Source organism: Mirounga angustirostris, unplaced genomic scaffold (genome assembly GCF_029215605.1).
Source record: "Mirounga angustirostris isolate CCGP_5_RB_7025 unplaced genomic scaffold, mMirAng1.0.hap1 SCAF_8, whole genome shotgun sequence".
NCBI lineage: Eukaryota > Metazoa > Chordata > Mammalia > Carnivora > Phocidae > Mirounga > Mirounga angustirostris.
Window position 1 is genome coordinate 104,304,959 of NW_026991716.1, and position 288,358 is coordinate 104,593,316.

A 288,358-nucleotide genomic window follows, 5' to 3' on the forward strand; every position below is an offset into this window, starting at 1 on the left:
GATGTGTTATGTGGACCTCATTTGCATCAATTGTGTTCAAGTTTTGGCAAAAAAAAAATTGTACTAATACAACTACCATAATATACATAAAAGAGAGGTGGAATTTTTGCCTTGTAGTTAAAATGCATCACTGGGTCAGTAAAGTATCTTAAAACATTTAAGGAAACTTTTAGTAATAGCAAAGATGTTTGCACGGTGATGGATGACAACATAAACCTAGATCTATTAAGTTCAGGAGCTTGCATCATTAATGTCAGTAATTATTTCAAGCAGTGACTGCCCAGAGGAAAAGTGGTCTGTGCCACTACAGAAAACAACATAGCAATAGCTTTTGGCCATTGTACAGAATTACGGCGCTACAAAAACTCATTAGTTTGGGCTTTTCTATTCTTCTTTCAAACACCTATGGTGAGTATAATGAAATTGGACTAAATAGCCAAAAGAAAGAAGCACACACTTTTTGCAGGTAGAGGTAGGGTTTAGGCTCTGATCAAATATGAAGACTTGTGACTGTGCTTCCAGCTGGGCCCTAACTGAGTTTCCATATTTTCAGACCCAACTTCTGAAATTTTCAGCTGACGTTTTGCTTTCCTTTTAGATTTTGTTAGTTGGTGCATCTTTATTTTAAAAAATTGTATTTCTTTCTGTCAAATTGTATAAATGAGTCTATCTGGTATGTTTGCAGGCATTTGTGCAACTGCCAAAAAAAAAAAATCTGTCAAGGTAGAAGTCTGAGATAATTATATAAACTCAGATGTTAAAAATATTTTCAAAATATTTCATATGCTATTAAAAGTATAGCATCACCAGTAACATGTCAACTAAGAAGGACAGATGACTCTATTAAAAAAATATTAAATCCAATGCTAAAAATTCAGAAATAAAGACTCACTGTGAAGGTTTTGGTAAATTATTAAATTACTCTTTGTAACTGTTTTACTTCTTCCAATTCTAATTTTCCCTTGAGATACTAAAAGGAAAACTTCTTATTTTAAATAAAAAACATAAAAGCAACATCTTTTGTCTTGGACTATCAAAGTAGCCTAATCTAATTTCACCTACACTCATCCTGCCCCTACTCACTTGACTACTTGTCTGTTTTCAGTATATCTTTCTGTCAGATTATCATCCCACCTTCCAAAATCCCATTAAAATAACAGAAAATGGGTAAAAAGATATCTAATCCGTAACAGCTTTGAGGATTGAAATTGACAATATCAAAAAAATAATTTTTTCAAGATGGAAAGAAGGGACTGTATTGACAGATAAGCCAGGGTTGGAGGTAATTCTTGAACAGACACAAAGAGAGATGGATCCAAGGCAAAAGCTATTCCTGGTACAGTATCAGTTATGGAGGGTGAAGGAATTGGGACAGAGAATTGGGACAGAAATCGAAGCTGAGTACTTTCTGAAAACATGGAACATTATATTTAGGAAAAGCTAGGACTCCGGGATTGGGAGTTGTGAGGTAGAGGCATAGTCAGTCTACCTGTTTGGCTCATACATGCACAAAGTAGAATCTGCCAGTGGATGAATTTAAAACATGTTTGTTGAACAAATTAATAAATGAATGCAGAAAGATTACTCTTATTATTTACCAGCCATGAAGAAAATAAATCGACTGAACTGTAATCCTGGAAGCAATTAACTCCAGACCCACAGTTACAGAAATTTCAATTTCACCCACTCCTCAAATAAAACTAGACCTATCAGGAGAAAATCCCCAGCCACAATCTTTTTCAAGGGTTCACACTATCCCAACTCCAAATATCAATTCACTAGTGTTCCTAACCTTCTACTCTGCAGTCTCAGCCATTACTGCAATAGTAGTTTATGACTTCTCTCCTCAGTGTTGTTGCTACCATCCTTCTCCAACTCATCCCCTGGGAGCCATAGCTCCTTCCACCTCAACAGAGAAATTTCTGCCTATGTTAACACTGATTTCAGTCACCTTAGTTAATTGATTTCCCAATGATTAAATTTTGTTCCACCCAAAGTAGCTATATTCTTTTACTAAGTTATGTCACATTCCTCAAGGACCAGGCTGAGGAGGTGTTTGTGTGACATACCCCTTCCTCCCATGTTTAGATTCGCTCAATAAAAATTACCTTGTGTCCTGAGAGGCCACAAATCTTTGAGAGTCTACCGAAACTTGAGCCATGCAGAGCTGCCCTGGGCTTGGCCAAACTCTATTACTCAAGACTTTTAATCCTGATACAAGTATCCCCCACTTTTCAAAAGTTTGCATTTTGCCACTACTCTTCTACAAAAGACCTACATTAGTACCTATTTTCACTAACAGAAAGAAATCTGAAGAGGATTTTTGCCTTTACAAAAAAGGTAAAGAGTGACAATAGCACCCAGTGTTTTGCAGCAAGCAGTTACAGAGGCAGAGCACCCCAAGCAGTGAGAGCGGCACCTCCAAGCGCCTTCCCCGAGAACTGCACTCAGCATCTCAGCATCCAGCCACCAGAGTTTTGACTGTGTGAATATCTGTGCTTTATCTTGATTTTCTTTGGTGCATCTGTTAGGCATCTGTTAGCAAGATGTGTCCTAAGGTGTTAGAAAAGCCTGAGAGGTTATTTTTGGGGTCTGGGAACGTTCAAAATTTTTTCCACATAAATTAGTGGCAATTGCTTCTTTGATCTATGCCATTTTGGCTTTGAACGTTTTCATAGGAACACTCTACTTTTAGATAACAAGGGAAACCTGTATTTGCACATACGGTCATAGTTTCAGTCGTTCCTTCACTGTCTTTTCAAAGGAAAAGGGAATCTGTTGCGCAAAATACTTCCCTGGCCTAAAAAAAAAAAAAAAGAAAAAAAATCCCTGGCCTACTAAAATGACCCAGATTTCCTGAAATGAATGATCCTCTAGAGTAAGTTAAGTAGTCATCATTACCATTGTCTACTCAAGGTGTTTAGTTTTCCAGTTGAGTAGCATAGTAACTACACTATTTTGTTGATCACTAGAACTATTTTAGCATCACAAGTTTTTGTTTTTAAATCTTGGAAAGTAACCATGAATAATATTATGAATATAATATTATTAGACTGGCTTATTCACATGAAGATACCAATCCCCTTTCTTTTTAGTCATACCATATTATTTTGACCTCAAACCCCTCATTGCCTTCCTTTGCCTCATGTATCTTAATTTTTTCATCTGTTCCAAAGGCTAAGATTTGTTGAGCCAAATTGATCTTCTGATAATTCTCAGTGGTTTAACATCGGTCAGTCAAAATAGGTATTTTTATGGTATAAAAACTTGCAAGAGTTTCTGTGATAAATTTGAACCACTTTGACATTTTTTAGCTCCACTGCTAAAGTCTTGCTTTTTTTTCCCATCTTTTTTTTTCCCATACCTCAGTATCCCTGCACCCTCCACAACATTCACACTAACAATCTAGTTTCTATTTCACTATATTTTTCTTGGGGCTCATATAACAATTTATACACACACACACAGGTTTTGTTTAACAAAACAATAGTGTCATACACATATTTTTGTGTATCTTGATTTTTACATTCAAAAATACTTCAAGAAGATCCTTCAGGTTAACTGAGAGAGCTCTAAGTCATGCGCTTTAATGGCACAGTGTGTGGAAGTACTGTGCTTTAATCACCCCTTTTCTTATTGACAGGCATCCACATTATTTCCGGTTTTTCACCATTAGAAACAACGCTACCATAAATATCCTCAAACCACTGTTTTTCATATGGGTGCCTTTATTTCTGTGGGAATCACCTCCAAGGAGACGGATTACTGGGTCGAAAGGTGTACGGACTTTTAATTTTAATAGATCTTGCGCCAGATTACTTTCAAACACTTTGTTTCTCTGCCAACTATACACAAAAGTGTTGCTTTAGAGGTTTTACTTCTTTTAAAATACAAAATTTTAAAATTCTATCCTAATTTCAGATACTGAATACTTTAAAAGGATGAATTATTGCTGATAATTAATACTGCTTTTTGTTAAACACTGTTCAATACAAATTTTATGAATCCAAGCACTATAGTTTCTAATTTCCCAACCTCATCTGCACTAGAAATGTTGCCATCAAATTAAAAACAACAAAGAAACCTAAACAGATGGCCTTTCTTACTATTTTCCTGGGCACTTAATATCCTTAAAACTCAATTTACTGCCAAGGTTACTGTAATGGTTTCAAATCTTGCCTTTGCAGCATTCAAGAAAAGAATTAGCTCTCCTCCCTGTCTGTGCTAAAAACAGTTTTACTGTTGATTAGGGATTTTGTTTAAACTGAAATGAAAGAGAATGGGAATAAGATGAAGCTACATAATATCTCAGTCATAATGGATTCTCAGTATAAGGAATTCTAATAGGCAGCAGTCTTTCACTGTTCATAATCAAAAAGGCAAACTGTTGTTTTTTTTTTTAAGATTTTATTTATTTATTTGACAGAGAGAGAGATAGCGAGAGCAGGAAAACAAGCAGGGGGAGTGGGAGAGGGAGAAGCAGGCTTCCCGCCGAGCAGGGAGCCCGATGTGGGACTCGATCCCAGGACCCTGGGATCATGACCTGAGCTGAAGGCAGACGCTTAACGACTGAGCCACGAGGCACCCCAAAGGCAAACTGTTTTAAGACAGTCTTTCTCAATACCTGGATATCATTTTTGAAGTGTCGAATACCCATTAAATGCTGGCTAATTATAATTATAGACCAGATTCAAAAAGAGTTCAGACTTGTTTCAGTGATATATCTGTAGGAAAAAAGTAGGTCAACACTACTGTATTCTCATAAATTATCTTAAAATAATGTTTTCTTATTTACACTGAAAGGTATATGTGTGTTTATATAATACTTTGTTTCCACAGACTACACAATAAATATATCATCTCCATCAGTATTCCACATAACTTATAATTCTCATCAGGAGTCCTTTTAACTGGGGCACCTGGGTGGCTCAGTCGGTTAAGCTTCTGCCTTCAGCTCAGGTCATGATCCCAAGTGTCCTGGGATGGAGCCCCATGTCGGGTTCTTTGCTCATGGAGGAGCCTGCTTCTCCCTCTCCCTCTGCCTGCCACTCCCCCTGCTGTGCTCTCTTTTTTCTGTCAAATAAATAAATGAAATCTTAAAAAAAAAAAAAAGTCATTTTAATGAGAAACACAAAGACAATTCATATTTTAGTGCCTAGTATGGCCACTGGTTTAAAATCACATTTAATAAGTTTATTTTGAAAATGCCAGTGGGATATGGGTAGGAGATCACCTGAATTAAGCTTCAGTAACATGGCACAAAATATTAGGAAAAAAGGTTAGACTAGGATGATCCCAAGAAGTTAGTTGGTTAGTGCATTTATTTTAAGCCAGAAGAAATGAGGCCCACAAACATTCAGGTGCTGAGATGACATGGTTTGCTGTTCATGGTATCAAGACTAAAATACACACTATTAACAATTCTGTCCCAGTGTTCTTCCCTGCACTATGTAATATGATTAAATTGGAAGGAGATTAAAGTTAGGTAAAGCTCTAGACTGTGGAATATAGAACAGGGGTACCTTGGAAGGAGATCAGAAAGGATCAAATCAGTTGATTCCCTAAGGGACTGTGGGCAAATGATGAAGAAGAGGTACATTTCCTAAGCAACAGCTTTGTCCAGGGCCAATGTCCATACAGCATTTAAAAACAGCATTAAACCTATTGTCAAGATCCCCTCACAAAGTAAAAACAGTGCAATTGAAATAAAAATTTAAAATAAAGTAAAAAACAAAAACAAGAAACAGTACGGATGGTGGCCTTTCAAGGTTACATCCTTTGATCTGCTCTCTATGGCTGTGTTTTAACAGTCAAGAGGATTCTGTACAGTGCTTTATTTTCGCTTTGCTCTCATTAAGGACTCATAAACTTAATTACTTAATATTCCTTAAGAAACACAGCTTGAGATAATTACTTCATTAGAAAAATTTAGCAGTATTCATTCTCTCTCGAATAGATTCTTGTTCTAGAATTGCTGAAGGTTTTATTTGTCCTTTTATTCTGAATGCAAACCTCTTCACCTTCATGTGTCTTATAGAATTGCATTTCAAATACTGTTTAAGGAGAAATTAAAAAATCTGCTTAAAGTCATTTTGAAGGATGCTCCTTATTAGCATAAATCACAGCTTAAAAAGTTCTAGAGATGTGCACTATTGGTAAATAACTATGAGGTATATGGTATATGATAAAAGAATAAAGAATAGAAAAATTTGATTTTAAATTGTTTTCAACATAGCATTTCAGTCATGATAGATTAATATATTTATTTCATAAAATTTGCCGAATAAAAAGTGATTACTTAAGGTAGAAATTCTTCAAAGAGAAGTTTTTAAAGAGAATTTGAAATAAATTAGATCTGTAGTTGCCAGAATATTCAAAGATGTTTAAGTTTTACAATTAATTACTATGTTATGTTCCTCTTCTGTTGAAAAATCTTCAGTATTACTCACAACCTACAGGAGAAAGTCTGAATTACCTGGCCAGTCAAGTTTATCTTCCAGTATTTTCCCTTTAACAAAACCTCCACACTAGCTAGAGGGTTTTACACAATCTCCCTCATTGCTTCTTGTACTCTCACTCTGCTCAGGCTATTCTCAATACGTCCTCTACTGCTCCTCCTGCTGCTTTGCCCTATTCCTATTGTTCTGGATGAAAATACTGCTACCCCATGGTCACTTAGCCTGAGGGAATACCTGCTTCCTCTGAATCTTCCTGTCACAATTGCTCTCAGTACTCTTCAGGATGCACTTGTATTCTCATCTTTTCTTGTACAAGTTTTATCACTCTCAGTCATAAGCTCCTTGAGGGTAGAGAGTCTCTTAATCTTAATTTTCTTAATTATTTAATTCAAGATTGATTTCTTCCTCAGGTCACAGTCCAACATGGGTTGACAGGGAAATTTTGCTTTTCACATATTCAAGTATCCAGGCTCCAGGGGCACTAGGAAAGAGAAAAGAAAGCTCAGAGAGAAGGGACACCTGCACTTTATGCCTTGGCTAGCTTACTTAACATCGGTGAAACTGATTAAATACACTGCAATATACTTAGCCCAGGAAGCAGAAACTGATTTTGGAACATTAACCAGTCCCTGCTGTACCCATCATCCATTCTAATAAATACTTTTCTTTTTTTAAAATTTTTTTAAAGATTTTATTTATTTATTTGACAGAGAGAGACACAGCGAGAGAGGGAACACAAGCAGGGGAAGTAGGAGAGGGAGAAGCAGGCTTCCTGCTGAGCAGGGAGCCCGACATGGGGCTCGATCCCAGGACCTTGGAATCATGACCTGAGCCGAAGGCAGATGCTTAACAACTGAGCCACCCAGGCGCCCCTAAATACTTTTCTTAAGCTAAAATAATTTCATGATTATAAGCAAAATATTAATTTGAGAAATTTGCTCTAAGGAAAATTAAAATGCAGGCAGTTATGTTTATATAATATGGAGATCATTTGACCAATAGAAGCATTTTGATTTCCATTATCTAATGATTTCCAATGAAACTGTAGTTAATTATATTTGAGGTTGTAAGAGAAAGGATTTTAGAGATGCTCTAAAAAAGATGAACTTCAGCATTTCAGGTAAAGACTAAATATAAATGTGTTATTCAGTAAAGAACTGACACTTATTCTGATAGCAGATCAAAGCCTAAATCCTGGATTAGATGATCAAATTTTAACAGCTAACATTTTAATAACTGTCTCCCCCAATGTATCTCAAATGCACTCTATTAGCAAACATGACAGTCCAATTATTTCCATGGTGCTTAGCATTTCATGGTGGCCTACTGCCAACAGTAGAATATGGAGTGGGAAACATGCCAAAGAAGTTAACTGATTTTAAAAGCTAAAATACTGCTAGTGGTGAAAACTCAGGGTTTATATTGAGGCTAACTGCCCTGACCCTGTTTAAACTCATCAGATAAGTAGGTGCCAACGTATTTACTTAAATAATAACTCTTGGGGCACCTGGGTGGCTCAGTTGTTAAGCGTCTGCCTTCGGCTTGGGTCATGATCCCAGGATCCTGGGATCGAGCCCCGCATCGGGCTCCCTGCTCGGCGGGAAGCCTGCTTCTCCCTCTCCCACTTCCCCTGCTTGTGTTCCTGCTCTCACTGTCTCTCTCTCTCTGTCAAATAAATAAATAATTAAAAAAATAATAACTCTTAATATTCTGAAAAAAAATGTAGGTAAGTCAATTTTGCTATAAAGAATATGTTAGTAAATTTTTGTCACATAAAACATTTTATTTAACACTGGAGAATATAAAACAATTCAAAAATACATTGCTAATCCATTATACATTGATCTGTCTGTATCACAAAATCTAGAGTAAAAAAGAAAATCTAGAGTAAAAAAAAAAAATTAACCTTTCAAAACAGGAAGGAAACATGGAGAAACTGAATACAGTACAAAAATATGTTTAACCTTGGACTGTATAGGACTTTTCTGTCATTTTATAACCGGTAAGGAAAAGATAATATAGGAAAATATGTTACTCCTGTAAAAGGCTGAATGAAGGAAAAGATTATAACCATACCTAAGAGTGTCTGATCCACAGTAGGAATTTAATAAAGACATACTGGGTGACTAAATGAATAAATAAATAATACAGTTAAAAGAGGTTTGAACTTAAAGTCAGAAGAATTAGGTTCCAGGCTATGCAATCACCAACTAGCCTTATGATAGCAAATACTAATGAAGGCTTGCTAAGGAATCATTAAAAACACATGCATTGCATCATAAGCCTATGAGGTAGGTACTACTACTATGCCCATTTTACCAACAAGTAAACTGAGGTACAGAGGAGTTAAATAACTTGATGACAGAGCCAGGATCTAAATTCAGGCAGTCTGCCTCCTGAGCTCTCAGTTTTATCTACTGCATTATATTTCTCCTCTATATAATCTTGGGACCCCCCTCTTTACTTTCTGAATCATAGCTTAATTTGTGAAATAAAGGTTTTGGATTAGATGTCCTCTAGCGTCTTCTGTATTTCTAAAAAGTTTATCCCAAAGTGTATTGGATTTATACATGTAATTAGTACTCTAAACCAGAGTACTTCCTGTAAAGGGCTAGATAATAAATATTTTACGTTTTGTGGGCCACACATACTGTCACAACTATTCAACTCTGCCATTGTAAAAGAGCAATAGACAATACATAAACAAGCAGTGTTCCAGTAAAACTTTATTTACAGAAAGAGGCTGTAGTTTGTTGGCCTATGTCTAAACCATCATATATAATATAGGAATAGTAAAGACAGGCTTAGCAAGAACAAATTTAGAAATATTCTAAATAGAAATTTAGAACAAATTGTCCTGGGAGAGATCTTGACACATGAGATGTTCAAGTCTTCTGCCTTCAGAACTACATCATTTAACACATATGACTGTCTATCTGATTATACAGATTCAAACACCAAATTTATCTGTCCACTTATTATATATAAATAAAAGATAAGCACACATGGTGTATTTCAAAAAGGTATTTCCAAATAATGGTTAGATTCTCAGCTAGGTCACTCAAGCCTATCAGATGCAGGTTATAGCCAAAATAATACCAATATTCAATGAACCACTCACACATGCATACACACACACACACAGAAGGAAAACACACATACATTTTAGTTATAATCGCTGTTAAACAGAATTTATTAAACTATTATTTTTATTAAAAATACATTCCACAACAAACAAGCAGAAAACGTATTTGTAACAAGAACGTAAGTTGTTTCCTCCCTGTACCTATTAAAGGAATGGAGGGGAAAGTGTGGTCTAAGGTTTCAAACTACGGTCCTTCTGTATTATTGTAATAATTCAAAACTTTGATATTTCATGCAGCAAATAATCTGATATTCTGCTCTGTGTCTGGCATGGGGCTAGAATTTCTGGGAGTTGGGAATTAATAACCTTTGCCTCTGTCCTTCTGAAATATATACTTAATTTTGGGGAGATGACATTCCCAAAGAAAAGTGTTTACTACTGATCCATATTTTGAATAATAATGCTGGCATTAAATAATGAGAGTGAAAAAAACAATTCAAAATAATATAAGAAATAGCATGTGAGACTATATAATTATTTACAAGAGGGTAGCTAAGAAACCTTTTATAATTTAAGAGAAATGAGAATACTTTGGATTAGAGTGACCCAGTAAAGTTTTGGAGTTTATTGGTTATAAGGTTCTTATACTAAAGACAAAGTGGTGTTATATTATTTGAAGGTAGACTGTGGATAACTAAAGATGTGTAACATAAACCTGAAAGTTGCACTAATATAAAGAAAGAAAAACATCTAATAAACCAGTGAAGAGGATAATATGCAATCAACTAAAACAATCCAAAAGAAGGCAGGAAAAAAAAAAGAGGGGGGGAATAAAAACAGTTGAAACAAACAGAAAACAAACAAGATGATAAATGCAAATATAAAATGTAAACCCAAACATATCAATAATTACATGAAATGTAAATGGTCTAAACATCCTAATTAGAAGGCATGATTTGCCAAGACTGGGGAAGGGGTAAAACTAGGCTCAATTTTATGCTGCCTACAATAAAATCACTTTAAACATAAAAATATATAAGGGTAGAGTAAAATAATGGAGAAAGATCACACAAATCCTCAACAACAAAATAAAACCTTGGAATAGCCATATCAATATTAAATTCAGAAGACTATTAAATATTAGATATTAAATTCAGACTTCAGAAGAAAAAATATTACTAGGGATAAACATAGTTATTTCACAAGGATAAAGCAGTTAATTCATCAAAGGTATATAACAATCATAAAATTTATACACCTAATAATTGAGCTTCAAAATGCATGAAGGAAAAACTGATTGAACTGAAAGGAGAAACAGAAAATCCACAATTACAGTTAATTTCAACATTACTCTCACAGTAGCTAAAACAAGTAGCCAGAAAGGCCTGTAAAAATACACAAGACAAACAATACCAAACAACTGATCTGAGATTCACAGACCACTCCACACAAAAACAGCAAAATATATATTTCTTTTACGTTACATGAAAAGCATTTATGGGTAGATAATCTGGGACATAAAACAATTTTTAATAAATTTAAAAGGATTAACATAAAGAATGTTCTAGCCACAATGAAATTAAACTAGAAATCAGTAACAGAAATACAGCTGACCCTTGGAACAACATGGTGTTTAGGGGAGCTGACATTCCCACTCCCCATAGTGGAAGATCCACGTATAACTTCTGACTTGCTCAAAAACGTGACTACCAATAGCCTACTGTTTACTGGAAGCCTTACTGATAACAGTCAATTAATACATATATTTTTGGATATTTTATGTATTATATATTCTTATAATAAACTAAGCTAGACGGAAAAATGTTAAGTCATAAGGAAGAGAAAATACATCTACAGGACTACACTGTAAAAAAAACTATAAATGAACCTGCGCAGTTCAAATCTGTTGTCCAACTGTATACCTGGAAAAATCCCACAATATTTGGAAACTAAATTACACATCTCTAAATAACCCATGTATCAAACAGAAAATCAGAAGGTAAAATATAAAGTATTCCCAACTATATAAAATGTATAAGCAACATATCAAGATTTGTGGATACAACTAAGGCAGTACTTACTGGGAATTTCATAGCACTGAACACTCATACTAGACAAGAAGGGTCTTGAATAAATGACTTTAAGAAACTAGAAAAACACGAGCAAATGAAACTGAAACTAAGTAGAAGGAAATAAAATTCTGAGTGGAAATCAATGGAACAGAAAACTGAAAAAGAGAAATTGTTGAAACTAAAAGCTAGTTCTTTGAGAACATTCATAAACTTCTAGCCAGACAGATCAAGAAAAAACAGAAGATACAGATGAACAATACCAAAACTGAGAGCAATGACATCACCACAAATTCTACACATATTAAAAAGGTAACCAAGTAATATTATGAACAGCTCAATTACTATAAATTTGAAAATTTGATAAAATGGAGAAATTCCTTAAAAGAAATTACCAAAGTTCTCTTAAGAATAAATATGTTGAATAGCCATGTATCTATTAGTTAATTTTTTTTTTGTAAAAAATCTTATCACAAAGAAAATTCCAGGCTTCATTGGGAAATTCTACCAAATGTTGAAGGAAAAAATGTACCATTTTATACAAACTTCTAGAAAACAGATAAACACTTCTCATTTTATGAAGCCAGCATTACCATGATATCAAAATCAGAAAAAGAAAACTATAGATCAATGTCACTTATGAACATAGACATAAAAATCCCTAACAAAATTTTAACAAATCAAATATGACAATATGTAAAAATGATAAAATGTTATGACCAAGTAGAGTTAATCTTAGGAATGCAAGGTTGGTTTAGCATTAGAAATGTTGGGAAGTTACCATATCAACAGACCAAAAAAGGGGGGGAAGTCATGCAAATATTACTTTCACATAAAGTATTCAATAAAATCATTTCCAAACAGAAATTCTATTCCTGAAACTCTCACCAAAATAGGAATGGAAAGGATTTTCCTCAACTTGTTTAAGGCATCCACAAGTAACCTACAGCTAATATAATTGCTAGTGTTGAAGCACTTTCATTATAAGGGATTTGTCAATTTCTCTTTGCAGTATTTATCTTTTGATAATCAGCTTTATTGAGGTGAAACTTAAAATTCACCTATTCTAAGCATACATTTCACAGTACTTTTAAAAATGTAGTCATATAGCCATCACTACAATCATGACATAGATGTCCCCTCTGCCTCTATGCAGAAAATCCCTTTTCTTCACACCCACCCACAGCTTAGGCCCTGGAAACCAGTAACATTTTGTCACTATAGATATACCTTTTCTAGAACATTATGTAAATGGAATCTTCAATATGTATACTTTTGTGTGCATCAGTAGGTGGTACTTTTTAATGCTGAGTTGTATTCCATTTTATGGAATGAACTACATTTGTTTATCCATTCACCAGTTGAGGTTTGCATTGTTTCCAGTTTTGAACTATGATGAATAAAGCTATATTATTCATGCATGCCTTTGTATGGACATATTTTTTATTTCTTTGGGGGAAATGCCTAAAAGGAATATTGATGAGTCACATAGTGAAGGGTGTGTTTAACCTAATCTGAAAAAGAAAAAAACAAAACAAAAACTAAACTTCCAAAATGGCTGTTGCCGTTTTCATTCCTACAATGAGTCTTATGACATTCACTCCAGCACTTTTCTCTTCAGCATGTTTTTCTTTCTCTACTGCATCATTTCCACTCACATATAAACATGCTTCCATTTTCCATTTTAAAAAAGCCTTTTGACTCCAGGCCTCCTCTAGCTACCACCCATACTCTCTTTCCCTATTCAGCAATTCTCCTAGAAGGATCATTCTCCAGTCTTTCCTCTCAGCATCATTAACCCTGCTCCAAACAAACTTCACTACTCCATCAAAACTACTCTTATCAAAGCCACCAAATCCAGAGATCAATTCTTGTCATCTTTAAAACTACATTTTCACAGTTTAAAATTATTCATCTCTCATTGTGGATTCTCTGAGTGGCAGTGTTATTTCATTTATCCTATCCTGAATATCAAAAATATTTCATTATATGTGCAACCCTCAAAACATGTCTGTTTAATGAATAACCAAAGAAATTTCTTTAACGTCTTAGAATTGGAAAATCAAACTAGAGCATGCCATAATTTAACAATCATAAATTTGGGTAGAATTCTGTTAAGGTTAATTTCTGAGATTTATTTTACCTTCACAGATTCCTTAGATGCTTATGCATAACTACAGAGATGAAATTTTGAAAACAGATATTCAAAGATTTATATATGAGCACTTAAATTTTTCACAAATTTGTTTATATTGTTTTCATAAAATATAGTTTCTTATAATGAATCTTGTAAAATGTAGGAGGTACCCATTCACAAAGTAGAAATAAAGTCTATCCTAAGGACTTATACTTTATTATTTTTTTTCTTTTTTTTTTTAAAGATTTTATTTATTTATTCATGAGAGACAGAGAGAGAGAGAGAGACAGAGGCAGAGGGAGAAGCAGGCTCCCCGCGGAGCAGGGAGCCCGATGCGGGACTCGATCCCAGGACCCTGGGATCATGACCTGAGCCGAAGGCAGACGCTTAACCGACTGAGCCACGCAGGCGAGGACTTATACTTTAAATAATTACAAACAAAACTGAAAGGCAAGGCAGGTTGTATTTATTTCTATTCTAAAGAGTATTCTTAAAATAATAGGGACAAAAATAATTTACAATGCTAGCTACATAAACTACCATATTTTACATTTTATTTCACCGAATTGCTAGCTTATTGTTCATAAGACATTTATTTAACAAATGAAAACAAACACCTTTTGGCTCTAGCTGAATTCACTTTTCCAAAATATAACTGTTATTATCTAGATCTTATTTTAGTTTCCAATCAAAATCATCAATGAATATTAAAAAACTAAGTTAAAGTTCCTTCTCCATTTGTAGTTCCAATTACCATGTGAGAGCTTTTAAAAAGGAAATAAAGCTGCAATTTCTTAGTATCAATAACAGTAACTCAGGAACAGAATGGAAAGAAATGAAACCATAAACATGTATTACAGCTTTCCAAAATTAAGTTTGAAAGCAGACAAAGCTTGGTATTTTGAGTAACGTAGGACTCTCTTACTTAACTCCTATCAACCAGAGCTAAAGGGAGCAATATGTCAAATTAACTTGCTCAATTTTCTTTTCTCAAGTTTTTCAGTGCCCTTTATGAACACCATTACTGAGCAGCTACTGTTAGCATTTGCAGCATAAAACCTAATTTTGGAAGGTTGATATTACAATAGCCTAAATATCACAAAACTGAAAACTGTATGGTGCCAGTTGTCTCATGATACTGAAACAAAAAATGAGTTTGTGGATGAGCTGTGTTTTTGGTTTAAAAAAAAAAAGGCTTCAAAATGGTTTTAACGGTTGATTTATATTTAAATGTAAGTAATGCATACAAAATGACTACTACCTATAATTTAGAAAAACTTGTTAAAATTGTTAACTGAAAAATATTTTTGTGTATTATTTTTCATATATTAAATGTGACAGTTATAAGAAAATAGACCTTAGCATATTATATTAATCTCATTGGAGCAAAGCCTTCTATTTAAATAAAACACTGTGTTAGTCATTTAAAATAATTTAGAAATTATTCTCCTTAATGTTTTTAAGTTCAGTACAAATAAAATTTATCGCTAAGAAAAATGCATAATAAATGAAAATCAAATGCTTTTCAGTATGAAATAACCAATCTTTCTTTTAAATGAACCATGTAGAGCCTACATTTCACATGAAAAATTATAAGTTGATGTAGGTATCAAAAGCAATTCCTAGAAAAACAATTATGTCTGAGAACAATAGTTTTCTTAGCATTTGCCATGTTAAATATCATTTATTTCCTCCACATGTAAAATCAGTAAATGTGGCTTTGTCTATTTTCCTTTATATGTGCAGACAAAACATGAAGAAAACAAATGTCTTCCTTGTTTCTATGGACTCTACCTCTGGCTAGTCAAACGATTATTTATAATATTGATACTTCTTTCAAAACTCATTTGGAAAAATAATACTTTAATCTTCTGGTGAAGAAAGAGATGTCGGTTGGGACTAGCTCTTAAACATAAAGAAGTATAAGTAAATTAGATCTGATTCTAAAACAACCTCACAGAACAATGAACTTAACAAAAATGAATTTACTTCATGTCACAAATTGAGATAATTCCTACTTGAATATATATTATTATATTGAAAAAGTCCCAGTATTGATTCACAAAGCATATGTTGTTATAGACACAGAAAACAAACAAGTCCCTCTGTTTCCTTTACAAATAAATAAAACACGACATTTAACTGTGCACTCCACCATCTATGTGCTCTGCACTCTAATGTTCCGCATGTCTCTCAGCACCACTGGTCGGTAGTTTTGTTCCAAAATCTCCATGTATTCAAGGTAATCACTCACTCGAAAACCATGCAGTGCTTCTTCCTGTCAAAAAATACAAACAGAAGTTAATTCACTGGGGTAAAAAAACACAATTCTAAGTTAATGAATTTTAAATAGTTGACTTTTTTTTTCAGCTATAGATGGGGGCTGTAAATGTGTAATTGCTTTTTAGCTAGTAGGCTATGTATGTATGTGATAGCAAGAAATCATGTACCTATGAAACAAGGTTGTCTGTTTTTATTTATTTTATTTTTTATTTTTTATTTTTTTAAAGATTTTATTTATTTATTTGAGAGAGAGAGAACAAGAGACAGAGAGCAGGAGAGGGAGGAGGGTCAGAGGGAGGAGAAGCAGACTCCCCGCCAAGCAGGGAGCCCGATGCGGGACTCGATCCTGGGACTCCAGGATCATGACCTGAGCCGAAGGCAGACGCTTAACCATCTGAGCCACCCAGGCGCCCCGGTTATCTGTTTTTAAAACCAAATATGGTTTACAGCTTAAAAAAAAAAAAAAAAAAGACAAACTCTTAGATAATGAAATCTTCCTAATATTTTGGATGAAGTTTCAATTATAGAATGATTGTTCATATTTGTAATTAATAAAGACCCTAAAGCTTATCAAAGGATACTATAATGTTGCAAGAAATATCTGTTCTACAGCTCTGAAGGTTCATAAAACCTTCAATAGTCTGTAACTCATAATGTTGGTACAACACATGTCTATGCTAATTCTGAATTTAATGGTTAGTGTACTAAATGAGGCACTCAAGAATAAATTAAAACAGGAGGAATATTCACTTAGAATCTTGGAGACTTTAAGGGATTTGTACAGCTATTTCTTTTAGCATTTCCAAAGATTAGCTATGCAGTACCTACTCTCCAAAGTAAAACAAAAATTCTAAAGAAAAATCATATCTGATCCAATGTAGTATTATGTCCAGAGTTTTGGAAGCTATTTTAAAAATTGGACAATTCATGCCTTTCTAGAGATTACAGTTTAAAGGTAAAAGTTACTAACAAAAAACAAAAGCAGTTCAAAAAGAAAAGATAATATATTATCCTATACCAGATATTGTGTGAGAGACAGTCTATAGATGAGACACATGAATGTATAACAACTAGAAAAACATTACATGCAATTCTCACTAAGAATGAATGTTTGTAAAGGCCTCCCTCAGATGTCACTGCTCACTTATTTAAGTAATAGTTCACAGCTTGCAAATAAGTTGGGAGAACTTATACTTATTTTGCCATGTATCACCTAAAACATGGGTAACCTGGAGGAATAGTTGGTACATTAAAAAAAATTATTACTGACCTATAAGTCTGATGTTATAGCTAAAAGAACTAAATGATGTATGCATAATATTATAACGTTGGCTAGAGCTAATTCCTTCCAACATAAATATTTGAACTTCACTCTTAATTTTAAAAATAATTGTAATGTTATCTATTCTTTTATTTCTTCATTAACTCATTCATTCTTGATTATAAACTGAAGACACAAAGATTAATTTGGCAAGTCCCTGTCCTAAAACATTAACAGCTGAGGTATACATTGTGTCTCCAGTTTTATGTATAAGCAACTCAATCAAAGGGAAGATGTTAATCTTATGAATAGCAGAAAAATACTGGGTCTTCATAAATTTCTCTCCTATCAAAAAATATTTCACTTTGCTTTTGGGGAAAAATAGGATTGAAGTAAGACCATTCTTACTGTTTAAGAATTCACTTTAAACAGTTACCGTCATGGTCATGGAATATTTATGAATTTATCCATTCTTTTCATTCAAATTATGTATGATTTGGCACTGATCAACTCCTCATTAAAACTATATCTCAGTTGGAGAGAAATTATAGTAATGTGTTATTCTAACCAGATAAAAACCCAATGTCAGAAAAATTGCTTTAGTGCATGTTCATGATTTTTAAAAGAATGCTTATTGTTCATTAACTGAATCACAATAGGAGATTACACCATTTGAACAATAGCTCTAATAATTCTTTTCTGGGAAAAAATATGCAAAATCTATTGAACATCTTTTAATTACTGTCCCACTTAATTTATAAATAAAAACTACTTATGGAGAACCATTGTTATCACTTGTTTTACATATATTTATTCCTTGAGATGTTTTTTGAATTATTGCTTTAATTTTGGACATTAATTTTAAAATAAAGAGAAAATACCCTGATAACTATAATGAAGAGACACCCATAATGCAAACTGGTGCAACCACTCTGGAAAACAGTATGGAGTTCCCTCAAAAAGGTAAAAATAGAACTACCTCAGAACCCAGTAATTGTACTACGAGGTATTTATCCAAAGGATACAAATATAGTTATTTGAAGGGGCACATGAACCCCAATGTTTATAGCAGCACTAACCACAATAGCCAAAATATGAGAAGAGCCCAAATGTCCATCGGCTGATGAATGGATAATGAAGAGGTGGTAATATATACACAATGGAATATTATGCAGCCATCAAAAGAATGAAATCTTGCCATTTACAATGATGTGGATGGAGCTAGAGAGTATTATGCTAAGCAAAATAAGTCAGTCAAAGACAAATACCATATGATTTCACTCATCTGTGGAATTTAAGAAATAAAACAGATGAACATAGGGGGAAAAAAGGGAGGTGAACCATAAAACAGATTCTTAACTATAGAGAACAAACTGAGGGTTGCTGGAGGGAAGGAGTTTGGGGGATGGGTTAAATGGGTGATGGGGATTATGGAGGGCCCTTGTGATAAGCACTGGGTATTGTATGTTAGTAATGAATCACTGAATTCTACTCCTGAGACTAATATTACACTGAATGTTAACCAGAATTTAAATAAAAACTTGAAACAAAAAAAAAAATGGCCAATTATGTGTATAAAGGTCATATTTCATAAGAGAAAAATATTCATTTCTAAAAGAATGTTTTTAAATGATGTAGTTCATTATTTAATTTTATAATTTATAACTCTTAATAAAATCTTCAGAATCTCCTATTCTGTTTTTTGTCTTCAGAGTGGTATACTTTTCATTTTATCCTAAATGCTCTCTAATGACTTAGTGGATAACTTTACTTAGTAATTATAACCATTTAAACTGCCAGCTTATCATTCAATTTATAACAGACCATTTCCTCAGAATACCGCTTTATCATTTTGTTTATAGACCTCAGTATAAAAATATGAATTCCCTTATTCCTTTTTATTTAAAGTAATCTCTACCCTGAACATGGGGCTTGAATTTATGACCCCGAGATCAAGAATTGCATGCTCCACCGACTGAGCCAGCCAGGCACACCTGAATTCCCTTATCCTTTAAATAAGCAGACATATGTAATTATATAAGGCAACACTATCCCTTTTTTATATAAACAATGCACTATTTCAAGGTTTTTTTAATATGTTACTTATGAAGTGGTTTATATTTTGACTAGAAGTTCATTTTGAGCATATTGCATTTTCTTTTTTGTACCTAAGGGTTTTTCAACCAGTGTGCCTTCAATGATTGGCTCTCTTCATTAATTCTGGGTTTCAAATGTTGAATCATCAAAAAGCATTAAAAATTACTATTCTAGGGCACCTGGGTGGCTCAGTCGGTGAAGCATCTACCTTCAGCTCAGGTCATGATCCCAGGGTTCTGGGATCGAGTCGCTCAGGTTCCCTGCACAGCGGGGAGTCTGCTTCTTCCTCTCCCTCTGCCTCTCCCCTCTGCTCGTGCTCTCTCGCTCACTCTCTCAAATAAAATCTTTTAAAAAATTAAAATAAGAATTACTATTCTAAACCACAGTATTTCATGTGCATTCAATATTACATGATATGACATATACACAGCTTGCCTCTCTCCTTTATATACAGAACCCAGTTTCAAATATGTATCCACTGATTTTCTTTTACTATTGAGAACATTTAATTAGAAGGTCCACTGAATTCAGGGTTTTTAAAAGGGTAACCAGACTAGTCAGTGAGAGACAACCTGATATACTAGGAAGGAGTACAAGATTTGGATTCATGCCAAAAATGGGTTCAAACTCCCCTGTATTAGTTACTAGGTGTATGAACCTGGGGAAGTTTACTGACACTCTAAGCCTCAATTTCTCATGTGCAAATGCAGACAATAATGGCATAAGGTTGTACCGTCTAAACTCTTTTTCATGGACTATAAAACCTTATATGATCTGGCTCCTGACTCCTCTCTTACTGTTCTATCTCACCTTGTTCTGGCCACAGTGGTCATCTCAACACTTTCTAAGTGGGCTAACCTCATACTTACCTCTAAGATTCTGCTTTTGCCTTTCTTCCTATTTAGAATTTTGCCCTGAAGTCCTTGCATTGCTTTTTCCTTTGCTTCATTCAGATCTCTGCTTACTCTCTCAGAGTAGCCTTTGTTGGACTCTATCTAAATAGCATCTCTTAGTCTGACTCTCTTAAGATGTTTGATTTCCTTATAATAAGATCTATCAATACCCAAAGCATTATATATTTATTCAAGTATTTGTCTACCAGTAGAATGAAAGGTCAGTGTGGGTAGGGACATGGCCTGTCTTGTGACAGAGCTGTGCCTGGGACAAGCTGTTGTACAATAGTTGACTAAGTCAATGAGGGAATTAACAATACCCATAAATCCCTTTGCTCAGTGCCTGGCATTCAATAAGCGCTCCAGGTATTAATGGTTTCACAGTAAAAACATCTTTATTAACTGATGGCCTCTAAAGTGGCTAAGTTACATTTTCTTGATCACGCACAAATCTATAATGTTCAACATCGAAGATTATTGACTCCAGTCTGTTTTTCAACCTCTTGCTAAAAAGGTAAGGGAACAGTTCACTTAAAATATTATAGTCTTATCTTGCAACTTCTCAGGAATATGCCTCTTATAGAAATCAAGCTATACCTATACTTTCAAACATTACTTGTATCAGTTAAAGTTTCCAAAAATAATTTCTAGCAAAAATGTTTTTAGAGCTACTGCAAGCCCTGTAAATTTGGAATTTGAATCAAAGATAAGTCTTTTGGGTTGGTAAATAAATACAAAGTACAAAAAGTTTGAGTGTGCTCGCATTACATGCCTTAGTTTTATGACTTCAGGATCAAGTTTAGGTATTTTCTGCTATATTCTTTCCCAAATTTAATTATTAATGCATTTGAAAGGTGATTTCAAAAAGACATAATAGTTCTTTATAAAGTCTGAAAAAAAGTCACTTTGAGTGGGTTAAATAGGAACAATAATCACCTGGAGACATATAAAAGTTTACCACAAAAGGTGTAGAATTTAATACTTCTGAGAATTTAATACTGAGATAACTTAAAGGATTTACATGAATATCAAATCTCACATAAGAAGCATCAAATTATATAATAAGAGTCACATGAGAGAAGAAGTTTTGTGAACTTAGCTCTGCTCTTTACCTTTGCTAGAGATGATTTTTTGTGTGTTGTGTTTGACCTATCATGAAAAAGGACCTTCTTTCTTGGTCAAAGTGGTAGAAAAACAACCAATCTGTAAGTAATGTTTTTTCTAATATGTTTCTCCTGGGGTGCTTGGTATAATTAGAAATTTCTAAGCCCAATAGCCCCCAAACTTTTAAATCCCTGGTCTTGGCATTCTGGATTCAAGTTTCAAAGGTAACATTTTTACATATTCTAAAGGTTTCAAGCTATTTGAGATTTTATACTAAAACCTGGCAACTCAGGCCTGTCATGAAAATTGTTTTGGTAGGTCTGTGGAGGAGTCTAGATATGTCAGTTTTAATAAGCACACTAATGATCCTCAGTATTAGGGAAGTTTATATAGTGTGTGTAGTTCTGGATAGAGTATGAGGTTCAAAAATATTTAGGAAAGAGTATGTGAAAGATTTTAACACATACCACCTCACACTGATCAGAATGGCTAAAATTAACAACTCAGTAAACAAGAGATGTCAGTGAGGATGCAGAGAAGGGGGAACCCTCTCACACTGTTAGTGGGAATGCAAACTGGTGCAGCTACTCTGGAAAACAGTATGGAGATTCCTCAAAAAGTTAAAAATTCAACTATCCCATGACCCAGCAATTACACTACTAGGTATTTATCCAAAGGACACAAACGTAATGATATCGAAAGGGCACATACACCCCAATGTTTATAGCAGCAATGTCCACAATAGCCAAAATATGGAAAGAGCCCAGATGTCCATCAATAGATGAATAGATATATAAGATGTAGTATATATATACAATGGAATATTAGCCATCAAACAGAAAGAAATCTTACCATTTGCAATGATGTGGATGGAACTAGAGGGTATTATGCTAAGTGAAGTAAGGCAGAGAAAGACAAATACCATATGATTTCACCCATATGTGGAATTTAAGAAATAAAACAGATGAATATAGGGGAAAGGAAGAAAAAATAAAATAAAATGAAAATAGAGGGAGGCAAACCATAAGAGACTCTTAACTACAGGAAACAAACTGAAGGATGCTGCAGGGGAGGGGGTTTGGGGATGGGGAAATTGGGTGATGGTTATTAAGGAGGGCACTTGATGTAATGAGCACTGGGTTGCACTTATATGCAACTGATGAATCACTAAATTCCATCCCTGAAACTAATAATACAGTATATGTTAACTAAACTGAATTTAAATAAAAAATTTAAAAATAATAATTTATAAAATTATAAAAATAACAAATAATAAATAAATAAATAAATAAAATAATTTATTTTAACTTAGCTGAGAGATACATGGGCATATGTGATGGCTAGGGAGATGATCCAATTCTGGCTGCATAAATGAGGGGATAAACCTTGATCAGATACAATGTAAGAGAATGATCCTGACCTATATCTGAAGTATATGCCAGGTATTACTATGATTTACTAAGATGTCTATGGGGCTAGAGAAGAAAAAATGGGAGCAAAAGTATATAGTCTAGTTATGGACTCGGAAAAAAAGGCCTATTTTGCTTGCTGTGTTCTCTACACATCTTTTTCTTCAATTAATAACAAGAGAAGGATGGGACAGGGATGTAGATATTCAAATAACTCCTAACTTTTTTTTTTTTAAGGCACTTGCTATGTGCCAGATAATGTTCTAGAAGTATTTTACAAAAAGATATCACTTAATTCCTCAACAATTCTATGTAATAGGTATTATTTCACAATGAATTATACAGATGAGAAAACTGAGGCACAGAGAGGTTAAGCAAGGTATCCAAGCTTACAGAGTGATAGAGCCAGAATCTGAATACAGGCAAACTCAAGCGATATAAGAACAACGAAAAACACTTATTGCAAACCACAGTTAACATAAAACTGAACGTGTTTTATCTATTCTCTCAGATGATGAATTATTGTTTGTATTATGTATACTTTTGTCTTTTAAAAGCTTAGCAATTCATGTGATGTTTCTCAGTCTGATCTCCATTCCTTACCCTGTCAACATGTTCTGGTAACAGCTGCAGGAACAACAACAAAATTCCTCTTGACAATTTACTGATTGGATTGAAATTAATCTGATTTTTTCATAATTATAAATTGATTTTGCCATAACATGCACGATTTAGTTGAAGCATTTTAATTAAGTATTTTGAGCCTTCACAGCCTGATTTTCACTGGAAGGCATTCTTTTCCTAGCCTGGCATTTCAGTGAAGTTTTCCCCAAGTTGAACTCAATTGAATTCACAAACTAAAACCAAGATCACTGCCAACCTGTTATCATGCTAGAGAGAAATGTAATATAGCCAGTTGGCTAAAACAGTGGGTCTTCTGAAGTACTATTAAACTCTTTCTAAACTGGCTTGCTTTCATGAGTGAGTGAGAGTGAGAAACAGAGAGGAAGAGAAAGAGACACTCCACTTAAAACAAACTTTAGACTTTCAAGCTCACTGGTATATTTGAGAGTACTGTACTTATTTTTCTGGGTGATGTTTTTCTTTCTGGTAAGTGTGATGCCCATCATCTGTCACAGATTAAAACGTCCAGGACCCTAAATCCAAGGATTAAGCCCTTCAGCAAACCATCAAAAGTTGTCTTAGCTCAGGACTGATGTATCAATCACCACATGTGGGAATAAAGCACTTATTATACATAATATATAATAATGCTGCTCTATTATCAAACCCACTTATTTGTTGTGTCTACAAAGATATTGTGGAAAACTCAGAAAACACCTTGCTGATATCATCTTATATCCATGCCATTCATTTAATCATTTAGTGGTTTAGTCAAAAGAGGAAAAATAAAGTATTTGGGGTTTGGGAGTGATTTTGTTTTTCAAGTAAACCTGGTTTGACTATTCATGTTCACCACCTGGTCTAAGAAATTCCAAATCATCTTTTTAATATATTGATCATGAAGAATTGCTCAGTGGGCTACCAGAAACGTAGGCAATGAGTCTAGACTCCCAATTACCTAATTTAAAATCTTGAGCCTAAACCCAAATGAATACAAATGGGTTAATACTATCTCTATACTATATGCTTGAGACAGATTATTATTATTCCTAAAGCAATGCTTCTATCATGTCACTCTCTGTCAATAAATGAAGCTTAAACCAGGAAAATTTTAACTGCATATTTTCAATCTTCTGGAACCATCTCATTACCTGAAGTTTCTCAGGAGAATTGATAATAGTTGAAAACATGTTTGCGGTTTTTCTATATTTTGGAAAACTTTCAATTGGGCCTGAGTATTTGAACATATTTACCATAGTCAGACGCTTATTTTATCTATTTTTATATAACGATTCAATGCCCTCCTTTTAAAAAGTTTTGTTATGAAAGAAGTATGGACCCATTCTTCAAAATAAAAACAACAAATACACTAAAAAGTAAAAGTCCTCTGTTCTACTTCACCTCTTCAGAAGCAATCATATTTAAATATGTATAGTCAGAAAATAACATGTAATCTATGTAAGAATAATATTATGGTTGTGGTATATAGTTATATGGAGAATTACTAAGGTTTTTTTTTTTTCACCCTTTGTACAAGTCTGAGATTTCTGGATTAGAAAGTATAAAACATAATTTCCCAGGTTTAATCCTTATAACTACAGTTGAACGAGAAATTTTTAAATCCTATAACTATTTCTGACTTGGGTTGTGTTCAACGGAAGGAAAAATGAACATCACTTTATTAGCTAAAGTTTCATTATTGGTTAATATGTGAATAAGTGGAAAAGAGTCTATATATGTTTATATACATGGGAAACAACAGGTCATAACAGGGCTTTATAGAGTAAAGGGGCATGTAAATCCATATTTAAATAAACCACGCTGGAATTTATCTCACAAGAAAAATAACTGCCCACCAAAAGAGATCAGTGAACTTGAGACCTACCTGTTGAAAATAAAACAAAAAAATAAAATGAAGTCCAATATCAGAATGATATTTTTCCTAATCCCTGAGATGAATGCAAATAGAAGGAGTAAGAAGTAAGGTTAGTTCCAGGACAAGTGCTAAAATTAATTCTTTGCCAACATGTTCTTAGTTTGGATTTAAATCAATTCAATTAAAATTTTAGTAATTTAAATAGGACTTGAGTAGTAACCTTTTCCCCCTCATTTAAAAATTCTTTAGTTTTAAACTGATAGCATTATCAAGAAGTAATCAACAAAGAGAAGAAACTGCAATAATCATCAACATTAATTAGATTTAAAGAATTTAGTAATGTTTGTTACTAAATGTGAACAAAAAGGGGCGCCTGGGTGGCTCAGTCGTTAAGCGTCTGCCTTCGGCTCAGGTCATGATCCCAGGGTCCTGGGATCGAGCCCCGCATCGGGCTCTCTGCTCTGCCGGGAGCCTGCTTCTCCCTCTCCCACTCCCCCTGCTTGTGTTCCCTCTCTCTCTGTGTCTCTCTCTGTCAAATAAATAAATAAAATCTTTAAAATAAATAAATAAATAAATAAAAATAAATGTGAACAAAAATAAGTTCATCTTTCCCTTTATATGTATTATTTGTTTATTCTATCAACAAATATTTATTGGGCACCTATTATATGGCAGGTACTGTTCAAGGCATTGAAAATACATTAGTAAACGAGATGGACAAAATCACTATCCTTGTGGAACATAAACATTATACTGAGGAAGATTGACAAAAATATATATTAAAAAATTTCAGCTAGTGACAAACACTCTAAGAGAAACTGAAGTGGGTTAAAGGTTAGAGCATTACAGGTTAGAGGATATTATAAGCTCCTGAGAAAATTTCAGACTCTGAAATTCCTATAATTGACCATGGTAGTGATGAAAGTGTCACTTACTAAAAAGGAACCCACATTTTGTCCTCAACATAATCCCCATTTTTTTAACCATCCCTGTTCTCCAAATTACTTCTTGCAGATAATTGTTTTCTTTTTCTACCTAAGTTTTCCTCTTACATGTACAATCATTGTCTTGGTATATTTTTTTCATTAAAAATGTTCCTAAGGAGTGCCTGGGTGGCTCAGTCGGTTGAGCATCCAACTCTTGATTTCAGCTCAGGTTATGCTCTTGGGACAGTGAGATGGAGCCCTGCGTCAGGCTACCTGCTGGGCATGGAGCCTGCTTAAGATTCTCTCTCCCCCTGCCCCTCAACCCCACCCTGCTGATGCTCATTCTCACTCTCTCTTAAAAAAAAAAAAAAAAAGTTCCTAAGATAACAATTCTAGTGATATATGTAGACAGTTTGAGACCTTTTGAATTCAGTATTAATGAAATAAAAATTCTTGATAGTTTGGCAATCTTGAATAATCAATGACATTTATAGAACATCATGATTAAAGGGGAAAGAGCTCTGACAAGTATCTAGTGGTAAAGAATAACGATAAAATTAAAACTACAATGAGATACCACCTCACACCAGTCAGAATGGCTGAAATTAATAAGTCAGGAAATGACAGATGTTCACGAAGATGTGGAGAAAGGGGAACCCTCCTACACTGTTGGTGGGAATGCAAGTTGGTGCAGCCACTCTGGAAAACAGAATGGAGGTTCTTCAAAAAGTTGAAAATAGAGCTACCCTATGACCTAGCAATTGCACTACTGGGTATTTACCCCAGAGATATAAATGTAATAATCCGTAGGGGCACCTGTACCCCAATGTTTATAGCAGCAGTGTCCACAATAGCCAAACTATGGAAAAAGCCCAGATGTGCATCACAGATGAATGAATAAAGAAATGTGGTGTACACACACACACACACACACACACACAGGAATATTATGCATCCATCAAAAAATGAAACCTTGCCATTTGCAATGACGCAGATGGAACTAGAGGGTATGATGCTAAGTGAAATAAGTCAATCAGAGAAAGACAAGTATCATATGATCTCACTGATATGTGGAAATTGAGAAACAAGGCAGAGGATCATAGGGGAAAAGAGGAAAAAATGAAACAAGATGAAACCAGAGAGGGAGATAAACCGTAAGAGACTCTTAATCTCAGGAAATAAACTGAAGGTTGCTGGAGTCAAGGTGGGGTGGGAGGCATGGGGTGGCTAGGAGATGGACACTGGGGAGGGTATGTGTTGTGGGGAGTGCTGTGTATTGTGTAAGACTGATGAATCACAGACCTATACCCCTGAAACAAATAATACATTATATGTTAATTTTAAAAAGTAAAAAAAATAATGATAAAATTAATTAACATAGAAATTATTTGCTGATCTAGAGAAAACCTAGCAAAGGACAAATGCTGGTTTTGGTGTATGCATGTGTATGTGTTTCTGTGGGATGGTAAGGGGAGCAGGGGGAGGGAAATATTTGAGGGAATCTCTCAAATTCAAGGAGAGATTTTAACTTAAGACAAATACAGTTGGGGGCGCCTGGGTGGCTCAGTTGGTTAAGCAACTGCCTTCGGCTCAGGTCATGATCCTGGAGTCCCGGGATCGAGTCCCGCATCGGGCTCCCTGCTCAGCAGGGAGTCTGCTTCTCCCTCTGACCCTCCTCCCTCTCATGCTCTCTGTCTCTCATTCTCTCTCTTGCAAATAAATAAAATCTTAAAAAAAAAAAAAAAAAATTTTTAAGACAAATACAGTTGGATTTCCATCAAGAATTGCACATAGGGATGCATTTATATAACTGTATTTCCTAAAGCCCAGAGCTCCAAAACACACTACTGTGAAAGAGAAAGAAAGTTATATTTTGTTTTAAAATATTAACTTACATAATGTAGTGACTTTTTAAAAAGAATGTTATGATAGAATAATCTTTCATGGAAACATTCTATAGATATAGGTGAAAGTTTAAAAAAATATAGAATATGAAGGCACAGGAAATTGCATGAAATATTTTTAAAATGTTTCAAACCTCTGTCCTAACATAGTAGCTTGAGCTTTTAGTGACCAGATAAGATATAAAGAATATATAGAGAGAGATACATAGATATAGATAGATAGATAGATAGATAGATAGATAGATAGATAGATATCTTAGATATAGATATAAAATACATCTTGTGGGATAGAACACTGGCTAACAGACATCTTAGCTTCTTCACACTGCAGTCCCACCACTCCCTAGTGTGCCATCTTGAGCAACTTAAGTTGGTGCCTCAGTTTCCTCATCTCTAAAATGAGAATAATAGGGGGCGCCTGGGTGGCTCAGTTGGTTAAGCGACTGCCTTCGGCTCAGGTCATGATCCTGGAGTCCCGGGATCGAGTCCCGCATCGGGCTCCCTGCTCAGCGGGGAACCTGCTTCTCTCTCTGACCCTCCCCCTTCTCATGTACACTCTCTCTCTCTCTCATTCTCGCTCTCAAGTGAATAAATAAATCTTAAAAAAATAAAATAAATAAAATGAGAATAATAGTACCTACCTCTTAAGGTTGTTTTCAGATGATTGTCAAGAAAAGTGTCTGACATATAAACATCCCATCAAAGTTAGCTATGAACTCTTAACCACCATTTTCCCCCTAAAGTTACTTACTTTTAGGAAAACCTGCAGATCTTGAGTCTGAGTGTGCTGCAGAATGTCTTGCTGCAGATGTTTGAATATAGCTATACAGAGATACACTTGATAATCAGGACCAAGGAAAACACAAGTAGCAATATAATGGCAGATTTCTATCCAGTCTAAATAATTCCAAAAACACTGAGTTATCCACTGTAGGCAAATCTAGAAAAAAAAGAAGTTACTTCATTAGAAAGCTTATAAAAACATACTTTAAAAAAAGCAGTAACCACTAACTCACACAAAACTAATGAAGAGCTTGGCATATGATCCAAATAGAAAGACATCCTAGGATGCTTCATCTATTTGCTTAATGCGTGAGAAAATTTTCATGGCCTAGGGACTCAAGACTTAGAGGTAACTGACGGTGTTCACACTGCTCATATACCTATTGCTAAATGCCTTCTTTATTCATACAGTCCTCCTCTTACCCACAACATCAGTCTGCTCTCTACAGATAACAAATGCTAACAGACCATTTTAATTCAGAGATGTTAGTTTCTTCTACCCTACCTATAATCACAGATGTATAATTATGCAGATGACAGATTGCTAAATGTTACATTAATGCAAATGGACTCTTGCTGAATCAGAAAATCATTTAAACCAAACAGGATTATATAACGTAAAAACTGGGAGCTAATGTAGAAAATAAAAGTGAGACTTTTACAAAAAATCATTTATGTTACTCTTTGAGTAACATTCAGATTGTTCAGATTATAAAAGGAATACATGCCCGTTGTGGGAAAAAAATAGAAAGGGTAAAAAAAAAAAAAAAGCATAGTAACAGTGGCACAGTGATTAACACTGTTAACATTTTGGTACATCAATGCTATGGGTGGAATTGTGTCTCTCCACCAAAATATGTCCAAGTTCTAACCAACCCATAGTCCTTGTGCATGTGACAATATTTGGAAACAGAGTTTTTACAGAGGTAATCAAGATAAAATGAGATCACTAGGGTGAGTCCTAACCTAATACGACTGTTATCAAATAAAAAGGGAAAATGTGAACACAGAAACACACACAGAGGGAAGATGAAAAGACACACATGGGGAATGTCATGTGAAGACAGTGGATTGAAAGATGGCATTTACAAGTCAAAACCATCTAAGGCTATCAGAACCTAGGAAAGAGGCATCAAACATGTTCTTTCCCTAGCCTTCAGAGGGAACACAGTCTCGCTAACACTTTCATTCTGGACTGCTGGCCTCCAAAACTGTGAGTCAATAAATTTCTGTTGTTTTAAGCTACCCAGTTCATACTGTTTTGATACTGCAGTCCTAGGAAACTAAGATAATTACTTTCCAGTATTCTAGTTTCCATTTATGATTTACAAATTACCACTGAAGAAATATTTCCTTTGTTGAATCTCTTCTACTTTTATTTTTGGGGGTGGGGAGCAGGGAATGGGAACAGATATAATGGCTTATCTCAGTTTGTCATAGATCTAAAAAACAGATGCATAAATCTTCCTTTTTTGTTCTATGATTTTACCCTTTTAAAGATATATTCTTGAATACTTTCTAAAACTCATTTTTTTAGATCTGATTCAATTTGGGGGAATGCTGATTCTACCGTTAAGTGGCTTGAACATGGTGTATAATTCTGTTTAGGCTACCATAACAAAGTACCACAGACTAGGTGACTTAAATAACAGAAATGTATTTTCTCACAGTTCTGCAGAAGTCCAAGATCAAGGTGTTGGCAGGGTTGGACCTCTCTCCTTGGCTTGTAGATGCCAGTCTTCTATGTTTTCACCTAGTCTTCCTCTGGATATCTGTGCCCAAATTTCTTCTTTTAAGGACCGTAGACAAACTGGATTAGGGTCTACCCTAATGTATCTCATTTTAACTTACTTACCCCTTTAAAGACCCTGTCTCCAAATACAGTCATTCTGAGGGTAGTGGTGGTGAAGATTATATGAATTTTGGGCGTGGGGTGACACAATTCAGCCCATACCAAATGGTATTAATGAATTTTTGTTTTCCATATGTTATTACTTATGTCAACCAGTAACATTTTAATTTCAGCTATTATAGGCATATCTTTTTATCTCATTTTCCACTCGTATTTCCTATTATTGATAATGCCAACGACATACCACTAATATTTTCTTCTGGTTTTTAACTGTAATTCCATTCTCAGGTACAAGATTTTGCTTTTATAAATATTATGAGCCCATTCTATAATGCTCAAAATCTAGTCATAGAGCCTATGAGTTAAGTCAGTATTGAATTTTATCTATGAATGCCCAGTGTTATCAACAGGTAGAATATATTTGATTCCCTTTTGTCCCAACTTTAGTCTTAGCACTAACAGGATTCTTCTCCCAGATCTTGACCTGCAGGGTAGCTTGGCATGCAGAGCTCATTACCAAACTTCCATTGCCCACATAATATGGCTCTACAGCACTGGGGAGAAAATATCTTCTACTCTTACTTTACTAGATAGGTTGAAAGCAGTCATTTTTTTAAAAAGTAATACTTTTAATTCCTTTAATGCACTGCTGCCTCTGTTCTTTGCTATAGCTATTAATGCCAAGCAACTTATGGCCATACTCTTTTAATAAAAATGAGTCTCTGGATGAATTAAGGAGAAACAAAAGAAGAGTAGAAATTAGTACAGATGATCCCCGCAGCCAGAAAAGGCAGTTCCCATTCTGCTGTCAGTTTTAGGGGTGAGTGACATGTAGACAGAGATGAGGGGTCACAGCATTTGTCCATCTTCTTTTTCAGCAGCCTTACTGTTATAGAGGTTGGACGGTGTGAAACTGCTGATCCTCCACTCATTTTGATCTTGAAACCTCACAACTTTATATGGTTCAAGCAAAGATATCTGAAGTTAAAATATATGTAGGGAGATACTTATCTTTATTGGTTAAAAGAAAGCCACCCCAGGATCTGCAATTAGTTCTTTCTTATACATAGTTATTAATGCAGTTTTCTCGCATTTACATACATTCAAGCATTGTTTTCTATACATTGTCTATTTTTCTTCCATTAAACAGAAATAATGCCTGTCTTTTTCTACATATGGGAAATTTAGGAAAGGAAAATGAGATATAACTGAAAGCACTTTGAACATATATAAAGCACTATATAAATGTTACTCTATAACAAAGTACAGATGTTTATTATTCATTTAATATTTATCAAGCACCTAATAGACAAACAAGCATTATAATTTTTAAGTGAACAAAAGACATTTAGTCCCTGCTTTCATTGAGCTGACACTCAAAGGGGAGATGTACACTTTTTAAATATATGTCCCTCTTCATTTGGCAGAAATTATATCAGCTATTCTGTGTGCAAGATGATTTAGAATCATTAAACAGTAACAGAATTCTAAAATCACATTCCCCTAGAAAGGTTAGCAATGAGTCATAGTATTTAATCCTTAAGCAAATAACTTCTCTATGGAATGCAAAGGTTTGCAAATCAGCTAACAATCTAGATTTCTAAAAGGATAAAGGAAATAGTATGTGTCCAAGCAGAATGATAAACTCATAAAACATATTTTATTATGGAATTTTTCAAATATATATATAAAAGGAAAACAGTACAAGAACCAGACCCACCACAGATTCAAAATTTTGATTGGTAAGGTTCTTCAGCACATTTCCCTCTCTAGGTTCCCCTTCTTTAAACTTTTTAAAAGAAATACATCATAAGTTGCTATAAATTATCTCTGTGTTTGCTTTAAAACACACAGAAAAATCTCAGTTACCAATGGCATCAGTTTTTCTTTTTATCTATCACACAAGACAAAAATAATCTTAGAAAACCAGCACTACCACAAGTAATATGATTACTTAAAACAGTATTTTTGCTGTTCTTTGGCTTTCGACAACATATCACTTGACATAAATTACTGTGTTTTAAAGTGATTCTCATGAGTTTATACTATCAAATGTGTACTGTTAGGTTCATTTGATTCAGTTTGACTTTGTATTCTTAGGGACAGAATTTGTTTATTTTGTTGGTTACATGTATTTATATCACTATCTAAAAAAAATATTTAAATGATTCCAAAGTAAAAATACAAAAGTAAGGTATATTCCTTGACTCTTCAGCTCATTCCTTCCCTATCCCTATAAGCAATCGTTTAAAAAAATGTGGTATATTCTTTCATGTTTTTAATAAAACACATTTCTACATGCATTTGTATGTTCACTCTTTCTTGTATAAATGGTAACATACTAAACACTCTCTTCACCTTTTTATCATTTAACAAAGGATCCTGGATATCACTCCAACTCAATATACAGAGGTATTTTTCATTTTTACAACTGCATGGTATTCCACCACGGATAAACCATAATTTTTCAACGAAGCTCCTGTTTATAGACATTTGCGGTTTTTGGTCTTTTGATACTATAATCAGTGTTGTAACAAACATTTGTAGGTATTTTCAAATTTTTGTGAGATAATCTCCTGGATAGATTTCTATACATGAGATTGCTGAGTTAAAGGGTAAATGCACGTAAGATTTTGCTAGACACTGCCAAATTCCCTCTTATAAGTCCAAAGATGCACTGCATCTTCAAAACTAAGAAGCTGAGTTCTTCTATTCATCAAAAAAAATATTAGTAATGAAATGGTTTACAAAGAAAGTGAAACAAACTAATTACATTTGTTCTGATAGTAAAACCAATGTTCTTTAAACCTACTTACTTTTTAAAACATTTACATGGTGTTTTAGGCTTATAAGGAAAGAAAATCACTTGTATGATATACATGAAAATGTACCACAACCTTCCTAGGAAATTCTGCTCTTCAACCACACTTAAGCTACTAAAGGACATTAAGATGCAACACTGAGATAAACGTAATTATTTTATCTGAAGTAAATTATTCTCACTTGTATCAAGATCTAAAAAACGATCTTCAAAAAATTCCATAAGAGTTAAGTAAAAAAAGTTTGGTTAAAACAATTTTTTATGGATATCTGATTAAGTCAGAATAAGTATGAATTAGATGAGCAAGTTTTATGACTCAAAGACAATGTTTTTAACAACTCTTCTGGCCTTACTTTATTTGCTCTCACCATAGAAAGAATATTAGCAAAGAAAGAAAGAAAACTCATTTCAAAATCAAAAGATGTGGATTCAAGTGAAGTCCTTGCTATCAAGGTAACCTCAGTAAGTCAATCACTGACTTCACTGATTCTGAATTTCTACTTCTGTCACATGAAGTAGTCAAAATTTTGAATGAGATAAGCTCTGGAAATACATCTTTACACTGCAAAGAGTTGCTATACATAAGAGTATTTCTGTTGTACTTCTAGGCAAGATACTCTATCACACACCCAAAGAACCTCAAGATAAATCAGGCACACATACCTTTAAGGAACTTTAACCATTAAAGAGATAAAGGACACAGATAACTATTCCACAGGCAAGATATAGATTTCTACTGGAAGTATAGAAACAATACACAAATTCAAATCTACTTGTACTTCATTGAAGAAAAATGTTCCATTTGGACAAACATAAAGGATAAGTAGCTGACACAAAGCTGTGGCACAGGGAGAAAGAAGTACTATTTCAAGTGATAACATCAGCAACATGAGAAGAGGGAAAGCCTGGGGAGATATAGATAGATAGATAGATAGATAGATAGATAGATAGATAGATAGATAGATAGATAGATAGATATGTATAGATATATATAGATATACAGACATTTATGAATAGGAGCATGAATAAGAAACATTCTGCTTTGCATTTATATAATTCCGCACTTTCAAAAAACACTATGTCACAAAATATGAAATGTAAGAATAGTTTTTTTTTTTTTTAAATCCAGTCTTCATGATGGGAGGAGGAGAAAAAAACACCAAAGGAGAAACAACCATGAGGTTTTTCTAAAGTATATTTAGAGGATTATCCATGTTAGCCCATTTGTGGACACAGTATAGTACAATAATGATATGCAGAATAATGACCCCAAGGAATTATAAGAGATAAATCATTAAAGATATGTGGTACTTCTTAAGCTAGGAAGTTAAATAAAGTACAGTAAGGAAAGTTTTACCAAAGGATAAAATTTGTCAAAAAGTTAATTAGAATATGTGATTTTTCTGTTCATTTAAAAAGGAGAACTATATATTTGGAATTTATATTTTCCACTCTCAGTTACTCTTAAACTCTAATCAACATATATTTCTATTTTAATTTTTTTGTATTCTAGTTGAATATATATTTTTACTCTAGAGATATATGTATTTTATTTAGCAACCTACTCACAAATCCTTCATTAATCAACCAATCCCTTAGTGTCTGTAAATACACAACTTCAAAAAGCACTGCTCCTAATTAGATCAAAATGAATAAGCTTTGAAATACAAAATCTGTATCCAAACGATTACTTAAGCACCTACACCTATTCGTTACTTAAAAGTTGTTTCATATTTTATAATTAGCAGTAAAATGGCAAATAATATCAACAAAGCAATGATATATATTTAAGGAAGAAAATGATTAGCTCCCAACGAGAGCCATTAAAAAGGCATTTTTACATTAGATAATTTAAGAAACATAACAACATTACTGCTTGGAAATAATGCAGTGGGTTTTATTAGATAAATCTGCTACATATATGCAATTTCAAATTGATAAATGCCAAAATAATAAAAAGGTACCAAATTGATACAGTGAGGCCAGAGGTACTACAAGTTTTCCCACAGTTCGTGGTAGTCTATTTTAAATTTAAAGGATATATGTTAGGAACTAATAAATGATTGAAGGCATTAGACAATATATATTATATTAGTCAAGACTAGAATGGCAAAAAGAGCTCTCAGGAACATTTTGTTCCCTAGCTTGGATTTTTAGAAGAGTAGAAAGAATAGATTATTCAGCTTAGTAAACATTTAGGTATCTACTTCCAACCAGAATTAAACATTTTATGATTCAAAATTTCCAAAAATGTTTTAGGCACATGCCAAGTAAGAGCTACAACTGGCCAGGAAAGAATATTTCTTTTCATTACATGCAATTCCTTGTTATTTTTAGACTTAATTAACTTCAGGAAATTTAGAACTCAACAGGCACAGTAACCAGATGCAAGTAAATGTAATTACATGACATAAGGGCTCTTCAAAATAAGTGTAAAGGCACATTACCAAGAACTATATGGCCTAGTTAAGAGGAAAAGATTACCAGGAGGACAAATCCAAGGAAATGCAACCATCGTTTACTATTAAGAAATCTATCAATGGTCACATAAACTAGTCACATAAACCCCAAGATCAAGATAACCTTAACCCTAAAGGAACTTGACAAAATTCAACATTCTTATTTGATTAAAAGAAAGGAAACAAAATTCAATATTTTACATAAAGTAGAAGGATTCTTCCATAGCATGACAGGGAATAATTCTCTTAATGGTGAAATACTAGATGATTTCTTAATAATTGTTCAAGTCTAAAACAAGCAAGCCACTACTTAGAATTATTCTGGAAAAATTACAGAATTTAATTAACAATGAAACAGAAATAAAATACATTACAAAACTGGAAAAAACACAAATCTAGAAAAAAGTGTACAACCTAATGATTACAGAAAATTTAATGCCTTCACGAATTATTAACAGTAACCACAAAGGAAATAAAATTGAAAAAGAGATTTCAAGCTACACTAATTAGAAATATCTGTAATAAGAAAGATATTACACCTATATGGAAAAAATATACAACTTTAGTAAAATATAATACAAAGAAAATAAATGGAAAAACTTACTACATTCCTAGATAGGAAGGCTGAGTCAGTAAGGACATAAACTGTAAATTACTTTGAGAAAAGTGAACATAATAGCATTTTATCCACATCCAAATGCCCAATTTGAAACAGGAAAAATCACTTTAGAGGGCACATAAAGGAATCAATAGAAATAGTTAAATTAGCTTTTTTGGGGGGGAGTTAGGAAGTGTATAATAGGTTGATTCTTACCAGCATTAAGACACAATATAAGGATGTAATAAGAAAAATGTAATAAATAATACAATAGTAAATACATAAAAACACTAACAGCAAATAAGTAAGTAATAAATTACAATAGTAAATAAAATACATAACAGGAATTGAAGAGATTTTGGTAGTAGGGTTCCTTTTAAAGAACATACAAATCAATAAGAAACAAGCTAAGACAGGTACGTAGGCAATTAAGAAGATTCAATTATTAACTAGGCTATGGATTATAGTCAACCTTGCTAATGTTTAAAAATTCACAAAATTTTAAAAAGAGAAAATGCCACCTATAAATTTAGCTATTAGTTTTGAAAAAGCCTAATACCCAGACCTGAAAAACAGATACTTTCTTCATTTCTGTTAGAAGAGTAAGATCAAAGCAACTTGATAATATGTGTCAACAGTCTTAAAAGTGTTCATATCTTTTAGTTAAGTATTTCTACCTTCTGGAACTCTGACCTAAAGATTTAATTCTAAAAACAGAAAAAGGTTTAAGCTCTAAAGTTTTAAGTTGTAGCCTGCTTATAACAGTAAAGAAACAATACACCCCTCCACCAATGAAGGACTGCCTATGCACAGGAGACACTCCTGCATGTGACAAGCACAACTCCAGGCCCTGGAAAAATCATTAATCCTTCCCAGATCCCGAGAGCAGAAATAGAGAGCTGGGCTTTCTTGTTAGGTATCTCAAATGCCAGATGTTCAGTGTTAAGAATTCTTACCCTCAGTTACCTCACTTAATCCTTACATTAGCCTTAGGAAGCAGATATTATCTCCATTAAAAAGCCTACATGTCATAGACTTCCAGAATATCTACGTCCTTGAATAGCTGAAGGTGAACTTGAAATCTGAATGCCAAGAACCTACTATAAAGAAATCTGTATATTGTAACAGACCTAGGGGAAAAAATTCAGTTAGAAAAGTATGAATACTGGGCGCCTGGGTGGCTCAGTTGGTTAAGCGACTGCCTTCGGCTCAGGTCATGATCCTGGAGTCCCGGGATCGAGTCCCACGTCGGGCTCCCTGCTCAGCAGGGAGTCTGCCTCTCTCTCTGACCCTCCCCCCTCTCATGCTCTCTATCTCATTCTCTCTCTCAAATAAATTAATAAAATCTTTAAAAAAGAAAAAATAAAGAAAAAGAAAAGTATGAATACTTATAAAATGATCTTACTAATTTAAATGTATTTCCTATATTTGGTGACACTTTAACTTTCTTTAAAGACACTGAGATCTGGGAGTTGAAGAAACGTTATTTCTTCTGGATTACCTGGGATGGTGCAAAACCAGACATGTGAAAAGCTGAAAACACAAGGGGCACCTCCACCTTCAGGAGCATTTCAATGTAGTGAGTGCTGCAAAAATATACTGGATGGATGCCAGATTCTATAGTGTCAGTAGGTAGGTACCTCTGCATAAAAAGAGGAGAAACTGAGAATTAATGAACATGCAACTAATGTAAAATAATCAAACCAACTTTTGCTTTGAGCTGCTATTTCAAAATTAATGTGGTGGCATAACAAGTTACTGCAAACATTATAATTATGTAAGCTAAAAAGTCAGAATGTTATAAACACTGTAGAAAGAATAAATCTCACTTAAGGCAATATTTATACCTTCCAAGACAAAAGAATAAAGTTAATACTGTAATTCAGTGCTTTGTGGAATGAAGGGGATGGCTGTTGCATGAAAGAATAAAAGTATGAGTACACAAGTAATACAGCTTTACATTTCACTACTTGAGTGTATTTCTATATGCTGGCTATCCAGCTGGCTTTGGCCAATGATTCTATCACATTAAAAAGTTTTAGCTTGTCAACTCTTTGGGATATCTGCATAGTCCCCTTTTTCTAAGATAGTATTAACCTAAATCTGAACTTGAGATACTAATAACTGAAATTGGGAACTCCATTGGAAGTTTATCACTAAAACTGGGAAAAAATGCATAGTGCATTCCCATCAAAGTTCTTAGACCAGCTATTTTCTATATATTTCTATAATAATTACATATTAATCTTATATAATTTACATATTTTATATTTTACATTTATTTATATATCCATTTATATATGTGTGGATATATATACACACATCTTCCAAACTGGCATTTTTCTGCAATTTCTTCATAAAGTTGGTTATATTTTCAGTTTGGCTCTTAGGTACAATTTATGTCATCATGATCACTCTCTAATACTTCAATGAGTGTCCAATATCTAACCACAACATTTTAAAACAAAGAATAAACTTGGGAGGTATCATTTTATGTCAAGAAAAACTGATAGACTATACCCGATAGACTTATACTAAAAATTTATATTCAAATTAATTCTGAAGATTGGATAATTAAGAAACTTCTTCCAGAAAGGCATTTTATGTTCTTTACTGGGTAACTGTAATAAAGAAAATTAATGCTTTTAAATTAAAACAAATCAACTTATATATAACAATTATATACGAGTTAAAATGAGGATTTCTTTCAAACTTTATTGCTAAAGTGCTTTTAAGGACTTAGGTTTGAGTTATATACTAAAATTTCTGAAACCAGTAAGATGATTTATCAGTGGTTTTTCTGTTTTATCATTTATCATCATAAAGGACAATTTACCATTTCACATTGCATAAATATATATTTATAGGAATATATATGTAGAAATATATATTTTATGACAGGTTCTCAGAGATACCTCAGAGTACACACAAAAAAATTAATTTATATACTGATGACTGGAGACATACTACAGCACATTAAGTGGACATCCTATAGCCAACCTCAGGTGAATATCTAGGACAAAAAATAAAAACTTTCCTTTGAATAGTTAAAAATAATATAAACTTAGGGGCACTGGGGTGGCTCAGTCAGTTAAGTGTCCGACTCTTGATTTCGGCTCAGGTCATGATCACAGGATCATGAGATTGAGCCCAGAATCGGGCTTGGCACTCTACAGGGAATTTGCCTGAGATTCTCTCCCTCCCTCTCCCTCTCCCTCTGCCCAAGTCCCACCTCCCCCCCAACCCACCCCCACACACATGCACACATGCTCGCTCTCTCTCAGGTAAATACATCTTTAAAATATAAATATACAGGGGCGCCTGGGTGGCTCAGTTGGTTAAGCGACTGCCTTCGGCTCAGGTCATGATCCTGGAGTCCCGGGATCGCGTCCCGCATCGGGCTCCCTGCTCGGCAGGGAGTCTGCTTCTCCCTCTGACCCTCCTCCCTCTCATGCTCTCTGTCTCTCATTCTCTCTGTCTCAAATAAATAAATAAAATCTTTAAAATAAAATAAAATAAAATAAAAAATAAAAAAATAAAATATAAATATACACACGTACATAAGGTACATGTATAGATACATATACATTAACATATACCTATTAAAATATATGTATATATACATACATATAAATATATATGTATTCATATATACATATATAAACTGAAAATCTGGATCCTTTATCTTCTTTTACGAAATACACATTTCACTAATGACTATTTGTACAGAATTAATGAGTTTAAAAAACACACAAAAAATCAACTTATACATATATATTAATTTTCAGTGAAAGCCTAGGTAATAATTTTCTGAATATAAGCATAATAGTAGTGTAAGAAATGTATGTATAAGAAATAATTCTTATACACTGTCTTCTATGTTGTATTGAAAACAATATATTTGGAGTAGGTGTGTTTAGAGATGGAGACAAGAGACTAATTACATTCTCAGAAAAAACAAGCTATTATGTAATGGAGTCCCAAAGCTCAGGCAAGAGTTCTACTCTTATAGATTATCCTGTGTTGGAAGAAATTATGCCATACTTTTTTGTAACCAACATAGCTCCCAGCACCAAGCCTTGCATAGAATAGCTACACAACAAATTATTGACTGAATTACAAGAAAAGATGTTAATGATTGTACCTTGTAATCCCAGTACACTCACTTATAATAAAAATTTTATTAATTGGTCTATTAATTGCCACTACATAACTCTAATTTATAGTAAATGGTGTTCATAAAACCAGATCAATAATAACTCTGATCTACCTAAATACAACACAGTCTTCTGAATCATCAAATTATAAAGCCTGTTTGTTATACTTCTAGTGTTTTGATGTATTTTGCTTAGTCACAACTCTCTGAAAAGATGGCAACTTTTAATAACGGTAACTCTAAGTAAAATTCAGAATATAGGATTAAACACAAAACATGTAGGAAAACAGCATGTAATATATCATCTAAGTGACATAAAATAACATACAAACTATGCTAAAACTGTGAAAAAGAATATCGGTAAAACTTTTGGGTTGGGATATACTAGAAAGCATCATAACAGGAAGCAAGGACTTTATAAAATAATACTTTTTAGAGTATTTTACTTTAGAGATTAAAAATGAAAAGATATGCGCCTTAAAAGACAGACCATAGTAAGCAGTCTTTTGGTTTTTCCCTTCCACTATAGGTAGTTCTGATGAGTCAACTCTATTCCTGACACTAGAAAAATCTAGTTCTATGGAAATTAAATAGAAAGACCCTATGAGAAAGACAAACTCTCCAAACCAATTTAAATGGGCCCAAACCAGTGCAGTCTAGTCCTCCACTCTGGGGATCTGTGTGCAGAGAATGGGCCATGCTGTATGGGCAAGGCTGCAATGAATCTGTGCAGCACTTGCATCCTACAGGAGGTGAACAGAAAACATTTTTTACCTCTGATTCTAAAATTCTAGAAAACCCATCTTTCTTCTCTCCAGGGGAAAAAAAGCACATGGGAAAATGCAATCTTTAAATATGGATCTAAGACTTAAAGTTATACAGAAAAGAAAGGGGTTTTGACACTAGTTCTGTCCTACAAGTGACTGGTCATATGATTTACTACTGCTAATGCCTTGCAAATGGTTATAAGTGTGCCAAGACACATTGACGGCTGTAAAATTTAAATCTAAATGTACATTTGAACAGTATTAGAATTGTTAACTCTAAACTTCCTGCGTTAACTGTTTTTTATTTTATGAGGAGTAAGAGAGGGATATATCCACACATATTTTTATATATATAAAATATATATAACTCTCCCATGATCTTCCTGTTGAACTACACTAGTTCATTTGACTATGACTTTAGCTTGATTTATCATCAATGGAGTTTTACCTGTATGTGAATGTGAAATAGTTCAGTTTTTATTTAAATTTAATTTGTTCTCCTTTTGCATATGTTTTTATTAACAGAAGGCATATGTGGTTGTTACTTTTATTATAATTATTACTTGAGATTAGGTATTCCCACATGGAAATATTTGATTTTTTGATCTTTCATAATCTGTCATTTTATTAACAGCTTTTAGTTAAAATTAGCCAAACTCTGATTCTTGATGAAATTCCATAAAGAATTAGCATATTATCATTTAGAAAGTTTTTTTTTTTAAGATTTTTTTAATTTATTTATTTGAGAGAGAGAGAGAATGAGAGAGAGCACATGAGAGGGGGGAGGGTCAGAGGGAGAAGCAGACCCCGTGCCGAGCAGGGAGCCCAATGCGGGACTCGATTCAGGGACTCCAGGATCATGACCTGAGCCGAAGGCAGTCGCTTAACCAACTGAGCCACCCAGGCGCCCCGAAAGTTTTTTTTTTTAAGAACAAATAATAATGAAAGATAATTTAATACAGTCAATACATTAAAGGATTCTTCTGGTCTCAATGGCTTCAAAGGAAAAATTTTTTCAAATTATTTTTATCTCATATGAGTAGATAGTCATAGTTTATAAAATTTTGAGAACTTCAAAGTAATATTTCATTATTTCCTATATTGCTTATCCAAGGCCAATTTTTTACACCTTTTTGAAGTGGGCATAATTTCTTCCAATACACGATAATTTGCTTACAACATTCTTAAGAATGCAGAGGATCTATTATCTTTTGAATATGTTTTTTAAAGTAATAAAAATTTACATATTTGTATTTAAATATTAATTCACACACTCAACATCTATTTGTTGAATTAATTACTACTGAAAATAGTTTGGGACACACTGATAAACAAAAGAGAAAACCCTGCCTTCCTAGAGCTTATACATTTAAGTGTTTAAATAGATATACAAATTAAGCAGCATATTAAGAATTGACATAGGCTGGGCGCCTGGGTGGCTCAGTTGGTTAAGCGACTGCCTTCGGCTCAGGTCATGATCCTGGAGTCCCTGGATCGAGTCCCGCATTGGGCTCCCTGCTCCGCAGGGAGTCTGCTTCTCCCTCTGACCCTCCCGACCCTCCCCCTTCTCATGTGCTCTCTCTCTCAAATAAATAAATAAAATCTTTAAAAAAAAAAAAAAAAAGAATTGACATAGGCTATGGAAGAAAAGGAACAGGGTAATAAGGTTGAAGAATGCTGGACTGGGGCATAGGTTGAAGCTTTTGTGAGGTTGATTATAATAACGAGATTGAGTTAAAGAAGGTGGACAAGTTTGTACTATTATTAGCTAAAGCCAAAGTATCTCACCATAATTGCAGATTAGCTTATTTTATCAACCTGCACACAAAGTGTCACTGCAATGTTTGAGACCAATGGAACAAACAAAATAGAAAAGGGACCAATTTTTTTAAATAATGTATTAATATTATTACTGAATGCACTAACAAGCGGCATAGAAAAAGCACCAATCCATTAAATGATTAAATCAAAAACATTTATGCCATGGAGTAGTGACTTAGCTAACAGCTCTAAGACAAAATCCCTGAAGAGGAATATTAGCAGAATGTTATTTTACAAAGAAGCACTAAAACAAACTTCTGGTAACAAAATATTCAACTTGGTATATTTGCAGTTGAAAAGAAAAAATGGTACTATGTAAGGCACTGCATAAGTGTTCATTGATGATACAGCTGCACCAACAGAAAGGTATCAAGGCTTTACATCAAGAGTTTGTCCTAAACACCCTGAGTAACACGTCACTCCATTCCATTCACAGATCTATATTCCATATTCAATGATGCTATCAAAATAAATCTAATAAAATCCAAGCTGCTAGAGTCCTGCCTGATTTCAGTTTTATGGAAAGAAAACCTATTAGAGCACAACATTACTGTTATGTTAAAAATAAAATGTGTTTTGAAAAAGTTTATATTAGTCACCGTATAGTACATCATTAGTTTTTGATGTAGTGTTCCATGATTCATTGCGTATAACACCCAGTGCTCCATGCAGTATGTGTCCTCCTTAATACTCATCACCAGGCTATCCCACCCCCCCATGCCCCTCCCCTCTGAAGCCCTCAGTTTGTTTCCCATAGTCCACAGTCTCTCATGGTTAGTCTCCCCTTCTGATTTCCACCCCCTTCATTTTTCCCTTCCTTCTCCTAATGTCCTCCATGCTATTCCTTACATTCCACATATAAGTGAAATCATATGATAATTGTCTTTCTCTGCTTGACTAACCCTAACATAGTATAATAAAATAAAATAAAGAATAAAATAAAAAAATAAACATATGGACTGAAACACAGACTTTTCAGACGGGATGAAACAACATGGTCCACCTGTATGCTGTCTTGTATTAGCCTATCTTGTATAGTAGACAGTTTCCCCAAGTTGGAAATCTTAATGGCAGTAAGTAAAACAAAATACAGAAACGTTAGCAAATTGAGGGATGCTCTTACCTCTAAATTCTAAGATCTCATGAAGCTAGTAAAAACCCTTTAAAAAGTCAATTAGAGAAAGACATGTATCATATGATCTCACTGATATGAGGAATTCTTAATCTCAGGAAACAAACTGAGGGTTGCTGGAGTGGTGGGGGGTGGGAGGTATGGGGTGGCTGGGTGATAGACATTGGGGAGGGTATGTGCTATGGTGAGCACTGTGAATTGTGTAAGGCTGTTGAATCACAGACCTGTACCTCTGAAACAAATAATACATTATATGTTAAAAAAAAGAAGAAGATAGTAAGAAGGGAAAAATGAAGGGGGGGAATCGGAGGGGGAGACGAACCATGAGAGACGATGGACTCTGAGAAACTGAGGGTTCTAGAGGGGAGGGGGTGGGGGGATGGGTTAGCCTGGTGATGGGTATTAAAGAGGGCACGTATTGAATGGAGCACTGGGTGTTATAGGCAAACAATGAATTATGGAACACTACATCAAAAACTAATGATGTATGGTGATTGATATAACATAATAAAAAATTAATAAAATAAAATATACTATAATACTGTAATCAAAACTCATCATAGATTTCCAAACTCATCATAGATTTCCATATTCCATATAGAACATGTTGACAATTTTGACCTAATTCTTTTCTTTTTTTTTTTTTTTTAAGATTTTATTTATTTATTTGAGAGAGAGAGAATGAGAGAGAGCACATGAGAGAGGGGAGGGTCAAAGGGAGAAGCAGACTCCCTGCCAAGCAGGAAGCCGGATGCGGGACTCGATCCAGGGACTCCAGGATCATGACCTGAGCCGAAGGCAGTCGCTTAACCAACTGACCCACCCAGGCGCCTGACCTAATTATTTTCTTACACTATAATTTAACTGATTCTTTCTAACAAAGCAACAATAAAAAAATTCAATAGCTCTTTTTACATATGTATTTTTTATAATTTACTAAATGACAAGTTTAAAATTTAATAATCCAACTATTATCACTAATCTTTCATTCAGTTACCATTAGGTAAGACACCAAGCATTTGGGAAAATGTCAAATCTGTGTCTTCAAAGAGAATCAGACAAAAAGTATTCAGGTAGAAAATGAACGTAATTTATTATGGAGCCCTCTACAAATAAGATCCCAATGAATTTAAATAGGATTTGCCTTAAAATTTAACACACTCATTTAAAGACAGAGTAAAAAGTCTTACAGAAACATGTAGTCTTGGCAACCAAAGGAAAGCAGAGGTCAGAAGCCTCGAGAACTGCTGAAGAAATCTGAGTGTTTTCTCTTTGTCCCCCAACATTATCATGAACAAAGAAGATACAAACCAGTCATGGCCAGCATAAGTCCCCTGCAGGCAGACTGAAAACCACAGTTAAGGAACTTTTGCAATATTTTATCTTAGAAGATGAAATATAAGAACTCCATTAATACTCATTTCCAGGATCCTGATCAGGAAAGAGATATTGATACCTAGTCCTCATTTTATCTTCAACCAATTTACAAGCTAATGTGCTGTTTACTTACATAAGTAAAGGAGGGCAATGGCACTAGTAAATGCAGAAAGAACTATCTGCTTTGTGGCAACATTTATTCAAGTCATTAAAATCATAGTACCACTTCTTTCTCTGGATTAGGTTACCTGCTAAATTACTAACATAATCAAATATTTAAAAATCCATACATTTTTAGAATTCAGTAATGCAAGTGGTTCATATGCTTTTTTCCCTTCAAGTCAAACCTATTTCTGAAAAATAACCAATTCAAGTAAAATAAATGTATGTTCTATTGTTATTCTAGATTTACTCACTCTAGAATACTCTTATTCTAGATATACTAAACCTATTTTTAAAAATTTCTCATATGTATCTGAAAATATAGCCTAATAACTTTACTCAGTTTAAGATTCAATAAGTAAGACTGAATTTAGTAATTACTACACAATTTAATAAAATTCATATTTAAAATACAGAATACTATAAAGGTACATCATAACGAATCAGCAATATAGGTTAAAGTATTATTTTATTAAAAATGTGTTAAGGTACCCTACCAAAGAACTATGAAAAACACATAATGTTCAATTACTGTGAATCCACTCAAAAAGGATACGAAGAGAAGATTTTACGGGAGCTTGCTGCTGTTTCAGGAATCTCCCACAGTGCTTTAAAACCAAGGTAAGATCATTTTCTGCACTGTCTTTTAAGAGGTTGAGAAACTTGCCATATCTACATTAAAAGCCCACAAAACATACAAAATGAAAAACATCAGGCTCTGCATTGCAAATTCACTTTTTAAAATCCATCAAGCATAGTCCTCTTGAGATCCCAAGGTTTTAAGTTTTCTTTTACTTCTAGAACAACTATGCTACACAGAACACTTACAGGGAGAGCTTAACACTCAATATATGTTCCTGATAATTATATTTGGATTAGCAGTAGTTATCTGGTAAATACTCACAACTTTAAAGGAAAATAAAACAGTAATGAGAGAACAAAATGTAGATACTGTAGATAAGAAGAATACAAGCATTTTTTCTTGAACTTAATCTAAAACATGCAATGTTGACAGGTTAGACTGACTGAATGTTAAGTCTAGAAGCAATTTTAGATTTCATCTAGTCCAAAGGTTTTGAAAGGGAGCACTTCCCCTGCTGGGGCCACTTGGGAAATTCATGGGGGCGTTTTTGATTGCATAGTGACTGGGGGCACTAACGGCAGTTGGTGAGTGATGGTCAGGAGGTTAGATGTGGGACAGTCCTGCACAAGCACTTGCAAATGGCTTGCCTGTTATTTGCATGGGTGAAGAAGCTATTCATAATAATTTGAAACCAATTCTGCTTTATATAAGATCATATTTTTTTCTATATTTTTTATGATACACTGAATGCAACTATGTGTAAATCAGGGAAAGACAGTACTTTCATTGTTTGAAGCCTAAGACTTGTTCTCCATTCTGGAAAGTCACTTTGCCAGTGGCAAAACTCGAGCAGTATTTGAAGCTCCAAGACACCATCAGTCTCTATTGGTGGCTGCCAAAGTCACAATGATTCTATATGGTTGACAGCTATGTCATATACTGTAGTTGGGCACAAACATTTCATTACAAATCACTTTCCATTTACTTCTTACCAATAAGACATTATATTGAATTTTAAAAATATGTGACTAGCTTGCTCATGTTATCTATGGATTCCATTTCAGAATAGAAATTGGACATTACAAAATAAAAAGCAGATATAGCGTCACAAAACAATGAGTGACATGCTTTATGTGACACCGATGGATTAGCCAGAATTACTATCACACTTTTCATTATAATGCTATGAATTTATAAAAATAGTCATTTTAAAAGTTTCCATATGCATCTTTTTTATAATTGATTCTAAAGATTACCCATTGAAGTAGGATGGAACTGTTAAGATCCCCATTTAATAAGCAAGAGAGGAGACTCACTCCTTAATTCAGTCTGCTGTTTAGCTTATTTCTTTTGAAAATTACAATTTGAGACTAAAAATTCAAACTACTATAATTGGTTTATTCATTTTTAACTTCAGTGTCTATCCTTAAGGTACTTTTGTACTCATCACCATTGTTTGACAATTAAAATCTATTATATTTTAGAAAATGGCATGATTGTGCTACCAATGTGCTGATTTTTACAATGCATTTTTTTTTTTTTTTTTGGAAAAAACCTGTAGTCATAGAGGCTTAAATACACTGTAATTAGCCTCTGAAATGATAATGAACCATAACTGATTTACCAGCAGAGGTAATTTAATCATGTGCCAATATCCCCAAAACAAAATTATTATTTTCTGAATGATAAACTCTGTATTTAAAGTACACAAAATAGTCAGTTGTTAAATACTATTAAGCACATATCAGGAAGATAAACAAATTCTAGAAATGCGCAAGGGAGATATTTCCCTATAATATACCTGACAGTCATTTTAATGCCAAGCTGCTGCACAGATGAAAGACTTTCGTTCTTCACATTTGCATCAGTAGCTAAAAACAAGAGAAAACTGGGTTATAAAAATGTATAAAAGTCTGCATAATAATCACATTTTAATTGAAAATTGATGAAAGTAATATTTTTACATATTTTAATGTGAATTTTGAAAACACTGATGGATTTGTTCTTTTAAGAGCTGTCAGTTATATTTTCAAAGAAATTAACAGGAAACTTTTTATAATAACTTCTCTCCTATAAAAATCATTTAAAAGCATATTAAGTACAAAACAACTAATTGTAGTTTTAAAGCAATCTATTTTTACTTGGGTCCCAGAACACAAAAGCTATTAACCCCAAAATGATCTAGAACATTGTACTTTCATCAAGCAATGCATATATAAGACTTTGAATTACAAATACGTGTAAGTATGGCTGTTCACTTCTTAAAAATTTAAACATGAATGTCAAGAAGGTATAATCAGTGTACTGCTTATAATGTATAACAATATATGAGGGTGGAGTCAATAAGGTTCTTCCAGCAGGAGGATTTTCTTTGTGGAGTAGGAGTTGTGATCTACCAAAAATGAAGAGGCTATATGGTACAGAGGACAACAAGAGTGGTTGAAAATTTGGATTAGGTCTGGAGAACATGGATGATGCAGCTAACAGTGAATGCTCAATAGCATCATTAGATAGCACTGAGGGTTCTAGTTGTAATTTTCAGTTTTGGCTAAAGAAACTGTAGCATGCATGTGCATATACACACATACACACACACACACACACAATATTAAGGGAACTGTCCAAAATCACATATCTAGTGGTAACGAGGACTAAAAGCTGGGTTTCTCATACTCATGCCAGTAGTTTGTTGTTGTTTTTTTTTTACCTTCTATTACACACTGGTGCATCTCATCCTATCAGTATGATCTACTTAACTTGTGGACTCATTCATTCCTTTTAATACACCCTTTCTGATAAAATAAGTGTGGAGCACCATGCTAGAAGCTATGGGGGATAAAAGATAAATCATACATCATGCCCTAAAAGAACTTTCCATGTAGTGCCAGAGATAAAATTCGTATATAGATAACTCTGATAAAGATGTTTTAAAGGACTAAGTGGAACAAGAATGGTACAGATAAAGTGTTATGTGAATTCAGAAAGAGAGAGAGATTATGAAGAAGTGGCGCTTAAACTGAACCTTAAAATATAGCTAGACTTAAGATCTACAGAGATAAGGAAGAACAACAAATTAAACATCACTGTTATCAAACATCTACTCATTGGACCAGCAATAATTCATCTTTTAGCACTCTTAGAGGTAACGTACCCTGTTTCTTCTAGTCTCATGCCCCAGGAAGCCCTCATAATTCCAGCCAAACCAGACCGGTCTTTTACCTACCTACACTGGTAATTTTCTTTAAAAATAAATAAATTAAGTAAAATAAAATGAAATAAACTTAAGTGCTCAGTTAATTTCTTGACAAGCTATATCTGAGTTTTACTTATTCAGATCAGAACACAAACTTAGCAGTATTGTTACATTTGGCCTATAATGACCAGTTATTTTTTATATATCTTAGAATTCCTCCCTATTTATAAATCTAACTGTACTAATAGATTTACATTCTAGATGTAGAAATTGCTAAGGACAGCTTTGCCCCATTTATATGAGCCAGTATCTTTCTCCTAGACAAAAAAAAAAAAAAAAAAAAAGACTTTCCATTACTTTATACCAAAAACATACATGTCACAAATTATTCTCTCATAAAATGGCCAATTTTTAAAACTACTAATCATAATTCATATGTTCATCATAATGTCAAGTTCTTAGTCTTATCAACAGCATTTTTAAAAAGTCAGCCATAATTTAAATAGCTTTACCAATGTCCACTACAACACAATCAGATTAAATTCATTTGGGTAGTGACCAGGAAGTTCTTTCTGTGTCAGTACCTGAACACAATTATGGTGATCCTATATTTTATTATTAATTGTATTTTAGTCTCCCAAGTTTAAATAATGTAAGACTTCAGTGCTGCAGTGTTGGTTACACTGGCTGAGTTTGCAAAATTTAAGTAGTTTCAATAAAATATTTTGGCTTTATATATTTCTAGAGCCATGAAATAGACCTACCTCCTAGCAACTATCATAACAGGGTATTATAAGATTGATTTTTTAATTAGTAATATCATATTTTATTGAGGTATACCTTACATTCAAAGAAATATAAAGATCTTAAATGTACAGCTTAATCAATTTTGACAAATGCATACAAGCTGTATAACCCAGACCCCTCTAAGATATGGAATATTTCCATCATCTAGAAGTTCCCTCATGCTCTCTTCTAGCCAATTCCTGCACATCCTTCTTCCCTAAGCCAGCCACTGTTCTGATCTCTTTCACTGTTAGTTTAGCTTTACCTAGAACATCATATAAATGGAATCACACAATATGTACCTTTTGTGTTTTTTATTTCACTTAACACAATGTTTTGAGATTCATTCCATATTGTAGCATGTATCAATCGTGCTTTTTTTAACGAGTAGTATTCCATTATGTAAATATGTTGAAATCTGTTTATTCAACATATATCCTGAAATTTATTTATTTGGGACATTTGTGTTTCTTTTTTTCAGACTTTGACTTTCATGAATAAAGAGCTCTGAACATTCCTGGGCAAATATCAAAGGCGAGCTATCACTTTACACCTATCAGAATGGCTAAAATAAAAAAGATAAGTAACAAGTGTTTTCGAAAATGTGGAGGAAAAGAAACCCTTGTACACTGTTGGTGGGAATGTAAACTGGTACATCTACTGTGGAAAACAGTACGGAGATTCCTAAAAAATTAAAAATAGAAATACCATATGATCCACTAATTCCACTATCAGGTATTTACCCAAAGAAAATGAAAACAAACACTAATTCAGAAAGATACATGCACCCCTACGTTTATTGTAGCATTATTTACAGTAGCCAAGATATGGAAGCAACGTAAGTGTCCATCCGCAGATGAATGGATAAGGAAGATGCGGTATATATACACACACACACACACACACACACACACACACACACACACAATGAGTATTATACAGCCATAAAAAAGGATGGGGTAATGCCATTTGTAACAATATGGATGGACCTAGAGGGTATTATGCTAAGTGAAATAGGTCAGACTGAGAAAGACAAATACCATATTATTCCACTCATATATGGGGAAAAAAAAGAACAAACAAAAAGCAGAATCAGACCTATAAATACAGAGAACAAACCAGTGATTGCCAAAGGAGAGTGGGGTGGAGGGTTAGGCAAAATGGGTGAAGGGGTTTCAGTTATGGAATGCATAAGTCATGGGGATAAAAGCCACAGTATAAGGATTATAGTCATTGATATTGTAATAGCAACGCATGGGGACAGATGGCAGCTACACTTGTAGTGAACACAGCATAATGTATAAACTTATTGAATCACTATGTTGTACACCTGAAATTAAAGTAACACTGTGTGTCAACTACTCAAAAACAAAACAAAACAAAAAACAGTAAAGTTCTTCAGGCTGAAGAGAAATGATACCAGATGAATACACAGATACATACACACACAACACACATAACACATGTACAAGGGTATAAGAAATTGTAAATGTATGGGTAAATATAAAATAACTTTGCTCTTGTTTCTTAATTTACTTAAAATAATTGACTCAAAGGAAAAACAATGTAAAAATAAAATGCATAGAAAAAACAGCACACAGAAAGGACAAATGGAAATAAACTTTTGTAAGGTTCTTATGTGAAAGACATGGTAATTCATAGTAGACAAAAATATCAAAATCATAGATAAAATTTTAAAACATCAGTAATCATGTAAATGGACTAAAAACACCAATCGATGGCAGAAATTCTCAGACTAAATTAAAAACAAAGCAAGATGCAACCATATGCTATATATCTTTAGATGCCCCTTAAATTAAAAAACATGATATATTAAAGTTGGGAAGACATATTATACCAACACTACTTATAAGAAAGCTGAATGTCTATATTATTATCAGACAAAATACACTCCAGGGCAAGGAATATTATAGATAAATGACCTTTTTTTTTTTTTTAAATGATAGCATGGTCAATTCATCAAGAAGAAAAAGCAATACTAAATATGTATTTACCAAATTGGAAAACTTCACAATATATGAAGCAAAAACTAAAGAATTAAAGGGACAAGTAGATGAATATAAAATAATAAAGGGAGCTCAACACTACTGTATCAGTATTTGGTACCAAAAGCAGACAAAAATTTAGAAATTATCTAGAAAATCTGAATCGCAGGATCAACTAAATTGTCCTTATTGGTTATTTATAGAACACTGCAACCATCAACTCTAAAATATATACCTTTTCACTTGTCAATGGAACATTTACTAAGACAGAACATTTACTAGGCCATAAAAAGTTTCAAAAAAATTGGAAGAAATTAAATTATACAGAGAATAATCTATAAACTCAATAGAATTAAAATAGAAACCAGTAACAAAAAGATATCTGGAAAATCTCCAAATACTTGAAAGTTAAGCAACACACTGCAAATTAATCAAGGTCAAAGTAAGCTAGCAAGCTAAATTAGAAAATATTTTTAATGAAATGATAATTAAGACATTTCTAAACATGCTTTGGGAGGCAACTAAAGCATTGCTTAGGGGAAACTTTATAGCTCTATATACTTTTATTAGAAAAGAATAAAGGTTTAAAGTCAATGATGTAAGCTTCCATCACAGAGGCTAGGAAAAGAAAAGGAAATTAAACCTAAAGTCAGCAGAAAAAAGAAATAAAATATAACAGAAACCAAAAAATACAAAATAAAGAAGCACAGAGGATATCAATAAAACCAAATGTTGGTTCTTTGAAAAGATCAATTATATTGACAAATCTCTACCTGGCTTATAAAGAAAAAAGAGAAAGAGAAAACAAATTATCAGTATCAAGAATAAAAGAGGAAATATCACCATAGATCCAAGAGACCCAAGAAGAAATAAAAATCTGAAGAGTCTTACATTTATTAATGAAGTTGAATTAATATTTAAAAACCAGACCATGAAGAAAACTCAGACCCAAATGGTGTAACTAGTAAATTCTATCAAATAAGTAAAATAATAACAATCTTGCACACTTAAAAGGACAGCATAACCAGATCCCCAAACAATTCAAAGACATTAAAAGAAAACTAATGACCAATATTGCACATGAATATAAATAGAAAAAATATTTTTAAAATATTAGCCACTCAAATTCAGCAATATATTAAAAGGATGAAGGATCATGATTAAGAAGAATTCATCTCAGAAATGCAAAAATCAATGTAAAACTTTTCCCCTAAGGATAGGAACAAGTAAGTTGTATATTCCTGCTTATATACTCAATTAAGTTTTAACAAAATATAAAAGCAATTCAATGAGCTAAGAAAGCTTTTCAGGCAATTGTTCTGGAACAACTAGATATCAGAGAAAAAAATATGTAAACCCTTACCTCACACCATACACAAAACATAACTCAAAACTTATTATAGACCTTCAGGTAAAAGGCAAAGTATGAAGTATAGAAGACTATCTTTATGGACTCGATGTAGGCAAAGATTTTTCTAAGCAAAACCCTGAAAGTACTGACCATAAAAGAAAAAAAAAAATTGACAAACTGGACTTCATCAAAATTGATCTTCTACTCATCAAGAGACACTATCACCCACCCCGTGGAAGAAGTTTTTTTACTTTTTTAAAATTTTATTGTATTATGTTACGTTAGTCACCATACAATACATCATTAGTTTTTGATGTAGTGATCCACGATTCATTGTTTTCATATAACACCCAGTGCTCCATGCAGTACGTGCCCTCCTTAATACCCATCACCGGGCTAACCCATCCCCCCACCTCCCTCCCCTCTAAAACCCTCAGTTTGTTTCTCAGAGTCCATAGTCCATCAAGAGACACTATTAAGAAAATGACGAGACAAGCCACACAACGGAAAAAAATATATGCAGTATAAATTAGACAAGAGATTGTATCCATAATCGTTATATAACCACCACCTATAACTCATAAAATGTCATGAAACCCATACAGAAATGATGGCGGTGAGTGAGAAGCAAAATACTTGCAAAGACATCTCAAAAGAAGTGTTCAACATAATTTGTCATCAGGAAAATGCAAATTAAAACCACATGGAGATACTACTGCACACCCACTAAAATGGCTAAAATTTAAGACTGAAAATACCAAGTGTTGGTAAGAATAAGGAGGAACTGGAACTGTCATACATTGCTGGTGAGAGTGTGTAAAATCATACAACTATTTTGGAAAATGGTTTGGCAATTTTTCATAAAGTTAAACACACTTCTACTCTCTGATCCATGAATTCCACTTCTCTGTATTTATATAAAGGATTGATTTTTATAAACGATTACCAGAACAATTTTAATTTAGATTAGATGGTAACACTTAAAATTCTAGTACAGATAAAACTGGATTATTAAACATGAGAAATATTTATCTTCATTAATATATAGATCTGTGTGCTTGTAATACTAATGTTCTTCTTCTGGAAAGTATAATACAGCTAAATATCTTAACAGTAGTAGGAGGAATGTGCAGTGGGCTAATGGTGCTAATAATGAGCCTTCCTGATGCCATTGTATTCTATAGATCAGGGTGATTTCTAGGAGAAGATGCTGACCTCTCTATCAATGAAGAATGGAATAGTTAAGGATCAAGGTGAGGGGAGTTTCCCAAAAGGACTATGACACTCATGTTACATGATTCAGGTTCTTAGTTCTTTCCCATGGAAGGAAAGATCGTTCCAGACTGATCCAGCTGTCTGTCTGAGGAGTCCTTTTAACTTTTCTGGGGTTGTACAAATAATTTCCCAGATCTATTCCTTCTCTAAAAGTTTATGTTTCTGTATATTCAGAGTAGAAACTTAATTCTGCACATTTCAACAGATAATAGTTCCCAATAACAGCTGTACATCAAAATTCTCTGAGTTTTTTTAAAAGTAAAGATAAAAAGACTCCACTCCAGACCACTGAATGATATTGCTGAGGGTAAATATCCAGTCATTTGTATTTTTAAAGACCTCTACAGCTTATTTCTTGTGCACGGAACTTCAGATCCACATTTAAAGGAATAAAAGTAAAGTTTATATATAGTTAAAATCAGATAGTAATACTCTACAAATTTCACTTAAAAGAATGTAGTAGTTAAATCTTTAAAAAGGCTTTTAAATGAGAATATATGGGGGTATTAGGAATACCATAACAAACATCAAATATCCACTCAAAAAAACCCCAATATTAAATAGATATAGGTGAGAGTAGTGTGAATAAAACCGCTTTGAAAAAAATAACATTTTCCAAGCAGGAATGCAGAAGTCAGAAAATAGTTTTCTATTTACTAAATATTTTATTAAAAGAGACACTTCAATTTTAAATTTGTTTGATATATGACAACTTGACAAACAAACAGATCTTGGACTACAAAAGTTCAGTGAAATAATCTTTTGTTATACAATCTGAACTAAATACAACTTACGAAGTAGGAACTAAAATCTTCATAAATAAAACAAAATTGATGGGATAAAATAAATAAAATTCAGTGATAAAAATGGATGTCTTCAAGGGACTCTGATGTATCACTGGTAACCAGTGACTTACTGAAATGTGCACATCTCTGTATGAGATACTTTAATATAGGTGCTTAACACTGAGTGAATGAATAGATAAATGAATAAATGAATGAACAAGAAACTGTACTTCATATCAAATGGAGCAAGTTGGAGATGGAAATAGATAGGGACTTAAAAATATTTTCTATACATTGAAATTAAGTAACAAACGGACGATACAACTCCCACTCCCTGGAGTCACTGTGAAAAGTATAACAAGGGGCGCCTGGGTGGCTCAGTTGGTTAAGCGGCTGCCTTCAGCTCAGGTCATGATCCTGAGGTCCTGGGATTGAGCCCCGCATCGGGCTCCCTGCTCGGCAGAGAGCCTGCTTCTCCCTCTCCCTCTGTCTGCCACTCTGCCTACTTATGTTCTCTATCTCTGTTAAATAAATAAATAAATAATCTTAAAAAAAAAATAAAAGTATAACAAGTTGGGGCACCTGGGTGGCTCAGTTGTTAAGCGCCTACCTTCAGCTCAGGTCATCATCCCAGGGTCCTGGGATCGAGCCCCGCATCGGGCTCCCTGCTCCGTGGGAAGCCTGCTTCTCCCTCTCCCACTCCCCCTGCTTATGTTCCCTCTCTCACTGTCTCTGTCAAAAAATAAATAAAATCTTAAAAAAAAAAAAAAGTATAACAAGTTGCTGATAAAAAGTCAACCAAACAATGATACCTGTAGCATCATACTTACCCTACTTAATGTCTAATTTAATCAAAGCATTAACTATTTGAAGTAACGAATCCATGTAATTGTAAATATAATGGTCTCAGAACAAAATGAGTTGGAAAAATTGACTTAATATTGACTGAAATTGCTCACTCTGGTAATGCAGTCTATTCTATTTTTGGTTTGCAAAGCTAGCACATAGGGCAGTAGAAGAAATGAAATCTATTCTGCCTGGCACTTGGCTAATGGTGTGGAAAAAAAATTAATTTTCAGAAGAGTAAAGAATTTTTCCACTGGAATACACTTCCATGATTAGAGAAGCAGTTACTGCTTGGCTGTTTACTGATTCTTCTGAAGCCCTGCTATAACTGTTATAAAGTCAAAGAACTCTCACCACCCAAAGAAGTCAACCGGTCATATACTGTCTTCTACCTCCTTCCTTTCCCAGAGTCAGTCTGCAGATTCTGTTGCTTCTCTTTTAACATAGGGTTTAACTATCCATTTTATTCAATTCATACAGACATAAAATTCAATTTCTTGTGGCCACGTTACTGTAAGAGTATCAGCCTCCTAATTGGCATAGTCAGCATTATTTGGGAAAAAGGATTTCTTTCCATGTCTTTATGCTATTACCCTTTCCTGCAAGACTCCCCTTCTCCTATTTTTTCTTTTAGCCATACTAGAGCCACTCCTCTTGCTCCATTATCACTTTTTCCTCTTGTCTTTCCTGACAGCACTAGTCAACACTGATCACTCTTTCCATCAAACACCTATGGCACTTAAAACAAAAACCCTCATTTGACAATAACCCAATTCAAATACCATACTTAAAGGCACACTGCTTGAAATAAAGCAGCCAGCTGGAAAATGTCAGTTTTCTTTCTTTATTTTCTCTTACTAATTGTTGCAATTTATTTAATTCATCATTTTAGGTGTGTGCATTATTTCCCCTACTTGGGGATAGGCTAAGTAATTCAGATTATATACTTCCTTGCAATTATTAAGCATACTCACAAACATGCGCCATAAATGGAAGGTGGAAAAGAGTGTATTTGCTGAATATCCAAAGAAAGTATAAAAGGTGTTTAACAATATATATTAAGTTTAAAAGTATTTCAATAGTCAAAAGGTGAAACAATGCAAAATTTTCTGATTTCTTTCCAACCTTTCGATTAGCAACATAAAGAGTAAAGGTATAAAATTAAAAATATTTCCTACCTTTAAAGGAGTACTTAATTCATCATTTAAAAAAGGAATTACATTAGGAAAAAAAAAAAATCCCCAACTCATTCCAGGGAATTGAACCAACAAAAAATTAACATCAGTTAAGATTTGGAAAGATACCTATATAGACTTACAAACTGCAAATGTGCAGAACTTTGTTCATTCCTCTTTCTTTAAGGGGATAAACAGCTAAACTAATTTGATTTTTCCAGATCTGCAAATTTTATAATAGATTGGAATCCTGAGGGAACTAACAACAGATGGATGATTGTGTTATTCTAATCTCAGCTACCTTAGGGTTTAAGCAAGATGTCATTTTTAAAAAGACAATCAATTTCTCATTTTAAGAAACATGAAAAAACATTGAATACATCTATCCAGCATTTTCTTTTTTATATCAAAGCATGGTTTTTATTTATTTAAAGTAAATAGAGTGAAATTTTATAATAGGAAATCATTGTTCCACCGGCCAAAAAAAAAATAAATGATGAAGGGTGAGGATGTCTTTAGCCATGGGAAGAAAATGATATTAGCAACAAGCTTACCATATCATAACAACATATATTATACAATCAAGAAACAGGAAGCCACCTTATTTTTGGCTGTACTCTGAAACTCCAGTGGATAGCTATTCATTTGGAACCTTTAAAGAATTTAAATTCACATTTGGGGTTTATCTGCCTAGATAATACATTCCAAAGAGCCAACATCTGAGAACTCCCTCATCATAATTTAGAAATTCAACAGAGGGCAGTGAATGTGTACACACTGAGCAATTAGTCTTGTTGAGTATTTAGACGATGTATGTAACATAATGTTAATTTTAGATTATTTACAGAAAATATGATCCAACAGAACAATGTGCCAAGCTGCAGAAATTGAGAGATTATAATGAAACTAGGGAGATACCCACTCTGGCCATGCAAATCTCCATAATTATCACTTTTTATTTCCTCTCATACTCATAGACTTGACCATTAATCCCTGTATCTTTTCACACATATTTTCAGGTTTACTCATAGTGTTACAATTTTCTTCACAAATGCTTTTCTTCAAAACTCTCTTCACAATTCCTGTTGCTTCCTCTGTACCTCAGTTTCCTCATTTTAAAAGTGATGATTATACCTACTGCAAACAGTAGTTTTAGGGTTGAATAATATAACACACATCAAGTTCTTCAGCACACTATTTGGCTCACAAGAGGTGCTCAGTAGGTATCAATTCCCTTTACCTACCTTAATCTCTGTTTAATGCTACCTTATGTTTTCCTCTCATTTCTTTGTTCTCATTTTCTTATGTTCTCTTTTATCCCTTTGCCAAATTTGCATTAAAGGTTGCTGTGTAAATAATTAGGTATATGTTCATATGTGTATTTGTAAATATCAATATATTTAGAATTGTTATACTAATGAATACAGATGCTAATGAAACAGTATATATTTTTAATTCAATAAAGATATATCAAATACTATATTAAAGATACAAAGGAGTTTGAGACCTAATGGAATAATTTAAACTAGCCACATACAATATAATAAATATCAAAATGGTAGTTTAAAGTGAATACAACGAGTGCAGAAGAGGAACATCTACTTAGGAGTAAGAGGGAAGGGAACATTTTAGCTGCAACATTATAGTTAAGTTTTACATTATCATATGGGGAAAGAAAAGCTCATCTAGAAGGAATAGTAGGAACAAAGGTTCAGTGACATGAATGCATAGGAGGCCTTTGATCAGTGGTGGCCAGAAGGATAGGCTGGGTCAGACTGGAAGCATATATTTTTCTTTTTAAGGAAATAGGACATTTAGTGTCTAAATTGAATAAATAATTAAATGATGATTTCTTCAGCAAACAGAGAAGTCATGTTACCCTTTCAAGGAAGAGGAGCAGTATCCCTTGATTTTTTATTTTCATGAGTCTCTGCTACTTCTCTGCTTTCTTCATGATTTCTTTACCAACTCTCATGTCCTGGGGATTCACCTTTGGCAGATTTCAGTTCTGCACTCTAGTTCATCCTTTACACAGTCACTTAAATAATCTTCCTAAAGTACTGATGAGTCAAGTAAAGCTTTTGCTCAGAAATCTTAAAGGGTTTAATCTACTGCCTATTAAAATTAAGACAAACTGGGTGCCTGGGTGGCTCAGATGGTTAAGCGTCTGCCTTCGGCTCAGGTCATGATCCCAGGGTCCTGGGATCGAGTCCCGCATCAGGCTCTCTGCTCCTTGGGAGCCTGCTTCTCCCTCTGCCTCTCTCTCTCGCTCTCTCTCTCTCTCTGTCTCTCATGAATAAATAAATAAAATCTTAAAAAAAAAATAAGACAAACTGATTGATACAGTTTATAAAGCCCTCCTCCTCATTCTTTTAGCTATTCTTTCTTTTATTTGTCAAATATTTCTTAACACTGTCATTCTAGTTGCAGAGGATATGACAGATAAGACGTGAAAACTACCCTACAGGAGTTTACTGTCACATTAAGACATTAAGTTGGAATATGAGAAAGACATGACAGATGCATATTGGCTTTATATTCTAAGCTGATGATTTAGCAATATATAATTCCAACCCACACCTTTCCCCTAAATTCCAGATTCAAATATCCAATGTATAAAAAAATATGTCTATTTAAATGTATAACAAGTATTCAAAACCTAACATAAAAGCAAGCTCTTCATCTCCTCTCTCAAACCTATTTCTCCCTCATTCTTCCCCATCTCACTGTATAATAATCTAATCCTTCCCGTGGCTTGGATCAATGACTTGGAGTCTTCTTTGATTCCTTCCTTTCTCTCACATTCCACTGTCGATCTGTTACTCAATTCTGTTGGCTCTATCATCAAAATATACCCAGAATCCAAATACTTCTCACGATCTCCCACTGACATCCTCATCCAAACCACTGCCATTTTTCATCTGGATCTTCTCAACAGCTTCCTACTTCATCTCCCTGTCTTAGCCCTCTGTCCTCCCTTCAGTCTTTGCTCAACACAGGCGCCACAGCAATCTTTCGTAAAAATATAAATCAGAGCCTGTGTTCCTATGTTCAAGACGCTGCAGTGACTTTCAGAAACCCTCTATCATCCTTCCTTCTCTGACTTCAATACCAACAGTGCTTCTCCCATACTCCTGGTCAGCCATACTCGTCTCTTTCCTGGTCACTAGCTGGAATTCTCCTCTCCTGAAAGTACCTACATCTCTTACTCCCCACTTTGCTAGTCCGAACATGATTAATAATGTAACTCCCATCCCCACCTAGCACTCTCCAGCCCTCTTCCCTGCTGTGTAGTTCTCATTTGCTGCCATACTATTTGATATACTAAAGTATTTGTTTATTGTCTGTCTTCCCACCAGAAGGCAAGATTCTTTCCCTCTTTTGTTTACTGCTGTGTCTATATGCTTATAAAAATTCTATTAAATAGTAGAAAACTGTAAGTATGCGTTTAATAAATGAATGTGTCTTTGGGTGGGGGAAGGAAGAAGCTGGCAATGCTGCTAATAGTTTAATGTTCCTGAAAAATAAACAGAAGGCATGGAGAAAAAGACACGATGCCAGAGAGGAAGAAAAGGGAAGGGAAATGTAAGGCTTTGGGTATCAAGGTAAGAAGCTTAGACTTTATGTAATGGTCAATGTTGATCCTTCCAAGGAAGGATCTTCCTTGTACTTCAAGGAATGAGTAGGTCAGATTTGCACTTCAAAGGTCACTCTGAGAGCAGCATAAAGGATACCTTTGAAAAGAAATCAGATTCTAATCAGCGACAACTGGAAAAGATGCTGTTGTAATACCCTAGGCAAGAAGTAATGGGGGCCTGAACAAAGAAGTGATCAATTAAGTAGATAAATTTGAGATCTATTAAGAACATAGAATTAACATAGCTTGGTAATTGAGAAGAAAATATGGACTTAGATCATTATTCAGTTTCTGGTTTAGATGGACAGTAGATGATTGTATTGCCCAGCAAAACACAATGTAGAAAAGGGTATATGTTAATAAGGTATGATGAGGTGAGGGCCTTGCTGGACATTTAGAGTTTGAGGGTTTCTGTAGCACATCCAGGTGATGTTTACCTTTTAACTGCTGGGAATACCACAATGTAGTAGATCTCTGAATAGAAGATGTGAATTTTGAAGTTATCAACATATGAGGTAGGTAAAATAGTGCAAACAAATAAGATCCTAGAGGATAGTGGATAGAATCAAAAGAGAGGAAGACACTGCCTTAATGAAAAACAACTTTTGATGGGTAGACTGGAAAAAAAAAGCTCAAAAAAGAGTTAGAAAGTTACAAGAAAACCCAGACACTTGCACAGAAGAGACTGAAAGATATCTATACTGTATATGGCACCAAGTGAGAGATTTTTAAGATGAGAAACCTTGTGCATATTTTTAATCTAATTAGACAGCTCTATGAAATATTATCTATTTTTTTAGATAATTAGGTGCTTTTCAAAATTCAAGATGCTTAAAACATACCTGTATATTCCACTGAGGGGAAGTAGCATTCAGATGGGCTTTCGGAGAGATGAAGCACAAATTTTTCAAGCAATTCTAGTAAAGCTGTAATAAACAAGAGAATAATTAGGATATTAAAAAGTCAAGAATAATACGTGATAATGCATCTCTAAAGTCACAGACTAGTAGATAAAAGTCATCTGAACTTCTTCACAGTTACACTCTTAAGGGGGTCCAATTCAAAACACAAAGCACTTTAATAATGTGTTTTGTTAACATAACAATGTTTTTGATGTAAATTAAATTTTAATTGCTTCACTGAGAACCTATTCAATGTAAAACTGGAAAAGAATCATCTGTTATCTTTAGATTCTCTAAGGATTACTTCAGAATTCGCTAAATGATTTCGATACAGAAATAAAATCATCACTCATTAGGCTATAATATCTTATCATCATTATTCACACATGCAGAAAAAAAAATTATCTAAACTCCAAGACCACAATCAAGGCATAACTCCCTTCCCTTTCAAGACCAGGACATATTATGTGTTTTATACACTTTGCAACTTTATATCTGTTTAAGGCAACTGGATCAAAAGTAAGCTTGCCAGCAGTTGCGTGGAGGGAAAGATGCATAGGTAGAACACAGGATTTTTAGGGCGGTGATACTCTTCTCTATGACACAACAATGGTGGGTGAATTTCCCCATTATACATTTGTTAAAATTCACAGAATGTGCAAACACCAAGAGTGAACGCTAATGTAAACTATGGACTTTGGATGATAATGATGTGCCAGTGTAGGTTCGTTGATTGTAACAAGTGTTATCACTCTGATGTGAGGTGTTTATAGTGGGGGAGGTTGTGCATGTGTAAGGCATAGCATGTATATGGGGACTCTCCATACTTTCTGCTCAATTTTGCTGTAAATCTACAATTACTCTAAAAAAGTTTATTAATCAAAAAAAAGTTGGAAAAGATGCCTATCTTTCAGTGAAACAGTAAAGAACTGTATCAAAAAAACAAAAAAGTAAGCTTTTCTCTCTCTGGTTTAGAAGGAACAAATGATTCCTGGACTGGACTGATAATGCCACTGTGTTTGCATTTACCACTGTCAAAATGTATATAATCAGATGAATTATACTTAATATAGAATCCAGAATTGTTTTTTTGGAAATATATCTATAAAGTAAATGATATGCATACACCATATATATATATATATATATATATAAATATATATATATATATATAAATATATATATATAAAACAAGCAAGCTTAAGTCACCTTTTAAAACTGCGTTACATTCAGGATATTGACTCTGACCTGTATTAACTAAATGGACCCTTTTTTCATATCCAAGTGCATTTTAAGCACATAAGTCATAAAGGAAATTAGTGTTCAACATGTGAAAAATGTACAATCAAACAGGAATAACATGTGCTTTCCAACAACTGTAGCTCTGACAAGCTACATATCACAGTTCTTTAATGGCTTAAGATAAAAACAAAACTATTCATATTCTGATTTCAAATTAAAATAAGTATTAAAAAGTATGAGAATATAGTAGTGGAGAGTCGGAAAGGGCAACAGTATTGTCAATTATTTAAACTTATAGTTGTTTAATGGTTCTATCTTTACATGCATAGGGATAAATTCTCTCACTCACAGAAAAATCTTTCAAAGTTTTTACCTATGAATCTATACATAAATAGCCCTTAGGTGAGAGCTTTCAACCTCCATGTGTTTGTTTATGTTAGTTAATATAGAGAGGAAAAAATGAAACAAGACAAAACCAGAGAGGGAGACAAAACATAAGAGACTCTAAATCTTAGGAAACAAACTGAGGGTTGCTGGAGGGAAGGGGGGTGGGAGGGATGGGGTAACTGGGTGATGGACATTGGGGGAGGGTATGTGTTGTAGTGAGCACTGGGTATTATAAAAGACTGATGAATCACAGACCTGTACCCTTGAAACAAGTAATACATTATATGTTAATTAACTGAATTTAAATTAAAAAATTATAGTCTTGAGATTCTTGAGATTATAATTTTTTAAGAATATCTTAACGAATTTTAGAAAATCATTCTGAATCAAATGATAAGAATAAAATGTGAGATACACATTAGTAACAAAGACTATATAAAAAGAATTTTAAGTGGAAATATCCATTTAACATTATAATTATTCTCATTTTAGCACAACCGAATGTTTGCTACGTGCTATGCATTGAAGTAAAGTGCATGAGTTAATGGGAAAGGTCAAAGCATACTGCTAAGCAATTCTTTGAATCCTATGCCCAGAATCAGGTTTAGCCATCAGAGAGATACCTAAACACACTTCAGTGAAATAAAAAAATTCTTTATCACATCTGTGGAGCTAAACACAATATAATTTGAAACTTAAGAGTTACCAGACTAACTGCAGACTTTGCAAAGCACACTATTTTATGGCAAGTACTGATCTTGAAATGCAAAACTATGCCATTAGATCCATACACTGGAGGCTTTTAGATTAACTATTTTTATACTTTGTATGCAAAAATTACATCGCCAAACTATCTGGAGAAGGTTCTGGATTTCTACTGATTCCAATAGACTCATTTTGCCCAGCAACCCTTATAAACAGCAGTATGCACTTCCAAATATTTTGAGGGATAGGCTATAATCATGGAATAATACTAAAAACTGATCTACATACGGTAGTTGAACCCGTGGCTAAAATCTCATTGGCACATCTAACTAACCAAACAAGTGTAGCTGAACTTGCATAATTACTAGAGTGGCTACTTATCTCAGTATGACCAACCACTTCACTCGTTGTCAATTCACCGAAAATTCCACCATCTATAACTCAAGGAAATTAGTTCATATCATGAAATGCTTAGCTTTAAACACAAATTAACTCTAGAATACTACTGTCCAGAGAGTAAACCATAAAATATTCTTTTCATCTTAAGTGGATCTTTTTATTTCAAATGATAGACCTGGAATTTCTAGAAAGGATTTTAGATTATAAGCCGCCTCCTTTTAAACATATTTATTCCATGGGGCTGGACTATGACACAGACTATAAAAACAAAATGTATAAGATATATGTGTATGTGTGTGTGTGTGTGTGTGTGTGTGTGTGTGTGTACATACAAAGTACAAAGGGACACGGGTTTATCTCATGAGGAAACACTGAGGACAGACTGTTCAGGGATACTTGGGTATTGACTAATTTCTCCCTTGGCACGGCTATCACAACAGAAGCTGGTTCCAAAACTAAAGCAGCTCAGTGTTTGTAAACATGCAAAATTTCTCCCGGATTCATTCTTTTTTAATTCTTTTTTATCTTGTATCACTGCTAGCATATCATCAGATCATAAGATAATTGCAATAGAGACCCAATTTTTTCCCAATCAATCCATCTTGCGTGGAACCACCAGAGGCTTGTTCCTTGAACACTTGCTTATTCAAGAACTAAATCATGGCTCCCATCTCCCTACCCCATGAAGTTAACACTATACTCATGGGTTTCAGGCACTTTACAATCTTACTGCATCCAACCATATCCACTTTTTATACAAATTATAAGCACAGTCAGACTATTTTTCTCAATCTTCTCAAGTAGTTTATATTCACTTTCCTCTACATTTTTTAAGAAAACTTATTTTGTATAATTATAGAGTCTCAGGAAGTTGCGAGGATAGTACAAAGGTAGAGGACTTCTTTTATCCCTTCATTTAGGATAGGTCTGCTGTTGACAAATTCTTCATCTGAGAATATCTTGATTTTCTATTCCTGGAGACTATTTTCAATGCATAGAGAATTCAGATTAACAGTTCTTTCAGTGCTTGAATGTCATGCCACTTCCTCTGTCCTCTATCTTTTCTGGTGAGAGGTCCATGGTCAACGGTATTGATTTTCCTCTGTAGGTATGATGTTGTTTTTCCTTCTCTGCTTTCAAGATATTTTTGTCTTTAGTTTTTAGAAGTTTGACTATATTGTGTCTTGGTGTGGAATTCTTTGGGTTTCCCTGTTTGTGGTTCTTGAATCCATACTTTTAGATTTGGGTTTCTTGATAAATTTGGAAAGTTTTTAGCTATGTTTCTTCAAATACATTTATAGTCCTAACCTCTTCCCAGGTCTCCAATGACACAAATGTTAGACCTTTTGTTATGGTTCCACAGGTCTCTCGGTCTCTGTTAATTTTTTGTTTTGTTTTGTTTTTCAGTCTATTTCCTCTCTGTTGATACCTTCAAGTCACCAATTCTTCCCTCTGTCCATTTTATTGTTGAACCAATCCATTTAGCTTTTTATTTTGGTTATAGTATTTTGACTCCTAAAATTTCCTTTTGGATTTTATTTCTTTGCTGATACTTTCTAACTTTAAATTTGTTGCATGCGTGAGACAAACACATGTGTATAGGGGAAGAAGGAGGTCTGGCCCTGTTACCACTGAGTGATAGTGAAAATCCTTAACTCTCTAAGTCCCCTCTGATACAATCCTAGCAAGGAGTGGCAAGGGTGTCCCATTACTGCCAGGTTAAGGATGGAAGTCCAGACTGTGCCCAAGTCTTGCTAGCAGGATTTTCTGTGGTGTTTGGCTGGATTAAAGTGGTCACTTTCTATAAAAATGCGTCCTGATAGACTACCCCTTTCCTGGTCCTTTTCGCTAGAGAGTATGTGTTTATTGACCCCACCTTTTTATCCTGCATCTGATAGTGTTCTTAATCACTCATTCTAGGATATATGAGGCAAAAAGAAAATCTAGGGAATTCATCTCTGAGTGGCCAATAGATTATGTCACTATTCTCAGAAAATATACTTTCTCCAACAACAAAATATAAACATTTTTATTTCCCACTTTTAATTTTATAACAGTTAATATGAAAACCATAAAGTATGGCTAATAACGTGGACAATTTTAAATTACAGCTTTCAAAAAAATCTACCATATATTTCCATTAGAACCTTTTTCTTAGACCTTTATTCAAAATAATGCTAATTTAAAAATGATGATTTTTAGAAAACATACACACATATAAATATTTGAATATAGAACAATTTATTTGCTAGTTTAGGAAACAGCTATTCCCTCACAATAAAATTTCAATTTCCTTAAGAGTGACTAAATTTACTTGGCTAGATGTGGCACAGTTTCAAAATATGTGTCAATAAAAAAGTCAATAAGGTTTCCAAAAATATAGCAGTATGGTATAGTGAAAGCTGGTGAAACTGAGCAAAAGGTTACCTGGGTAAAGGCAGATCAGTGTTCCAAACTGCTTACCAAGACCTCTTAGTTTAAAAAAAGTTTAGTAGTTTCTCAGATTTTAATATTTTTTGGCAGTTTTTGTGCTGCCTACAATTTTACTGTCATTAGGAGGCGAGGGTCGGTGGGCCTCTTCCTCCACCTTCTCTCTGGCCCCCAGCTTCCCTGCATTTCAGATTATAATTTTTGTTTTCCAGGATCATAAGTTTCTCAGAAGTCAGTGGACTTCTGGGGTCAGTATTATGTATTCTAGACATGTCAACACTGGTCTTTAGGACACACAGCTTTCATTAATATGATATTCATACCAAAAACACCACAAAAATTAAACAACATACTCACCACTTCCACTGAGTATATCAGGTTTGGCCTTCATCATTTTACAAAATTGTCTTCGGCAATTTTCTATCCACTCAGTTTGTTTATCAGACATTTTGAAGCATAATAGAAGTTTGCCAAGATCACTGTCTAATAAGAAACACAACATGTTATATTATTATAATGAGATGCTAGAAACACTGAAAAATAAGTATTAATGTTAAATATATAAACAGTTACAAATTCCAGAAATAGTATATAGCTTACAAAAGAAAACATTTTTCCGTAATTACATCTTATGCCATCAATTATACTTATTAAAATCCTATAAAATGAATTTATTAAAAGCTCACAAAATGGATTGATTTATAACCATAATTCTTGAATGTTTTTCTTATATGAACATGATTCATTACTGAGTATTTCAAGCAACAGACATCAAATAACAGATGTGATAGATGTAAGATTTCACTACATAGATTGACATGAACATTGTACTCCTTTCTCATGCAATTCAGACACAATTTGATTCATTTCTTTAAAAGCAAAAAGAAAACATAAGCATAGAAAATTTCTAGTCAATTATTTATTTCTACTTCTTGCAAAAAATTATACCAAAAATGAGTGGTGCTGAAAGAGTATCTATGGCTAAAACATAACTTCTTTCTAAGCAATTTCATGAATACATGGCAACTTCCATCTAATTTTTATTTTTCCATTTTACTTTTATTCCCAAGAGACCTTTCCATCTTCCATTTTAATATCATTCCCATGAGATTTTGTATTAGAAAACATCTATAAATAATATATTAAAAAGGATGTAGGTATCCTTAAAAAAAGGATATACAAGTACTTATCCAAACAAACATATATACTATCTTCCCACACACATATAAAGATTCAAGGGGGAGAAAAGAGAAGCAATAATGTTTTCTTATTTTCCAGAAGATCATGGTGAAATAAGTAGTCACATAGACTCATACCTTTTAACACTTTCCTTGAAAGACATTTGGGGATCAAAAAGGAACAAGAGCCTTTTGAAAAATAAAGGGTCAAAGTCCTGACTGCCCCTGCCCAAAGATGTGTCTGGGAACACTAACACTACAAAATATATCTGCCAAAGTTCTCTTTGGGCTGATAAATCCCACCAGGAAGATAACAGTGGTCAATCTAATACTAGAGAGAGTCTCAACCAACTCTTACCTTCTTAAAAAAAAAAATATTATTTTTATAATAATAAAGCAAGTCCTTACTCTTACATATTTAAAAAATTAATCTTTCTACCATACCAACTATTTTCATTTTTCCATCCAATCTTTGTAAAAATACATTTAAAAAAATATGTATGGAGTTCCTCCTACTTGGCTATAATAATCAAGCCAAAGTCCCTTGCCCTCATGAAACGCACATGTCATAAAACATATGCATATATATATATATATATATATATATATATATATATATTATTAAGTCAAAGGAGAAAATGATTCTTTTTTAATAAAAACTCTCAAAACCTTTAACCTAAACTCAAGAAATACCACAGCTGATAATTTTGTTTAATTATATTACTAATAACAAAGTTATAATGTTAAATGTATCTTAATATGAATTAGGCAAAATACTTGATTCAACAGCATTAAAATAATTTTTATAGTTTCCATTTAGAATATCTACATTACTTCTTTCCCAAGAACAAACTATCTAAAGCCTAATAAGAATCACTAGTGGCATATGATTGCAAAGACAAATGTAGCTTTTCATCTCTGTTTTTCCTCTATATCATCTTTTCTATCCATGTATAACCTGTGTTTTATAACTACTACTATCTCCTTCAAGTAGAAGATGCCCATGTAGCTCTTTTGTAAATTACCTGCTCTTGAAAAGTCCTATATTATCCATTCCCTCTTCCCTCCTGCCCTACACCCTCCTCTTGCCCTCCTATCCTTTCACATTAGCTATTCTGTTTTGCTTTTTATCATCTCATTCTAAGAAAAAGAGCACAAGGTACCACAATTGTAAACAGTGCAGAAGCAGCAGATGTGGTGTGCATGTGAATCTACCAGTTGGTGGAAGGGTTAAAGGGTCCAGTTTACCTGGAAATTGGAATTTAGGCTGAGCTAGAGACAGAGTGACTACAAAGACTCCTAGAGACAACTTGGTAGCCTTTATATATATCTGGTTACATTTTCTCAATCAATGAGAGTGTGAGCTTTTCAATTTGCATTCCTCACAGTTAAAAGTATTTAGTGATTTGATATAATGTTAACTGAAAAATACGTGTATCTGTGATATTTAGGTTTGAGGGGAACAATGATTCTTTTATTTCCCCCTCCAAATCTGGGACTAACAGAGTAGTAGATAGGAGTAGATAAATGGAGTCCAAGAAATCTATGTTAGTACTGAAACAGCTAAAGTAGACACCGTTACTTAGATCTGCTGCCATATGAACTCCCAAATGTCTTCCCTGAATTAAACTAACCTATTCAATCACAGACAATGATAGACAACCAAAGGCCTCTGCGAACTAAAATGTACCAATATAACCTAAAGATAGGCTAACATGAAAGTACACCTTACACAAGTAGGCTAATCCAAGATTTTCTAACCTTCTCCCAAGTCCCCCTACCAAACATTCTTCCTACCTTTGTGCAGAATAAGTGGGCAAAGCCAGAGAAAGGCCAATGGTGTTAGACCAGCAAAGGCCCTTGGACATAGAAAATGAGGCAAGAGGAAATGGAATCACAGGAATGGTACTACAAGAATATAATAACTCTATATTAGTAACTATGCGAGTAGAGCAAATATGGATCTGATGTTTTCCCAAAATTTCTATGTTCATAGTAACACAAAAGAATTAAAACCCAGAGTTTTGCTTCTGGCCATGATGGAGGTACTAGGAATAGACTTGCTGTCCTGCTGTAAACAACCTGAAAACTGAATAAAATATAACAAACAATGGTTTCCAAACATTGGGCAACAGGCAGTACAGGACTGTTTTCCCTGAGAAAAAGGAAACTAACGTGGTGAGCTTTACAACTGGCGTTTTATCTTGAAGGAAATTTCAAGATCACTATGCAGGATGGGGATGCTATGGAGGTCTTGTAGAGTTGAAGAGACAGAAGTCAAATTGCAGAGACTGAGGAGGCTAAAAAAATTTGGGATCATAGTACTAAAGAGGAAGAGCAGAGCAAAGAACTACAGCAATCTGTGTAAGCCTTCGTCAAGCTGATTGCAAAATAATCAGCAATGCAAATGAAGAATGAGACTCTACAAGGTTGGGCAAAAAAACAGTTGGGAGCTTGTTAAATGAACAATTCCCAGAATATACTTAGCGCTGGCTGATGTCCAAGTTCCAGAGTGAAGAGTCCTGTAACTAACCAGGATAGTCCATAAAGGTGCCAGAAAAGTAACACCTTAGTAATAGAGTTAAATTTGCAATAAAGGCAACTCTACACCCAACATAACCAAAAAATGAGAGCCTTGAAGGATCAAACTGATCCATGAATAACTTGACAGCACTCTAAAAAATGTCCATTACTATTTAAAGAAAAACAAAATGAATGAATGTGTGTGAATGAATGATGTGAACGAATGATGTCTGATATTCAATAAAGAAATCACTGACATGAGAAAGGGGAAAAATGTGGCTCACAACCAGTAGATAAATCAACTAATAGATCCAGAAAGGACTAGAGTGATATGATTAGGAAAGATTTTAAAGCAGCTATTTTTAAGTATTTAAAGAAAATGTGAACAAAACCAAATGTTTTGGTACAATTTAACCAAATTATACTTTATCCATACTAGAACCCCATTCAGTAAAAAGAGATAGCAAATGGTACACGTAACAAACTGGATGCATCTCAAAACCATTATGCTGAGAGAAAGAAACCAGGCACAAAGTATCCTATATGATTCTATTTGTATGAACCGCTAGTATAGGAAAAACTAATCTTTGGTAGCTATTCTCAAGCAGACTTTGTTTTGCTCTCCAGAAGTTACTTCAGCAGTCTTTACAGACATTTCTGATTGTCATACCTAGGAGTGGGGAGTACAGAAAGAGTTCTACTGGCATCTAGTGGGTGGAGACCAGGGATGCTGCTAAAAATCCTACAAGGCACAGGACCAGACCCTCTGGCAACAAGCAATTACCCAGCCCAAAATACTAAGTGCTGAGGTTGAGAAATCCTAATCTATAGTGGGGGGGGGGGGATCAGTAATTGCCTGAGGCTGGGAATAGAGAGCAGTCGACTGCAAGGGACAAATGGAACTTTTGTGGGGTCATAAAAATGTTATATATTTGATTATGGTGGTGCTTATGTGTGTGCAGACATGCCAAAATTCAAACTCTTCTTAAACTGGATGTATTCTGTTGATATAAAAAATTGATTATACATACATATGTGTGTGTAAATGTGGGGCATAATTGAAAGTGACAGTGAATAAAAGCTTCTAAGCATATTAGTGCCTCTAAAATATGAGCAATTATAGTTCCTAATTTGGTATAAAGTCTATATAAGAACTCAATAAACTTTAATTAAAAGTATGGGCATGTATAAAATGATTCACATGAAAAGAACCCCAGTCACAATTTTATAATAAAGTGTTTTAAAGTATAAATTTTTAAAATCCTCATTGTTATATCTTCTTATGAGGTTCTGGCTCCTTTCTCTGTACAATCCAGTCTCCTGTAATGAAATGAATATTCACTTCTTAGGGTTAAATGAGAAAACAGTTGATCTATTTCACCAGGAAGGATCCAGGTTTATATTCTACACACTGAACACAATTTCTTTCTTAAGTCACATTTTTTATTCAATTGTTTTTATATACTTCTTACCCTACAGTATTATTTTTAGAGAAAGTACCATATCATAGTTTAGTTTCAGTGTATTAATTATACATCCAGTTATGAAGTTACCATGTTCATCTACTGTTTTGTTTTCCCAAGAGCGGTTTGGTGTGTCTAGTAAGTATATGCTCTTCTTCTCTTTGCTCCTTCAGACCACTATGATTTACAGACAATGCAAAGTTGGAAGAGAAAGTAAAAAATCTTTTTTAAACTCATTCCTTAATTGAGGAAAATGGAAAAAAAAGGGGGGGGACATCAAGTTTCATGTTCACCAATTATAGTACATATCTAAACTGAAATTCTTTGTTATGGTGAGCACTATAATCTTTTCATACTTGAGGATACTGTATAATTTTTTTCTCAAAAGATTATTACATAGAAATGCTATATTGATTATAAGATTACTATGGACAATATAAAAGGAACCTCAGTTTCAAAGGGAGGAAAAAATATAAGCTCAATATAAGTGCAGAGAAAACCTGCTATTTACATGGAAAACTTTTAGTACTTCTTTCTTAAATGCAATTGTGAATGCCCACTTTACACAGAATATCGTAACAGATTCTGCAAAAGAAACAAAATAAATGGAAGATTTCATAAACTAACTAGCAACAGATTTCTAGGTTTAATTTAGATAGTCACCTTTGTCTTATCCTGAACCTTATTTGTGTAATATTTCCTTTCCATTTGTATTTCTGCTTGTCCTCTTCCATGTAGTTTAACACAGTCACTTCAGTTTACTTTTATTATAATAAACAAGGGAAGACTCTGGAGCAGTCTCTGAGAAGCAACTGAAAATATGCCCAAATTCTGTATATTAGTTCTCTGTACAATTCTAAATTTGGGAGTATCTAAATTCAATACACATTTTCATTTTATTTGAACTGCATGGGCTCTTAACACATGACATCTATATTTTACAGTTATTCCTCACTGTGGAATTATATCACTTTTCCTTTTTTAAAATATGTGACAATCGGGGTGCCTGGGTGGCTCAGTCGTTAAGTGCCTGCCTTCGGCTTGGGTCATGATCCTGGGATCCTGGGATCGAGCCCCGCATCGGGCTCCCTGCTCGGCGGGAAGCCTGTTTCTCCCTCTCCCACTCCCCCTGCTTGTGTCCCCTCTCTTGCTGTGTCTCTTTCTGTCAAATAAATAAAATCTTTAAAAATAATAAAATAAAATATGTGATAATCATTTACTATGAAAGAAATGAGTCACATTTCAAGAAACGAGGAATTCGTTTTCCCTTATCATCTGCACTTAAACTAACAGGTGATCTGTTTTCCCTGGTTGCTATAGATATGTATGTTTCCAGCATGAAGTAGTAAGTACATGAAAATAAGAAGTTTTATTATTCAAAAGTAAATACTTACTCTGATTTATAAGCTAAGTATCTCAACAGCTGCATCTCAAGATTTACTACATTGAAAAGAAACCATAATCTCATACTTCCAGTCCCCTCAGTTACCAGAATGATGTCAAATAAAAGTCATTTACCTTTACCTGCAGAAAATAAATCTTAATTGCAAGGTTAGAAACAATAAGAAAAAAGAATAAAATGTCTGATTTGAAATAAAGGCCTAAATAAGTAGTTGATAAAAGAGAGAATTCATCACTAAAAATATTTATAGACTGACTATAGGTACAAGACATAGTTCAAAAGCTTTTAAAATCAGAACAAACAATATCCATCATTATGTTGTACTATATTTTATGTAATGCCTTACTATTTTCAAAGTACTCTTACATAGTTTTCCTATGGCATTCTGTTCTTAGTTGACTGGAGAAGGAATGGTTATCCTAAATCTTACATAATCAATCAGACTAGCAATGAAATAATCTGGTCTACTCAACTTGTTAGTTGGGTACTTTCCTTCTTTTATTAAAATGTAGTTGCTGTTACAGTTCATCTCATTCTCCCTTTTTTTCCTCTTGAAAAGTTTACTTCTACATATTACGTAGGTAGTATTCCAATTTTGATCTATACTATTAGGATTACATAATGGATTGCTATCCCATTTGTAAATTTAAAAAGACAAAAATAATTCATCAAGGACATGGGCATAGACTTAATGTCTGAAAAGGCAGAAATTATCAAAGTGTCAGCAAGAAGTAGCATCAGTGAATAAAGAATTAAACCCAGTAGGGACACAAAATTTATTAAACAAAATCAATATAGATTAATGAGAATGGTCTTGTTAAAATAAGAACATTGTTCCAATGACAAAATTACAATATTTGTAGTTGAAAAGGCTAAACTGTAATATCTTTTAATGCAAACAATTTAAAATACCAGCATGTCTTGAGAGCTAGGATAAAATATGCAGGCATTAAGAATGTAACTACAAAACCCATCAACTTTATTTCTCATTCACTGCACAGTGCCTAACTCCAGAGACAGAGACTATAGTACTCTTGTTCTTCAGTTCCAGCTCTAATTTAGAAACTTTCTATTAATATTTGTTTCTTTCTATTGAACAAAATACATTGCAAAGATTATTTTATAAATATTAGTCTGCAATTACAAAATGTTAAAAATAAATTTATATATGATACCTATCAAAAAGCCTTTTCTACCCCCAAACATATTATTAAACATTGCCAATGGTTTGCATTTTTGTTTATGCTTTTATAAAGAACCAAATCTATGCAAATAATATAGATTTAATACAGTGGCTTAGATTCAAGTTTCTCACCTAAGAATGGTCCTAACAGACATTTGATCAGTAAGTGGAACCTAATTTCAACACATATTTTATACTGAATTCATTCAGAGCTGAAAATGTACAAACTAAAAAGTAAATTTTAATTGGAATTCACTTCAATTTTATATGATGTCCTCCCTCCTTTTCTTATTAATTTGAAGAGAGAAAAACTACTTCATGTTGGGGGGGGGGATACTACAGTGAGATAGTTATATCTCACATATTATGAACTTTAAAAATGACCTGTTTTCTCATATAGGAATAATGTCATCTAAGAATATCCAATTAAAAATATCTGAGCAATCAGACTATAAAGATTTTAACATTATGTGGTACACTCCATTAAAGGGAATGATTATCACCAAGGAACTTACTCTTTTATATAGTATTTGAAAGAGAATGTTTTGCCAGGCAGAAAATCAATTTCCTATCAGATAAGTAAAAATGTAGCAGAGGAAGCAGTAAAGTTAAGATACTGAAACTACAAAAGATTAAATTTGAAGTAATCACAGAATAAAGGCTGTACATTTTTTTGGTTATTTTTTTCAATTGTGGAAAAAATGAGATGTAATGCTAACAGTGTATACCTTTTATTTGCTATAAAAACATAAGGTACCACTTTGTAAATTATAAAATAACTATAATAAAGGTGTCTACTTCATGAATGATATATACAGAAGTCTAGCTCAAGGGGCTTTCTAACTGCAAAGCTATTGATGCTCTAAAAAAATGAGTGAGATAGGGGCGCCTGGGTGGCTCAGTCATTAAGCGTCTGCCTTCGGCTCAGGTCATGATCCCGGGGTCCTGGGACTGAGCCCCGCATTGGGCTCCCTGCTCAGCGGGAAGCTTGCTTCTCCCTGTCCCATTCCCCTTGCTTGTGTTCCCTCTCTCGCTGTGTCTCTCTCTGTCAAATAAATAAAATCTTAAAAAAAAAAAAATGAGTGAGATAAGAGATCATTCTAGGTTTGAGTAAAAACTTCTCAATTTACATATTAACCTGAAAGGAATTCCCAACGTCCACTGACAAAGATTTGGAAAATAGTGTTTGATGACAGGAAAAATAGAAAAGAAATTCAATGTTAATTCATCCATTCATTCAATAGACATTTATTGTTGTCTACTACCTAAGGCAGGCAGCATTTTTGTCTCATGGAAGTTACACTCTAGGGCAGCTGATAGTGAACAAATACATAAACTCATAGTAAGGTACAGTGCTAATAGTGGAATCCACAGATAGCAAGCCAGAAGGGAAGAAGTATGTATCAGATAAGGTGGAGATAACTTCTCTGAAGAAGTAACATTCAGATTCAGCATAAAAGGTTAAGAAGGAACTACCTGTGTAAAGAGGAGGAGGTAGTACTCCAGGAAAAGGAAACATCAAGAACAAAGGCCCAGAGGTGTAAACTTAATGTATGTATGTATGTATGAAGTTCCCCAATCATATATCCCATAAGGAATTTATATCTAGAATATATAAAGAACTCTTACAACTCAATAATAAAAAGACAAATAATTTAAAAAATAGGCAAAGGATGTGAATAGTCATTTCTCTAAGAAAGATATATAACATGAAGAGATGCTCAACATTATTAGTCATCAGGGACATGCAAATCAAAACCACAATGAAACTGCACTTCACACCCACTAGGACAGCCAGATCACAACACATGATGATGATGATGATGATGATGTGGAGAAATGAGAATCTCATAATACTGTTAGTGAAAAGGTAAAATGGTGCAGCTGCTTTAGAAAATAGTGAGCCAGTTCCTCAAACTATTAAACATCAAATTATCATATAACTCAGCAATTCTACTTCTAGGTATATATTCTAGAGAAATAAAAACATATATTCACGCAGAAATTTGCACATGAATGTTTACCGCAGCATTATTTCTAATAGCCAAAAGGTGGAAACAATCCAAGTGTCCATCAGCAGATATAAATATACAAACAAACTGTGGTATTTGCACGTAATGGAATGTTATTTAATTATAAAAAGGAATGAAGTACTAATCCATACTACAACGTGAACAAACCTTTGAGATGAACCTTGAAAACATTATGCTAAGGAAAAACGTCAGTCATGAAATACCACATACTACACTATTCCATTCATATGAAAAGTCCAAACTAGAGAAATCTCCAGAGACAGAAAGTAGATTAGTGGTTGCTTAGGGCTGGGTGAGAGAAGTGGGGGAAGAGGGAATACTGGTGGTGAAAACGAGGTGGTGAGATGTTCTAAAGTTGTTTGTGGTGATGGTTGTACATATCTATTAATATACTAAAAAATCACTGAATTGCATGCTTTAAATGGGTGAATTATATAGTACATTAATTACATTTCAATAAAGCTGTTTTTAACAAAACAAAAGAACAAGACCCACAGGGTTATGCAGAGTATGTAGGTCAATCACTATAGAGAGAAAGGCCATGAGATGAAGTCAGGGCAAGGGAGAGAAAAGAATGGGAAAGTGACACATTTGTTTATACAGCTGGCTCCCATTAGCTCTTTACTTATTAGAAAGCCCAAAGGAGGTAAACTCTTTCTTGTTTTGTTTCGTTTTTTGTTTTTTAAGGAAGGGCCTTTGGAAGGATATATGGGTAAAGAGTGACATGGTGGACTTGCAAGGAACATGCAGAAGTTCACTTGCATTAGGAGTCACTAATATATTTGAGGTTTTCAATGAGTAGCCATCCGAATTTCTAAGATCCAAGAAAAACAATGCCACGTGGCCCTGCTGCCAGTGGCCCTGGGAGTTAGTGCTGTGCTTTTACTGCTCAGATGGCCCTATCAGGAGTATGAGAAACATACAAGCCATGACACAAAAAACTCACTCTCTACTTTGAAGATACCAGACCCAGCTGAGTGAATACAGATCCAAATGGTCTCCTGATAAAGACAGGCATTCCACCGTAATAAGGTATATAGAGTACAGGTGTAATCTAGATTGCTGATTATTTTATAATTCAGCCTGAATAAACATTATAAAAGTAATTTAAAAATAAATTGAATATAGGATGCTAGAAAGGAAGGAACAGCAAATTTCTCACCTTCAGATATCTCTCTAATGCTTCCAATAACCAGAGCATGCTATTTAATCCCTCGTGCCATTTTTATTTCAGTATGAAAGTACTGGATTTCTGTTCCTCTTTAGGGAAGGAAGTCCCATCCTGGACACACCAAAATGGAATGGAGTAGAGCAGACTGGCCGATCAGGGGTATAACAATAACTCCTGGGAGATCTAAGTTTAGCTTAGGAAGACAAAGCAATCTGTTTTGTTTTGTTTATCCCATGATCTGTTTCATACAGAAAAGACATTATGAGTCAATCTCCGGTAGTTCACTTTAACAGCTCCTGAACACACTAACCCGTACTGGCTTTTAACCACAGCACAACTCTCCTTTCTCTCACTCCCCTTTCCTTTTTCTCTGCTGCACAGGTAATAGTAAGTTACTGCACTCACAATCTTCTTCCAATTTATCTAAACTCTAGGATAACAGAAAGGTAATATTCCAAGTTATTTCTACCACATGGAAGAGAATTTTTTCATGTGTGTAAGATTATTTATATATCACACACCTGTGATACATACACACGTGCACATGTGTACATATATACCTGTACATGCTTATATATGTATACACATAATGTACATATATATGTACACAAATAGATAATATTAATCACTAGCTTTTAAAGGGCTTTTACATTTTAGTATGGTGACCCTAAAATGGTGCACAAAGAAAAATAACTGAACCAGATGATGTCTCAAGATTCTTATTTACAGATGAAGATAAATTATTTAATAGCTAACACTAATGCCAATGAGCTAACAAGAGGCAATTTAACAGATGAGGAGATGCTAACTGTAGCAAGGAGGATAAATGTAGAAGCTGGGAGACAAATGAGAGGATGTCACCATGTGCACACAACCAAAGTTGATTTTTTCCCCCCACAACAATGAAATTATATCCCAAAATTTTGCAGCACAAATGACAACTAACATAACACCTATCAGAATCAATGAATCATTATTTTCAAGTAAAAAAAGCAAAATGAAAAGTATAAGAACTCCTACCTTCAAAATAGCTATGTTTTAAAGTATTATAAGCTCAAAGACCGTATATTTAAAATTGTACAATGTTTAGTTTATTGAACTGTATTTAACCAGAAACATACTTTCAATTTAGCTTTATAGGTGTTAGAAATTCATTGGCTCCATTTTTCTCATTGAGTTCACAGAGATATCTCTGTGATGTACATTCTGGATTATCCACTGGTGCCTAGACCATTCTCTCCTGCTTAACAAAACTAGAACCACTATTATTAGGAGGAAGTATTAGGTACTGCTATTAAATTGAGAATAATGTCTTAGTCAAACACTTGTGTTTTAGGGACAAAGAGAAAGACAATAGAAGTTGTTGTCCAATATGGTGGGGAAATGTGGAATTAAAGAGGTTTGAAATGGTACTAAAGTAAAACAGCATTGACAGGAATGAAGCCACAAATGTATTGGGCCTTGTTAGCGATGGGAAGCCATTGGAGGGTTTCAATTAAGGAGTAATGGGATGCAATGAACATTTCAACAGCATTACTCTGGTTGCTGTGTTGAGAACACACTGACTACTTGGCAGATTACTGCAATAATACAGGTGAGACAGGAGGGCTGTCATGCAAGAAAGGGATTTCAGATAAGCAGAGTCAAGAGCATTTGCTGACAGATTAGATGTGGGTATGAAGACAAAGAGAAGTCAAAGAATGCCTTCAAGTTTATTGCCTAAAGAACTGGAAGCAAAAGTTGCCATTTCTGAAATGAGTAACAAAACCAAAGGAACAGATTTTGAGGAAGTATGAGAAGTTTATGTCAGACTTGTTAGATGTGGTGTGCTTATTAACCCTCCTAGCAAAGGTGTCAAGTAGGCAGTTAGATATGAATGCAGAGTTGAGGGGAGACACAGAGGTTAGAGATATAAATCTGACAGCCATCAGCATACTGGACAGGATTTTAGTCATGAGATGAGATGTTCCCCATGACTAAGTACAGCTAGAAAAACAGGCGACTTAAGAACTGAGCCCTGGGGCACTCCAAAGCTTGGAGGTTAGAGGGAAGTGAAAGATCAAAGGAGACAAAAGAACTTGCCAGAAACACAGGATGAAAATCCCATCATGCATTTTCTAGAAGCCAAGTGAAGAAAGTGTTTCAAAAGAAAGGGAGGGAGTGAACATGTTAAATAACAATGTTAAATCTAGTAGGATGAGGACTGATCTACACAGTAGATCTAATCACAGTGTAATGGTAAGGGTGAAAGCCTCTTTAGCTTTGTGGGTTCAGGAGAAAATGGAAGGAGTTACTGGAATACCAAGATTAGACAACTCCTTCAAAGAATTTTGCAAGAAAAAGGACAGAAATTTAAAAGTGGGTTCAAAAGAAGATATTTTAAATATGGAAGAATTAACAGCATGTTTGTCGGTTCACAAAGAGCCACAATGGAGACCCATCCACAACACCCCCCAAAAACAGCAATAAAGGAAAAAGGGAGAACTGTTAGAAGCATTAGCTTTGAGAAGAAGATGGAATGTAGCAGCCAGCCTTTCTCAGTAACATTGGCAGTTTATTCATAGTAACAAAAATTCGAAATTAGAATAGATTCAGCTAAGTGAGTTGGTGTTTATCAGGAGCACATGGAAGATTTTTTTCTGTTTCTATTTCCTCAGTAACCTAGAAAACAAAATTACATCATCAGATAGGATGGACTGGGATGGAGTGAAGGTTTGATGAGAGAAGATTTTAAAATGATCATCTAGGAGAATACGGACCTGGGGACACCATGTATGACTGCCCGGCAGTATGATGGGCCCACTTACAGTTAATAACCATTCTGCAGTTATCTTCTGGGCTAGAGAGAGACGCTATTATTATTCCCTTTTCTAAATCACTCACAAGAGTAGAGCAGGAATAAAATTATATTCCTCTGTAAACCAATTCCTAGGAATTGATGTTGTAGCTTTTCTTTTCAGGAAGTGTCCATTTAACCTTATTTTTCTTACTTGTCTGCCTTGTTCTGTTTAAAAAATAAGGGACATTTTTTTAATCGAACTATTTTGAAGAACCAAATAATCAAATATGACAGTCACATAATAAAACTGATAATGAATGAATTTGTTGTTCAAAAAATTAATATTAATTTCCAAGTGAAACTCAGCAAAGACAACAATGCTTTATTACAACAAGGAAAGGATCAGGAAAAGGGTTGGGGTACCAAGAATGGATCATGTCTTAATATATCATTTTATCTCCAATGCCTAGTGAAGCACCTGATAATTAGCACTTGAGAAAAATGTTAAATAAAGGAATGAGGGGGCAAATAAATGATGAAACCTACAACAATAATGACAAAATATAAAGGCATTAAGAAGAATGAAAGTAGGAATAGGAAAGCATGAGAGTAACAGACTGAGAAAGGCTTGGGTTCACTGAAAGATTTGAGTCAGTGGGGTAAAGTGTTCAAAATGGTATTCTCTCAAGAGTTTTTTCTTAAAAAATACTTCCTATCACTCACACATCTCTGAAAGCAATAGATTAGGTTGCACAAGAGGAAAACAAAGGCAAAATTTTTAGTGCATTATAAAGACAAATATTAACTTTAGGGGCACCTGGGTGGCTCAGTCGGTTAAGTGTCTACCTTTGGTTCAGGTCATGATCCTGGGGTCCTGGGATTGAGCCCCACATTGGGAATCCCTGCTCAGCAGGGGGTCTACTTCTCCCTCTCCTTCTGCCCCTTCCCCTGCTCATGCTCTCTCTCTTGCGCTCTCACTTAAACAAATAAAATCTTAAAAATCTTAAAAAAAAAACTTAAAAAGCTCCCTTTCTCTTTCCCTAACCCCTAAGTAGATCGAAATAAAAAACAAAGTACAATTTTTGTTTCTATGCAACTGTGAGAAATATAATGTATATCTCAAACACTGGATAGAAATAAAAACAATATATATCAATTGATGGCTTCTTATAATTGTTTCAAAGCAAGTAAATGTAGGAAAAAGTGAAAGATACATGAAGTCTCACACACAAACATTTTTTCAACAATCACTCCATAATATCTTAACCTATGTTAAATGAATCTTATACCTATTTTTTCCAGCACAACTTCAATAGTATTAAAGAAGATCACACTGATAAAAGATTTAACTTCTCAAATTAGTGAGTAGTTTGATCATATATCTTCATATTTCATCTTAGAATTCTCTAATCTAAGAACGGTTTGAATTTTCATTGCTTTCACAATAAAGTCTTGAGCTACACTGGTCTTACAGCTGACCTTGGCATACCAGTTGTCTTACTTCTGGTCTCTCTTGCCCTCACATACCAAATCTCAGACATCCTGAACTACTCACAGTTCTCTGAATATAATTTGCTCCTTTCAAGCCTCTCTGCTGTTTTCCTTTGTCAAAAATGTTCTTATATTACCCAAAAACACGTATTTCGTGCCTTGCTTTAAACTTTGATTTTCTTTGGAAGGGTGTCCTGCATATATGCTATGCTAGCAGGCTACACATTTGACTAGTTCCTATCACACTGCACTACCATACAATTATCTAATTACTTGTATATAGTCTCCAAAAGTTCATGAACTCGTCTGAACTTTTATTATATTTATATAATTTACATTATATTTATATTTCAAATCTTGAGGACCCAGAACTTATGTATGGCATGCAGATACTAAAAAATATTACTCTGCTGAATAACGTCCTATGTATCTAGAATTCATCAAAAATCATAACTCCTTTTTTTAAAACAAAAAGGTTCTGATAAGAATTATTCAATATCATACAAATAATTTAGTAAGAAATTTACAAAGAAATAGGCATAAATGTAACTATATACACAAGCTGAATAAAAAATAGTATTAATCTCCCATAATACTACTTTATCTTTTTTCAAATTATAACCACAAAAGCACTAAAATAACATGGCAGTTGATGGTAAATATCTTACCTTGTTTTAGATCAGCATTTCTTGTAACTTCTGAAAGATAGCAGTTAGGTAAAGGATATGATGAAAACATTGGCCAAGGATATGGATCATCACCCTAATAAAGAAGACAAATGACTTCAGGAAGTAATATAAAATATTGAATTTTAAGGCTTTCTGAAATACTAATTTAAACTGGCTTTTGTTTCATAGATACTAGAGTTGTAACCTAACTAACCAAAACCTATTTAACAATTACAATTCAATACTCCAAAGGATAATAACTAAAATGAAATGTAATAGAAATGACATTACACAAGCCCTGAAGACAAATATATGGTAACTTGTTCTAGCAACTAGGACTGATAATGGTAGCCTTACTATTTTTTTTTCCATGAAAGAGAAATTATAGTCTTCAAAAGAAACCTGTATTTCCTATATTGAAATAGGAAACAAATTCAAAAAACCAAACTGTTTATCTTGTATTGTCAATCATTTCTATCTCATCTTTCCCAGACTGACAAAGCAAAAATGTACTTAAAAAAAAAAAAAAAGCCCTTCAAGGAAAAGCCAATGTCTATGAATATTGATGAAAGTACTCAATATTGCTAATTAAATACAAAAAAAGTCTTCATCTAATAAAAATTAGGTATCATGAAAAACAAAGACATTGAAAGTAAACATCATAGACAGAGAAAAATGACAACTTTTTAATGAAACTATAGCCTACTCTGCAACACAAACTAGCACTTATGACCCCTCTGTCACAAAGAATGCTATTTTCATTTTAAAGTGTTTATTTGTATCCTACAGCTTTTCTATTGACAAATATTCCTCTTTACCCTACTCACCTTCTCCAATACCCTTGGGGGCAAAATACGTTCCATGGGACCACCAATAAAATTTATTCTAACAAGAACATGATTTCTCTCTACCGATAAGCCATCGATTATGAAATCCCTGAAAAATAAACATATCAATTTTGTTATCTTAATTGAATATGATTTAATTCCAGAACCGACAGTGGAATGTAAAGAAAAAAGAAAATTTTCTATAAAAAAGTCTGGAAAATGATTAACAATGTATCACTAAAAAAGGGCTAAATTCACATTATCTTACAGCTTTTTTGTCAGAAAGCAAAGAACTGATGGAGATATAATTGATATAATCAGATAAATATTATGAAATAATATTTTCTTGTCAAATGTTACTGCATTTAAAGAAATGGAATTAAGACCTACATTATTTCCACAATGACTTTTTCACATTTTTAGTAAAGGTTCCCTTAGGTTCTAGACTCAGCACCTTAAATTCAAAATCTAAATGTTGCTTTTGAGCAGGTTCCACACTTCCTGCAGCTGTTAATACCACCCTTCTATATCAAATCTAGAGAACCCAGTAATGTGCCTGGTCTTCTATATTCTTCTAAATCCCAGCTAGAATGGAAGCACAATTTTTTTTTTTAATTACTGAGATGAAAACAATACCAGATATTGAATATGTATTCAATAAATGTCAGCCAAATTGAAGTAATGACAAGTGTGGTAGAAAAAAATCATCAAGATATTACCATAACCTCATTTTGCAATAAACAGAGCTTATGAATATGAATTAACATAATTAAGAGAATGGAGTAAAGAGTTACTACAAGGGACACGAAATCAAACATTTTGTTTAATGACTCATCTTACACATGCAGCCTGAATTTAAAGGTGATACAACTTCATGGAACTATCAATAAAATCAGGTCAAAAAAAAAAAGCTAAATTAAACAAAAAACTCAGAAAGCAAGCCTTCCCCATGAACATCTATCACAATCTTTCTAATGGTGACATTTATATTTTAATTGCTTTTTATTCTGTTATTCAAATCTGCTGAATTCAGATAGGGGAAAAACATGAAACTATACACACAAAATTACTGTCTTAACAGAGCATCTGTAAAGAAAACTATTGTTAATAATATTGTCTTAACAGTTTTGCCTTTGTTTTTACCTGTGGCTTTCAGAGGTCTCTAAGATATTTTCTTCTTGAGCATTTAGCAACGTTTCAGATACTTGATACTGAGCCTCTAGTAGGAGAAGAGTGTCTAGATCACAGCATACCACACTTAATAACCTATATAAACAGGAACAATAAAAATAGATTTTATAAAATATATTCTAAAAGTTTAGAAACTTTCTTGGTGTCTCAAAGTAATACCTACACATGGAAATACAAATTTTATGAGAAAGATCACAGTTACTTCAAATACATTTGTAATAATTTTGATTAGTAATAGACTTCAAAAGTTTTTCTCTTTGGAATATTATTTAAAGACCATGGGCAATTTCTAATCCAGTTTTTCTAAAAAAATTATCTAAATCTAGGACTAGTAAGTTCTCACAACTAATTTAAAAATTATATAGGGAACATTAGCACATCCATAAAAACTGCAAATTGTCACCACTTTCTATCAACAATTAATTACATAAGGAATGACAGAATCATTTTGCTACCAATCCAGGAAATATTCACTAGGTGAAATGTCAATGGCTGACTTTATAATAGTCAAATAAAGCTGAGAATACCAAAACACACTGATCTCTCTCTAAACATGCATGATTTCCACCTGTCTCTCAACATTGCTAAAAGAAAGATAAGTGGAAATCATGTGGATCTCATTGTGATACAAGAGGACGTACACTGCACAATCTATGAAATATTCTTGCCAAGAAAACTGAACCTGAAACTAACCAACAATTACTATACATTACACTATCAGTTTACAGGAAATACAAAAATCAGAGAAATATATTAAAAAATGACACAAGGAGGAAAGAGTCAACCAAATTAAGAAGTTAGAAAATCCCACACATCATTTATATTATTTCTTCTGGGGAAAAAATATGAAAACCAGATAAGGTAACTTACAAATTAAAAGCAAATGTGAAGATTTTGTTCTGACTGTGATTCAAGCAAAAACTGTAAAGTGCATTTTTGAGTCACACAGGAAAATATGGGATAGGTACTAGAGGAGATCAAGAAAATGGTGTTAAGTTAGCTATAACAATGACAAGTGGTAATGCTTTTTTTTTTTTTAATAAACAGGTCTTATATGTTAGAGATACATACTGAACTGTTCATAGGTAAAATGGCATATCTGGAATTTGCTTTAAGGTACTTAAGAAAAAATATGTATGGGAGTGAGAGAGAGCTAAAACAAGATTGGAAAATACTGATAATTGATAAAAACAAGGTACATGAACTTTCATTATATTATTGCTCTATTTTTTATATGTTTAAAAATTCTATGATAAAAAAGTATATAAAAAAGATAATGTGAAGGTAACAGCAGGGGCTATGGTAGATTGAGTGGTTAGGGACAATTTCTCTGAAAGGCAGCATTTGAGGAATCAGGAGATCCAAGAAGAAACTAACCTTCTAATCACTCATTTCCTGATTTATCTTAGAGTTATAGTCAAATATGAGCTTAAAGTCATACTTATAAGAACATTTATTGCTGAGTGGTCATAAGAGTAAATAAAAAATTTTAAGTGTCCACTCATAGAATGAAGTTCAAATGTTTGGAGTAGATTTTATAGTGGTATACTATGCAGAAATTAGAACAAAGCAGCTATATATGTTTAGATAAAGAATTATCTCCAAAGTATGTTAAGTGAAAAAGGAGAGGCACAAAGCATTGTATATAGCAGTAGCATTTGAACAAAAATGGAAAAACATTTGAATATACATAAATATATATTTGAGTCTTTTTTGTTTTGTTTTTGGGGTTATTGAAAAAAGATTTATTTATTTTGAGAGAGAGAAAGAGAGCATGTGCACACAAGCAGGAGGAAGGGCAAGGGGAGAGGGAGAAAGAGAGAATCTTAAGTGTGGAGCCTGATGTAGGGCTCGATCCCATGACCCTGAGATGGACCTGAGCCAAAATCAAGAGTCAGACGCTTAACTGACTGAGTCACCTAGGTGCCCCTAAATACATATATGTTTTTACACAGAATCTCTCTCCAAGGACAAAACAACTGGTAAGAATTGTTAGCTTTGGGGATGGGGAGGAGATCTGAGTGACTGGAGAGGAACATACTCCTCACTGAATGTCTTATAGTTTTTGAATTTTGGTGCAATTGCATGCTTTACCTATTCAATAGCATCCACAGAGAGAAAAAATGTTTGGCAGATGCCTTTAAGAGTCAAAAATGGCAAGAGGAGTTAAAATCGTGGAGTTGTAGGAAGACGTTATGTTTCCCTCATCCCTTGAACACAGCTAGATAATTATCAAATCATTCTGAACACCCAGGAAATTGACCTGAGGACTGAAAGAACAGACTGCACAACTAGAAGGAGAAAAGAGGCCACATCATGGAAGGTAGGAGGTGTGGTGATGTGATTTGGGGAAGAAAAGAATTGTGGTTGCTGCAGAGAGGAGGGAGCCCTAATCATGGAGAGATGAGAGAGAGAAAAAAAGAGAGAGGCTGAGAGAAAGCACACAGGGGATTACACAAAAACACTTCCTCAAAAACACTGAGTGCAAAAATAAGAGGGGCTGATTATCCCAAGTTTTTATAAACAGTGCAGCTTCTGAAGTCTTAGAAGTCCACACCACTGCCAGGATAAACCTGGGGGGCATAGCAGTGCTCTTGTAGAGAAGGAGGGCAGAGGTCCCGGAGCTGATGGCATGCTCTGAGGATCCCCTGGGTCATGATGGAAGAGTTCCCCTTCTTAGAGTGCATTTGGGAGAGGTGGCACTGTCTATCAGGAGACAAAACAGCCGCGGGTGATATTGAGCTGCCCTGTTCATTACCATATGAGCAGAGATGTCTGCTGAGGGCAGCTCATCTGGATGTGGGCTTTTTGCCACACTTTACCATAAACTCCAAACTCCTGCACTATCATGCAACTGCTTTTCTGGGACAAACTGGTACTAGCCACAGCTCGGTAAGACCCTCCCCCAGAGGATCAGTGCCAGGTCCCGAAAATTTGGAGTTTTAAAACCCAGCCACAAGCCTGTGATAAAACACAAGAGCACTAACTAGGCCACCGGTGGGCAGATGGCTTGGACACAGACAGGGTGAAGGCAGGAATCTCACGGAAGCCAGGGACACCAGAGGGGAGATTGTTTGTTCTTCTGTGAGGGCTTCCTGAACAGTGATGGGTGTGAACTCCTCTGTCCATGAACAAGAGCAGCTTACACCACACCCTGCCCCTGTGCTCTGCAAGTGCCTTTTTAATAAGGCAAGTGTGATAGAGAGCCAGAGCAGCAGCAGGGCCCTCCCCCAGAAGACCAGCACAAACCCTTGCATGCACCAGGTCTACTGATCATAGAGCGCTGCAAAGCTTCAGCTCTAGTGAAATTAGGACCAGGAACAGCTTTCCTAACACACAAAAGACAGACATAGACAAAATGCCAAGATGGAGGAATTCATCCCAAAAGAAAGAACAAGAAGAGGTCATGGGCAGGGAGCCAATCAAAACAGATACAAGCAATATGCCTGAACCAGAATTTAAAACAACAATCATAAGGATACTAGCTGGACTTGAGGAAAAAGCACAGAAGAAACCAGAGAGACCCTTACCACAAAGATAAAAGACCTAAAAACTAGTCAGGCTGAAATAAAAAATGCTATAACCAAGATGCAACAGACTGTATGTAATGAACACAAGGATGGAAGAAGCAGAAGAATGAATAAGTGATATAGAAGATAGAATTATGGAAAATAATGAACCTGAAAAGAAGAGGTAAAGAAAAATATTGGCTCACAAATACAGACTTAGGGAACTCAGTGGCTCCATAAAGCATAATAACATACATCATAGGAGCCCCAGAAGAACAAGAGAAGGAAAAAGGGGCAGAAGGTTTATTTGAGCAAATTATAGCTGAAAACTACCCTATCTGGGGAAAGAAACAGACATCCAAATCAAGGAGGCATAAACAACTCCAACCAAAATCAACAAAAGCCTGCCAACACCAAGATATATCGTAGCAAAATTGCAAAATACATAGATAAGGAAAGAATCCTGAAAGCAGCAAGGGAAAAGAAATCCCTAATCTACAAGGGAAGACAAAGCAGGTTAGCAGCAGATCACTCCAGAGAAACCTGGCAAGCCAGAAAAAAGTGGCATGATATATTCAGTTTGCTGAATGGGAAAAATCTGCAGCAAAGAATATTTTATCCAGCAAGGCTGTCATTCAGAATTAAAGGAGAGACAGTTTCCCAGACAAGCAAAAACTAAAGGAGCTCGTGAACACAAAACCAGCCCTGCAAGAAATATTGAAGGGAATTCTTTCAGAGGGAAAGAAAAACCGAAAGCAACAAAGGCCAGAAAGGAACAGAGAAAATCTCCAGAAACAATGACTTTACAGGCAATATAATGACACTAAATGCATATCTATCAATAATTACTCTGAATGTAAATGTAATAAATGCTCCCATCAAAAGACACAGCATATCAGAATGGGTTAAAAAAAAAAAAATCCATCTGCATGCTGCCTACAAGAGACTCATTTTAGAGCTAAAGACCCCTCCAAATTGAAAGTGAGGGGATGAAGAACTATCCATCACACCAATGGACATCAAAAGAAAGTCAGAGTAGCCATAATTATATCAGACAAACTAGATTTTTAAACCAAAGACTGTAACAAGAGATGAAGAAGGGCACTATATCATAATAAAGGGGTCTATCAAACAAGAAGATCTAACAACTGTAACTATTTACAGCTCCCAACTTGGGAGCACCCAAATATATAAATCAATTAATAACAAACATAAAGAAACTCACAGATAATAATACAGTAATAGTAGGGGACTTTAACACCCCACTTGCAGTAATGGATAGATCATCTAAGCAAAAAATCAACAAGCAAACAACGGCTTTGAATGATACACTGGACCAGATGGACTTAATAGACATATTCAGAACATTTCATCCTCAAGCAACAGAATACACATTTTTTTCCAGTGCACATGGAACATTCTCTAAAATAGATCACATACAGAGTCACAAATTAGGCCTTAACTAGAAAAAAAGATTGAGATCATATAATGCATCTTTTCTGAACACAAGGCTATAAAACTTGAAGTCAACCACAAGAAAAAATTTGGAAAAACCACAAATACATGGAGTTAAAGAACATCCTACCAAAGAATGAATGGATTAACCAGGAAATTAAAGAAGAAATAAAAAATACATGAAAATGAAAACACGATAGTCCAGAACCTTTGGGATACAGCAAAGGCAGACCTAAGAGGGAAGTATATATCAATATAGTTCTACCTCAAGAAGCAAGAAAGTCTCAAATACACAACCTAACATTACACCTAAAGGAGCTAGAAAAGGAACAGCAAATAAAGCCTAAAGCCATCATAAGAAGGGAAATAATGAAGATTAGAACAGGAATAAACAATATAGAAACAAACAAAAAACAGAAGAGAACAATGAAATTAAGAGGTGGTTCTTCAAAAGAAATAATAAAATTGATAAACCTCTAGCCAAACTTATCAAAAAGAAAAGAAAAAAAAAACAAATAGATAAAATCACAAATGAAAGAGGAGAAATCACAACACCAAAGAAATACAATTATTAAGAGAATATTATGAAAAATTACATGTCAAGAAATTGGGCAATCTGGAAGAAATGGACAAATTCCTATAAACATACAAGTTACCAAAACTGAAGCAGGAAGAGATAGAAAATTTGAACAGACCCATAACGAGCAAAGAAATTGAATCAGTAATAAAAAATCTACCAACAAACAAAAGTCCATGACCAGGTGGCGCCCCAGGGTAATTTTACCAGACATTTAAATAAGAGTTAACAATGGGGTAACTGGGTGGCTCAGTCAGTTGAGTGTCTGACTCTTGGTTTCAGCTCAGATCATGATCTCAGGGTCGTGAGATCGAGCCCCATGTCGGGCTTTACACTCAGTGGGGAGTCTGCTTGAAATTCTTTCTCTCCCTCTCCCTTTGCCCCTCCTGACTGTGGGTGCACACTCTCTCTAAAATAAATAAATCTTAAAAAAAAAAAAAGAAAGAAGAGTTAATATCTATTCTTCTCAAACTGTTCCAAAGAGTAGAAATGGAAGGAAAACTTCAAAACTCATTCTATGAGAACAGCATTACCTTGATTCCAAAATCAGATAAAGACCCCACTAAAAAGAATTATAGGCCAATATTCCTGATGAACATGGATGCCAAAATTCTCAACAAGATACTAGCAAATAGAATCTAACAGTACATTAAAAGGATTATTCACCACAACCAAGTGGGATTTATTCCTGGGCTGCAGTGGTGATTCAATATTTGCAAATCAATCAACATGATACACCACAGTAATAAAAGAACCATATGATCCTCTCAACAGATGCAGAAAAATCATCTCACAAGATACACAATTCATTCTTGGTAAAACACTCAACAAAGTCGGTTTAGAGGGAAAATACCTCAACATCATAAAAGCCACATATGAAAGACCCACAGCTATTATCATCCTCAATGGGGAAAAACGGAGAGCTTTTCTTCTACTGTCAGGAAAAAGACAGGGATGTCCATTCTTACCACTGTTATTTAACATACTAGTGGAAGTCTTAGCCTCAGCAATCAGACAAAAAAAGAAATAAAAGGCATCCAAATCAGCAAGGAAGAAGTCAAACTTTCATTAATCACAACATGATACTCTATGTAGAAAACCAAAAAGACTCCACCAAAAAATTGCTAGAACAGATACATGAATTTAACGAAGTTGTAGGATATAAAATCAATGTACAGAAATCTGTTGCATTTCTATCCACCAATAATGAAGCAGAAAGAGAAATCAAGGAATTGATCCCATTTACAATTGCACCAAAAACCATAAGATACTTAGGCATGCACCTAACCAAAAAGGTAAAAGATCCGTACTCTGAAAACCATAGAACACTTATGAAAGAAATTGAAGAGGACACAAAGAAATAGAAAAACATTCTATGCTCATGGATTGGAAAAACAAATAGTTAAAATGTCTATACTACCCCCAATCAATCTACACATTTAATGCAATCTCTATCAAAATACAAAGAGCATTTTTCAGAGCTAGAACAATCCTAAAATTTGTATGGAACCACAAAAGATCCCAAATGGCCAAAGCAATCCTGAAAAAGAAAAACAAAGCTGAAGGCATCATAATTCCAGACTTCAAGCTATATTACAAAACTGTGGTCATCAATGGGCGCCTGGGTGGCTCAGTCGTTAAGCGTCTGCCTTGGGCTCAGGTCATGATCCCGGGGTCCTGGGATTGAGCCCCACATCGGGCTCCCTGCTCAGCGGGAAGCCTGCTTCTCCCTCTCCCACTCCCCCTGCTTCTCCTTTTCCCACTCCCCCTGCTTGTGTTCCCTCTCTCGCTGTGTCTCTCTCTGTCAAATAAATAAAACCTTTAAAAAAAAAAAAAAGTAAATATACTTAAAAAAAAAAAACTGGTCATCAAGACAGTATGTTACTGCACAAAATCAGACACATAGATCATTGGAACAGAATAGAGAACCCAGAAATGGACCCACAACTATATGATCAACTAATCTTCAACAAAGCAGGAAAGAATATCCAATGGAAAAGAGACAGTCTCTTCAACAAATGGTGTTGGGAAAACTGACTAGCCATATGTCTTACACCATAAACAAAAATAAATTCAAAATGGATGAAAGACCTAAATGTGAAACAGGAAACCATCAAAATTCTAGAGGAGAATAGAGGAAGCAACTCTTTGACCTCAGCCATACCAACTTCTTTCTAAACATGTCTCCAGAGGCAAGGTAAACAAAAGCACAAATGAACTATTGGGGCTTCAGCAAGATAAAAAGCTTCTGCACAGCAAAGGAAACAATGAACAAAACTAAAAGGCAGCCTACAGAATGGTACAAAATATTTGTAAATGATGTATCTGATAAAGGGTTAGTATCCAAAATCTATAAAAACTTACTAAACTCAACACCCCAAAACCAAATAATCCAATTAAGAAATGGGCAGAGGGGCGCCTGGGTGGCTCAGTCATTGGGCATCTGCCTTCGGCTCAGGTCATGATCTCGGGGTCCTGGGATCGAGCCCCGCGTCGGGCTCCCTGCCAGGCGGGAGGCCTGCTTCTCCCTCTCCCACTCCCCCTGCTTATGTTCCCTCTCTCGCTGTCTCTCTCTCTGTCAAATAAATAAATAAAATCTAAAAAAAAAAAAAAGAAATGGGCAGAAGACTTGAATAGACATTTTTCCAAAAAAGACATATAGATGGCCAACATGAAAAGATGATCAACATCACTCATTGTCAGGGAAATACAAATCAAAACCACCATGAGCTACCACCTCACATGTGTCAGAATGGCTAAAATTGGCAACACAGAAAACAAAAGCTGGTGAAGATGTGGAGAAAGGGGAACCCTCTCACACTATTGGTGGGAATGCAAACTGGTGCAGCCACTCTGGAAAACAGTATGGAGGTTCCTCAAAAAGTTAAAAATAGAACTACCCTACAACCCAGCAATTGCACTACTAGGTATTTACTCAAAGGATACAAAAATACTGATTTGAAGGGGCACAGGCACCCTGATGTTTATAGCATTGTTATCAATAATAGTCAAATTATGGAAAGAGCCCAAATGTCCATCGACTGATGAATGGATAAAGTAGATGTGGTATACATACATAATGGAATATTACTCAGCCATCAAAAAGAATGAAATTTTGCCACTTGCAACAACGTGCATGGAGCTAGAGTGTATTATGTGCTGAGTGAACTACATCAGTCAGAGAAAGACAAATACTATATGATCTCACCCATATGTAGAATATAAGAAACAAAACAGATGAACATAGAGTAAGGAGAAAAAAAAGAGGGAAACAAATCACAGACTCTTAACTACAGAGAACAAACTGAGGGTTGATGAGGGAAGGTGGGCAGGGGATGGGCCAAACTGATGATGGGTATTAAGGAGCACACTGGTTATGTTGAGTTATATGGGTGTTATATTTAAGTGACGAATCACTAAATTCTACTCCTGGAACCAATAATATACTATATGTTAACAAACTAGGTTTTAAATAAAAATTTGATTAAAAAAGAGTCAAAACTCATCCGGCAAAATAACCAAATGCATATAAAACTAAGGGAAAATCTGTCACCAATTTAGAGAAATGGTCCATACTTAGTTTATAAAAATAAAAAGTTTTTGTTAGGTAAAATGCAATGAATCCAAAAGACTCAGAGTTCTACTTTGAAGATTATAGTGTTAATTTGGCATTTCCCCTTTCTCATCCTAGAAATAACTTCAAGAATTGACAGGAGAAGAAAATAGTATAACATAAAAATTTTTAGCCACAAAGTGAGTTGAAGGCAGTCAAGGGCAGCAAAAATAGAACAAATACTGCTATGGGAGGGATAGAAATTGAGAAAAAAATGCCATGGCTGCCCATTACAGGCAAAACATAGCAAAATAACTCCTCCCCCCCCCCCCCCCGCCAAGAATAAATTCCTGAGTAAAAACAACAAATTTCTCAAAATTTAGGGATATGACATACATGGAAAACTTTATCCTCTGTTTCCAACAGTGGAAAAAGAATACATAAGAGAGCAGCAGGAGTATCCCTGGTCCTACTATGTTTCTTAGTAGAAGGAGGAAGGTGGAACAAGGAGTCAGAAAAATCAGTTATTAACTATTAGTTATAGAGATAATAATTAATAACAAAACCGACTACCTCCATAGTAAGATAGGTGGGGACAGCACAAAAAAGGGACACTCACACACCCAAAACTTAGGCCTATAGAAAAATTCCAGCTAACTGGAAATATGACCCTGCTTTTTCTTCAACATGAGCCTTCTACAAACAGCTAATAATGAAAAAATTCATCTCTCTCCAAAAAGAAATACCATGAGATACATACAAAGGTGCTCCAAGAAAAAGGAGGATAGATATTGCTAGAAAAATAGGAAGGATCAACTAAATAATAAGGCTTTCAGTTATGAAGGTATAGGGAAACCTAGTGACCTTTCTGCTTTCTCTAGGCTACTAATTAGTCAACAGGAAATGAAACTGACCCCCAATGTTCTCTGGTTTATGTTGGAAAGAAGGGGTCTATAGGATATAATTGTACCATGAGATGGTCCAAGGTGAACTGGAGCAACTCTGAGAGCAAATACACGGTAGATCGAATTCTCCTCATTAGAGAATGAGTAAATAGAAACTTTAACAAATGATGTAGAACTTTTAAGATCTTACAAGTACTAGGAATAATGTAAAGCTTAGAAAATTTGGCCCAGCAATAAAGTAAAAGAATAGCAGACTGTGACCAAGTACAGTTAATTCCAGGAAGAAAAGAATAGTTTAATATTAAAACATCTCCTGATGTAATTCATAACATCAATATGTAATAGAAAAGAACCATATAATCATCTGACCAGATGCTTAAAAGCTACTCAAGATTCAACATCCACGCTCTATTCCCTGTCCTCCAAGAAATTTTAAGTAAATTAAAGAAAGGTTACTTCTTTAATTTGATTTAAAAAACAAATTTATCTCAGTGCAAGAGCTAAAAGCATAAATAGGAAATGCATTCCCATTAAGGTCATGAGGAAAGCATAATTGCCTATTATTATTTAACATTTTCTAGAAGTTTAAGCCAAATGCAAAGACAGATGAAAAAAAAAAATCTGAAAGGAAGTAAGGTTCATTATTAGAAGACAATAAAACTGTTTATTTGGAAACCACTCCTCCACGACATAAAATTCAATTTACTTAATTCTAAGAAATACTGGTTGAATATCTACTAAGTCCCAATCACTGTTGGAAGCGCCCAGGATACATCACTGAACACAAAGGCACAAAAATCCCAGTCATTATGGAATGCAAAATACTAGAGGAAGGGAAGACAAAAGAAAGAGTTAAACAAAACACAGCATGGATACAACTAAAGCAGGAAAGTGAATAGAGTTTTAACAAGGGGGTGATAGGGATGGATAACTGTAATTTTAAATAAGGTGGTTAGGAAAGACCTTACGGAGAAGGTGACACACTTCAGTAAAGACCTGTAAGAAATGAAGAAGCAAGCCATGGACCTATCAGAGTGAAAAGTGTTCCTGGCAGAACAAACAGTTTGAACAAAGGACCTAAGGTGAGAGCATTTCTGGCATGTTTGAAGAGTGAGGTGCCCAGTATAACTGAAGAGGAATAAACAAGGGAAAAGTATTAGGAGATGAGGTCAAAGTAATATTAGGGGTCCAGAACACACGGGACTCTCTAAGGCCATTGTAATAACTCCAGATTTTTCTCTGATGACATGAGAAACCACTGGAGTATGGTTTTATCCTGAAAAGAGAAACCTTGTGAGTACAGAATTGACATGATCTGATTTGTTTTTAAATGGGATCACTCTGGCTGCTGTTTACAAAATAGGCTGAAATTAGGCAGGAACCGAAAGAGATACACCAATTTTAAAAAAGCTATAGCAATAAGCTTATAGCAATAAGATCAGATAGTGGCTTAAAAAGGGTTTTGTTAGTAAAGAATCTATTAATCAGAAGAATAGCTCTGTGGTGAACAGACTCTTGGTGGTCCCTACCCTCCTGGTACTCATGATTCCCTTAAGTGTAGGCAGGGGACCTTTGCCTTGCCTCTAATCAGAGAATGTTAAAGGTGAGAGAACAGATATGATTATATGATTATATTACATAAGAGTTTGTGTCCTTCTTTCTGGAATCTCTCTCCTTTGATGGCTTTGAAGAAGTATGCAGCCATGTTGGGGAAAAACACGTAGCAAGGAGTTGCAATTGGTCTCTAGGAGTTGAGGGCAGCCTTCAACAGACAACCTGCAGAGGCCTCTAGCATCTAGGCAGCAAGAAAACAAGACCCTTGGTCCTAAGACCGTGAGGAACTAAATTCCACCAACAATCTGTGTCAGTTTGAAAAGAGAACCTTCCCTAATTGAGCTTCACATGAGACCACAGCCCCAGTTGACACCTTGATTGTAGCCTTACGAGACTATAGACAGAGGACCCAGCTAAAGGTGTACCTCGACAGAAACTGGGATAATAAATGTGTGTTGTTTCTGGGGCGCCTGGGTGTTCTCAGTCGTTAAGTGTCTGCCCTGATCCCAGGGTCCTGGAATAGAGCTCCATGTTGGGCTTTCTGCTCTCAGAAGCCTGCTTCTGCCTCTCCCACCCCCCCCTGCTTGTGCTCCCTCTCTCGCTGTCTCTCTTCTCTGTCAAAATAAATAAAATCTTAAAAAAATAAAAATAAAAATAAATAAATAAATAAATGTGTGTTGTTTCAAGCCACAAAGTTTCTGGTAATACATTATAGACAAATAGAAAAAAACTCCAAGACTTATATCTTAGCAACTAAAAGTATGGTGTGCCATTTGGTTGATATGGAGAAAGTAACTAGAAACAAGAGGAAAAAAATTATGTGTGTGTGTGTGTGTGTGTATGAGATGTATGAATATGAGAATTATGAGGGTAACCAGTAACAAAATACAAAAAATAATCTACATATAACATACTAGTAGTAACATACCAGTAAGAACCAATTAAAACATTACCATGGAAAAAGAAATTGTGTTAACAATAGCAAAAATAATAACATAGAAGATACTAATAAGAAATGCATAGGTCCTATATGTAGAGAGCTAAAATACATCACTAAATAATGTAAAAAATGTCACTAGACATAGCACCTATCTGGATTAGAATATTAAATATTATAAAGATGTGTATTCGATTCAGTTATGAAGTTAATTTAAATGTACATTATGCAATAATTTAAAATTTAAGCTTTTTATAAGAGTTCAACAAAATACCTCCACTAATAATCTAAAAGAAACATTTTTAAAAGAGAATGATGAAATGAATGAATAATTTGTATATACATTAAATCTCATAGACTATCAGATGTTTACTATGTTCTACATTTGGGAGAGGCACAACATATTTAATCTCACAACTCTGTGAGAAATTTTGTCACTCTCTCCATTTCCAGATGAGGAAATAGAAGCATAAAGAGGTTAAAAATTTTATCTAAGATTACTCTGGCAATGTGATTCAAGAGTCCATGTTCTTAACCACAACTGATACTGCCACATACTGTAGGACATACAGAGGAATATAACATTAGTCTACAAATATTAAATTCACAAAAGATACAGAAGACCTCTTTGGAAAAAAACATTTTAATGAGAGTAACTAAAGAACACTTAAACGAAACAGATATATATACCATGTTAACAGATTGGAAAACTCAGTATTAAAATGTGACAGTTAACTCAATATTGATCTATAGGTTCATTCCAATGATAATTAAAATCCCAGTGGGCTGGTTTATGTGACAAACTGAATGTAAAACTTATATGAAGGGGTGCCTGGGTGTCTCAGTCAGTTAAGTGTCCAACTCTTGGTTTCAGTTCAGGTCATGATCTCAGGGTTGTAAGATCGAGCCCTGCACTCTGTGCTCAGGGCAGAGTCTGCTTAAGATTCTTTCCCTCCATCCCTGCCCCTCCCCCCACTCGCTCTTGCGCTCTCTCTCTCTCTAAAATAAATAAATAGAATCTTAAAAAAAATTATATGGAAAGAAAAAAAGTAAAAGTAGCCAAGATATTTTTTGAAAAAGAATAAATGGAAAGAATTCCTCTATCAGTTATTGTAATTTATTACAAAGCTATACTAATTAAAACAATGTGATATTTGTACAAGAATGAAAAAAACCCAATTGCCCACAATAGGAAATTCAGAAACAGATACCTGTTTTGCAACACAATGAAAAATTATGCATGTATGTATACAAATAAATATGTAGCTGACATTTCACATGTAATAGAGTTGTTTATAATAGCCCATAGTGAAAAGCAAAAGTGTCCACCACCAGGATAATATATAAACAAAACACAATATATTCATACAATGGATTATGCAGCAATGAAAATAAATTAACTGAAATACATGCAACATTAATCTTAGAAACAATGTTACACAGAAAAGGTCAGACATAATAGAATATACAATCTATGCTACCATTAATATACAGCTCCAAAAAGCAGCAAAATTAAAATATATTGTTTAGGAATACTTGCCTATGTAGAAAAAATATAAGGTAAACCAAAGAAGTAAATTTAGCCATGAAAGTCAGAATAGTGGTTACCATTAGGGGGAATGAAAGGACTCATGATCAAACAAAATGCATAGTGCTAGTAAGTTCTCTTAAACATGTTTACTCGATGGGGATTACGTGGACATTTATTTTACAACAATTTGTTAAGTTATAGGTTTATATTTTATGTAATATTTATATTTTTAAAATTTCCGAAAAAACTTAAGTATTATGCTGGGTGAGTAATGGAAAAAGTCATTACATCCATAAGAAGTATAAACATGAATGTAACAAACAAATACAGAACACTAATAAAAAATGCATATTCTAATAATTATGCAAAAAGATTCTTGTAAGACTCAATAACAACTAATACCATTCACTACTCAATTATGTAATCATCTAATGAACATATCTTAATGGCTCATTAATTATAAGCTAGCAGTCAGACTAAACATGGAAGGAAAGCCTGAGTAAGACAATTTTTTTAGCCTAATGATAATATTAAAGCTAAGTTTACAAAGTGAATAGTGTACATATTATTTTATACCCACTAACCTAGAAAAATGATCAGAAAATCTCAAAATGTAAATATGAGGTGTATAAGCAACAAACTGTTAAGTTTAATTTTTGTTGGTCCCAATCCCAATTTCCAGAAGTTATGAAAAAAATCTCTTCATTTCACATATAAAACAAGATGGTTATATCCAGAAGCATTCCAAAGAAAGTCAGCAATTAGCCAAGGTAAATCCAAATTCACAGGTAAACTGGATAAAAGCTTTAGTGGTATATTTCCAGTTTTTTTTATGAACAGAGAAAAAGTATTAAAAATAATTTAAAGTAATAAGTTTATGTAAAAATATCAACAGTAAGTGCCATGGGCAAATTTCACAACAGTATGTGTATTTATATACATGTCTATCTCTCTCAGGATATGGTTAGAAGAAACAAACCTTCTTAAGTTAGGTATCATTAGGTTACTTTTATTGAAATAAGTTTCTGTACATCAAAAGACAGACAATAGTCAAAGACCTGAGATGTTCTTTATTCCCAATTTCATGTAATTCTAAGCAATATTATCCATGCTACTATAGTCTTATGGCTCCCATAAGCCCAAACAGTCTAGCACCCCAGGGGCTATGAGGTTGCTGTCTGAAGGCAGTGAAGATATAAAAGAGTTTATACATAGTCAAGCTTTTGGAAGCATGACAAATGACTAAGGTGGGGAGAGATTGAGTGACGCCCCTTTAGTAATTCTGTGAAAGCATCTGGATACCTGTGGTGATATTTAGCCAACTCTATTACCTCATTTGAGCCAAGTTTATTGATGACATCTAATAACCTGACATCCAATAATCCAGGTTTCTCACCTCATCTCAGCCACTGAAGGCTAAATCCCTATCTCTATTAGACATTTAATGCTGCACATAAGCATTATCTCTAGACAAATAGTCCACAGAAATCTTATTGCCACAGGGAAGAGAAGATCTAATAAGTGAATTAAATTTTCTGTGAAGAAAAACAGACATCCCTAAAATACATTACTCAAATAAAATAGCCAAAATTTACAAACTCCATTTGGAAAAAAAAAATCAATATAAAATATTCATGGAGAGTCTAGGGATTTTCCCAGTCTTCTCATAACTGTGGAAAATCAACCATGTTTTTATTGTTGATATCAAAATACTCTGAGATACTAAGTACTGACTATGAACCTCAGTGAAGAAACTTTCTGTATACATCAGAAATTGGAAGCACTGTTCAATTTGCCCAATGTCTTGTGTTTCCCTAAGCCTTAGTGTGTGTTCATTATATGTAACAAAAGACGTCAAGATAAAGTTTCTTTACAAGAATGAATTAACAAAACTTCTACAAATGATAAGATAATGCCGATTTGTCCAATGTGAACACCAGAAGCAGTCTGCTTTCACTGACATGGACAGTAGTAATGTAACTGTATCATTTTATCAAAATTTAGTCCAAGACTGCCTTGATTGTCCTACCATTCCTCAGGTCATCATGAAAAATTACTGATATAATGTTAACTGGACTTCCCTCAGTGGGAAGGAAGTAGCTGCTACTCTAGATGTTTTATTAAAACATAGGTGTGCCAGACAGTAAAGATCCATACAAATTGAGAGGTTTGTAAAACAGATGAACATACGGGTGGGGAGGAAAAAGAGAGAGAGAGAGAGGAAAACAAACCATAAGAGACTCTTTTTTTCTTTCTTTTAGGATTTCATTTATTTATTTGTTTGTTTGTTTGTTTGTTTATGGGGGGGCATGCGTGAGTGGGGAAAGGTGCAGAGAGGGGTAGGGGGAAAGAGGGAATCTCAAGCAGACTCCATGTTGAGCGCGGGCTCGGGGCCCCACCCCGGATTTGACCTGGGTCCTGACCCCGCTACCCTGAGATCATGACCTGAGCTGAAACTAGGAGTTGGATGCTTAACCGACTAAGCCACCTAGGTGCCCCAACCATAAGAGACTCTTAAAGAGAACAAACTGAGGGTTGATGGAGGAAGGTGAGTGGGGGATGGGCTGGATGGGTGATGGGTGTTAAGGAGGGCACTTTATATGATGAGCACTGGGTGTTGCATGTAAGTGATGAATCAATGAATTCTACTCCTGAAACCAATATTGCACTGTATGTTAACTAAATAGAATTTAAATAAAAATTAGAAAAATAAATAAAAAGCTATTAAAAATACAAAACAAATTGAGAGGTTTGCCATCTCCATGAAGTTTAAGTTCTAGTGGCCTAGATCACACATAATGTGCACAGTGTATTACTAAATCTTATACTATTTACCACCAAGAAAGTAACATAATGCATGATTTTAGCCTCTTTGAATTTGGGAAGCAATATCTACCATATTTGAGTGTGCTGCTCTGAACTACTTATCAACTACTTATACTATCAACTTTATGTGACCCAAAGGCTAAAATAAGATCTAAAACTCAGGCAGGCTCCAAGTCAGGAAAATCTATCACTTGAGCCTTTAGTCCAACAGACTCAATGTTGGTCAAAGTCTTAGTGGCTGATAAGATACTACATGAAGCTTCTGGCAACGAGCAATACAAGATTTACACAAGGTCTCCTATGATTTCAGGGTAAATCCATGTTCTCTTTGTTAAATAAATATTCTTGTCTGATGAACGTAATCTCCAGCTCCAGCCATCAGGGCTACTTGGTTCATAAGCCCATGTGAGTAAGCCACTAGGGTAGCTATGGAAAGAGGCTGACCCAACAACAAAAGAGATTACTTTACCTCCTTTATAGAAGGAGAGATCCCCTTCAAGGACACTGACATGAGTCAAAAATATCTTAGTCTGGGTATATTCTCAGAGGACCATCTATATACCTCTTCTACCAATCTTCTTAAACCAGTCTTCCAATCTTTTTTTACTCTGAGCCCCTGACCATCCAGGACAGCATTTGGGCATGTTCTATAAGTTTATAAATCAATATCTGAAGTCCTATCTCCTAGACAAAATAAGTAAGTAGACATGCTACTTAAAAATTTTCCCTCTGAAAAGCTATTAAGCTATAGTAGCCCAATTCTAGCAGGTAGTAACATATCATGCAGAAACAGATTTAGTTTTTTCTTCTTCCCTGGTCACCCAGTTAGAGAAACTTCCCAGGAGCCATAGGTAGTCTTGTGAATGTGTGTACCACATGTTCATACAATTTACTTATATTCTCAGGGCCAGTTTAATATTCTTATAAATACTACTTGCACTTGGTGATGGAGTTATATGCATATAAAACTTTGTTTTGGAAAATAACATTATGTCCAATACCTAAAAAAATACCATATATTGCCTGATGAGTCAGAGTATCTTGTAAGATAGCACTTCAATATTGCAAGGTATTGTGTCCCACATGATGCCATACTGAGTTTTCAACATGCCATTCCACCACTATCTAAGATTAGCTATTTCAGGGTGCCTGGGTGGCTCAGTCGTTAAGCGTCTGCCTTCGGCTCAGGTCATGATCCTGGGGTCCTGGATTGAGCCCTGCATCGGGCTCCCTGCTCCGTGGGAAGCCTGCTTCTCCCTCCCCCACTCCCCCTGCTTGTGATCCCTCTCTCACTGTGTCTCTCTCTGTCAAATAAATAAATAAACAAAAAAAATAAATAAATAAAAATAAATAAATAAATAAATAAAAATAAATTAAAAAAAATAAAATAAAAAAAATCTTTAAAAATTAAAAAAAAATAAGATTAGCTACTTCAGGGAGGGAAGTTTACATTATAAAACTAGTGAATATTGTGGATGTTAGCTCAATGCTTTTTTTGTTGTTAAATTAGTTCCTTGGTCAGAAGTAGTGTTTATGGATACCATGACCTTCAGTAAGTACAGAGTTGGTGAGATCATCTTTGGTAGAGAACCATGGGGGCCATGGATGTCAAATTTCATATGAGGTGAATAAGACATTTAATGTAATTAGTCTGCCACTAGATAGATAGCTGGTTGGTCTCTCCAGATTATGTGCTATATTTTGAGTCCTCTTTTGCAATTTGGGCACTCAGTGGTACCTAGCTAGATCATCTGTGATGAGAGAATTCATGTTGTTCAAATCATGGATAATTCCCTATGTAAGTTTAGCTCTTGTGCTAAATTAAGTCATGGCATCTATAAAACAACACTTTTGAACAAGAAACTAACAACAACTTTAAAAAAAAAAAAAAGCTTCATATATTAAAAAAAAAAAAAAAAAAGAAACTAACAACAAAAGAAGCATTGAGCAAACATCCACAATATCCACTAGTTTTATAATGTACCCTTCCCTCCCTGAAGTAGCCAATCTTAGATAGTGGTATAATGGCATGTTGAAAACTCAGTATGGCCTCATGTAGGACATAATACCTTGCAATACTGAAGTGCTGTCCTACAAGATACTCTGAACTACCACCAACCAATATATGGTGCTGGTTCAGAACTGTAATATGGGTCTAGGAGCTAAAGGGTAGAAGTAGAGATGATCATTTTCTATGGTTTTCTCACCCTTCAACTCTGTAGGATGCAGCATGGAAGTGGAAGACCGTAGTTTTGAGATATTATTCTAAAAAAGATTACTTCTATACTTCTACCACAACATTCCTCTAACCTTTTGAGGCTCCTCAAAACCCTGGAACAATAAGCAAAATAAAGTAACTCTGTAGGCTAGAGGGATTGACCATGATCATAAAAACAAACTAACAAACAAAAAAACCCTACTATTGTGCAATAGAGACACAGGAAAGTAAAGTGTAGTGTCCAGGGAATACTCTGTAGTACCTCCTAATATTGCCATATCTAGCAATAAAAGTTAAGGAAGACTAATGCAGCTTAATACAGATAAGACCACTAAGGACTCAAGAACCACAACAAGGAAGCTCTGGGTTGTCCTACTAGATTAAAAAACCCTAACCAGCTCAGGCTGCTTGGGTATCAAGGGAAAACAGAATGAAGTAATTGGGTAAAGAAGGTATAAATATCAACTAGAGCCTCATATCCACTTGTAGAAATGAGGACTACAGTAACTAACCATATTTTCAACCTTGCTCTGGTTTAAGCAAAACTTAGGTATTAACCAACTTCCTTTTCTTGATTTCTTTTACCACCTATTTTACATAGGATGTTGATTTGTAATTTAGTCTATAGGCTAAAGGATATGAGTAAGTGACTGTAAATGAACTAACAAAGAATGAAAATCACCTAGAGATTTATGCTAACATTGAAGAGACTCTAGATCTCCCTATCAGGGAAAAGAGTAAGGGCACTTTTGTTTGTGAGAGGGAAATTATTTTGTGCTAGTGAAAGAACGTTTATTGCTATCACTGTTGTTTGGAGCTTTAATGCTCTGAGGTTTAAATGACTCAAAATATTTAAAGTGCTTAGCCTCATACCTGGCACACAGTAAGCAATGCTGTAAATATCTGACATTGTTATATTTTATAGGAACATCTTGAGATATATTACTGCTAGATATACAGGGAAAAGCAAGCAAATGGAAAAAAAGATGTCTTATTAATACTAAGAAAAATAAATTTGGGGAGGAAAGGAATAATAAAGTAAAGGAAAGATAATAGGAATAGGAAAGGAATAATAGAATAATAGCTCTTGAATTGGCAGAGAGTAACAGTTAACCCTTTTCAGCACAATACCCTTTTCTCTCAGCTGCACTAACTGCCTCTGACTCATGATTTCCAGAAGGTAAACCTCCAATGTTCTACCAAAAGAGGGAAAGAATGGGGTAGAAGTAGAAAGAATGTGAGGCATACCTGAATCTTTTAATTTCAACCCTATTATTGAAAGTCTTAGACTTTCTGGGGCGCCTGGGTGGCTCAGTCATTAAGCGTCTGCCTTCGGCTCAGGTCATGGTCCTGGGGTCCTGGGATCAAGCCCCGCATCGGGCTCCCTGCTCCACGGGAAGCCTGCTTCTCCCTCTCCCGCTCCCCCTGCTTGTGTTCCCTCTCTGGCTGTCTTTCTCTCTGTCAAATAAATAAAATCTTTAAAAAAAAAAAAAGAAAGTCTTAGACTTTCACCTAGTCCTCTACTTCCATCTATATCCACGTCGGTGCCTCTGGTTCCTAGTACTTCTAAAATGTTGTGACACAAAAAGTTGCTTCTGCGCCTCCCCTTGTTACCTTGGGTTTTAGCTTTCCCGGCCTACTCAATCATTTACAACTATCAATTTGTTTTGTAACTCCTCTAGTTATATTATGGAAGGTTCCATCCCTTACCACTCTTGAAAAACTTCCACACCATCCTTTCTTAGTAAGAAAATGTCTCCATCAAAACAAGGAGTAAGTAAACCAAGAAACAGGCAATTGGATCCTAGGTAAAAGAGGATCTAGCTCAGAAGAGAAATAAAAAGCAGTTCCCTGATGATGAAGGGAAATCCCAGAGGGCTGACACATAGGGCCAAAAGATCCTCCAGTACAAAATGAAACAAAGGGATGTGATACAAGGAAAAAAGCTACTATGTTACCTGATGTCCTTTAGCTTATTGTATGTTTCCACAAACATGAATAGGACATGGTCCTTGCCCTCAAGAATGTAAAAACCTTGAGACTATAAAAACATAATTGGAAAGAATGACTGTAGGGCACCTGGGTGGCTCAGTTGGTTAAGCGACTGCCTTCGGCTCAGGTCATGATCCTGGAGTCCTGGGATCGAGTCCTGCATCAGGCTCCCTGCTCAGCAGAGAGTCTGCTTCTCCCTCTGACCTTCCCCCTTCTCATGCTCTCTCTATCTCATTCTCTCTCTCAAATAAAAAAATAAAATCTTTAAAAAAAAAAAAGAATGACTGTAAGGCATCTTGACATTTATGTTGTAAAGCACTACAATCTATGGGTCAGGTATTACATTCTCTGGAACCAGACTATCTGGGTTCAGTACCAGTTTCATTAATTACTAGCTGTGTCACCACAAGCAAATGGCTTAACTTTTCTATGGTCATTTGTAAAAATGGGAGATAAGAGTACCTATTTTAAAGTGCTGTTCTGAAATTAAGTGTTTAAATGTAAAACGAGTATCAGTACCTAGGACATAGTGAGAACTATGTAAGGACTAGGCTATGCCGTAACAGAGGCAGCAGTGTATTTTTTAATGATAGTCGAGGCAAACATTAGTAGATACATAAAAAATGAAGCAAGTGTAAAATCATTTAATTATTAACTTCAGGGGAAAAAAGTACTAGGAAAAATGAAATATAGTCATAGTACACTACTTGGCCCATAAAGAAATAATATTTATATAGACATAAAAATATAAGCTTTTTTTAATTATGTTATGTTAATCACCATACATCATTAGTTTTTGATGTAATGTTCCATGATTCATTGTTTGCATATAACACCCAGTGCTCCATGCAGAACGTGCCCTCTTTAATACCCATCACCAGGCTAATCCATCACCCCACACCCCTCCCCTCTAGAGCCCTCAGTTTGTTTTTCAGAGTCCATAGTCTCTCATGGTTCGTCTCTCCCTCCGATTCCCACCCCCCCTTCATTCTTCCCCTCCTGCTATCTTCTTTTTTTTTTTAACATATAATGTATTATTTGTTTCCGAGGTACAATATAAGCTTTTAATAGTGACTTCATCAGATTTGTGATAAAACTATAAAGCAGGGAAGGAGGGAAAGCAGAGGACATCTAAATCCTAAGCTTCTAAATCTCTAATGACAAGATAAAATCTAAAGTTTAAAAATCAAAACATAGTATAAACATGTTACTCAAAAATCTGGAGATGAATGCCAGAAAAAACCAATTCAAGGAGTCGAAAGTGACAGCCTCTGAGGACTGGGACTTGGGAGTAGAGAAGGATGGGGAGAGGACTACTCTTCATTCTCAAATGCTTTTCCCATACTATTTGGCTTTTTAAAGTATATACCTTTATTACTTTAAAATATTTTATTTAAAGATTCTATTTATCCACTAGAGAGAGAGAGTATGAGCAGTGTGGAGGAGCAGGGAGCCTAATGCGGGACTTGATCCCAAGACCCCAGGATCATGACCTGAGCTGAAGGCAGATGCTTAACCGACTGAGTCACCCAGGCACTCTATACCTTTATTACTTTAATAAAAGTAAATAAAAAATAGTGTTTGGTAGATGTGACATAGACCATGAACTAGTATCTTTTCTAGCTGCTCTGCCAAAAAAGATAAGTATAGACTCTGTGCTGGAAGTGGAAAGTAAATTTAAGCCACACAGAATCTGGACCCTTACTCAGTCCTTTACTTTTGCTCAAGTAGATAAAACAGAAACAAATACATTTGTTTTCGAAGCTCTAAACTGTCTTTTTTAAAACGTTTTTTACCTTATTAAATTTTATCTCTAATGTAATGAAACTCAATATGATTTAATTTTTCATCATACAGAAAAATGTTTTGGGTAAAGAAGTTATAAAAAAAAAAAAAAAAAGATCTAAATGCCAATTTGGCATCCCAAATGAGCTTATCTTGCTTATATAAGAAACCTGAAACAAAATTCCTCCTGGGCAAAGGATTTAGGCTTAATAATAGGAAACTTGCATTACTGACCTACAAAAATGGAACTATTCTTAGGGGAGGGAGGAAAAAAAGATCAAAGTATACTCAGAACTTCAAGGCAAAGACCGTTAACCAGGGTCACCAGACTCCTAAGACATGCAAGATTTTGTGCTAAACATTAAGAATCCATTGGTCACCATTCTTTTTTTTTTTTTTTAACGATTTATTTATTTATTTATTTGAGACAGAGAGAATGAGATACAGAGAGCATGAGAGGGAGGAGGGTCAGAGGGAGAAGCAGGCTCCCTGCCGAGCAGGGAGCCCAATGCGGGACTCGATCCCGGGACTCCAGGATCATGACCTGAGCCGAAGGCAGTCGCTTAACCAACTGAGCCACCCAGGCGCCCCAATTGGTCACCATTCTTAATAGATAACAATGTATTGTGAGGGGCCTGGGTGGCTCAGTCACTTAAGCATCTGACTCTTGATTTCATCTCAGGTCATCATCTCAGGGTTGTGAGACTAATCCTTTCACTTTTTTTTAAAATTTTTATTAAATAATTAATTAATTATGTTATGTTAATCACCATACATTACACATTAGTTTTTGATGTAGTGATCCATGATTCATTGATTGTGTATAACACCCAGTGCTCCATTCAGTACTTGCCCTCTTTAATACTTTCACTTGTTTTAGAATGTATCTTGAATATTACAGATTCCCCCAGGAGTCTGCTAATAACCCAAATCAAATCTCACCACACAAATAATTCTCTGTTTTTAATTACTAACATACTTTGTATGTCACTTTCAAATATTACATCATTAATATGTAGGTAATATCCAGGTATCCTGGATGGTTCTGTGAAGTTCAGTCTTAGCTAGGGTACTTAGAATGGTTCTGTGAAGTTCAGTCTTAGCTACCATCTCCACTTGAAGAAATTTGAACCATGTTTTTTGTTTACCTCATGCCTGAAGTCACAAGCCCTTTCTCTTTATCCTGCCCCTTTTTTCTAGAATTTCTTCCTTAAATACATTGAATCAACACATTTCATTTCTACTAACATTCTGAATATTTCCATGTATGCATTATGATAAATTCTGTAAGTTATTCATTAACTCTGTAATCAAATGTATTGGTTAAGATATACACAAACAATACAAAATCCAACACAAAAGATTTCTTTCTGATCACCACATACAAACTAGCTAGCAGAGATGCAATGCCCAATTCCCTGTCATGATCAAATCCAAGAATGGGACATGGATTACACACACAATAACTGTACCTCCAAATCTGGAGATTAAAGTTTCTGATGCACATACAACCATATATGGAGAGGAGAAGAGGGGAGTAGAGTCAGTTTGCCAATGAACCTATGTGAGCAGAGGCTGTACAGAGCCTACTCACTTGCTCTAGATACCAAATTCATATCTATTTCAGAAAGTGCTCTGGGATCTCCTGAAGCTAGAGGTTAGTTTGGACTCCTGTAAATACAGAGTATAATTTCTGGATATACTGAGTTTGCTGACCTTGCATGTTATGCACAGCCTAATGTTCAATATATCTGGACATATGATCAAGGGAAAGCTTAAGGATTGATACATAGATACAGGAGTATAGTCAGTAAAGAGGGATAACTGAAGCCACTGCAGAGGAAAAGAGGTAAATGTACTGAAGACATACACTAGAAGAGAATTCTATTGAAAGGGTAAACAGAGGAAGAGGAAAAAGAATCAGCAAAAACAAAGGAGAAAAGAGAATCCAGAAATAAAAAGAACAAAGTCACAGAATCTCCAAGAAAGACCATAAATAGGGGCACCTCAGTGGCTCAGTCCATTAAGCGTCTGACTCAATTTGGGCTTGTGATTTTGGCTTGCTTCAGGATCTCAGGATTGTGGGATCAAGCCCCGTTGTCAGGCTTTGCACTCAGCATTTAGTCTGCTGGAGATTATCTCTCTCTCCCTCTCCCTCTCCCTCTGCACCTCCCTGCCCACGGGCACTCTCTCTCTCTAAAATAAATAAATAAAATCTTAAAAAGACAGTAGACAGCAGTGCAGCACTTAATAGGAACTCAATAAATACTTTCTGAATGAACAAGTTAATGAAAGGAAAAGGTGTCAATAGTGGGTGGAATATAAAATGGTACAGAGAGGTAAAGTAAAAGGAGTCATGAAAAGAGGGAAGATAGAAATATATTTGAAATATGCCTAACTTTTTAACATAGCAAGTCCATTTCTAATGATTTGTTGTAAAGATAATTATGGGCATAGAGATATTTATAAAAATGTACAATAATTTTTAAAAAATAACCTACACATCTAAACACAGAAAACTGGGACTCATCCATATACTAGAATATTATTCAATCCTTTAAAATTATGGTATACATTAACATTTATAGGTATGACAGGATGATTTAAAATTAAATTAAAAAGGCAGTGTTAAAACAATAAAACCATTTAAAATATATATATATCCAGCTAAAACATGAAAAATTTTGGCATGAAGAGGTTAATGGTAAATATCTCTAAGAAAAAGACTAACAACTATTGTTTTGTTTTCATTATTTTCTAATTATTCTATAAAAATGGGAATTCTTTGATTAAATAAGAATTTTGAATACATTACTGATGTCAATTAGTAATAGATCATGTTTTCTTCAAATTAAATTAAATATTGTATATGTATTTATGTGCTCAAGTACATGTGTATACAAAATCCAAAATGTGGATGGTTTTGTAGTCAGATTATATCTAATTTCTGATATTGAAAAAGACTGCAAGAGATAATTTTAAAATTGCTTATTACTAATGTTAATCAAATTTAAGTCTAGTTAGCATCTGGGTCACTGGGAATAAACAATTTCATGATTTGTTCTGATGGAATATTAACACTTATCTATGTTTGCTAAAATAACTACACTGGTTCTAAACTGAAAATTACCTTTTACTTTTCATCTTAAAGTCATCTTATAGGTCAGACTTTTTACAAAGACGGTAGTCATAGATAAAACTGTTATACTGTGGGGCACCTAGGTGGCTCAGTCAGTTGAGCGTCTGCCTTCGGCTCAGGTCATGATCCCAGGGTCCTGCGATCAAGCCCTGCATCAGGCTCCCTGATGAAGCGGGGAGCCTCCTTCTCCCTCTCACTCTGCCCCTCTCCCGCTACTCCTGTTCTCCCTTGCTCTGCTTTCTCTCTCTCAAATAAATCAATAATCTAAAAAAAAAAACAAAACCTGTTATACTGTGTATATAATTTACTGTTATGGGTGTTCTATGGGTGTTTAAAGGGTGTTCATTTAAAATAAAGATTTCAGAGTATTTTTTGTTTTTTAAGAAAACTAACAACAGGCCACATGAGAGTTTCAAATAAAGAAGGAGTAAGTTTTAGGAGAACTATACTAACATTTCTTTAACTGTATTAAATTTAATGTGTATATTTAATGAAAAATTACTATATAAGATTTAAGTTGCTAAAAATGTGCAATTCTAGACTCTGTGATTAAAACTTAATTTGTAGTTTCATATAAAGAAAACTATTAATACTGAATGACATAATTCTTTCTCCATGAGATAGTTTTTATATTGAAATAATTTAGGCATGAGCATAACATTCCTCTAACTTAAAGATAGTTAATAATATCTTACTACTAAGCCATGATGAGCAGGATCAAAAGTTTCCAGGAGATGTGACATTAAAAGCAAAGGCAACAAAAGCAAAAATAAACAAGTGGGAGTACATCAAACTCAAAAACTTGCAAAGGAAATCATCAACAAAATGAAAAAACAACCTACTGAATGAGAGAAAATATTTGCAAATTTTACCTCATAAGGGGTTAATAATATTCAAAATATTTAAAGAACTTACACAACTCAACACCAAAAAAATTTTAGAAATCCAATTCAAAAATGGGCAGGGGATCTGAATAGACATTTTTCCAAAGACAACATGCAGATGGCCAATAGCTACATGAATAGACGCTATCAGGGAAATGCAAATCAGAACCACAGTAATATCACCTCACACCTATCAGAATGGCAGTGCTGTTGGTGGGAATGTAAATTGGTGCAGTCACTAGAGAAAACAGTATGGAGGTTCCTCAAAAAATTAAAATTAGAACTACCACATGATCCAGCAATTCCACTTCTGGGTATTCATCTGAAAACAAAAACACAAAATTTGGAAAGATTTATGCACCCCATGTTCACTGCAGCATTATGTACAATAGCCAAGATATGCAAACAACCTAAATGTCCACCAATGAATGAATGGCTAAAGAAAATGTAGTATATATACTGTGGAATACTATTTAGCCATTAAAAAAATGAGGTCTTGCCATTTGCAACAACATGGATGGACCCTGAGGACATTATACTAAGTGAAATAAGTCAGGCAGAGAAAGAAGTACTGTATGTTCTTACTAACATGTGGAATTCTAAAACAACCAAACTCATAAATACAGAGAATAGACTGGTAATTGCCAGAGGTGGGGAGTGGAGAGTGGGGGAAATGTGTGAAGAGAGTCAAAAACAAAATTCCAGTTAAGAAATAAATCAGTCATGGGGATGTAATGTATAGCATGGTGACTGTAGTTAATACTGCATTGCATATTTGCAAGTTGCTAAGAGAGTAAATCTTAAAAGTTCTCATCACAAGAAAAATAATTCTTAACTATGTGTATGGTGACAGATATTAACTAGACTTCTGTGGTGACCATTTCACAATATATACAAATATTGAATCATGTTGTAACCTGAAACTGATATATGTCAATTATATATCTTAACTAAGCCTCAACTTTGGAAAAAAAGAAATTATAGAGGATAAGAACCCCAAGGTGCCTTAACTGTTGTCTGTAAAAGGCAATGTTCAAGAAAATAATTTGCACCCAAACTTTTCAATAAATGTACAGCTTTCTTAAATTAAAAAAACCAACAGATTTAGCAAATAAATGTTAACCGGGGCGCCTGGGTGGCTCAGTTGGTTAAGTGACTGCCTTCGGCTCAGGTCATGATCCCAGGGTCCTGGGATCGAGTCCCGCATCGGGCTCCCTGCTCGGCAGGGAGTCTGCTTCTCCCTCTGACCCTCTCCTCTCTCATGCTGTTTCTCTCTCGCTCGCTCTCTAATAAATAAATAAATAAAATCTTTAAAAATAAATAAATAAATAAATAAAAAATAAATGTTAACCAAATAATCAAAAAGTACCTAGCAATATGGTGAACATGAAAGTCAAAGAAAATGATATCTCCTTAGGAAGTTTAAGTTTTAGTCAGGGTGAGAAATAAATATCAAATTTGTGGGAACGACTATAAAGGCAAAGGACATGCAGGGAAAAGACAAGATCAAAGTGTGCTGTTGTAAGTCACAGAGGAAGTAATTCATAAAGCCAGCTTTGCCTTGAAGGATGAGTCAAATTTTTATAAGATGACAAAAGCGAAAGCAATATTCAAGACAAAAAAAATAGGTATACAGGCAATAATAAACACTGCGCTTCAGAAGAAGTCTAACCTATTCAGCATTAGTTCAGGCTGAGGAAAGGTGGAAAATAATGTATATAGTGTGTACAGTGTGTATGTGGAGCTGAAAGCCACATAAGGAAGTCTGGAACTGCCAGTTATTTAAAATGCAAAGGTGGGGAGCTTTATAAGGATGTGTTTTTTTCTGCATTAATTACCTCACTTTTTTATTACCTTAGTATCTGATTCCTCATTAGGTAGTAAGGTTAAAGAGAATGAGCACCACATCTTATTTACTCATCATTACATCCCCTACATCTAACACAGAGCGTAACAAGCACTCAATAAATATTGACAGAGTAAATGAAGTAGAGAAGAGTAAACTAACAATTATAAATATTAATCTGCAGTCATATTAAAGAAGTGCTGCATATCTCATGTCACTACACTAAGAAACCTGGATTAGTTTAATCTCCCTCCTGGGTAGAGAAGAAAATAAGATCGAGGACTTAGGTAGGCAGGTTAGGAAATGGCAGAACATCCTTCTAACACAGGTGGACACAGGGAAGGTGGGAGGCCAATGAGAGCAATAACATCCTCATCTCTCATAGTAGAGAGTCAATCAACACTGTCTAAAAGTGAAATATAATGTTCAAACCACTTGAAATGTTTTACATAATCTTTTTTTTCTTAAACTTAGAGGAATCTCTGGGGAAATACTAACACCTGGAGTGAAAAAACAGTTATTTGAAATTCAGCCATTTCTTCTGTCTCACTAGTTTTTCTTTTCTATAAAATTCAGTTGAAATTTAAAATTTAAATGAAAATGGTAAATTTAAATATTATGATTCCATTTTTATAAAATAATCTCCATATATCTATTCTTCTGTATGTACATGCACAGAAAGATGTCCAGAATAATTTTCCTCAATGTTAATGTTACTTTCAGATAGGTGCAGGGGATTAAGAGTATACTTACTTGATGAGCACTAAATACAGAACTGTCGAATCACTGTATCATACACCCGAAACTAATATATAACACGGTATGTTAACTACACTGGAATTAAGAATTTTTTTTTAAAGATTTGATTTATTTATTTGACAGAGAGAGACAGTGATATAGGGAACACAAGCAGGGGGAGTGTGAGAGGGAGAAGCAGGCTTCCCACTGAGCAGAGAGCCCGATGCGGGGCTCGATCCCAGGACCCTGGGATCATGACCTGAGCCGAAGGCAGACACTTAACAACTGAGCCACTCAGGTGCCACTGGAATTAAAATTTTTAAAAATAATGTTACTTTCAGAGTTAGGAAGAATGTCCCTTATGTATTATAATTAGTCTCCTGTGTTGGTTAATTTCTTTATAATAAAGATAAATCACTGTTTGAAAAACAAAGAAAAAAAGTTAAGATGACTTTCAAGACTGAGCAACTGAATAATTGGTTGGGCCACTTAATGAGATGGAAATAGAAGATTGATTTTGTTTTGTTTGTTTTTACGGGAGAAGATCCAAAAGTTCAGTTTTAGACATGTTAAGTTTGTGATGTCCCAGAAAGGTACGAATTGAGATGTCAAGAGAGAGTTGTATATTTGAACCTGGTAACTCCGAATAATGATTTAGGTTACGGATATAAATTGTGGGGCACCCACAGACATACAGGACTCTTAAAAGTAAAGGTGTAAGTGGATGAACTTGGGGTAGAACAAAGAGGAAAAAGTGCAACTGGGACAAAGTCCTTAGTATTCCAAATTCTAAAAATTGCTTAGAAAATGCAAAAGAGAAAAAATAGCAGCTGTGGAAGTGTCACAGAAGCAAAGAGAACTTTCACACAGAAAGAAATGGTCCACTCCATCAAATGCTGATAGTTATAATAAGAAGAGAATTAAAAAGAGAAGAATCTATTACATTCATCAGCACAGAAGCTACAAGCGACTTGAACAGGATGTGCAATTCTGACAGAGTTAATAGAGTCAATGTCAAATCTAAGTGGGCTGAGAAGTAAAGAGAGGTGAGCAAGTGGGGAGAGTTTGTACAGATTACTTGCTATGGTGAGAGGAAGAGAAACAGGACAGTGACTTCAGAGACAGGAGGTCAAGAGAAATTTCTTTTTGAGTGTGTTTCATTGTAAGATGAAACATGTGAGGGCATGTCTGCACCCAGATACCAAAATTAGAAAAGGATAGGCTAGAAGTGGAAACAAAGAGGATAGGAGAGCTAATCAAAGGAGCAACCTTCTCATATATTAGTCATTTACAAGATTTCTAGGATCTGAACAAATAAAAATTCAGAAATTTACAGAGAATGTGATTCTATTAAAAAGTGAAAATCCATGGGGCACCTGGGTGGCTCAGTCGGCTAAGCCTCTGCCTTCGGCTCAAGTCATGATCCCAGAGTCCTGGGATCAAGTCCCGGATTGAGCCCAGCATCAGGCTCCCTGCTTAGTGGGAAGCCTGCCTCTCCCTCTCCCACTCCCCCTGCTTGTGTTCCCTCTCTCGCTGTCTCTCTCCTTGTCAAATAAATAAACAAAAAAAAAGTGATTTTTTTTAAAAAAAAAAAGTGAAAATCCACATTTCACTAAGCCCTGAATTAGCCTCATCTAAGTGCTGTGGCAAACCTACAGAAACTGTATTAAACTTACCCTTATTCAGAGGGGGAAAAAGTGAATGGAACAAGCAGTGCTAAGTATAGAAGGCAAATACACTCATGAGATGATCTACTGAAGGGAACAGTATAATAAAGGTACAATTAGAAACAAAACCAATGTAGAAAGTAAAGAAAATGATGTAGGTAAGAATCCAAAACACAGAGAACCACAAGATTTATAGAATACAAAGCTACGATATAAATTATCACTATTGGGCCCCAAAGATCAACACTAGACTGAAATTATTAGAAGAAAGTAAAGTATCTAACCTCAAATGTATGACTTAAAAATATAACTGAATATTATGAACATAAACTTTGAAATACAATGAAATAAACATATTGTCAAAGAAAAACTTGTTAAAAAAGCACAAAAAATAAAATGCAAACTTTTCCTCAGAAAATGATTTGGTCTTTTTCTTTCTCTTATTGCTGATGCTGTAAACATAGCAAATTACTTGGCAGCATGTAGAAGACTACTGGGGTACTGAAAGAATGAAGATAAAATTTACTTCCTAGTCAAACACAAAAATCATATAAAGCAAGCAGATATAAACACTTGAAGTACTACTGCTACTACATCTATTATGAATATTTTTATAGTGCTTGCTACATGCCAGGCACTGTTAAGTCATTTTAATTTTTCTTATGCAATTCTCGTAATAGTTCTATGAGGAAAATAATATAATTTTCCTCTGTCTTACAGATGGTACCTGAGATCCCAACTCACACAGCTAGTAAGAGCAAGCAGTCTTGACTCGAAAGTCCATGTTGCTAATCTAACCACCATACCACCATACTACACAACTCTATTACATGTATCATTCATACATATTACATGTATGCATTCCATTTGAAAAAAGCACATGCTATGCAAATTAATGTATTTTATTCCCTGGGGCATTTTACTTCTTGGATGGCTTTTTACATGAATTAAAATCCTATTATTATTTTTTTAACAAGAATACTAGGGAAAAATACTACTATTCTTTATATAAAGAAAAAGACATTCACTCACTGTGTCAGTAAAAAGAGGCTAGAATCTATATTCTATAACTACAAAACTCAGAAATATACTTGCTATGCAGAGGCAAGTTCTACTGAATAGATTTTTCCCAGTATTCTTCATCATTGCTTGCTATATGAGGTACCTGATGCTATACATGAGAAGTTAAAATGTAAGGTGAAAATACATTTTGAGATAAAGGACACACCACTCAAAGAACTATAATAGCTACAATTTTTCTACCTTCTTTGAACTAAAAGTCCAAAAATGAAACTCAGCTATTAATGGTAAAAAAACAGTTTGAGTATAAGATCTATAATATATACTACCATCAGAGATTCTAATTTTAGAAAAGTGATTGCTTTATTTCTTAGGTAGAGCATTCTCACTGACCCCCTCCCTGTTGGCTGAAAAAGTTACTTTGCTAGTAGAAAGGGGAAAAAAAAAGAATCACAAACCTATCCAGCTGTTTTCAAAAGTGGTAATTTATAGGTAGGAAAACAAATTATAGGTCTATATATGACCAAAAAGGTTTAAACCTTGGGAAAACTGAGATTAAGGAGTAATGGTTAACATCGAGGAGCAAAATTTGAGCCTCAAGATAAATCATGCTTTTTCAGGCCTCTTTCAAGTCTCTATTATGGAAGGAGTCCCATCAAATACCAACCCAGGGAAACTCCAGTTGACTCCCAAGTAAACTGAAGAGTATGCAAAATGCCTCTTTTTAAAGAGGCATTTGTAATGTAAATCAAACAAAAGTGGAAGACATTGTACTAATACAGAACCTAAATGTAGACAAAAGCCATTATATAAAAACCTAATAGCTATATTTATTTTGTCTAAAGTTACAACTTACCTTTAAACATGCTTTAAAAATTTGCTCATTTTCAATACTTTTTGAAAGTATATAGAACATATGCTTAATTGTTTCTGCAAGATAGAAAATGTACCTCAGGTAAAATTTAGCACCTTACCTTAGACCAAAGATGTGTGATTGTTCATAGTTGAATAAAGAACGAATCTTAGCTTCTGAATTCAAAATTGTAAGTCTATCTATAATATCCTGAAAAAGAAAGAGTTGGAATGAGACCATTTAAAGAAAAATCAACTCAACAAAGATTTATTTAAATTTATGGTTCTCAAACTTGGCTTTACATTTGATCATCTAGAGAGAGGTTAAAAAAAAAAAAAAAAAAAAAAGATGCCAAGTCTCACCCTTAGAGATTCTGAATTAATTGGTCTAGGTGTGTCTGGGTATTAAGATTTGTCAAAGTTCTGATATGAGTCATCTCATGTTTAGCCAAAGTGGAGAATCACTAATTTCTACCCCATTCTGGTACTGCATGAGCAACTTATCTACAAATGTAAAGCATGAACAGTGGATTTAAATAGTTTTATCTAGTAGCTGAGATTTTGTTGATAGTCTCTGCTCACGTAAATCAGTGGTTTCCAACCCTGGTTGAAAATTGGAATTACCTAGAGCTTTAAAAAAAATTATATATATATATAAATATATGAATAATGCCCAGGCTCTACCTCAAACCAATTAAGTCACTATCCTTGGGGGTCAGATTCTGACATTAATACCCTTTTAAAAGACTTCCAAGCTGTTGCAATGTGTAGCCAGGCTTAAAAGTCATGATGCAAGTGTAGAGAGAACCTGATGACCCAGGTGCCACCAGCCATCCCAAGCCCTGACCATGTAAGCCAACTATGCGATTTTGAGCACTCTCTAAAAGTATTTTTTTATAATGCCCTGCTTTGTGTATTTCTTTGGGTTTAGGCCTAAGAAATTTATACACAGATGAATACTTGTCTCACTCACTGTTCATTTTCCTAACCAAGAAACTTGCTACCCTCCAGTGAGTTCAAATTGAAGACTTCTGTGACCTATGATAGGTCAAAATGAAGGTTTTGCTAGGGAGTAAAGTCATGTAATATTTACAGAGGTCTATGTGGATGATAGTACAAATGTCATATGATCAAATAAATAAGAAGCATGGAAATGATTTTGCAAGGTTGAGGAAATAATGAATCTTTTAAAATTTGAAAAACACAAATCGAAACATAGTAAAAGCTGGATCTTGTGTCAACTTGTATAGTAAAAGTTTATACCTAACACCTAGGAATGCATTTATTATCATTCTACAGATATCTTGTAAAAATGTGTAAGTACTAACACAAAAGTTTATAATCAGCAAATATTAAATAAACTGCCTAACATGAAGAATAAAACGATTGCTATCTTAAAATCTGTCATTTTGTCTGCTTCTTAGCTGGGCACTCCTTGTTTCAAACATTATGACAGAACATGAACTAAGTAATTCATTCTATTGCCAGCTTCACATTCAGATTCTCAATAATTTACCCACTCTCTTCTTTTTCCTAATTTCTCCTCTGACAGTCCTGATTAAAAACAGTGACAGAGCCGTGGAGCTCTGCTTGACTTGTCCAGCACGTGGATACTATTCAGTAGTCTTTGCAGTTTATATATGGAGAAACTTGTTTGCCAAGTGTTGCTTCAAAGAGGTATTTTTACTGCTTAAAATAATTTAAGAAATGATCACTGTTTTATCATAATCTTCACAGATTCATCTAGAATTATGTATCCCTGGCCTTCTCTTATCTGAGAGAAGAGAATCTGCCAATCAGTTCTATGCATAGTAGCTTCTGGAAGGATTACTACAGATTTCTCTTCATTAGTAGGATACTAGTATAGTGGACTGAAATTTGTCCATCTATCTGAATACTAAGCTCAGACCTTGACAGCCAGTGACACTTTGGGACTCTATAAAGTTCTGGTTCCATACCTAAGTCCTGGATATATTAAGAATAAAAGAGAGAATGTATTACCAGCAAGCTAATGGAAGAGTAGATTGCAGTGATCTATCAATGATAATGCATTTTCAGAGAACAAATGTTACGGTAAATAATTTGTTCTTTAAAGAGGATTACACTGATGGATCACCACGTAGGGAAGAAAACGAAACTCCTGGGAAGCCTGCCTTACGGAGAACTTCAGTTTCTAAGCACTGCAACATGTGTCAATAAGGCAATCACTTTTCTAAATAAAGCAGCATCTTCCTTACAATGAGCTAGTGGCAAGTAAGGGACTCAAACAAACAAAAACAAAAACAAGTCTGAAATTCTTTCAAAGGATACTGTCCAGCTGGAAAATACATTCAATGATCTAGTAGGCCAGAATGAGACCAAAACTCGGAAAACAAAGGAATATCCATTCACATAAATACATACATGCCTGAGGGCCTGCTGTGAAAGGAGAGGGAGAGATCAGTTATAATGCCAATACTCCTGCACCTGCACCACTAGGAGTGGCTTGTGACTGGTTAGCCCATGAGCATCCCCAAACAAAAGTCAACCTTCAACGTTCTTCCTTGGGATTTTTCAAGCGGGAGGGGTCTTAATCCATTCTGGCTGCTGTAACAAGAGTACCATAGACTGGGTGACTTATAAACAACAGAAATTCTATTTCTTACAGTTCTGGATGTTGAGAAGTCCAAAATCAAGGCACCAGAAGATTTTGTGTCTGGCAAGGACCCACTTTCTAGTTTATAGATAGTCATCTTTTCACTATGCCTTCACATGACAGAAGGGGTCAGGGATTTCTCTAGAGTCTATTTTTTTTTCAATCAGCCATAATTGCAGCACCTCGGATAAACCTCATTGGCTATGATACTTCCACTGTGCAAAACCGGAGGGTTTTTGTTTTTTTTTTTAAAGATACTACTCCCTGAAGGCCCACCTCCAAATATCACATTGGGGATTAGGTTTCAACATATGAATTTGGGGGGTACACGTTCAGTCTACAGGAGGGAAGTAGAGGGAAAGGCCACTGTCCTATTTGGTGGCATAGTGAGTTAAATTGTGACCCCCCAACAAAAGATATGTCCACATTCTAATCTCCAGAACCTATGATTGTTACCCTATTTGGAAAAAGAGTGTTTGAAGAGGTAATTAAGAATTCTGAGATAAGATCATTCTGGATTAACCCAAGTAGACCCTAAGACTGTGACAAGTGTCCTTAGAAGAGAAAGACAAGGGGAGATTTAAGACAGATGAGGGAGAGAGCCTTGTGAAGATGGAGGGCAGAAACCGGAGTTATGTAGCAACAAGACATGAAATGCCTGGAACAACCAGAAGCTGGAGGAGGCAAGGAAGAATTCTCCCCTTCGTCCCCTTTGGACGGAATGTGGCCCTATTAACACCTTTATTTTATTTTATTTATTTATTTTTTAATTTATTTGTTTGACAGAGAGAGAGACAGCAAGAGAGGGAACACAGCAGGGGGAGTGGGAGGGGGGGAAGCAGGCTTCCCGCCGAGCAGGGAGCCCGATGCGGGGCTCGATCCCAGGACCCCGGGATCATGACCTGAGCCAAAGGCAGACACTTAATGACTGAGCCACCCAGGCGCCCCAACACCTTGATTTTAGACATCTGTCCTCCAGAACTGTAAGAGAATAAATTTCTGTTGTTGTCAGCTACCCAGTTTGTGGTCATTTGTTATGGTAGCCATAGGAAACAAAGACAAGGGGAAATGGTGAAGATGTCAGTATAGAGTAACAGGTAGTCCTATGTACTCTCCTATAGAGACCACCATCTCAAGAAGAAAACACTAATGATAATTATACCAGACAATTCTATAGCATTTATTACCTGCCAAGCAGTGACTTAAACTTTTATATTTCACTTAATTCTCACAACAACCCTGGGATAGGAACGTTATTGCTCTCTTTTAACAGAAAATTAAAGTTTACCTTTTCTGAGGTCATATAGTTTGTAAAAGGCAGAACTGAGAATCTAATCCAGGCAGTCTGGCTTCAGAATACAAACTCTTAACCACTACACTATGTATAGCTTTCAATAAAGCCAAGATAGAGAGTAGTAACAGGACAAGATGACACAGAGAGACAGACAGATGTGAACCTGACTACATTTGAAGTTCTATTTCTACTTGTCCTTGTTTTTTGTTTTGTTCTTTGCTCTTGTGGCATAACGAAGTCCACAAATATTTTATTTAGCATATACTGCACATCTACTGTGTGCCAGGCGTTATGCTAAATACTGCAAACATATTCTCAGGGTTGACAAAGAGCTTAAAGATTATGTACTACAACCATCCAATAGGTTCTTGGATATGATCTACAGTATCTCCACCAAAAAGAACTCAGGATAAGGAACTCACAGAATCCCAAGGCAGCCTATCCCACTTTTAGTCAGCTCTGACAATTAGCAAGTTCACCCTTAGGTTAAATAATTGTTTATACTCCTTGGTTATGCAAAGAGAACTATAATCAGCTATCACCTCTTGTTAAGAACATGGAATACTCCTGTCACTGGTACTGGCATCCAAGTTTCTCAGTTATCTCCCACACCGTTACTCCACACAAGCTGCAGATGTTTATTAGAGCCAACAAATTTTTTTTTAAGATTTTATTTATTTATTTAAATTTTATTTTACTTTATTATGTTATGTTAGTCACCATACAGTACATCATTAGTTTTGATGTGGTGTTCCATGATTCATTGTTTTCGTATAACACCCAGTGCTCCAAGCAGTATGTGCCCTCCTTAATACCCATCACCAAGCTAACCCATCCCACCCCCCCGAAACCCTCAGTTTGTTTCTTGGAGCCCATAGTCTCTCATGGTCATCCCCCCCTCTGATTTCCCCCCCTTCATTTTCCCTTTCTCCTAATGTCCTCCATGCTATTCCTTACATTCCACAAATAGGTGAAACCATATGATAATTGACTTTCTCTGCTTGACTTATTTCACTTAGCATAATCTCCTCCAGTCCCATCCACGTTGATGTAAAAGTTGGGTATTCATCCTTTCTGATGGCTGAGTAATATTCCATTGTATATATGGACCACGTCTTCTTTAACCATTCATCTGTTGAAGGGCATCTCGGCTCTTTTCACAGTTTGGCTATTGGGGACACTGCTGCTATGAACATTGGGGTGCATATGGCCCTTCTTTTCACTACATCTGTGTCTTTGGGGTAAATACTCAGGAGTGCAATTGCTGGGTCATAGGGTAGCTCTATTTTTAATTTTTTGAGGCACCTCCACACTGTTTTCCAAAGTGGCTGTACCAACTTGCATTCCCAGCAACAGTGTAAGAGGGTTCCCCTTTCTCCACAATCTCTCCAACATTTGTTGTTTCTTGCCTTGTCAATTTTTGCCATTCTAACTGGTATAAGGTGATATCTCAATGTGGTTTTGATTTGAATTTCCCTGATGGCTAATGATGATGAATATTTTTTCATGCGTCTGTTAGCCATTTGTATGTCTTCTTTGGAGAAGTGTCTGTTCATGTCTTCTGCCCATTTTTTGACTTGATTATTTGTTTTTTGGGTGTTGAGTTTGAGAAGTTCTTTATAGATCTTGGATATCAGCCTTTTGTCTGTAGTGTATCTTCTCCCATCCTGTGGGTTGCCTCTTTGTTTTGTTGACTGTTTCCTTTGCTGTGCAGAAGCTTTTTATCTTGATGAAGTCCCAAAAGTTCATTTTTGCTTTTGTTTCACTTGCCTTTGGAGATGTATCTTGAAACAAGTTGTTGTGGCTGATGCCGAAGTGGTTACTGCCTAAGTTCTCCTCTAGGATTTTGATGGATTCCTGTCTCACATTGAGGTCTTTCATCCATTTTGAGTTTATCTTTGTGTATGATATTAGAGAATGGTTGAGTTTCATTCTTCTGTGTATAGCTGTCCAATTTTCCCAGCACCATTTATTGAAGAGAATGTCTTTTTTCCATTGCATGCCAATAAATTTTCTTATGCAGGTCAATAAATTTCCTCTTCCACTGAAACTAATTCAAACGGAGTTTTTCCAATAACCAAAGGGGTCCTACCTAATACTTCACTTATATAGCTGGAAATTAAGTGATAGGAACTGAAAAACAATCAAAGATTATATGTGTTAAAGGGACAGAATATTTTGTTGTTGACCTTTAACTTATTAAAGTATAACTTGAGAGTTGTTTGCAGGATCTAGAGTTTTGGTAGATACCTGTTATGAAATCATGAGAAGTTAAGGTCTAACATCCCTAAAATATAAACAATTCCTCAAAAGTAAGAAAAAGAAAACAAAGAGAAAATTAATAAAAATAAATTGAAACACCATTGAGAAGTCACCAATGGCCATTAAGCATATGAAAAAATGTGTTCACAAGAAAAACATACATTAATACTTTTCTCCTGTCAGACAGGTATCTAAACCTGTGATCACATAAACTTCTTAATGAAACTGCTAGAAAACAGTCACTATTATATCTCATTCATGGGAAAGCAAAAAGATTATTCCCTGTAGATAAAAAAACTAGCAATATATACTAAAATTATGTATGAATTTACCTTTCAACCCAGTGACTCCACTTCTAGAAATCTAGCCCAAAGATTCTATAGTGGGCAGAATTTAAGAGCTCCCAAGATTCTGAGGCCTTAAACACTAATGCATGTATTGCTGTGAAGAGATTTTTGCGGAAGTCCTTAATTGATTTTAAATTAGGAGATTATGCGAGTGGCTCTGATATCATCACAAGAGCCATTCAAAAGAAAAGAATTTTCTCGGGTCTGTTCACAGAAGAGGAAGTCAGAGAGATTCAAAGCATGAAAGGGATTTGACAGGAGGGATGTTGTTCACTGTTGAAATGGAGAGGGCCACTGAACAAAGCACCAGGAGCAACTCCTGCCTGACAGCCAGCAGAAAGCCAGGCACTTTAGTCCTACAACCTAAGAAATTGAATTCTGCTTGGTATTAATTTGGAATTGCAGTTTTCCCCAGGGCCTCCAGATGAGCACTTAGCCTGGCCAACATCTTGATTTTGGCTTATAATACTCTGAGCAGAAAACCCAGAAACACCATGCGAGACTTCTGATGTACAAAATTGTGAGCTCCTAACTGTGTGGTTTTAATTTGTTAAGTTTGTAGCAAGTTGTTATGCAACAGTAGAAAAAATATATAGGCACACTGGTAAATACAAAAAATATAAACCAAGCTATTAATTTTGGCATAACTTTAAATAGCAAAAATCTTAAAGAATCCAGCGTCTACCAATAGATGATTGGATGAATAAACTCTAGCACAACAGTATACCATGCATTTGTAGAAAAGGATAAAGGCAGAGCTCTATATACTGGTATGCAGTAATCTCAAAGGTAAAGAATGAAAAGAAAAATGCAGAGACAGGACCGTGTTTAGAGCATACTATCTTTTACTTAAGTCTGGAGGGAAAGAATATATATTATTTTTTAAAGTAACAGTTGTAAAGTAACAGTTGAAGTGTAAGCCAAAAACTAATAAAAAGTGTTAGTTATAAGGGTGCTATAAAAAAGAACTTTCTGCAATGATGGAAATATTCTGTCTGTGCTATCTAATGCGGTAGTCATTGGCCACCTATGGCTAGTGGGTACTTGAAAACTTGAAATGTGGATAGAACTTAAAGGAGAGAAATTTTGAATTTTATTTAGTTGTCATTAATTTAAATTTAAATAGCTACATGGAGCTAGCTGCTATTATAATGAAGATCAATACATACATACGGTGAGAAAGGACAAAAGGGATTAATATGTAAGCACATTCTGTGACTATACCTCGTTACATATTGGAGTCACATATTTTAAAAGAACATTAAATCATGTAAGAATCGAAAAGACAAAATTAATACAAAAGGTAAAACAACCTCTCAATTTAGAACATTCTAAAACAAGTCTATTAAGTTAGTGGCATAATGAGGCAGAACAGAGATTTACTTACTTCAAGTAACTTTAAAACACAACATTTTGATTGCAAATCCCTGGTGGCATAAATTCTAATAACAAAACTAACTGAAATGAAATGTCAATATGCATGCACTAATCTTATTTTATTCTGAAACTATTATATGTACACTGTACAATAAAAGCAAATAAGTAGTTTCATTCATGTCATTAGTAACCAAGCTTTTCAGTGAAAGAGAAAAAATCTAAGAAAAAAAATCAATACAGGCTCATGATGAATTTCTCTTTAAAAAAACACTTATACTCTTCAGCTGTCCACTGAAAAGACTAGAAATAATGACAACCCTAAACCATGAACATTTCTAGTGTCCAGGTTATAGTTTCTAAATAGCAAGTCCTAGTAAAAGGAACAACTCTTTGAAGATGGCCGATTCCAGGACTGAGACAGAAAATGTATACAATGAGCCCAGAACATCTTACATGAGAAATATACCAAACAGGAATAACAACATGTCAAAAGGACTCTGTAGCCAAGGAATATCTTGATTATCAAAAGCAAGAATGATTAACTGTACTGGATTGAAACATATACATATAAAAACTAGAAGCTCATAATGATACTAATAAAAAACATCCCTTTTGGAGATTACTAGACCAATTCACTACTTTGAGAATTTATAAATAGTCAAGCATTTATTCTGCCATTCCTGAAAAAAAACTGTTTCAGGGTTTCCTTTATTATTTAAATAATTCCAGTGAAATATAAAAAGAATGACAGAACTAGAATCACCACTTCACATCTCCTGGTGAAACAATGAATCAATGCAACCCAGGACAAATAACCCAGTTTTTCCAATAAATCAATGACATGGAAACAAAGAAAGAACTGTTTTAGAAAAAAGATGTAAAAGACATAATGACTGAATGCAATGTATGGACCTTGTTTGGATCATGACTTGACCAACTATTAAAAAAAAAAAAAGACATCTTAAGAAAAAGGAAACTTCTATATAGACCACATATTAGATAATATTAAGGGCTTATAGCTAACATTTTAGATATGATTAAAGCCATGATGGTTTACAAGGTGGTAATTCAAACAAAACGCAACAAAACCCAGAGGTCCTTATTACTTAAAGATACGTAATAAATTATTTACAGATAAATTGGCATTATGCCTAAAATATGCTTTATAATTCTCCAGGAAAAAAAAATGTAGGACTAAAGGAGAGGAAACTGGTTAAGAATAGGGGAATAGATGGCAGAACACTGACAGAATGTTGATAAAAGCTAAAGTTTAGTGTTGAGTATATGGGAGTTCATTATACCACTTTTTTAAATGCAAGTTTGAAAGCATCCACAAAAGAAAGCCCACCCATGAATGTGTGCAGTTAAATACACATACACACACACGTGGACATGCACACACAAACACACACACGGTTCCTCAGTTTAACTTCCTAGGGTTCCTGTCACAGGACTCCCAAAGAAAACAGAAAGATACTAAATTTAAATTCTTTTGAATAAAGCCTAAGAAGGGCCAAGATCATTAAGACCCTATCATATATTTAATAAAACAGTGAAGTTACTGAGAACCTACCATGCTCACAGTAGCAAAAGAAAAACAAAACAACAACTTGCTAGACTTTTTGGGCAAAAGATAAAATCCAGTTCCTCCCCTCATGGATTTTATAGTCCATTAGGAGAGACAAATGCAAAAGTAATTATACAATACTGTGACATATGAGACGACTTCTTTTGAGTAAGGCATGAAAAATGAGGAGATACTATATAGCCAAAAAGCAAGGTTTAGAAAGCTTCCAGATCCCAGAGAAAGGAAGAAACTTGTTCAAAGACCCTGGAAATCAGAGAGTGGAAGGTGACAAGAGAAAAAAAAGGGCTTTGAGAAACAAGGAGAAGCTGTATGTCAGGCAAAAGAACATGGCTACGCATGGAGGCGAAAGGAAGTCAGCAAAGATTTTAAATAGAATTACTACATCTGGTTTTCATTTCTAAAGGACCACTTTGAGAATAAATCAGCAGGAGGATAAATTACAGGTTGAGACTGGGGGAAAAAAAAGCAGTTAGGATCTCACTGAAGTAATCTAGACAACAAATGAGAGTCTGAGCTAAGGTGGCCTTAATAGAAATAAAAAAAGTAAACAAGATGTAGTTATTAGGGAAGCAAAAATCTATACATGGTGATTAATTGCATATATAGAAAGAGAAGTCAGTGATGACTTCCAGGTTTCTAGCGCATTCAGTTATGTGGATGATGGTGCCATATGCTGAGATAGGAAAACAAGAAATGGAATTGATTTAAAATAGAAAAAAAACCCAAACATTATATTCAGTTCTAGAAGGGGTAAGACTAAGATGCCCATCAGTGTTCCAGATGTCCATTATCTGGTAGAAATCTGAGTATAGATTTGACAGGTGAGCAATATAGGTCAGAACTGTCCATATACAACTAAAGTTACAGTACTGGATGAGATCAATCTGGATAACAGACAGCAGAGGTAGAGAAGTCCACAAAGGAGACTATATAGGAGAGACCAGAGAAGCTGGAAGAGAACCAGAAGTAGAACCACAGACGTAGAAGAGAGTGACAAGACTCCCATAACTGATTTCAACAAAGGCAATAATTTTAGGAATATCTTCAAAAACCATTCGCTGGACATCTACAATGTGCTAAATGCTAAGGATGACTAAGATATCCTACTTGCTCTCAGGCACTCACAGGGTAGCAGGGAAGACAGACACATAAATGGCTGATTATAAAACTACTTAAGAAATGCCAAGATACAAGTAGCACAAGGTAAAATTGAAACACTTCAAGGAAAAGAGAATAGAAATTAAAAATCCAACATTAGAAGTATCTATCTTTATATTTCATTCATAAAATTATCAAAAATTTCCAGAGTAGAGAATTTTTTAAAAATTAGAATGTTTAGGATTAACAAGAATTAAAAATATTCAAATGGGCAAAACTATAGAAAAAACAATAACACACAGGTCAAAGGGACCAGAAAATAGGAATGATTAATAGAATTTCAGTGTTAATTAAATAATTCTTTATGAATGCATAAGTACATATTTTATGTGCTTAATTCATAAAGTTACCCAAAGATGAGGAACTAAATATCTCTAAATGATTAAAACAAGTTACCCATTTGGGAGTATGAATATGAAAAAAGTCTCAAATAAATATGTATATACTGCCCTCATGGGGCAGTAATAGGTAGTTCATTAAAATATAAGCAGAAAATATATTGGACTCCTTGGATCTAGTTTAATCCTAATTATTCTAGCCAATGAAGAAGCAACACTGGTGTGACTAGTAACATAAACCATCTAAAAATCATTCACGTATATATTTCTGTTTATGCCATGTTTCTTTCCTGATTGGGGAGCATTAACCTTGTATTCCAAGAGGTGTTGTAACTTTTAGGTGACCTGGATTAAAAATTCCAGGCACAGATAATTCGGAGCATATTCCATGGGTAAATAAATCAAATCAGCCTTTAAACACCATTAAATAATGTTCCTTTTTTCTGTCAAACTGCACTGTACTACAAATCTCAAATATCACTTATATAAGGTAAAGATTAAAAGAAAATGACTTACAATAACACATGTTGGGACTTCACGAAGAGAATACTCTGCTTTATTAGGAAGATCTTGATTGCCTACCAGCTCATAAACAGCAGGATACGGTAACAAGTTCACCAGTGCTAGAAAAGACTAGGCAGGGAAGAAAGAAAACACTGTCATTTAAATGGTGCATGTTTTTCAACCACATCCATGATACAGTTTTATAGGAGTATGACTATGAGGGTTAATTTTTTAAAATAAGCCTAATTAATCTACATAAATGTGAAATACATACATGTTAAGTGCCAAATAGCTAACCTCAACAATAATCTATGTGCTGATAATGCATAACAATTGTAACAGAATATATAGGAGTTGGAAAATGTTTTAAAATGTCTTGTATCTCTTGAAAAGTTTGGTTTTGAGAAAAAAAATGAAATGATTTTATTGCTGGAAAAAGCTGAATAAAATAATATTAAATGTTAAAAAAAAGAAATGATCCATCTTTCTCATTATTTGCATTGTTTTAACTGTAGTGTAAGAAATACAAGAGAGTAACACTGTGGGGCTCTGAAGCAAGATAATAAATTCTATATATTCTCGTATTCAGGTCACAAGGTTTTCTTTATCCTTTAACTACATTCACTGGAAATCCAACTAACCTAATTATTATAGTTAATTTAAAAAGCCATGCCTTTACCTATCAAAACCAGCTCATTTTCTGGTGCAATCTTAACAAGTTAATCTCTCCATGAAGTTTTTAAGCTCTCACATTTCATCTTACTAAAAACAACCTGAAGATTTTTCTCAGGCACAGTTCATTCTTTGGATCACCTGAACAAAAGCATGCAGTGGTTGCCCATCACTATCAAGCCTAAACTCCTTAGCAAGACTTTCAAGGCACTTAACTAATTGACACCTTTCTTCTCTTCACAGTGTCAAAAGCCTTGTTTTCCATTATTCCTCAGCAGGAAATCACTACTTCAGTCAATTGAATCTGCCTGTGGTCTCCTTCAAATAAATGACTGCCACATATGCAAACCTTTTGATCCTACCAACATATTCCTCCTACCCTCCCACTTACTCATTATCCCACTTCATAAACTTGCCACATTTTTTTTCTAGAAGGCTTTCTAATGAATTCTATTCACCTCTAGAAACCCTGTGTTTTGCCAATACCTGTATGTTTCATTCATATTGTATTAGTTGTATTTATTTGTAACTATTAAGTTTTCTGCTTATCGTTTTAAAAAAATTTTCACTGGATTCAGAAAACTTGAGAATCAAATTAAGAATTTTCACTGTAATCAGAACACGAGAAAATTTAGAAGAACAGTTAATTCAATCTCTCACATACTAGATGAAAAAACTTAAGGACCAGAGAAGTTAAGTGACTCAGCCAAAGACACGCAATCAGAAAGTTGGCAGCAGAACTAATCGGCATTTTCTTATTTTCAGGCTAGGTTACTCATTACAACTCCCAGTATAATCTTCAGACACTATTTAACAATGTCACTGTGCTACACAGTCCTTGTTTGAGGACTTGGAAGGTACAGTCCATTTTATCTCCACCTCCACCCTTATTATGCCAAATGCAATATTCCTTAACAAATAACAGTGGTTATAGTCAATATATTTAACACAGTGGATTTTAACAAAATGTTGCTGTAGAATGAAAAATGAATTCTTTAAAAGTTTCCTTTTCTTCCCATGAATATTCCATAAAATGAAGATGGAATTTTTAACTACTTCTAAGAAAATAATCTATATACTCCTGATTTAAACCTAGTATCATTTGGATAGCAATAAAGTTATCATAAAGTAGAATGACTAAATTTAATAACCTAGTTGCCATTTACTGAATGCTTATCTAAAGAACACTATGCAAGAAGTGTTCACTATAGAGAAAACAAAACAAAACAAAAAAACTGGTATCAAGGAAAGGATGTTTAAGGAATGTGTCAATTAATTATACATAAAATGAACTGCAGGGAAACTAGAGAATTCATGGCCACCTACGAAACCACCTAGGAAAAATTCACTAATCATCCAGGTGTTGACTACAAAGATGATTAACATAGATTTCATATTTGTATTATTCATCCAGTTTATGAAAAAAATAAGATGTTAAAAAAAAAGGAAAATGCTTTATAATTTAAATACGTAAATATTTTATAAATGTTCTGAATATTTACCCAGTATTTAGAGTTATAAATGAGTCTTATTTAAAATATCCTTCCTATCTATTATTACAAGAAACTTTTTAATAAATGTTCATCTTAACATCTGACACTGTCCATAAAGGCACATGGTCTTTACAAATCACATATCAATACTATCCTGAGAGTTTTCGTATTATTTGCACATGAGGAATTCCATGGGTAAACATGAAACTTCCTCCTTTCACCTAAGAAATAAAACAACCTAGACCACATAGAATCATGGTAACTTCTGATATGGTACTCTAATTATGTAAAACATAAGGTAAAAATTCAGTAATTATAGTTGAACAAAACGAACTAAACAATTTTAAAGAAACTTGAGAAAATTTCAGCAGCTTGTTTCTAGGAGAAAAAATGCATTTTTCATACAGTGAGCATTTTTTTAAAAAAACATTAGCATACTATAAAATTGTGAGGTCTTATTTATAATATAATCATGAGTTCCCAAGAAAACATCATAAGATGTGCTAATATCAAACATTAATTATCCTAAAATTTATATTAGCACAAAACATTTTACTTCCATGTCTTGACGAAAATAAGGTTTTGTAAAGTAATAGTAAGGAAACTAATTAAAGGCCAAATATTTGATGTATCTTGAGACTAAAGCATTTTAAAATTACCCAAGAACAAATACTTTTTATGAATTAAAACTCCTTCAGGTTGATAATGATTATCCATTCACTTATTAATTCAAAATATTTTAACACCAGCTGCTTATCAGCAATTATGCCAGATGCTAAGAATAAAAATATGAATGAAGGAATGGTCCCTGCCCTCAAGAACTCACACTGTAATAGAGGACAAATACACTATTAGATCATTTAAAATGGTTCTCCAAGTGATCTGATGGTACCATACTACAGAGAGGGTTGGAAGGACATTGGGAGGATCACACTATACAGCAAAGCAAGAGGAGATGAGAGCTATGACTGCAAAGTAGCAGGCAGGTAGGCAGGAGGAGATGTACTATGTTAATGATCACTACCTTTATCCTCTAGGAAAAAGAACTAAGTTTTTCCAGAAAAGTAATGGGAATTTCATTTTACCTTATAGATAGAAAGCTGTGAAGGAAAATGATTTTGAGGGTAGACAGTACCGGGGGAAAATAAATTAAAATTTGGGGTTCTATCAATTATACTTATTACACCAAAAATGTATTTTTAAGTTTCTAACACAGAAATCAGAAAGTGATTTAAAAAGGCGAATTTAAGATAAGAGAATCAAACCATTTTAAATAGTTTTACATCTTTCTAATCTGTATGCCTTCCTATTTTTTTTTTTACTTATCGCACTAAGATCTAATACAATGTTAAATTGATAAGTGAACAGATTTTAGGTCCAATATTTCACCATTAAATATGAGATTCATGTTTTTGATAGATAGTATTTATCAGATCGAATTAAATCTGCCAAGTTTTTATCATAAATGGGCATTAAGTTTTGTCAAATGATGTGTCCATGTCTACTGAAATCATCGTATGAGTCTTCTGTATTCTGTTAATATTATAGTCCCATTTTAGAATGAGAAACCAACTTTCAGTTGCTTGGGATAAACCCCACTTGATCATAAAAAATGATGGATCCTTTATATATTACTATATACAATTTGATATTTTGTTAAATATTTAAGTCTATGCTCAGATATACTTGTCTATTTTTTTTCAATAACAGTGTTATCTCATCCACATCAGTATTATGATGGTCTCCTCACATAAGTTAGAACTTAATTCTTCAACCTCTGTTTTGAGAAAAAACTTGTGGAAGAGTGTTGTTCTCTCTAAGAGTTTCATAGAATTCACCAGTGAAACCACGTGGCTCTCTATGGAATTTGATAATGAATTCGATTTCTTTAACAGAACATAGCTATTCAGATTTTCTATTTTATACTGGGTCAGTTTTGGTAAGCATATTTAAGGAGTTTGCCAATTTTATCTTAGTTGTTTAACTTACAGCATAAAGCTGATTATAATACTCCTTTATTATTCCTTAATAACTACAGGATCTTCAGTGAAACTCTTCTTTCATTCTTGATTAACTTTGGGCCCCTCATTTTCTTGATGAGTCTAGCCAGGGGTTTATTATTTTTAATAATCATTTGCAAGTACCAACTTTTGGCTTTGTTACTTTTCTCATTTGTCTTTACTCTGTTTCATTAATTTCTGCTCTAAAGTTTATTATTTCCTTTCTTCCATTTGCTTTGGGTATAATTTGTTCTTTTTCTAGTTTCTTAGAGTGAAAACTTGACTCATTTATTTTAGATATTTCTAATATAAATATTACAGTTAAATATCCCTCTTAGCACTACTTCAGAAACATTTGCAAATTTTCTATTTTACTTTTTATTTTCTGCTTTAAAATATTTCCTAATCTCCCTTATGACTTCTTTGAGCTGTGTGAATTTAGAGGTGTATTTCCAAATATTTGGGCTTTTACAGTTTCTAGCTTGTGATACTTAGGTTCACTGTGGTCTCAGAACATACTTTGTATTATTCCAATCATTTTACGTTTATGCAGACTTAACACTCCAGCCCAGCAAGTCTCTTGGTAAGCACGCTAAGTACTCTTGAAAATGTGTGTTCTGCAGTCACTGAATATAGTAATCCATAAAGAACAATTAGATCAAGTGATAACTAGTGATATTCATATCATGTACCTGAGAACAGACTGAAAGATCTGTCACATCAATTGCTAAAAGAGGAATGTTAAAATCTGCAACTATTACTGTAGATTTGCCTATATCTTCCTTAAGTTATTTTAATGCTTCATATATTTTGAATCTCATTTCTAGGATCATAACTTATGATTGTTATGTCCTCCTGATATATTGACCAATGTTTCTTAATCCAACATTACTTCATTTTCTCTGTCTCTGACATTAAATATGGCTACTGCAGTCTTCTAATGTATATTTTTTCCTCTTTTTCTATTCATTGACTTTCAACTTATCAGTGTCTTTTTCTTTAAAGTGAATTTCTTAGAGACAGCACATATTTGGGTCTTATTCTGAAAATCTCTGCATTTTAAATATTTAGTCTCTTACATGTAATGCAGTTATTGATTAGGGCTACCTTTTTCCTATTTGTTTTCTTTTTCCCATCCCCTTTCTGTCCCTCTCTGCATGGGGTTATTTTTAGAATTTTATTTTAGCTCTACCTTTTGCATTTTATTTGTGGTTTTTCTAGGTCAGCTGTCCAATAGACCTCTCTGTGGTGTTGGAAATGTTATATTATTTGAACTATGCAACAACTGCTAGCTACATATAGCTACTGAACACAAGATTAAATGTACTTGAGGGACCGAATTTTTAACTTTGGTTTTAAGTAGGTTTATATAGCCACATGGTACTATTGTCTATCATATTCCAAAACACAGGTACAGAGAGGTAAGAGGAGGCTGGACTGGAAATGAGTTTAGTGTACCTCATTATATATGGAGTCCACATTACTGTTTTCTATAATTTAAAAGACAGTAAAATTAAATCCAAATTCCCTAAGGAATAATATTTAGAACTACAAGCTGGGCACTAAGAATGTTTGCTATGAGTTATTTCTAGATAATTCAGTTCACAGTTTAGAGGAATATACGTTTTTTTAACAGAAATTAACCATTAGTTTATGCTGACATTTCTAATTCAAAGTCAAAGAAGTTAAAGAAAATCCCAACCTTATAATAGAAATAGAAATATTTTCTAGGGATTAAAAATTAATGTTGTTCCACTTCATGTAAAATTTAAGAATCTTGAAACCACATAGATTTGTGTACCATTACACCATTTGCTTACCCTGTGTAGTAGAGTTGTCATATATATTACCTCTAAGTATAAAATAAACCCCACTATATGTCATAGTTTTCTTTTAAAGAGTCCTATGAATTAAGAGAAAAACAGGGTTGTTGTTGTTTTTTAAAGATTTTATTTATTTATTTGAGAGAGAGAGAGCACATGAGCACAAGTGAGCAAGGGGTAGTGGCAAAGGGAGAGGGAGAGAGAATCCCAAGCAGGCACCATACTGAGTGCGAGCCTGACAGAAGGCTCAGATTTCATGTTCCTGAGAGCATGACCTGAGCCGAAATCAAGACTCCGAGGCTTAACGGACTGAGTCACCTAGGCACCCCAACAGGCTTTTTTATACTCACTCACCTACTTGCAATTTCTTTTCAGTCTGAAAATCCAAATATCCATCGGGTATCATTGTCCTTCAACCTGAAGAAATTCCTTTTGTGTTAAATAAAATGCAAGTCTGCTAAAAAATATTTTCTTAACCTTTAAAGTTTATTTTACTTTTATCCTTGAGTACTTTTGCTGGATACAGAATTCTAGGTTGACTGGGCTTCCCCCTTCCAGCACATTAAAGATGCTCTATTATCTTCTGGCCTCCACAGTTTCTAATGAGACATCAGCACACTTTTCTGCCGTTCCCCTCTATGTATGATTTTCTATGGCTTCTTTCAAGATTTTCTCTTTATCTTTAGTTTTCAGCAGTTTGTACGGCTATAATGAGCCTTGCTGTGGTTGCCTTTGCATTTTCATTCTTTGCGTATTCTTCCTTGCGATTCACTGTTTCTTGGTCTATAAATTTACATTTTTCAAGATATTTGGAAATTCAGCTTTTGTTCAATATCTTTCTGTCCCATTCATTCCCTTTCTTCTTCTATTTCTATATATCAATCAAAGGTATTAAAACTTTTGATAAGGTCTCACAAATCACAGAAGCATTCCCTAGTTTTTCTCTCTGTTCTTCAGATTATATAATTTCTATTTATCTATCTCAAGTTCACGGACTAGTTCTTCTGTCGTATTTAAATATTCTATTAAGCCCATCTAGAAAATTATTTCAGATAAGGTAGTTTAGTTCTAGAGTTTCTATCTGGTTCTTTTATATGGTTTCTATTTCTTTACTATAATTTCCAGTTTGTTTATTCATTACAAGAATATTTTCCTTTGCATGCTACTTATAACAATTCCCTCAAAATTCTTATATATAATTCCAATTTCTTCATCATTTCAATCTCTATTAGTTGCCTTTTTCTGGGTTTGAATCGCATTTCTCTTATTCTTCATATTTCTATTAATTATGGACTATATCTAATACATTGTGAATGATCTAATCCCCAATGCTGATTTTAATAGTTAACATGGCAAATTCAAAAAAAAATTGGGGAAACATATCAAATACATAAAAGCCATTGAATTAGAACATTGTATAGGTACTTTAGAATTTCTTTTTTTGGCACATTACACTAAATGATAGCATCTTCTCTTTGCCCAGTCATCCTTCAAATAATCCTGACAATTTTCTATTAGATTTAAACCCAAGGGCTTTTTTTTTTTTTTTTTTTTGCTTTGGTTGATTGGTTTTTGTTTTAGGGTTTTGGTGGGGGGAGGGAGGTTGTTTTTTCATAGCATGTCTAGTGTGTATTACTCTTTATTAAGAGAAAAATTACCAAAAACATTTTGAAAGGAAAACATCCTTGCAAAATGCAATTCTCTTTGAACACTGGTAGTTCTAGCCACTTATTTTGAAAACAAAAAAATTAGAAATGAAATAAAGGAGAGAAGAGAAAGTTTGGAAAAGCTGCTGGTTGTAACTGAATATATATATATAAAGCCTGGATGAAGTAATTTTTTTTTTTTTAAGATTTTATTTATTTATTCATGAGAGACAGAGAGAGACAGAAGCAGAGGGAGAAGCGCTCCCAAGGAGCAGGGAGCCCGATGTGGGACTCGATCCCAGGACCCCGGGATCATGACCTGAGCCGAAGGCAGACGCTTAACCATCTGAGCCACCCAGGAGCCCTGGATGAAGTAATTTTTGAGAGAGATACTCAGATCATTCCCTACCTTTTGACAGCTCCGGTCAATAGGATCCACTGGCGTAGATCTGGGGTGGGTTACTCTAACGTCATCTCTTCCACATTCCAGATTGGCCCATAATTCAGTTATAAGTGCATTAATAAACCCTAAGAAGAATTATGTTACATCATATTTACAGTATATTATTTCTTGGGATTATGGAAAAAGACATAATTATCCCTCTGATAAGATTGGTCCACAGTGATAAAAGACACATACTTACATCTTGTGTAAGAAATAACCTCTAACCTTGGTAGAAATTATATCTCCTACTGTTCATTATACCTTCATGATACCTCATTGTCATAAAACTGCATAATGACTAAATTCTGAGACACTATTTCCCTAGAGAACTGAATTTTGAGTCTTAGTATTTATCCCTTAGCCAATAACTTCTGAGCATGTTTTTCTGAAAAGTAAGATTTACACTTTACTCTGCAAATGAGCCAACAATGAAAGGCAGCTGAAAGATGGTATGTATGTGCATGTGTGCGTGCGTGCATGTAGCAGGTATCAAGAGGCAGGGTAGGCACTTAAAGAGTGTGTGTTCCTTATTCTAATATAACTTTTTTTTTCTTTATAATTCTTATGCTTAAAACAATTCATTTCATACAACTTCTGGCTCAATACAGTTTAAATTCTCATGAGTCAGACACTATATATCTAAATGAAAGTGATTTTTTTTTAGAGATTTTATTTATTTATTTGACAGAGAGAGAGAGCGTGAGAGGGAACATAAGCAGGGGGAGTGGGAGAGGGAGAAGCAGGCCTCCTGTGGAGCAGGGATCCCGATGTGGGGCTCGACCCCAGGACCCTGGAAACATGACCTGAGCCAAAGGCAGATGCTCAACGACTGAGCCACCCAGGTGCCCCTAGAAAGTCCATCTAGTGAAAGTGATTATTAAGGTTGATTATTAAATTCTTTTATGAAGAATCAAATTACATAAAAAAGTGTAAAACAGAACATCTAATCATAAAATCGGTAAGTTCGTGATAACATTACAGCAGAAAGGCTCCTGTGGTATAAGAGAAAAAAATATGGGCTCTGAAATCAAGAATATCAGGGTTGAAATTATAAACCTGCCAACTCAGTAGTTGTGTGTCCTTATACAAATCCCTTGACTTCTTAGAACATCAGTTCCCCCTTTTGAAAACTGAAATAATGCTATATTTCAGGGTTGCCATGAAGAATAAATTAGAGTTACTAATATAGTACCCTAAGTTCATAGGAACACAAGCAGTGTTAGTCTCCCTTCCATTGTCCTGTAAAATAACTGCATTTAACCCTCTGATGAAAAGCTTGATACCATGAGGCTTAGAAGCTTAATGACTTGACCAACAGGGAAATCGGAGATTAAATCTAGTCTCCAAATGCTTCCATTAATGTGCCTCTAGTACGGCAGTATATTAGATTTTATATTGAGTAGAAGAAAAAATAAGTTGTTCAGTTTAGGACAACTTTTACCAAGAAACATGTTTCATAATACAAATAGTCCAAATTAGTTTAGTCAAATGGTTTTTAAGATACATTATAGTAAAATATTTTCATTTAAGGAGAGAATCAGTTGTGGTCAGTGATGTTGTAATTCATCAACCCTAAGCTTTGAAAAATATAACCACAGCATCTCTGTTAGAGGTATGGCTTGTCTCTGGTTCAGGGTTCAGATAACCTTAAGATATATTAAGTCAGTGATGTTTAAACTTCTTAAAAATCCAATCCATAGTAGTTAATACATGCTGACTGCAAAGACAGTGGTGAAAGCTAAGTGGTAAGAGGGAAGCTTTCAAGAAGCAAAAAAGGAAGAAGGAGAATAAGGAAATGGGATGTATGTATGTATGCTAACTATTGTGGTTGTAAATTCTGAAGCATATACAGGCCACTAAAACTGAGCATTAAGAAATCCTAGAAGATTCAAAAAGAAAAAGAGAGAAAGAAAGAAATCCTGTAAGATTCAGTTGTACTGAAAGGATGATATCCTTTTGATTTATAAGATGAAGACAATTTCCTAAAGATCAAGTACTTCTCAGTTTAATTTATGTTCCATTGTTCTCAGAAAAGAGAACAAGGATGTGTGTATATATATCTTTCAAGGGAAAAAAAAAATCCATTGCAATTTCATGGAAGAAAAAAAATAAAAGGAAACCCCATAACTTTCCCTTACCTAAGGCCTAACTTTTCCTAACTTGGGAAAAGCTAGGCCTTACTAACTTTTCTAAAATAAACATCCTGAGAGCTGATCATGCCAGTTAAATTTTCTATTGGCTCGTTCATTTTATTTAAAATAATGAGAATTTTAATTAAAAGGAAAAACTCACCTGAACTTTGTAGTGCTATTGCACCTGCTGCTGTTGACGCCACTTGTGCTACCAAAACTCCACAGCCAAACTTTTTATGCCTGCTGATCTAACAACGTAAGTAAGGAACAATGAAAAGCAGGAAAACGTAAAAAGATAACATTTTATTTACACGTTACATGCAGAGTTACTGATTCTTCTTCTTAGAATACTAGACATTCTTTCAGGTAAAGATAATGAGCAGCAAAACAAACTCAGACACCCTAACAATGAGTTAATATTTTTGACAATCTTATTTCAGATATAGGTTCTGGCCCCAGCCTTAAAATTAAGTAGCTTTTCGCCTTGAACAAGTCACTTCTCTCTCTAGTTCTAAGTCTCTTCATACATAAAATAAGGGACTTTAACCAGATGAAGATTAGCATGCCTTCCAACTTTAACTTTTATTATTTTATTCCTTAGGTTAGTTCTTCAATAATAAATTTCCTCATTAATAAATCTGTATTGACTACCAGTTGAAATATACTTGTAAATAATCAAAAAACTTTAAAAAATAGTATCTTCTCAATGGTAATTATTTTTAGAGGAAATGTGATTTTTTTCCCTAAGGTAATTATATTACATATATTTTATATATATGTAATATATATATATATATATATATATATATATATAACACACACAAAGAATCCTCATTAACACACAGGTTTCTAATCAGTGTTGTAGAAGACCCTGGATAATTTGTTATGTCACAAAGAGAGTATTATACATATATTCATGGTAAGTAAGTACAAAAGTATCACTCTTGGCAGAAAACAGAATAAGGAAATAATAGACATTAAAAAAATATTCCTCTTCAGATCTTAGTTATGGCCAGGTTGGCTAATAATGGTTGATTTCTAAACAAAGCTAACCATTTACAATTTATATTTTTTTGACATTTCACTAAAAGGATCTGTTTTAATCAAATTTTAAAAATACAACTGTACATTCAGTTTTGAGGGCAAAAAAAAAGTAGAAAGGAACTAAAAGACCATGGGAATTAGATTTCTTCAATTTTCTGCTATTCATGTCTTCATAAGTTTGCCTTCCTTTTCTAATTTTATTACTCGTATTTTCCACTTTCCTTAATTTATCATACATTAGTTCTGTAGTTAGATGACACAGAGGTACAGAAATATGAATGTCTTTTTCCTGGCTTGCCCTCTTCCATAATAACTGAAAAAACACCTTACTCATCAGTCATCCCCATTGACCCTGCTGATTTTGATACTAGCAGCCACAGGAGCCTCCCAAATTCACGTTAAGTACTGAAAAGGAAGAGGCAAAGAAAAACTTCAGAGAAGTCAGAGATCCTTTATTAAACTAAGAGTTAGCTTTCAGGAACACTGTTAAAGACAAATTTGAGCTCTAGTCTTACTGCTTTCAGTAACTAGGTGTGTGAGCATTCACAGATCATTTAACAAGCCTGGGTCTCTACTTTCTCTTCAGCAAAATTAAGGAAATGGCCTAGTGGCTTTCTTACAAGACACCAGAGAATCTAAATTTTCCAAAAAAGTCCTCAATAACATAAAGCACCATTAAAGTATTGTATCATATTATAAGGTTGTGAGTTACTGAGAACAGGGAACAGTATCTTCTATTATAACCACCAGTGTGGTACAAAGAAAGACTAGATTTTTTTCATATTCATAAATGTTAAAACAATGACATCTAGTCCTAGATATATTATCACAGTAGCAAAAGTTATGTATGCATAGTCTCAAGCATCTGATGAGAAAGAAAAATGTCTTTGAATTGCTTGAATATTTTCAAAAATGTAAAAAAAATAAAAACCCAAATGGTTAATTAAGTACACAAGGAGATTCAAACTCAGCAGCAGAGAAATCCATATTAAAATGACAAATTCATTTATGTAAACTTAAAACTCCCAAGAAACTTTATTTACTATAGTCTGAATGTTTGTGTCCCTTCACAATTCATATGTTGAAATCCTAATCCCCAAAGGTGATGCAGTAAGTGGGACCTTGATTAGATCATGAGGTGGAGAGTACCCAAGAATGGGATTAGTACTCTTACAAAAAAGATCCCAAAGAGCTCCCTAGCCCTTATCCATGTGAGAACATAATGAGACATCTATGACCAGAAGAGGGCCCTCCCCTGACCACACTAGCACCCTGATCATGGACTTCCAGCCTCCAGAACTGTGAGCAATAAATTTCTGCTGTTTATAAACCACCCCATCTATGGTATTTTAATAGCCTAAATGGACTAAGACAATATTCAACACGAAGTATACACATCCCAGGATATTACACATATTAAACACATTAGTATGGAAGCCTGGGGTAGAGGGATGCATGCCAGGTGAAATGGAACTGTGAATCAGAAATGAAAGGGGAATAAAATTAATCAAGACAGACATCTTACAGTATGCCATAAACTGAGGCGTGTAAATAACTAAGTTCTCTATACTTGAGATCCATTTAAATAAGAACAATAAAAACATATCTGCACATACAAACCTAATATCATAAACCCATGAACTAATGTTCATATGTTTTATTTGTTGGTCATGGCCCTCCCTCATAAACTACTTACTCTTCAAAGGCAAAAACTAAAAAAAAAAAAAAAAGTTTTTGTGTTTCTACAGGCTTAGGCAAAAGCAGGAAGTTAGAACTGAAGAACAAATAAAAAGGTATTTACAACCTGGTAACCTAGTAACATCAATATACAACAGATGCCAGAAACAAAGAAGACACTTTTAAGCATACATATGGGGGCGCCTGGGTGGCTCAGTTGGTTAAGCGACTGCCTTCGGCTCAGGTCACGATCCTGGAGTCCCTGGATCGAGTCCCGCATTGGGCTCCCTGCTCAGCGAGGAGCCTGCTTCTCCCTCTAACCCTCCCCCCTCTCATGTACTCTCTCTCTCTCTCTCATTCTCGCTCTCTCAAATAAATAAATAAATCCTAAAAAAAAAAAAAAATTTTTTTAAAAAGCATACATATGATCCTAAAAAGCCAAGAAGTTCAGAGATGTTTATACTATCACACCAAAAAGCTGAATATACCTCATTGAACATACCTCATTGAACATATCTCACTGAACATCTGAGAAAGGACTAAATTATACTCTATATTTTATTTAACAGTATCAGTAAAATCCCTCTACAAATATTTTTTACTGTGAGGACTAAATTCGTATTAACATGTACATTTAGACCCAATGAGGTTTCTCCCCCTCCTGAAATTCCACCCAGTTTTAGTGTAACCAGATGTTTATTATATTTATAACACATCTGGATGGTTAACTATATTTTTCAATTCCATCTGGTTGCTTCCCATCCTGTAAACATATGCATAGATAGAAACATCAACTCTAATGCTTTCCTGAAAAAATATCAAGTTAAATATTACAATGCTATATGGCTTTTTAATTGAGGTTTAATAACCTCTTCACGCAGAGAAGACAGAATGATGTTCTTAATGGCTTTTACAGCAACAAAAATTCTTTTTGCCTGCAGCAGATGGTAATTCATACCTGTAATTTTTTTGCATATCGATTGAACATAAACATCACACATTCGTTGATGGCACCTGTTCTTTGAAGAAACAGTAGTCCTTTGGGAGTGGCAGCAAAATTTAGTAAATCATCTAACAAATTCTCTTCCCAAGCCATACTGAAACAGGTAAAAAGAAAGGTATGCATTTCTTTATTACATTCAAAACTGAAAAGAAAATATTTCAGCTTAATACTGCTAGTAAACTTATAGAGTACATATTGATGGCTATGTATTCAGTTTAAAAAATAAGATAAAAAGTATGGTTTCTTTGATATTGAGTTTTTATTATTATATTTTCTAACCCAATAATTTTAACTTTAATCAAATATTAACTATAGGTGTCAGCATTTTTATTACATCTAGGTTCTCTCATCTTTGCTTTAATTTCATTCTCTTCTACCATAATTCTGCTGGGCCTGGAGTCCCCAAGTCCCAAATCTCCATTATTTCTATACTTTCTTTTCATTACAGAGTATCTGTCTTCCAACTTTCTAAAGCATATCAGGTACAGTATCTTTATTTTCATAGGTTTTTAATTTTACTTTTGGAGAATGATATTTTTTTCCTCAAAACACTTTTAAAAGGAAGGCCACTAACATTCTTCAGAGAAAAAGTCTGAAACATTCAGAAGACACAATTAATAGGAGAGTCAGAGCTGGACACATGGAAATGTAGGAGGGGATATGAGCACTTCATTCGGAAGTACCAAAAGGAGAAAATGTACTACCTACTGGATAGTCCTAGTTGTCTGGAAAGAAACTGGATATAAAAGTAGGCCAAAAACCAGTATCTACATGTATAGTGAAACTGTGAGTATGGAGATGTGTGCCATTCCCCTCCCCAATTAGGAAGTGTCAGAGTCTGTTTTGAAAAGAACTGTAAAGAAATTTGAAATCCAGGACTTTTCTAATCAAAACAAGAATCATTAGTACATATTTTGACACATATCCTCTGTGCCAATCACAAAGCAATGGCCAAAGATATAACCATGTTTAAATAACAAATTCCACCATGGGCAGAGAACAGAAATACAAAAAAATGGAACTCTACTTTTAAGGTAAACGGAGACAATGGAAACCAAATTTAGTTCCAGTAGGATATAAATGACTAACGGAATTACATATGAGACACAAGACCAGTGTTAGGCTCACTGCTTTAGACCTAGGACTGGGTAAGACTAAAAAAAATAATATATATTTAACTGAATTAAAATAAAATTTATATATTTAAAGAAATATCACATATAACAAAATACTTACATATGTATAACACAGGCTCTAAAAGTGGGACTTTGACAAGCCATAAGCCTAGGGCAACAGGAAGACACAGACAGATACTCATTTCTAGAAATGAGCATATGATCAATTTATTTTCTAGTTCTTCAGTTGTATCTGTGATATCTGCATCATCACTGACAGAAGCCTCAAAATGCCAATACAATATCTATTTAAAACATGACCATAAAGAGAAAAACCATAAAACTGGACATGAAGAAATGAACATAAAAACGTAAGTAGGGAGAAACAGTAAGGGAAGAGGGAGAAGAGTAGGGAAGGAAACAAACAAAAAAATCTCTCAAAAATGAACTCCCAAACTTTAAATGATATCTAAAGCGAAGAGATAGCAGAATCAAACTTATCAAATGAATCCATTCCAGCTGTAATAATTTTCAGAAATCATGACTAAAATAAATTTATGATACTGAAAGGAAGTTTTTAAAATTTTTCTATTAAAACTGAAGCAAAAAGCAAAGGGTAAATAAAAACAGGTAACATTTTTTAAAAAGAACCACTGGAAATTTTGGAAATAAAAAAACATAGCCACTTAAACACATACAAAGATTGATTGGATAGCAGATAAGAAATAAATGTTTAACAGATGAGACACAGAACACATACTGAAAGGTCTCAACATACATCAAATAAAAGCAGTAAAAGAGAAGGAAAGGAATATTTAAAAAGATAATAAAATTTTTCTAGATTTGAGGAAAGACACCAGTCCAAAAAAAAAACAACAACAACAACAAAAACCCAACACAACTAAATCATAAGCTATGAGAGACAAAATATATGACCTATAAGAGAAAGGTGATTATATTAACAGATTCATCAGTTACTACTTATTCCAGAAGAAAATGGAGTAATAGCTTGAAATACTGATGAGAAATAATTACCTATCAAAACTTTTATACCCAGAGAAACTATCAAGTACCCTTAACAGTGAGGGTGAGGGGCACCTGGATGGCTCAATCAGTTAAGCGTCGGACTCTTGATTTCAGCTCAGGTCATGAACTCAGGATCATGGGATTGAGCCCTGTGTCCAGCTCCAAGCTCAACATGGAGTCAGCCTGGGATCACTCTCTCCCTTTCCCTCTGCCCCTTTTCTCTCTCTCCCTCTCTTTCTCTCTCTCTCTCTCTCTCAATAAAATCTTAAAAAAAAAAAAGTGAGGGTGAGACGGGGGTGGGGAGGGGATGGAGAGAACAGATACATTGAGGGGTGGGTTTGTGGGTTGGAGGGAAAACAGTCATTTTCAGATAGAAAGAGAGTATCCATTAACTACTCTCAAATCCTTAAACAATAATTAAAGGAAAACTATTTGGAAACTTAAACATATACTTCATTAGTGGGGGAAAAGGTGAGCCTATGAGAAAGAATAGGCTACAAGTTTCAATGAATGGCAAAAATAATAAATGTCTACAAATTGAATAACTGACTGAAAAGAAAAATTAGGAGCTTCCAATAAAGAACACAAAGTAAGGTTTTTCAAGCAAAGGCAGATTATGGGTTTAACTGACCCTGTACTACATCACAAAATCTCAACCAACATAAAAGGATACATACCATTCTATCCAGGTTCTCTAAAAATATAAATTAATTATCAGTCAACAGTTTAAAAAAAGATAGTAGTAAAAATAACTGTTTGAAAACAAGTGTACTGCAAATATTTCATGGATTAAAGAGTAAAATCAAAATAGAAAGTTCTTAAAATATTTAAAAGAGCTTAATATGAAAGTGCTACATATAAAAATGTATTAAAATTAGTATGGCTGATGTAGATTGCTTCTCTCACCATCCATTCTCATTTCCCTTTTCATTTACTTTCCTGTACTACAGAATGAGGAAAGGAGAGACAATGAAAAGGAGAGGGAGAGAGATGAAAAGAGCATTAGCAAAACCAAAACCTGGTCTTTGCATAAACTAATGCAATAAAGTAGTTAACGGGGGGACAACGGCCAAAAAATACTAAGACTCTAAAAATAATTACAGCTAAAGAATTTCTTTAATCATACAAGAATACCTTGAACAAGTCAACAAAAATGTGTATGTTTAGATTAAAAAATGTAGTATTTTTAAAAAACATAATCAAATATCTGAAACACAAATAAAAAACCTGAATAACCATTAGCCATTAAAGAAAGAGCATTTTAAAGTTTACCTTGACTCCCACCCCTGAAATAAAACAACACAGGCAAAAAAACTAGGTTGCATCCCATTCTCAAAAATTACAGAGAATTGACATAATTTATTTTTTTCTGCCATGATCTTAGCATTTAATTCTCTTTCCATTATAGAGAAGATACTATTTCAAAATGGAAAATCCAAGCCTTTGAATTGTTTACTGGTGCTGGGATAAGGGCAATGGCAAAGAATACATGGTTTTGTCAGCTTATGAGAACTCCATTCTTTGAATGGTTAGATATTATGGAGGGTTAGACACTTTCATGGAAATTGAGTTTTAGGTGTTTATTTCTTTGAGATCATAGGCTGAGTTTTACAGATTAAAGACTCCCCCCACCCCCAACTTTACTTCACCCTCTAGTTTTCTAAAGGCCCCTTGATTGGTTGGGGCGGATTGGGCACCTTGTTGTCCCTCTGATTATATTCTTCTCTATGGTCACCCTAATGATGATCCCACATAGCTTGTCATCACAATTAATCAACCAAACCAGCATGGTAGAAATTTGAGTTGAGATTGCAATTCAAAGTCTAGATTTAAAAGACACCAATCCCCGGGCGCCTGGGTGGCTCAGATGGTTAAGCGTCTGCCTTCAGCTCAGGTCATGATCTCAGGGTCCTGGGATCGAGTCCCGCATCGGGCTTCCTGCTCCTTGGGAGCCTGCTTCTCCCTCTGCCTCTCTCTCTCTCTCTCTCTGTCTCTCATGAATAAATAAATAAAATCTTTAAAAAAAAAAATGGTTAAAAGACACCAATCCCCTATGATGACTACATAAATACTTCTATCTTCTCTGTAGTAAACATCAATAAATGGAAGGATGGAGGGGAAATCTCTAACATATGTTATCGGAAAATATAAGATCAAAATACCTAACATTAGTCTGTCAAAGGCTCAAAAATAAGACTTTTAGCAACTTACTTTTAATTTTACCTTTATCATATCAGTCTTACTGTTGGTGTCATTATTTAGAGACTAGTGTCTAGAGGTAGGAGAAGTGTTATTAATTTATTCACTGATTCAAGAAAGGTATCAGGAAAGGGAGAAGATATTTGCAAATGGTATATCTGATAAAGGGTTAGTATCCAAAATACATAAAGAACTTATACAACTCGGGGCGCCTGGGTGGCTCAGATGGTTAAGCGTCTGCCTTCGGCTCGGGTCATGATCCCAGAGTCCTGGGATCGAGTCCCGCATCGGGCTCTCTGCTCCTTGGGAGACTGCTTCTCCCTCTGCCTCTCTCTCTCTCTCTGTCTCTCATGAATAAATAAATAAAATCTTAAAAAAAAAAAAAAGAATTTATACAACTCAATACCCTCCAAAAAAATATTCCAATTAAAAAATGGGCAGAAGATAACGAGAATAGACATTTCATAAAAGAAGACATACAGAGGGCTAACAGACACATGAAGAGATGTTCAACATCAGTCATCAGGGAAATGCAAATCAAAACCACAATGAGATATCACCTCACACCTTTATAATGGCTCAAATGAAAAACACAAAAAAATAGCAAGTGTTGGCAAGGATGTGGAGAAAAAAAAGGAACCCTTGTTCACTGTTGGTGGGAACACGAACTGGTGCAGCCACTAAGGAAAACACTTTGGAGGTTCCTCAAAAACTTAAGAATAGATCTACCATATGATCCAGTAATTCCACTACTGGGTATTTACCCAAAAAACGCGAAAACACTAATTTAAAAAGATATGTACCCCTATGTTTATTGCAGCATTATTTACAATAGCCAAACATGGAAGCAGCCAAAGTGTCCATCATTAAATGAATGAACAAGAGGTGGTATGTATATATGTGTGCATATATATATACATGCGCGCATACACACACACACACACACACACACACATGATGGAATAGTACTTAGCCATAAAAGAGAATGAAATCATGCTATTGGCAATAACATGGATGGAGCTACAAAGTATAATGCTAAGTGAAATACGTCAGCTGGAAACAGACAAATACCATGTAATTTCACTCATATGTGGAATTTAAGAAACAAAACAAATGAACCAAAAAAAAAAAAAAAGACAAACCAAAAAACAGACTCAACTATAGAGAACAAACAGATGGTTACCAGAGGGGAGGCAGATGGGGGGATGGGTGAAAACAGGTGAAGGGGTTTAAGAGTACGCTTATCATGATGAGCACTGAGTAATGTATGGAATTGTTAAATCACTATACTGTACACCTGAAACTAATATAACACTCACTGTATGTTAATTATACTGGAATTTTAAAAAAAAAAAAAAAGGAAAAGAAACATATTAGGAATCTGCTATGTACTGCCATTAGGATATGTTTAGTTAACCGACCCTGATGGTTTTACACTCAAGTTTTACCAAATTATGAAGCAACAAATAATGTCTATCTCACACCAACTTCTCAATTAACACAAAAGAACAAAAGACATTCAACTCTAAGTGCTAATTTAATTTTGATGATGAAAATGAAATCAACAGTTCTGACTCTATATTATCAAAAACTCTATTAAATCTTTTGTTTCTAAGACATTAATGTCATGTTGAGGGAACCTCCTTCTCCCCCAGAAACAAGTTTCCACATGGAGCACATTCCCCAGTTTAACACTGCTTGCCCCTCCCCACCTAATCACTTACTCCTCCCATGGAAGAAGGGACTCTGGCGATTTGGAGAATGACCTAAGCATGCCTAGCTAGCAATGCCTCTCTCTCAGCCTACTTGTTTGTGATCCACCTACCTGTAGGAAGCACACATTCTGCTTCCTCTACACATTAGAGGGAAGCCTAAGGCTGTCCACTGCCAATTGTGATAGAAGGGTAAATCTAATTCTTGAGATCTTAGGAAGCCTGTGTTATTCAGTGTTTTAATTTGTTTGACTTCTTTATCACTATTACTTGGTTCACAATTCAGGAGGGAAGGAATGGCATATAATTTATTAGCTCCTTCACACTCTAATTTTAGAATCTAAAAATATTACTCAAAGTAAAATGTATTAACTACATTAATCATGTTCCCTCTTCTAGCCTATTGACCATTTCTTCCATCTGAAATAATGTTTAGTTTTTAGTCAATTAACATATATTATCTTTAACTTAGCTTAACAACTTCTTATGGAAAGATTCCCCCATAAGTTGCCTCCCAATGGACCCCACATGGCCCCATCATATAATTTAGCATACTATGCTGCCACATTGTATTTATTTGTATTCTACAGGACACAATAAGCTCCTTTAAGGCATACAGGTATCCTAAGAAGTCAAAGCACTTGGTCCAATATATAGCTGAATGAATTAGAAAATGAATGCATGAATGAAATGAAAAATGACAAATCACAAAGATCTCAAAGAAAACAGATCTAGGGGTGCCTGGGTGGCTCAGTCGGTTAAGCGGCTGCCTTAGGCTCAGATCATGGTCTCAGGGTCTTGTGATGGAGCCCACATCAGGCTCCCTGCTTAGCAGGGAGTCTGCTTCTCCCTCTGCCGCCCCCATCCCACCCACCCCTGCTCTGTGCTCCCCCTCTCTCTCAAATAAATAAATAAAATCTTTAAAAGAAAAGAAAACAGATCTATGGGCGCCTGGGTGGCTCAGTTGGTTAAGCGACTGCCTTCAGCTCAGGTCATGATCCTGGAGTCCCGGGATTGAGTCCCAAATCGGGCTCCCTGCTCAGCAGGGGGGTCTGCTTCCCCCTCTGCCCTCTTCCCTCTCGTGCTCTTTGTCTCTCATTCTCTCTCTCTCAAATAAATAAATAAAATCTTTAAAAAAAAAAAAAAGAAAAGAAAACAGATCTAAAAATTACCTCAAAAATTGCATAAATGTTCTCCCCTCCTCTCTCATACACACACGTACACACACACACAATGGCAATGGATTTAAGTTTATGACAACTATCAGAAAAAAAATTTAGCTGATTTTTAGAGAAGAATTAACTATGTTTTGAACCATTACACTGTTAAGGAAATGAAAAAGGCTTTTTGTTTGACTTCTTTAAACTATGTCTACCTGAAATGTTGATTTTTAAGTTTTTCTTAAGAATATCCCATGAAGTTCTATTATCTATTTAGAGTATGCCAACAACTAAGAAGAGAATTCCAGTACATAAGTCACCAGAACTTAATTTTTAAAAAATGTTTTTTTCTCATTAATCTGACTCCATGTCCTATTGGTATTTGTGAAAAAACATGGAGACGTCTAAATTAAAAACCAGTGTAAATACTGATTTTAATTATTTTCCAATGCCAAAATCTAATTAAAATGCATTCCCACACATTTTGAAAAATCATAATTTAAATATAAATAGACTTCATTGGCATTTGAAAACACTTTATTCCTACAGGAAATCCCTAGTTAGCTTTCCAAATCTAGTATTTGATAATTCTCCACATTTTCGGTAAACATTACAACAGATCCAATTTCTTAACCCCAAATGTAAACACAGGATAAAGCAAGTATAATAAATAATGTTAGATTTAAGGTAAAAGTATGACATGATCTCTAAAGCTCCCCCTAGATGTAATTTTCCCTAATCCTATATGTATACAGTTTCCTTCCTGTATTTTCTTTTTTAAAAGTTTTTATTTCAATCCCAGTGAATTAACATACGGTGTAATATTAGTTTCAGGTGTATTTTTGCTACACCATTCAATTACATTCTCATTTAAATTATTTCAGCAAATGTAGAGAAACAGATAAGTTTAGTCAATTGTGCTTACATGTTTTGGGATTCCTGGCTTACTGAAGAAACAGAATCCGAACCCTTTACTGGAGTAGGAATTCTTTCTGATAGCAAACTTGTCTAAAATACAACAGATTACAATATTTTTTATAGATAGCATTATTCATAAGATCTCATGATACATTTTTACAGTTGATCCTTAATATAATTAAAATTAAATTACCTTCAAATTTTAAGTTATTTGGTTTTTCATTAAATATCATGTAAAATTATTTTATAAAGGAAGTATATAAATGTGGGGGAAAAAGGCTTAGTTCACTGATACATACTACATTTGACTATTGCTACATTATAATCTCCAGTGTCCATAACAAAGCCCCAGCTGTCTGTAAAAATTGCTCAGAAATAGCTTCCAAAGAAGAATGTCAATTTATGCAAAGATAATTTATCTAAAGGCTCTCCTACCAGAAGAAAAGACTTTGAAGTGCCCAGTTTGGTCCTAGAACTTTGCCCTGGTAGGAAATGAGATGAAGTCATCCTGTACCAAATTAAAAAGCATTATGTTCCCCAGAGCACTGTCTTAGCAAAATATGCTAAGAAAGTCATATTTGCCCCAGTAAAAGATTTTAACTGCATTATAATGGTGACTATATTTGAAATAAAGATTTACAGGAAGGGAAAAAAGCTTGAAAATTCTTACCTTCTTCCACGCCTTTGCTATAGACTCATGCAAACTATAAGGAATTAACACCTGTAAGCCTTCACATGTACCATATATTTGACGACACACAGAAATAAAAGCTCCTTTAACCACGGGCAACATTTCCGATCCAGAAAAAACAGAAATATCTTCATCAAGAAGTTTTTTCGAAAACTGGGCAATTATATGAGCACCTGTAGGACTAAAACATGATAGACTAAAAGTGATTCCAATGTTATAAATCATGACCTCTTAAAGTACTACCAAAAAGTCTAGCCATATCACAAACTTTGCATTTACTTGGCTTCCCTTCGGTTCTCTACCTATTCTCTAACATATCAATATTCCTGTTTCCACACATGTACAGACAAATGTCTAATAAGGAGAACAGTTTCAGGAGACTAGAGGAAAGAATATGCAGATAGAAAAAAGCAAAACTATATGCTTAAAAGGTTATAGACACCATGGGCCCACAGCCATATGTAACTTCACCTGATTGTAGTAAAAACATAATCCTGAGTTCCCAAGCCATTAATAGGATGTAGCTCCTCTATTTCAGAGGCTGGGCACTTTCATAGTAATAATAAATAAGGAAATCATAGTGAATACTTAATATGCCAGGCATTGTTCTAAGTATTTTAGATGTATTAACTCATTTAATTCTTACACTAACCGTATGAAGTAGATATATTCTTCACTTTTTAAAAAGATAAGGAAATACAGTTAAAGCTTACAGGAGTTAAGTAACTTAAACAATATCACATAGCTAGTAAGAAGTGGAGCCAGGACTCAAACCCAGGGTATCTAGCTCCAGGGCAGCACACTTTTAGTTTTTCTGGCTTTATAAACAAACACAGTAAGCTGTGGAGAGGATAGGGTACTGACTCCATGTACCCCTCCACCCATCTTCAACAGTTATTAACATTTTGCCAGTCTTGTTTTATCTATTCCCTGACCTTCCCCTCTGCCCACCTCTACTAGAATATTGTATGCTAAATGCCAGACATCATTTTACCTAGTGTACATCTCTGATTAAGGTTTCTATGTTACATGCCAATACCCCAACTAACAAAACATAATTTTTTAATATAATCTGATAATCCACCCATATCAAGATTCTTCTGATTGTCTTAAGGTGTTTCTTATAATAGATTTGTATAAATCAAAATTCAAACAAGTTTCACAGAGTGCATTAAGTTATTGTGACCATTTAGGCCCCCTCTTTTCTTTTTTACCCATGCCATTAATTTGGAGAAATGACATATTTTCCCTATCCATTCTTTATATGGATAATTGCTTCACCATGCTGTCATTTAATGTGTTCCTCTACTTTCCATATTTCTTATAAATTGATAATTATATCTAGAGGCTTAAAGTTCAACTTCTTTTTTCTGGGCCAAATAACTTCATAGGTGGTTGCTGTTGTGTACCTTCTACTGCATCGTATCATTAGATACATATCTGGTTATTCCAATTGTAATGATGCTAAAAATCAACTGGTCAGATGGTATGGGCCTGAACTCTCCAGTGGGAAGTCCTCCCCACATCAAGCCTTTCACCTAATGGTTTTAGCATCAATTCATGATAATTTCCTAAATCAACTATTTCATTAGGAGTTACCAAATGATGATTTTCTAGTTATTCTGCATTTATTAACTAAAATTTTTCTATGAAGAACTTTATCCACAGTAACTTAATAGTTACATTAAAATACAGTTTGTACAGGGGTGCCTGGGTGGCACAGTCAGTTAAGTGTCCAATTCTTGGTTTCAGCTCAGGTCATGATCTCAGGGTCAGGAGACTGAGCCCGGCATTGGGCTCCATGCTCAGCACAGACTCTGCTTGAGATTCTCTCTCTCTCTCTCCCTCTGCCCCTTCTACTCGTACTCATGCTTGCACACTCTCCCCCTAATCAACAAATGAATCTTTAAAAAAAAAATACAGTTTGTACAGGAAATAGAAAAAAAGATTTTGAACATTTTTAATCAACTTGCAAAATAATGAGTTGGTGTCCTCAAAACCTCAAATGGTAATTGACAAGGCTTTTTTTTTTTTTTAATTTTAGTGTGTTTTTAAAACCATTTTTGCAGGCTTTATGTATGTCAATCATTCAAGTCATTTTTTTAATCCTCAAATTATCTACCTTAAACCAGTAGGAGGCCCCTTCTGGTGGCTTGGGGTAATTCTGACACTATGTCTTTAGTCTTAGATAATTTCCTTACTTTCTAGAATGGTAAGATATCTCAGGATCACCTTGCATATTTCCTAGCCCAATGCAGAAACAACTACCTTCAAGGATCCCCTCCCCCTTTTGTAGGAAAAAACAACAATAACAAAAACTTAGATATTTAGAGACCACAATCTGGGTGCCAACTCATTGTTAAGGGATTGTTATTACTTCTAGGCCTCTTCAGTGGTAGTTCTGAGAAAAGCATAAGAAAAATAAATTAATACTTATATTTCCATTATGAATTTAAAATTCAAGTTTAACTTCTTTAATTCTATATTCTAATTCCTTATGATGCTAATTACTTATTTGCTTTATTTTAGAATATGTTCATAATAGTTTCAAAATATATTGATTGCAGTTTAAGATTATTTTGAGAATTTTTTCTTCCAACCTTATGATATATCCCACTAGAAATGTTCAAATCAGGTCATCACTTGAGGTAATTCTTTCCTCTGCATGGGTAGGTCACTAACTTGCTTGGTAGTTAAATTCACTTATTCCCATTTGTTTGAATTTCTTTGAAATGTGAATTTTTCTTTTTGATTTAACTTTTACATTCAGCATGTAAAACAGCGACATGATTCCAAAGTCAAATCTAGGTACAATGAAGGTATAAACCCATATATCTTCAATCTCTACCTCCCTATCCACATGTTTTCTCTCTTCCTCTAAAACTATTACTTTTCAGTTTACCCTTTTATCACTCCTTTAGAAAAATAACAATAGGATTTGGTTTATTCATATTCCCTTCCATTATATAAAAGGTAGCATTCTAAAACATTCTTCTGAGTTTTGTTTGTTCACAGATATCCTGAAGATAACTCCACAGCAATACGTAAAAAAATTCCATGTTCCCATTGCACAGCTGCTAAGTGCTCCTTTGTACAAACACAATTTAATCAATTAGCCTCTTGTTATTGGACATTTGAGGTGATTCCAGTCTTTTTCCAATATAAATAATATAATCAGAAACAACCACAGCATGATGGTGATTCAAAAGAAACTGACATTTAATGTCTTATCTGTTTAACTTCAACATAAGGGAAACTAATTAACCGTTGAACACTACATCAAAAACTAATGATGTACTATAAGTTGGCTAACTGAACATAATAAAAAATTTTTAAAAATTAAAAACTTAGAAATACTAATGATTGGGGAAAAATTGACTACATAATTAAATGTCTATAAGCAAAAAAAAAAAAAACAATGAAATAGGGAAGTAATGAAGAATAAAAAGAAACCTTAGAACTCATGACAAAAGGTTAGTCTTCTTCATTTTACAAAAGATTATTATCTATATAGAAAAAGACTTCCAGTTGAATATGGCAGGTTGAACACATACATTCACATCTGCACCCTCTTAAAATACTAAAATGCAAAAGTGAAGGAAATTTTCAGAAGGCCTTTATAGCTGTCAAGGAGAAAAGAAAGGATGTGACAGTAACAATGTTTTGGAATCTAGAAAGTTGAAAAAAACAAAAAGTAACTCAGGACCTGGAAAAACTGAATGATCAGCCACAATATAGAAAACAGAACACAATTTATCTCATAGAACCCCTCAAAAAACTCAAATTGGTTCTACTAGGGGTAGAAGTGGGACTGAAAACAGAAGAGCTGCCTGAAAGTCAACTTAAAAAGAAGTCTGACCAGCTTCCCTTCCACATTCCATATAGCCACCCCCACGTATCTTTTGGAAAGCAGGCAAAGATCAAGAACAGTAGAGAGTACCACAGGGTTAAATCAAAGCTTATAGAGTAAAACTTGAAAACCACTTTCTCCACCCAGTAATCTTCTCCCGCTAAGCTTATACTCTCTGCAGGCGGCTAGCTATAGGATCCTTCTCTATGGAATCTGACCAGAACAAAGACTAAAGAGGCTGGTATTAGAGGTTCCCAAAACAAATCCATGGCAAGATTCCCCCATAGCAAAGACCACAAGTAAAAAGGTCCCATGTTCCTGCATAGTTCTCAAACAGCTATTTACTGACTTTTAAGTATCTGAAGAAATCTCTAATTTAAAATTGGAAACCAAGACAACAAATAGAAAAATCAATGTGGAAGGAAAAAAGAAAATGAGAAATGAAAACTTTGTATCTTCACGGATATAAGAGAACTTAAAACTCATGAAACAAGAATAGGATAGTAGAATAAGAATGTTCTTTTATAGAAAAAATATAACTTAAGAAATGCAAACCACAATCTGAATCTAAGGGCTAGAAAATAAAGCTGAGGACATTTCTTAGACAGTAAAAAACTTAAAAAGCAAGCTCCTGGAGGGGAGGTCCAAGATAGTGGTAGGAAAATCCTCCTCCCATGGACACACCCAAGCTACATATGATCATTTCCCTGTGAAAAAGATCTGAAAACTAAATGAACTGCTTCCCACAACAAAGGATAAAAGGACCATATCAAAACAGGTAGGAGAAGTAGAGACACAGTCTCCCAAAAAACACCCCACTCACGGCATGGCAACACATAACAAGAAGGGATCTCACCAGACAGATGCTTCTCCCAGAGGAGTAAAAGGTTGGTACCCCACATCAGGGACGCCACTCCTGGGATCTACACCAGAGAAATAAGCCCACAGAACACCTGGCTTGGAAAACCAAAAGGGCTAACATCCAGGGGGTCTAAAAGAGCTATAAGGAAACAGATTCCCCTCTTGAAGGGATTGTTTGTGGTCTTGCCCCAAGACCCAGCAAAGAAACAGTAGTCTGGACAGGCCCCTAGACTGTATGTATGTAAAGGAGACTCATTTGCTAATGTGGGGGCATTGGCTGGAAGGGCAGGGGACAGTTGAGATGCTCTTCAGAGACAGATGAGGATGGGAGATGCCACAGATGCACTCTCTACATGGCCTGCTAGCAGGGCTACCACCACCTTGCTGGTACAGCAGGGGTGAGCTTTTGTGGCACTTGCTGAGGCCAGGTGGAGAGTTGCAGTACTCCCCAACTCCCCAGCTGGAACATGGGAGTGTGAGCTGTCGGGGAAGTCTCCTATTCCCAACCTAAAGCCAGTATACAGACAAGGCACTCTCCACCTCTATTACAGAAGCCCATGGAAACATACACTCAAGACATTTTCCTGTTGTCTTTCTAAAGCTAGTGAATGTGCCCTGTTCTCTACACCCTCTAGCTGCCTTGCTCAAGCCAGCAGATGGACACAAACCACACCCCTTGATCACCTGGCCCTGAGCTCCACCAGCGTATAACAACTGTAAAGACCATTCTTGACAGGCCATCAATCCCAGGGCCCTGCATCAACAGCAGACTGAAACAATCCCAGTCTTCCTATAAAAAAGGCCTATTTACTTAGCCTACAGCTTTAGCCTCAGGAACAGGCTTCATGTTTCCCACACATCAAGAGGCTAAGGAGGCACTCCAAGGAACAAAAGCAGGAAAACATCATCCTTGCACACCCCCTTGGCCTCACTACAGCTGGATTAGACTGCCCAGGGAAGATCTTATACACTCATCTGGAACTCAGATTTTTGCAACTCACACCCAGGAGAAACCTCCAGATCTGGTCTAGAGACCAGCAGTGATTACAAATGTGACCCCACAGGACTAAATATATTTGCACACTTTCAAAGCTGTGGCCTGAAGGTCTGGCTTCTAATCAGACTGAAACTAGGTGCTAAATGAGTTTCCTCCCCTTGAATCACGGACAGGCCTTGGCAAGCCCTCAAAAAAGGCAGCATATCAATAATAAATCAGACAGTTGAGATAATCACAAAGGTTTGAAAGACAATCAAGAGCTAGGACAAGGCTGAACTAGAGATTCATCACCTATTCAAGGCCACTCTTTGAAGACTGAGAAAAGTACCTGCATTTCACCTAATACATAGAAAAAACAGAGCCAAGACAAATTAGGAAACAGAAGAAACAAAACAAACAAACAAAAAGACAAAACCTCAGAAAATGACATGGAGATAAGAACCTAATTTAAAAAATTCAAATTAATGGTCATAAAGATGCTCACTGAACTCAGGAGAAGAATGGATAAACACAGAACCTCAATAAAGAGATATAACACATAACAAAGTATGTTATTGACAGATCCAGCATGAATATTTTAAGGACAAAGCTGAACTGAATATCATTAACCAACTAAATATGACTGACATCTATAGAATACTTCAACAACAGCAGAATATACAAGTTCACACAAAACATTCACCAAGATAGACCACATTCTGAGCCGTAAGATACCTTAAATTAAAAAGAATGCACTCTCAGACTCATAAATACATAGGTCAAAGTCTTTCGGGAAGTTCAAAAATATTTTGAAGTGAAAATTAAAACACAAATTATCAAAATTTATAGGATGCACCAAATGCAGTGCTTAGAGGAAAATTTACAGCACTGAATGTATATATTAGAAGATAGATCTAAAAATCAATAATCAAGGCTTCCACCATAGGAAATTAGGAAAAGAACTAAAACCAAAGGAAGTAAAAAATTAAAATTAAAACAGAAATCAATGAAGTTAAAAACAAAACCAAAATCAGCAGAGGAAAACAAAGTTGGTCTTTTTAAAATATCAATAAAATTGATAAGCCTCTGGCTAGGTTAAAAAAAAAAAAAACGACAAATTACTATTATCAGAATGGAAAGAAGACCATCAATTCTGATCGCATGGACATTAAAGAGGTAATAAAGGAATATTATAAACAATCCATATCCACAAATTTAATCACCTAGAAAAGTGGCCCAATTCCTTGAAAGACACAATCTGCCAAAACTCACACAAGAAGAAATAAACAATCTGAATAAGCCCATATCTAATATAAAAATTGAATCAATTAATAATCTTCCAAAACAGAGAACACCAGGACCAAATAGGTTCACTAGTGAATTCTATCAGATATATAAGGAAGAAATTATACCAATTCTCCACAATCTCTTCCAGAAAACAGAAATCATTTCTTCTGACTCATTATGAGGCTTTCATTAGAATAAATCAAGACCAGATGATGCTATTACAAAAAATACAGACTGATATCTCTCATGAACATAGACACAAAAATCCTCAACAAAGACTAGCAAATCAAACCTAACAGTGTATAAAAAGAATTATATACCACAACAAAATGGGATTTATTTTAGGTATGCAATGCTGAGTTCAATATTCAAAGATTAATATTATCCATCACAATCAATAAGATTAAAAAAACAAAACACTTATTGTGATATTATTTATGGAGGCAAAAATCCTAGATACAACCTGATATCCATTAATAGGGGAAAAGTTTGAAAATATTATGGTAAAGCCATATCAAAGTACTATGGAGCTATTAAAAACAGTGTTTCATTTTGTACTCATTTTGGAAGATGCTTATGGTTACACATAAGAAAACTGAATATTGTATATGATATTATTTTTATGAAAAGGAAACAAAAATTCTGTGATTATGAATATATGTTTGATAGATCATTATAAGTTCAGAGAAAGTCTAAAAGCATAACCAAAATGTTACCACTGGTAACAGCCAGGAGATAGAACTAAGCGAGGGTAGAGAAGGAAGACGGAAAAGTTAGCTTTTCCTTTGTGCACTTTGTGTGGTTTGACTTGAATCAATCGCGGGTGGCTTTAGAAGACTGAAAGAGTCCAAGAAGCAAAAACATCCCATCTAGAGTGAACCCTCCTATTCTCACTTTGAAGTTGCTCACATCAAGGCCTAATCTGCCTGCATTGCCCATAATTCTGGTTACTACTTCAACCTGAAATCATCTAATACATTGTTAGTGGCTGATCAGGAACCTAACTATCTAGAATAGTTATCCTGATTTTCATTATTAACATATTGCATGACATTTTGGAAACTTTTGAATCAGATCAAGAAAATGTGCTAAAAATTCCACAAACTTAAAATATAGACATATACCTTTTTTCTTCAGAAGAGTTCATATTTTCTCCATAAAGTAGTAAGGTAAGTCCTTCTTCTACAGATGCAATTCTTGCCAAAATATCAGCTACGTGAATTAAAGCTGTTTCAGAGCAATTTGGAGCAGTCTGTACATTAAAAAGATAACAAATCATATAATTTTATGACATGCTAACATTTCACAGACTAAAATTTAAGGGTGGTAGTGTAGTCTAACAAAGTTATATTACCACAATAAAAAGAAAGTTAATGACTGTTTGGCTATGAAGTACGTCTGAATTAAATGTGCCACTATATTACATTCACTTACCAGCACAGTTGATGAGGCAGATACATACAGACTTTTTATCCAAACCAGTTATTGTTTATTAAGACAGTTGAGAGCACTGCTGTTCTCATTACAGTTTTACATATAATTCTGTTTGACAAATGCAGTAGCTCCTCTAGATCCATTTTGCCCTTTACTCCCACTCACCAGTTCCTGAATATCCACCCTAATTTTATTATACACGATTTCTAACACACTGCCATCATTTCTAAGGAACACCATTCCTTTGTGCAATTGGCTGGGTCATGAATTATAGGTCTGAGTAAGGACAACCAATTCACGTGCTGACCAATAACCAATGATGTCATCTAATGGGGGGGTGAAACAATCATATTTCTTTACTTTTAATTTTAAGTGGGAATACTAAAAATATCCTTGCCAGCATATAGCAAATTAGTACAAGGCAATTACTAAAAACTAGAGTCATATTAATGCTGGAGCCCACCTAGAAGCCTAAGTCTTCTAAAGTTCCTGTTCTTTCTGGGGGCCTACTTATTTGTCTATACCTGCATAGCTGCCAATACACATATTCTCTATAAGAAATCTGAGTATCTATACTTTGAAATCAATACGGCCTAATAAATTCAGTGAGTTAGCTTTATAACTATGAGTCAGGCATATTCACCTGAATATTTCCTTATTATATTAGGCATTATGATACAGTCTATTACTTTCATATTAAATACCTTTCTTAAAACAACTTCTCTGCCTGGAATACTTTCCTTCTCTCATATATTTGCTTTTTTTAAACCTTTCTATTCCTCATCCAGTATTTTAATAGTCTGCCTTTCCTATTAGAATAGGTTCCTTCAGAAGAAAGTACAAGTCTTAATCTCTTCTATATTTCAAATACCTAGCGAAGCACCAATGATGCAGTAGTGGTTCAATGGGTGAGGCTTTAAGATTAAATACAGAATGTCTATTATGTGCCAGAAGGCTGTTTCTTACACTCAAGAATAATGCCAGCATAATTACAGAAATAGATAACATGGGAATATGGAGAAATAAACACCTAACTTTCCCAGGAAGAACTAGGACAAATTTTCAGAGAAAAAAAAAAACAAACAAACTATAGTCTGAAGAAAGGAATTTTTCACTTAGACCAAGACTTCCCAGGGTGAGGGAAAAGTATGCAAACATAGGGAAATATTATAACCTTGTCAAAAAATGCAAATAATCTGTTATAACTGAAATACATGGGAAAAAATAGGTAGGATACAACATGAAAGTTGATAAATTTCAGACTTTTTAACTAGACATTTATCTAGCAAGCAACAAGTAGGAAAGTATTGTGATGGCTTTAGTGACAATACAGAGGACAGGCCAGAAAGGTGAAAGACTGGGAAAAATAAGAAAATCATTTCAATATTCCAAGCAAGGAATTATCAGAGCTTAAATAAAATCAGAAGCAGTAGGGATTAAAAGACATACATGGATTTTAGAGACACATAAGAGAACAAGTCTATAGGGCTTAATTACAAATGGAATGAAGAAAATGAGGAAGAAGTCTAGATATACAGCAGTCCTACTCAGCACACGAGCAAGCTTGAAGAAGTGGAGCAAGAGAAAAAAAAAAGGAAAGAAAAGAAAAGAAAGAAAGGGGGCGCCTGGGTGGCTCAGACGGTTAAGTGTAGCCTTCGGCTCGGGTCATGATCCCAGGGTCCTGGGATCAAGCCCCACATGGGGCTCCCTGCTGAGCAGGGAGCCTGCTTCTCCCTCTCCCTCTCCCTGCCGCTCCCCCTGCTTGTACTCTCTCTCTCTCTCTCTCTCTGTGTCAAATAAAAAATAAAAAAATCTTTAAAAAAAAGAAAAGAAAAGAAAGAAAATGAAAAAAAAAACTGACAAACCAAAAACTACTGTTTTGAAAATTGCATTTGATTTGCTCATGGAGTAACTCAAAAAGGTGTTTAGCAGGCATCTAAAGACAACTCTAGAGCTGAAGAGATCTAAACTTAGATGTTAACTATACATCTAATCTTCATGACTGGAGGGAATCACCTAGGAAAAACTCTCTTCTGAGAGAAAAGAGTGAACCAGGTCGTGACTCACTGAAGACAGCAGGGACCTGGTAGGGGAGCCCTCATAGGTGACAGGGAAAGAATGGTTAGAAAGGGAGGGCAAAAAATATATAGGAACTTAGGAAAGCCAGATAAACAATTTTAGAAGTTGTCTACTGTGTTAATAATCAGGTAGATAATAGTCTGAAAGTGGTCACTAGTTATAGGTGTAGGAAGTTACAAGCAACAGCAATCAATGATGTGATGGAGGTAAGATCAAAATGCAGTGTTTTGAAACATGACAGAATAGAGGGAGCCAGGAAACAATGGCAGTCTTCCATAATTAATTGTTAAGATCAGATATTAGGTGGTAGCTAAAGATGTGCATTGGATGATCAAGGGCTTCTCTCATCCCAACTATGAGACAGATTCAGGCATATTTACAGATAAAGGAAAGAAGCCACAAGAAGATAAAAAGTTAAAGATATATGAAAGCAAAGACAAACAACAGTTCTGAAACAAAATCCAAGAGCACATTTCTCAACTCTGGTATGAGGTTCATATTTCATATCACCATTGACATTATGGCATTTTATTACATTAAACTATATTAGGAATTCTATTGGTCCTTCTCTGCTTATCTTCCTAAGGCTAACCATAAAATCAAAATTACAGCCCCTTAATTTCCTAGAATTCCATACTTTGTACCACATTCACATAAATGCTTAATGTTTTCTGAATGAGCAACGAATAATGACTATATCATGGGATGAACAGTTGCCCAGCCCATTGAGGAGTGGGCACAGGAGATGAAAACAGTAAAAACCCTACAAAACACAGACATGGAAAGGCAAAATCTTTAGCCTATTAAGATTTAAGTCATTCCCCCGAAGCTTAAGTCATAGAAATGGACAGATAGCAGTGTTAGTAGTGGTACCAACTCTGCCACCTGTTAAATGTCGGACCTCGAGCAATCCACTTCTTTCAGCCACAGTTGTAAGGATTCAATTACAAAATGCAAAGGAAGGGGCCATACAAACTGTAAAGACATATGAGCATCCCAGTTCTGAACATATGTGTAAGTTTTTTTTTTTTCTAAAAAACTAGTTCTTCACATAAAACAGAGCTGACTCTTCAGCAAAACAATGTAAAGGCTATAAAATTACTGTTAAAACAAATAATAAAATTCACAAGATTAGATTTGCCAAGACAAATACCTTAATAACCTCCCTCAATCCTTATACCTAAGCCTGACTAGAAAAGAAAATTATGTTATATGTATTTTCCCCCTACACTGTCAATAACAAATAAATCAACTGACTACATAAACTATGATTTAACATTAAATAAAAATCTAGGGTCAGCATAAAATACATTCATATGTGGAAAGATATTCTAATAAATATTTCAAATACGTCAAATTTAAAAATAAAGTCCCACTGAATATTCCCAATACCCAATTAAAAGACTCTCTTTAGTAAATACCAACCTTAGCTCCTTTCATTAAATTATGAATAGGCTGAAGAAGTGCCTCAATCACAGTGTTATTATATAAGCATTCGATTGCACATTCTTTTTGATCACAGAGTATCCGAAGAACTTCAGTCACCATACTTGCAGGAGAGTAATTATCTGATAAACAAGTACTTTTAGATATTAAAATTTTAAACATTAAGAACTTAATATATCTTATTTATGACTTAGCCATTGCTGTTCTAAAAAGATCAACATCAAAGTTAAATAGTTTAAAAAAAAAAAATCACACAACGCAATGCCCAAAGGATGAGGTATTGTCAAGTCATAACCTGAAACCTAAGGGGTGATCAATTAAGCTCAATATATCAAGTTAATTTTTCAAAAGTAAATGACAAATCTGAATGCTGAGAAACAACAGAAGATCATTCACTGTTTGACATTAAGTCACTGCTAACAGTGCAGATGTGATTTGAAGCAAATGTACAACTCTTCTCCTCCCAGCAAACACTTGTATTCACTTTTTCTTTTTTCTTAAAATATGTTTCTGGGGCACCTAGGTGGCTCAGTCAATTAGGCATCTGACTCTTGATTTCAGCTCAGGTCATGATCTCGGGATCACGAGACAGAGCCCCACTTCGGGCTCCAAGCTCAATGGTGAGTCTGCTTGAGATTCTCTCTCTCCCTCTCCCTGTGCCCCTCACCCCCCAGTCGCACAGGCACTCTCTCTCTCAAATAAATAAATAAATCTTTAAAAAGAAAAAAAATATATGTATTCAAGTGTCCAGCCTAGTAGAAAATGAAAGTAAAACAAAATGATGGCTAAAAGGGCAGAAAAGGTAAAACCTCCTTTAAGACTAACACACCACTACTCGTATCACCATAAAACTGGTGAAATGAATGAGGATTGTAAAAACTTTCTTTTAAAATATACACAGGAAAACACAAATACAAATAAATGTAACACAGGGAATAGTCACTAAAGTAAGTGTGATATTTTTGGTTTCATAAATCAATATATTTTCAGGTTATATTACCTAATATACTCACAAAATAGTGTTCTACAAGAATGTAAGGAACCAAAAGTTAGCAGCTTAGGTTGTAATACTAAATAATACTAAAGGTAACACCAAAATTCTTAATTTAGGTTACAATATTCTATACTCCATGAACACACTAAGACTTCAAGTCAATACTTGACAAAAAGAAAATGGAGAAGAAAAGTTTAGTGATTTTTTTCCAACCAGTTCCAGAACCTGTTTGCAATGAGAGATACTACTGATGAGCATATGGCCATTCATTCATTCATCCATTCTTTTATCTATTTTTGAGTGCCTACTATGTGCCAGACACTGTGCTAGGCACTGTAACTAAGACACAAAAAAAATCAAAAAACAGGCCACTAGATGGTAAACCAAGACACTGGCAAATAATTATAAGAAGGAACATTTTTAACAAAGGAAGCACTGTATGTTATAGGAACATATCACAGGAGGACATAAGCTACATGTTTATACATAGAAATGCTGTAAAGGCAGAAAGAAATTTGAGAGCCATTGTTAAGACTAATAAGCTGTTATAATTACATAAATAAAACATACTGATTGATAGGTGCATATAGCATTAATATATGTGGCCCAAACTATCTTTTTTTCTTTGATTCACTTGAATTCTTCTCAGAATTTTGCCAGCATCTCTACAGTAATTTCCAGGTTTAGAACACTGTGAGCCTATAGATTATGGGAGTGTTTTGTTATTAAAGTGTTTTACTTTGTAAACTTTCATTGATAGTCAAAGGAAAAAGTATAAGTTATCTTTTAAATGTAAATATTGTAAACCACTTTTTTATAAGCCAGTCAACATTTAGCCAGACTAAAAGTTATTATATTCAAAAACATGAAGTTTTTGCTTTTGCTTTATTCTTTCATAAGAGAAGATCTGAAGTTTTAGATGTGAGCTAAAACAAGCAGGCTGATCAAAACATCAGGCAAGTATAAAGCATAGAAAACAGCAAGAAAGAACACATTAGTACCTATCAATCAAATTTCCCTTAGTAGCATTTCTTAAGAACATCCTGATCTTAAGAACAACATTAAAATTCTCAGAAAAATCAATTCTACATAAAAAGGTAGAAAATTAGGAACATCTTAAAACATCAATGAATAAAATTAAATTTCATGGTTTACTTCCAGGACCAACGTAATTTGTTATGAATAATACTGCATCTTAGGAAACCTCTTTACCAAAACTAGGTCAGTCACTCAAAAAGTCTACACAATGGAATATTAAGTATTTTTAGATGTTTTCTATTACACTATTTAAAATAGAAGCAGAATTACCTAAATGTGCAGCTGATGTCATCTTTGGACAAGTCGGTGAGTAATAGATAAGTTGGGTAAACAGAACCAGAAGATCTGTAAGGGATACTAAATCTTTGAAAAGGAAAAAAGAAAAAGATTATTTTCTAGTATACACTTACAACTTAGAAAAATTTAACTGAGCTTCCCATCCTCCTAAGTTTTCAGAGACTGTGGTAAAATTAGGAGAAGGGAGCTGGAACCCCGGACAGAAGGCCCCAGGAAAACAAATTAGACATGGGAAGTTAAAAGGTGGCAAGGACAGTAACACAGCAGGTCCTATGTGCAGGTGCAGTTTTACCACTTATGGTGGACCCGTCACTTCATATAAACCTACAGCAGGAAGATCTTGGAATCTCATTAGAACCATGAGTTTTTTAGGAACGATAAAATTCAGCTTCATATGTTGTTCCAGCCAACTTATCTATATAGAACTGTAGAAAAGGTATCAAACTTTTTCGAGGAAATATTTTGGGCTCAGTGGCCAAACTGTTTCTGTTACAAATACTCAATTATGATGTTGTAAAGTAGCCATAGACAATTTGCAAATGGACAAGTACAGTGGTCTTCCAATAAGATTTTACATACACCAAAATTTTAATTTTATTCCACATGTCACAAAATAGTCATAATTTTTTCTAGTAATCAGCTCACAAGCCATACAAAACAGTACCAGATTTGGCCCATGGGCTGTAATTTACCAACCCCTGCTGCAGACTATTTTCATCAAGATTCTGGTGAAAATGCAGGTAAAACTTAGAGGTAACTGTTGACTTACGCTAATATCGTAGAACAAAGCTCTCAAAACTGAGTTTTGAGATGACCTATGACATTCGTCAGGCCAAAAGGTCGATGTTAAAAGTCAACATAAAGTGCTAAATTACAGATGATAGACATATAAAATTCAGTTCAATACTTGCAGTAACATTACAAGCATTTATTAATCTTTCTATTTCTGTAAAGTTCAACAATATCCTATAAAATGGCAGCTCTTTTCTTGAAAGTCCATTCTCTAAGTGCTCATTATGCCTAGAATTACATGACCACAGGATATATCAGTACATAATACAGTTTTTGTTGAGGAGCTCACAACCAGCGTAACTGAGGAGAAAACCTTAAGTAAAACAACTAGGGAACGGTACAAAAGTATTCAAAATGAAGATACTCCATAATAGGATTGGCAAACTATAGCAATTATGGTCTAATTTTGTAAGGCTCGTAAGCTAAAAATGTTTTGTTTTGTTTTACACTTTTAAAGGTGTACATGGGGCACCTGGGTGGCTCAGTCAGTTAAGCATCTGCCTTCGGCTCAGGCCATGATCCAGGGATCCTGGGATCTAGCCCCGCATCGGGCTTCCTGCTCAGTGGGGAGCCTGCTTCTCTCTCTGCCTGTTGCTCCCCCTGCTTGTGTCCCTCTCTCCCCCTCTCTCTCTCTCTCTGACAAATAAATACATAAATAAATCTTTAAAAATAAATAAATAAATAAAGGTGTATAAACTGTGTCAAGGGTCTCCCAAACCATACCCAGATTCAATGGTTCAGTAGGAGGACTCAACATACAGTTGTGCTCCCAGCTATGGTATTTCACAACAAAAGATACAAAGCAAAAGTGTATGAGGTGAAGTCCAGGTGCAAACGTCCAAGGGTCCTCTTCCAGTGGAGTCACACAAAATATACTTAATTCTTCCAGCAACAAGCTGTGACAACACACGTAAAATGTTGGCTACCAAGAAGCTCCTTAGAGATTCAGTGCCCAAGCTTTTTACTGGGGGCTGATGATGTAAGCACACTCTACTTAGCACATACCAGGATTCCAGACTCCCAGAAGGAAAGCAAGTATTCAGTATAAACTACATTGTGCGTATAGACAGTTTAGGTAGGCACAGTGAACCACTCTTATCGGTTCTGGGAAGAGTGAGAAATCCAAGTTCCCAGATGCCAGCTAGTGCAACCTTGCAAGCAGGCTTTCCTAAGGATAGCAGTCTCAGGCCTGCTGTGATAACTCTTTTGCACACATGAGCACATGAATACACAAATACACAGGATATGCAACAGAGACAGTATGTAGCCCACAAAACCAAAAATATTTACTATCAGACACATTACAGAAAAAGTTTGCTGGTCGCTAGACTATAGTCCTATATAGACTTAAAGTTTTAAGGGAGGCAAAAAAGTAATAGCATGTGCTGAAGTTTGATGGGGAGAACTTTAAAAATAGGACTTAGGGTAACATAGTAATGTATCAAATGGTACAGGGCTTTGCAGTTTATAAAACAGCGTTCTGAAACCACATCTCTAATCATCACAAAAACTGTGTGAGCTCAGTATCACTGATATTATTCCATCTTTGTAGATTAAAAAAACAAGCAATGGTTAAGTGAGTTGCCCAAAGGTCATAACCAGTTTATAAGGGAACTAGAATTTAAACAAGGTCTTCTAGTTCTGAATCCAGATCTGGATCGTTCAGTATGTCTAGGATTTTGAAAGACAGGGAGAAATAAGGAAAGCATTAAAGGCTGGATGAAAAAACTAGAATGTAGGGGAAAAGCACATACTGATAAGAGCAAATGTAATACTTCAAGGTATACAAGCCATCAGTAGATTAAAAGGTATGTCACTAAGTATCCTAGAAGAGACCATGCAAAATCTCCAAAGTTTAGTAATTCATAGCACATTAACCTTACCAAGCTGACATATTCGTTTCTCCTAATTGTACTTACCTTTTCTATTCTTCAGCTTTATGGGAAATAGCCGTCTGCCTTGTGTATAGATTAATAACCTTCCTAAAAGGCACAGTGAGTGAATGAAATAAATATATTGTAATTCTTGTCCTGAGTAGTAGAAGGTTTTCTGTTTGTTCCCTTAAAAGAGAAGCAAACAAATATTTATTTTAATGCTATTATATTTTAGATAGTACCTATCTTCATTCCCTTCCAAACATTAAATAAGGTTGCAGTCTATAATGAAGACTCTGTTGGTGTTAAAAAAAAAAAAAAAAAAGTTAATTATCTTTCTTAAGATTCTATAACACCTAAATCTCTGAGGAAAAGCATTCATCACAAAATTTAAGCTCAGGGAAGTGTAAGATGCATACAGTATTCCTTCTAAATCAGCATAAGATTGTCAGAATTATCATTTGTTATCAAGAGGAACTTCAAGAATAAGTTAAGGGAGGAAGTCAATAGAAAATATTACTGTTTAATTCTACGAATTAAAAGTCAATACTATAAAAGATTGTATTTATAACCATGTTAGCAAATGAAATTAGAATCTGTAAAATATATACACCTAATACATATCATTCATCCATATATTCAAGATCTACTGAGTACCTGTTTGATATAAGACCATGAATTATTTGCTGGTGTCAAAAACCAGTAAGAAGCATGAAACTGGGCTTCCAATTTCATGGCAGTCTGGCATGACCAGAATTTGAGGGTCAGGGGCAGATAACAGAGGACTAAGCTACAAAAGGAATATGGATTTTATTATAGAGGTGATTGAAATGATATTGAAGTGTTATGAGCATGAAAGTAATCAAATATGCATGTAAAAAACTAACCCTGATGGTAGCATAAAAGGTAGATGGAAGAAGGTAAAGGTATGAAATCAGACTAAAAAAAAATCATGAGCAAAAGCATCAGCAACAAGAATGGAGAAGAGAAGACAGATAAATCTTGAAGAAAATTAAGTCAATAGGCCTTAGACATGGGGACTGTGAAAGAATAAGAAAATTCTCGAGTTCCTACCTCAACATCTGTATACATAGTGAATTTAAGTAATTCTAAAGGAGAAAGGAGGGAGAAACCACTCTAGATACAGAATAAAGTGATTTCAGTCTTTGATATTTTAATATTAAAGTGCCCATGGAGCACCCGGATAGATATTCTAAGTATGATAAGGGTATATGGATCTGGAATTCAGTAAAGTGGCAGACTTAAATATTTCAGAGTCACCATACCCATATATAGTTTTTGAAACCATGAAAGTAAATGGGCTCCCGCAGAGAGAACAGGTAGACTAAGGTGAGAAAAAAGGGCAACACCCTTGTGAATACACACATACAAAGAAAAGAGCCTTTCCAGTGAAATGAGGATTCCTCATGAGAATGAGGAATTCCAAGAAAGAATGGTACCAAGAAGAAGAAAGGGTCAACAGAGGCAAAGGCTATAAAATTAGGACAAGAAAGAGGGAAAATGGATAAAGGGAAGATATGGAGCACTAGAAATTGCCTCATTTCCATTGTTGAAAAGTGAACAGGAGGTAAAGAAATGGGCTCTGGGCGTATTTAGGATACTTAAAAGAGTATTCTCTGCAGGGAAGCTTCTCTGCAGGAGGTTTGGATAATGCAGGGCAAGTACCAACAGAAAGAGAGACACAGTAAGAAGTGAAGCAATGTCCCAGTTCTAAAACATGGAAACAAAACCCAAAGAACACCAGAGGGGAACAGAATCAAGAACAAAAAATCAATCTGGAAAAGAATACCTATTCACTGCAGTCCAAAGAAAAGGGATATTGATAAGGGCTTATAAACATGCATTTGTATGCTCAGAAGCAGGACGTTTGGGGAATTCATATCTGCCAAGTTCTACTTTTCTTAGTGTAGCAGGATGCAAAGTCTCCTCTTGAAAGAAAAGTGAGCCAGGGTAAAGCAGGGCCCTTGATAAGACTGGTAAAAGCTTGCAATAGCTATTGTGGACACTGAAGAAAAAATACCTAAGAGGATGCAACACAGTTGCTATGGTTAGAAAAGCAGTATGCCCACTGAATGCATAACAAATGCTCTCTGCTCAATTTCCTGAAGACCAGAGAGGATGGAAGACTGAGTTGATCTAAAGACAAGAAACTGCAGACAGGAAACTCTGAAATGAAAGAGAAAGAGCAAGGATTTTGAAAGAAATGGCTAAAAAAAAAAAAGCATGAAGCACCCCAGGTCTTCACTAGATAGGGAAGAGAGCAAAGCCATGATGTCCTAGTAGAATGGTAGGGGGAGGAAAAAAATCACTAGATACAACATTTTAATATCAAGAAATTTTAAAAATCCATAAATTTATAAATGAGGTAAGTTTATATAAACTTATCCTTTTCCTCCTCTTGAATAAATTCTGGCTTCTATACTTCCCCCTTTACTACAAAACACTAGCTTTTGAAACCCACTAATTACTGGTCTTTGACCATTTTTCTTGCTTGAATTAGATAAAGAATTTACCCAAGGATAAAAAAAAAATAAGATCTTCATATTCTCAGAGAACGTACTATTTGCTTAGAGAAGTGATAAAAGAGAAGGAAAAAAGATTAACAAAAGTGTATAGACATTGGTACGTAGCAGAATCTGACTATAAGAGAAGATCCACTTTACTTATTCCTGAGATTCAATAGAGTAATTAAGGCCAGATTATGAAACATCTAGGGTATTTTAGCTCAGAAAGAGGATAAGCAGACAGGAATCAAAGGGTGGGGTATCCAGTAATAAAACAGTATTTTACAGAAATGTTCTCCTCCTAAAACGCATAAAGGTCAATTAAATGACTAATATACCAGAGGAAAGAATGAACAGTATCTTATCTCAATATAACAGACTAGGACATATACTCTAGTATAAATTGAAGAACTACATATGTAACAATCCATATGATAATGCATTAATTTCAAATGTACAGCTGTTATTAAAGTCATCATCATGCTGTGTCTTTTAAATTTGTGAAAATATTTTACATTAGCAGAAGTGATCTAATTTACCATGCTACTGACCATTAAAAACTAAGTTACTAAAAGGTATCATCTTTAAAAGTATGTAACAGAGGAAAACAATACTTACCACAATGCTTTGAATGACCCAAAATCTCATCGGCTTTCATGGCTTCACACAACTCAAAGTACTGAACACACTGCTGAACTGCTGTAGTTATCTAATAAAATAATAACTTATTAATTCTAGAAATTTACAGCCCCCAAGTTCAAGCAGTAAAAAAAAAAAAAAAAAAGTTAATTAAGGTTCTAAAAATATGCTGGAAAAATTATTTAAGAAAAATATTTAAAATAATATTTTTCCAGGCCACTGAAGCTCAGCCTCCCCAATTATATTTTAACAATGGCATCATTCATACTTGTGGACCAACAATATTGCTATAATGTCAGTGTCAATGGACAAAAATAGATACATACTTCACACTTTACAGTGAAAGATGCAAAAATTCTGTGACCATGACTTTAAGAACTCTCTTGCCAATATCCCCAGTTCCCTTGCCTTAGAGTCTTTTCTTCCTATCTAGCCAGCAGAATATGAACTAGATCAGCTTTCTATTCCCTATGGAGAACTCCTTTATATATTCAGTAGATGCAAATATCAAAAGATGTGTGTGTGTGTATGTGTGTGTGTGTGTAAATTTTAAAGTATACGTGGCCCAACTTTTGAAAAGAAACATTGGGAAAAATGAATATAAACTCTATTCCTACTTTTCAGAATTGAAGATCAGATTTTGTGCATGTACAGTGGGAACTTTAAGACCATTCCATGCATTTGTCTTTTGCTTTGTTAGAGCTCCTTACATAAAGGCTTTAATCATGGCAGTGGGTTTGGCACGATGACCTGCTAAAGCATTTCTTCTAGCTTCTCCATAGTCTCATAGCATTTTCTGCAACTGAGGAATGTCTGCATTGTCCAGCAGAGTGGCCACTAGTTATATGTGGCTACTGAAAACTTGAAATGTAATTAGGGAAACTGAGGGAACTGGGTATTTTTAATTTTCCTTAATTATAATTTAAAACTAATACATGGTTAGTGGCTACTCTGTGCAATTCTATTACATTTATGACATTTATGAAATTTTAAGTAGGTAGCATTAGGCAACACAATTTATGTGCTTGCTGTCAATTTTTTTAAGATTTTATTTATTTATTTTATTTATTTATTTGAGAGAAAGAAAGCGTGTATACAAGCATGGGGGGGAGGGGCAGAGGGAGAAGCAAACTCCCTGCTGAGCAGGGAGCCTAATATAGGGCTCCATTCCCAGGATCCTAGGATCATGACCTGAGCGGAAGGCAGATGCTAACTGAGTGAGCTACCCAGGCACCCCCGTGCTGTCTATTTTTAAGAACTGAGAAAGCTGAGAGCTTTATTTCCATAGCATTGTAAAGTCATGAACTAGTTGAAAAGCATTTTGGCTATCAGCATAAGTATTTAACTTTTTATTTAAACAACTTCATTCTTTGCCCAATCTACCCTTAAGGGAAGGACTTCTGAAATGGCTTTATGTAGTGTATTTCCTTTTTTTGCCCTCGCAAAGTCATTTAAAAAAAATATTGACAGCTAAAATTTAAGTTTTCTCTTGGTTTTTCACATACCCTGTTTTTTTAACTTCCTTCCCCTGCCCTTCCTCCATGTTAGGAGTTAGCAAGTAAGTGTACCTGAGTTGCCATCCATCCTCTATTATTATGAACTCACTCATATTTTGTAAGTTTAGGAAAGCTTTTTAAGAGAAAATAAGGTTTAAGTTGAAATCTCATGCAAGTTTGACCCATTATGTACAGGATGTATTTGATATAAAGTTCTTTATAATAAAGTAACTATTTTCAGACTAAAAACTGATTATAGTATAATTAACTCTTAAAAATTTGTTCCTTATTTAAAAAGTTAATCTATCAGAAACATTTGCAAAACTTCCACCCAGGCTCCTGTGATAGCAACAGTAAATTATTTGTATGACAGACCATGGGGAGGGCGAATCACTGGGGTTTCTCCCCCCTTCCTCTATTCTGACAGGATCAGTCTATATTCATATGGCAAAAATCTTCATTTAAAATAGGAATGGGAGGGAAATGAGATGTGGAAAGACTATTTCAATTCATTAAAAATTCTTAAACACTACTTTTTTAGGATTTATCTGAGAGAGAGAGAGATAAAAGGAAAGAGAGCAGCCCCGCAAGTAGGGGGAGGGGCAGAGGGAGAGAGTGAGAATCTCCAGCAGACTCCCTGCTGAGCCTGGAGCCTCCCTCTGTTGGAGAGCACGACCTGAGCCAAAATCAAGAGTCAGTCACTTAATGGACTGAGCCACTCAGGCACCCCAAACACTTACTACTTCTACTAATAAATCCTCACTCTATTCTTCAACATTCCTCTCTTCTCCTTTCTGAAACTCAATGTTCTTGATTCTCAAACACAGAAAAATTATTGTTCTTTCATTTATGCTCTACTGCACTCAGAGAGTTCACAACTCTAGGAATATTTCACTTGCCCTTTTAAACTCAAGATTCTAACTACAGAAATAATACTTATTTCAAAGTCATATGAGAACTTTTAAAAATATTTTAATAAAGTTCACATTTTATGTTTGTCAATTGTTATTAGATTTGATTGCTTTTCAATTCCTTTCAATGCCTGTACATACTATTCTACCAATAGCAATAAATGTAGAAAATTTTGCTAATGTATTTTACAGTATTAGTTTATATTTGGTGTAACTTGAATTAATTTTGTAAATACAAAAGCATTTAACATTCTGCATTTTTCATACAACCTTCAGTCAAAAGCTTGGGTATATTTTACAGAACTAACTCCCCTACAAATACCCAACCTGAATTAAGTTATAATACTTAAAAATAGGGCTTATCTCAAACTAGCTTGTTAAGCATCTCAATTTACTCTGTAATTATGGATTTCCTAATTGTTATCCTGACTATAATTTAAGTCTCTACTTATATCCTTTTATATTTCACAGAACGGTAGTTTTAAAAAGATCACATAAAAGGGGGATTGTTTCATCAACCAAGATTAATTATCACTCAACTTTGCACATTCAACTTATTACACTGTATATGTTTTTGTGATATTATTTCTCAAAATAAGGACAGAAATAGACTTACCAGAGATTTATATTTCTTTTCTAGAAGTCTTAGTACTGCAGTTCTGCTATAATATGCATGCTAAAATTAGGAGAAAATGATATTTAATATTCAAGCTATACCAAAGCCTATTTTTCCTGCATCATTTCCAATAACATAAATTACCAACAAGTTTTAAATTATTGTAATCAGTACAAAACAGGTTTTTCTATGTACGATGGATTATGAGCATAGCAATCACAAGAATGCAAATGATAAGAAAAAACTACGGATCATTTATTAACAGACCAGTAGAAAAAATATTCGATCCCTCAAATGCAACCAGTTTCTGTGCTAAGTTATTTTAAAACCATTATCAACACACATATCTGAAGGAAAGATACAAAAGTGGGGGAGGAGAAGATCACAACCCTCACAATGAAGAGGATATTCTACTGTCTACATATGCAGAAGTTTGCCAAGCATGAAATGTTCTGAAAGAACAGTATCTTAATCATTTTCTGCCAATCACATATTTTAAGTGATTTGAAGTGCCAAAAAATAATTCTCTCCTTAGAGCTAAATATAGTAGGATTAAAACGTGCTTTTTATGCATTGCACAAAGGGGAGACTATACATCAATATTACTAAATTATATTAGATATGTATTTTCAACATAGCTTCTTCATTTTACTTAATAAAAACTATTAAACAGTATTATACTTGGAAAAAACTATCACAATTCTAGGAAATAGAGTTTAATTAAATGGGGTATTGGTTAATTGAGGTTTAATAGAAACCCTGTGTGTTTTAACCCTAGTGGTTTAAAATGTTTTCAAAAACCATTAATCCTTTTTTCAGTTTTAAAAGAGAAATGGTAACCAACAATTCAACTTCTGATCATGTTCTGAAAAGAAATCCTCATTGCGCATGCCTTAGACCAGTCACTATACTATATCCCTCACACCAAGTTCAGCTGCTACCTGATTTGGTACATAAAGTTTTATATATTATCTATGGATGCTTTTGGGTTACAACAGAATTGAGTAGGTGCAGAGACAGTACAGCCCACAAAACCAAAAATTTACTGCTGGCCCTTTAGAAAGTCTGCCAACCTCTGACTTAGATGAGTATAGGGTAATGTGATGAATTTTCATTAATATTAGAACACACTCAGGAGCTGATTTTTTTTTAAAGAATTTTCTGTTGGTTAGTTTTCCTGTGATCCGCTGCATACTCTTGAGAATCAAGTACCAACAATAAAAAATGTTAAGTGAAAAAATTATAAACAGAATAGGATTTGTTTTTCTTTTAAAGATTTTATTTATTTGTCAGAGAGAGAGAGAGAACGAGCACAAGCAGGGGGAACAGCAGACAGATGGAGAAGCAGGCTCCCCACTGAGCAAAGAGCCCGATGCGGGGCTAGATCCCAGGACCCTGGGATCATGACCTGAGCAGAAGGCAGACACTTAATGACTAAGCCACCCAGGAGTCCCAACAGAATAGGATTTGTTAAAGACCTAAACTGATAAATTTACAATTGTATATAATGTAACTACATAACCAAAATCTTAATAGTTATACCTGTGTTATAGAAATTTAATTTGTGGTTTTACATATTTCACATGTTTTCTACAATAAAGGTATAATTTGATAATTAAAAATTAAGGAGAAAGTGTCGGATGTAAGAAACAAAGGGTTCAAGTTAATTAAATTGAGCAAACACTTATCAAACATAAACAGTATAGGCCAGGTAAGGGCTAAACCCTGGACAGAACTGGGTTTTGGTTAATTAGGCATTACTATCCAGTTTAGATAACAAAAATAAAAATAAAAATAAGCCAAACTAGGTAATGTCCAAACTGTGCCAAGCAGTAAATAAACATGTTGCTGCTTCGCATGGCAAGTCATGGTCCCACCCTTCTCCCTTCCCCACAGCAGCAAATACATAATGCCTGGCAGACCAGTTTTAGAGGGACAAAGATGTAAGAATAAAAGCCAGCACTGCTGCAGCTACTACCACACAGACCACTCTTATTCCTCAGCAGATGAGGGAGGAACAGCATAAGGATCTCTTTTACTCTTCAATTAGTTTCAGTTCCAGAACAGTAATGAGCTCCCCTGGAAATCACCGGCATTCAGGCATTAAACATTTTCCAAACTACAGGTTCAGGAGGAAGTAAATGAAAGGACATTTTCAGACATACTTCCTAAGTCAGAGAAAAATGAACATTGAACTCACATTCTACCATACCTACTTAAAAAATCTGAAGCTTTTAAACTAAAAAAGACTAGATTTTGGATAGATCATTCAGTTTACTAGATTATCATTTAAAATCCCATTCTGGCTCTGTCACTTACTAGGTAAACAATCTTAAGTTACTTCTCCATGTCTCAGATCCCACATCAGTAAAATGAGGTAATAATACCATCTATCTCATAGATTGCTGTAAGATTTAAATGAGTTTAACATGTAAAAGTGATTAGAACTCTTAGCACACAGTAAAAACTGGAATGTTAGCTATTCTTTGAAACAATACAGCAATGCACTGAAAAGTATAAAAACATTCCATTTTTCCTTACCATCCACTTTTTGAACCACACAGCCTTGGTATCAACCAATGCAAAAAAGTAAATTGGATCCAAAATCTTTTGTGAGACAAGATGGCTCTGATCATGTTTAACTGATAATAAGGACAAAGTATTCTCCACAATTTCTTCCATATACCTTAAAGTTTGGGAACAAAACAGTTTTAGAAAAAAACAAATGCTATTACACATACACACACCCACTGTACCAGTGATATATTTTATATTTATAGAATAATGAAGTGAAAATTTTTAGAAACAACTTTTTTTTTTTTTATGTTTCAGCAAATGGTAGAGGTGGGATTCACATCCAATTTCTTCCTGCTTTTTATAAAACATATGTTCTTTCTACTTCAACACTGGCTCTCCAAACTTAACTTTCCTTTTTAGATTTACAGTTGCTCTTACAACCTTATTAAAAAATTTTAGAACTGAAAGAAAAAAGGTTAAAGAACACTTAAGGATCCTGTCCAAGCTAGCAAAGACAAATTATAAAAGAACTGGAGGCTACAGCAACTTCATTTTGCTTTGTTGTGATAAATAAATAATATAAAATGATATTTGCATAGAGCCATTCATGTAGGAAAGCACAAAACATGAAAAGCTAAATAAACCTATGAACCCCTTCCCAAAAACGTAAGTCAATTAAGACTGTCTCTATTCTTTCTCCTTGTAATGTACATGGGACAGTAACACTCCTATATTTTATATTAGCATAAATTAGAGGACTTACTTTTCTGGGTGACGAATCCAGAAAGATGGAGCCTCTTTCTGATATTCATTTAGAAGACGAACCTGAAAAGCAGTGCGTAACAGTTCTCAAAAATCAGAATTCTTAAATACAGAACTATTTAAATTTTTAAAAAAGCATATAGCAAGTGAATACCTTTTTAAGTAAGCAGATCACATTAGGATTACTTATATCTATACCAGCTGAAAGAGTAGGAATATAATTTTCTCTAGAAAGAAAGTATAACTTCAAATATTTAGCTGAAAAGAAAAATTTAAAAATATGATATCATTCATTTACAGTGTTTTCTGAAAAGTTATTTCCTATCCATTTCCTTAAGCACAAAAAAATTTAATAAACATACCTAAGCTTGTATAAATCTCCTTGGTCATATGTAATGGTGAAAGAGTAAACATCTGTGCATAGAATTTTAAAATCCGGTCCTGTGGAAATGAAAAGATTTGCATCAGAGATTCTTACAAAAATAGAACAGAGATGAAAAACCTATTTTTCACATAGTGAAAAACTTAGAAAATAAACAAAATAATCCATTCAAAACTTAAGTAGGAATGTACTTATAAATAAGAGCACAATCTTATGTTGGTCAGTAAAAAGTAAAATTGACTAAAACTACATGGGAGGGGAGAGAGTGAGGTTTGATAGACAGAAGAAGGTACAATGTGAAGGTATCAAGGGAAAAGTAGGAGTACTAAATGGTTAACACAAACAAACAAAAAATACTCCACTCTTCCAAATCCAACATTTGTTGTTTTTTAAAATTGTTTACATGCGTAGTTTCAGTAATTTGACATTAGGACTCTAATATTTTGCCCATTCCCAAGAAAAGAATTATTTAACACATCTTCCAAATTTACATTATTAAAACCTAAAGTAGAAACTATCACAAGGTAAATGAATTAACTGTTAATAGATGTAGCTAGAAAAGTATTTGGCACTAGTAAGTACTTACAAATGACAGCTATCATTTTAATTTTACCAACTTTAATATTGTGATGAAATTAATCCTAATCATGAAATTCAATATCCCATTAAAGAAAAACATAACATCTCCTCAAGTGTTCTACTCTGGGGCGGGGGTAAATAACTTGCCTATATCAAATGTAGCATAATTAAAAAAAATGGTTACCCAAATGACTAAAAATTTCTAATAACCCGAAGGAATTCTTACTGAATACAGGATATTAAATACTTTGGAAAGTTTATTTTTATAGTTACAGCAATTGGTAAGTATCTGTCACACTCTTCAAACACTATAGGCTTCACTCAGTTACATGCAAGAGTCTTTTAGAATAGGAAATGAAGAAACAGAATCCAACTCAAGAATCTGGATCAAGCATAAATTCAAAAAAGAATGCCACGTCTTGTTTTCCAGTCCAAAATGATTGGTTCTATTACCATTTCCCCTCTGTAACAACTTCTTCCCATTTTATTAAACAATGACAATATTCTTGCTGAATAATCTATAATGGCTAAACAAAGCCACTTATATTGACCCATTAGGATATTTACTGTTTATAAAGTTGTTAAATAACTTTTTAAAAGGAAACCTCTCTGACCACTTTTCTTTGTTAAGAAAAAAAATACAGAGAAATTTACAACTGTATTTGCTTTTAGAAAGCCTTGAAATGTTAAAAGTGACCCTGAAATATCTTTTTCCCTTTTGAAGTTCCTGGATCATTGAGTTTTTACAGAAGTCTGCATCATCATCTGGTGTCAGGTTGAACTGCATCCAGATATTAGGTAATTGAACACATTTCCCCCCCTTATAAAAACAACAAACCACTTGTTTCCAAACCACTTCTGTTTATCAGTTTAATTATATCTTCATTGATGGAAGAATGCGATTTTCAACAGATAAACGTATTGAGATTTTTTTTCTTTAATAATTGTTCACTGACTCCTCTACTAGAATGTAAGTTCTATGAAGCAAAGACTTCTGTCTTGTTCAGTGTGTTTCCTTACACTAAACACAGGATCAGGATCTGAAAGAGACACTGTCAGTTTTTCACAGAGAGTCGTCCAATTTTCACAGTTCAAAACATCAGACGGCGGAGCTGAACATAACGTTTGCAAGGCTTCATATCTCACCTATAATTTAAAACATGTTTTATTAATACCCAGCCACTAGAATACCACCAATACTTCAAATATTAAACATTGAAAAGCAGTCTAGATAATTGTTTCAAAGAGCCAATTGATGAAAATCAGAAGTCCTTTTATAAAACAATTTTTGAGAACTCATTTTTTGAAACTAAGTGTTAAATAGAAAAAAATAGGTTGTTATTTTACATAAAGCAAAAATTAAAACCTAACTGTTGGAGATTCTAGGTCACATGTCTAAGTGAAAGAGGAAGAAGAATGGTGGCCAAATCTGAATCACCAGGGCAAGGTTTTCCAATGGATTTGTCTCACACGTTTTCCCTACTTAAGTAGGCACCTATAGGTGGTCCTATAGTTTGAGGGCCTTAATTTTAAAAATAGCATAATATGCCCCCGGTGAAGCATTCCCATTCCAGAATATAGGAACAATTCTCACAAAATAATTTGGACTAGTTTTTGTTGCTACACCGTATTTTCTGACCTTCTAACCACTGAGGTAGGATGCAAAATTGAATGTCTGTATTTTCATGGAAAGCTTACTTCTTAATCATTATTTGCAAAATCGAATCAGAATTCACCCAAAACAGTATGACCCAAACAACAGCAGTGAAAAATAGCTCTACTCCAATCATGAATGGAGCAAGGCTTCTCCCCCACCACTCTCCAACTAGTGAGTAATAACACACTGATTCCAACCCATTTCTCAAAATCTGGTTGTTTCTCCAGCTGAAATAACTGAAACCTAGTGGTCTAAAAAGGGCAAGAGGTGGGGGGGGGGGGGGAAGGGCAGGAGAAGCTAAGACCTTAGGAAACCAGACACTCTAAATCAAATTTTAGGTGAAAAAGAATACACATGCACTTAAAAGTGTCTATATATTCTTATGAAAGAAGAACTCCTAAACACAACTATATTTGTGATAGGGACTGGAGGACTTTGGAGAGATTTTAGAAACATTAAATATTTTCTCCTTTTCAGTTAATTTTTAGGACAAAATCCCATTAAGAATTTATTACTTGCAGAAGCACAATAAAAGTTTCCGAACAAGTACAGATTTCCAAGAAATCCACTTAAACTGAAGACAATAAGATTGTTAACATATAGGGCGCCTGGATGATTCAGTCAGTTAAGTGTCTGCCTTCGAGCCCCAAGTTGGGCTCCCTGCTCAGTGGAGAGCCTGCTTCTCCCTCTCCCTCTGTCCCTCCCCTGACTTGTGCTCACGCGTGCTCTATCTCAAATAAATAAAATCTTTAAAAAATAAAGTAAAATAAAATGAAAACTTGAAAAACATTTCAAAAACTGAAACCAATTGGCAAGATATGCACAAAAGTCTTAGGTACTTAAAATCCTATTTTCTATTTCAGACTGATTTAATGAAATAAGATGATAAACAGCAATGTATATAATCTTAAAATATAAACAGGCACAATTCAATAGAACTCCTTCTTTAAAGATTTTATTTATTTATTTTAGAGACAGAGCACAAGAGGGGGGAGGGTCAGAGGGAGAAGCAGACTCCCTGCTGAGCAGGGAGCCTGATGCGGGACTCGATCCCGGTACTCCAGGATCATGACCTGAGCCAAAGGCAGTTGCTTAACCAACTGAGCCACCCAGGCGCCCCTAGAACTCCTTCTTTAAAATCCTTTTTCTAATAAATGAATACATGTGTCAAAGTTGCTCACATTTTCCAGAAGTAGAAAGAACATTAAATGAAGATCGTTTTTCTTCAAGGAAATCACTAAAATATCACATACAAAGCAACAGTGAAAGAACAGTCTGGGAGACAACTGCTTATAACTTTATCCCTTCAAAACTGAAACTAGACATAAAAATTTCCTCCTACAAACCGTGACAATTCTCTGACAGCCTCCCTTATTCTGTGACCTTTCATTTCAAGACTGGAAAGTCTAGCAGCGACATCAGTCTAGGAGCACCATGATAATAAAAGCCTATCTTTAAGAGAAACAGTCCACCTGCTACTGATTATAATCTAATATATTATAAATATATATACCTGATTGAACTTGATAGCTATCCTTTAAACTTACCTCTTTAGGTTGCCCAGGATCCAACTGGTCTAAAATCAGTTGTAATTTTCCTTGACAAAATTTGTAACTCTGTAACACAATTGACAGAACATTCATTTAGTAGACTTTTTAGAAGTACTGCTATAAATTATTTTTTAATATAATTCCAAGCACAAAATGCATTCTGAGCAAGAAAAGAGAGTGATCTATTCTGATTTGGCAGAAAACGTGGAATTTGTTTCCCAAGGCATTTAAATGGGAACCGCAGTCTCAGGAGAACAGTGTACTTCATGTATATGAAAATTATTATTATTTGCTGAGCTACTGCAATATGTAGTACATTACAAGATTCAAAAGATGTAAAGCCAAGATGTTTTGTACCCAGAAATGTGAGATGAATGAAACAGAAAGCTAAAACAAGAAGGCACTAATGGTACCCTAGGCAGAGCTATGATGCTGCTTAAACATTTTTGTCTCTTTATCTTTCTTGTACTTTTCCTTAGCCCCTCCATGCCGCCTCTTTGGTGAAAAATTCCAGAGATAAAAGCCTCTATCTAAAGAAAAGTTTATAGTAGACCATAAGTTATTTTGAAAAAGGAAAGGGTCTTTTTCTTGCTGAAGGCAGTTTAAATATGACTAATACCTAAAATTACCATCTAAAAATAAAACTGCCATTAAAATAATAGCTGTCATTTATTACCTTTTATGTAACAAGCCCTATATGATCTCAATTCACAATGACTGAAATATGAGAAATATGAAAACTAAGGTTAAATAACTTTCCAAGGCACCCAGTTATCAGAACTCAGATTCCCATCCACATTTTTACTATGTACACTCTTCCCTTAGGTGTTCTCATCCAGTTCTTTAGGTACATCATGATGACTCAAATCTCCATCAGTCACTGCTTCTCCAAAGTTATATATAATTATCCTTTCAACATTTCCATTTGGATGTCTAATAGGCATCTCAAACTTAACATGTCCAAGACAGAATTCTTGATTTTATTCCAAACCTGCGCCTCCCCAAACTTCTCCAGCCTCCTAAATGACACTACCCACCCATCCAGATTTTTTACTTATATCAAAAATAGAAGTCAATCTTGGATCTTCACTTTCTCTTATTTCCTATACCCAATATCATTAAGTCCCATAAGATAACCCCCAAGTTCCACATATCTTAACTCCAACTACCCTATACTTCCCTGCTAAAAGCTTAAATCAAGGCACCATCAACTCTAGCCTAGACTCCTTCAATTCATCTTAGTCTCCTTGCTTCTATTTTTTTATATTAAAAAAATGTTTTATTTTATTTATTTTTTTATTGACATGTAATATATTATTTGTTTCAGGGGTACAGGTCTGTGATTCATCAATCTTACACAATTCACAGCACTCACCATAGTATATACCCTCCCCAATGTCCATCACCCAGCCATCCCATCCCTCCCACCCCCCTCCACTCCAGCAACCCTCAGTCCTTGCTTCTATTCTTAAATCCCATCCTACTCCACCCTACCATCCACTCATTCTCCAGCAACAGTCAGATGAAGCTTCTCAAAGTTACAAATCAAATCTCTTCATCTCCCTTATTTCAATCCCACAAAGGATACTTCCCACAATACTTAGAATATAGATTTACTTACATGATCTGGGCCCCTGCTTCTCTAACACACTCTCCTACAATTTTTCCCTCTGCCATCCAGACTTCAGTCACACTGGCCTTTTTTCCCCATTCCTGGAAGATGCCATGCACACTCTAGCCTAAGAACCTTTGCCATCTCCATCCTCCCACCTGGCAATGCTCTTCCTCCAGAGTTTTGCATGGCTGCCCTATTATTGCTTAGAATTTGGTCTTTTTTCACTGTGGTATCCCCAATACCTGAATTAGTTCCTCATACAGAGTAGTCACTCAATACACATTAGTTTAATATATAAATGATTACAAAGTGAGTCTTCCCACAATGTTACATTGTCCTTAGCAACACAGGGTACATACAACCATTCTATAAAAAACCCAAACAGCCTGATATTCCATTTCTTAAAGCGCCTTAAATTTTACTTTTACTCCTTTCTAAAAGTATATAGTTGAACTGCTAAAGACTCTGTATATGCTACTTTTCAAAATTAAAAGCAATATATATTAAATAGACCTTCAATTTTGAATTTTTATATTATAGTTAAAATATTAAAATCTAGGAATACTAACAATAAATATAAGTATATGAATGCAGCAGTCTTGCCAAATGAAAAAAAACATAAATAATATAGAATATCTTAAATAGTATATATAAGCATATGTACTTATATGCATTTGTGATACATATATAATGCATATATGTACATTCAGAAGTATATACATATACATGCATATAAATGTACTCAAATACATGTAAAGTATATATGTATATACTTACTCATTCTGTTCTACTGCTAGACAAGCTTTTTTTTACCCCCTTTAGCCTGGCCCTTTTGCCCCTCTTATAAACTTGATTTCTTCTGATCCTTCCACACTCCCATCATGACTTTTACCAGATCATTATCAAGGTCTAAAATGTCTTGCCATCCAACTTACTAAAAAATAAGTATGATGTCAAGGACATGAATCTTATTTGGACAGATGAAGTTTCAAATCCTGGCTCAATCTTCAACTAGTTATGTGACCCTGGAGTCTTGAATCCCATCCTCAGTTTTCACATCTACCTCCCAGTGTCACTGGGAAGAATTAAATGGGAAAACTGCAAAGTCTTTTGCTTTATTGTTATAAAATTCTAAAGTTTGAAGTAAATTTCCTGTTTCTCAGGAAATTTTCTATGAGAAAATATAAAATAACTGACTCTACCTACCAACTACCTATTCAAGATCAAGAAATCTAAATATATAATTCATTCATTTCCATAGATTCCCATTCTAATCCAGCCTCTTTCCCAGTATAGAGGCATGTTCTACAACAGCCCTGATAAATGGGGGGAGCCAGACATTGTTCAAACATTCCCAACTACAGCCAGTTCATACTTGGTGAAGCAACCAATATTATGTCAAAGCAGCAGTCAAAAAATGTAATACATAAATCTTAACAAAATTCATTTATTTAAATGCTCCCCTTGACAAAGGCTGTTTTCTAATCTTATGTGCAATACTCTAGGCAAGCAACCCTTACTCTCTGAAAATGGTTTTGCCTTTTATTTCACAAAAATGATTAAGGCTAATCAACATGATGATCCTTCAACCTACCTCCTCTTCCCCCCCTCCCCAGTATTATTCTGTGGTGAATTATTCACCAAATTCAAAGATCTTTTCTTAGTCCTCAGCAGTGACTTCTCTTTAGCCTTCATTACAGCTAGTTAACCATTACCTCCACCTTGAAATTCATACCCCCTTAAGTTCCTACCCAGTGCATTGTGGTTTGGTACCTTCTTTTCTGACCCACCCATTAGTCTCTCCTGGCCCTCTGAAAATGTGTTTCCTAAGGTCTCACCTAATTAGGTGGGCCCAACCTTTCTACCAAGTGAATCCTGCATTTTCAACCACTTGCTACACCACTGGAATACCTTACTGGTATTTGCCATTTAAAATCTTGAAAAAAAAAAAAATTCCCTATATTCTTCTCCATACCTAACCTTCCTCCCTAATCCCAGGCATGCTTTATGACACCATGGTCTTCCTACCACCTCAGCTTGAAACCATAGCTAGACTTTTGACTATTCCCACTCTGCACTACTCCCCACAAAACACTTCAAGAATCAAGTTCAATGATCATACCTCTGTAATAATTCTCACATCAGTCCCTATTTATTTCTACAAAGCCTCCTCAGTTTAGGCCTTCTTACTTCAACTATCATGATAGCCTTCTAACTTCTCTCTCTACATCTGCTTTCTCACCTGCTCATGCCCTTCTGCACACAATTATCACGTAAATCTCCCCAACATACTTTTCTGTTCAGAAACCTAAAATGATATCCCTTTACTTACAAAATAATCCAATTTAGCTTTTGAATGCATTCATTTATTCCTCATATATTTATTTGACATCTACTATGTTTCGGATACCTATTAACGTAATGTACCAGGCACTAGAATTTTATAGCTAGGAACAATAATTAAGATCTAAACCTTGCCCTGTAATTTGGCCTTACTCTACCCTTCCAATTTACTCCCACAAACTCTTTGCTCTAACCCTTCATATAAACAAACTACTCAGGTTGCCCAATAGGCCATATTCTTTGTTGATTTAGAGCCTTTGTCCATTCCCTTGTTTGAAATACTTTCCTCCATAGCTTTTTGATAGTCTTAGTTATAAAGACTCTTCTTTAGATTCCCAGGATGCACTATTTCTACCTTACAACTCTGTTATTTATGTACATAACCTCTTCACAATCTCAAGTAAGCTCACTGAAGACATAATGTATACCTGATTAATCTTTTCAGTTTAGCAGGTTCACAAAATATTTCACATAGTATATGCACATAATATATTGCACATAGCATATGTTGGTGAACAGACAACCAAAGAGGTGAAATCCTTCAATTCTACTATATTTGCCTTTTCTCCCAGATTATAATACATAGAAAAGCATAGCTTGGGGGTGTCCAACTCTGGGTTTCAGCTCAGGTCATGATCTCAGGTTCGGGAGATTGAGCCCCACGATGGGTTCTGTGCTCAGCATGGAGTCTACTTGAGATTCTCTCTCCTTCTCCCTCTGCCCCTCCCACTCATGCTTGTGCACGTGTGCTCGCTCTAAAATAAATAAATCTTAAAAAAAAAAAAAAGCATAGCCTCTAATAGTTATCTGATTGAAGAAGCCTCATTAATCTACTTCCTTTTAATTATTTATTATTTAATTACTAATTCTGTTCATTATCCAACCTAATACCTACCTGCCTTAAAGGTTACCTATTTTTTTTTAAGGTCTGTTATTGTGTATCAGTGGACTGACATAAATTTCCATAGCAACTAACCAGTAACTTCTTTAACTAGAGCAAGTAGATAGTGTGTCCCATGTAATACAGATTTGTTAAGATTTTTCAACAGTGCTAGATATTTCTTAGATTGAAAATTCCTGAGGGGAGTAGTATATGCCAACTTGATTTGTAAAGCAACACAAGACAGATCTGTTGGTGATATCAATATAAGTTGATACTTCCAAAAGGAAGATTTTTAAAACATATTTATATACATTAAAGCATAAGCTGGCAAATAATTTCTGAGCACATTCTAAGGAGAAAGAGCCAGAAACAGAACTGAAGGATAATCTAAAATGTATCTGGTCCTCTATAGGATAATATAGATCCTAATTAAAGGTATTGATATGCTGAAATATGATTGGGATATATTTCTGTCAAATGCAGTTTACTAAGGATTACAAATATAAAACATTCTGTAATTTTTTGGTAACAGATATCACACTCAATTACTTTATTACAACATGTACTGAAGAATATTCACATTATTCAATGACTACACTTAAACAAAATCAAACTACCCTCAAAATTAATTTACCCTAGAAAACTCCGAATATTTGGTTTGTAAACTGTATAAGCCATTAAAATACAAGCAAAGATACACAACTATTATTGTTTTTTGAACTATAGAAAATAAGAAATATATAAATATTGAACTTAATGATACTTCAGGCTTTAATGTCTAAATGCACAAGTTCCTTCCTATTCTTAAAAAAAAAGAAAAGAAAAGAAACATCGCTCTGAGATTAAGAATTCCTCATTAGGAATTCCTCAAGATAGCAGGAGGGGAAGAATGAAGGGGGGGAATCGGAGGGGGAGACGAACCATGAGAGACTATGGACTCTGAAAAGCAAACTGAGGGTTCTAGAGGGGAGGGGGGTGGGAGGATGGGTTAGTCTGGTGATGGGTATTAAAGAGGGCACGTTCTGCATGGAGCACTCACAAACAATGAATCATGGAACACTACATCAAAAACTAATGATGTAATGTATGGTGATTAACATAATAAAAAATTTAAAAAAAAAGAAACATCACTCAGTGATGATGAACAGAACAAGAGCAAACACTTATGCTTACTATGTGCCAGGTAGTGTTCAAAATGCTTTACACACATTAAATCATAAAATCCACAAAACAACCCTATAAGGTAGGTTCTATTATCATCTCCACTGTAACAGATAAGAAAACTGAGGCATTGAGAGAAAAAACCAAGGTGCACAACTCATCAATGGCAGAGCCAGACTTTATTTCAGACTGGTTTGTTTCTAAGATTCAGAATGAATTAGCTTCCTGTAGAATAGCTTTTTCAAATTTTAGTGCATCTAAAACTTTTTAAATTATGCACCCCCCTTTCAAAATGTCTTAAATACAGAACAGTTACTAATTCAAAACAAAAACAATGTTTTAAAAACATTTTCAAATGATAAATTGTTTCTTGGGGTGCCTGGGTGGCTCAGTCGGTTGGGCGTCTGCCTTTGGCTCAGGTCATAATCCCAGGGTCCTGTGATCAAGCCCTGCATTGGGCTCCGTGCTCAGCAAGGAGCCTGTTTCTCCCTCTGCCTGCCTGTCTGCCTACTTGTGATCTCTCTCTCTCTAATAAATAAATAAAATCTTTTTAAAAAATGATAAATTGTTTAACTTCCTATGTTTTAATTATGTTTTAACAAAAACAGCTTTCATTTTAAAATTGCTACCATTAAGAGGTAATAACAAAAATCTATCAATATTTTAAAGTATAAAGAAACTTTAGGTATTCATAAAGAAGAAATTTAGCACTGTTAATCATTCAGTTTTTCTGGTGTCAAACTGTCTCAAGAGAGAACTATTAAGCAAGCAAACAAAAAGGCTCACACCTGCACCTACCTAATTCTTCTCCCCAGCAATCCACCTGCCTCCAGCCTCATATGAGCAAGCTGCATTATCAATGCTATAATCTTCATTTTCTCTAGTCTCAGCTACCTTTCCCTCTCACTTCTACATTTAAGGCTTTAGGCTCCTATCTTTTTCTGCTTATATGACAAGAATAATCAAAATCTGATGAACTGAGGGTAGCTAGAGATGGAAGAGCTTCTGAAATGTGGTTTGGGCTGTGGCTATCCTACCGTTATCTGGCTGATATTGCTAAAAAAGAGGAGAATCATAATCCATCAGCTATAGTGTGATATCCTCAAAAGCAGAATTCCTCACCAAAAAGAGCACTGTAAAAGCTTTGAAGATTTTAGGGAGGCCAGAAAATGGGTTGAACTCAAAATACTCTAAGGTTTGAGGAGTTAGGATAAAACATACACTAGTGGTTGAAAGTCAATACTCTGAAAGATAGGGGAAAGACCATGCACCCAATAAAGGAAAAAAATCTACTCAAGAAAAATCTTACTGGAAGAATTCAAAGCCTAGCAAAAGACAGGGTTCAGATTGTTCCCAGGATACAGTTCAAACACAAAGTCAAAGGAATTGTATCTTCTTTTCTATGAATTAAGATACAGGAAAGATCATCCCTGAGCTTTGTGGAGAAGACCAGTGAACTAGCAAGGACGGTGGCACTAGATTAGTTTCCTATTGCTACTATAACAAATTACCATAAATTTAGTGACTTAAAACAACATAAATTTATTATCTTACAGTTCTGGAGGTCAGAAATCTAAAACATATCAGCAGGGTTGTGTTCCTTCTGGAGGCTCTGGGGCAGAATCCATTTCCTTACCTTTTCCAGCTTCTAAAGACTGCCTACAGTCTCTTTAGTTCATTGGCCTCCTTCCATCTTCAAGGTCAACAATCCCCTCACTCCGACCTCTACTTCAGCCTACCTACACAGTACCTACTCTGACTCTGACCCTCCTGAGTCGCTCTTATACAGATGCTTGTGATTACATTTGACTCTTCTAGGTGAGGATAGCCTCCCCATCCAAAAATCCTTAATCACATTAACAAAGACCCCTGCACCATGTAAGCTAACAGGTTCATAGGTTTGGGGGATTCAGATATGGATATCTTCAAGGGGTCCATTATTCTGCCAACCATAGATACCAAAAGATGAGTTTCAAGGAGAGGCTGTCTTGAAAGCAAAGAAACAGTAAACACCTTAAATAAGTTAACATTATACAAGAGTAACAGGTTACTGCTATCCTAAACTCACTTCCTCCATATAAAATAGTGTGCACCTTGGCATTCCTTTGGAACATAATGAAATAGTTTGCACACTATAACACAGCCTAGTGCCTGCGCTGTACTACACCAAATACTGTCAAAGAAGAGGAAGACAGAAAAACTGCAGTAGGAAAGCTTATGAATTTTAAAAGCTTAAGGTATATTAGAGGTAATCCTCTTACTTCCCAGCTGTAGAAAACAACCCAGAGAAGCTCAGTTAAAAACCATACAGGACCATAGCTGAGAAGTATGTCTCTGAATGGCACCCATTCCACCACATCCTTTAAGAGATGAAAGCTAACATGTATAGAGTAGCAGCAACAGATCTCAGGACTTGCTATACATTAACTCAGTTAATATTCTCAAAAACAATATGACGTAAGTGGTAGTATCATTCCCATTTTACAAATGAGAAAGACCATGGCACAGGGAAGTTTAGACATTTGTCCAGGGTCACATGGCTAGTAAGTGGTAGAACCGAGATCTGAACCCAAGCAGTCTCCAGGCAGTGTAGTATGGAACAAAGACTTTGGAAGGAGAGGGACCAGGCTTAAATTCACAGTTCATGCCTAACTAGCAATACGAGTTTGGGCAAATTACTTACCTATTATTGTAAGCCTCACTTTTTTTCTATAGAGTGGCCTAGTAACACCTATACTGAATATAAAGTCAAGTACAGTCTATAAGTACCAATGTATGGCAGAAATCTCAATAACATACAGCTAATATTATTATTTCTATCTTTCCAGCATTATTTTGCAATGACTTTTTTCAAGGTTTAATCACAATACCAAATCCTTTCAGTGCTCTGCTCACAATTATAGTAAAAACCAATCTCTCTTCTTTATTCTTTAATATCCTCAAATGTACAACAATAGTGTCCAAGGCCAACCATGTCCACAGTTTTTCAATAATGGGTCAGAAATCCATATATAATCAGCCTGCAATTGTTACAATTAACAACAATGAAATAAAGCCTATTCTATTCACAAAATACAAGTTTTCTACCAATATCAAAACAGTAGCATCAGAATTGTTTACTCAAGGTTATTCATACAACAATTCAGACAGATTTTTCTAAGCCCAGAGCAAATAACTTATCAATGTTGAAAGCATTATTAACATCAGTATTTAATGGAATGAATGACTGACATATCTTCAGAGACCCTTTCAACTTCTGAATATAGTAATTCATGCTCTCTTTGGTCATGTAAAAGGGTCTCTTTTCACTAAGCAAAGGTATACCCAAACATCTCCTGGAGTTTGGTCACACTGAAAGAGTTTTGGGGGTACTTCTGGCATTCATATGCTTTTTTCTCAAAGTCCAGGGGTCCCATGCCTTGTGGGTGGACACAGTTCATTTTCAACTCAATTAGAGCTTTCTGAAACAGTCATATCCAAAGGACAGATACTTGAAAATGCAGATATACCCTGTGGGCATCCCAAAGAAGCCATATAAACTTAAAGTCTGATTCCTTCTCAAGAATAAAACCAAAACAAAATAAAAAACAAGAACATCTTCTGAAAGTACGACCCCATTTCTACCAAAGCTTTGAATTTCTTAAAAAACCTATGATTCTAGGACTGGAAATAATTTAACATTTCAGATTAACACCTTTTGACTGCTAGCTACTTGATCAACCCTATGCGGTCTGAACACCTGGACTTCTTAGAACAAATAACAATGCTTCATTTTTTTCCTTTTATTGTTCAATTTCAGTGTAAACAGATGGTTCATCAAGTAAGAAAGTATAATTCTGTGAGCACCCACAGTCCTAAAAGTTGGGTCTTGCTGTGCCTTCATTGATCTGAAGAAGCAGTTCCATAACCTACTGAATAAAACTAAACTAAAATCTCTATAATCCAGCTTCTTCCAAAGAGTCAATCAACAAAGAAATATTAAGGGCTACAACGTGAAGAAAATTCACAGTCTTTGCCATTTCCTCCATCACATCAGAAAATAAACCTGACTTGTAAAATTCAAAACTTAGCACAATCCTCCTGAGCAGAGCAACTTTTAAGTTCTGCTTTAATGACTTCCAAACACTTTTCCTTGATAAATGCAGTCTCAACTGTGAACAATATGTGTGACTGTTTCACATTTCACCCAAACTCCCCAAATCCCTTTTGGTATATGGCTAGGATCTGTTATAGCTATGTCCCCAAGTTAGCACTAATTAGGTGAAAATGTTTCATTAGAAATATCAGGTAGGATTCACACAAAGGTCAGACTCCATTGGCCTGGAAGTTTCTGTGAGGAAGTTGATGGTACAAGCATATAAGGTTCTAGTCTAACTAGTCTCCTTTGTCTTCTATTAGGACTAATCTAACCTGTGGCCTTTCTGCTAGCTCTGCTCTAGCCAAATGACAAGGATTCCAATAACCTGGAAAAAGAAAATGTAAAACCTCAAATCTCTTGATGTCAAAAAGAAGAAGCTTAATGTTTTTTGTTGTTGTTTTTGTTTTGTTTTGGGTTTTTTTTTTAATTTAAATTCAATTAGCAAACATATAGTACATCATTATAGTGTTAGTTGAGTTAGTTGAGATGACACTATTGGTGTCATCATGTTTCAAAACAATCCACAGTGACCTTCATCTCAGAAGATAAAGGAAATGTTTTATCTCCATATCTCATTTATAATGTAAACTTTGATTAATAAAAATCAATTGGGAATAAGATGTTTTATTTAACTAAAGCTTAAGCAGATGTTTCAAGTGTTATTTTTTTTTAAATCCAAAATCAATTAGTTTATTTCCATACCTCATTAAGATTTCTCAGATATAATGTAATGATTCACTGAACATATAATTCTAGAAGATGTTATTTCATGTACTCAATCTTTAAGATTGGGTAATTTTATTATCTTTCTTCTGAATCTTAGAAAGCAGAAAAAAATCTGGCTAACAAAGAATGTATTGAAGTTACTGATTATTAAATACCATTTCAAGACATAAATGCGAAATGAAACAACACACCTGATTGAATGATGAATCACTATCAGAGCAATTATCTGTGCAGTAACTGTTGCTTTTCTCCTTCTGGATTTTTTTCTGCCTCTCTTGACTTCGCATCTCATCTTCTTCAAACTTGTTAATCATAGATTCCACCACTACCATCATGATATTCTTCAGGGAATGCATCATTTCTTTGTATCTTTAAATTCAAAGCAGTCTTGGTAAGAGAAAGACTACTAGCACAAATTAAAACACTCAGCTAAATTAAACTATCTTATGTTTTTTTTCTGTAAAGTCCCTTTAAGAGCACAGTTCTAAAAAGAAAAAAAAATGTATGTTTTTCCTAAAGAACAAGTAGCACAATGGAATTCACACAACAGGAATAAAAATTAACAAGAATTCCAAAACATATGTTATTTCACAGGTTTCTTCATCTGATTACATGGACCAAGGTAGTAAAATTAATACAGTCTAAAGCCAGATGTTCCAATGGCATGGATACCTGTACTCCACAACAGTCAACTGCTAATATCATGCTACCAGAACAGTCTATCTTACGTGTCCCTTTTATTCCATTTATTTCTATCTCTTTCTCTATCCTGCTCCCTTCCTCTATTTTCTTTCCTTCCCTTCTTCCCTGCCTATTGTTATAGGCACCTACGGCCACCATTAAGACCTAAATAAGAGTTAAGCTACCAGTAAGTCCTTTGAAACAGAGGCTAAAGAACCCACCGTCAGAGATGTTAAGAAAGGGATTCCTGCTTCTCTCTCCCACTCCCCCTGCTTGTGTTCCCTCTCTCGCTGTGTCTCTCTCTGTTAAATAAAAATAAATAAATAAAAAATAAAAAAATCTTTAAGAAAAAAAAGAAAAGCAAGGGATTCCTGAAATTGGTAAGAGTTTGAACCAGATAGCTTCTAATCCCTTTTAGCTCCAGTCTTAGAAAGATGGGGTTCCTGGGTGGCTCAGTTGGTTATGCATCCAACTCTTGATTTCGGCTCAGGTCATGATCTCAGAGTCATGAGATCAAGCCCCACAAGCCCGCTTAAGATTCTCTCTCTCTCTGTCCCTCCTGCAATTCACGCATGTGCTCTCTCTCTCTCTCTCTCTCTCAAATAAATAAAATCTAAATAAATAAATAAAGTCTCAAAAAGAACTTATAAAGTTCTCTACTTATTATGTGCAAACTCTCAAGCATCCATATTAATATTAGATTGAGATCCCAGGGCGCCTGGGTGGCTCAGTCGGTTAAATGTCTGCCTTCAGCTCAGGTCATGATCCCAGAGTTCTGGGATCGAGTCGAGGCATGCATCGGGCTCCCTGCTCCATGGGGAACCTGCTTCTCCCTCTGCCTCTCTCTCTCTCTCTCATAAATAAATAAATAAAATCTTTAAAAAAAAAAGACTGAGAGTCCCAAAATCCTAGAAACTGAATTTTAGAGCTACATGAAACTACTAAAAAAAATTCAATCTAGCCTTTTATTTTTTCCTAAAGAACCTGTAATATGTGACCAGGACCACTGAAATTTCTATATTTAAAACAAAAAGGCATAATGATTTAAATAAACATAAGGAATAAAATATTATTTTGGAATCAGAAACCCTGGATTACAATCCTGACTACTTTACCTACCAGCTTTGTCATCATAAATCAGTTTCATTTTCCTCAATTCTAAAATGAGATAAAAAGAATACAATTTAACTGACCTATTTCATATAGCTGTAGCAAGACATAAGAGTATGTATCTGAAAGTTCTTTGTAAATATAAAGCATGAAACATATATTTATTATCATTTTGTAATAAAAATATATTAGGAGAATAAGCACAGAAACTTCCCTTTCTTTATATTTCCGATAAATGGGTCATTGTAACTCCATAAATCTGAGGAAGGATAGGTAAGTTACTCTCATATAAACAATAACACCATGCTGGGGTTTTGGATAGAAATAGGAGGCTGAGATTTTAAAGTTTAAAGGAATTTTAAAATACATCTTAAATTACATGATACACATTACATATTACTAAATATATGTAATTCTATATACAACTTAAAATATATTCTCATATATTTAATATGATTCAGCAACATATAATTTATATAATATATAACTAGAAGCTAATTCAACACAAAGTTAATTTATGTATGTATTTTTAAAGCACCAGAAATTGTGAGAAAACACAAAAATACTGAAAGAAGATGAGAATATTTAGGAACAATGCAGGAGGAAAACACATACAGAAGAGAACTGCTATAGAGGTGAGGAAAAAGTCCAGGGAAGATCCAAGTTTAAGGTAAGGGGATATAAACAGCAAGAAGGACTCCTAGGACACCCATCAGACTAAATGGCAAAGTACATATAGGATAACTGAAAAAGCCTCCTCCTTTCTCCTCTACACATTCTCAGCAGCAAGCAACAGGGAAGCATAACAATGCCTTGGTAGCAATCAAGAACTATCCATCAAATGTTACTCTCTCCTTCCACAGTATTTGTATTATAGCTAGACACAGGTCTAAACTACAGTACCCATACTCCTTTCCAGTTAGGCATAGCCATGTAAACAACACAAAGTCCTTTCCCCTTATAATTTACGATATAGTAATTTAATAAATGAATATAAAGGTAAGAATCTCAATGATGTATATAGGTTAGGATCAAGGGTCATTAAAATCCACAGAAAATATGTAAGTTTCATCTTAGACATGTTTCCTCCAGACCTTTTTGAAAACACCAACATGAATTCTTCTGCAAGAAGTATCAGCAAACTGACCACAGAAAGAGATAAGAATAAAAAATTTTATTTTTATCTTTTTTAAAGATTTTATTTTTAAGTAATCTCTCCATCCAACAAGGGGCTTGAACTCAGAATCCCAAGATCAAGAGTCGCATGCTCCACTGACTGAGCCAGCCAGACACCCCAAGAATAATAATTTTTAAAATTTAAAAAAACAAAAAGCTAGAGAGCCAGAGCCTCAATATCAAGAGTCAAATGAACTAGTCTTCAATAGTAGTCACTGCAGTTTTGAAAAAGCCAAAGTAAAACAAATATAAAATGGACTATAAACACCATTAAGACTCATTCAGTACTCCAAGAAGTCAAAATAAGAAAAAATTCTAAGAGGTAATGAATAAAAACCACATCAATTAATAATGAAAATCTACATGGTTAGTAGTTGCACTTATATATATGAGGAATAGATGATATACCCTACAAATAAATTCTTCTATCTGTAAACCTCTATTTAAAAAATATCAAAATGTTTAATTAAGAAAATAATTTCTAATTATTACAGAAAAATGCTGTTAATAGAGATACTATTGCCTAATCATTAGTCCTAAATAATTTCTCAATTTCACACACACACACAAGAAAAAAATAATACTCTGCACAACTTAAAATCTATCATCTACGACTCACAAATCAGAATACACTCATTAAGACATTGAACAGCTTTGTGAGGTAATTATCATTGTTTTAATTTTTACACGTGGATGAACTAAAACATAAGAAAATTAAATGGCTTATGCAGATATAAAAAAATTTCCTAATATTCCCATATAAAACTCTGCTCTTAGCATGAAAATGCTTTCATTTTCTGACTAACAAAATATTTTAATACTCCTTTTAGAATAAATTTAATAGTACCACCAGAAATAGATTACTAGAAATTATATTATCCAAAGATGAACATGACTCTAGTTTGTGTTTTTTCTTCAAATCAAGAAATAAGAAATCCTGGGGCACCTAGGTGGCTCAGTCTGTTAAGCGTCTGCCCTTGGCTCAGGTCATGATCCCAGGATGGAGTCCCACATTGGGCTCCCCACTGGGCGGGGAACCTGCTTCTCCCTCTGCATGCTACTCCCCCTGCTTGTGTGCTCACTCTCACTATCTCTCTCTCTCTCTCTGACAAATAAATAAATCTTTAAAAATAAATAAATAAAATAGAAAACACATGGAGGTTGGGGGGGAATGGCGAGCTCCCCTGGAGAGCATAGGAGCTCCACACCCCACACCTTGACCCACAACACCTCCACCTAGCTGCTGGTGACTTGTGTCTTTTTCTAGCAGGCTGGTGATCAAGGAGAAGCAAGATGGCGGAGGAGTAGGAGACCTAAATTTTGTCTGGTCCCAGGAATTCAGCTAGATAGTTATCAAACCATTTAGAACACCTACGAACTCAACAGGAGATCAAAGAAAAGAATAGCAGCAACTCTCTGAACAGAATAGCGACCACTTTCTGGAAGGTAGAACGTGTGGAGAAGTGAATGGGAGGCAATACTTGGGAAGACAGATGGAGGGGGAGGGTACCTCCGTCAGCCAGTACTGCTAAGTGATAGAGCAGCGGAGCCCAAAATCAGAACTTTTAGAAGTCTGCTCTGCTGAGGGACGTCGCTCCAGTGGCTAAGCGGGGGGTGGAACCCTCACTGAGACAGTACGGTCTCAGGACGCTCGGGGTCACAGAAAGACTGGGGGTGCCTGAGTGCGGCAGAGCTCCCAGGTATTGGAGCGGGGAAGCTGGCTGCAGAGACAGAGCTGAGGAGTGGGCTCTCAGCTCAGGGTTGCCATAAACCGTGATCTGCGGCACAGTCGGGCCACTGCTCTTCCAGCAGGGACCCAACAAGTGGCAGATCCAGGGAGACTCCCTTCCTCCCCCAGGAGGAGCGGCATGGGAGCACACCACAGGGACCTGCTGGGTTTGGAGACTCCACATGGGGTCGTGTGCCAGAGATAGAAACACAGGCTGAGTGAGCATGGAGTGCGGCAGAGACTGGGGAGACAGGAGTGATTGACTGCTTTTCTCTGAGGGCTCACTGAGGAGTGGGGCCCCAAGTTCTCGGCTCCTCTGGGCAGAGATTGGGAGGCCACCATTTTCACTCTCGTCCTCCAAAGCTATACAGAAAGCTTTCAGGGAATAAAAGCTACCAAGAGCAAACCCCGAGCAGATTACCTAGCCGGGCCCCTGGCAAGGGCAGTGCAATTCCATTTCAGGCAAAGACATTTGAGAATCTCTGCAATAGGCCCCTCCCCCAGAAGATCAGCAAGAACATCCAGCCAAGACAAGTTTATTCATCAATGAAAACGGCAAAACCCCAGTGATAGGGGAATACAGCACATAGAATTCATGGCTTTTTTCCCATGCTGCTTTAGTTTTTCAAAGTTAATTTTTTAATCTTTCTTTACTTTTTTCTTTTTCTATTTTTGGGTTGAATTTTTCTTCCTTTTTCAACCAACATCTTATCAATTTCTTTTTTAAAATCTTTTATGAATTTTCATTTTTACAGTCATATTCTATCCTTTCATTGTATTTAACATTATTTTTTTGGTATATATGTAAGTTTTTCATTCTTTAAAATTTTGGGATACAGTTCCTTCTAACAAACCAAAATATACCCTAAATCTAGTGTATGACATTGTCCTACTCTCCCGCCTAATCACATTCTCTCTTTTTTTTTTAAATTCTTTTTCATTCTTTTTCAACCAACTTATCAATCCTTTTTTAAAATCTTTTTAAATTTTCATCTTTATACTCATATTCTATCCCTTCACTGTATTTACCCTTATTTTTTATATATATATAAGTTTTTATTTCCTTAAAATTTTGGGAGGCAATTTCTTCTAACAGGCAAAAATACACTCAAAATCTAGTGTGTGGGTCTGCTCTATTCACCAGCCTGATCATATTCCTTTTTTTTCCCCCCTTTCTTTTACCCCTCTTTCAGGTCTCTTCTGACTTCTTTAGTGTATATTTTTCTGGGGTCATTGTTACCCTTTTAGCATTTTGTTCTCTCATTCAACTATTCTCAGGACAAAATGACAAGATGGAAAAACTCACCTCAAAAAAAAGAACAAGAGGAAGTACCTACTGCCAGTGACCTAAACAATATGGCTATTAGTAAGATGTCAGAACTAGAGTTTAGAATGATGATTATAAATCTGGGTTTGAAAAAAGCATAGAACATACTAGAGAATCCCTTTCTGGAGAAATAAAAGAACTAAAATCTAACAAGTTGAAAACAAAAAGGCTATTAATGAGGTGCAATAAAAAATGGAGGCTCTAACTGCTAGGATAAATGAGGCAGAAGAGAGAATCAGTGATATAGAAGACCAAATGATGGAGAATAAAGAAGCTGAGAAAAAGAGAGATAAACAACTACTGGATCACGAGGGGAGAATTCAAAAGATAAGTGATCCCATAGAGCGAAACAACATTAGAATAATTGGGATCCCAGAAGAAGAAGAAAGAGAGATGGGGCAGAAGGCATATTGGAGCAAATTACAGCAGAGAACTTCCCCAACTTGGGGAAGGAAACAGGAACCAGAATCCAGGACACATAGAGAACCCCCTTCAAAATTAATAAAAATAGGTCAACACCCCGATATCTAATAGGAAAACTCACAAGTCTCAGAGACAAAGAGAAAAATCCTGAAAGCAGCTTGGGACAAGATGTCTATAACCTACAACGGTAGAAACATTAGATTGTCAGCAGACCTATCCACAGAGACCTGGCAGGCCAGAAAGGACTGGCATGATATATTCAGAGCACTAAATGAGAAAAATATGCAGCCAAGAATACGATATCCAACTAGGCTGTCATTGAAAATAGAAGGAGAGCTAAAAAGCTTCCAGGACAAACAAAAACTAAAAGAATTTGCAAACACGAAACCAGCCCTACAAGAAATATTGAAAGGGGTCCTCTAAGCAAAGAGAGAGCCTAAAACTAACATAGACCAGAAAGAAACAGAGACAATATACAGTAATAATTACCTTACAGGCAATATAATGGCACTAAATTCATATCTTTCAATAGTTACCCTGAATGTAAATGTTCTAAATGCCCAATCAAAAGACACAGAGTATCAGATTGGATAAAAAAAACAAGACCCATTGATATGCTGCCTGCAAGAGACTCATTTTAGACCCAAAGACACCCCCAGATTGAAAGTGAGGGGGTATGGAAAACCATTTACCATGCTAATGCACATCAAAAGAAAGCTGGGGTGGCAATTCTTATATCAGACAAATTAGATTTTAAACCAAAGACTGTAATAAGAGATGAGGAAGGACACTATATCATACTTAAAGGGTCTATCCAACAAGAAGGTCTAACAATTGTAAATATCTATGCCCCTAACATAGAAGCAGCCAATTATATGAGCCAATAAATAACAAAATCAAAGAAACACATAAATAATAATACAATAATAGTAGGGGACTTTAACACACCGCTCACTGAAATGGACAGATCATCTAAGCAAAACATCAACAAAGAAATAAAGGCTTTAAATGACACACTGGACCAAATGGACTTCACAGATATATTCAGAACATTCCATCCCAAAGCAACAGAATACACATTCTTTTCTAGTGCACATGAAACATCCTCCAGAATAGATCACATCCTAGGTCACAAATCAGGTATATTCAGAATATGCCATCCCAAAGCAACAGAATACACATTCTTCTCTTGTGCCCATGGAACATTCTCCAGAATAGAACACATCCTAGGTCACAAATCAGATCTCAACCGGTACCAAAAGATTGGGATCATTCCCTGCATATTTTCGGACCACAATGCTTTGAAACGAGAACTCAGTCACAAAAGCAAAGTCAGAAAGAACTCAGATACATGGAGGCTAAAGAGCATCCTACTAAAGAATGAATGGGTCAACCAGGAAATTAAAGAAGAATTTAAAAAATTCATGGAAACAAATGAAAATGAAAACACAACTGTTCAAAATCTTTGGGAAGCAGTAAAGACGGTCCTAAGAGGAAAGTATACAGCAATATAAGCCTTTCTCAAGAAACAAGAAAGGTTTCAAATACACAACCTAACGCTACACCTAAAGGAGCTGTAAAAAGAACAGCAAATAAAGCCTAAACCCAGCAGGAGAAGAGAAAAAATAAAGATCAGAGCAGAAATCAATGAAATAGAAACCAAAAGAACAGTAACAGATCAACAAAACTAGGAGTTGGTTCTTTGAAAGAATTAATAAGATTGATAAACCCCTGGCCAGACTTACCAAAAAGAAAAGAGAAATGACCCAAATCAACAAAGTCATGAATGAAAGAGGAGAGATCACAACCAATACCAAAAAAATACAAACAATAATAAGAACATTTTATGAGCAACTATATGCCAGCAAATTAGACAATCTGGAAGAAATGGATGGATTCCTAGAGACCTATAAACTACCAAAACTGAACCAGGAAGAAATAGAAAACCTGAACAGACCCATACCCAGTAAGGAAATTGAAGCAGTAATCAAAAATCTCCCAACAAACAAGAGCCCAGGGCCAGATAGCTTCCCAGGGGAATTCTACCAAACATTTAGAGAAGAATTAATACCTATTCTTCTGAAACAGTTCCAAAAAATAGGAATGCAAGGAAAACTTCCAAACTCAGTTTATGAGGCCAGCATTACCTTGATCCCAAAACCAGACAAAGACCCCATCAAAAAGGAGAACTACAGACCAATAACCCTGATGAACATGGATGCAAAAATTCTCACCAAAATACTAGCCAATAGGATCCAACAGTACATTAAAAAGATTATTCACCACGACCAAGTGGGATTTATCCCTGGGGCTGCAAGGTTGGTTCAACATCCTCAAATCAATCAATGTGATACAATACATTAATAAAAAAAAAAACAAGAACCTTATGATCCTCTCAATAGATGCAGAAAAAGCATTTGACAAAGTACAGCATCCTTTCTTGATTAAAACTCTTCACAGTGTAGGGATAGAGGGTACATACTTCAATATCATAAAAGCCATCTATGGAAAACCCACAGCGAGTAAGGTCAGGAACATGGCAGGGATGTCCACTATCACCACTGCTATTCAACATAGTACTAGAAGTCCTAGCCTCAGCAATCAGACAACAAAAAGAAATAAAAGGCATCTGAATCGACAAAGAAGAAGTGAAACTCTCACTCTTTGCTGATGACATGATACTTTATATGGAAAACCCAAAAGATTCCACCCCAAAACTGCTAGAACTCATACAGGAATTCAGTAAAGTGGCAGGATATAAAATCAATGCACAGAAATCAGTTGCATTTCTATACACCACCAACAAGACAGAAGAAAGAGAAATTAAGGAGTCAATCCCATTTCCAATTGTACCCAAAACCATAAGATACCTAGGAATAAATCTAACAAAAGAGGCAAAGAATCTGTACTCAGAAAACTATAGAATACTCATGAAAGAAATTGAGGAAGACACAAAGAAATAGAAAAATTTTCCATGCTCATGGATTGGAAGAACAAATATTGTGAAAATGTCTATGCTACCTAGAGTAATCTACACATTTAATGCAATCCCTATCAAAATACCATCCACTTTTTTCAAAGAAATGGAACAAATAATCCTAAAATTTGTATGGAACCAGAAAAGACCCCAAATAGCCAGAGGAATGTTGAAAAAGAAAAGCAAAGCTGGTGGCATCTCAATTCCAGACTTCAAGCTCTATTACAAAGCTGTTATCATCAAGACAGTATGGGACTGGCACAAAAACAGACACATAGATCAATGGAACAGAATAGAGAGCACAGAATTGGACCCTCAATTCTGTGGTCAACTAATCTTCGACAAAGCAGGAAAGAATTTCCAATGGCAAAAAGACAGTCTCTTCAACCAGTGGTGTTGGAAAATTGGACAGCCACATGCAGAAAAATGAAACTGGACCATTTCTTTACACCACACACAAAAATAGACTCAAAATGGATGAAAGACCTCAATGTGAGACAGGAATCTATCAAAGTCCTTGAGGAGTAAACAGGCCGCAACCTCTTCGACCTCAGTAGCAACTTCTTCCTAGAAACATCGCCAAAGGCAAGGGAAGCGAGGGCAAAAATGAACTACTGGGACTTCATCAAGATAAAAAGCTTTTGCACAGCAAAGGAAACAGTCAACAAAACCAAAAGACAACCGACAGAGTGGGAGAAGATATTTGCAAATGACATGTCAGATAAAGGGCTAGTATCCAAAATCTATAAAGAACTTATCAAACTCAACACCCAAAGAACAACTAATCCAATCAGGAAATGGGCAGAAGACATGAACAGACATTTCTGGAAAAGAAGATATCCAAATGGCCAACAGACACATGAAAAAGTGCTCAACATCACTTGGCATTAGGGAAATCCAAATCAAAACCTCAATGAGATACCACCTCACACCATTCAGAATGGCTAAAATTAAGTCAGGAAACAACAGATGTTGGCGAGGATGTGGAGAAAGGGGAACCCTCCTACACTGTTGGTGGGAATGCAAGCTGGTGCAGCCACTCTGGAAAACAATACGGAGGGTCCTCAAAAAGTTGAAAATAGAGCTACCCTACGACCCAGCAATTGCACTACTGGGTATTTACCCCAAAGATTCAAATGTAGTGATCCGAAGGGGCACCTGAACCCCAATATTTATAGCAGCAATGTCCACAATAGCCAAACTATGGAAAGAGCCTAGATGTCCATCAACAGATGAATGGATAAAGAAGATGTGGTATATATATACAATGGAATATTATACAGCCATCAAAAAAATGAAATCTTGCCATTTGCATCCACGTGGATGGAACTAGAGGGTATTATGCTAAGCGAAATAAGTCAATCAGAAAAAGATAAGTATCATATGATCTCACTGATATGAAGAATTTGAGAAAGAAAACAGAGGATCATAGGGGAAGGGAGGGAAAAATGAAACAAGAGGAAACCAGAGAGGGAGACAAACCATAAGAGACTCTTAATCTCAGGAAACAAACTGAGGGTTGCCGGAGTGGAGGGGGGTGGAAGTGATGGGGTGGCTCGGTGATGGACTTTGGGGAGGGTATGTACAATGGTGAACACTGTGAATTGTGTAAGACTGATGAATCACACAGTTGTACCCCCAAAACAAGTACTACATTATATGTTAATAAAAAAATTTTTTTTAAATAAAATTAAATAAATAAATAAAATAAAACAAAACATTATTGTGGGCATACTCACTCTTTAGATTCCTGAGTCCTTTTAGTAACATGCTGTACAACTGTGTCATAGCCAGTTTCCTCATCCTGATTCTGATCAGATGTCCATTTTTCCATTTCTTCTTCAATCATAGACCCCAAAGTGTTACATATATGCTGCCGAAGATATTTCACAAATTCATAGCTAAAACAAATATTTAAAAAATAAATCAGTAAATATCATGACCTCACTTATTAAACATATCCAGGAAAAAAATGTTAGCACAGAATGTTTTATACAATACTCAGATTTCTTACCTTACACTAGGATTAAATTTTTCATCCCAAATCACCAAGCTAATCTAGAATTTTTTTTTTTTTTCTGGGACATTGGCATTTTCTGCTTGCATCCCATGCCCACTCACTCCATCAATCCACCCAGTCATCAACATTTGTTAATATTGCCTACACATCCTTTGGCTTCATCACTTCTCCTTTTTTCCCACTTCTATTGGTCAGTGAAAATCCACATCACCTCACACAGAGATTACTACTGCAGCCTTCTTGCTCATCTTCTTTCACCTCCCCTTCCCTCTCATATTTATCCTGAACACTAGTTATCTTGGTCCTCAAAACTCACAGACTTCATTATTTCTGAGTTAGAGCCATTTTATTCATATCAATACCTCATACCACATCACATACATAATGTCTCAATAAATATTTGTTGTATTTAAAACTAATTATTGGCTGTCTATTATCCTTCAAATGCAATTTCCTTGGCTTAGCATTTAAATACCTAATCAATCAAGCCTCTTAATTACTGCATCTCCACTTACATGAGGCCACACTTAATTTTCTCCACAAACACCAAACATTTTGATTTGCATATAAGCAAGGAGGGATTTTTAAGTGATTATCATGTATTAGACACTGCCCTAAGTATTTTATTAATATTGTTTTATTTACCACATGAAATAGGTAAAATAGATGAGGACACAAATTGAAAAGTTAAAAAGCCTTGTCAAATGCACAAGCTACAGGGGCATCTGTGGCTCAATTGGTTAAGCGGCCAGCTCTTGATTTCTGCTCAGGTCATGATTTCACGGTCCTGGGATCAAGCCAAGCATCAGGCTCCATGCTCAGCGGGGAGTCTGCTGGAGGATTCTTTCTCTCTCTCCCTCTGCCCCTCCCCAGCTTCTATGCACACACACACACTCTCTCTCTCTCTCAAATAAACCTTTAAAAAAAAATTCACAAGCTACTAATTCAGTTCCACCTTAATCTGAAACTCCTGTCATTCCCACAATCCCACACTCTCCCCAAAATGGAAAAATTTCAAAAATGTTTAAGAAATAAAATAAGATGTTCTGTAGTGCTCAATGGAGATTGGAAAGGGAAATAGATAAATGTAACACTCATGTTTTTACCAACTGTATATTATTTAAATTTCTTGCATTTAGGGAGATAAATCTATTACATTTTATTTTCTCAAAATTATAATTCACATATTAAATTTAAAAGTATAATTTACTTAAAAATTTATTTTAAGTTATTTATTGAATTTACTTTTAAATGTTTAATATTTAGATTCAATGTTTAGCTAGTAACTTCTAAGCTTTAAGAAAATAGGTATCTATTAATGGCAGAAGAAGAAAACAACATTATTTTGTAAACATCAAAATGATGAACACTAATTTTCAGAAATACTCCAAGAAAAACAAAACCCAAAACTTACTGAATCATATATCATAGAAAATAGCCTCTAATCATCGTTTAAGCAGTTTTACAGTTTTTGCTTCTTCTGGTGATTCATCATTGCCTTATATTACCTTGAAGATCTTCCCTTATACAAGCATAACTTACCATCCCTTTTAAATGTTAAACTTACTTTTTAGTTTGTATATTTGTAATTATAAACCAAATTTTTGCATATTCTATACAAAATGGCGAAAACTTCCAAAAAGGCAAGAAGAATTCAGAGATTAAGGTTTCAAGAGAATCTTTTAAAGATGCTAATTTTGTTTACAGTAAGTCTTTTTTTTAATTTAATTTTTTTATGTTAATCACCATACATTACATCATTAGTTTTTGATGTAGTGTTCCATGATTCATTGTTTGCGTATAACACCCAGTGCTCCATTCAATACATGCCCTCTAAAGATGCTAATTTTTTAACATTTGACAGTCCCTATAATGCCTCCACAGAGGGACAGCTTGCTCTGAGATTAGAGTTGGCAGCTGTGTGTGATGAGATCTGAAGAGCCCAAAAAATATGTGTTCACCACAACCATCCCACCACAACCAGAAACCCTCTGAAGAAACAGAGTATCTGAAATTCCAAGACCAAAAATGTATCATTGCTTTCTTTAAAATGTCCTTGTAAATAAAAAAGGATCCAGGAATAGATAATCCTTTCAGCCTAATCAGTATGACCTCACAGCCAGACTATTAGTGCTGGGAAAAGGAAAAGTGTAATTGGAAGAAAGTGCAAAGAGATGAAAGGTCCCTAAAAACAATCTCGATCTTCCTCACAATCTTGCTCTAGGCTAGTCAAACAGACACAGGAGTTTTCCTTCACATCTTTGAGATACTCAGTAGGAAACAATACATGGGGAAGCCTGAGTTAATTCTCTGAAACTAAAGGAAGGGCCACTTTGAAGATGAATTCTACATCTCATCATCAACGTCTACTATGGAAAGGCAAATGATTCCTTAGTTTGATCAGCCCCGTTTCTGTGCCACAAATCAAGCAATCACAAGAAATGAATATTTAACTGAGAAAAATAACTTTTGTGTTTGCTCTGTTTAAAGCCCAAACTATAAGCAACAGAAATGACATTTTCCTAACTAAGGCAGTGAAGAAATATAAAACAAGCCCATTAACAAAATGTATTCAAAAAGTTGAGAGAAGGGGCACCTGGGTGTGGCTCAGTCAGTTAAGTGTCTGCCTTTGGCTCAGGTCATGATCTCAGGGTCCTGGGATCTGCCCCATGTTGGGCTCCCTGCTTAGCCGGGAGTCTGCTTCTCCCTCTGCCTCTCCTTCTCCCCCTCCCCCCTGCTCATGCTCTGTCTCTGTCTCTCTCTATCTCAAATAAATAAATAAAAATCTTAAAAAAAAAAAAAAAGTTAAGAGAATACCATTCTAAAATAAAAGACACATCAAAAAAAAACAAAAAACCTCCCCACTATTTAGCATCATCTATAAATAGCAAATAGCAAATATGCTGAGAAAAAGTTTAAACCTCCTCTTTGGGAACTTGAATAACCACATACTTTTTTCTAGTGACATCATTTTTATCTATGACCATAGTACTATGTCCCAGAAGACACCATTCAAAATACTTCAAGGTTCTGGTTCATCTTCCAAATTAAATGATCCCAAGAACCCCAAAATTGAATATTGCCTAATGGGTCACTGCTCTTTTAAGAAAAAAGATCTCCAGGGAGGATAAGGCCCTCTGTCATGTGAGGACTACCAGGCTGCCTACGGCCCTTTGGATGCTCTACTGACTCATTGATCATTGGAAGATTCAAATTAGTAAACAGTCATTTCTGCAATTGGACCCTTCTCCTCTTTGGGTAAGAAAAATCCAAGGCTTCAAATTCTCATCTGACAATTCATTTTGTGTTGGTATTTTTACCATATGAATTCACGGCAATGTCCCATAAAATCCTGCAAGGAACGCTGTTTTCTATAGTGGTGCCCAGGATAGAAAGTTATTGTTACTATGGGCTGGGAGAAACACTTCTATAAAATTAAGTACTGTGTTGCCTTCATTGTAATCCTCACAGTATTGGTGCCATCGAGTTGCTCTTATGAAATCTACAACTAATCCAAAAGATTAATGATAACCACAGCTCTTTAAACCAATCCATTGCATCATTTTTAAGAAATTATTCTGGAGGTGTTGCAATATGCTTATTTTTTATAAAAGCAAAAGTCCTGGATGCACAAAAGAGACTTTCAAAAGGTCCCATACTTATTCCGGAATTGCAAACTCAGATGTTACCAGGGGTAGACAGTAAAGTCGGCCATGTGTAAGAGAGAAAAGAGGCAGGGGTGAAATAAAAGGACATGTCTCAGCTAAAAGGAAGAGCTTCTACATGGCTTTAGCCACTTGTTGCCATTTAGGAATATTAGCCTAATGTTGATTTTTCAATGTTCTAAGAAAAGCCAGAAAACTATTTTATGTGCCACCTCCCAATTCTTAAATGTTGCCTTTTTTTTTTTTTAAACAAAGCCAAAGAAACACATCCACAGACCAAGTATGGCCTGCAGAATTCCAGTTTGACCATTAACATCCCCTCACTCGAAGCATTATAAAACCCTGACCACTAAAGATACTGGTGAATCACCTCTATGTTTAAAATTTCTATTTAAGAAATGTAAAACTTCCTTAAAAAAAATGTACATTCTTAATAACTTATTTTAGAAGATCCTTATGAGGCTTAATTTAAGTCAACTCTGCTACAATTTAGGTCCTTTCCTTTCAGATTTATTTTTAGCAGACTCCTCTGTGTTAACATTTTCAGATTAACATACTCTAATTGCACTGGAAATATAAGGAATAATACAGCTTTGCCATGGACTACAATAAATAAAATTTCCATTTATTTGTAAGTCTATTAAGTTCATCTTAAAATTTTCTAATAATGAAGTTTCTTATTTTTTAAAGAACATGATATATACAATGAATAAACGTTAAAGCTTTAGAAATCTATGAATCCCTTTGCTTCAGGTTTAAGTTCTAAATTTTACACTGGTCAATCTTGTAACCTTAGACAAAACACCAGACCTTGCCAAATTTCAGGTTCCTGCTACATAACAATAATGGTAATCCTAATGCAAAAACTGCTGTTTATTACACATAGCTATACTTTGACACTTTTCAAACCAAATATACTATACATATATTTGACTAACCTTATTTGTTACCTTAAAAGTAATTTAATGAGAAAAAAATAAAAATTTGGTTTCAAAGACACTACTACCAAATGAATGCAAAATATCTTTTTCCAAATATTTCTCAAAAAGGGACATTAAAAGCTAAAAGTACAGGGCGCCTGGGTGGCTCAGTTGGTTAAGCGACTGCCTTCGGCTCAGGTCATGATCCTGGAGTCCCTGGATCGAGTCCCGCATCGGGCTCCCTGCTCGGCAGGGAGTCTGCTTCTCCCTCTGACCCTCCCCCCTCTCATGTACTCCCTCTCTCTCATTCTCTCTCTCAAATAAAAATAAATAAAATCTTTTAAAAAAATAAATAAATAAATAAATAAAAGCTAAAAGTACAGTTGTTTGCTACTAAGGAAAAACGTGTTCACCTCACATTTCAGAAGCAGCTCAACTGAAATACACAGCAATGTGCTTCATCATTTTGCTTTACTACTGATGAATATGAAATTTTTCACATTTACACAGAAAAACTTTACAAAGTTGGCTAAAAGAACATTCCCCACTTTTTCCAATTTTTTTCTCGTTTCATTACCTAGATTTTTCCAAGAAAATTCAATTATTTCTTTCATGATGAAATTCTGAATTGTTCAAAATATACCAAAATATGCACTGATACAGAGTACTATTACAACAGAAAAACAAAAAAAAAATCTAGTACAATTTTGTTTCAAGAAATCATTCTCTTAGCTATTTAAATAAGCAAAAAAATTTTCAATCATATATAGAAAAAATTATCAGCAATGACATGTTTTAAAAAGAGACTTTATTAGAGTCAGTTATGAATTATAATGCTGATATTTGGAATTCTTACTTCAGAATCAAAAGATTTATTATACGACCAACCAAACTTTATATATCATATTAGTATATAAAAGGATATGTAATAGAAGGAACGAGTATTTTGCATCACCTACAACCTTTTAGGTCAAAGAATAGGCTTCTGAGTCATGATAAACAATTACTAGAAATGCATTCATTAATTATGGAAGCACACATATAATTCTTAGTAATTTCACTATACATGGATATCACTTTACACAATGGATGCTTTCTTGAAGTTACCACTTAAACACCCTAGAGTTCACTAATTTAAAAAATCACTGGTAGATTCTTCTATAAAACAAAAAATAAACCCAAATCAATAAATACTATTGTGTTCCATCTGTATCAGACCCGAAGTATATTGGATGTGAGGGCTACAAAGATGAGCATCTGCATTAGAGACTTTTATAATCATCAGGGTTGATAACTACTAAAATAAACACACACACACACACACACACACAACAATTCTTGCATAAATGCAAATAAATATGCTCTAACTCTGTGGTTGTCAACTCTCAACCTGGGCTGCATGTTAGAATCACCTAGAGAGCTTTTTCAAAAACAAGGCCCAGCCCCTACCATTCCCCCACTGCCAGGTTCTTCCCCCCACCCCAAAATTCTGATTTGTTCATGAAGAGGCCCAAGCATCAGTATTTTTTTTACATGGGACCCAACTGATTCTGGTGTAGCCAAGACTGAAAACCAGGGCCAGTTTGTTTCCTGGGGGCCAGTTTAAGTGTCAAAATCTACACAACACATACACACATAATGAAAGCAATGTCCTCATCCCTACCTCTCTCTCCTCCCACAGGCCTCAAATCCTTGCTGCCACTTTCAGAGACAAAGGGGAAAGCTTGGATCTTTTAGAAAATATGTATAGTTTAAGGCAGAAAAATAGAAGAGGTTCTGGAAAGCACAGATACTTTAGGAAAACTGCCCATTAGGGCAAACCCCCCAGAAAGGGCTACTATTGTCTACACTATGGTTTCTCCCCAAATGACTGTATTTTCCCCCACTTTAGTTTATCATACTACCTGAAATCCATCATGTATGGACTCAATTGTCCTAACCATCTTCTTACAAAAATACAATACTCTAAAGACACCAGTTTCCCCTATACATCTGTTTAATAAAATTGTTCTTGCCAAGACCAGGACAACATTGGGTGGATTTAAGAAACCAATGTTCTGATAGTGGAGATGGGAAGATAGATAATTCTGAAGTAGGAACCATTTCAGGAAGCAATATATACCTAAGTGACTCAAGAACATATCATGTTCAAGGAGAGTTAGGTCAGTGAAAACAAAGACAAAATATGAGCAGCTGGACTAACTGACCTTTACTATCACATCCAACTCTGAATTGTAAGATTCTATGAAAACACCAAAGACAAGCATCTCCTCTTCTTCTCCTCTCCTACCCAGAGTTCCTTCCTCCTAAGACACAGGTCTCAGGTTAGTGAATTAACACGTAAATTTTACCATCTATGCTTTTAAGACTACAAACTAATTAAAATACTTTAAGGATTATAAATCTTAAAGACTACAAACTGTTATAATTTGAGAGTGTCTGGATTTTTTTAGGTAGACCAAAAGTAAATCTCCTCAGTAAACAGTGAAAATTAACTATGAAAGTTAATCAGCATGCATTTAATCTAATGCACTGTTGAAGAGTAAGTTACTTTATTACAAGAGTCATTTGACTGCTGAGAGGAACATCAATGACCTAACTTTAATCTGAAAAGCATTTTAAAATTGGAGCAGCTGAAACAATACAGGCAAATATGTAGCCTTAAACATTTATGCTAAAAAGAAGAAAAGCTGCAAATTAATGAGCTAACCACTGATCACAAAAGTTTTAAAATTTTTCCAAGAAGAAAGAAAATAAAGAACAGAATGTAAAAACCATAAAATGTACACGTAATAGAAAGGAAAAACTAAGCCAATAGCTGATTCTTTTAAAAGACTAACAAAATAAACCCCTAGCAGAAGAGGGAAGGCACATAAAAAATAAATAAAATAAAAAGGGGAACATATAACTACAGATACTAAAAATATTAAAAAGTTAACAGGATATTAATGAAAAACTTTATAGTGATAAATTTGAAAATCTAGATGAAATGTACAAATGCCCAGAATATGATCCTAGGAAAAACTGACAGTAATTTACAATTTAAACTGCTTGCATGTGAAATAAAACCCCAAACTTAATGTTTAAGAGGATCTGTGTGAGGTAAATTTGTATTACATGAGTTTACAAAACACTATTTAATTAAACTTTAATTTGAGAAAGTTGCAATTATTCTACAATCTACTTAGCTATTAGCAGTGGATTTAATGAAGAAATAAACAAGAAAATCACGGAAATACAAAAAAACTATGTATAACCAGTAATATTAATGAAATTAGTAATTTTATATTAACAAGAATTCCACACTTTTGAAAACTCCCTTGAGAATCTGGTGAAAACTGTAAATACTCCTATAAAACTGCAAGTAAAAACAAACTTTTACATTAAAGGGCTCCGGGATCCCTTTATGCCCATGTAAGAAATGGGTGGAGTTCCAGATAAATACAACTTCAGGGCACCCAAAAGTCAGTTTAAAGGTAACATAAGGGGGCACCTGGGTGGCTCAGTTGGTTAAGCGACTGCCTTCGGCTCAGGTCATGATCCTGGAGTCCTGGGATCGAGTCCCGCATCGGGCTCCCTGCTCGGCAGGGAGTCTGCTTCTCCCTCTGACCCTCCTCCCTCTCATGCTCTCTGTATCTCATTCTCTCTCTCTCAAATAAATAAATAAAATCTTAAAAAAAAAAATTTTTTTTAATTAAATTTAAAAAAATAATAATAAAATAAAATCTTAAAAAAATAAAAAATAAAAAAAATAAAGGTAACATAAGATAAATTTTCAGTATCATCTCTGTGAGATCAAAATGAAATACAAACACTGAAATTAAAATACTGTTACCAATAACAGCTAATTGAGATACCTGCAAGAAGACTTTTCAATGGAGAGGATTAATTTAAATTAAACGAACCAAAACAAACAAACAAAAAAGTCTCTAAAGAAACATAACCTTCCAGAATAATCTCAAATGGTACCTCTCTCATTAACAACTCCTCTGCCTACTGCTCCCAAGCCCAGAGTACTCTAGCCCTGCTACAGCACTTATATTTCTGCTATGTATCACAGGCATTGGAGTATGTGGCTTATCCCTTCATAAGAACTTAAGCTAGTCCATAGGACGTTAATAATCCCACTTCAGTATTCCTGCAGTGCTCAGAACGAGCAACTGGTGCACCCACTGAAATACCACATAGCAAAGAACAGAGATCTTGGAAACTCACTGCTTTCAGGCATTGTGACAGGAATCCCCTGAAATAACAGAACTGCTCTTAGAAGAACATGACAATTTACAATTATTGTTACTGTGCTGCCCATGAGGAAAAATGAAGAATTAGGATATGTTGGTTGTGGCAGTAGAAACACAGAAAAGACAGCAGCTTTGGAAAGTAAAGAATAAATAATACATAAATTCGGCATTTGTGTAAATAAGCCCCCCAAAAATGAACCTCCAACTTGGGTGCTATTTTAACAATAATCAAACGAACATTCTCTCTCTAACTACACTTGGACCTTTTCTGGATCGGCTGGTTTGTTTGCTTAAGACATCAAAAGCTATTTTACTTGTGAAAATTTTCATCAGTTTCCTCCAGATGTAAGAGGATTTCCTCGGCGCACTCCAGAGAGGGAGCACCTGTGATCTTCTCCTTCACGCTCTGGAACAACTGCCTCAGCATCGCCTGCAGCATCACCTCGTCCTCGCCTGAGAAATGGGCCATCCTCTGCAAGAATCAAACGCCCATGCCCATTACTCCAGGTCGGCGCAAACGCCGCGCATTGCGCACGCGCGCCCCCGCCCAGCCCTGGCCTGCGCGCTACGCCGTTCCCCGGGAGACCGCGGCAAGCGCTTGGGGGTGGATCCTTGGCTGCCCGCGCGTTTTTCTGGGAAACAAGTCACCTTACTCTGGGGAAGCAGGGGTCCGTAAGGACCCGCCTTTGGTGCTCGTCGTTGCCGGCCTTCCGTACGAACAGAGTTCAAGTTGTCCCCGCTAACCGCAAAAATAGAGATCCCGGAAGGTTTTGACGGGTGGGCCCGACGGCGGGACGCCTGCGGTGCGCGTGACGTCAGCGCGTTGACGGGCTTCCTAGGTGAGAGGGAGTGGCACTGGGGACCTGCCGGGCTCCTAAAGGAGGTTTCAGGTTCGCTCGCAGTGTTTAGCCTTGGACTTGTGGATGGGAGGGAGCCGAGTACGAAGAGAAAGAGTTGAGTAAAAGTGAAACTGAAAATAGATTGAAACGTTTTAATTACGTGAATGGTATTGAAATGTTACAGCGCGGTTTTTCTTTAGCAGCCAACATTTATTGATGCCTTCCCCTTACCAAGCGCCTTGCTAGGAACTGTGAAGAAGACGGCCCTCATAATCAGACACAAAAAGAAATCAACGTTTACACCACAGTGCAATTAAGTGTTATGTTAGAGAAACCCACCAGGTAGGTGTTGTGGAAATCCAGAATCCCCTTTTCACCCGATAGAAGGGTCAAGAAAAGAAGCGAAGAGAGAGGTGTAACCTACGCCGGTACTCGAGTTAGTAGAGTTAGAAGGAGGAGGTGGGGAGGCTAGAGAAGCAAATAGGCCACAACTGAAAGGGTCATATTTGGCATGTTTACGGGTTAGAGATTAATCTTGGAAGCAACAGGACACAATTGGATTCCATAGTGACACCATGAGATACCATATATGAGGAACCTGTGCAGGAAACTGCAGTGCATAATCATAGACCTTCATCCAGTTTCCAATCTAGATAAATCCCCAGACCATGGTCATGTCCAAGGTAAGGAGCCAACCCATCAGAGTATTAGCATCAGATCCTGGTGTCTATGGAGTAGTCCCAAGCCACTGATGAGTGGTTTAATGTCAATAAATTCTCCCTTATCCAGCTTAAATTTTACACTTCTGGTCCAATAACATCTGATACACTTCACATGTTAGCTAGAATCCGTGATTTCCTTGATGTTTACGCTGTTACTTCCAAGAGTAAAAGTATAATATGTCCTTGCCAACTGTGACAGCATGTTTCTTGGTAAAATGTATGCTTAATCTACCAGAGTAGGCACACTTGTAACTTTATTTGTGGGTGAACCTATAAAACCCATTATGTATATATGCATGTGTGTGTGTGCACATGCACAGAATCACCAGCAATGTGATAGCTACATATTTAGATTAACACAGATGAGTTGTATGAGCACCTCAAACATCAAGATTAACAGAGCTAGTAGTGGTGTGATTTTTCTGTAATAGTAAGCTATTATTGTTAAAATTCAGAACAAAATAAAATAATACCCTTTCCTTGATTACACAGTTTTTGCATTCTGGGAAAATTTGGTGTTAAAACTGCCAAATATTTTTATATAAAATGGAATTCATTCCTATACTCAAATAGTTATCAAGAGCTTTTTCATCTACCTGAATGTCCGGCAGGATCATTGAGAGTCATATAGGAACCAGAACAATTCTTTTGTGTGGGAAGTTTTCTGTGTGTAATTCAAGATGTTTCATATCTCTAGCTCACACTACAAATGCCAGTAACTGCTATCTAATCATTGTGATAACAAACCTGTCCCCATGTATTTATAAAATGCTTTCTTGGGAAGCAGGAGTGATTTGAACTGCACAGATTGAGAACCACTGTTCTAAAGGATATAACTTAGGAAAAAGAAAAACAACCGTTAATAGCATACCTGAGATAAAAGAATAGAAGATAGCCAAACAGCAAGTGAGGGTGGTAATGCATTTAAGTAAATCTCAATAAATATTGTCTGTATAAAATAATAATAACCTATAATATTCTAATTTGTGAAGGTAAAAATGCATAGCACTAAAATACTGTAAACAATCATGTATGAGTAGGAAGTCATGATAGGTTGAAGTATTCTGCAATTCTTGTATTTTTCTACATGGAGTTTAAGATATTGAACTTGATTAGGTAGGCATAGTAAAATTTCAAATGTAACCATTACAAAATTAGAAACAAATAAATTCAAAAAACAGAAGGAAAAATGAAATAAGAGAAAAGCAAAAATCCCATTCAATTAAAAAAAAAAGTCAAGAAAGAAAATAGAAGCGTAAGAAAAATAGGAAAAATTAAAATATACAAAGATACATGATAGAAAAAGTCCAAAATACTGATTAATTTAAATAAACTCAGCCCTCTTGTAGGAACTGTCAGACTGACTATTAAAATAACCAACTATAGGGGTGCCTGGGTGGCTCAGTCAAGTGTCCAACTCTTGGTTTAGGCTTAGGTCACGATCTCAGGGTTGTGGGATTGAGCAGCAGTCTCCCTGCTCAATAGGGAGTCTGCTTGAGTTTCTCTCGCTCTGCCCCTTCTCCTACTTGTACTCTCTCCCTCTCAAATAAGTAAATCTGAAAAAATAATAAAATAAGCAGCTATATTCTATTTATCAAAGCCCTAAAAACAGAAAAATTAGGATTAAAAAGGTGGGGAAAGATAAACCAGATGAATATTATCCAAAAGAAACCTGTTGAGGCTATATTTGTGTCAGCAAAAATAAAACTTAAGGAAAAAATACATTAGGCACATAGCATGGCACTTCATAATTCAACAGGAAGATAAAATTTTTAACTTAAAGTAAGTAAGCAAAATTCTTAATCTCTCCAGAAGTCTTAATATTTTCCAGAGAAGGTTTCTGCACATAAGATACACTTCAAAGTTGAATACCTAAGATCTATTTTTTAAGTTTGCTTTCTCAGATTGTAAGAAACAGGGAAAAAATTTTCTCAGCAAAGTTAGTGTTTATGAAGAACTGAAATATCATTTATCATTGTTAAAGATACAAAAACCTCTCAAGATATCCCAAAACTGTTGTAGAAACCTAATTACCTTGTTGTCCATATTATAATAACCCTATCATTTTCATGATTCACTTTGTCTCTTTATAATCTCTGCTTCTACTGCTTCTGACCATCTTTTCTTTTTTTTAATTTGTATTTCTTTTATTATGAGCAAAGTTGGTTATCTTTTCATATTTTAAGAGCCATTTAAAATCCTTATGAAAAGAATTCACATAAAGTGAACCTTTGCCAATTTTTCTTTTAGTTGTTAATCTTTTTATTTTTTTTTAATTTTATTATGTTATGTTAATCACCATACATTACATCATTAGTTTTTGATGTAGTGTTCCATGATTCATTGTTTGCATATAACACCCAGTGCTCCATTCAATACGTGCCTTCTTTAATACCCATCACCAGGCTAACCCAGCCCCCACCCTCCTCCCCTCTAGAACCCTCAGTTTGTTTCTCAGAGTCCATAGTCTCTCATGGTTCGTCTCCCCCTCCGATTTCCCCCCCTTCATTTTTCCCTTCCTACCATCTTTTTCTTTTTTTTAACATATAATGTATTATTTGTTTCAGAGGTACAGGTCTGTGATTCAACAGTCTTACACAATTCACAGTGCTCACCATAGCACATACCTTCCCCAATGTCTATCACCCAGCCACCCCATCCCTCCCACACCCCACCACTCCAGCAACCCTCAGTTTGTTTCCTGAGATTAAGAATTCCTCATATCAGTGAGATCATATGATACATATCTTTCTCTGATTGACTTATTTCGCTCAGCATAATACCCTCCAGTTCCATCCACGTTGTTGCAAATGGCAAGATTTCATTCCTTTTGATGGCTGCATAATATTCCATTGTATATATGTACCACATCTTCTTTATCCATTCATCTGTCGATGGACATCTTGACTCTTTCCATAGTTTGGCTATTGTGGACATTGCTGCTATAAACATCGGGGTGCATGTACCCCTTTGGATCCCTACATTTGTATCTTTGGGGTAAATACCCAGTAGTGCAATTGCTGGGTCGTAGGGTAGCTCTATTTTCAACTTTTTGAGGAACCTCCATACTGTTTTCCAGAGTGGCTGCACCAGCTTGCATTCCCACCAACAGTGTAAGAGGGTTCTCCTTTCTCCACATCCCCGCCAACATCTGTCGTTTCCTGGCTTGATAATTTTAGCCATTCTGAATGGTGTGAGGTGGTATCTCATTGAGGTTTTGATTTGGATTTCCCTGATGCCAAGTGATGTTGAGCACTTTTTCATGTGTCTGTTGGCCATTTGGATGTCTTCTTTAGAAAAATGTCTGTTCATGACCATCTTTTCTTAATGCCACCTGCATTTAAAACTCCCTAAGGCAAACCATAAGAGAACCTTAAATATAAAGAACAAACTGAGGGTTGCTGGAGGGGAGGTAGGTGCGGGGATGGGCTAAATAGGTGATGGGCATTAAGGAGGGCACTTGTTAGAATGAGCACTGGCTATTATATGTGCGTGATGAATACTGGATTCTGCTCCTGAAGCCAGTATGCACTGTATATTAACTAACTTGAATTTAAAATAAATAAACATACAAACAAACTCCGTAAGACTCTATAGAGGATGCCTTGATGCATAGCCCATATCCCTTCAGGACAAAGCACTTATTCCCTCATCTCCTTGAAGTGTTGGCTACTGATATTTTATAGCTGAATCCCTCTTCAGGAATTGCCCTGGAAGAAGGAAGTGGTCATGCTCCCTCCCTGCGAAAGGCTCATGTCTGATGACTGGTCAGTGTGATATCTAATCAGCCATTCTTTTTTTTTTTTAAAGATTTTATTTATTTATTTATGAGAGACAGAGAGAGAGAGGCAGAGGGAGAAGCAGGCTCCCCGGGACTCATGACCTGAGCCGAAGGCAGACGCTTAACCATCTTCTAATCAGCCATTCTTTTTGTCTCAGTTGGAACAACTCTGAAGCATCCCAGTTTCAGAACTCCTCGTGATTTCCTGAAGCCTCTGTTGCAAGGGCATTACAGTTGAACTTCTTTTTTGTTTTGTTTTGTTTTTAACATTTTATTTATTTATTTGACAGAGAGAGACACAGCGAGAGAGGAGACACAAGCAGGGGCAGAAGGGGAGGGAGAACCAGACTCCCCATTGAGCAAGGAGCCCAATGTGGGACTCAATCCCAGGACCCTGGGATCATGACCTGAGCTGAAAGCAGATGCTTAATGACTGAGCCACCCAGGCGCCCTACAGTTGAACTTCTTATTCCTAATTTTACTTCCCAAAGTTCTACCAGATACTGTCTCCAAGAACACACACTAATAAGTCTGCATACAAATCTCGGATTCCTGGAGTCTGTTTCCAGAGAAATGCTATCTGCTACAAAATCTGACTGGGTCAATTAGATAGTATCCCACTATCTGATACATATTGTTCCTAATAGGATGAGTTTCTGATGATGGCATAAACTGCTGGTCTTCCTTCTGTCCATGGACTTTTGCCAAGGCACTGAGTTTTATTCCAAACATACATGGCCACAGGAGCAAGGTCAATTACCTAAAACATGGTTTTTACATGTTTGCTTTAACTAAAAGCGAAAATTAGACTGTGGACATAAAAGGTGCTTGGGACTCATGGACTTGCAATGAGATAACACATGTAAAAGACTAACAAAGGCCTTAAATTTGGGGGAAGTGTTGTTGCCCATTTCTACAGCTTTGAATTGAATATTTTCATAGAACTTGGTCAGATCCAACTTACATAATCTAATAAAAGAGTAAATCATTTCAAATTTTCAAAGTTTTGAAATTGGCTCTTTTTTTTCCCTAGACAATAAATCAGAGTGAAATGAGGATATAAACCTCTAACATTGCTATTAAAGCCTTCTTTATATCTGGGATTTCCCATTTCCGAGTGGACTTTGCTTTTTCCCAGAGGGATATTGTCATTTGATAAGAAAACCAAAGTCTTACTGATGAAAAATTCTTCCAAAGGTCTCACATGGCCTTTGGCCATTTACCCAAAATATAAGTATTTAGCATTGAGGGTATGCTCCAATGTCTGGATAAAGAATTTGAATTAGTATAGATACCTATTTGTCCTTATATACAGGGTTCATGTACTGATCCCACCTAGCTTGACCTAAAGAATATTCTGAATTAATCTCTGAGCTATGGTCCTATCCTGTCTGTCAATTCTTCTTTCAACAGTATGCGAGTGAGACAAGAAGCCCACTCTTTGAAAGCAGGGTTATAATGCACTCTCAAGTATAACTGAACTTTGCTTTTGAAGATTTGATTTAACACAGTTTTTATTTTTTTTAAAGATTTTTATTTATTTCAGAGAGAGAGAGCATGAGCAGGGGAGGGTCAGAGGGAGAAGCAGCCTCCCCGCTGAGCAGGGAGCCCAATGCGGGACTCGATCCCAGGGCCCCAGGATCATGACCTGAGCCAAAGGCAGATACTTAACCAACTGAGCCGTCCAGGCGCCCCTAACACAGTTTTTAAATACTTTACCCAACTCTGTGTTTTGAAAGCATATTACCAGCCCACAGCCAAAGGTCTTTTTACATAAAAATTGTAGATGAGCTACTCTAAGTCATTCCTATAAATATATGGAATATGTTTATAGGAATACCTGTTAATAGAGTAACATTCAGTCATTTTAAGACTTGACCTCAAACTTCAGAGTCCATATATATCTTGTATTCATTTAGGTTACAATATAAACCACTGTAAAAGAAAGGGGGGTGGGCGGAGCAAAAATATAGTAATTTAAGCAACAAAGAGGCTTATTTATCTCTTGTGTTGCCATCCAAATGTAGTAAATCTGAGGCTGGTAGAGCAGCTTTGCCATCATCAACAAGAATTGTTCATCTTTGGGTCCAAGGTGGCTTCTCCACCTTCCGTGACCACATCTGTTTTCCAGCCAATACAGAAGAGAAACGGGCAAGAGCATCACCAGGAAGTGACATACATCACTTCTGTTTACATCCCATTAGCTAAGATGTAGTTATATGAACACTGGTAGCTGCCACAGAGGTAAAAAGTAGAGTCTTTGCCTGGCTAAGAAAAACTAGGATCTTTAATTACTAAAAGAAGACAGAATGGATATTGGTGGATAGCTAGCAGTCTCTGCCACATATTCCTGTGGCAAGTTGTTCTGACTTTCCAAGTTGTACACATTTTTAGTAAAGGGCTAAATCAGTCACAATTCAGGTCAGGAAACAGAAACCACTCTAGGTATTTTAAGAAGTACAGGTATTTAGGAGTTTACAAAATTACTAGGAAGGCAAGAGAAGAAGGCTTTAATCTGAGACTCCAGAAATTATTCTTAGAGCGCTACAGAACTGACCCTGCAGTAGAAATACTCCTTCTGAGCTACCATGGAACTATTGAATTTGTGAGCACAGAGCAATAGCCAAATTCAGGGATAGGAGACCTGAGTCTGGAAGCCACTATGATCAGCACAAATGCCCATTAAATCCCACAGAGCCATTTACTGGGCACTGAAATATGGCCACAATCTCCACTGAAATTGTTTCCAACACCATAGGAAGCTGGAGATAAGATTATGAAATGCTACTACAGAAAATGTCACATTTCCATGACCATGTTTACCAGCATATACACAACCAAGAAAAGACATAAAACATTCGGGTTACCTTCCAAATTGTGCAAGTGCACTTAATTTGCAGAAAATAATGCACATCCAGAACAAGCTGCAAAGGTGTCTAAAAGCATCATTGATAGTATAACAACTTTTATAGAATAGGAAGGCATAGTAGGAATACAGATTTGAAGATGAGCAAGTCAAAAACCCATCACTGTGGCAAGTAACACCATATATTCTGGAAAAGAAATTGATCGTGAATACTGGTCGGCAAGAACCCAATTTAAACTCCCACAACTGACTGACGGACTAAATATTTTTGTACTTATTCAACTAGTCAAATTCTACCTATTAGTCCTAAGCTTTCACCTTTGACATGATCTCTCATCTTCTCACATACCTGTAACTATTTTTAAAAATTATTTTAGAGTATGCTAAACAAGTAGTGAATTATATCATTCATAATATAATATTCATAATATTCCTTTGCTTTTATTGGCTTTAGTGCTCAGCATATAATTTAATATTCCTAGACATGTTCAAAACCAAGAAATATTAAGCTAATGGAATGAAAATAAGGTCAGCCAGTGGTGACTGATACCATTCTGTCAATAAAAGCATTTCTTTCAAATAAACGCATAACCCTAAAAGAATGATACTCAAAACCAAATGAAATGTAACTTATTACTACATAGTACTATTTATGGTTTTATATAATAATGAATAATAATGAAGGGCTATTACATATTCCTAAGGTGCTTTTTGTTTTACCAAACACTATTTTAAATAATTCAAACAATATTTAATTAGTGTGTTTATATAATGTAACTGAAAACTTAGAATACTTATAAAATGATATTGGTTGGTCCAGGATTCCCTCCAACCCACTGGGAAAAAATGTTATTAATTGACTTGAGCTAGTAATTAATTTCAAGGTTCATGCATTCCCTGATTAGCCCAAGTATACTAGTGCTCAGTTGCGAAACAAGTTTGAGGAATCTTTGTGTAGTTAATTCTCAAAAACATACAGTCATCTAGATTATTAGAGACCAAGATTGTATAGTATATCACAAGAATAAAACTTTATCCAGCAGACAATGGCTCCATTGAAAATTCTTTAGTAAAAATAAGGTAATTGCTATTGGTTTTTTTCACTGTCTAGGATCCTCTACCCTGTCATAAATTTGGGGGAAATAGCCTCTCGTTTTTAAAAAATTTTTTCCTCTTTTTAAATTGATGTATAATTGACATACAACACTGTGTTCGTTTTATGTGTCTCTCATTTCTGATTCCACATGAGGAAGACGCTCCCTCTCTCAACCCCAGACAAACAGACATAGGCAGTTGACACAGCCTGAGCTAATCAGTTGCTACCATGTGAATTTTGTTGGTAATACAGTGGAAAGGATTGCTATCTTCTCTGCTTACCTCTCCTAAGCATAAGTTACTACAGGGATTCTTTTTCAAATTACACAAATACATCACACACCACAGCACACCACTCAAATGACAAAAAGTAAATGGAAAACCATGGGAAAGATCAAGATTAAAACAATGATCATAAAGCATCAAATACATAAAGTACAATAAACATTGGCAGAGGCCTTCTGACTTATAAAAACGATTTCACCTGAAGATGGCAATAATATGCAATGACTATTACACAAATTTCAATAACAAAAAGTTTAATTGAAATTCTATGACCCACAGTATATAATGAAAAACAAAATAAATATAACTATGCAGCTAAATTTTGTATCACTGTAAACTTTTAATAAGATTGTTAATCCTTAACATTGCTTTCCTGTGGGATTTTTTTTAAGTGTAAAGAATAGCCAATAATGTTAAAACCAAGAAGTAATTTATAAAGTACTTCTTTGAATATTAAAAAATTCAATTTAGTGACATAGTGAAATACTAAACTGAAGAAATTAAAATGTAATAATAATAGGACACAAGAAGTAATCTTCAGGCACACTGGCAATCAAAAAAAAAAAGCAAACTAAAACAAGGTAACCATTTTAAATTTACAAAATTAGCATAGTTTTAGAGCGTACACATATTTAGCATTGAATAGTATGCAACAAAATGAATACTCTTATAATATTCCTTTATAGTAATCTCTTTTATTAGGAGTACAAATAGGCAAAATCTTCTTGGAAAGGAAACTGGCAATATGTATCAAGAACTTTTGATTCAGTAATTCCATTTCTAGGAATCTACTCCAAGGATCAGATATACAGTTGATGGATTTATTATAAGGATGTTTATAGACAGGTTATTTGTATCTTTAAGAAATTAGAAAACCTCCTAAATATTTCATGATATGCTGAAGTTTAAATAAATTATGGTGCAGCCATATGTTATTAATGTCAGCCATTTAAAAAAATGTTTTCTGGGGTGCCTGAGTGGCTCAATCAGTTGAGCAACTGACTCTTGGTTTTCAGCTTAGGTAGTGATCTCAGGGTCGTGGGATTGGATCATGGGATCAGGTCGAGGGATGGGGCCCTGCATCAAGTTCTGCACTCAACATGGAGTCGGCTCGTCCCTCTCTCTCTGCTTCTCCCCTTGCTCTCTCTCTCTCTCTAATAAATAAATAAATAAAATCTAAAAAATAAAAAAATGCTTCTTATGAATATTTAATAATGGGAAATATTCATATTTTAAATGGAAAAATTTCAACCTAAAATGTATATATTCACTCAATATTTATTGTCTATAATCTGAAATGCGTGATTATGTCCTTGGCAATACATACACACATACATTTCACAATTATGCATGAAAATTTCTTCTACCATAATTGTGATATTAGTATATATAATGCTAGGTCTAACAAGATCTTCATACAGGAATGGTATAAGTGCACTAAATCCTTAGGCACCATAGAAGAAAGAAGCCAATGGACGATCTCTAAAGTTGATAAGTTGGTAAATAATGATATGGTGGTATTATATTGAATTAATGAGAAAACTATCAAGACAAAAACAAACATTTGAATATGGTTGCCTCTAAGAAGTTGAAAGTACAATGGAGTTGGGGCAGCAATAAGGCAGAAGGGCTTGCTTTCTGTTATAAGCCCTACTATACTATTTGATTTTTATTAATATATATACTTTCATTTTATTTATTTTTTCAGTTTGTTTTGAGAGAGAGAGAGAGCACATGAGAGCAAGTGGTGGGGGGGGTGCAGAAGGAGAGGGAGAGAGAGAAGCTTTAGCAGGCTCCATGCCCAGTGCGGAGCCCAGTGTGGGGCTCAATCTCACAATCCTGAGATCATGACCTGAGCGGAAATCAAGAGTCACATGCTCCACCAACTGAGCCACCCAGGCTCCCCTATACTTTCATTTTATAAACAGAATGCCCTTTAAAACTTGGTAGTACATGGGGCCCAATAAATAGCACCCCCCCTTTCCCACCCAAGATCAGAACTGAAAGGTAAACAGAGGAGTCAGATAGCTAGGGATAAAATATCAACTTCATTAAAAGGTTCATTGAAAGAAGCACATAGCTGGCTCAGTTGGTGGAGCACGTGAACTCTGGGTTATGAGTTCAAACCCATGTTAGGTGTAGAGATTACTTAAAAATAAAATCTTTAGGGGAAAAAAATGTTAGTTGAAGATGTAACATATATGTGTCATAACAGGCTTGCTAATATTTCATCACTAAATTTGCCTTTACCTACCCAGTCACTTGCATAGCTGTAAAATAGCAGGCCACCCCCACAGAGGAAAGCAGAGAGAAAAGTGCATGCATCCTATGCATAGGCTAAGACTAAAAATCAGAAGGAGAAGGGAGTTGAGCAAATGCACTTGGTTTCTTCTTTCAGAGTCACTGATCATTTCCGTAAAATCACTCACTAGCCATCTACTAATCAAGCATATCTATCTGCCATGTGTGAGGTACTTTGCTAAATGCTATGCTAAGACCAGTGAACCATAAAATTGGTAAGACAAGACTACTATCTTTGGCTCATAATCCAGTGAGAGAGACATGTAACATGTAAGGGAGACATGTATGCAAATAATTAGACAAGATGCTACATATCATCTTGAATGATTCCATACAGTTCTAAAAATCTGTTTCTGGGGGGCGCCTGGGTGGCTCAAGTCACGATCCTGGAGTTCCAGGATCAAGTCCCGGGATGGAGTCCTGGGATGGAGCCCAGCATCGGGCTCCCTGCTTAGTGGGAGTCTGCTTCTCCCTCTGTCCCTCACCCCGCTCGTGCTCTCTCTCACTCTCTCATTCTCTCTAAAACAAATAAATAAAATCTTAAAAAAAAAAAAAAGAGTATGTGTTTGGGGAGATCTTTCAGTTCATCAATTATTTATCCATATAAAGATAGTAGTTTTGTTGATTTTCCTCTAATCTTAGCATATAATATTTGCATTATGTAAGTAAAGTTGTAATAGTCTAAATTCTTCAGATGCCTGTATTTATCCCTTTATTACTATTTTTAATCCCTTTATTACTTTTGAAATCTGTTTTCCAGGCCAGTTTCTTTGTACATAGATTTCAATAGCCTCTGTGTTCTATAATTTTTAATATTTTAGTGGCAGTTTTCAAATTTATTGATATAAGTCTCTCAACAATAAAATTGATCATATTCTTTCATTCCCCAGGTATTTTCCTGTTGATACAGAATATAAAGATTAAGATCATGGGTTTTAAAGATATCAAGGCCCTAAAATAACATTTGAATTGAAAGAGGTAATCTACTTTTTTTTTAAGATTTTTTTATTTACTTGAGAGAGAGAGACAGAGAGCATGAGAGAGAGAGAGCACAAGCAGGGTGGAGGGACAGAGGGAGAGGGAGAAGCAGGCTCCCCGCTGAGCAGGGAGCCTGACTCGGAGCTTGATTCCAGGAACCCCAGGTCATGACCTGAGCCAAAGGCAGACACTTAACCAACTGAGCCACCCAGACGTCCCAAGAGGTAATCTATTTAATAGAATTTGGTGACTTGAGGTTTTCTGAAAATTTAGTAATCTTTTTTCTAATACAGATATAAAAAATTGCCAATATAACCCAATAATACAATATTCTAGTGAATTACAAAACTATAGTAAAATGTCAAGGTACTGTTAGACTACTAACAATAAGCACTGAGTAATTTTAAAAGCCTTTTTTCATCACTTCAAGAAACTTATTTTGCTTTAAGCAAGATCACCTGGACAATGTATATTTGCTATAACTAGAAACATCCTATAATATAGAAAAAATTTATGAATTTTTATTATGTAAAATTATTTGGCCTGTTAAATATGGCAACTTGAACACATGCATTTATTTCTACCCTATCCGGAAACCCTACTAAAATGATGATGAGGAAATACAAGAGCCATAAACTCACAAAGACAAAGAGAATGTTGAGAGGAAATAACAGAGAATTTGCTTTGTTCGAATGTGGAGACTGTAGGTGAGGGTGTACCTCTCAGTCTAACAGTTCTGGGAAGAATTGTTACCAGTTGTGGGTGCAGATTTAGCTTGAAATCTTACTTTATCCTATACAAGAAAGCATAATTTAGGAAGAATACTCTGGTTCATGTAGATAAGAATTTTCCAGAAGTCAAGCTATATCATAAAAGAAGACAAGAGTTGGGTGGAGGCCTTATTTGTGTTCTGAGTGAGTATACTGATACGGATTTATTGATAAGTCAAGCTTTATTATAAACCAAGAGACAGGAGGAAAGTTTTTGTGTCCTCTGAGTGTAAGTGAGGATTTATCCTGAAATCAGACCTCATCAGACATAAGCTGATATATTCAGAGGAAAAGTCTTTGGTGTGCAAGGAACATAGGCAAGAGTTTACTGAGATGTCAAGGGCAAGCTAACTTGAGAGAGAGAAACCCTATTTGTTTTAGAAGAGTGAAATGAGTCAGAAGATAGAGCTCACCAAACTCAGGCAGGGATACCCTACAAAGACTTAATGATCCATGATTTTAAAATGCCAGGTGTACTGTGATGACTCTCTAGCTTTTATCTCCAACCCTAACATTTCACTTGTACTGTAGATTCTTATATACAACTGCCTGTTGAACATTTCCATTCAGATAGATAATAGGACTCTCACAGTTTAACATTTCCAAAGCCAACTTTTGAACATACTCTGCTTCCTCTTACTTCCTGAATCTCTCTCCCATCTGAGTAAAGGACCTACCCTCATTTCCAATTGTTCAGCCTAAAATTTTGAAACCATCCTTGACTCCTTTCTTACGTTATATTCCATACCCACCCAGGCTATCAGGAAATTGTGCCAGCTCCACTATCAAGCATGTCCAGAATCTCTCCAGTTCTTACCACATCCAGTGACACCACCCCAGGTCAGGACACCATCAATTCCCTCTCCAATTTCATCTCCATCTAGTCTTCCTCCACCCTCCCCTAGTCACTCTGATACTTACAGTCTTCCTTGCTATTCTTAAAACACAGTAAGCATTCTCTTATCTTCAGGCCATTGTGTTTTGGTTCCTCCTTTCAGATATACATGTAGCTGATTCTTTCACTTCCTTTAGCTTCTGCCCAAATATCAATAAAACAAATAGAGATCAGTAAAGAAGGATCTTTTACTGACTACCTTATATTAAAAAAATAATACCCTTTCATTATCATTTTTCACAAAGTTCTCTCCAGTCTTTACACAGCCTGATTACTTCCTGAGCAGTGAAGGATCATGCAAAAACTTTTCAATTCTTGGGGTGCCTGGGTGGCTCAGTTGGTTGAGCATCTGCCTTCAGCTCAGGTCATGACCGTGGGGTCCTGGGATTGAGCCCCACGTGGGGCTCCCTGCTCAGTGGGGAGCCTGCTTCTCCCTCTTCCTCTTCCCTTCCCCCCAACCCTGTTCCTGCTCTCTCTTGTGCACTCTCTCTCTCAAATACATTAATTAAAAAAAAACTTCTCAACTCTCTAAAAACTTTAAAATTGATTTTTTTACTTCACTTTGGAATATCATATCTATTATACATAGATGTCTCAATAGAAACTTTTAGTTTCACATCCTACTACATTTTTTTTTATGCTATGTTTCTCTCACTAGAACTTTAGCTCTATAGAGGCAGAGACTTTCTCTCCTTTTCATCAATAGAACTACAGTATCCCTAATACTGCCTGACACATAGCTCTCTAGAATATTTGTTCAATGGATGAATAAATGAATGAACACAGAAGAGAGGTGAGGGAATAATCTGAATAATGATCAAGAGAAATATCAGAATGGCAGAATTGATAGACTGGAGTGAGACGCCAGCCTCCATCCTTCAAGAGATTAACAATTAGATATCAACAAACAAAAACAGCTGTGAGAGAGCTCTGACACCCACTTTAGCAACATAGTGGAATGGGGAAAAAAAAAAATCTGAGAATAACTACAGTAAAAGAGAAAGAAGACAGCCTCATTTTTCCAGCATCATCCCAAGAATCCCCCAAGCTAGCATTGTTCAGTGCTAAGAGGCAATTTCCCAGCTCTTAAGAGTTCCCCTTACCATGAAAGGAAAAGCCGGGTAAGCATCTAGCTTCCCCAGCCTCTTGGAGCACCAAAGTCCTGTTTAGGCTTCACCTCTCTCAGACCCACAAAATCGAGACATATTGAACCTATAGACACAGCTAGGGACAAGGAAGAAAAGCAGGGGTTACCAATAGCCGCCACATACTGGGAGAGACTGTGGTTTACAGTGACCTGCTCTGCAGACTAACACAGCAGATTTCACTACTGAAGAAACTAATAGCCAGCACTGCTGCCATGGAGAACCCTCTGTAGTTTCCATTAGCTTTTGTCCCACCGGCATTTGTATTCCCTGATGCCAGCCCCCCACTAGAGCCTGGGAAACACACTGACAGCCAGCCCAGGCCTCTACAGCTGCCCTCCTGCAAGATGACAGCCTGGACTCCTGCAGCTGACTCCTACAACCATAAGCACTTTTGAGGCTAGCCCATCCAGCCATGCACTTGCACATCACCAACCTGACACCTGTCATTAGCATACACTATAACGCACATGCTCGGAAGAGACTGTGTGGACATGAGGAGCCCTCCAACAGCCAGGGTCTCCACAGCTGCTTGTGGGCCAGTATCAGGCCCTGTCTTCTGTCACTGGCCTACACCACTATGCTTCAATGCCTACTCTCACCACTCCTGTTCAACATACTACTGGAAATTCTAACTGGAGCAACCAGACAAGAAAAAGAAATAGAAGGCATCCAAGTTGGAAAGAAAGAAGTAAAATTGTCTTTTTTGCTGATGATATGATCTTTTATATATAGAAAATCCTAAAGACTCCACCAAAAAAACTGTTAGAACTAATGAAATTCAGTAAAGTTGCAAGGTACAAAATCAATATGTAGAAGTCAGCTGTGTTTCTATATACTTACAATAAAACATCTGAAAAAGAAATAAAGAAAAAATCTCATTCACAATATCATCAAAAACAATTAAATAGTTAGGGATAAATTTTTAGCAAAGACATAAAAGATCTGTACACTGAAAACTGTAAGACTTTGATGGAAAAAAAAATTGAAGAAGACACAAGCAAATGGAAAGATAGTCCATGTTCATGGATCAGATGAATAGCCAAAGCAGTCATAAAAGAAGAACAAAGCTGAAGGCATAAAACTTCCTGATTTCAAATTATATTACAAAGATATAGTAATCAAAACAATATGGTACTGGCATAAAAATAGGCAACATAGACCAGAGAAACTGCATCAAGAGCCTGTAAATAAGCCCTTACAATACAGTCAACTAATATTTGGCAAGGGAGCCAAGAATACTCAATGGGGAAAAAATAGTCTCTTCAAAAATGGTGTTGGGAAAAATTAGAGTAATTTTTTTAGGATCTAAACGAAACTGACAGATTTCCTGATTTTTTTAAACTATGTCAAAACTTTCTTTTAGCTTTTTTTGGATTTTTGTTATAGAGTTTGGGGAAAAATTAATGACAAGTCCATAAAAATCTAAACCTCCCCAAAATTAGGCAGTTACTAACTCTAAAAGGAAATGTAACTGTTGTACAATTCATATCTCAGCAGTGAGCAATATGTAACAGTAATAATACACAACTATAGTCATAATAATGTAAAAATTAAAAGTTGATTTCACCAAAAATAATGATGTAAATATACTAGATGAATGGATGGCAATTGGTAAAAGGCAGCTAAATCCTCTGCTTTCATAGTAGGAAATCAATTTATAACGCTAAAATTTATAGAATGAGAAATAGGAATTTGAACAAAAGTTTTAGAAATATAGAAGTAAATTCTAAAAGAAACTAAGAGTTGAAAGTGGTTTGTTCAGGAGAGAAGTTATTTGGGAGGGAGGAGGAAATGAAGCATTGGACTACTTGCTACTTTTCATTAGAAACACTGTATTACTATTTGGCTTTTAAATTATGTATATGTTTCACTTTGAAACATAAAAAAATACTGGTGTGTGTGTGTGTTTTTGTGTGTGTGTGTGTGTATGCCATATTCACTACAAGTACAGAAATTCACCTAAGGTAGATCAAATGAAAACACTACACATAGGCAACAAGGAAATTTGAAGCAAACAAATTTAGGACCCAAAGCCAGGCTTCAAAGTCAGGCCATTACTCTGTAAATCTTTTTCTCTGTAGGACCACAAAGATCCTTGTGTCTACTTAGATTTATGTATTTGCTTCATTTTTCTCCTTGCAGATTGATCGTAACATCTTCTCTTCTTCCCTTACAACTTCTGCTTGCTGGCTGTTCAGGCTCTCCAAGGAGCCAGGTCTGGCACTGACTTCGCAAGAAGAATCCAGTAGGCACATTTTCCAAAACAGTGTTTGTGTCTGTGTCCCTTGGTTCAAATTCTAAACATTGAGACTGAATGATTAGATCTATGTACAGATTGTCTGCCCATTCATGGTATCACATGATACAAACATGACCACCCAAGCCCATCACCTCAACAAGAGCTCTGAAAGGGATAAAATTTCAAAGAAGGGGCTACTATTGGAAAGTTGTATAGACATACCTATTCACCCAATCGTATTCCATGCTTACCAAACTAACTTTAAATAATTTGATTTACCTGAAGTTTGCCTACTGGGGAAACCAAGGCACTGGACTTTGGGACTTAAATTTCCTCTTTGTAAATTAATAAGTTCAACAATATATACAAAAGGAGAGAAGATAAACAGAATAGGTCTACAAAGAGGAAAATTTTAAAAATGCACAGTGGGAAGTATGGACAAAGAAAAAAAACTAGAAAATTCCTTGACTTTCCATTCCTGAGGTTTGGCCCCTCATCATGAAATTCTTTCCATGAGATTCCCCTGTAGCCTGCAGGACTGATCCACTTCGAGTCAATTCTGGTTTTTCAACTGTGGCACATTGACAAAAATATTAAAAATTTTAAAAGCCTGAAACACTGTGTCAGACCCTAATCAGACTGCAGTAAATTGTTCAAGGTAGTGCTGTCTTATGAGGTTTCTTGGCAGTCAGCCAACTTTAACTAACCTTCCTTGAGTCAATAATATTTATGGCTTTGCTTATCCAGACAAAATATATTTAATAAAAAGCCTACAGTAATATTTTTACTTGTGCAAAGAAAACTATATAAACCCTGAATATCTTAATCAGCAGTAAATATGAAATGTCACTGAGTCTTTTTTCCTCAACCATTTTTTTTTTTTTAGTACAAGAAGTAATGGTAGGAAGAGCATGGAAGTATTTTGAGTAAAACTATGATAAACCTAGCACTTTTAGATTTTACAGACCACAAAGATAGTTACAGAATCCAAAATCTCAGTACCTTTAATATGTCATGGATGTCATAATGGCTTCCTATGTAGTTTTCTCTGAATCGTGTTTAGACTTTACTTCAAATGTCAAGACGTAGAATACAATAATGATATTCATTGATTCTCACCATAACTTCAACTGACTGCAGTGCACATAGAGAAAGAATGATAGCATGGTATTGTAAGTGCTTACATTAAAGAAAGCTACAAGGCATGGCATGTGGATAGAAAGAAAGGGTTTTTAAGAGACAAAACACAATGTTATCCACTTACTAAGTGAAAAATCAAGACCCCCATAAAAGCACTTAAAAAAATAGCTGAACTCACTAGTTTTAAATGGTTTTTTAAAAAAATTAAGAAAAAAAAGCAAAAGGTGAAATAAAATCTGTTCCCGCAAATTGTCCTACCTAATGTTACATAATTACTTCATTAGTTTTTCCTAGCTAGAGAGGTTGGGGAAGAATGTTAATAATTCATAATATCTTCAGGATGCCTGGGTGGCTCAGTTGGTTAAGTATCTGCCTTCGGCTCAGGTCATGAGCGCACAGTCCTGGGATCGAGTCTTGCATCTGGCTCCCTGTTCAGTGGGGAGCCTGCTTCTCCCTCTGTCCGCTGCTCCCCCTGCTTGTGCTCTCTCTCTGACAAATAAATAAATAAAATCTGAAAAAAAAAAAAACTCATAATATCTTCGATAAGGCCTTTAAGATTCTCTATCTTGTCCAATAGCCAGTCATGTGGAAATATTTCACTTTCCAAGTTAGCAAACCAGTGAAAAAAACATATTTTATAGTTCTTCTGTTGCTTGTTAGTTAGCCTATGTCTACCAAAAGTGTGGTCCTGCTCTTTGATATCAAGGTCGTGCTTTTTTAAGGCTAGTGATTTCTTCTTCAGCAGCATTAGATAGACCTAAAGGAAGGATTAGAATCCCAGTGAAGGACATAGCCTGCAGATCCCCTACTTCACTACACAGTTCAAAACAGGGCAGACAATCTCAGGGACCTGTGGGTAAACAGTAAATGGTAACCAGGATCCTGCCCCCTCTTACATCATATTTTGCTGTTTAATTTTCTACAGAAACAACATAATTAATCTTGGCAGTGGAGAACTTACAATTGCTTCTCTCCACCTTATGTTGAACTCTTTGTTTCCCTTTGCCTTAAATATTACTGAAGCATAATTTCACATGGGGGCAAAAAACAGCCTATAGAAGAGTTTTTACTTGTATCCTGTGTACACTTTTATGGTAAGGACCATACTATGGAAATATTTATATGCTGCACATCTTCAGAAGTTGCTAAATGTCACTAACCAGGGTTAACAATAGCCCTGTGGAATGTGTCTTAATATTATCTTACAACCAGGCTAAGGGCAACGGAATTTTCTCTAAATCACTTAGATTTTATAATAGTGCTTAAATGAGAACTTATCTTCCCACTTAACAACATTAATTTTTTTTCTGGGCCAACTTCTCACAGTTAAACATAAAACACTATACTCACTATGAAAAATTAACAGGTGCGCCTCGGTGGCTCAGTGAGTTAGGCGACTGACTCTTGATTCCGGCTCAGGTCATGATCTCAGGGTTGTGAGGTCGAGCCCCACGTTGGGCTCCGCACTGAACATGGAGTCTGCTTAGGATTCTCTCTCCTTCTCCCTCTCCCTCTGTCCCCTCCCCACTCTCTCCCTCTCTAAAAACAAAAACAAACAAACAACAACAAAAAGTTAATATGCAGTCGTTATGGAAATAATAAGTTACGCAGTGAATAATTAAATGATTACTATTTTCCTAAAGGCTAATCCTTACATCTACTTTAAACTACAGCAAAAAGCCAAGACTAGTAGCACTTGGGTGGTGCAGTTGATTAAGCATCTTGACTCTTGGCTTCAGCTCAGATTGTGGCCTCAGGGTCCTGAGAGTGAGATCCGCATGGGGTTACACCCTCAGTGTAGAGTCTGCTTAAGATTCTCTCTTTCTCTGCCCCTTACACTCATGCCCTCTCTCTCTCTCTCTTTCAAATAAATAAATAAATCTTAAAAAAAAAAGCCAAGACATATCATTCTTTTTGATGCCTAGCTGTTAAGACTTTGAATAAAGTATGATAATCTATAGCAAAAAGTCAAATATGAGGCTGAGGTTCAAAAACTCTTGCTATTGACTGTATAATGTTTTATTATTTTTTTAAGTTGTTTTTTTTTTTAAGATTTTATTTATTTGACAGAGAGAGCACAAGCAGAGGGAGAGAGAGGGAGAAGCAGGCTCCCTGCTGAGCGAGGAGCCCGATGCAGGACTCGATCCCAGGGCCCTGGGACCATGACCCGGGCCGAAGGCAGCCGCTTAACTGACTGAGCCACCCAGGCGTCCCTTAAGTTTTTATTTTAATTCTAGTTAAACATACAGCATTAGTTTCAGGTGTACAAGATGGTGATTCAACACTTCCATACATCACCTGGGGCTCATCACAAATGCCCTTCTTAATCCCCATCACCTATTTAACCCATCCTCCCGCCCTCCTCTCCTCTGGTAACCATCAGTTTGTTCTCTATAATTAAGAGTCTGTTTCTTGATTTATCTCTCTCTCTTAATTTTTCCCTTTTGTTTTGTTTCTTAAATTCCACATATGAGTGAAATCATATGGTATTTGTGTTTCTCTGGCTTATTTCTCTCTCTAGCTCCATCCATGTCATTGCAAATGGAAAAATTTCATTTTTTTAATGGCTGGTTAATATTCCATTTTAGATATATATATAATATTCCATTTTAGATATATATATATATATATATATATATATCCCATCTACTTTATCCATTCATCAATTGACAGACACTTGGGCTGCTTCCATATCTTGGCAGTTGTAAATAATGCTGCTATAAATATAGGGGTGCATGTATCCCTCTGAATTAGTGTTTTTGTATTCTTTGGGTAAATATCCAGTAGTGTGATTGCTGGATCACAGGGTAGTTCTATTTTTAACTTTCTGAGGAACCTCCACACTGTTTTCCACAATGGCTGCACCAGTTTGCATTCCTACCAATAGTGCAAGAGGGTTCTCCTTTCTCCACATCCTCATCAAAACCTGTTGTTTCTTATGTTGTTGATTTTAGCCATTCTGACAGGTGTGAGGTCATATCTCATCATAGTTTTGATTTGCATTTCCCTGATAAGTCATGTGTCTGTTGGTGATTGTGTACTGTTTTGTTTCAGAAGATCAATGTATTTCAGGAAAATGCCTGCCTGTGGTAGAGAAGAACAACATAGCTCATAACTTTCTTCTAAATATCCAAATGAATGCTCAGAGAGACCTATACTTGATTCTTCAATAAATTCTTTGTAAATGTGAACCAAACGATGTGTCAGTTTCATCCTTAGGATGAAATCCCTAGGTCTTTTTACATGAAGCATATTTTCAACTATTGATTTATCTTCATTTGAACTTCAAACATTTTTCAAATTGCTTACACCATCTGTAACATAATATTTCAAAAATTATTCCTAATCTAAAAACTGATTTTGAGGGGTGCCTGGGTGGCTCAGTCAGTTAAGCATCTGAATTCAGCTCAGGTCATGATCTCAGGGTCCTGGGATAAAGCCCTACATCAGGCTTCCTGCTCAGCAGGGAGTCTGCTTCTCCCTCTCCCTCTCCATCTGCCCCTCTCCTTGCTTGTGTTCTCTCTGTCTCTCTCCAATAAATAAATAGAATCTTAAAAATAAAAAATAAAAATAAAAACTGATTTTGGGGAATATTTAGGCAGTAAATAGTATAAAGCAATCAAACATTTTATCACTTGGTAATAACTTAATGTTGTAACTTCTGATTATACTTCGTCATGATTAAAGGACATGTCAACAATAAGCTATACAGAGAAACTGGAAAATAAGATTTACTGAACTGAGTACTATTTAGTGTTGCTATTCTGACCCTCCTTTTCTCTTCCATGTTCCAATAGAATGTGTCAAATTTGCAGAAATTCTTCCTTTCTGAATTTAAAAAACCATTTGATAAGGCATTAAGTTCCCCATTCTCTTACTTTTGTTTAAACAAAATGAGATATAAAATGATCAGAAATTCAAAAAGTGATTCAAAGATTCAAAAAGGGTAACTCAACTGAATATTCTGATGAAACAGAATTTTATTATTCTTTTTGTTAACTTTTGGAAACAAAGGACACTATCCAAAACACATGTGTAATAACACCACCACTAATATATAACTACTTGAAGGTGTAATGAATTATTACTTTTTAATTAAAATCAATTGATCTTTTTTTCTAAAAATAGACTTAAGTCTTACAAAGCTTCCCATATATCTAAAGAAGCATGATTTGCACTTACAGCAATTTTTTAAATATTTATTTTGCCAGGTAGATAGTAAACAGAAGCAAAGGTTGAAAAATAAATTCTGAAGATTTATATCAGTGTATGTCTGTATTAATTATCATATATTCTAATAATTTTCCTGTTTTACAACTCCTTTTGGTGCAGGAAAAAATATTAAAATATTTTCATGTCCTCTTTCTTTCCTAGCCCACTATGAATAATTCTCTTTTGCCTCTTAAATTCCTGGGTTTTGTTGTATAGATCAGGGTGCCAGAATTGAAAGAAGTTTGCGCTAATTAGATGGCTTTAAATTGGAAATGACAGAGTTGCTTAAGGAAGAAAAATATGGCAAGAAAGAAAAAATAAAGAAAAGAAGGGCAAAAAAAGTTAAAGATAATCCATCTGGCTTTAGGGGATATTTGGGGGAGTTCTGAGGATCACAGTTTAGGGTGATCTGCTCTACCATGTGGTGCAAGACTCTAAGAAGGTAAGTGGGAGAAAGGATTTAAAGAAATTCTGTGGTGTATTATTGCTGAAACTTTTCTTTGGTGTTTTTTGGGGAGACAATTAAGTTGCTTTCCAAGTTTTTAGAGATATTGTATTACGTTTTTTATTTGTGTGTTTGTTTTCTAATTATATACCATGTTCAGGTTGATTTCAGAGTGAGAGTAATCAGGTCCAGCTTTATATGAATTATAATATAGATTACGTATTACTGTTCCACTAGTGGTGGATATTTAATCTGTAATTTCAAGGAAATTAGTCTTATTTTTAAATTTCTCCCAAGTTTTGCTATGAGCTATAACAAATTAAACCAGATGATTAAGAAGCTGAGATATATTCTGTAGCTCCTATTTGGCTACAAGTACCAAATAGTTTATGAGTAAATATTTAAAACCAAACAAGTTAAAACAGAATGTGTCATAAGTCCAAATAATGCATAACTAACATTTATTAAATGCTTACTCTGTGCCAGGCTTGGTTCTAAGCAGCTGACATGCATTAATTAATTTGATATACTACAACTCAATGATGTAGAACTAGGTTTTCCCCTATTTTTCCAAAGAGGAAACTGAGGCAGGAAAAAGATAAATAAAATGCTAAAAGTCACACAATACCAGCTGGTGTATAGTAGGGCTGGATTCAAAACCAGTCTGGTTCCAGAACCTGCCTTCTTAACCTCTGTATTACACTATCTCTTTAATCAAGGCTTATATTTAATCTATAAACTGTAAAACATTGTATTACTGGTAATCACCCAGGTAGGAAAAAAATGGAATATAAAGGCATTTCATAATTAATAACAAAGATATATAAGGAAATCAATTTTTACACTCTGAATTTCAAAACAGTTTTATTCTCAATAATACAAATAATATGCTTTGCACTGTATTTTGCTAATGTTCTACCCTAAACCATGTGCTTACCTGGCTTTCTGGCTAGAACTGTCATTGTTACCGCTACTGACTAATGCACACATAAATCTTGCTGTGACTTACTTAAGAATAAAAAAAAGCAAGTCACTTTTTTTAATCATTTTTTTTTTTATTTGACAAAGAGAGACACAGTGAGAGAGGGAACACAAGCAGGGGGAGTGGGAGAGAGAGAAGCAGGCTCCTCCCTGAGCAGGGAGCCCGATGCGGGGCTCGATCCCAGGACCTTGGGATCATGACCTGAGCCGAAGGCAGACGCTTAACGACTGAGCCACCCAGGTGCCCCAAAGCAAGTCACTTTTGTCTGCATGTTTTTCTTAAGTGAGGGAAAAAAATAGTGTGTCGGGTTTTATAAAGGGATTTATAAATGGAAAATTTGACTAAGCGCTTCTAGGAACACCTAGTGTCTGCCCATGTATAGTACAAAAGGATGAAATCTGTCTACAAAGAGAGATGATAGATAAATTATGTATTATATATTATAAATTATAATTCACTTAACACATAACATATATATTTGACAAAACTGATAAATACAAATCTTATTGCTGAATCTGGATTGCTTCCTGAGAAAGTCATATCAGACTTCTTCATTGTTGCTCTAGGGGCATAATAGGGTGATGGATGTAAACCCTAGAGGTACAGATTATCAGTTAAAATTCATGGTCATCTTGAAGAGAAATGCATGTCACGGAAATGTAGAAATGGTCCCAGTAGGGCACTATTAGGGTCAGTCTGTGGACAGATATATCCAATGATCACCATGGTAACAACCCTGACAGGTCATACATGGAGTAATCTTTCCTTCATCATCTGAAGAGATAATTCTCCTGGAGATGACCTATACTGAGGCTTTACCAGGATTATCTCTGTAGGTGTTGAAATAAAATTACCACTTCCATAGGGAATTGCCTAGAAAATGACCTTCTCATGGAATAATTTAAGTCACTTCAAAATATGGTACTTACAGGATTATTTTGAGACCGATGAGAGCATTAGTAACCATTCTAAGAGAGTGTTCCCAGAATCACCTAGATAGGCTAGACTGATTTCCAAACCATCCTATTGTGCAGTTCCACAGGACTCCCTAAATGTGGAATCTAAAACCCAGGAACTTTTCAACATGTGGATGAGTTCATCCACAAAGCTGTTTGTGACTCTGACAATATTTTGTGGGGTTTTTCGGTGTGGAAAGATGAATGCGTTATGGGAGACCTTCAGAAAAATCTCATTTGGGGAACTCAAAATATCTCCCACTACCATGTAATGATTTTTTTTCCCTCCATATGAGAAGTAGGTGAGATTAATGGACTATGATTTTTGTCTGTTGTTCTTACTCAAAGAATTGTCAAGATCCACTGCTCCTTCCTGGAAAATAAGGTACTAACTCTGCTGGGGAAGAGTTTCTTGCAATGTGTAAGTCCTCAGCCCAAAGCACCTTTCTTTAGGCATCAGTCCAGTTTTGCTTTTTTTTTTTTTTTTTCTGTTTTTATGAAGGATAAAGAGAAGCTTGACCTCAGTGACCCAAATGAGGCATGAGGATTATGAGTAGGTCTCACCATGGGCCCATGCCTTCTTCCCTGGGGAAGGTAATAAAAGAGATTGGAACACCTTTATCCCTTCTGAAATTAACCCAGTGCTGCTGGTGGAGACTCTGCGATAGGTGTTGAACAAGTCTTTTGTCATTCACTCCCATCTCTGGAACTCCAAACCATGGAAAATTAAAGAATCCAACCTTCAAGCAGAGGGCAGAAACAGTGCAGGTAATATCTTGATACTGCTTGTCACTATGTTTGAGATAGAAAAAAGGAACAATGAAACTTTTTGGATGATGCCTGTATTTTGAAGACTTCTTATTATTTTTCTCTTTGTGATATAACAGTTTCAACAAGCAGACCAACCCCCAAATGGGAAGTATCTCTATTTTTGACAAGCCCTAGAACTGTACAGAAACTACCCAACTTGTGGCTGAAATTCTCCAAACATTGACCCCATGCAAGTGTAGATCTAAAGTAATATGATAAACAAACAAACAAAAATTAACAAACTGAAAAACAAGTGTAGAGGATGAGGTGAAAATGTGCTGACCTAATAACTCTAGAACTATCTGGAGTGTATTAGATTAAAGGCAAGAGAAACTGTACGTAAGCACAATATTCTAGTTGAAATTTTTTTTTTCTCCACAGAAGTGTAAGTTAGCAATTCTAATACTGCTATCCATGTGTGCTGGACTTAAAAAAAATAAGATGGCAGATAGTAGGAGCCAGGTGTCTCACTGTTAAGAGTGCTGTTTACAAATAAACAAGTAGAGGAGGCTAGAAGGATCATGTGGTAGAGGATTAAAGTTGGAGACATCAGTATGAACTCATGTTTAGTCTAATAATATGGATTTAGATGGTTACATATAGAAATATTTATAGATATGTGTATATACACAGGTTAGTATATACATAGTATTTCCTTGCTCTATCAGCTGAGAAGACCTAGAAGCAATGACATTTTAAAAGCGAAGAGCATATCTAGCATGTAGATCTGGTTTCTAAGATCATTCTCCAGTTTAAAAAAAAAAAAAAAAGGATGCTTGGATAAATAGCTGATTCTAGGACTGGTGCAGGCAAAAAACATGAACTGGATCATCTTGTAGTGTCAAAAAGTAAGGAAGGGCTCAAAATAAAACAACAACTCATGATGATGGGGATATGTCAAGGAAACATGGACGCCAAATGAAAGAGCTCCCAATGAGCAAAACTGGCACAATTCAAACAAAAAAATAAAGTAGCATTGGATTAAAACCCAGCATAAAATAAATGCCCATAAGTCCTACTAATATAAAGTAATGATTGAATAAGTAAATAGGAGAGAAGAGACAAATCTCTTAATCTCTCATACAGAAGAATTAAAAATAATTTATGTTGATACTCTGTCTTCAAGGAGATGGAATATAACTCCCACTCCCTAAGTGTAGGCTGTGCATAGCTAGTGACTTCCTTTCACAAATTACAGTATGGAAAGAGAGAAGAAAAAGACTAAGTTTACAGTGAAGAAACCTGACAAAAATACCTCAGCTAGGCAATCAAGGTCAACATCAATAGTTTAAGTCATGTTGACAATATGTACCCTTGATATGAGGCAATGAAAACATTTTGCCTCTGTCGTCTTCCTCTCAAAACCCATAATGCCAGTCTAAATAGTGAGAAAAATATCAGAAAAACGACAGCTGAGAGACATCCTACACAATACTTAACCAATACTGTTCAAAACTGTCACAGCTAAATGTAAGGGGGTATTCTGAATGAGACCTTGGACCAGTTAAAGGACACTTGGTAAAAACTAAGAAAATCTGAATGAAGACTTTATATATTTGTATAGACTTTGGTTAATAGTAATGCATCAATATTGGTTCATTAATTGTAATAAATGTACCATACTAATTTAAGATGTTGATAATAGGGGAAACTGGGTGAAAAGTATGGTAATTCTCTGCACTAACTGTGATTTTTCTGTAAATCTAAGACTCTCCTAAAAAAATGAAGTTTATGGGGCACCTGGGTGGCTCAGTTGGTTAAGCGACTGCCTTCGGCTCAGGTCATGATCCTGGAGTCCCGGGATCGAGTCCTGCATCGGGCTCCCTGCTCGGCGGGGAGTCTGCTTCTCCCTCTGACCCTCCTCCCTCTCATGCTCTCTGTCTCTCATTGTCTCTCTCGCAAATAAATAAATAAAATCTTAAAAAAAAAAAATGAAGTTTATTAGGAAAAAAAGTACACATCTCACTGTGTGGGTCTAGTTGAATTAATTTTGCAAGCATTGACAACCTTCTCTGATTTAACATATTTTTAAGTGTTTTTACCAAAATAGAAATTTAACAATTTTTAATATAATATGTGAACATGTAATGACAAAAGAATTGCATGCCAATTGTGATTGGTAAATTAAGAAAGAGATAAAGATAGCGTTAATTATCACACTGCTCCTCTGTCCCCCGGGTAACTATTATTAACAGTAAGGTGTGTATTCTTCATACTATTCTTCATGTCATAAAAACATATATACACATATTTAGGAGGTTTTTTTAAATAATGTTATGTTAATCACCATACATTACATCATTAGTTTTTGATGTAGTGTTCCATGATTCATTGTTTGCGTATAACACCCAGTGCTCCATGCAGAACATGCCCTCCTTAATACCCATCACCAGGCTAAATCATATTACATACATTACTCTAGAATTTGAATTTATCACTTCCTTGCACATTACACATGAACATCTTTCCAGATAAATATATCGTGTCAGCTCTTCTTATAATGTCACAAAATTCCATATTATGAAAACAGAGTTTATTCAACCGTAACTCTATGGATCCTATTTAGGTTGTTTCCAGTTTTTACCCTCTCTGTAGTAAGTATCTCTTACAGGTAGCCTGCTATACTCATGTCTTTATTTCTATATAGTATATTCCCTGTGGTGTATGGATGTTTCTAATTTAAATAGATATTCCAGGTTTACTTTCCAAAAAGTAGGAAATTAGCATTCTTACTAATGATTGAATGTATGACAATAACTCAATGATTGTATGTATGAATATAACACTTTCCTTATATCCTCACCAAGCTAAATGTCTCTCTTTTAGAGTTTTACCAATTTGATGAATGAAAAATGCTATCTCATTCTTGCTTTAATTTCCATTTCCTTGACTAATAGTGAGATTCAGCATTCTTTCATGTATTTATTGATCATTTGGGTTTCCTCTTAGTTGTTTTCCCATTCATAGATGGTACCCATTTTTTTTTTTTCTTATTGGATGGTCTGTATTTTTTCTTAACAAATTTAGAGATCTTTTTATGTTAGGAGGATTATTTCTCTAAATCATATATAGCATGGAGTTAAATGACATGCCTACTGCAAAGAGTAATTGTGAGAATTAAATGATTTAATATATGTAAAGCAGTAGAACAGTGCCTGGTCCATGGAGAGTGCTAATTAAATGTTAGTTGCTATTATAATTATTACTACTAATATTTTCCTTAATCTTATCTTTTGGAATTTATTGGAATATAATTTGCTCTAAGATGTGCTTTTAATTTTGAGTAGACAAATATGTCCACTTTTACTTTGTGTCTTACTTAGAGAGAGCCTCCTGGCCACTTTATATATAAATTTTCTTCTATAATGTCATCTAATATTTTTAACATTTATATTTGTTTTAACATTTAGACCTTAATTAATATTTGATTTAGGTTTACATGTGGGATGAAAGAGAGGTCTTATTCTGTTGTTGTTGTTGTTTTTTCAGATGGATAACCCATTAACACCACTTATTAACTAAATAATCCTTTACTCATTTAATTAATATATCACTATTACATTAATTTTCTGTATATACTTAAATCTGTTTCTGAATGCTTTATTCTGTTATACTTCCTAGTTATTTCTTCTCATGCCAATACCTTACTGATTTGGGTACAGTGACTTTATAGCCAAGCTTAATATCTAGTAGAGCAATTTCTCCATCATTGTTCTTTTTCATATTTTTATTATTTACTCCTGGTTTTTTATTCTGCCACTTGAATTTTAAATAAAACTATTTATGTTGAGAACTGCAGGGGAGGGAAGGGTGAATGTCTTTCAGGAGGCCAGTGAGCCCCATTTCTGACAGCAGCAACCATAATCACATACCTTATTTATATCTATCCTCTCCTCCTCTTTCCTCGTCTTGCTCTCCATGCCACCACACTCCTACTTTCTGCCAAATAAACTCTTTGCCCCCAAGACCTTGCCTTATGCTCTGCTTTTGGGTGAACACAAATTAAGACACTCTTCTCTTTTTTTAAATAAAAATAAAAATATTTATCTCATGAAAGCAGTTTTAGCTAATCCCCACACTATAATCTTTTTCAATAATTTCTATGTAGTCAATGATAATTTGATTTCCTTTTTTTATCAAATGGATATTTTGGAGAGTTTTTATTGATTTAAAAGTAGCTAAACTTTTTATAATTATAATTTTAAAAATGTGGTCTATAAAAATCTCTATTTAAAAAATACATTGTTTTCTTTATCAACAAAGTATATGATCAATTTTACAAATGTTGCCAATATAATGTGTAGTCCTATTGAGTATAAGTTTCTACATATAAATCTACTGAAGAGAGGAGCTTCTTATATTATTTAGTTTATATACACCCAGTTCTGTCAAATAACTCAATTTAAAAAATTATTCTTATTTCTAGTTTTTGCTTTGTATATTTCATTGATAATATTTTTTAGTGCATATAGTTTTGTTTGCTTTATCATTATGTAGTTTAATGCATTTGCCTAGAATTTTCACTTGGTCTTGTTTCAGTTTTGCCACATTTGCTTTCTTTTGGTTTTTCATTTGCCTGGTATAATTTGCCTGGACCCTTGTTTTCAACATTTTCCCAACTCTGTTTGAAATAAGTTTAGCTAATTTTTTTTTCACCCAAGCTGACAAGTCTCTATTTTTAATTGTGAAAGTCAGTAGTTCACATAAGTTTCACAGGTCATTTTTTTATTACTTTGCCTTATTTTAGGTTCACTATTTAACTATTTTTCCCCTAATTTCCTTTCCTTTCCTCTAACTGACACGAGCAGTTATCTTTTCATGAACTTTTTTCTTCTTTCTTAACAAATAAGATCTACTATACCTACCAGATCCACTGCTTTTTACCTTCCTGTTCCTAACAAGCATAATTAAACTACATATCTCTATTATTATGTTAAAATAAAATATCAGTTATCCCTTTCACCTTACTTGGCAACTTCCTCCGTAATAAGATGAAAATTTAGGGGCACCTGGGTGGCTCAGTCAGTTAAGCGTCTGCCTTTGGCTCAGGTCATGATCCCAGGGTCCTGGGATCGAGCCCTGAATCCTGCTCAGCAGGGAGTCTGCCTCTCACTCTCTCTCTCTCCCTCTGCCGTCCACTGCTCATTCTCTCTCTGTCTTTCTCATTCTCTCTCAAATAAATAAAAAATCTTTAAAAAAACAAGTTGAAATTTTAAAATTTATGTTATATTCACTCAGTTTAGCCATTGCTCTAAATAAAACCTTTAGCGGGGCACCTGGGTGGCTCAGTCATTAAGCGTCTGCCTTCGGCTCAGGTCATGATCCCAGGGTCCTGGGATCGAGCCCCGCATCGGGCTCCCTGCTCGGCGGGAAGCCTGCTTCTCTCTCTCCCACTCCCCCTGCTTGTGTTCCCTCTCTCACTGTGTCTCTCTGTCAAATAAATAAATAAAATCTTTTAAATAAATAAATAAAACCTTTAGCATATTTTACTCCTCCACTCATCCTACTCTATTCACAACTTTGTTTTGCTCTAATTTAACCTTCTGGGTTGCAGGTTATGACTGGAGTTTCTTTCACAATTTATCTCCTCTGTTTCAAAAATTCTTACTTCATAATTCTATTACAAATTCCTAAGCAATATTACTAATTCTTTAAGATTTGTAACCTATGTAAGATTCATCACTCCCCACTTATTTTTTTTTCTTTGTCTTTCCCTACTTTGAAAGCTCTCTTGTAATTTAATTATCACTTGCTAGAATACTTCCTAAAGTATTTTTGTCAGGGTATATAACTGTTATGCTTTCTGAATCCTTACCAGCTAAAAATGCCCTTCATTTTCTCTCAAAGGTGAATGGCTAAACTGGAGAATTGATGGCTTCTTTGCCCCTCTCAGTAGACTGTTGTCATTATTGTTCTGTATGCTAATTTCTAATATTACAGATGAGAAGTCTGATACTAGTTGTTAATTTGTTGTTAATTTGTTTTTTCTTTCTGGAAAGAGCTTCCTTTATCCTTAAAATGCAGAAATATCATCATGCCATGGTCCTTTTAATGAATCATATTTGAGACACAGTGAGCCTAATATAGTCTTTCATCAGCAAAGAAAATTTTATTTAATTTTCTGTTTATTACTTCTGCGTTTATTCTTTTTTCTCTTTCTGAAATTCCAATTTTATTATGTTCTCACTTCTGGAACTATCCTCCAAGCCTTTTCTCTTTTCCTCATGATTTCTATCTCTTTGTGTTTTTGCTTTTGGTTTTTCCATGCTACAGTTTTTTGTTTTGTTTTGTTTTGTTTTGTTTTGTTTTGTTTTACTTAATGTCCCAAACTACTAATTTATTTATCAGCAGGAACCATTATTTTTTTCAGTTAGTCTAGTGAGACTTTTTTTTTTAAGATTTTATTTATTTGTCAGAGAGAGAGAAGAGAGAGAGAGCACAAGCAGGGGAAGTGGCAGGCAGAGGGATAATGCAGGTTCCCCGCTGAGCAAGGAGCCTGAAGCGGGACTCGATCCCAGGACCCTGAGATCATGACCTGAGCCGAAGGCAGATGCTTAACCGACTGAGCCACCCAGGCATCCCTAGTGAGACATTTTTTAAAAAATCATGATTCATAATTCTAGAAAGATTTGTGTGTCCTATCACTTTGTCCCTGGAAGCCGTTGTTTTTAAAGGTTAATTCTGGTTTGTCTCCCTCTCTGTTTTGATCTTGTTTTATTTTTTTCCCTCCCTTCCCCTATGATCCTCTGTTTTGTTTCTTAAACCAAAGATACTTTTAATCATAGGAAACAAACTGAGGGTCGCTAGAGGGGAGGGTGGGTAGAGGGATGGGGTAGCCGGGTAATGGACATTAAGGAGGGCACTTGATGTAATGAACATTGGGTGCTATATAAGACTGATGAATCACTGAACTCTACCTCTGAAATTAATAATACCCTATATGTTAATTAATTGAATTTAAACTTTAAAAATACATAAAAAAAATAAATTAAAAAAAATAAAGGTTAATTCTCTCTCTTCCATTACTTTTAGTCCAATGAGAGCCATCAGGTTTTAGCTTGGTCTTCACCTTTGTGGTGACTGAATCTATTTAAGTGATTAGCACTTCCCCTTTGGTCATGTTTGATCTTCCTTGGCTGTTCAGCAATCTGTTAGGCTCCCTCAAATAGGAAAAAACTAGTAATTGATAAAGGTACAGCAGTTTGTTGGTTTCTTCATCTTTTCTGATAAGCCAGGTTTTTTGTTTGTTTTAATGTTTCCTCTCTTTTGAGGTAGAAGAAAGGGCATCTTTGCTCTCTGGTCTCTTTCAACCACAGGGACAGTGAAAAAATCAGCCCAGTGGTTTGCTTCTGGCCTGGGTTCAGCTTGTTTCCTTCTAGGCCATAGGCCATTGGAAACATAGCCCTCCTCAACAGAACTCACAAATTTGCTTGAAATTACTGGATTTCACACCAAGCCTTGAAGAGACATGGGCCATCTCCTCTGCCATTGCTTCCTTACTCTGCTCTTGCCTAACACTAAGAAAATGAATTCTTAACCTATATTCTCATGCTCTGGACACTCCTGCACCTATGAGGACATAGGTGTGCCTGAAGAAGGAATGGACAAGTGATCCTATTAAGACCCCCCCCCCCCCCAACCCACCAACAATCACAACCTTACCAATGTAATTTATCTGAGAGACTCTTTGGACCAATCTAACATTCTTGTGTCCTACAGCCCTGATCCATCTTCCTGGAACTCTCTTTCCCCACTTCTCTTACTTTCTTCAGCTTTCTGCTCAAATGTGACCTCCCAGAGGGGCCATCCCTGTTCATGCTGTGTAAAACAGCAAAAACCCATTCCCCTGTCCTCTTAACCTGATTTATTTTTCTTTGTAGCAATCAGCTCATTTTTCTTATTATCTGTCTCTGCTTACTAGAATATAAAATATACAAGAGCAAGATTTTTCCTGTTTTTCCTGGTTGTTATTGCTGTATTTTCATTACCTAAAACAGTGCCTGAAAGATTATAGTTTCTTAAAATATATACATGTTGAATAAAGAAATAAATGAGATTCTGTTACAAACAGTGACCTCAGATATATTTTCTTAAATTGGTCAACTCATAGATCTGGTTGTTTTATTATTCCATAGGCAGAGTAGGTGGTGAGAAAAAAAATCCAGAATATGTGGTCAAGCTTTCACTTTCTATCTGAATACTCCCACCATGGACCATATGAATTTTTTAATCCAATCACTTTTACTTCCAAATAGATAAAATAAATTTTTGTGAATTCCTAGTCAAAGATGATACACTGAACACATGATTTTATTTCTGTTCCTTTTTTAAACCATACTAAAGTAATAATGAAGAATTTTTAAGAGTATAAACTCACAAAAGGGAGAATAGATGCAAAAATAACAGCTATATAATTTTATAAGCTAGAAAGCAAATAGATAAGCAGGAAATGACTCAGCAGACCTGAGAAAAAGTAATCTTAAGCTAGAAGAGGAGGAAGCTAAGAGCCAAGAAGAGAACCTGGTTTAAGTGACAGAATTGCCCCAAATCAGCAATCACAGATGCCACTAAAAATGGAGATGATCCCAGCTACGATTTGGGGATATATTCTCTGAAGAAATAAACAGAGGACTCTAAACTTGGAAACCAATGTTGGGGCAGGAAAAACATACTCAAAACAAAGATGTTACATAAATACTTGCACACTCAAGCCTAATCCATTACTTTAGCTTCCTCCTCCCTTAGCAGCCAGACACAGACACCTAGGAAGTCACCCTTTCTGCCAGAAATGGATAGAGTCTTCTCTAGGAACTGGACCAGCCCCAAAAGAGAGATCAAACTTCTCAGACGCATCCTATAATTAAATTCACAGTCCTTATGCTATGTTGTTCTCTTGCCAGCTTGGCTAAGTTGGGAGTTACATTTCCCCTTCTCTGTATAGTTCTCAGAACTGGCCAGGAGAAAACTTGCATGAAATTTGAGGACAAAAGTTAAGCAGTGGTCATTCCTCTCTAAATAATCAGAGCTAAATATCATGCCAGAAAGTGAAAAGTTCCCAGTAGGTTCTGTGGGGTGCTCTGATCAGATGGGGGGAGGCCACCCAAGGAGGGTATTGCAACTGGGGGGAGGGGGCTGGCAGCATGGGCTGTGAAAGAATTCACCCAAGGCAGAACAGAAGAGATTGAAGTTTATTGAATATATCACAAGGAAGCAGCTGGCAGGACAGCAAAGGAGGGACTGACTGTCAGGAGGCAGTGGTGAGGAGCCACAGTTATAGGACAGAATGAGGAAGAATGGGGACATACGGAATTTTCCTTTTTTTGGTAGTTCCTAAGATTACCTGTGGCTGGTTGTAATTGGTCAGTTAGGGCCTATGGCTATTTCCAGGTGGGTTGCTTAATGAGCTTGTTTGCATTAAGCTTGGTGATCACTGTGGGCTTTTTGCCCTGCTCAAGTTTCCATTGCTCAAGCCTATTGCCTAAAAGCAGCCTCTATAGGTTCCAGCTTGTCTCCCCCTCTCCTTAACTCCATGTCTAGCACTTCTTCTCAACTGTAGGCCCGGGTAACAAATAGCATTCCCAGGCTTACTACCAGACACCTGGCAACAAACCTACAGAAACAGTCCAGAGATAATAGTTTCCCACAGACCTCTTCTTGAGCTCCTGTTTGTAGTCGTATTCTGATGGCTGGACATACTTGGTTTCCTAGGTTCCCCTACAAATCCCAACTTGTCTGTGTTTCGCAGTGCTTGAAGAAGAACTTGCTAGAGACTTCACTGATCTGCCAATCCTTCACTTCCAGGACCCCCTTATAGTCTGTAGCTCCTCCCACACTTATTTAAGTCTAATCCCTACAACTAATCTCTCAACATTTATAGACTTACATAGTTCATAGGCCCAACCATGTGCCGTTTCCAGCCAGCTTTCTAATCCCCTACTCTTATTTGCCTGACCAAGGATCTGGGAAACGCCTCTAATAGGAAAGGCTTCTAATAGGAGACCTAAAACAAACAAAAAAAACCCAGTTTATAGCAAACAGAGAAAAAAACCCTTCCTCCCTCCAAATACTCTCATAAATCTCCTTTGAGAGAAAAGAGATAATATTGCAGACACAAAACAAGACAGGATTCTATTATAAACAAATATTCAGACAGCAGAAAGAGCTCTGGGAATTAGAAATATGACAGTAAATTAAAAAAAAAAACAAACCCTCATCAGAACCAAAAAAATAATATTGAAGCCATTCTTAGAAGGTAGAACAAAAAAATAAATTGATGAAAAAAAAATAAAAAAAAAAAGAAGTCTAATCCAGAGAATCCATTATCTGAAAACAAGAAGTTTGAAAAGGTGAGAAAAGAAGCAGAAAGGAAAAAATCAAAAACAAATAATTCAAGAAAAAAAACCCCAGAACTGAAGAGTTTCTAGATTAAAAGGGTTCATACACTGGCTGATGGAATGGTTGAAGGCATTATGTCAAGGTACATCCCTTGAAATTCCACACCACTGGAGAAAAGAGAAGATCCTAAGATCTTCTTAAGAATAAAATATGTTCACATACAAAGTATGAAAAATTAAAAATGGATTTAGACTTCTAAACATTAAGAATGGAGCAATGTCTAAATTTTGAAGGAATATCCTTTCTCATATACAATTCTATACCATCATCACTTTATTTTTTTGTTCTCATGATTTGAAATATATATTCGATATTCCTCTAACACAGAGCTTCTAAAACCCTTGGAATTTCCTGGATAGAAAACCCAAGGTGTCCTTTTTTCTGTCAATGAGCTGACTTTTATAAAGCTTCTAAGTATGACCCTGGTTGCCAGTGGAGCCAATCATGTGATTAGAGGGTTGGAACTTTCAGCGTCCCCCTCCCCCAAGCCCCCATGCCTCCCACTTCCCACACCCCCCATAAGGGGAGAGGATCTGAAGGTTGAATCAATTATCAATGGCCAATTATTTGATCAATCATGCCTAGATAGTGAAGCCTTCATAAAGCACAAAAGGACAGGGTTTAAAGAGCTTCCAGGTTGAAGACATGAGGACATATAAATGCAAGGAGAGTGCACTCCCAGAGAGATCATGGAAGATCTGCGCCTTTCCCCATACCTTGTATTATACATCTCTTCCATCTAGCTATTTCTGAATTATATCGTTTTTAGATAAAACTGTAATCTAGTAAGAAAAAATGTTTCTCTGAGTTCTCTGAACTGCTCTAGCAAATTAATCAAACCCAAGAAGGGGGTCTTTGGAACCTCCATTCTATAGCCCAGATCCTTGGTCAGAAGCACAGATGATAACCAGGACTTGTGATTGGCATCTGAAGTGGGGGTGGGTAGGCCTGAGGGAGGATGAGGACTGAGCCCTTAACTTGTGGGATCTGATGCTATTTCCAGGCAGATAGTGTTAGAATTGAGTTAAATTGTAGAAAACCCAGCTGCTTTCAAAGAATTGTCGGTGATCTGGGGAAAAAAACCCACATACTGGAATTGTCAAAACTTTTACTTAACCATCTTTCTAGAAGCTGCCTGAAAGGGTGAGTGAGTTAAATTCTTTCTTGGCCATGTATAAAAGTCTCTCCACAGTGAATAGATAACATTTTAGAAAATAATGGAACCATTGCTTTTTTGATAAGATCTACAATACTTATAATGTGTGACAGAGACTGAATGATATGTCAATGAATAAATGACCTAGGTTAACATGAATCATTATATTAAAGCTCAGTGCCTCACTTTTAACCAGTATCTTAGTAAAAGATGTCTGATTCCTGCAGAGTGCAATGCCTAAAACACATACTCACACAATCTGTGCAAATGAGAGGATTTATGTTGATAAACTGATATGTAAATATACATGTAAAGAGAATATCTTCAGGAGTTGGATATTATAAGAAGCTGGTAATAGTGCTTACAACTCTGAGGGTAGGAAACCAGTTGACTTGGGGAAAGGAATGTGAGAAAGACTTACTTTTCGTAACCAGGGCACATGGATGCAGGAGACCTGGCTCTGGGGTTCCCAAACAGACAAGGCAGAGAGACTTGCCACTGACAAAATCCAAAGGCAGAGAGACAAGTGGTGGTGAAACAAGAAAGGAATTTATTTCAGTGAAGCCAACACCAGGAAGATAGCAGACTAATATCTCAAAAACTGTCTCCAAAGTGCTGAAAATACTTCTAGGTTTATAAAGTAAGGAAAATTTGAGACAAATGTCGTTTGGTACATGCAGGTAGGCAGTAAAGATCAGGTGGATCATTGTCTTGGAATCAATCATGTAGTATCTTTTTTTAAAAAAAAGATTTTATTTTTTCTTTATCAGAGAGAGAGCAAGCGCAGGTGGAGCGACAGGCAGAGGGAGAAGCAGGGTTCCCGCTGAGCAGGGAGCCCGATGCGGGGCTCGATCCCAGGACACTGGGATCATGACCTGAGCTGAAGGCAGACACTTAACTGACTGAGCCACCCAGGCATCCCAGTCCTGCAGGGTCTTGATGGCTCCAGAAAGTCCTTATTGCTTGAAGGGGTAGTTTTGGTTCCATCAGGGGATGCTTTGCCTGCTGCGTCTTTTGCCTGAGTTAAGAGATAAGCTGGAACGAAGGAACTTAATCAATTAGAAAGTACAGACTGAGGTCAAAATGGAGGTAGCTAAAGTCATCTTTCATTTTCTGTTAGCATTTTGTTGCCTCTGAATTTTGGACCATGCACGTATTACCTATTACAGCGATCAAAATCACACACACACCCGAGAAAAAGAATGGCTTTAGCCTTCTCAATAGCCAGTGGAAGATAAAAGGCAATGGAATAATGCGTTCAAAATTCTAATGGAAAATTGGCACATATTGTGGTATGTATGGAATTATTACCTAGAATTCCATACATAGTCAAACTATCAATCAAACATGAGAATAGAATAAAAATATTTAGATATTTTCCAGCATAAAAGATCTCAAAATGTGCTTCCTGGGTACCATTTCTCAGAAAGCTACCAGAAAATATATTTGAACAATTGAAGAGATAAACCTAGAAAGACAAACATGGGGTTATAGAAAATAGAAAATCCAGCTCAGGACAGAGACAAAGGGAATCCTCAGGTGAAGGGTGATTCCAGGATTCACCACTGGAGCCAAGCCTCATAGATATCCAATCCAGTTAGAGCTGGTAAAAGACTTCAGAAACCCCCAGGAGAAACCGCTTCCCAAAGATGAAATGACTAGAGCCCCTAGTGCATCAGAAAATGCTGAGAGGAATTTTAGAAAACTGGTTTGGGCCATTCCTGGTCCTGCTTGCTCTCTGATGCATTCTTTGCCTTTCCCCTCCTCTACTCTGTGTTTCAAGAGGGATGGCTCCTGAAGATCGACCTTCCCAGGCCTCTATGTTACCATGTGTCTTAGTCTATTCAAGCTGCTGTAGCAAGAAAACACAGACTGGGTGGCTTATAAACAACAGAAATTTATTTCTCATAGTTCTGGAGGCTAGAACTTCAAGATAGGGCGTCAGCATGGTTGGGTGAGGGCCCTCTTTGGGGTCACAGATTTCTCGCTCTATCCTTACATGGTGGAAGGGACAAGGGCTCTCTCTTGGACTTCTTTTATAAGGACATTAACTTCATTCTTGAGGGCTCCAGCCCCATGGCTTAATCACTTCCCAAAGGCCCCCCTTCTCCCCCAGTGCTATCAGAGATCACTAGGATTTTAACGTATGAGTGGTGCAGGGACACAAACATTCAGACCATTGCAACAAGCGAATGACTGAAGCCACTGGAAACAGTTGAAAGAGAGGAAAGGAAGAAAAATCAGATGATTTATTTTCTTCTTTCTCTATCTTGGGCAGCTTCTTTAGCAATATTGGTGTTTCCTTTTTGGTTCCAGCTCTTTTTGGATGTGGAAGCCATGGCTTCAGACCCTGGAGTACAGCAACACCACCCTCTTTTTTCTCTTTAGCATAAAGGTGCTGGTAACTTTCTGCTGTTGCTAAATTTTTCAGTTACTCCACTGCACTCTCTTAGCTTCTCAGCTTCTGCCTGCATTCCAATTCCATGCATTAAATTCCCTTTATTGTAAATACTGAAAGTGATTTCTTTTTTCCTGATGAAACTTAGATTGACAACACAGTTGAATTACAAAGAAGTACCTAGAACTCTAAGAAAAACAATAAAGCAAAATAATTAATAGCAGATTAAAAAAAACTTCTGTGGAGGGAGAAGGTGTTCATATTTTACTTTTTGGCTCAGCTCATTTTTATTTAAATGGTCTAAATAATGCAAATAATGAATAGTAATCTAACAAATATTAGTTGCATATTTAATAACCCAAATCCTCCAATCTGATAGACCAGATCATAGGATTTCTCCCACAGAGTAGAAAAAAAGAATTCCTTCTATTTATAATAGCTAGGATGTCTTGCAGTCCTATTGTAGAAGGAAAATATGATATAGAGGAAGTAAAAGGAAGCCCTTCGCTTTGGGCATGGTTGGGGGTGGGGAGAAAGAAGAGAGAGAAAGGAAGTGTGAGAAGTAATCTGATCCACCTTCTCTAATCTCCTTTCCAGAGAAGACAAGTTAGGGTAAATTTCAAATGCAGGAGACCTGTTTCTTCTCTATCTTTGGAACTCTGAAAGGAGACCCATCTCTCAGAACCAGAGGCAGACCATGCCAAGTAAACTTGGCAGCAATTCTTGAATTATAGCTGGGAGCTTGTAAGGAGTAGCTGCTGTGTAAGGATGAGGGTTCTCGAAGCTTGAGATTGAAGAACAGAGCACTCTGACTGGAGTTTAGAAATTTAGGCAGCATTAATGAGTGCCAAGCTGAGACCAAGTCAATATGGAAAGAACTCCAGGTCCTCACTGAGTTGAGGATCAAGAGAGAACGAGCTCATTGCCATAATTGTCAGCACTGGATTTCAGCAGTGGGCACAGCCCAGAAATGAAATAAACCAGCCAGCACACTCCTAAAGACCAGGCTGAAGCCAAGGAGATCCTGTTTCCCTCTATTTGTTGCATGTCCTAAGGTCCAATAACCCCTTTCCCCAAAAAGCTACCACTTGGGAGGAACCCAAAAATGAAGCAGAATCCTGAAAGATCATGAATAATGCAAGATAAACTGGGTTTTTACCTAAAGAGAAAAATTAAATCATAGGACCCTACTGCTTCAAGTTGATGTGTGTTAAATTTGGTTTATAGAGATTTGTGGGGTTTTTTTTCCCCTCACTACCTAGGAGGCTTAAAGCTCTTTTACTTTGCACATTTGAGTTGTAGTGGAGTCCATTTACCACCTCACAATACAGAAGTTGAGCTGCAGAAGATGTCATCCATGAAGAGACTGAAGCACAGACAGCTTAAATGTCCTTGCCAAAGCTGAAGCTGAAAAAAGAAGGGCAATTTTAACTACACTTGACCTTAGTACAAAGCTGGCCCTCTTTGCCAAATACAAGTGTCTTGATTCCTCGGCAAGGGCTCTTCTCCCTACGTTTGACTTTCCTCTCCCAGCCCCAACTTCTAGTTAGTATGCAGCTCTTTATTCTGCTCGGGCCCATGTGTCTGATGCTTATTACAGGTATAGTTTGCTTTAAAAAATTACAGTTACACAGGGTGTCTGGTTGGCTCAGCCCATTAAGTGTTTGTCTTCAGCTCAGGTCATGGGCCTGGGTTCCTGAGATCGAGCGCTGTATCGGGGCTCCTTGAGCAAGGAGTCTGCTTCCCCCTCTCCCTCTGCCCCTGCCCACCCCCACCTCTACTCATGCTTTCTCTCTCTCAAATAAATAAAAAAATAATCTTTTTAAAAAATAATTAAAAATTACAGACAGCTAAAAGGTCATTTTATAGCAGGCCACCTATGAAAACAAGTCAAGGAGGAACCCAAAGTCACTGACAGATTCTCATCAGATGTCTTTGGCAAGAATGGAATGTAGGAAAGAGAAAATTCCAAGCCACAATCCCACTTGGAGAGTTCTATTAATAGTGATACAACTTTCCCAGTTTAAGGTTTATAATGACAGTACAACTCTGGTGAAAATGTAAGTGGAGAATTTATCAGCTGACAAGAGAATATTTTCACCAAGAGTGATTCCTCAGACTTTTGACAACTGCTTCAGTGTATGGATGGTCAAAACAGAATAGTTATTAGATACATGAGGATTCTGAACATAAGGCATTCCCCTCCCCCTCCACCACTTACTTCCTCTTACATTGGAGGTGCTCCTGGGCATCAAAGACCTAATTACTTTAACTGTTACTCTTTCTGTGTTTAAAAATAATTTGATTCCTACTCAGTGCAGACCTTCAATAAAACTGTGGGGTCTTGAGATAATACTTAGTAATTTATAGCGTTCTGTTAGATAGATTCTTTCCTGTTATTCTCATGATACTCTCTGTGATAGACGATACAGATGAGAAACTGTGGTTCAGAGAATTAAAGTGATTTCTCCAAGGTCACGTAACTGGAACATGAGGAGCTGGGATTCAAAACAGAGTCTTCCAACTGCAAATCCTTTTCCACATGGATTCATTCCTGAATTTATGTGATATACAACAAGGTAATGACTCCCTAACCTTGACTCTGCCCTAGCAAATTATTCATACTTTTCTTTATCATCAAAAAGGAGTTTGTCAAGAATCACTGTCAAAAATTCTTAATCTGATGAACTGTATTGCCCTTCCAAATTTAACTCTATACCAAATTATGCAGACAGAGATTCCTTGGCCTGCAGGCTTGAGATTTTGAAATTTTCTGAAGTGCCTAACAGACCTTTTTGATCCATCACATTTAGTCATATCAATCATATCACCTCGAAGAACACATGGTAAAGAAAATAATGTAATGTGATTGATGTGAACAGATGTGACATGGGACAATTAAGTTTCAGTTTAAGGACCCAAGGAGAAAAACACCTGATGCTCTATAAGGTTCACTAAACAAAGACTCCATTGCTAACAGTATAAATACAATTTATAGGCTTTGTTTTCCCAAGTGGGAGAGAGAAGAAATACAATATATGTAAACAGTATAATGTGTGTTTATCCACCATGCATGGGCAGAAAACTTCCTCTGAGTGTCTGAAATCTAATATTTCCTATTGCATTCCAGAGCCAAGTCTAACTTCAATGCTAATCCACAGGGAAAAAAACTAATGTTTTAAGAAATAAATTGTCATTATTATACATATGGATGAGAGCATATCAAAATGATTCAATATATTCTTTTAAGAAAAATAAAGGATTTTAATAGATTTGAAATGTAAATGATATTTTGTTGGGAATATTTTTAAAGCATTTTAGATGGTGAAGTTTTAAAAAGCATTTACGTTATTACCAAAGGTTGTGATCGTTACTTTCAAGGTCTTCTTTTTGTTGAGCTTTACTTCATAATTTAAGCCTATGTATAACAACCATCAAAACAGGTATACACATATATGTACATCGATATTTTAAACTACCAAATGTTTTCCTGGGATTTTTTCCCCTATTATATATTGAAAGATGTGATGCATTTGTATATTTAATATCTTGGTAGAGAGAATATTTATAATCAACCCAATGTTTTTAAAGCGTATCTTTATTGTCCCTTTTTCTTTCTCCCTTTCCTATCTCTACGACTCTTTCTGTCTTGCCTTCCTCTTTTCCTCTTTCAGTTTCTCAATTATTTCTCTTACAAAAGGACACACCCAGGATTCCAGCAGCTGGCTCTCAGATGCTGTACTTCTGGCCACTCATATGCACCCTTAGTGCTTCCTGGGAAGCTTGTGGCACAGACAGAACAATCCAGACAGAGCATTCCACATCAAGGTAGTTTGTGACCTTGGCCATGTGACTGCATGCTTGTGCCTGAGGTTTCTTATCTTTATACTTGAGGTAATTACAGCTATAGATCTGATGCAGTAATTTGTGGGAATTAAATTAGGCAATTCTAAAGTGCTTAACAAATTTAGTAGTTGTCCTAGATGGCTCAATATGTTAGTTTCTTTTCTTGATTAGTTAAGAGATTGACAGTTTAATCTTTTTGTTGAAGCTACTGTTTTATTTCCCAATTGTATATCTTATTTCTCTTCATTAATGCCCAAGAAAAGGGATGAAGATGAAAGCTGCAGGCCACTTCTCCTCTCTGCTTTCTCTAACTTAATGTAAGCGCATACCAGGAAGTATTCATCATGGTGCCATACCCCATAAGAACTAAAGAAAAATAAAACAATGTATGGAGGTGAAAATTGGGGGAAGGAATGGAGAGGCATTATAATTAAAAGACAGAACATTGTATATGGCATCCCAGACTCTTCACAGTAATTCCATTCACACAGTCAAACTCTTAGCCTCTCTTCCCAAGAAGTACCTACTTCAGCCACACAGGAAGGCTTTCCAGAGCCCAAACTTTCCTATCTGTGCTGTTGCACATTCCACTGTTTTTATCTATAATGCCCTTTTCTCTTCTCTACCTATCAAAATTCTACTCACTCTTCACAAACCATCTCAAATATTACCTCCTCTGGGAGGCTTTCCCTTCTTCTGTCAGATGAGATTAATTACTGCCTCTCTGGCTCCACAGCTTGCTTGTAACACTAGTGTAGCCCCCGTGTTCTTTTGACAGTCTCCCCTACAAAACTTCTTGAAATGAAATCTTGTCTTACTAACTTACTTAACCCTAGCGAGAAAATTCAGTAAATTTTTATAGAGGTTTAGAACTATAAATATCTAGGTAGTAATCATCCTACAGTCACATTGTTCTTAACATTTATTTAAGATAATATTTCAAGGATGTTGAGAATTTAAGGCATTTCTTCCAACTTGCCTGCATAGCACCCAACTTAAAAGATTCCCTCCTGTGAGCACAGTAACTAACAAGAAGAGATGTTCGGAGAAAACACTTAAATGGGAGATTGGAAATCTGATTCTGTCCCAGCTTTGCTACTCACTAACTGTATCACCTTCAGAAAATCATGTCTTTGGGCTACAATGAACTCATTTGTAAAATAAGAACTTAAGCTAGCTGATTTCTTTTTCAGCTGTAAAACTCTACCATTCTGTAAATACCAATCCTAAGATCTTACCATTACAGTACTTTCATCCAAGGACTTACACTGAGAACACTGAGCTCAAATGAAAGTTTAAAGTAAGATGAGGGTGGTGACTTCAAAACAACTAGAGAAGAATTATATGCAAACAGGATGCTCTGCCATCCTTTTTTTTTCTGAAAAGTTTGGGAAAGACAGAAATGTTGACATGTGGTCTTGGTATGCCATCAGTGAATGCCTTAGCACAGGGTCCATAGAAGAAGAGCCTGAGATGGAAATTCCTATTCAAATGATTTATTGGGGGAGTGTCCTCAGGAGAAGCAAAGTGAAGGCAAAAGAATAAGGCAGGGAAAAATGAAGCTCAGCAGTGATACTGAACAATAGTTTCAGTCTGATCCCATGGAGAAGCTCTGGAATGTGAATTACACCACAAATTTGACTCACCTTGAGGCAAGGGGGCTGACCTTTGGATTCCTTTGTCATTGGCCAAGGTTGGGAGGGGATAGTCTCCAAGATAGGTGAGGTGGGTCCTGGCTACCACTTGACCTAAGGCAATTCTCTGGAAAGAGAAAGGGGAAGGTTTGAGTTGTTAGTAGTTAACAGAGTCCTTGTAGGATGGCTGCTTATAGGCTAATAAAACGAATCTAGGCAGGTACCAACACCATTCTCTGATTAAAATCCTTTTGCTTTCCAGAGCAGAAGCAAGCACTAAAAAATAAAAGCATTTCCATGTTTGAGGAAAAATTTAAATAGTAGGATATTCTAAGTTGTGAGTGTAGCCATTCATTTCTTCATTCATTTCTTCATATATTCAATTAATAAACATTTCTTGAGTCCTGCTTACTATGACCCACTCCAGCAAACAATGTGACTGTGTTTGAGTCAGATGCCCTTGAATATAACAGTCTAATGGTTTTTATTGATTTAGTATAAGAAACCATACTTTTCAACAGAAGAGTTCATCACTAGGTGGGATGGATCCACGTATCATCCTTTTGGCAAAAGACCTCCGAAGGAGTGAATGGATAGCTTAGACTAAGCTACCTGTACCAGAAGGTAGATCTGAAACTACCAGAACCCTCAACCAGTGACCTGTTGGTATCAAGATCTAGGAGCCATGGATATTACTTTTGTAAAAACAGAGCTCTTGGCAGTATAAGGGGCTCGCTATGGCATTACAGAACACACAGCTCTTTGAATTCTTGTACTCTGTAAGTTGTATATTAGGAGTTTGGTTCTTTCCTCTTGATAAAATTTCTTTTGGGTTGTGTGTGGTCACCATATTTGCAAGTAAGGAAGTTGTTGCCTGCCTACTGGAATGCAGAGTGTTCACTACAACCCTCAATGTAACCAAGGTCTTATGGGTCCCAGATGTGTCTAACAGAGAGAAAAATTCATATTTAAATCAAAGAATAACTCCAAGGTTTCTGGTATGATTGAATAAGGGATTTGAGTACCAGTAAGTCAGAAAGAAAATACTCAAAGAGGAGGTTTGGAAGACAAGCATTTGAATTGGCTCTAAGAACTTAACAGCTCTTCCCCATTCATGCAGATATCACATACGAGGTCTCCTCTTATGGAAGGCTTTGTTTCTTGAGCATGAAGACATGCTTTTAACAAAAAGGTGTTAACCTTTTTTTTTTTTTTTTAACATATAATATATTATTTGTTTCAGGGGTACAGGTCTGTGATTCATCAGTCTTACATAATTCACAATGCTCACCATAGCACATACCCTCCCCAGTGTCCATCACCCAGTCACCTCATCCCTCCCACCCCCCTCCACTGCAGCAACCCTCAGTTTGTTTCCTGAGATTAAGACTCTCTTATGGTTTGTCTCCCTCTCTGGTTTCCTGTTTCATTTTTCCCTCCCTTCCCCTATGATCCTGTCTTCTTTAACAAATTCTTCATATCGGTGAAATCATATGATACTTATCTTTCTCTGATTGACTTATTTCACTTAGCATAATACTCTCTAGTTCCATCCACATCGTTGCAAATGGCAAGATTTTATTTTTTGATGACTGCATAATATTCCATTGTAAATATATACCACTTCTTCTTTATCCATTCATATGTTGATGGACATCTAGGCTCATTTCATAGTTTGGCTATTGTGAACCAGGAAGAAATAGAAAACCTGAACAGACCCATAATCAGTAAGGAAATTGAAGCAGTAATCAAAAATCTCCCAACAAACAAGAGCCCAGGGCTAGATGGCTTCCCAGGGGAATTCTATCAAACATTTAAAGAAGAATTAATACCTATTCTTCTGAAACTGTTCCAAAAAATAGAAATGCAAGGAAAACTTCCAAACTCATTTTATGAGGCCAGCATTACCTTGATCCCCAAACCAGATAAAGACCCCAACAAAAAGGAGAACTGCAGACCAATATCCCTGATGAACATGGATGCAAAAATTCTCACCAAAATACTAGCCAGTAGGATCCAACAGTACATTAAAAAGATTATTCACCACGACCAAGTGGGATTTATTCCTGGGGCTGCAAGGTTGGTTCAACATCCTCAAATCAATCAATGTGATACAATACATTAATAAAAGAAAGAACAAGAACCTTATGATCCTCTCAATAGATGCAGAAAAAGCATTTGACAAAGTACAGCATCCTTTCTTGATTAAAACTCTTCACAGTGTAGGGATAGAGGGTACATACCTCAATATCATAAAAGCCATCTACGAAAAACCCACAGCAAATATCACTCTCAATGGGGAAAAACTGAGAGCGTTCCCCCTAAGGTCAGGAACATGGCAGGGATGTCTACTATCACCACTGCTGTTCAACATAGCACTAGAATTCCTAGCCTCAGCAATCAGACAACAAAAAGAAATAAAAGGCATCTGAATCAGCAAAGAAATGAAATTCTAATCTTTTGCAGATGATATGATACTTTATATGGAAAACCCAAAGGACTCCACCGCAAAACTGCCAGGACTCATACAGGAATTCAGTAAAGTGGCAGGATTTAAAATCAATGCACAGAAATCAGTAGCATTTCTATACACCAACAACAAGACAGAAGAAAGAGAAATTAAGGAGCCAATCCCATTTACAATTGCACCCAAAATCATAAGATATCTAGGAATAAATCTAACCAAAGAGGCAAAGAACCTGTACTCAGAAAGCTATAAAATACTCATGAAAGAAATTGAGGAAGACACAAACAAATGGAAAAATGTTCCATGCTCATGGATTGGAAGAACAAATATTGTGAAAATGTCTATGCTACCTAGAGCAACCTACACATTTAATGCAATCCCTATCAAAATACCATCCACTTTTTTCAAAGAAATGGAACAAATAATCCTAAAATTTGTGTGGAACCAGAAAAGACCCCAAATAGTCAGAGGAATGTTGAAAAAGAAAAGCAAAGCTGGTAGCATCTCAATTCTGGACTTCAAGCTCTATTACAAAGCTGTAATCACCAAGACAGTATGGTACTGGCACAAAAACAGACACATAGATCAATGGAACAGAATAGAGAGCACAGAAATGGACCCTCAACTCTATGGTCAACTAATCTTTGACAAAGCAGGAAAGAATGTCCAATGGCAAAAAGACAGTCTCTTCAACAAATGGTGTTGGAAAATTGGACAGCCACATGCAGAAGAATGAAACTGGACCATTTCTTTACACCACACACAAAAATAGACTCAAAATGGATGAAAGACCTCAATGTGAGACAGGAATCCATCAAAGTCCTCCAAAGGCCACAACCTCTTCGACCTCAGCCACAGCAGCTTCTTCCTAGAAACATTGCCAAAGGCAAGGGAAGCGAGGGCAAAAATGAACTACTGGGACTTCATCAAGATAAAAAGCTTTTGCACAGCAAAAGAAACAGTCAACAAAACCAAAAGACAACCGACAGAGTGGGAGAAGATATTTGCAAATGACATACCAGATAAAGGGCTAGTATCCAAAATCTATAAAGAACTTATCAAACTCAACACCCAAAGAACAAATGATCCAATCAAGAAATGGGCAGAAGACATGAACAGACATTTTTGCAAAGAAGACATCCAAATGGCCAACAGACACATGAAAAAGTGCTCAAAAAATCACTTGGCATCAGGGAAATCCAAATCAAAACCTCAATGAGATACCACCTCACACCAGTCAGAATGGCTAAAATTAACAAGTCAGGAAACAACAGATGTTGGCGAGGATGTGGAGAAAGGGGAACCCTCCTACACTGTTGGTGGGAATGCAAGCTGGTGCAGCCACTCTGGAAAACAGTATGGAGGTTCCTCAAAAAGTTGAAAATAGAGCTATCCTATGACCCAGCAATTGCACTACTGGGTATTTACTCCAAAGATACAAATGTAGTGATCCAAAGGGGCACCTGCACCCCAATGTTTGTAGCTGCAATGATAACTCCTAACATCATCTCTAGTTCATTCCTTTGTTTCATTTCTTACTCTTTTCTCCCTATAATTATGAAGTTTCAAGCTGTTTCTTGTGTCTTTAGCCACTTTGCCTGGCATTGTGATGTTATTCTTTGTGATGTTATCCTTCTTTTATGAACTAGGACTAGCCTTAACCTTTCTATTCATAGCCTTGAATAGTGAAACCCAGACCAAGAAGAGCCCCAGATTCCCCACTCACCAGGAAGGGAGGATTTTATTTGAGCCCTCAAGTCTTCAGGACATTTGGATTACTCTAAAATAGTGGTTCTCAGTCAGGGGCAGTTTTGCCCCTGGGGACATCTGGCAATTTCTGGAGACATTTTTGATTGTCACAGTTTGGGGGGAAGAGTGCTACTGGTTTCTAGAGTACTACTAGGGATCCTCAAATCAAGGATACTAAGCATGTTAGCCTTTCTCACTTTGAGGCTCCACGAGTTGACTCTTCTCTTACCGGGGTTGTGAAATCATCTCTTCCAGATAATAAGAAGACGTCTATTTTTATTAACAAATGCCTCTCCAATTTCATGCTCATTCTACTTCCAGCTGCCAATGAAGATCAAGTGGCCAAGGTGGTCCTTAGGGGACTCGCTGCTACTCTCCATGGTCTGATTCCTCCCTCTAGTGGTAAACATTGCAAACGCAGCTGCAAAGGACAGAATTCCCCATTCTGCAATAGGAGGGTGGTAATGGGAATTGGTGTGCAGTGTTTAACTGATTATATATCTCCTGTCCCCTCAACTTCCAAAATCAAACGTATTTTGGAAACATAATAGAACTTTAAGAAAATACATGAAGTCACCTTGAAAGAAATTTTATTTATTCAGTTACAGTGTAAAAGTTATGCACTTTTTGTGAAGATGGAAATGAAAACCTACCTCTATCAAGTGTAGTTCATCTGTGTTCCTTCAGCATTTTAGGAACCATCCCTGAGAATCTAAGCATGAATTTGAGCTCAGACATTTACTAACTGTGTGATCTTGTACAAGTAAATTTTCAAAGCCTTAGTTCCTTTATTTGTTTAAAAAAAAGTTCCTTCATCTGTTTAATAGTACCTATCCTACGGGGTTTAGTGTGGAGTGAACTATTGTGTGTAAATCACTAAGAATGGTGTTTGACATTCAATAAATGGCAGATATAATGACTATTAAGTTATCTGGACACACTAAGTTCTGGGTTTAGACAGGTAGCCATCCGTCACCTTCTTGATTTGCATTAGGTGGCCAAAGTAAGAAGTGGGCAGTGCCTCTCCTCTGGCCTGTTCAGAAACTACCCCAGGCCTTTGCAGCACAAATCTGTCTGCTTTGTGACCCGTTATAGACAGTCTTCCATGGTTATCATAGACAACTGAATCAGAGGCCAGGTTCGCCTATTTAGTTCTGACTCCTAACCAAGAGATTGAATGGACTGACTAGCTCTTGATCTCAAGTCTAGGAAGAGTCCATTACATAAATCAGTGACCTGGAAGGAACTATGAATCTCCCGGCAGCTCTGGATGGATTTGACTTCACTGGGACCATATTCAACACCATCTACCAGTTACTGCTCCTCCTCCCCCATTGTCACTCAAGGGGACACCCAGGTACTTGAGATCTAATTCAGAAACCATTGTAATACAGAAAGGTTGGGGGAAGTGTGGGGTGGGTGGGGGGTGGGAGCTTCAGATGCAAATACAGTTGGTAAAACTGCAAGAAAAGCAAGGAAATGATTATCATTAAAACTGATTGTAGTTCCTGTGAGGAGTAGGAGAGAGTGCATGCTGGGCTTCTTGGGTGCGCATAACATTCTTTTGACATAGGGGGTCATTTTCTAATTATTTGTTGAACTGTACTGTTAAATGTTACATATTCTTCTCTATATATGTTACATTTCACAATTAAAAAGTTAAATATGCTAATTCACAAACACCCTAATGGTGCAAAGAGTGATATTGTAAGGAAAAACTGGGTATTAGTGACTCTGAATCTCTCAAAAGAACTGGACACTGAATGTGAGGAGGTTTTAATAATATTTTAATCAGCATAGTTTGCTTATATTTCCTTTGGGTACATGTCTAGAAGTGATATATGATAAAAATATGTATCTAATTCCAAAATAATTATTCCAATACTTATAAAATCAACATTCCAAGTTAATAATTAATAAAATAAGTACTAATAAAAAAGGAGTTACAATAAAAATGAGAGAAAATTTCTCTTGTATCCGTTGAATCTCTTTACCATCACCCAGCACCCTTACATACTAACCCAGTCAGCCTTATATAATCAAGATTACTGCCTCCAGCTGGCCTTCAAGGCCATTCTGCATTTCCTCCCAGCAGAATTTGCTCTGGAAACCTCTGCCTACTTTTTTTTTCTCATGAAAGTTGGCCACAGCAATCTCCTCTGAACCTTGGAAGCATTACCTCCCCCAATAATGTTCTCTCATGAGCTGAAGTTTCAGGGGGTGGCAGCCACATATTCTTGCCAGAAAATCCTTTGGCCAGAAAACTTCGTAACCGTTTATTCCACCTGAGCCAGCAGAATGAATAAAAATTATTCATAAATGAATGTGCTGAAAATAAATGAGCTCTGAATATATGTAATGCATCTATAGTATATTTAAACACCAATACTATATTTAAATATTCATAATAAGATACAGTAATTCCAAAATCGTGCAGAAAGACGATTTACAGAAATGATTTTTATGATTGCAATTGAATGCTACTGTATATGAGCATAACCTCTTCACACACAATGGCTTTGACAGAATTGCTGACATTCATTTAGCTCTTCATTTACTTAAAGCAAAGTATAATTAACATATAGTAATCATTGGAAAAACCTGTTCACTGACCCATGATAATTTAAAAGCTTTCTTACCTACCCAATTTTAGGAAATTCCTTTAGGGGTTATTTTTTAATCCCACCAACAATTCATAGGTGGTTGGATGAATGAACAAATGAATCACTCTGTCAATCAACAAATTTTATTTATGGCTTCTGCAGAAGAACAATACTCACACGGAGCAAATAGAACTGACAACTGATTTCATAAGAGGTACACTGAATGAAACAGTGTACCTGAAACCACCATACAACGATGTTTGGAACATTATAAGGATTTAAGTGGGGTTATTAGAATTTCAATTTAAATGCAGTACACCTCTCAGTTGCTTACTGTAACATATGTAAAAATATGAAAATTATAGAGAAAATAATATTCAGAATAAAAATTCCTGGAATCAAATAAGAATTTCAAAAATATTTGTTTTATGAATACATGAATTCCAACAGTTTTTTGGGGGCTAATTGTTATTTTAATAGATTTTCCTAAGTTTTTTTCCTGTGTACTTTTTACAAAGTGGGATCATCTTGTATGTATTATCTTATATTCTGCCTTTATGGCTTTATATTATAAAATGTCCTTTCCCCATAGGCACTAAAAACCATTTGAAAATATAATTTTATGACTCCCTAAAACATTTTATATTTCTTAACTTACAATTCCCCTATTGTTGGGCAATAGGATTGCTCAAGGGTTTTTTGTTGTTGTTGTTTTCTTTTTTTTCTTTTTTTTGCTAAAGCTTTATAACTAAAGCTGTAATAAATGTAAATCTGGAGATGCCTGGGTGGCTCAGTTGGTTAAGCATCTGCCTTCAGCTCAGGTTATGATTCCAGGGTCCTGGGATACAGTCCCGAATTCGGCTCCCTGTTCAGCAGGGGGCCTGCCTCTCCCTCTGACTGCCGCTCCCCCTGCTTGTGCTCTCTCTCTCTCTGTCAAATGAATGGATAAACTCTTTTTTTTTTAAGATTTTTTATTTATTTATTTGAGAGAGAGAGGATGAGAGAGAGCATGAGAGGGGGGAGGGTCAGAGGGAGAAGCAGACTCCCTGCCGAGCAGGGAGCCCGATGCGGGACTCGATCCCGGCACTCCAGGATCATGACCTGAGCTGAAGGCAGTCGCTTAACCAACCGAGCCACCCAGGCGCAATGAATGGATAAAATCTTTTAAAAAAATTAAAAAAAATAAGTGTAAATCTTCATCTATTATTTCGTAGCATTGATTCACAGAGTATTATTAAAGGGTAAAACTGTACTAGAGTAACTTTTTCCCTTTTTTTAAGATTTAATTTATTTATTTGAAAGAGAGAGCACAAGCAGGGGGAGGGGCAGAAGAAGAGGGAGAAGCAGACTCCCTGCTGAGCAGAGAGCCCGACGTGGGGCTCTATCCCAGGACCCCTGGATTATGCCCCAAGCTAAAGGCAGACGCTGAACCAACTGAGCCACCCAGGCATCCCTAGAATAACTATTTGTTTTTCCTGACTGGCCTTAATATCCCCTCCTTTTGGTGACAGTACCTCCCTTTGGAGAATCACCCCGTATTCCAAGAGGTTTGGGTTAAAGCCAACTTCATTCCTAGCTCCAAAGGTACATGCAGGACCCACACCTGGGAATTAGGGCATCTATCTCCTGGCTGCAATGACTGGCTCAGGACTGAATGTGAGACCCAACCCAGACAAGGAGATTCAGTCTTGGGTTCCTCCAGGAACTACTGTGGAAAAGTCATTCCCTTTCATTAGGGATTTTGCTAAACAGGTGTGATATAAGCCCAATTTTCTAGTGACCACTAGAGAGAGCTTGCCTTGGTATGAAGCTAACACGGAGGAAAGAGAAAAGCCAGAAATTAGTTTTAAGAGATTAGAGATTCTTAATAACATAATTTTAGTAGCAGATTCCATTCTCAAACTAGGATATGATTTCCTTTTTGACCTAAACAGGTGTAGTATGGTTTCTGTAGCTTGCAAACCTCAGAGACCAGACTAATTAAAAAATGTAACATGTTCAAGACTGATGTTTTGTTGCTAAATTACTTTTTAAAAAAAAAAAGCTTTATTTATTTGAGAGTGAGACAGACAGAGATTGCACGCCTGAGTTGGGGGAGGGGCAGAAGGAAAGAATCTCGAGCAGACTCCCTGCTGAGCTCAGACTCCATGCTGAGCCTGTAGCCCAATGCAGAGATCGATCTCAGGACTCTGAGATCACTACTTGAGCCAAAATCAAGAGTCAGTCACTCAACGACTGAGCCACCCAGATGCCCCTAAATGATTTTTAAAAAATTTTAAGTTATACACACAGTAGCATTGAATAGTAGTGTCATCACACCCTGTTACCAGTGTTTCATATTGCTATTTTATAATCTCTACTAATTCTGTAGAGAAAATGCTATTTTATTTTAATCTATATTTCTTAAATTACTAGTGGTGGTAATTTTTTTAATGTGTTAATCATTTCGATTTCTTGGTTAATATACTTTGCCTATTTATCTATTACTACCATTGATGTTGTTTTATGTAATCCAAATTAGTCTTTTGCTAGGTTTTTCTTTTATTTTCTACGTGTATTACAATATTTTTTTTTAATCTATTGCTTCACTTTATGTATTAAGAACTATTTTTTTTTCCCCATAGGGAAATTTCTCTAATTCAAACTTGAGGAAGAGACATCTGATAGGAAAAGCAAGCATGTTCACTCTATAGTCTCATTTAACTTACCTTGTAGAAAACATAAGTTTTAGTTTATAAGACAATAAGCATGGTGTCTCTTGACTAGCTCTTTCTCAATATTCCTAGTGTTATTTCTGATAAAGTAAACTTTGATATTGTGTATGTTCATGATCATCTAAACATTTCTTATCCTCCTTCTCAGTTCCCCATACTCTTACAAGGCATTTATCAGAAGCAATTATGGAATTCTCAAGGGAAGGCAGTTTAAATGATGAAAAGGCTATTAACAACAATTTTATTAAGTCTTTAAAATTATAGCACAAGGGGGCGCCTGGGTGGCTCAGTTGGTTGGGCAACTGCCTTCGGCTCAGGTCATGATCCTGGAGTCCCGGGATTGAGTTCCGCATCGGGCTCCTTGCTCAGCAGGGAGTCTGCTTCTCCCTCTGACCCTTCCCCCTCTTGTGCTCTCTCTCAAATAAATAAATCAATAAAATATTTAAAAAATAAATAAAATAAATAAAATTATAGCAACAAGGATTATAAAACCTCTTTTAGATGTCAAAGACATTGAGTGCCATCAGACTGAGGGGAGCTTAACTGAACGCTCTTAGCTCATTTTATCTAAACTACTCTCATAGCAACAAGTTCTCCAAAAATACAAACTTGTTTAATATGTATATACCACACTACTCAAGAAGAGAGATAAAACTACCTAATGGAAATTATTATCATCTTTGTGAAAGTAGATGAAATGACTTTTTACCAAGTGTTTAGGCTTTTTTTTTTTTTTTTTTTAGTAAAAGCAGCAGCTTGTTGCTTGACTACTATGTCTTTTGACAAGGTAGATAAAAATTCTATGATAATGCCAAAATTATACTTTTGAAATTGTTGAAAACAGCCATTATATCTCTCCCTTGTTGAGTATTTGAGCATGAGCAATGCATTGTGTGTTTCATTAGGGAAGAACAGGATCCTAGGGCTGCCCCATAGTATCGTCAGTTTATTTTCTCAGTGAAGTGAGTGTACTTCAAAGGGAAAACTATAGGAATATTGAATTGGTTTTTTGGTCTTTATCTTCCACTGGGATATAAGTGTCTTGAGGTCAGAGACTCCATAATATTCAACACTGTATCAGTGCAGGGGAGTGCAGTGCCTGGATCCTGGCAGGCCACAGTGATTATTTGTTGTAATAAATGATGAATAAATGAGCAAATGAACAAGGCTAGCTCTTTTGTGGTTTTGTAGGCGTTAAATAGTATGTCTATTTAAAAAAAATTTTTTTTTAATTTTTTTAAAGATTTTATTTATTTATTTGACATAGAGAGAGAGCACAAGCAGGAAGAGCAGCAGAGGGAGAAGCAGGCTCCCTGCTGAGCAGGGAGCCCAATGCAGGTGGGGCTCGATCCCAGGACCCTGGGATCATGACCTGAGCTGAAGGCAGACGCTTAACCGACTGAGCCACCCAGGCATCCCAATAGTATGTCTAGTATATTGAATTATAGTTCTAAGTCATTTTGGCAACAGCACTAATAATGATCATAGTAAGTCTAATGAATTAACTTTTACTGGGTTCTTACTATGTGCCAGGTACTATATGCAGAGCTCGATCTCAGTATCCTGGGATCACTACTTGAGCCAAAATCAAGTATCTGCATGATCTTAATTCTCATAAGAATTGCAAGGTGGATAGTAGCACCATCCCGGTTTCACAGATGAGAAAACTAAAGAAATTGAACAACTCTGGAGAAAGGCAAGAACTTTCAAAAGCAGCCCTTTCGCCCTGTTTATTTGCTACCTGAGTGACTTGTCCAAGGCCACATTATAACTTAACAGGATAGTCAGGATTAGAACTCAGTTTTCTAGACTGTCAGATGAAAACAGTCTCCTCATTACCAGAGGGACTTTGCTGTGATTCAGAGTCACATGCAAATCTTTTTTGTGTGTGCAAAATGGTTGTTTTATTAAAGCACGGGGACAGGACCCATGGGCAAAAAGAGCTGTGGCACTGGGTCATGAGGAGTGGCTGATTGTATATACTTGGAGTTGGGGGAAGTATGGAAAAGGGAGGTTTTAAAAGGATTAAAAAAGGCCTACAAGATACCAGAGGCCATGCCATTGTCCAGTTAAGGTTGTTTTCCCCTCTAGCAAGGTATTAACATTAAGATAGTTGGGAGATTCCTGGAAGAATGTCACATGTCCCACCCAGTAGTAGGGGGTGAGGGGAGGTTGCAGGTGTCAGCTTATGCTTTGTCTTCAGTTAGCCTTCTTCTCTCTCATCATTTCCCCCCTGAACAGTTTTGACCCTTAAATCTTTAAGGTACATGCAACTGTTCCCACCCCAAGATTCAGAGTCACTATACCTCTGGTGGATCCCAATCATCTACATTTAAGAAAGTTCACCAATTAAATATCATATTCTGCAAATGTTGCACCCACTACTACAGAGCCCATTTAAAGTCAGAGGGGTTCCAATGTTATAAGTAAAAGCCTTTGTGAATAACTATTCTAGAGCCTACTTAAAGTAAGTAAGTAAAAGCCTTTGTGAATAATGTTTAGATAATATTTTAATGATAAAAATGCTTTTTCATTGTGCCCTTGCATCTGCTGTCCCATTATCATGATCTGTGCCTAAAGACGGAGGTTTAGCATATATACACACAAAAGCTTGAGGTTTTCTGTCCAAATCTTCATTTGGTTTTTAGAAGGAATCAATGTTAGAAGTAAAACCTTACACTTTGGAAACAAAGGGCAAATTCATGCACATACTACATTAGAATGATACCTGTTGCAGCAGTATTTTTCTTCTTAAATATATGACTGTTAACTTTCTGAAATGTTTCACTATCAGTCTTAAAGCTTTGGAAATTAGCATGATAACCAGCAACCACCTTTAGACAGATCAATTACACATCTGAAAATTTCAGCAAATATGAAGGTAAGGTAACTTAAGACAAGCAGGTATAAAGTGAACAAACTGTTTCTACCCACTGACATTGGTCTTCTAAATATTAGCCTACCAAATCATGTACTGTTTGTGTAAAAATGTAGCCTTTTAAAACAGGCTGTTCTGTGACTTGATTCTGTGTTTGTGAACCTGAAGGAAATACTTTCCTAGCTTATAAACCTAATTCATCATGTGGGAAATGATTTAGAGAAAGACCGGAATAAAATTCACACAGAGATCAGAGAACCATGTCTTTCTATAAACATGAGCCTAAAAAAAAAAAAAAGAAAAGAAAGAAAGAAAGAAAGAAAGATTTAATTCAAAGTTCCAAATTGAGAAATAAGGGACCTGGGTTCTAGTCCTAGATATACAATTCATTTGTTACTAGGCCTCTTTGGATCTCAAGTACCTTATTAATAAAATGGGAAGGTGGAGGATGGGAAAGAGAAAAACTAGAGAATCTCAAGGATACTTTAAGAGTAGGGGTTGGCAAATTGTCTCTGCTAAGAGTCAGAGTGTGAATATTTTAGTTTCGGGGGTCATATTGTATTGGCTACAACTACTCACCTCTGCCATTATAGCTTAAAAACAGCCATAGATAATAAGTACAAAAATAATCATGATTGTATTCCAATAAAATATCATAACATAAAATTTTACTTACAAAAATAAATGGTGGGCAGGATTTGGCCTGTGGATCATAGTTTGCCATTCTGCCTTATAGATCTTCCTACAATACTATGAAATATATCTGTGCTTCCAGAGGTACTAACTATAGGACATAATTATTTTAAATATACTAAAGAAAACTGAATAATTATGGTTTATTATAAACTTGTTTATATGCCTCATAAAAACCATATTCATTTGCTGATAAATTTAATACCATTATTCACAAGTAGTTTGTAAAGTTGTTAGCATTTGCCAGGGTACTTTCCTTCAGTAATGCTTTTTTTCCCTTGGCCAGGAATATCACTTACTACAAATATACTAAAAGCATACACACAAACACACACACACACATCCTTATAAATACCAATTAACTCACAGTAGTTAGTCATGTATTATATATAACTAAGAGCTCAGACTTAGAAATCAAATAGACCAGGCCTTATCATTTAGTACCGTGACTTTGGGCAGGTTACTTAACTTCCCAGAACATCTGTTTGGTCATCTGTTAAATAGATATACAATACCTACCTCATTGGATTAAATAAGATTGTATAATCACATAGTGAAAAGGAAGAAGAGATTATATTCATGTATTATATATAGCAAGCTTTTTTTTTCCCCCTAGATGTAATTGGCATCTATTTGTCATTATCCAATAATGCTAGGGCTGTAGTGAGTCAAATACATCATTAGACCACTTAGTTAGAATTAGCAAACAACTGATGAAGCTTTTATTTTTTGGTAAAAATATTTTTTCTGAACAAATGGATTCATAATTATTCTTAGGATAAGACAAACTCTCCTTTAAATGCTCTGGTTCTAAACATTCCATTAGCTCAGGGTTTCCAATTAGTCTTGTGTATCAAACAAACTAAAATATACCACTTTTTTTTAAAAAACAATTTTTTTAAAAAAAAAAGGCAATAGTTTAAAAATCTCATGAGAGCAGTTCCACTTCCTATAATGATAGAGTAAGATCAAACCAGCCTGAATCCTTCACAGAAAACAACCATAAAATCTAGACCTAATACAAATAGCAACTCCTTACAGCACTGGAGAGCAAACAGAATAAGATTGACTATGTACTTGTCTAGAAAAATGGAGTTTCATCAAGTGAGTTCCCCTTTTTTGCAACTTTCAACTGGAGGCCAAGTGCAGATGGTGCTGGATGCACTGGGGCTGGGATGGAAAACAGCCTGGCAAGCCATAAAACTGAAGCTTGGAAAACTGTGACCATCGAAGAAAGTAGGTAAATTTTGGAAGGAAAAAATCAGAAAGGGGTTGCTCAAATTCATCCTGCCCATATCTTTGACTAACACCTTAATCACACATGTGTGGAACAGTTAGAAGGATCCTGGCCAATAGTAATTGAAATGCTGCTACCCAAGAAACAGAATTAGCAGTTCAATTTTGCATAGGTTACAATAGGTTAGATAACTGAAAGGATTTACAAGACTCCACGGAGCATACTCATGTAAGACATTTACTGAAGGCAAAGGAAATACGGTTCAAGAGAAGGGGAGGATGGGGTAGGAAGCAAAAAAAAAAAAAAAAAAAAAAAGCAAGCACTAAGCATGTGTGAGACCTTCAGCTCCCCAGGCTCTGTCACTCTCACAAAATGAGTGTGTGTTTCATCTTGGGATTGAATTGCCAAAATTTCTCTGCTAAGTCTTGGTTTCAGGAGACCCTGCCCAGAAATTTTCAGTGGGCTCTTCTTTAATGTTCTTTTAGGTATAAAAGCCAAGCTCAAAAGTTTAACTGGTCATGCCAGGTATAATTCATCCACAAACAAGTCAATCTTGGGTGGCTCCAGGGGGAGTTTTGAACCTAAAACAGCATATTATAAATTATTAGTTAGCTCACTGATCTTTTCTTGGCCAAGATTAGGTGACAGACTTCCAGATGTCCCTAAGATAAACATAGAGATGTCCTAGTTCAGCTCTAAAATAATTTTATCCTACAAAAATTCCAATAAGATAATTGCCGGCTAAAACAAAAGAAATAACACACAACAGAGAAAAATAACAGAATCCAGAATCTCAAAAATTTAACACTTATCATTTCTAGGGTATAATTTTAAAATTGCCTGACATGAAAAACCAGATAAATGGAACACACTGAAATAGAAAAGAAAATCAACTAAGAGCAGCCCTAAGATGTCCCAAATGTTAGTATTAGAAGTTGAGTTTTAAAGTGGCTATTTTAACTAACTTCAATGAAGTAAAACAAAATATGTTCACAATTGAATAAAAAGATATGAAATCTCAGCAGAGAAATAAAAATGATAAAGGAAAAAACAAATGAAAATTTTAGAGCCAAAAAAAATATATGTTAAAAAAAATTATCAATGGTGGACTCAGCAGAATGGAGATGACAGAAGAAAAAGCAAATGAACTTGAAGATAGATCAAAAGAAATTATCCAATATGAAAATAGGGAGGAAAAAAAATGAACAAAGCCTCAGTGTCCTGTTAGATGCTAGTACATAGTTCTGTATATACATCATAGTCCAAACAGACATGAAAATGAGAATGTAGCAGAAAAAAACCACTTTTTTCAACTGAAGATGTAATGGCCTCCAATTCCCAAATTTGATGAAAGACAGAAATTTTCAGTTACAATAGTTGTATAATTGAAAACCAAAGATAAAGAGCAAATCTTATGAGCAGCAAGAAAAAAATGACACTTTACATATACAAGAACAATAACCCAATTAATAGCTCACTTCTCAGATACTATGAGGCTAGGAAAGAGTGGAACATGATGCATGCAAGTGCTTAACGGAAAAAACTGTCAACCCCAAATTCTATACCCAGTGAAAATACCCTTGAAGATGAGGCAAAATAAAGAATAAAAATCTATAGAATCATCCTAATGCCATCCCAATTAAGAACTTAACAGTTTTTTTTTTCTTATTTATCTTTTATTTTGTATGTATTTGAAAAATGAGATGATTTTTTAAAACATTGTATGAAAATGCAGGGCCAAGTACAGCCAACACCATCTGAAAAAGTAGAACAAAGCTGCAGTACTTACACTATCATATGTCAAGACCTTTCATAAAAGATTAGTAACTAAGAGAACATGTTATTGGTACAAAGATAGACAAACTGACCAATGGAACAGAATGGAGAGTTTTCAGAAATAGACCCAGACATATATAGTCAGCTGATTTACCACTGAGAGAACACTGCAGTACAATGGAAAAAGGATGATCTTTTTATTTTTAAGATTTTATTTATTTATTTACTTGAGAGAGAGAGCATGAGTAGGGGGGAAGGACAGAGGGAGAGGGAGAAGCAGGCTCCCCACTGAGCAGGGAGCCCAACAAAGGGGCTCAATCCCAGAACTCTGGGATCATGACCTGAACCAAAGGCAAACGTTTAACCCACTAAGCCACCAAGCACCCCAAGGATGGTCTTTTTAATAAATGATGCTGCATAAGCTAAATTTCTATATTGACAAAAATGTAATTTGACCTCTACTTTATGCCATACACAAAGTTAATTTCACAGGCATTGCCAATCTAAAGGTGGAAGGTAAAACAATAAAACTTACAGAAGAAAACATGGGAAAATATCTTTTTGATTTTAGTTGGAGTAGGCAAAGATTTCTTTTAAAGATTACAAAAGATCCTAATTGTAAAGAAAAGATTGACAATTTAGAGTATATTAAGTCTAGAAATTTCTCCTTATCAGGAGAAACCATTAAGAGAGTAAAAAGGCAACCAGAGGAAGAAAAGCTTTTCACAATATACTGAACAAAAGGACCCATTAAATAAATAAAGGGCTCTTACAAATCAGTAAAAAATGACATAAAACTCAAAAGACATGTACTAGAATGTTCAGAGAATTTTCATTTGTAAAATCCAAAAACTGGAAATTACCCAAAAGTCCATTAAAGGTAGAAAAAATAAACAGTGGTATTTCATACAAGAGTATTTGACTGATCAATAATAATGAATGACCTATAACTTTCTACAGAGATATAGATGAAACTGAAAGAAGCCAGACAACGAAAAAGCACATTCTTTAAGATTCCATTTAATTAAAGAGAGGAGGGAAAAATAAGAAAGACTGGATAGTGATTACCCTATGGGGGAACTAATGAAAGAAAGGGGCTTCAGGGAAAGCTATGGGGATGATGCTGATGTAATTTTCCACTTTTGATAGGATTGCTGGTTAAACAGATGTATCTGATTTGCAAAAATCCTTCAAATGACACATGTAGGATATGTTCACCCTTCTATAGGTTTGTTACACATCAAAAAGTTGGTAGAAAAGAGAGTCAGGGAATTATCCAAAGCAAAAGTGACTAGCAAGTCAATGGCGGAGGAGAAGCTTCAACTCCTAGCCTGGAATCCAGATCTTTTTACTAAGAGGCCAGGGCACAGAGTAGGAGTTAAACAGAAAGGCCAGTATCAGAAGGGCCATTTGGTCTGGGCCTTCTCTTCAGGAAAGGCCTCAACTGTGGAGTTTTGATATCATTTCCAAATAAGGTTATACATATGGTTAGATAAACTGACATTTGAAAAGAAGACTGTAGTCATCAAAAACCTTTAAGCATTATGGGCTCATCTTGCCTCATGATGAACTATTAGGCAATTTTATATTGTTTTAAATATATCCTATAATTTGTGATATGAATAGTAAATTATATAGCTTTGTGGGGTTTTATATTAAAATTATTAACTAGTTAATTTAAATATTAAAGTATATCAAGCATTTTATAATTTGGCTTTAGCATGTCTTCATATTTAAGGATATTGGAAGCCCCTCCAAATGAATCTGACTTAATTAGGATTGCCTTTAGGTAAAACCACAGAAATATTAAAGACATAATAGGTTTCTATAACTGTTTCTTGAATCTGAATCCAAAACTGCAGTTTTCATTGCCTAATTAAGGTCCAGAATAAAGATTGATTTTATGTCCTATCTGGTTTAGTGGTCAATTCATTAAAAATATCTGCTAAAGCTGGCTATATTTTAGAATTTAATCTAAACACACAATGTGCTATCTTTTTATGGATGGGCATAATCAAAAGGTCTGATTCACAACTCTGTACTCTTTTTCCCACTGACTAAACTATTTCAAAGAAGCCAAGTAAGTTACTGAAAATCTTTATATACAAATCCATGAACAAAGAATTATATCACTGAAGTACATTCATTGCGTCTATTAATGCTTCAGAATTAAAAAAAAAATACTCTGTTACCTGTAATAATAACTTGATTTCTTTCACTTTCCACACCTTAATATTTTAAATTTCAATATTTAAAAACCATGAGTGTTTTACTCAAGAATGAAAATAAAAGAGCTACTCAAATTACAGAAGGGAAATTGATTACTGGAATGAATTCCACCCAATACTGCATGAATTTCTAATAGATTAAAAAGTCACCTGACCCTTTCAAACATACCAAGTCTGCTATTTTGACTAGGAATTTTATAAAACAAGATTGCCAGGAGACTATCCATGCTGCTTGCAAGATCAGAAGTCAGGTGATAACAACCTGCCTACTAGTATTTCAACATGAATGATCTGGGGTTGGGAAAATGTCAGGGGTGTGGGGTGGAGAAGGTCAGTGTGGAACATGAAGGAAAACCCACTGAATATGAGTAAATCTGGACTTATATGATGTAGGATTCAAGTTACTTATGAAAGTAAACATAAAGTATTATGAAGTAGTAAGAACACATATTAACTTTAAACTAAAAGCATTTAAAATATCCATGCCTTTTTTTAAGGAGTAAATGCATAACTTCTTGAGATGGGGCCATGCAAATGTAAAATTATTAAAATATCCCTATGTGTTCTTAATATGCTCCAATTCTTCTGGCATCTGCTTTCAACTCCTGGCTTTCTCTTACCCTCTTACCACCAGGAATCCCAAAAGCTAAGTCCATTTTCTAGTATACTAAATTGTACTACCTAAGGGATACATACTTTTCCTGTTTTATGATTTGCTTTTTAAAACATCAGCAAAGATACAGTGCTATGAATGTGTGTGTTGGTTGGTTGAAGTTACATGTAGAATCTGGATACTTAATCAGGAATTCATGGTCTGGGGCTGGGTGGCAAACACACATCAGAAAGGCCACCTCAGAGAGAACTACCAGTGCTCTTCTTGATGAACTTAGTGGTATTCGACAAATGTACATTGGCTATAATTTCGCATGAACAGGCTGTAAGAAACTAGTTACTTGACCCTTCGTTCTGTGTCCAGTCATTGGTTTGGAGGATATCGGGGGGCCAAGTCTTTGTATTACAATATGAGTGCTGTTTCTGGAATATCGTCACTTCTTTTCATGTGAAGGGGTGGTCTCAGCACCTACAAAGAACAAGGTTGGGACTTCATAGAGAATACACACCAAGTTATACAAAACGTTCAGTGCCTGCCTACTACTAAGTACTTAAAAAGTGTCTAAATGTGAGGCTGACCTTGGTCTAAAAGCTTGTGTTTTAATCTGGCATTAATGTCATGGCACATGGCACAAATTTATATCCCCAGATTTTTAAAGCTCTTTTTGTAAGTCACAATGGTAAATTAATTTTTTGTTAAATTGCCCATAGGTACCTTGTCACCTCCTTAAGGATTCCAATGTCTTAATCCACAGGTAAAACTTTAATGGTGGAACATCTACCCTCCATAGTGAATGACTAGGGAAGATGGTTTTGGTCTGAAAGAGCTTTGAACAGCCTTAAACCATACTTCACTGGGTGGTAATATTCTGACTTTATATTGTGCTGGCTCTGACCTCTAGTGTTTTGTTGTAGGTGACTACATGAATCTTCAAGAGTTTAAAAAGGCACCTACACCTTCCAAACATACTAAGTTTGCTACAACAGTTTTGGACTTTGTTTTTATATCAGTACCCACCTGACACTAAAGTACTACTCATTTCCAGCAGCAAATAATTAATTAATAAGAAAACTGGAGGCTCTCTTAAGGTCTTACGGAGTTTGTTAATTTTGTCATTCTTAGAGTTATGTGGGCTGTAATATTTTTACTACATACAGAATTTATTGTTACTATGAAACATAATTTCTTTTTTTTGAATTTTAAATTTAAATTCAATTAATTAACATATAATGTATTATTAGTTTCAGAGGTAGAGGTCAGTGATTATGAAACATAATTTCTTATAGATAATTGTGTTGTTTCATGCTATCCTAAATGAAAGCTCTATTAAATTTGGTGGTGTCCATGAAGGACATGTACTGTATAAAAGCTGCCCATAGGTACCTTTCCCTGTACACCAAAGCAGGCTTAGACATACAACAGAAGGGCATTTTAACGACTTTAGTAAGTGGTGCTATAACCAAGCATATAAATATTTCATTTGGGAATTTTTATCAGCTGACTTCTGAAGCAATGATGTCTTTCCCTTTTCTTTGGCATCAACTCAACACGTATGTGAATACTTTTGTTCATGCATTTGTTATTATAACTATATGTTGCTCATGTTGATTGTTTGCAAACATTTTGCATATAAAGGAATCACCTGCACTTATAAAATATTCTCTCTGTTCTTTAAATTTCCACTGCATTCAGTACAATGCCAAATATAAAATGATGGTGAATGATTATATTGACGAGATAACTATTTTGCTGAATGATTTTAATTAATTAAATAATGTTCATTTTCTTTGGCTTAAAATACTACAATATTTTCTCATTGTTAGATGAGCTTTAGCTGACTTAAATTGTTAGAGGAAATAGCCAACTGTCAGTCTGTCCAAATGCCTTAATGTGTCTCCTTAATATAAATTAATATATGTGCAAAATCAATAGTTTCAGATCCAAAACTTCTAGCTTTGCTTCTGGTAATTTTTTAAAGGGGACACAGCATTAATAGGATGCTTAAAAATAGCAACTCCCTGTAGAACCTTAGAAAAAAGAACATGTTCCTTTAAGAAAAAAAACTATTATTTTTCCAAAAATTATTTGGTCACTTTTTCAAAATTCAGTTAAAGAAAACTCAAACCCTAAAGCTGTATGAATTTCAACCTAATACTGTTTTTGTTTTCACTGCATAACTAAAAAATCGTCACTAGCATAGTTCCTCAGAACATAGGAAATATTTGCTGCATGAAGGAATATAAACATTAAAAAATGATCATAAAAAATGAACCAAGCTTAATTTTAAAAAGGCAAAAATTTTTTTAAGTCAAAGTATTAAATGATTTACCAGTTACTTCTGATGATGTTCATTTTCACTTTGTACAGAAGGTGGAGCCAAAGACAAATTTATCCACTGGCTGGGACTCTCTCATTAAACAAAACAGAACAAAACAAAACAATTCTTCCTTTGACAAATCTTTTTTTTTTTTTTTTTGTATGTAGCCTCACAGTAAGATATACTTGGAGACAGAGGTGGAGAGGTGGGCTATCTATCAGAATAAGTTCAGATTTTACCCAGGTTGAGACAAACTTTGATCCTGAAATCTCTCTCAAGGATGATAGAATGCTAAATAATGGGAAGCAAGTCTCAGTTAAGTGAATTCTCTGGAGTTATGAAGCAAATTGTCAGACCCCAGAAATACATCTACTGAAAAAGGATTCTAGCCCAGGTCAGTAATATGTTGGGAAATCTTCACTATTCTAAAGGAAGTATGATTGATCAACCGTCACATTAAGAACACATTTTATGGCTGGTTTTACCAATTTAGGTAGAGTATTTCTGAACTTGTGTATTATTGAGGTCCAAATTAACTTCTGCTTCCTTACTGTCCAATCATTATTGGATAAAATGGAAAATTGGTGCATAGAAAGGATTATTCTGATGCTAATAAAAGGAAATCTATAAAACAATGACATTTTACCCCAATACATAATCACCCTAGACCCTCCCTGTTTTAGATAATCCTTTTATCCATCTGTCTTCGGAGTCCCCCAGAGGTATTGCAACCTTCAACTCTGCTCAACTCACTCTTCATTTGTAGTCAGCTGATAACCTCACCATTTTGAGAAGTTATCTTCAAACCCCAGCTTCCTAATGCTCATGCTCTCCACCCCAAAACGTTTTTTTTTTTCTTTATGCTTTGCATTCACTCTTGTTTTAAAGGAATAAATGTCCTTTTTGCAAAGTTGAAACTCTCCCAGTACTTAGGTGATATTTCCTTACAAATAAGCCCTTGTGGTCATTCTAAATACCCTTCTCTTTCCCAGATTCTACCTTGCCTCTTTTTTCTTTTTTTTTTTATTTGCTTACATTAAATGAGGAAATCCACTCGGGCTGTGTGTGTGTGACTTTTTGGCACATAGCCTAAATCATCATATCTCTTAGTAATCTCATCTGTACCTGTTATTTTCAAACATCAGTTCTATGCGTATAATCCCAAATCTTTAACAATTTTAACCTGAACTCCATAGCCAATATTTTAAATTTCTAGTGAGATATCTTTACCTAGATGTTTCACTTCTTCATACTAAAATAGTCCAAATCAAAATCATTACATCTCTTTCAGCAAATCAGTTCCTAATCCAGACTTCCTTTTTTGTGTTAGTAACATTTTCCCAATCAAAACTCCAAACTCTGCTTCCACACCTTCTCTCCCTTGTCCTCCTCATTCAATCTGTCATCAAGTTCTGATAATTCTATTTTCCTTTATCTTTCTTACTCCTAGTACCCTAGTTCAAGTTCCCATAACTCATTCCTCTACCAGTACAATGTTCTCCTTACTCATCTCCAATCTACAGCCACCAATTATTTTTGGATGTTTATGCTACTCGTTGAAATGAGAGTAATCCACCACAGTTTATGTGAGGTAGGCATTTAAAGTCCTTAAAAACGAATCCATCTGTTCATCTCTTTAAAAATTCCAGAAGTTGGTGTTTTGGAATAAAGGTAAAAATCCAAAAATACAGTTGGTTCTCATATTAAGAAATCCTCACAGTTCTGAAAAAGAATCTATTCTCTACTGTGCCAATAACGTGCATTTCTCAACCCACAGAGCAACAAGGATACAGCAGACTCTAAGCCTGGCCCATGGTGGTGCCTGAAGAGGCTGTGCAGATGATGGCAACTGTAAGTGACTGTCCCTCAGCCCTCAAGAGCAGTAGTGCCTGACTAGCAAATCAGACTGCATCCATTTCTTCTGCACAGACAAGACCCAGCAATCAGAGAAATTACAGTTCTCGGAAGTCAGTGTTTATATTGATGAAATGGCATTAGTATTTCGGAGAACACGAGAAAAACATATTTAAAGAAATCTGTCCCACAATTTTTACAGAACATTTCAATCGAGACAAGCTTCTAAGTTCAGGTAAGTGAGATTCTTTATAAAAGTACATGACTGGGGTGCCTGGTGGCTCAGTTAAGTGCTTGCCTTGGGCTCAGGTCATGATCCCAGGGTCCTGGGATGGAGCCCCGAGCCCCATGCCGGGCTCCCCACTCAGCGGGAAGTCTGTTTTTCCTCCTCCTCTGCCCCTACCCCTGTTTGTGCTTTCTCTCTCGCTCACTCTCTCTGAAATAAATAAAATCTTTTAAAAAAATAAAATAAAAGTACATTACTGGTCAAAATGTAACTCATCAGCACTGCTAGAGTAAGAATTATAGTAGGAGTTTCTACCAGGCATTTGGAGAAGCTGGTAGGTGTTCACGAGAGAGAACTGGTTGTCAGTGTTCTAACAGGGAAGCTATTCACAGTAACCCACCTCCCCTTGAGCATTATTACTTATAGGATTACATTTTGGTAGAATTATTCCAAAAGAAGAGAAAATCACATAGAGTGTCTTTTAGGAATGATTTTGTGAAAATCATTTTAGAAATAAAAGATATAGTATATTCCATATGTTAAGAGAATATTTAATTACTGGCTCATGCTTTCACTAATCCCTTTGGCTTAGGAAATGGTTCAAGTGATATCCGTGAATAATTTAATTTGGTATAAAGAAATTCTTTAGTTTTATTTCAAATTGGTCATATAGCATAGACTAAAAAGAAAAGGTAAGAGAATACTTAAACATCAATATTCTTTTGTACACTAACAAAACATAATTGAAAACAAACACAATTTTTTGTTTAAAAAACCTTGTTATAAAATAATCACAACTTTTAAATCATGCAACTAATTCTGAATTAGCATTTTAGGAAATTTTTAAAATAAAATGGATAAATTCAATAATAATTGTACTTGATAAATAATTTTACTAAAGTAAAACACATAGTAATGTAAACTAAATGAAGCACAGACCTTTTTTTTTTTTTTTAAAGGGGGGAAGCAGAGTTTCTTATAATAAAGAGAATAAATCACATTTTCATGAATGTTTTCTGAATTGAATACAATAATTTTTAGTTAGGACAACACAATAGACTCATGTGAAGGACAGGACGATATATATATACAAGACCAAAACAATATTCATGGGTTGCTGAGCTTGGAGATATGAAAGTCAGATTACGATTTCTACTTCTTTATTCACCCTCTTTAACTTAAAGAAAAATGTACCCTTGGAAATAGTATAGCCCAGCAAATGAGAGCAAAATTGTGTCTTAAAATAACAACATTTCAAAAGGTGTTTTATAATCATTTTAATGAAAGTAGGGAAAGGTATCTGTCAGGAAATATTTGCCATCTCCTTTTCTTGGTACTTGTATTAGTAAGAAAAGAGTAAGGAATATTCAGGCTAGATGAGTTTGCTTTGTTTCCAGAAAATAATGGCCAAGAGATTTCCCTGCCCAACTTCAGGAGCATCACTGAAGCCTGTTTATGGGGAATTGTCCTACCGCAGCCCTCTGGCATGGCATCTGGGGAGTCCTCAAAGGAGTACCCACTCTAAGAATGAGGCAACATAACTCAGGCTATTATAAACCTTAATGCAGAATGCTGAAGAGGGAAGTGGAGGAAAATCATCTAAAAATTGTATGCACAGTTCTGCTGTCATTGGTCAAAAAACTCTACAGTGGGTTTTGGAGAGGGAGATGGTCACCAGGAGGGTCAATAGTTTTGGGATCCACTTAATGCCAACTTACATGTGGGTATTTCATTAAAAAAAAAAATCCTGACATTTCACTGCAAATGCATTATTTTTTAATGCATTGCCATGAATGGAACTGAGATATTATAAATTTTCGGTTCCTCAAAGATCTGGTAGAGGTCATAAAAAAAAATTAAAAAAAGATCTGGTAGAGGTCAGCTACCACGAACTCACAGTCAAAATGTTTTATATACAATACAGTTGTAAGTATAAAACTAGTTTTTGCTAAACTGAAGGAAAGAGTAAAAATTCAAAGCAGTCGGGGGCGGGGGTTGGAAGGTAGATTTGGGACGGGCATACCACCATATATGTTCATTTTTGCAATGTCTCTCTCCCATCCCACCATTTCCTTTGTTAATTGTCCCTACTTAAATTAAGAGGAAAGGAATTAGATCATTAAATAACTCACACCCACCTTTAACTTCACACACCTTAGCCAATATCAAACAAGTTTGCACTGGCTAAACTCTGTTCCACCATTTTTATTTACTGCAACATGAAACATGCAATATATATATATATATATACATATGTATATATATGTATATATATATGTATATATATGTATATAATTGAAGAAAAGTATATATGTATATATATATGTATATATATATATATAATTGAAGAAAAGATTGTAGTATTGTAAAATACAGAACTTTTTATTATCCCTGGACTTTTGGTGATACAAGCACTAACTAAAACCAGTAATTGCTATCTATAAAGAGTAGCTGCAAGTAGTGGCATTCACGTCTCGAATGCTATTCCATTTTTCTCGTCAGCAAATTTAAACTACAACTTGATCTCAACCTGGCTCTTCCTCTGAGCCTTTTCTCCCCCACCCTTCCACGGTCACCGGCCTCCTCCCCACTCTCCTCCCCGCCTTTCCTCTGCCCCTCCCCTTCTCCAGCCCCTCCTCCTCGTTGAGTCAGTGGCTTGAAACTTTTAAAAGCTCTGTGCTCCAATTAGAAAAAAGCTTTTACGAGGTATCAGCACTTTTCTTTCATTAGGGGGAAGGAGTGAAGAAAGTACCAAACAGCAGCAGACTTTTAAACTTTAAATAGACAGGTCTGAGTGCCTGAGCTTGCTTTTTCATTTTACTTCATCCTCCAAGGAGTTCAATTACTTGGCGTGCCTACTTCTTTTAAGAGAAAGAGTAAGTTAAAAAAACCCAAAAAAACCTTTACCTATTCGTTTCTATTTCTACACGTAAAAGTTTTCTAAAGTTTTAAAATGTGTTAAATGTAGCTTTGATATGATACTGTAAGTGGAATGATGTACTTGAAAATGTGTCTATAGTTTTACATTTAAAATTGAACGTTCAGTATTTTCTTAACTGTTGAAACGTTTCTAACAATAATGCAACAGGTAAAATAAGATCCAAACCTTTCCGATTAGAATAAAGCACCAGTTTACTGGATATTTGGTTCTTCATTTTAGAGTATAATTTTACTTTTTTGGGTAATCGATAATAGTCTAGGTGTTTTGTAACTGGGGTGGGGGGGGATGATTGGGGCCTGGGTTGGGGATTTGACTGACAACATCACAAAAAAATTAAAGTGCAAATTTGCTTAGCTTGCTTGCTATAGAGTTCTACACTTTGTGCTTTTTCATATGTAAATCCTGATTGATGTTCTATAGCTGTGCAAAGCAAACTTCTTAACAAAGTGCTTTGTTAAGACCTTGCGGTTACTTGACTTCCACGTGGTCCCTTCCTAGAATTTTCCCCAGTAAACAAAAAGATATAAAAATCAGAGTTGTAATATTGAGGTTTTTAAAGCGACAGTAAGTAGTTACTTTGTGTTAGCAACCACTATGGAAACATGAGACCCTCAGGAGAGCCACCTTTTTTACTCGACCACGTTGGCAATTCAGCAGATGAAATCCCTTGAATGGGTGGTGGTTACTTACAAAGCATTAGAAGGGAAGAAGAGACGTTTGGAACAGAAGTGAATGCCAGGGTGCATTTCCAAAACCGTCTCCTGAGACTGAAACTCTTAGAAAGAATATGAAACAAAATTTCTTAAACAGCGCCTTAGAGGGAGCTAGCCGTCCCCCACCCCTCCGACTCCTCTCCTGCCTGTCCGAACCTGTAACAGACTTCGGACCTGTAGGGCAGCTTCGGGTTGGAGTTGCTGGAGCGCTGCCTGTAGGCAGTGATTACGTTGATTTGTTATGTTAAACGGTTCACTTTCTTAAATGCTCTTGCTGGTAACACGCCTTCTGTTAGCCAGAAGTGCAGCCAAGCATTTTCGTGCCCGCTAAGGATTTTGTCTGTTCACACTTCACAGGCCAAAGTAATTAGTTTAAATTCTTGGTGCGACGCTGAGGTTTGAAGTATTTGCACCGGCGAATGCTGAAAAGCAAGGAAAAATGAAAGCTTATGCGGAGGCTGGGGCGGGGGGGCGGGGGGGGTGGGGGGGAGGGGGGGGCGCGGGGCGCCTCTGCCATCTTAGCATCCGTCGGGCTCGCCCCGGACTCCTGCGCTGCCCGACCGCGGGGTTTGTCGAGGTTTGCTACGTTTCCCTGAAATCCTTACTAGTCAAACCGGGCTCAAGTCCGCGGCCGCCACTGTAAAGAAAGGGGAGGGGGGGGAAAGGAGCAGGGGCAGATGGACTTGGTGCCAAATGGTAAAAGAAGAGCAAACGATTAATTTAATTAAACGTGTCAATCCAATTTACCTTCCCTCCCCCCTCCTTTTTTTTTCCTCTTAAACTTGTTGAATCCTACTGTGTAAACGTTGGTAAGGCAACCTGACTACCTTGGGAATTACCGTGCTTA

At 35.4% G+C, this 288,358-nt stretch overlaps 2 protein-coding genes across 7 annotated transcripts in view; one reads left to right on the top strand and one right to left on the bottom strand.

Annotated features, from left to right (window-relative positions):
* Positions 1 to 13,900: 13,900 nt before the first annotated feature.
* Positions 13,901 to 215,398, bottom strand: TBC1D32 (TBC1 domain family member 32). Of its 6 annotated transcripts, none has more exons than XM_064598056.1 (34): positions 215,263 to 215,398; positions 214,924 to 215,081; positions 205,503 to 205,664; positions 194,532 to 194,709; positions 183,472 to 183,540; positions 181,288 to 181,413; positions 179,669 to 179,747; positions 179,461 to 179,564; positions 179,308 to 179,369; positions 178,569 to 178,713; positions 176,028 to 176,087; positions 172,984 to 173,074; positions 169,886 to 170,026; positions 167,148 to 167,240; positions 164,825 to 164,967; positions 161,011 to 161,138; positions 152,892 to 153,093; positions 152,229 to 152,311; positions 144,047 to 144,185; positions 140,528 to 140,615; positions 138,200 to 138,318; positions 130,169 to 130,285; positions 118,776 to 118,864; positions 85,618 to 85,740; positions 84,475 to 84,583; positions 83,648 to 83,741; positions 68,114 to 68,239; positions 62,534 to 62,617; positions 48,439 to 48,508; positions 46,611 to 46,726; positions 45,706 to 45,860; positions 38,141 to 38,281; positions 28,878 to 29,066; positions 13,904 to 16,027 (listed from the first exon to the last, which is right to left on the bottom strand). In XM_064598056.1, exons 2-34 carry the CDS (start codon positions 215,076 to 215,078, stop codon positions 15,908 to 15,910), a joined length of 3,900 nt encoding a protein of 1,299 aa, XP_064454126.1. In that variant the 5' UTR covers positions 215,079 to 215,081; positions 215,263 to 215,398; the 3' UTR covers positions 13,904 to 15,907. The 6 variants fall into 6 exon arrangements, with proteins under 6 accessions (XP_064454131.1, XP_064454128.1, XP_064454126.1 ...); XM_064598055.1 differs by having other exon boundaries at positions 215,258 to 215,398; XM_064598058.1 differs by lacking the exons at positions 152,229 to 152,311; positions 152,892 to 153,093 and having other exon boundaries at positions 13,903 to 16,027; positions 215,258 to 215,398.
* Positions 215,399 to 286,514: 71,116 nt separating this feature from the next.
* The window catches only part of GJA1 (gap junction protein alpha 1), a 13,707-nt gene continuing 11,863 nt past the window's right edge, over positions 286,515 to 288,358 (top strand). Inside the window, exon 1 of the mRNA XM_045865466.3 lies at positions 286,515 to 286,733. The gene's annotated coding sequence lies outside the window, so the exon portion shown is untranslated. The remainder of the gene's footprint in view (positions 286,734 to 288,358) is intronic.

Coding starts and splice junctions, on each gene's coding strand:
- TBC1D32 (XM_064598056.1), bottom strand. CDS start 215,078: ATGGCCCATTTCTCAGGCGAGGACGAGGTGATGCTGCAGGCGATGCTG. Junction 205,665..214,923: donor ACTGATGAAAATTTTCACAA/GTAAAATAGCTT, acceptor TATTTGTTTTAG/CTATGAATTTGTGAAATATC. Junction 138,319..140,527: donor AATAGCACTACAAAGTTCAG/GTGAGTTTTTCC, acceptor AATTCTTCTTAG/GGTTTATTAATGCACTTATA.